The 288,358-nt window shown below is 34.6% G+C and overlaps 6 protein-coding genes and 1 long non-coding RNA gene across 7 annotated transcripts; 1 reads left to right on the top strand and 6 right to left on the bottom strand.

The window, feature by feature from the left end:
- The first annotated feature begins 4,403 nt into the window (after window positions 1-4,403).
- LOC102804599 (neuromedin-U receptor 2-like) lies at window positions 4,404-5,528 on the top strand. The gene has a single exon (XM_006820739.2). It carries the CDS (start codon window positions 4,404-4,406, stop codon window positions 5,526-5,528), a length of 1,125 nt encoding a protein of 374 aa, XP_006820802.2.
- A 43,721-nt stretch (window positions 5,529-49,249) lies between these two features.
- On the bottom strand, window positions 49,250-66,721 carry LOC100377284 (uncharacterized). Its single transcript, XM_085497469.1, has 12 exons — window positions 66,652-66,721; window positions 66,231-66,379; window positions 61,712-61,807; window positions 61,110-61,218; window positions 60,098-60,770; window positions 59,242-59,452; window positions 58,831-59,023; window positions 56,965-57,135; window positions 56,469-56,541; window positions 55,880-55,935; window positions 55,519-55,740; window positions 49,250-50,949 (listed from the first exon to the last, which is right to left on the bottom strand). The coding sequence occupies exons 1-12, from the start codon at window positions 66,719-66,721 to the stop codon at window positions 50,879-50,881; spliced, it is 2,094 nt and encodes a 697-aa protein (XP_085353595.1). The 3' UTR covers window positions 49,250-50,878.
- Window positions 66,722-68,154: 1,433 nt separating this feature from the next.
- On the bottom strand, window positions 68,155-69,230 carry LOC146747845 (uncharacterized). The gene is made up of 2 exons (XR_014928887.1): window positions 68,996-69,230; window positions 68,155-68,501 (listed from the first exon to the last, which is right to left on the bottom strand). It is a non-coding gene; the product is annotated as an uncharacterized LOC146747845 (long non-coding RNA).
- Window positions 69,231-74,907: 5,677 nt separating this feature from the next.
- Window positions 74,908-216,768, bottom strand: LOC102804829 (voltage-dependent calcium channel subunit alpha-2/delta-1). Its single transcript, XM_085497102.1, has 39 exons — window positions 216,683-216,768; window positions 215,787-215,871; window positions 168,232-168,342; window positions 138,939-138,998; window positions 138,074-138,200; window positions 137,653-137,784; window positions 134,825-134,885; window positions 111,500-111,550; window positions 107,104-107,203; window positions 103,007-103,075; window positions 102,762-102,851; window positions 100,840-100,968; window positions 100,239-100,317; window positions 99,877-99,926; window positions 99,469-99,552; window positions 98,627-98,683; window positions 95,116-95,190; window positions 92,359-92,433; window positions 90,213-90,251; window positions 87,908-87,979; window positions 87,078-87,161; window positions 86,882-86,943; window positions 86,691-86,758; window positions 86,349-86,403; window positions 85,829-85,920; window positions 85,456-85,576; window positions 85,111-85,173; window positions 83,609-83,727; window positions 82,936-83,078; window positions 82,408-82,452; window positions 81,616-81,687; window positions 81,316-81,386; window positions 81,050-81,134; window positions 80,750-80,802; window positions 80,541-80,596; window positions 79,910-80,042; window positions 79,233-79,339; window positions 78,750-78,832; window positions 74,908-78,267 (listed from the first exon to the last, which is right to left on the bottom strand). Exons 1-39 carry the CDS (start codon window positions 216,766-216,768, stop codon window positions 78,166-78,168), a joined length of 3,246 nt encoding a protein of 1,081 aa, XP_085353228.1. The 3' UTR covers window positions 74,908-78,165.
- A 7,425-nt stretch (window positions 216,769-224,193) lies between these two features.
- Window positions 224,194-230,451, bottom strand: LOC146747844 (uncharacterized). Its single transcript, XM_085496587.1, has 4 exons — window positions 230,357-230,451; window positions 228,326-228,399; window positions 225,948-226,070; window positions 224,194-225,317 (listed from the first exon to the last, which is right to left on the bottom strand). The coding sequence occupies exons 1-4, from the start codon at window positions 230,380-230,382 to the stop codon at window positions 225,019-225,021; spliced, it is 522 nt and encodes a 173-aa protein (XP_085352713.1). The 5' UTR covers window positions 230,383-230,451; the 3' UTR covers window positions 224,194-225,018.
- Window positions 230,394-254,414, bottom strand: LOC146747843 (uncharacterized). The gene is made up of 4 exons (XM_085497468.1): window positions 254,161-254,414; window positions 245,352-245,480; window positions 230,426-230,501; window positions 230,394-230,403 (listed from the first exon to the last, which is right to left on the bottom strand). The coding sequence occupies exons 1-4, from the start codon at window positions 254,300-254,302 to the stop codon at window positions 230,394-230,396; spliced, it is 357 nt and encodes a 118-aa protein (XP_085353594.1). The 5' UTR covers window positions 254,303-254,414.
- Window positions 254,415-268,137: 13,723 nt separating this feature from the next.
- On the bottom strand, window positions 268,138-272,760 carry LOC102805418 (EEF1A lysine methyltransferase 2-like). The gene is made up of 6 exons (XM_006815286.3): window positions 272,651-272,760; window positions 270,589-270,654; window positions 270,366-270,483; window positions 269,336-269,440; window positions 268,917-269,151; window positions 268,138-268,789 (listed from the first exon to the last, which is right to left on the bottom strand). Exons 1-6 carry the CDS (start codon window positions 272,749-272,751, stop codon window positions 268,695-268,697), a joined length of 720 nt encoding a protein of 239 aa, XP_006815349.2. The 5' UTR covers window positions 272,752-272,760; the 3' UTR covers window positions 268,138-268,694.
- Between the last annotated feature and the right edge of the window lie 15,598 nt (window positions 272,761-288,358).

Here is a 288,358-nt window from a genome sequence, read left to right as displayed (position 1 = left end):
CCAATACAAGTGTTACTATGATCGTAAAACGAAGAAACGAGTGCTTAAGGAAGGAGATAAGGTGTTAATTTTGCTGCCAACTGACAACAACAAGCTATTGATGCACTGGAAGGGTCCTTATGTGGTGGAGCAGGTAATAGGCGAAAACGATTATCGAGTGAGGGTAGGTGACAAAGTGAAGACGTATCATGTAAATATGTTAAAGTTGTATGTTGAGCGGGAGATGTCACCTCAACCAGATGGAAGTGAGGCAAGTTACTCACCAAATATGGCCATAGACCTGATGAATGCTGTGCGCGCAGCTACAGCGGGGTGCATTGAGTCAGATGAAGAGAATGCTGTAGACGAAGATGATCTTCTAGAGTTAGGAACTTGTAAACCCAAGGAGTCATATAAAGATATTCAAATTAGTACAGACCTGACAGAACACCAGAGAAAATAACTGGTGGGTTTAGTCAATACTTATGATAAGGTGTTTACTGACTTGCCAGGAAGGACCAAGATAATCAGTCATAAGATTGGCCTGACAAATGATACACCAATACGATCTAAGCCATACTCACTACCATATGCAATAAGGGAGAACCTTAGGCAAGATATTGAAGATATGTTAAAAATGGGAGTATCCAGGAAGTCCACATCACCCTATGCCTCACCGGTGGTGATTGTAAAGAAGCAGGATGGATTGAATCGCATATGTGTAGATTATAGGAAATTAAATAAGGTCACTGTAACCGACCCTGAGCCAATGGTAACAACAGGGGATATATTTCAGAGGCTACATAATAGTAAGTTCCTGTCAAAAATTGATTTAAGTAAGGGTTATTGGCAGATACCAGTAGCTGAAGAAGATATACCAAAGACAGCACTTGTTACTCCCGATGGAGCTTATGAATTTTTAAGGATGCCATTTGGAATGAAGAATTCGGGAGCTACTCTGGTGCGGGGAGTCAGAAAATTATTGTCAGGTATGGAGGGGGTTGGAAGCTATATAGATGACCTGATAGTTTATTCAAGCTGATGGGATGAGCATGTGCAAGTATTATCTGAAACATGGTATCATGACATCGGACATGCATTTGCATGTCGGGGGACACTTAGAAAAAAAACAATCTTCAATTGAGGAATTCATTACATTCATTTATATACACAGTCATGGTGAACTGATATGATGCTGCTCACCTTTAATTTGTGTATTTTGCCAGAAATATATTGTGAAATGTGACAATATTTTACCTACGTACATAGATTATCCAATAATGGTCAGATACGTCACACTGTTTCTAAGGATTTCAACATTTGACCATTCACCCTATTAGGTCAAATGGCAGCTAAATATAAAAAAACTAATAAGCGAATTGCATATCCTTTAAGTAATTAGGATCTACTCTGTCAAAAGCACACAAATACACTATTTCAGGTTACGCTTTGTAGTTCTAGAGAAGAAGATCGTTCTGACTATCGTATTCTCCACTTACTTATTTAATGTATAATATGGCCAAATTAATTATTCAACCAGCTGGTAATTAGGATATGCATTACGTCACATGCATAAGTATATACAATTGACAGAAAACGAGGTATAATAATAACTAATCTTAACAAAAGCAATAGGCTCGCCAGATTGCCGCAAGCATACTAAACAATAATCAGTGTATTGGAATTATTATATAATACTGTCAGCAATATAATTTACCGTAAGTGGATACGATCGCCGTACTGCTACGTTAAATACTCTTGATATTCCCGTGATAACCTTATACTATAAAATATGTATATAATAATATATTACCAAGACAAATAGATAATAGAAATTCAAAATGAGTTAATGGAGAGAAATGTTGTAGTATTGTTGATTGTGTTTTTGTGTAACATTATGATCCACACAATTGTTACCCCGCCCCCGCATATTGGTTTCCACATCACAATTACATCCAGTTGCTTTTCGGGTGCATTCACTGTGGATATATTAATAATATTAGATGCATGCAATAAATACAGTGGCTTCTTTGGCATAAATTCGAGCTGCTTCAACTGCGAAAAACATGGGTTTAACCCTAAAGTCAGTCAGACGCACCATAATAGACCCACCTTGGTAGGACGAGGATTTAAGTCTTCGTCGTGGATGAGCTGTTGATAAAGTTAACATAATGCACAACAAGACACTAAATAGTACCGCTTTATGCATTTGTTTGTGATGTATGAACTATATGGTGTTTGAATGTGGATCGGCCCATCCATCTCTGGGATATAGAGAACCGAACAGTGAAATAAACAGTGTCAACAGAGGGAAGCGGACTATATGCAGACCCTACGTATGGTGTTGCTGTTGGTATATGAGATAGCATTGTCACTAGTAGCGATCATAATTTTGACTTTATATTCAATCACAGTCTATATAAACACGATTTGGTAAACAGCCGACGGACAAAAAATAACAATAGCAATAAGAATCACGAAAGGAGCATAATACATCTTGATTTTTTGATCTTGAATTATCAATCTTAATCAGTGGTAGATGTACACAAACGACCAAAATATCCTCAGTCGGACCATAATTGGGGGTTTGGGTCTGAATCAGCGTTTGGCAACTGGAGTAGCACGCGTGAAACAATTGGTGTGAATGTAATGACTCAGAGATTGATATGGCAATTAATTTTATTTGGAAGAGTTTGCCTTTTTACTGTGGGTATGAGGTCACACAGGTGACCTGCTACTGTGGCATATTTTCACAACAAGATTATTTTAAAGGTTGCCGTCATCGATGGATGTAGATTTAAATTGATGCATAAAGTGATTTGACACGGAGTGAAACATCATCACAGAAGGGTTAACTGAGTTTTGTTGTCTAATGATAGACAATCTTACCGAGTTCGTAATGGAATGGTGACCTTGTCGAGAACTTGGTTTTGTGTAGGCTTGACATCATCAATCACGTGACCTAAGAGTGCACACCTTACTGTTAGAAAAACCATTATTGAGATAAAAGAGACACGATGAACGTCATATTTGACGTCACAGGCTTCTGGGAAATACAAAATGTCAATGTGTTGTAAAACTTATTTTCTCAGTTGTGCTGATTAATGGGCGAACAGGAAGTTATAATGATTTTCAAAATACGTGATGTGAATTCTTCGACGTATCAGATCTATGTTTTGTGATCCCTGTATCTTTCTCGCACTTAATCTACCATGTAGTGTAGTGAGTTGTATATTACTTTGCGTACTTATTTTACTACACAATGCAGTAAATTGGACTGAATGACTGACTGTGCTGGCGCAAATGACACAAAAGCTGTGGATTCAGTTTATACGTGTATGAAACACATAGTGTTTGCGTACACATTGTTTTTATTGGTTGTCTGAAAAATCAGTATTAATGAAATAAACTTTTGAATTCATTATAATGTTAATAATTAAATAAAGAACATGCACCTGACATAAAAGACGTTATTGACACACTATAAATGGTTGGAGTATATTAAAGAAAACGCATGAACTAAGTATTGGTACGTGTTTTATCGTACCTTTTATCAATTAAAATGTTTTCATTTCCTACCGAACACATAGGTCCATTTAGCTACATGTTGAGACGTTGTGAGATATTATATACAGTGCGCAGTTGTTTTTAAGCTGATAGATCTATCTTTTCTAAGCTGCAACTCGTCTTTGAAAACGCATTTTTGAAATGCATTTATCATGATGTTGGGTAGGTGTGCTCGGTGGTGCAGATACTGTAGCGGGAGTTAGTAATAATTCATGCCGGCGGATAGTACCATTCATTGTTACACTCGATTGGAACAGTAATACTCATACGTCATCGCCAACCAGGGTTGCTAGGGTGTTCCTATGCGATGTTGATGTAAATAACGTGTGGGCGAACAATGTCTGTTTACCTCAATCTTTTACTGCAGGTTAGTATTCATCCGCGATAGCTCACTCTTAACAAATAAATAGTTCGGAAAAACAAATTATTTCACAATTTACGGCTTCGGATATCATCATCATCCCAATTTATGTAAATGAGAAGATGACTATATCAGACAGGAGCATATTCATGTCCGTTCTAAAATATAGTCTTGCCATAGCTTATCAGCTGTGAGCACAGCTAATTGAATGGAGAAATAAATAATGGCGATATCTCGTCACGAAACGTCAGGGAAACGGAGCACGAGTGTTATCTCATCTAACAGTTAATTTTCCACAAGACATATCCACAATTCACACTCGGTTAATTCTACGTACGCGCATGTGCAGACGACAGCGTCGCTTTTCCCCTTTTCCATCAAGTTGGCTAACCCAATTTCGATGATTATAATTTCCGGCTGTTAAGTGTATAGTGGGATAGCTGTTGTCGATTGCACTCGTCGTTGGTCTTTATACTAGGAACGTCTACCAACAACTATGTCTACCGACTGCAGTGGAACGGACAATTTAGACACCTCATGTCATACAAGCAACGTAACCGAAGATATTGCGAATTCGTCATATGTATGTAGCGTCAACGACTGGACGTTAGACCTTGCCGCCTCAGTTATTGGAACGGTTGGAATCTTCGGTAACGTAGCCTTTATTATCGTTGTATGCCGAATCCCATACATGAGAAATGCTACTAACTACTTTCTAATTAGCTTAGCGGTATCGGATTTACTCTACCTCCTAGCTCACACGTTATGTCGACCAGATTGGTACCGTGAGCTAATGTGGATGTTCGACACGGATAATAAGAAGATTCTCGCTTGTGTTCGATGGGGAAGCACAACCCCGGCGTATTCGACATCGATTCTGTCCGTGATGTTTATCAGTATTGAGCGATATCTTGCTATATGTAAGCCATTCACCAGGCAGTCAAGAGGTTTGAAAAAGCCCTCAAGAGTAGTCTTTCTGGTTTTTGCATCGTGGTTATTTGGTGCTACAATCGGGCTCTCTGGACTACTCGAATGCTATACTGATGACCCGGGAATTGCTAAACTCATAATGAACTATACGTACACTTTAGTTGAGGCGGTATTATTTTTAATATCTATGGTTGTAGTTTTAGTACTTTACACCATTGCCGCTAGGCGTCTGAAAATGTCCACATATGACATTACCTATTCTCCAACAAACATTAGAGACCGTAGCCAAGTGATGCGGCTGTGTATTGTAACTGCTGCTGTTTATTTCACGTGTATTTTCCCCCGAATTATGTTTCAATTAGCGGCGTTTTATGACTTACTCGACAATACTATGTCTATTTTCGGTGTGCTGAGTTGTTTAAACGAAGTGACTATTGTTGTACTTATGTTCAACTCGGCCGTAAACCCCATCATTTACAACGCTACTAGTACGAAATACAGGAATGCTTTCTTCACAACAATCACTTGCTCGCCCGTTGAGAACCTCGCACGTACATCTTCAGACCGCCGCTCTATTTCGCGCACTCGCCAAACTTCGCTTGATTACAGACAGGTTCGAAACAACCACGATAGTAGGATACGACGCGCAAAGGAAACTCCATTGCGAAGCGGGAGAAAATTTCGAGATTGAAAAAGAGGGCGCAGATGTCGGATACGATGATTGCATTGACAAGGCAATTGCGACAAAAATGCGCTGGTCATAAACTATAACGCATGCATCAATTTAAATATAATACCATTGAAACACACAGTGGAAACCATGGTGATCTCATTTCATCAATGAACTTGCTCAAGTCATTTCTGATGCAAATACAATATGACCACGCATGGGACCTATTTGGTATATAGTCTCGTGCAATTTAATTACATGGGATATGAAGCTCATAGTTTTTCTTGTATCGCACTATAGTACTAGAAATTTCTGTATTTCTGTGACCGAGCGCTACGTGATATCCACCTTATCTGTCGGTGTCTTCAATACATCATCTGCATTTTTGCTTGCGGTGACAAGTACTAGCGATTCTTTCTGATTTGCCTGCCCGAAACGAGCTATATTAGTCACGTTTTTACTGCTCTGGGATTCACTCTCCGGGGGATGATATTCATATTTTGTTCACATAATCATCGACATCGCGTTGATATTGAAACAATTTTAGCGGTCATGAACAACCACGGCAAAATACGCGAGCTTGAATTGCTCAAATTGTCAATGTCAACTTTGGTTATCTTTCCCAGAACACTGCTAAATGATGTGGCCTTTGCTTTAATCCCTGGCGTGGAGTCTAATATATAAATAGTTGCCGTACGAAGCTGGTGATTTATATACAATGGTGTATCATAAATTTATTCCGAGTAACGACGAAATAGCACCGAGTATTGATTAGATCACCTGTGTTCCAATTTTACGCCAAGTGAGCATTCACTGTGGATGGTTAATGATGATGTAGATGTCTACTATAATGCTTAAGCCATAGGTAACAATATTAGCGCCCGTAAATGAGAGCACATATGATTATTGAACTAAACGTGGCGACGTGACACTACAAAGTATTGTCTGCAGAGTACTCCTGTTATATGATAGATTATCTGCTGCGTGTATAATAATTTAATAATAGTCCAGTCCAAAGTCTGAATATATAATGATGTACCCACCTTTGCGTACTTTCAAGTAAATCTGATTTTGTTGTCTGTAATGAATACCGTAATTGTGCCAAGGACAATTATATAACGCCGTGATCGTGGTCGCTCTCACGATCATCCGTGAGATGAATAAAATTATATATTAATTATATATACATATATGATTTGTGTAAATAGTTAATGTCTCCCATGTACTCTTATAATAAAATAATAAAAATAAAGTTTATTTTAACATGTAAACAAATTAACATTGGAGTAACGTGTGTTTTAGTGCGAGTATTCTGTTTTGTTGAACGGAAAAAATAAAGGAGAAACTATCTGTGTTTCTTGCAAATCTGTGCCCGGAAAATGTGCTCCATAATGTGGTCAACTCCACTTGTGTAAATGGAGGTTGGATTACATTTGTGTTGTTTTATTTACTATAAAGTGAATACAATCATTATATATATATTGCCTTTGGTTAAAATGAATCAAATGATTAATATGTCATTAGCACATACCGCACATCGAAATCATCTGTCAACTGCTGTTGATTTTACGAGCATTGTCAATTTGGTCATTCAACGACGAGATCCATTCTGAGACATTCATGTATGATGTGATGGCCACACCACAACTCGGTAGATAATGTCCGCGCACACGTGTCGTGTCAACATTCATTGTTTGAGAACACAAGGGTATTAATAAATCATCGATTTAGTACACTTTATTTATAGTGTCCGTGACTGTGACTTTTAGGTGCAATCGATAACACTGGCATTGCTTATATATCGGTCATTAGTCATGATTGACGAGTCTTCAAAACACTGCGATTCATTGGAACCAATATCAATAAAATCTGCACAAAAAGCACTCACATTTTATAATTAACATTGATGTTCATATTCGAGTTGAACGCATTTCAATTGAACAAATTGCAATAAAAATGCCATTACAGTTACCTGGTATGTGCACACCGAAGAACACAATACACTGTAATAATCCCAGCAAGTCCACGATCATTTCAATCAATTTAATGTATCTGTATATGCTTGAGGATATGCTTGAGGCTATCCAGTGATTTCATGGATAGCGTGGGTATACGAATACTGATACGCAATGATGTGTGGCTCATATTCTTTATGACATTTAAACATTTCCACAAGCTGTGTAATTATCTTTTATTACAGTTGTGCATTTGAATCGTTTTTAAGTGAGTGGTGATTATAATTTATCACGTATAACACTGTTCTACCAGCGTGGGAAAACGTAAATTAGTATAATTGCGCTCAGACTCGCCACTGTAATACAATCATGTGGTGTGAGCGTTCGCGCAGTTGCATGGACAATCAAGAATATGGCAGGTCGTGCATGGCGACTTATCAGATAGTAGGAGTATGGCAATCTCAATGACTTTGGACCAACATGACATTAGCATATAGTCCAGAAATGGACATGAAAAGGGGGAATCATTGCAATGTAAAGTAGGTATGACTCACTCATCACTATAGAACCTAATGCCATGCACTTATATCTGAAATAAGCAGACTAGCACACGTACGGACATGTTCATTACATTCAAGTGAGTTACTACATGGAAGAGACTAAGCGTAGCATGTTAACTTTATTTGAATTACAATATTGGATTTCTTGAAATAAATGCACTTGTAATGTTGTTAGATAATGTGGGCGGTTACACATATGCGTGTTGTTCCTTTGCATATATTTTGTGCTTCGATGCCATAGGCGTTTCGACTTGAAACCTTTTAAGAATAATTTGGAAAATCGAAAATATCTGTGTTGTTATGGAGTAGGCGTTGTACGGATGCCTAGCGGACTTATACGAAATTATCTATATAATAGCAAGCTATGCGAACGTTGTGGGCAATCGCAAGAACATAACGCAGTCACTTTTACAAAATGTTATTTTTAGCATGCGATTCCAAAGTCTTAGAATCCATTTATTATTTCGTAAGGTGAGCCCATATATATCATATTTTCTTATTTGTTTTCTTAGTATTATATTTCTCTCTCCGGCGCTGTACTTCCTGACTGCAATAAACCTTACTGTATTAAGTACTATGATATTTACGAGGCATGTAGAAGCCATCCCCGAAAGACCATATATTTCTATTACTTAATAATACAAACGTAGTGCTTATTTCAGATCACACTGCATTTGCTCAAAATGTTTACCCATCGGTTACATTTTTTTGACAACATTAGACACTGCCACGCATTGACATCACCAAAATAGTATACCAGGCTTCAACGTTTTATAATTTTCCCATCGCATATTAATTATATTAAGTATATTTAAGAAGAAACAAAATATCACCTGCTGTGTTGGTTAGTTTTCATAGTCAAAGTATATTTTGTATTGGCCGTTTGGGTGAGACGGGAGATATGGAGGGAGGTAGTAACCTCACAGTAAGCTACGTGGAACAACGTGTTATTGTCATATCATATGCGTCCCGGTCTATTTGGAAAACTCTTGGATGTTTATAGCGCCTCGAAATCTTGAAGAGTAAAATGTTCGGTCAATTAATGGTTCTAAGATTCACACTACATCGAGAAAATGTTCTTGAATCGTATATGTCATATGGGTCAAATTTTATATTCACTTTTTTTGATATCTACCTGACGTGTAATCAAAACTTGAAATGAAACTCTTTTTAAATGAAATATTTCAGGATATAAGATCCCTAAGAGTTGGCCAATAGGGCAAACGAGACAAAAAAAACGCTCACAAAAGAATTAGCACTTATGAATTTTAGTATGCAAATACAGGGAAAAATTCCTATTAAAGAATTCAACGCTCTAGCAGGCGTGTAATTACCATTCCATCGCTCTTTGGCAATTTCGACCGGACCACGTACGTGATTTTGACGAAGCAATTAGTGAGATTCTAACCAACAATATAGCTAATAATTGGCTTAAGGCAGCATTAAGTGAATATTGATTGCAGTCAAGGCAATATCAAAACGATCGATTCTGCTTCTGTTTACTAGATATATCAATGGTGTAAGTAAGAAATAAATATCTGTGCGTTGTGTTTATATAATACATTAATAGACTGGCATATGTCTAGGCGTTTCAAATAAACCGACGTCGTGTTACGTCTTGTTAACCTATACAGGGCCATGTGGGGTGCTTAGTTACCACATTTAATAACATGCATGATCGCGTACAAGTTAACAAATACGTTGGGATACTTCCGTTCATAATTATATTAATTAGTTCCAAAGAACTCTAGATCTCTCTAGAATTTTGTGCCTTTTCAAAATTCTTTGTTTCTTTATTTTTTGTCTTTTCTTATCTTTTTGTCATGACGCATGCGCTAATAGTTGCCTGTCCAATGACGTCACCATTACCCAGAATGTGTTCGGTTGGTGGTTACGCTGTTATTGCTGTTATTTATGCGCATGCTCATGTTGTATTCACTAAGACACGGTGTAGAACATTTAAAATGTTATGTTTTCAACACTAGTGGATCGCCCTAAGAATTAACGTATTCTGTTTACGGTCTCAAACCAAAGATTTAATGTAGTGGTTAACGTTTAGACTTACTTTGCTGTAAAATGCGGGTGTTGAAGAGCCATAGTGTTGATATATTCTCACAGCTGTATGACTCAAAACAAGATTGAAAACTAAACTTTACAAAGAGTTTTTCTACACTGCAGTATACTAAGTTGTTCTACTCCAACCATGAATATTGAATGCAGCTGTGAATAAGTTTTAGTTGAGAAATTTCTGAATTGAAAATTAAGATAGACGTCTAACCCGTAACTGTTTGCTTTAGCTGAATAATCGATACATCAAACAGTAACTCCCTGCCCCAATTAATGGTGTACTTTTAATACTAGTGCCGTCAGTCACATTTTTAACACTGCGAAATTTTAAATTACTTGTATGTTTTAAAGCGTCTATGGTTTTTTGTGTTTCAAACATAATTTTCCATAGAATTTTGAATCGTATCGATAAAATAAACCTGGCAGTAGTTCGTAAATTGTTCGGCAAACACATTCAAAACAAACAATGAAGTCTGGCAGCCCCTCGAAAAATTTAGTTCATGTAAATTATTATGTCGAACGGGTTTAGTTTTTAGAATCACTGCTGTTTCTGATACTTGTATATTTGTATTCTGCTTCGGAAATCAGATAACCAGATAATCTAATTCAATCATGATACACATTCTAACGTGCTAGCATGGTGGTAATAGGGATTTACTCTGATACTTGCTTGGGCAATACAAATAATATTAGGACAGAAATAAAAATAAAAAATGTCATGTACCACTAGCACATATGTACTGCTGTAACATAACATCTAGAGCTGTTTAAAACTGATTTACTTGTCGCTGCGCATAATAAATACCAACGATATTATTTTCAGTATTAGTTGGACTGCTTTCTCTTTTCCTCTCGCTGGAACTTGTTTTTCCGTGCAAATTCTTACTGTGTGAATTTGAATTTCCATTCCACTGATTACTCTCAGTTTATATACACAGAAATACGCACAAACTGTTAGTTTATCGTTACTTGAATGAAATGAAAGTCTATACGTGTGACATATTGAGCCGCTACAGCTTAACATGAGCGTACTTGATAGCGGAATATATTACATATTAATACGGGGGTGGATCGCATATTTTAAACTTTTTTCCCGGGTTTTAACCGGTGTACAAAAATGTTGCAAATAAACATCTACATATTCGCTCGGCAAACGCCAATTTCAACGCGTTGGAGAAACGCCAATTTCAAAAGCGCTACAAAATTTCCGATTGTTTGTTTAAATTTTTCGTTTCATTTGTTTTATTGGGACGGGAAGTTGACTGTTAAAACAGACAGACAGGTTAGTTACAATAGTGCTGCACCTTCACAAATGTCTGCTGATAAGCGGTTGTGTACTTCACATCCCGTGAACCAATTTAGAATCAGGAAAATAAAAAATCAAGCGAAAAACTTCTACTACTTCCGGAAAAACAATTCAACGTTAAATAACCGCAATACAGGCCATCATCCGGAGAAATTTAAAAGAAAACTGATTAACTTGCTTTTAATGTCCTGATCTGCAGGAAATGAACGGACACAACCAATCTATTGTCAATGAAACAACTAAACAATCGAATAACCACATATTATTTTTTTTTCAATCTAGAACATAGTGAAGAAATACATCCATTGAAACAGTATCGCGCTTCATATCCGTTTTGTAATTCTATGTTGTAGACCAATTGAAGTGTTATGTCTCCTTTGCCTAAATAAACGAAGTGCTTTTACCGACTTCTTCCCCTCTTGCGATTAGAAATATTTTCATTATTATTTCCGGAGATGCATTGACAACAGGGTAACTAATTTTGGAGTAAATTTAAACCGAGGCTTCTACACATTCTCTAAGAAATGTTCACTAGTGCAGGGGGGAAACATATGTACAATTACCCTATCTGACAATGGTGAAGAATTTATTTCATATTTTTTTTCTGTGGTGAACGGATCCACATCTCTTCCAAAATGTAATATATTGTTTTAGTTATCCATAAAACATACATTCTGTGGGAACTTATATAGATCGTTTCTAAAATCTAATCGATTGGTATCATTTCAAGGACATTCTATGAACATTTGTCTTGCATCTTAATATATTTTGTCCTTTGAAATGACAGTGAAGATATCTGTATTACTGACTGGAAAGATGCAAGTTTAATTTAAGGTGTATATCGTGTAATATCGTGTTACAGCTTAGTTAATCAACGTCATTTTCAAAATTGTCAAAAATGTCTGCTTTCAAAATTGAAAATAAAATGAATAGAAAATATTACAGATATTACCTACTGAAAGTTAGAAACATAAACAATACGTTATAGGTCACCCCGGACAACAGTTGGGATGTCGTATAGATGTACTACTACGGCAATCATATAAGCTGTACTCATTATATCTCAACACATGCTATTGCATACCCAATCTATGACATATAAATGCACGTGTGTGAAGGCCGCCGAAATAATTCCATTCAAACGCAGACTACATATATTTATATTATCACTGCGTATTAGGATATAACACCTTTAAACAAAGTACCCCTTCTCACAAACACATAGTTAAAACAAATACTTGTGAATATTATATTAAAATTAGTTTGGATGCCGAATGTTCAAAAAGCACAAATATCAATGAACCATTGAATCATTTTGTCAAATAAACACAGATACTAATTAATGTCACCACGGTGATTATAATGCACTGCCGAATTCATTTGCAGTCGTACAGTAGCGTGGTACCAATGTATTTTTGTCTTCAGGGCAATATTGAGACTTCATTAAAATGACAACCAACCCCCCATTAATTCGTTTGTATACCACAGAGAATGTCAACACTGCAAGAGGCCGGGATTATAACAGTGGAGATTACTGCGTTCTAACCAATCAGTCCAGATCCCTTATGAGTGCCCGTGGGCAAGATTTCCCCAATGCCATTTATTGTCCGGAATCCTAAACCTCTACTGAATAAAATAATATAGTAATTGAGGTAATTGAACTGTGTACACAAAGCATGTAAATGGTTCAATGATTAGAGAAAATGACATGACATTGTTGATTGTATGATATAATGACAAGGTCAAATTGTCAATGAAAACATTGTCGCCCTGGTCGTTGTTTTGGCGGTTGCAGCTGCCATATTCAATTCGTGATATTTTTTGTTGTTGTTTTGCTAAAACCCAAGGCTTATTTTTGTGAACATTTTTTGCTTTCTAAAGCAATACGATGGACGGAAATGGTAGTATAACCCGGTTTATAATTTCCAGTACTCCATAATAAAATCTACTATCGAGTCCCCCTCCATCTTTTTCGTCGCGACCAACCCCATGTGTGTGTACGTATGTCTGTATCTGGAATGAAAACGATAACATTCAAACGTACTGAAAGGCCTTTCATCTATAATAACGGTTCCGCGAGCTTCCATAGTTTATCTGTTGATATGGTAACCGCACAAAGCGGCATACACCCGGGGGAACACAGACGCGTACAACCTCTATACTGCGATAAGATGTTGTACTTACGTCTAACGTTGGTCCTCGCCACTTAGAACATTCTTACAAATCCAAGATGGCATATATAATTGCGTTCAATCACGCAGGTACTCATAAAAGGGCCAAGACGAAATTGAGAAAACACTACATCAGTGAGTACATTTGAGTTCCGCACGTATACATATTAACTTGTATACATACTCGAAACGCACAGGCTTTAGACCCATTATAATAACTTTTTCAAATTATTAAAAATAAAATGCCCTTACGGGTAAAATAATATCGGAGGTCTGTTTGTGATATGGGTGTAACTTCAATCGTTGTACATACCACTGGGAATGACTGGCATTGTTTCACACAATTTTACGCCTTTTTAAGATGCCCACGTGGTTTGTTGACATATACTATACCAGTACTTTGAATATCTCTTCAGATGCTACACGGGATGACGTAGATTTTATTCATAAACTCGGATGAGTTATCCAGAACTCGTCGTTACCGTTCTCCATTGAACATACGGGGTTTTTGAACTAAAGCCGCGTGTAAAACAATCAGCAATTCCTACGAGTTCGATTTTTCATCTGGAGGTCATTTAAAGCGTAGACAGATTGCAGATTAGGTGTGTGACTGTTTCCGTTTTTCTAATTTACCACATCTCTATAAATCTTTCTTCCATCATGAAAGCGGTTGACTCTAAACTGTGAATGTCTGTGTGTGTGTGAATCAAAGTGATGTGTTTAGTGGGCTTCTGAGAAAGCATCTCAATATTGTTATTTTCGTTGCGGACTTGACCTATGTACATCGTTTAACAAAATACCTTCATCAAAATTATTGGGTAGGTACATGTATATGAATAACATTTTAAGCCTAAGAAATAGGCTCTCTGGAGTTATGTCTGGGAGCACAACACAAATAGTAAGTTCGTTGATGTTACTTCAAGAAACAACTCTCTCCAGCACCTTCGTGTTGGCTATATTGCAAACATAAATCAGTCACACATGTCTTATGAACAAATTGTGAACTTGCTTGGCGGTGTTGCATGTTTCTTATTATTTATATCAAGTCGCAGTATAAAATATTCGAATGGAGGAAGCCAAGAAGAAGGAAATGCTTTAATTAAAACACCAAGAACACGCATACATCACAAGGGTTATGGATATAGATAGCATTGGTCAAACGATCAGAAACTGGCTTTCCTATCGTCACTGTCCCATACAACGTGTCTTCATATTTCCATCATCTACAATGTACTTCCAATTGTATTGATGAATTATCTTGTTTAATTTATATTAAAATTACAAACTTGCGCGTCGGTCGATACTCCCGATGTACTGTCTTCGTGCATACTTTGGGTATCCTCGTAATAACCTCATAGTATGCTCTGAATTATTAATGCGAAATCATCACTGCGTGCACTATATCACTGTTATTTATGTACAATGCTCTAGTTCCAAGAAATATTGAGGGAAGGTGATTGGCCATATATGTTGCGTTTCTTTCAGTTTGTCGCGTTATAAATCGGAATTGCTACTCCTTGCTGTGTGTATAATACCGTAACTGCAACGAACTCGTATTAATCATTTCTAATTCTGAACTATGCAGTTTTTCACTAAGCATAACTCGGAAATGTATTTAAAACGTACAGAATCATTATATATAAAATACTATTATGTATCAATTATGGGTGGATGGATACATACAATTACGTGGAATCGTCCTAAATTAAGTATTATAATTGATGCCACCAAGTATAAATCGGCTTGAATTGTTGTGCTTGTTGTACACTATAAAAGGAGTAAAATAACGTTATCATGCCAACACCGTACGTTACAAATATTGTTTAGTACAAAATATCGAACGTACTCAAAATAAATACAGACTTAAACGTAGAGCATTTACGAACACGGTTCTTACAAATACGAGTAATAGTCCTATTTCAAGTGTACGTTTATGTTCCGACCAACATCATATTGATTTTGACAGAAGCAAATGAACAACCTACGTCATAATAAGGCACAAATAACAAGCACTAACGAACACCGGATATATGTAATTATGTAAAATTCATATTTTGAATGTGATCCGGCAATTTGTGTCGCTTGATAGGGAGTCCTAATTGCACATCTAGTTAATTTCTTTACAGCAAGACCATGGTAAGTAGCATTTCTATACAACACAAAATGCCCTTATTGTGTGCGGTGAATATAGTTATCTACTAAAAGACAGCTGTGTTTTCGCATAATCATAGTCGCCAAATTGTAATTTTTTTATGAAATGTATTTGCTTTGCATGTTGATAGGCGAGAGAAATACACATTGACATTGACAACCTACCTACATTGGAATATATCTAATGTGGTATGACCTTTGAAAGATCATTATTGACGTGTGTTCGTATGCATCTGGCAAATGAATTCCAACCCAGGAGAATATATTAAACTTGCATCACTTTGCTGAAAGTAATTGACCTGTCATATTTCAGCTGCCTCTGGAGGCACAAAAAAAGAGTATAAGTGAAATGAACTTGTACGTTGTATTGAACTTAAGATAATAATCACCAAGGAATACGAGTAGTACTTTCTGGTAAAATGATATCAAATATGCGGAGATACTTGACATATGTATAATGAGAGGGAAGTATACATACATCACAGTGTATTTAGTTTATGTGTGGGAGGGTGCTTTTTTTATTTACAAGGGGCAAATTATTAATGTCATAACTGATGCCTATATCTTCTCTTGTCACTGGATATAGAGCAACTGATAAGGTGTTATTACTTCTGATAGAGAAGTAACTAGATTAAAACATATCTTGATTCAATGATCTTGATTCTCACTGATTACACACATTTATTATTCCTTTCCGCTCATTGACATTGCTAGTTGAAATAATCCGATATATTACTAAAAACTCGAATTAACATGTCGCGTCATTGTAACCTCTATAGATGAAGCCTTTATAGCATGTTTACTGATATACTATTGGAGTAATTTAAAAAAAAATTATGCCACCATGTATGATACACGAACTGAATATAACGTTAATAATGCATCAGTTGAGTTTAATTATTTGATAGTTACCTTCCCCCCTTCCTTAAGCTTGTACTTTGAGATGGATTAAATCTTACATATTGTGTACATATGGTAATCACGGAAGTACAACTCTCTAGTGATGCAGAATTCATAGAGCAAATCGTTGATACGTTGCAGCAGTTCTCTTCTTTGAGGGTATATTTCGATAATCCTTGACACGGAGCAGTTTACTCTCTATATTAACATAATGATAGCCAGGGGTTTACCGATTGGCATAAATCGCGATACATTTTATGAAATAATGCATCAGAGTAACTGTCATCAGGCTGGAGATAATCAATTAGTATCCTTTAGAAATTGGTTGTCAAGACCATTCCATCGTGTATGTTTAAAAGGAATAATGGGATAATGAGTAAATATAGTTTTTATTTGCATTATCGACAGTCTGATGTATCGTTCATTAATCTTCTGGAATTGTGAATTCTTCGTAATGCAGTATTTGCAATGTAATGACAGACTAAATGTATTAAATATAAAATGATAAGATCCTTATCATAAAATGGAATTGTTACTATCGATAACGCGTACAAAAATGAAAGTAAAATACAATTATAAAATAATCAATTATTTATAAATTAAGACATGTCATATTATGATTGTCCAGTAAATGTATAGATGTTCATTACTTATGTTAGACAGTGTAAGATACGCAATATAAATACGGTATGAAATATATATTGTATGTGGTTTGTGCTCAGAAAGAGATAGTTGTCTAAGATCCACATACCTCTCTGGCCACGGAACGAGTATTAATGTTGATACACTATGTCGCGTCGTAAATTTTAACCTGCATGTAGTACGTATTCATACGTAATGTCATCGTCTTTATCTTGTTTTGGCAAATAAATAAAACTACGTCATCGGTCAACCTATCCTGAGATATATCTTGTATCTTTGATAAAATCATTAATCAACAAATAATCAGAAATATATCGAATATATTATTCATAACACAGGTGTATTGTTGACATAGTGTTTATGATGATTGATGAACACATATTGTACACAAAAGGCGACTTAATTTAAAGCGATTATGACACAGATAATATTGGATGGATTACCATGATGAATGCCAATCAATTGCAGCGACAAGTATTTTCATAAACTTTAATTATCCATTACTGTAACATCTTTCAACTACATTTACAAAAATCTGGCTTCTGTAGATAAGAAAAAGCAGAAGATGAATAATTTAACTTTTATAAGTGTATTGAAGATGCATACTGTATATATTTTAATATAATCAAATCCGATTTAGTTTTCATACGGTGAGTAATTTACATTTACTGTTCATGGCAATCTTATTAAAATCAACCTTGATTAACGGCTCAATTATTTTCTTTCAACAAGTTGAATAGTTACATACGTTTACTGCTAACTTCTCAAAACAATTGATGACGTGTTTAAAAAATAATGTTTCCAATGGATGTGTATGTCTTGTGAGATCGATCTTACACAGCATATGTGTTATATAATAACCTCGGGCATTTCTACAATGTATTGATTTTATAGCATCCCGAATTGTTATTGTCACCATGGAACGATAATTTAAAGACTTGCTGTTTAAATTTCACTAACGGTCGTGATACAGTTATCGGCATTCATTTGAATTACTGATATTATTTTCTGGACCATTGAACTAGAATTACAATCGGTATTTACATCTATCTAACATACCATGATGGCAGTTGCGCCTGATAAAGCATTGTAGTATAATTTTAATTACATTAGTGATGAGTGTGCATTGCAAGCATTGTACATATATTGATGACCACCGAAGGTAAACATATTGTTGTGTAAACGCTGTTCCAAGAACGGGAATAATTGAAGCGAATTCAATCAGATGATAAGTAGTTTTTGATACAGGCTCACAGAGTCAGTTTTGGCGTTCGAAAAGCTGCGACACAGTTACACGAGATATAATAAGATATCAAACAAGGCAATGTCAGGTTTATTGAACTCGTTTAATACATTTTATATTATATGATCACTCATGAACTCATGAATTATTCATATTATCAATTGCCATCGTAACATTGCCCACTGCAATGCGGTACAATAAATTGTACAGTAAAGATAGCCCAATGATTACAAAATAATCCCCTAACTGATGCCAACATTCAGGTACATATTACTTAATAATTACTTTTTCAAACAGACTATTTGACAGTTCTAATATATATGTACATACTTTGCGTGAAGTGAGATCATATAATGTAACAAACCTGTCACTTTCAACACAGCATTCTTATATTGCTTTCGTTTATACAGAAATAATCCTTCAACTGAATCTTATATACGACTAGGATAATGCGTGCTTTCTTTCGTTTTAATAGAGTAATCCGAGGCTACACGAAGTGACACAAGTGTTTCCGGACGTGTATGTATCGTATTACTAAGTCATTAACAGTGATATAATAGGGATATATATATATGTAAGGGAAGTGAGTATTAACTAGTATTATCAATTAACTTCTCCATTATTGTTATTATTATTATTATTATTATTACTATTTATCAAAATGTTTATTTTAAGTGACGGCTATAATGTCATAGAACAAACAAGTTAAGAATTGTCTCAACCAAAAGTAACTCGAGCTGAGCAGGCAGCACAGAGAGACGATCTTTACAAAATTACCAAGGAATTCTGTAAATCCAATGCAAATGCAAATCAATCCATTACTGTAAAAGATAAAGGTGGGCAGACCATTTTATCTGAACATGGCCAAGCTGAACGTTGGGTCCAACACCTCACAGAAGTATTAAATAAACCAGAACCAGAATTACCGGCACATCCTCAACCAGCCAGAAACTATTTGGATATCAACATAGATCCTCCAACTACAGTAGAAATCGTGAAAGCAATCCAAAGTAAGGCTTCAGGTTTCGATGTCATTTACGCTGAGATGTTAAAAGCAGATATAGTCACTGCCACAAACTCCCTTACCAAACGTTTTCACTGTATTTGGACCAAAAATTAATTTCCGGATGATTGGCGTAAAGGCCTAGGATTCGTCGTGAAACTTCCAAAAAAGGGTGATTGGGCAAACTGTGACAATTGGCGGAAAATTACTCTTCTATCTTTCCGAGCAAAGTCTTCTGCAAATCCTTCTCAATAGAATGGAAACAGCTATTGATGCAAAGCTCAGACCAGAACAGGCCGGTTTCAGACGCGGAAAAGGGTGCATTGACCACATTTATGCACTACGAAACATCGTGGAACAATGTTTGGAATGGAACGCATCACCCTTTATAAATTTCATTGACTTTAAGAAGGCGTTCGATAATGTATATGTGGAGGATATTAGTAGCCTATGGAATTCACCCAAAACTCATCCAACTAATCAAGACATTTTAATATGTAGACTTTGAGTGCAGCATCATCCTAGAAAACGCTCCTTCAGACTGGTTCAAAGTTGAGCCAGGAGTACGACAAAGATGCATACTCTCACCCATGCTCTTCCTTATTACCCTTGACTGGGTAATGAGAAAGACAACTGTCAGCAAAGCAAGAGGAATACAATGGTCCATGTTTTCCTAACTTGACGATCTGGATTTTGCAGACGCTATAGCTCTGCTTTCATCAAGACTAGACCATATGCAAGAAAAGACCAACAGACTCTCTAGATTTGCAGCTCAAACAGAACTGTCAATCAATAATAAAAAGACACAGCTATTGACAATCAATACAACAAACCAAAACCCACTCAAAATTCAGGGTAAGGCCAGCAATGAAGTTGATGACATCACTTACCTATGCAGTAATGTGAGCAAAGAGGACAGCACAAGTAAAGACATTAAATCAAGAATAGCCAAAGCCAGGAATGCCTTCGTTAAACTAAATCCAATTTGGAAATCCAGCCAATACAGTCAGAAACTTAAACTCAGGCTCTACAATAGCAATGTAAAATCTATCCTTCTCTATACATTCTAATGTTGGCGTGTAACGAAATCCGACATGACCAAGTTATCATCTTTCCACAATGGCTACGTTATGAGAATTCGCAGAATATTCTGGCCAGTGATCATTTCTAATAATGACCTTTACAGGCACATTCTAAGGACATTAATAATGAAATTAAGAGCCAAAACTGAGATGGTTGGGTCATGTTCTTAGAATGCCACAAGACTCAATCCCCCCAAAAGCACTTCGCTGGACACGACGGGGTCAACGAAACAGAGGGAGGCCAAATACCACATGGAGAAGAACCATTAGCACAGAACTTGCCCAATTGAACCTGACCTGGAGTAGTGCAGAGATGGTGGGCGAGAATAGACAGGAATAGAAGAACCTGATTGCAGCCTTATGTCCCGGTGTGGGATGGAAAGTACCACATACATAATGTCATAGTTTGTTTGTGTTCAATTACTATACCTGGTACCTTTTGTTTACATTAATCGGTAAAATCGATATAGCGAAAATCAAAGATAAATTAACAAAGCTGGAAATTAAAAACAAAATATATTCTATATTCCAAACACATAATACATGTGTTTCACTGTGTGCGCTATTTGCCATGTAACCAGTAATACGTGAACAGCTTGGGAATGAAATGTACATTTTTATGGTTGCAAATATATATACGTAACATATGTATGTTTTACAAAGAGCAACATTTTTACCTCGTTGATTTTGATTGGCAACTTACACTAATTTTACTTGAACACTAATTTAGAAGTACAAATGTGGTACAGGTATGACTCACTGATACAACCAAGAAATTGTACTGGGTGGATTTGCGTGGCAGAAATTGTATACTCTATTCTAACCTTTATGACATAATAAGTTCGTCGGCGATAAAAAAAATATATTAACGTCGACATTCTAACTTTGGGTCGAGCTTTATATGCAGGGAAAGTCCTCATCTCGTGATTGTGTATTATTTTATACAAGAAAATAACTTTATACATCGCCTGAGACTCCGACATATGTTGTCAATAAAAGTCTAATGTCAGAGAATTAAAAAAAATGAAAATGTGTACAATACATCGAAAGGGGGGATTTTGGCTTTAGGCCAATCACAGCTTTTCATAATACGTAACCATAAATGTTACAGCACGTGGTAGGTTTGTCCATCTACCTACAATATACAACTCCCAATTAAGTATGATTATGAAAACCCATTAAAATGCCAATGCAATATAATGTATATCAATCTTTAAAAACGTTAATTGGTTATAGAACGCTACCCACTGATTCGAATACGTGGGCCACAGACCACCTGGGAGCTAACATATAAATATAAAAGCCTATATTAAATAACCATACATTTTTTAGCATTATGGCGTTCCTGCGTTCCGAGACTCGGTGATTTATAGCTACACACAAAATGTCATTACGCCCGGCATTCTACAATCATTTTCAGATTTATCACATAAAGACATAAACCAGCATTCCTAACGTAATGCCATATTCGTAATTTCTTACGAAATAGTGAGTATCCCTTGACAACCGCACCTAATTTCCCAGCAATGAAAGAAATGCAATTGTAGCACGCGTGAAGAGTGTACAATATTTCATTCTTCTCTTTCACACAATATAAGTAATTACATTGACAGTTTTCATATAGCTATATTAATTGCCCCGAGGCTTGTAGCTAGGCGGTGCTATTTTACTTTTTGGAACAGAAGAAACCGCAGACATGAAGACGCATCTTTATATTCTAAGTTCATTCGTAGGATTCGTAGTTATATAGCGGATTTAATATTTGCATATCCGTCATGGTCATAAAAACATAACAGATGATTAAAGGTGTGATTTATTATATGTTGTGCAAAGGCTGGCGGAGGTAGGGGCATATTAAGTATATTAAATAGGCCGAAGATTGAGTTTCACAAACGCTACCTGAAGGAATTATATTATCGTAACACTTTATTTCTGTGGTGGATATGACAGAACGAACGTTTCACGATACATAATTAATGTGTATACACGTGCTTTAAGATGAATTCCAGATCATGTCATATATTAAATATAATCAAATGTATCTAGTGATGCGCATAACCAATGTTTTACAACGCCAATGCTAGTTTAAATTGTACATAAACTAAAAATCAATTAATTGGTCATTGGTCTCTCGCCAGCTCAAAATCTTGTCAGATTCAATTCATACCAGTAAACACGTCGTGGACGCTCAGGCATGAGTTCAGTTTTTTTTTTACAATATCATAATTTGATTTCTAAGTCACTCAATGATAACGTCATTCAGAAAATAGCGATTTTCTTCAGCAAACTGAAATTCCTTTTCTTGCTTTATTTCATTATTTGTTATATTTCCGCATTCTTTCAATTGTCGACGTCGGCAGTGAAAGAAATGACGCAATTACGCAATTGCCGCACACATGTGCAGTGAACCATATATTATATTTGTCGCTTAGAAAACTCAAGTACTAATTAACTGAACTGTATTCCTCTAACAATATTGTCCAATGAATAATATCCAGACGAATTGCTTTTAATGGGCGTGTAACGAGGGGAAAAATATAAAAGATTCACTGAACTAAGAAATTGGCAAAATCGTAGCCTGTGTCATACGATTTCCAATTTCCAATTAATCGCTGCCGATACCTAAACAGCTGTTAGGTGACTTGACCAAGGGCAATAATCATAGATACGTGACAAAATGCTTGATATTTGCATTTGTCAAAGATTGTATTCATCAACGAGTTCCAAAGAAGAACAACTTTTATTATTGTTATCCATTAATTTAGAATTTCATGTTATTTTGGTGGAGTGATTGATTAACGGGTAGTTATAAATTAGGAGTGATCGATGCCACTCGTGTAGTGTCATCTTCCAAAGTAATTCGTACAATCATTTGATCTAGGCCCATTTTTCGTAATCATTATTCATTGTGTCCCATGTGTGCTTCCATGTCATACAATATTTCGTTCAGTTACAGTCAACCAAAATGTTATCAATGTAAATTTCAGAACAAATCTTTCCAGCTATTACGCTAACCATACTCAATGAATACTATTACAACATACAGTGTGCGAACAGCAGTAAGCTATATCGATATATAGTGACATTTGTAAACATACACTTTTTATTCAATTCTGTCATTTCTGCATATTAAATGTTACCAATAACATATGTTTGTAAGATAGTGATAGATAAGCAAACACCAAACAATGTGCTGGATGTACTGGTATAATAATATGCTTGTATGCTCAGTGTGAGTTAATCACAGAATATTCAGGTGTAAGTAATTCCATGAGACAGCTGTGTTGTTCTGTGGTTTTAACTATTTAGATACGGGATGCTTCGGAATCAAGTTAGTTTCAAGTAACAGACAAGGTCAACATTAATTCTCTATTATCAAATACCTTTCTAAATTGTAACTTCTGTTGACACTGACCCATCTAGGAATCATTAGCTTGACAGACGTACAAAACATATATTGCATTCATTGTCAAAATGATGCTAGAAGGACCCAAACAATGTGAAAACGTGAGATATATATGCATACTGTATGAGTGAACCGACATGGGTATTTTCACTAAACCAAGGATTGCATGTAAGCTGATTAAATGGACATGCGTATATACTGTATTGGTACCAAATGGATGGTATCTACGATATGACACATGACTGAACATTTCCACGAACTGCAATTCTTTGTGGAGGTCGCTGATTGGTGGATTAGGACAACACTCAGTGTGCATATCATTGGACATGTCTATAACACATTTGCGTGATATGACTGTTAAGACTCATCCGTTGTGCTGAACCAAGTCCAGGAACCTGCATGTACGTTTGAAAGTTACGAGATTTATTTTACATATTTTAAATTGTTCTGTACAATGTCGCTTAATTTATTCAAAATAAATTGGCAGCTTGTGTTAATATGCATATTTATTCATGTTGTTGCTTATGACTTACAAGAAAGGGTACGAAAGGTCTGACTTCATAGATATGAAAGATATAAAAGAAATGGGGACACAATTGGATTAAGAGGGTGAGCATTTGAAACGTTACGTATGGCAAAGGGTTAGGGAGCTGCAAAAAGAGGAAAGGAATACGACTGCGTACTTCAATAGGTGAGGAGCCATAGAGAGGAGATGCATTATACCTTTTTCATTATGTGTTTGCACTTGAGTGTAAATAGCCTAGGGATTCCTGAAAAATAGATTTCAGTGCCAGCCCTTGACGAGTGAGAAAAAGTGAAAAAAAGCTTGCGATGTTGAATGCATATAATCTGGAAAGGTGAAGAAATATGTTGGTCATGGAAAGCCCAACAAACATGAAACCAAGTACAATAGTAGCAATGTTTATCTGACTGCGGGGATGTAACTTATGGTTTGGAAACAGCGTGGCTACAGAGTATTGGGACTCCTGCACAGGTCAAGGTCCGAAACTAATCACCTACTGTGAATCCCTAGATTTAGAATGGATAGCATTCCAATCATAACTGAAAACTGAAAATGTTATAACGGCCCAACAAAATGAACCTGATTTACAAATATGACAATGGGAAAGGAACTAATTCAGCGTGGTCTGCTTCTTCCTGAAACAGGGGGGGGGGTCATGTGAAGAATCGTGTACATCACTCACCATCGAGCAGCGTGGAAAACCACAGCTAGTGGTCCTAACATCATTTCGTTTGCATGTCAAATTGGGACAGATACTTGGATTTCAAAAAACAGATAAAATCGTTTCCCATTTTTGTTGTCCCTTTATGCATAATGACATTCAACATTATTGTAAATCATGTAACATTTGTCAGAGAACAAAATAAAAAAAAGGTTCCAATGAAAGATGTGTCTTTGATTGGCAAGACCAACGAGCCGGCTAAAGAGCATGCTCATGCTGGTTAAGTATGCAAACAGATTTTCTGAAGCCACTTCTCTTAAGAGAATAGCAGCGTCGATGGTTGTTGGGGACCCGGCTGGAATGTATAGTCGGGTAGGTATAGAGTTCTCCGTCAACCTAAGGGCTGAGGTAAGTAGCCTGTTGTTCGTGATACAACTTACCTCAAGTCCCTACCACAGCAAGGCTAATGGTCTGATCGAAACATTTGAAGGAACTCTTAAGAATATTGCACCTTTGCTATTTCCATATCGGGAGGATCCCCAAGCAAGTTTAGATTTATCACCATTCCAACTGTTGTATAGTTGGACTGTATGGGGAACTGGTGACTATTTTACAAATTATTAATCTCAGAAATTCCAGACTCAGAAGTTAAATGTACTCATGAGTACTCATGTGATGGGTTTGAGGCAGCGTTTATAGCATACATGTGAGATGGTTTGAAACAAACTGGCTAAACATTGGGAGATATATGTGAAGCATATTAATATGAAAACGGCGACCATGTACTACTCCCTTCAGCTGATAATAGGTTGAAAATGCAAAGGCCATATACAGTTATTGAACAGGTTGGTTTATTAAAGTTTATTAACATGTTAAAAAAACATGAGTTTATGAAATGAAGTTGTAACTTAAGGTCTGATCATTTAAGTTGATGTACCAAGTTTGGTAGAGCGCAACACCTATAAAGTTACGAACTTTAGGTCATTACATCGAAATTGTGGTATATGTTAAGCAGTAAAAATTGAAACGAGGATGCCAACAAATTGAAACTGAACTCGTTCGAGTTTTCTGGGACGTATTCATTCTGAAAAAAAATATACTACGTCAGTTTACCCGAGGGTGCAGAAAAAACAAAGCTTACACCGAACATGGCCCACCCCGTGCCTGGTTGACGTCATCTTCGCCATCCACGGTTCATTTATTCGACTGTCGCCTCACCGACTATAGGTGCGAATCGGACGAAGTCTGCAGCGGGCTAACAACACTCTGACTTGTCTCTTATCACTACAGGTAATCACTAGTTTTGATTCTTTCATGAATTGGCCTCTCATGTTTCCAATCACTGGCGTAAAATGTGTCAAAATTGTTTGCATCATAATTGATATTCAAAAATACATGCATTGGAGAACACTGACAATAATAATCACAATGGTGACAGCGTCGACCAGCACAATAATACAGCAAATAACAAGACAAATAAATTGTGTAGTACCCATACAATTGTTTTAAATACAGGTCAGGTAGGTTGGAGTTTATTTGTTCTCGGCTCCTCATGAGACACTATTGCTATGTGCTACGATGCCAATTTTTAACGATGTGTAACGTAAATTCCTACCAATTTGGTCGAAATTCGGAATAATCAGTTCAATCACAATCTCGTTCAAACCTTGCATGATATTTTTCTGCTTGGCTGAAAACATTTGAGGTAGGCAATGTATTTCTATATAGTGTGGGGATACCCAAACCAAAGATCTGTTTTTATTTGGCCTGGGAGTGATCAACTATAGCTATAGCGTTTGGCAATGTATCTGCCTATTTAAGGTAGCGGGACTATTATTTGCATACTTGTTTTCATCTTCTAATTGTGACTAAATGACTACAAATAGACCCAGGAAAGTATATATTTTTGGAATCGCCAGACTTCAAGCTTTTCAAAAATGTGTTTACATGCCCGTATCTGCATTCAACGACGCGTTACTCAATCAAAAGTGAAAACATACTTTTTTTTGTGAAAAAAATAATTACGCAGTTATGCTGGTGATAAGAAGTTTTTCTTCACTTTTCCTAGTTGTTCAATAGTCTGGTAAATTGAATATTTCTGGTCAGTTTTATTCAAGCAATGCTTTTAAAAAAGTGGTACTGAATTTTAATTTCTGTTTTAGTCGCATTGCCCCCAACTCAAACCACAACACGTTGGTAAATAATCCATGAAATAGTTTGTCTGGACACATTCAAGTTCCTCTCATTGTCACCTTAAAGCTGTGAAATTTTGGTGTTAATCTGATGACAATAAGTATACGTTATGTTTTGTTAAAGACCTAGTATTTTGAAAAACATAAACTCCTAGAAAATGTCCATGGAGTCACAGCAATGATTTTCAAGCTTCTTTATCTGCACAAGTGATTTGTTTTCCCATCAAGGTCTGTTTTAACATGTGCAGGAGCATCCAAATGTGTAAGGCTATTGGAAACCAAGAAAAATAAAGGAATAGGATAGCTATAATTCGATAAAATCGGCAGATGAAAACACCAAAATCAGTGATTTTTTTTCAGTGGCTGTGTGACCTTATGTCTGACACATTCATATGCAAATGACTAATCTGTGAAACGAACAGGGGTGGAGACAAACCACTCAAATGTTTGGAAACACTCACTGTGTGTCAGATAGCTACTGATAACACATCCTAACATTGCTTTGTCTTGAGTCTGTCTATCTTTGAAACTTATAGGCACACAGATTAAACCTGTGTTGCTGATTTTGGAAAACACTACGGAGGCTGCCTTGCTTCCCTTCAGAAAATCTACATTTTAACCATCTTACATGCCATTCTATGGTGTTGAATTTATCATATGAAAGCTTATGTACATACTATTTCAAAGCGTTTTTATCTATAAACAAATCTTGTGTAATACTATATTAGCAAACAAATTATGTATGCGCTTATTAAATGACACGTTACACGACGATGTTGATAATTATACACTGTTTGCTATTAATGTAGAATATATGTATAACTAGGTTCTAGAAATGGAATACATATTTTGGAAGTCACTGCCGACAACAATTTAAAAAATAAAAAATCAGTTAATTAACCATAAGACTATATTTCTACATTTTTATTATATATATTTACCTCCACCAAGGAGGGTTATGGTATTGTGGAAAATTGTTCATTTGTGTGTTTGTCTGTCAGTAGAATAACTAACAAAATTATCAGGAGGAATTTTCATCAGATTTTTAGAAGGGATTCATACAAGAACGAACCGATTCAAGAAATTTTAAATAAAAAGCTACCAGGTAAGTAGTTTTTCATTCACATTATGACACAACAAGCGCTAATACTTCCCAAATGAGAATTAGTTCAAGGTCTAATCATAGTCAACACCTAATTGTGACCATCGGATGATTGCTTTCACCAGAATCTGCCTAACACAATAACAAAACATGTTAAAAAGTGACAATCTCATAGGAACAGAGTTAAAAGAATGTGGGTATCGAGGCACCACTTGAAGTTTAATTACAAAGCATAATAATTTGATTGACATCCAAAAACTACACCAACTAAGTTTCACAAATGATGAGGCAAATCAAGGCCATATGCCGAAACGTAAGAGTAAGGACTGGAGAAAATAGATTTGATGACAATATGGACCTGACCATGTAAGAAACTGGCGGTTGTCTTCTAACCTGCTGTGTTCATGAAGAAAATTGCCGTTTAAATTTTATGTTATTTTATTTTAGTTTGTTATGTATTGGGATTTGATTTGTGAAATTATTGTTTGTACAGTACTATTCATTACTATTTGATAACGAGTTGTCGACTGAAATGAATAATCATGGTATGTTGAATTATATTATGTGGTATGTGAAAGAAGTTTTTTTCAAAATCAGGCAATATGAAATATGTACAATATCTCCGTGCATCCATCCATTATATATGGCGTAGTTAGTTATGTATTGCAGACAATTTGAAAAAAAAACTTTCAGTGTATATATTTAATGTATGTACAGCCATATATATACAAGTGTTGTAAGGTACCTGTGTGTAGATTTACATTTGTTGCTCTCTGAAAATAACACTGTAGTTACAAAACACATATAAATGCTACATACACTTTTCTACGACGATGAGATAAATATAGTCATTATCACATGCACAACTTGTGTATCGTCAGTGTTACGTAAGACAGGGCAGATCAAAAGCCTATACCACCACAGAGTAACGTACGTCACATACTGCCATAATGTTTTCATTGTACGCGCTGCCTGAATGGATTGTGATAACAATGCTTCATTTTAGCAATCTCACGTGTGCATTTTCGTAATTCTTCATGTACTCCAAAAATCGAGTAAAAGTCTCCTTCATATTTGAACAAATATCACGAACGAGCTAAATCTCCATACAGTGTTCGCTTGAAAACATTGTGGAGTGAACAGTATTAGATAATATTTGCATTAAGTGTTATTTCAGCAATAGTCTCCTTGCCAACAATATTTCACTACTAGTATGTCGTGCTGTGGAAATAAGCATATTATAAATATATAATCCTACGATATTTTCTCTTAGGTTGACGCCAAAGGATACGAGTGATTTCCGCCAGAATAGCGCCTGCGACCCAGGTTAATACAACACTAATCACTCTTGTCTTCTGACGTCAATCTAATACATAAGTATAACATCTATTTTATGAAATTATATGTGTTTGAATAATTCGGGTATTGTAATTCGGGGTGGTCATCAGTTTTGGAATCAACATCAATATATGTAATTATTAAATGTATGTAATTACTTGTTTATCAACATATCCCACCTAAATCCGAAAAAATCTTCTAAGGCTCGTCCACTTCTGAAAACGACCACCGCTCCGTCCGCTAGCTCAGGGCTGAAAAGAATATATCTTTTACGGACGTACATTAGCGGATGGAGTCACACTTCCTGGTGAGTATTGGTCAACGCCCGGGTGTCAATAACCTTGCGTCGTTAGCGCAATCGCATGCGATAGTCTGTCGTTCAGATCGCAAGTTTCATCAGTTCTGCATCCGTCATCATGCCAGGTATAATTGGCGAGTTGATTTATTAAACCTGGGAATTTTGCAGTAGTGCACCCAATTCCAGCTTACACACTAAAACATGTACGCTTCGATTTACGATGTCATCTCAGAAGGCCGAGCTGTTAAAGTGAGACAAATGTGATTTTACGTGACAAAGACAATTTTACGGTGCCGCAAAATATTCACTGCCGTGTTTAATTTTACGACTTCCATCATAAAATGATGAATGCACTAAACAGCATATCTGAACTACATGATATGATGACTGTACCATATAATACCATACATTTCAATATTTTGTTAATATCCTTATTATTATACACCTTATCATCGCAGGTGATCATTTGCCCGACGTTAATTATTACCACATGATGCCCTTAAGGTAGCGAGACTATTGTGTTGAAAATTGCGATTTTCACATTTATTTATTAATTGATTGAAATGCACTATAAACTTTCATGTGATAAAGTCAACATAACATAGAATGTCATGTAAGTTGGTTAAAATGTAGATTTCCTGAAGGGAAGCAAGGCAGCCTCAGTAGTGTTTTCCAAAAACAACAACACAGGTTTAATCTGTGTGCCTATAAGTTTCAAAGAAACTCAAGATAAAGCAATGTTAGGATGTATTATCAGTAGCTATCTGACACACAATTAGTGTTTCCAAACATTTTAGTGGTTTGTCTCCGCCCCTATTTGTTTCACAGATTAGTCATTTGCATATGAATGTGTCAGTCACAAGGTCACACAGCCACTGAAAAAAATCATTGATTTTGGTGTTTTCATCTGGCGAATTTATCCAATTGTAGCTATCCCATTCCTTTATTTTTTTGGTTTCCAATAGCCTTACATATTTGGATGTCCCTACACATGTTAAAACAGACCTTGATGGGAAAATAAATTGATTGTGCCGATAAACAAGCTTGAAGATCTTTGCTGTTCCTTCATGGACGTTTTCTAGGAGTTTATGTTTTTCAAAATACTAGGTCTTTAACAAAAAAATAACGTATACTTATTGTCGTCGGATTAACAACAAATTTTCACAGCTTTAAGGTAACAGTGAGAGGAACTTGAATGTGTCCAGACAAACTATTTAATCGATTATTTACCAACGAGTTGTGGTTTGAGTTGGGGGCAATGCGACTAAAACAGTAATTGAAATTCAGCACACTATTTTTTAAAACGCGTTGCTTGAATAAAACTGACCAGACACATTCAATTTACCAGACTATTGAACAACTAGGAAAAGTGAAAAAAATACTTCTTATCGCCAGCATAAATGCGTAATTATTTTTTTTACAGAAAAAGTAATTTTTCACCTTTGGTTGAGTAACGCGTCGTAGAATGCAGATACGAGCATGCAAAATACACTTGTGAAAAGCTTGAAGTCTGGCGATTCTAAAAATATAGACTTTCCTGGGTCTATTTGTAGTCATTTAGTCACAATCAGAGGATGAAAACAAGTATGCAAATAATAGTCCCGCTACCTTAATATCATAAATAATACAGGGTTTATATCTTAATGTTTAAAGGTATATTCTTATTAGTGAAAGGGTGCTTTTTTCACAAGCAGTAACAAAATTTCGCATGCAATCGCGTTAATCGACATGTTTGGTACTGCGGATGGATATGTTTACGCATCCTGTTAACCGGCCCCCTTGACAACTTGTAGACGATAATAGCTGCAGCAGACGAAATGGATATTATGCAGTGGTTACGGTCGATAGGAGAGGTCCAACTTGCTGAAATTCTTGGACCAGCACCAGAAAATGAAGTACCTAGACGAAGGAGACGGTTTTATAAAAGCACACCAGAATCAAAGTACCGTTAAAGCCACCGAACGTGATGTATGTCGCTGTACCGAGTGGCTAACTCAGAATACCGGAGAATTGCGGCGTCTCGAAGACATACCACCGGTCGAGTTGAATGAGCCTCTGAGAAAAATGTTCATCAACATAAATAAGAAGAACGGAGACGAATACCTCGCGATCAAGGTATAATAAAAACTTGACCCTGTCTCACCAATGGGAACCGAAAATGACAAGTTTCAGAATATGTTCGCCGACGCCATTATGAACAATTGGAACATCACACTAAATGTAACTGTTCCGGGAACACGGAAGAATGTGTCACCCACGCACGTTATACCACGCAAATTCAGTCGTATACGGGTTATTGACACTAAATCAGAATCTAGCCAGGAAGTTGATTAGAATTTGCAGATTTGAAATTAGTATGCACTGTTGTCACAAGTTGTTGAACTTTTGCGAGTTATCGATTGTTTGAATTTCATTTTAGGTTGACAAGCTCATGTATCCAACGTAGTTGTTGTTACATGTATTGTTGTAAAATTGGATATGTGTGTGGTTGCAAACTTTCATTAAAATGTTGAATATTAACATCATCATGATTGTCCTTTTTATTTCTTATAAATTTTCTTCAAGCAAACGAAAGTAGTTTCGGGAATTTTGGACCTTTCTGTTGCTATTCACTGACGACGGTCCGTACATGGCTCACTGGACCGCTAAAATCCTCGGATATTCCTATTCTAAAGTGTGTGTTTGATTGGCGGGCGGTAGAAGGTATGTAATAAACATGCATTTGTGCAGTTACCTAAACAACTAAAATATGATTAATGCATATTATGACATAATAAATGTACCATATGACATGATGAATGTACCATATGACATAATGAATGTGTCATGTGACATAATGAATGCACCATATGACATAATGAATGCACCATCCGACATAATGAATGTGTCATATGACATAATGAATGCACCATACGACATAACAAATGTGCCATATCACATAATAAATGCATCATACGACATAATAAATGCTCCATATGACATAATGATGCATCGAATGACATAATGAATGCACCACACGACATAATGAATATACCATATGACATAATGATGTACTGTATGACATAATGAATGCACCATACGACATAATGAATGCACCAAACAACATAATGAATTCACCATACGACATAATGAATGCACCAAACGACACAATGAATGCACCATACGACATGATGAATACACCATACGAAATAATGAATGCACAAAACGACATAATGAATGCACCATACGACATAATGATGCACTGTGTGACATAATAAATGCATCATACGACTTAATGAATGCACCATGTGACATAATGATGTACCGTATGACATAATGAATGCACAAAACGACCTAATGATACACCGTATGACATAATTAATGCACCATACGACCAAAAAAATGCACCATATGACATAATAATGCACCGTATGACATAATGAATGCACTATACGACATAATGAATGCACCGAACGGCATAATGAATGCACCATACGACATAATAAATGCACCAAACGACATAATGAATGCACCATTTGACATAATGAATGCACTATATGACAAAATGAATGCACCATACGACAAAATGAATGCACCATACGGCATAGTGGTGCACCATACGACATAATGAATGCACCATACGACATAATGAATGTACAAAATGACATAATGACGCACCGTATGATGCAATGAATGCACCACACGACATAATGAATGCCCAAAACGACATAATGAATGCACCATACAACATAATAAATGCACCATATGACATAATGAATGTACCATATGACATAATGATGCACTGTATGGCATAATGAATGCACCACACGACATAATGAATGCACCACACGACATAATGAATGCACCAAACGACATAATGAACGCACCATACGACATAATGAATGCACCAAACGACATTATGAATGCACCATATGACACAATGATTGCACCATACGACATAATGAGTGCATAATACGACATAATGAATGCACCATACGACATAATGAATGCACCATACGACATAATGAATGCACCATACGACATAATGAATGCACCATACGACATAATGAATGCACTATACAACATAATGGAAGCATTATACGACATGATGAATGCACTATACGACATAATGAATGCACAATACGACATAATGAATGCACCAAACGACATAATTAATGCACCATATGACATAAAGAATGCACTATATGACATAATGAATACACCACACAACATGGTGAATGCACCATACGACAAAAAGAATGCACCATATGACACAATGAATGCACCATACGACACAATGAATGCACCATACGACACAATGAATGTACCATACGACACAATGAATGCACCATTCGACACAATGAATGCACCATACGAAATAATGATGCACCGTATGACATAATAAATGCATCATATGACATAATGAATGCACCAAACGACATAATGAATGCATCATATGTCATAATGAATGCACCATACGACATAATGAATGCACCATACGACATAATGAATGCACAATACGACATAATGAATGCACCATACGACATAATGAATGCACCAAACGACATAATTAATGCACCATATGACATAAAGAATGCACTATATGACATAATGAATACACCACATAACATGGTGAGTGCACCATACGACATAAAGAATGCACCATATGACACAATGAATGCACCATACGACACAATGAATGTACCATACGACACAATGAATTCACCATTCGACACAATGAATGCACCAGTTGAAATAATGATGCACCGTATGACACAATGAATGCACCATACGAAATAATGATGCACCGTATGACATAATAAATGCATCATACGAAATAATGATGCACCGTATGACATAATAAATGCATCATATGACACAATGAATGCACCATACGACATAATGAATGCACCATACGACATAATGAATGCACCATATGACATAATGAATGCACCATACGACATAATGAATTCATCATATGATTTAATGAATGCACCATACGACATAATGAATGCACTATACAACATAATGAAAGCATCATACGACATGATGAATGCACCATACGACATAATAAATGCACAATACGACATAATTAATGCACCATGTGACATAAAGAATGCACTATATGATGTAATGAATACACCACATAACATGGTGAGTGCACCATACGACATAAAGAATGCACCATATGACACAATGAATGCACCATGCGACACAATGAATGCACCATACGACATAATAAATGCTCCATATGACATAATGATGCATCGAATGACATAATGAATGCACCACACGACATAATGAATATACCATATGACATAATGATGTACTGTATGACATAATGAATGCACCATACGACATAATGAATGCACCAAACAACATAATGAATTCACCATACGACATAATGAATGCACCAAACGACACAATGAATGCACCATACGACATGATGAATACACCATACGAAATAATGAATGCACAAAACGACATAATGAATGCACCATACGACATAATGATGCACTGTGTGACATAATAAATGCATCATACGACTTAATGAATGCACCATGTGACATAATGATGTACCGTATGACATAGTGAATGCACAAAACGACCTAATGATACACCGTATGACATAATTAATGCACCATACGACCAAAAAAATGCACCATATGACATAATAATGCACCGTATGACATAATGAATGCACTATACGACATAATGAATGCACCGAACGGCATAATGAATGCACCATACGACATAATAAATGCACCAAACGACATAATGAATGCACCATTTGACATAATGAATGCACTATATGACAAAATGAATGCACCATACGACAAAATGAATGCACCATACGGCATAGTGGTGCACCATACGACATAATGAATGCACCATACGACATAATGAATGTACAAAATGACATAATGACGCACCGTATGATGCAATGAATGCACCACACGACATAATGAATGCCCAAAACGACATAATGAATGCACCATACAACATAATAAATGCACCATATGACATAATGAATGTACCATATGACATAATGATGCACTGTATGGCATAATGAATGCACCACACGACATAATGAATGCACCACACGACATAATGAATGCACCAAACGACATAATGAACGCACCATACGACATAATGAATGCACCAAACGACATTATGAATGCACCATATGACACAATGATTGCACCATACGACATAATGAGTGCATAATACGACATAATGAATGCACCATACGACATAATGAATGCACCATACGACATAATGAATGCACCATACGACATAATGAATGCACCATACGACATAATGAATGCACTATACAACATAATGGAAGCATTATACGACATGATGAATGCACTATACGACATAATGAATGCACAATACGACATAATGAATGCACCAAACGACATAATTAATGCACCATATGACATAAAGAATGCACTATATGACATAATGAATACACCACACAACATGGTGAATGCACCATACGACAAAAAGAATGCACCATATGACACAATGAATGCACCATACGACACAATGAATGCACCATATGACACAATGAATGTACCATACGACACAATGAATGCACCATTCGACACAATGAATGCACCATACGAAATAATGATGCACCGTATGACATAATAAATGCATCATATGACATAATGAATGCACCAAACGACATAATGAATGCACCATATGTCATAATGAATGCACCATACGACATAATGAATGCACCATACGACATAATGAATGCACAATACGACATAATGAATGCACCATACGACATAATGAATGCACCAAACGACATAATTAATGCACCATATGACATAAAGAATGCACTATATGACATAATGAATACACCACATAACATGGTGAGTGCACCATACGACATAAAGAATGCACCATATAACACAATGAATGCACCATACGACACAATGAATGTACCATACGACACAATGAATTCACCATTCGACACAATGAATGCACCAGTTGAAATAATGATGCACCGTATGACACAATGAATGCACCATACGAAATAATGATGCACCGTATGACATAATAAATGCATCATACGAAATAATGATGCATCGTATGACATAATAAATGCATCATATGACACAATGAATGCACCATACGACATAATGAATGCACCATACGACATAATGAATGCACCATATGACATAATGAATGCACCATACGACATAATGAATTCACCATATGATTTAATGAATGCACCATACGACATAATGAATGCACTATACAACATAATGAAAGCATCATACGACATGATGAATGCACAATACGACATAATGAATGCACCAAACGACATAATTAATGCACCATGTGACATAAAGAATGCACTATATGATGTAATGAATACACCACATAACATGGTGAGTGCACCATACGACATAAAGAATGCACCATATGACACAATGAATGCACCATGCGACACAATGAATGCACCATACGACACAATGCATGTACCATACGACACAATGAATTCACCATTCGACACAATGAATGCACCATACGAAATAATGATGCACCGTATGACACAATGAATGCACCATACGAAATAATGATGCACCGTATGACATAATAAATGCATCATATGACACAATGAATGCACCATACGACATAATGAATGCACCATACGACATAATGAATGCACCTTACGACATAATGAATTCACCATATGACATAATTAATGCACCATACGACATAATGAATGCACTATACAACATAATGAAAGGATCAAACGACATGATGAATGCACCATACGACATAATAAATGCGCAATACGACATAATGAATGCACCAAACGACATAATTAATGCACCATATGACATAAAGAATGCACTATATGACATAATGAATACACCACACGACATGGTGAATGCACCATACGACATAAAGAATGCACCATATGACACAATGAATGCATCATACGACACAATGAATGCACCATACAACACAATGAATGTACCATACGACACAGTGAATGCACCATTCGACACAACGAATGCACCATACGAAATAATGGTGCACCGTATGACATAATAAATGCATCATATGACATAATGAATGCACCAAACGACATAATGAATGTGTCATATGACATAATGAATGCACCATATGACATAATGAATGCACCATACGACATAATGAATTCACCATATGACATAATGAATGCACAATATGACATAATGAATGTACCACATGACATAATGAACATACCACACGACTTAATGAATGCACCATATGACATAATGATGCACCGTATGACATAATGAATGCACCAAACGACATAATGATGCACCGTATGACATAATAAATGCATCATACGACCAAATGAACGCACAGACAGAAAAGTTCAACTAAACTATTGTTTTCACTAGGCGCTGTCTGTAATTTGATCGAAATTTGCATAATCGAGCTGACCACTGACATGGATTCGGACCGTTCTTATGATGTTATACACATTAGAAAGAAAATACTGCCCGAATATGGACTTTTGTGCCTGAGCCCAGGTGATCATTTGCCTGAAGTTAATATTTTTATTACAACATGACGACACACTGAATGTACCATACGAAATAATGATTCTCTGTATGACATAATAAATGCTTCATACGACATAATGATGCACCATACGACATAATGAATGCACCATACGACATAGTGGTGCACCATACGACATAATGAATGTACCAAATGACATAATGATGCACCGTATGATACAATGAATGCAACACACGACATAATGAATGCCCAAAACGACATAATAATGCACCATACGACATAATAAATGCACCATACGACATAATGAATGTACCATATGACATAATGATGCACCGTATTACATAATAAAAGCACCACACGACATTATGAATGCACCACACGACATAATGAAAGCACCACACGACATTATGAATGCACCACACGACATAATGAATGCACCAAACGACATAATTATTGCACTATAATGAATTCACCATATGATATAATGAATGCACAATATGACATAATGATGCACCATATGACATAATGAATGCACTATACGAAGTAATGATGCACCGTATGACATAATAAATGCATCATACGACATAATGAATGCACCAGACGACACAATGAATGCACCATATTACATAATGAATGTACCATACGACATGATGAATGCACCATACGACATAATGAATGCACCATACATAACAATGAATGCTCCATACAACACAATGAATGTACCATACGACACAGTGAATGTACCATACGGCATAATGAATGCACCATATGACACAATGAATGCACCATACGACACAATAAATGCACCACACGACACAATGAATGCACAATATAATCTAAAACATACAACTTAAGTTAGCTATAGATTTCCATAGAAGTAGTGTGATGAAGCTGTTCTGACTTGGTGAAGTTCACTCCATACCTCTCCCACACACACGAACAGAGTAGGGAAGAAGGTGTGGTATTTGACAGTGATCAAATCAGTGAAAGAAGCAAAGCCAATAAAGACGTCCCATATACCCTAGTATTTTATAGTATAATTTTGCGGTATTCGATCTAAGTTGAGTATTAAGAGAAGCATTCTCTACCAGGGTCATTAGGTGCTCAGTGAAACTAGACTAAAACTTGTATTGAATAAGAACAGGTGTTTTGTGCTCTGGCTCTCACTGAAGTGTTATCAATTAAAAATAGTCCCGCGTATATAGATCGGAAAATTACCCCCAACCACCCATATAGTGCTCATGCGACTGTGATTAGAGATGAAGATGTTGCATACACCTATTCATATAAAAGATGTATCTGTGGCAAAACCTACAGTCTGTGAATTTATTTTATTTGGGTTGAGACCTGGCATTGTGTATTGTTGTTTTTTTGTTGATTTATTCAGTCATGGCGTCAGTATGAATATAGATCAACGTCTGCCATAATCACCCTCTTGCTATGTTGAATCAGCGTCCCGTCAACATCCATCTACAAAGAAGCATTGTTGACCTGACACATGTACATTTAATTGGTAATTGGCAGGTCCTTTTAATCATGCAATAGCAAACCTACAATCTGTTTGAACTGTGTAAATTCTCATGACGAGGTTAATGTAACATGGGTGATAATATAATTAACATGTCTGATCTCTGAACAGCCGTCTCTAGACTGTTGGTTTGTCTGTGGAAGTATATTCTACTTCAAGAGTACCTCATCAGAGCTTATTTTCGACTACTGAGATAAAGCATGGTGAGAGTTAACTTTACAAACAAAACAAACTATTTTTTTGTTATATGAGCATATAATGACTTGCTTTTATCACAATCCTGTTACGCTATTATTACATATTCTTTATTACAAAACGTATTCGATATGCCTGTCTAATGGTTATTGTTGTAAATAAACTGATGAAGTCCTAAAGAACAATGACGCAAAAATAAATTCAACAAAGTTGGACATATTAAATCCAGTGTTGCTTGTTCGTTAAACCGTTTCTGAACAAATATGAAATTATATTAGTAGTATTCAATACAATTCTATTGAATTCAGCCTGATTCCTACTTTATTGAATATCATGAATCTCTAAAACGAGGTATGTTATTCAATTTACTAGTTAGTGGCTTGTAGTATCCTCAGCCAAATCTTCTCATCAGCTGAAAATCTACTTGGTTTCATTTTTTTTTACATTTTTCTAGAGATCAAATGTGTTTCCTTGCTAAAGTCAAGTGCAATGTCATCTGATTACATGCTATCTAGCAGCATTGGTGTTATCAGTTACGCCATTTACATGGAGTAAAGCAATAATAGTTCTGAGAGCAATCCCAGCGGAATGCCAAAGTTTAATTTAGCTAATGCAGACAACTTGGGATTTATATTTTTTTCCTATATATAATTCTAAACCTTAGATAGGTTGCACTGAACATATACTGTGGAATGTGTGATACGGTGATTTTAGTCTCAACTGTTTTACCGATATATATATACGGTAGACGAACTTTAGCTAAATAGGTTTGAATAGATGAATCTTAGTACACTCTGTTTATCTTTTCTGAAATGTTACATCTGTCACCGTAACGCCAAAAGTTACAGCGTGCCGTACATTTGCGGTATTTTACGAGGTATTTTCATCCTACCATATTAGAAAATGTGAATTCCAAATATGGAATAATTACGCGCGTAAGCGTCCTCTAATAATAAAAATATGGCTGCCACCAGGATTTGACGGTCTCCACACAAACAAGTTCGCTGATTCTGTTTTAAACATTTTGATTTCGGCATTCCCATAATGTATTCTTGGAAGGAAAAGATGTATAATAATGAGGTTATCACCTCAAAATATGCACGAAGACAGTACACCGTCACATCGACCTCCGCTGCGATCGGTCGATACTCCCGCTGTACTGAATTCGTGCATACTTTGAGGTATCCTCGTAAAAACCTTATATACATACAATACAACATTGTGTCCGTTAGCCAATAGTTTAGTAATGCATGGTGTCTATAGACGTGCTTGCCGCTACATGTGTTGTGCTGTACAAGTGAGCGTCGATTAATTTGGTGTGGCAATATATATTATGGGTCGAGCAATATTCATATTGCAACATATACTACTGTTGTTATAACACCAAGAACACGCATATATCACAATGGTTATGAATATAGATAGCATTGGTCAAACGAACAGAAACTGGCTTTTTCATTGTCTGCCCCATGCGTCGTGTCTTAATATTTCCATCAATTATAATGTATTTCCAATTGAATTAATTAATTATCTTTTTTAATTTATATTTAAATTTCAAATTAAAAATAGTTAGCAATTCATCCGTGACAGTATCGTGATAATTACCGCGTTAATTACGGTATTTAACTCAAACCAAATATATGCAGATTACACAGATGTTACACCACTATGGTTTAACATTATCTTGGTTTTGGTAACATTTATGAAATTGAACACCGAATACTCCAGAAAATGTTCTTACGCCGATGGTATGTACAGTGAATGGGATTGCGTAATTATCATACTGACATGCTTAATGTTTTATTGTAACTCCAATGAAATCTATTTGCATTTCTTCATATTTAAACAGTCTTTGTTTCATATTCTTAACGTTTTGGAGCTCTGCCTCAAAATACTTAACCGTCTGAGTTGAAATAAGTCAGCCATAATGACACGTGATTGTTTTGCATATTTATTTCATACCCTTGTTTGTGCGAGAATGCAACACTGGAATTCTTATTCAAATTACACAATCATTATAGTCCCCAATAATTAGGGGGTCAACAATTTTCATATCTGCTCAAGCTGTGGAAGAAATGCCAAAAATCTCAACTTTATAAAATACTATTCTATTTTATCTGCTTATCGGCTGTAGGCAATAGAAATGTTATTCTACGTCAAATGAATGTGTATTCTGCAGTACGTATGTAGTAATCCACAACATATAATAAGTATGTAAGTGTTGAAGTATGTTGTATTTACCGTAATATAATAATGTTATCTGTGTTGTATTCTTAGAAATATAACATCTCTATCAGTTACGAGCAATACAAATTAGTTGAAATAACTGCTAATAAATAATAAAAACAATAAAATAGGTAATGAGATTAAGTAAATGTTACACATCACACGATGTTTTTATTTATTTTTTTGAAATCATTCATTGTACTGTTACCTACCTTGTTTAATATGATATCATCTGTTGAAGTCATAATGAAATTTACAATATTGAATGGATATCATTGACAAGTAAAAAACAAAACAAGAAAGAATCGACATTGATTTTTCTTACCTACATAAAAGTGGTATTCGTATTGTATGTTGACTCTCGCTAATAGAATAAACACAGTTTATCACAAGTCATACATAACGTGTGAAACGCCATAGTAGAAACTATATGACGTAGTCACCATATGAAATCAGGCAATGCCGCACGAACTTTCTGGAATTTGTAAAATAAAATTTGCGAGTTATTAATAAGTTATTCTCGTGATTTCCATGAAAACATGGTAATTTTAGAAATAACGCTGTTTTCACTTGTTTAATCACAAATAATCATTATAATTCCTTAATAAACATGTGCTGCATTACAACAAAAATAAGCGAGCTGATATAAAAGACTAACTTTCGCCGATGTCAATTTAGTTACGTGAGGCAAGTAACAAGCGTAACGTTGAAATTACAGAAGTCAGTTGGGAATCAAACCATTAAAGTCCCTACAAACTACAAAACGTTGTACCTCTTGACATTAAGCAATTAATTACTTTTCTTATTTTGAGATCTCAACATATTATATGTCCACATACTTTTATGTCCATCATCTGTTAGAATTATGCAGATGGTATATGTAAAACAGTTGTTGGCATTTCAGTGGAGTGGAGCAAATACATAATACACAAACCACTAGTTCGATTTAATCATACCAGTGAATGCTTGTGATTTTTAAAATAATATAAACAGCTTTCAATACAGAGGCATCCATTTAATTGTCATACATTTAGATATCCATTGTCTCACTACTAGTCCATCACTAGCCAGATTGTTGCAGCAACGAGAAATTAACTATTACACCACACTCCTAAACTAAACCTAGTTAATGTCATATCTCAAATTCACTAATCGATACCAATGGATGAATCGATAGGTTAATAAATCTTTCAATTTTACCTCCAGATATGTCTATGTTACGACCTACACTGCTACATTGTAGAAGCAATAATTGAAAATTGCTCACATATTACAGCATAATATACACATTCAGCCAAGTTTATGGTTTGGGACTCATTTTAAAAACAAAAAAAGAAAGGTTTATGTATTTTCCCAAATTCACAAAGCGATGGGCAGAATTTTCCTGTATTATGACGTCTCCTTGATGTCATACATCAAACTCAGTAATTGTAACCGATTATTTTGTTTATTACGCTTTCCATTGATATACATGTCATTATAATGAGTGCGTTTAATTATATTCTACTAATCTATCCATATATACCAACATCTACACATCTTTTGGATTCCTTGTGGTAGTACCTGCATAGATATATTTTAAAAGAAATAACCAGACACCTTTCAGTGCTCAGATTTTATGCAGCATGTTATATGTATTTGGCCAAGTAGATTTTCAAATAAAAAGACCATATTTAGGTTAAAATCTCCTAATGTACACATCTTTTGGATTTCTACACCTTTTTGTATTATGACATCATCGTAAACTCAAATCAGTAAATAAATGAATATACCTTCTTTTATAAAGTTTTTATTGATACCAAATACACATCCTGTAAGTCAACGTTTTATCACGGGGGGAATTCTTCTCCTCTTGGGTTCTCCACACGTGTCAGGGGGGAATCTCGTCTCGTCTCTATATCTCGTCCCCTTGAGGTACGGGATCAGGAAAGTCACTAAAACTTTACATTCAAATAAGAAACACACAACGAAATACGTTTCAACTCTCGTCTTAGTCGACCAGTCGAGCACTCTATAAGACACAGCGCCCTGGGGAAAAGTCCCCAAGACTAACGCAAGGCTGACCCAAGACTCTCTCTAGATTGCGTCAAGACTCGCCCCAAGACTTTCCAGGACTGGACTGCGTCTGTCGTGCTGTACTCGCCAAGACCAACTAAAACAACTTTTTATTCATTTTCAAAACTCTAACCAATTACAAAGCAGAAAAAAACTCTAGGGCGTAACTTTCAATCATAAAGCCAATCACACTAAGCACTGTACACTTCATATCTTTTGATTAATCGTTCACTACATTAATAACTACGAATACCAACTGTCAGAAATAGTAGTCCGAATAGCGACGGTTATCTCGTAATTAGTTCCAAATCACTGAGTCGAGTTCCGTCCAGGACCTCGCCTGCCTAAACGATGACAGAAAATAACACAGCCATTCGCTAATAATCGGCTAATTAAGTCGATCAACAGATACGCAAAAACAAATTCATCACAGTTTAAAGCCTTTTGGATGGTTTATGGTATCTAACCTACAAAATCCGATAATTGGTAAGCGTCCCAGTACCAAAACTGCATTTTGCTTGGTAAATGACATGTTTTCAAAAAACTTTGTCTGCACAAAATCCCTGAGACCTGTTCAGGGCCATAGTTCATTTCACCTGACCTGAATGTCCATGATATTTCGGCCTCGATTAGATAGAATGCAATAATATAACTACTTTGCGGGGCTACTTGTTATATTGTATGACTCTTTTAGATTCCCATACACATTTTGCTTCTGTTTTTTCTTACTGGGTTTCCAGGAACGATACGATCGTCGATTGTTATGTCAATTCACGCATGTCTTGAAGTCGCAATAATACGCGTTTTACAGTACTTGTGTTTTTGTTCCTGTCGGTATGAAAACGATAAACGAATTCCGATCACGTACACGTGTCTCCTGTATATGCATACATATAACAAAAATATAATTATATACTTTGTTATCAATAAAGCAAACAGACAGCGATGCAAATATATTATTACATTGCATACGACTGCAACTGTACGCTCAGAGTTTAATATTACGCGATATACAACCTTTTCTGACAATATTTCTCTCGTTATAATCGATACCAGTCTGCTGATATTAAACTCTGTTACGTGCGAGGAATGCCATATGAAAGGAATTGTGTACGTAATGTATGAGTGTTGCCTTGTCTATACAATAATCTATTACGTAACACTGTAACAGAGATGTCTAGACTTTAGACCTAATATTCCACCCCATTCCCTGTAGCGTTAAGGCAACGTTGGCCTGTGGCTTGATGATGTTAAAATCCAAGCTTACACACCGCTTATATATATATATATTGAAAAGTACGTACATTTAAATATATTACTTTTTTTTAGACATTTGCAAATTATTTTCAATAAATTCAGCATTGAAAATTCATAAATTGTACAGCCAAAGAAATACAAGATTTGGACACACGATCACGGCAATCGTCTATCCTAGTAGTTCACCGATCCCATTCAAGTTTGGGGGAAGATAAGACCACCTCCATGTTATTGTTTTGTAATACGAGTGGTAATCATTTTTTGACATTCTGTTATTAAATTAAAATTATCTTTAAAATGTTGTTGACTGTGTAATTCTTCTATAAATATTACTATACTTTCATTTTAGTACTTATTTTAAATCGGTCAAAACACGGCAGACATATGTCAACATGAGTTTTCACGTATCCTTTCATCGCTAAATAGCACAATCAACGCTAAAGAGGGATCGGGTTAAAAATAGATCAAACCAGCCTCCAAGTGGCTTTATCTAAAGTTATGTATCAATACACGGAAATATTTTATCTGAGGTAATTTCACCTTTTGTAATTTGTGCACTTACATGGCATTACGTGGTCCAATTACGTCATCGCCACAGCTCATCTAGTCGGGGTTTACGTTAATTCCCTTCTTACATTGATTGCCAAACCCCATATTTGGAGACTAATCACCAATGTCAGACATAGCCTTTTTATCCGAACAGGATCATTTATACACGGGTATTAAATCATATTATAAAAGGACGTCATTACATCGCGTGACCAGATTAATATATATCCCCGCTTAGGAATTCCCTCTTCTTTTACGTTGAATTGATCATGAGCGCATCGATCAGCTTCACGGTTCGCATCAGTGAATCAATGTGCATTATCCTTTCAGGTCTTCTATAGCTGGCACAGATATTGAAATACAGCTGCCATGCTACACCTGTTGTAACGGAGTAGTGAATAGTGACATAAAAAGACTACTTCCTGTTCACGGAACCATTTTAAGCGTGTTACTTCCGTGTGAATTATTACTATAATAATATAATCTAAACAACCGCAGTGGTGTTAGCTGAATATTGAGTGTTTTTTTTTTTTTTTTAACACGGAAGAATTGGCGTACTAGTATTTTGCATTTTTTTTACTTGCAAGAAAATCTATAATACATACCATGTACAAAACGCATGTAAAAAACGAACGAGAATTCTGAAAGCAAATATATATTTATCTTCGCCGGGTAGTTCAGTTGTATTGATTATTTGTTGAGAATAATAGATCTCTGAAGAAACTCGAGCTTATGGTCGTGACTCTCAACTAAATGTCATGCATGTGAAATTCAATCACATCGCTTGATATATCAAAGGACAATCAGGGAAACTAATCGTGTCGATGACAGAGATCGCTATTACGGCATGTCTTCCACGAATAACGAGTCAAGGAGAATTCGACCTTCGTTCAAATAAGAGTAATATTACTGACACGTGACAGGGTGAGGCAGTTGGTAAAGGAGACATCATCTGTTATTTTGAACATATTTTTTTTTGTTTAAATATAACCACATAGAGATGACCAAATCTCACCGAAATAATGTTTTGGATACAATTGCTTGGACATAAGTGACCCCATACAAGACTATATCACATACAATGTGATGTGAAAACTAACGATCGAGTAGTCACCATCGTTGAAAGCTGTCACAAGATAGAAACCATAGAAAATTATGGCACACGACGTACACTATTATAGGTGACACATAAAATCATCAGAGAGAGGCTTAGCCTCTAAATAGGGTGACGTGTTTGGCATGATTTTGCCCAGGGTCAAACCTCGAGATAGCTTAACAATAGATGGCGCTCTTTGGAGACCTGGACTCAAAACGGCCATCTTTTTTCACTTGCAAGTGATTTAATGTACAACTCCGGCATATATATATATCAGTTTCCACATTTCAGCGATGTCCGTTACAAATTAATACTAATGACGCAAGAAATGTTTTATCAAAAATAAGAATTGGAGAAAAAATCGTTACAGTTACAGTTTTAAAAAGAATGAATACAACAATAAGGATATCGCATTTGTAGGTATTAGTGTGTATTATGTGAATTTGCAACATACAAACATCTGTTCTTGATTGAATTGATTGTCTCAACGATTTTTAAATGTTTTTTTGCGTGCACACTGCTCTCGTTCTTGAAAGGTCCCTACTTCTGCTACTCTGCACCCGACGTAATGCTATACCCATGTTCTAATTATGCAGAGAGACAGCTGCGGATCTGCGTGAATACATCTGCATGCGAATTGTTGCCAGTGGGAATGCAAATGTGTGTTTTTTACGTAACGCTATACAGTGCATTGCCGGGAACTGGCGGAACTGCTATTAGCAATGTCCGTGATATAAGCGATTGTGCGTATTATTAAAGCATTTCATTTTTTACAAAAATCAAATTGAACATTTCACTGCCGAGTTGTGAGACATTACTCTATATTGCAATCATGTATTTTGATTGGGAAGATCCCCACATCTCTCTTTGTGTATATAATGTCCCCTGTGCTCGTCAGCGCTGCTACCTCAGTGTGCCCGGGGGAAAGATGATTTGATTACCAATGAAACGCTTATCAGGTCACCCGAAGGCGGAAATCAGCGATTGTAGGTCACGTTCTATGCGTATCAAGCGCGGTATGTTTGTATGTGTAATCAATGTAATGGATAGCTTTCCTCCGTATGTCTGGATGGTATCAATTACCGAAAATATAATTCCACCAAGAAACATTAGTGATTACAAATGCAATTAAATTCAACTAAGTCCGATGAATAAAAGAAATCTTAAAGGATAATCCAATATTTAAAACGTTGGGTTGAGTTCGGGCGGTGTATGTTTTGAATAAAAAGCCAATCACACGAAAAAAGCCCCTCATCAGTAGCACAACTTCTAGAAACTTCCAGCTCGTACGCTTTGAAAATAAATGAATCTCTCATTCACCATCACATTCAGATTAGTAAGATGAATGGTACTTTTATTATTTTACTGATATTTTGCACAGAGAACATGATGTCATATTTAGCGTAAACTATTTACATGTTTACATTCATGGTCAAGGATATTCACAGCATACATTGTAGATATCATGAAAACTGTATAGCTAGTTTACAATAATCGTTACATCACAATGTACAATGCATATACTGCTGGGTTAATTCAGGTGAGTGAAATGCTTCTTTATACATGGGGTATAGTTCTAAATAGTGAATTCAATGTATTGATTTTACTAGACAATATATATAGCAATGCTTCGGGCGAAGAGACCGCGTACTGTGACGACGATGAGTCGTATGTCTTGTTAAAATGTCATGTACGTATGTAGATACATTACACGTGTTATAAATAGAAGATAGACAAGTCAGCTTTATTTGGAATTAAATAAACATTACCAGGTGTGTGGAATGTGGCATCAGTGTTTTTTTAATATATACATTATATAACATTCGGTAGAAATCGTAATGTGTTTCTTGTCAGTAACCCTGTTTGTCCAACCAACCAACATCTCGAGGTAATGTTACCAATTATAATACCAATCACCTCAACTGACACTGTTGACTGTTAACAGAATTTTGGGCTGGGTGTGATATAGTACTTAATATATTAGATTTTGTTTCACAAATGTTTTACATCATAGCTGAAATATTTCGTTATTTGACCGTTGTTAATTCTGCTCAGAATATTATTAAGTTCGGTGGTTATAAATTAAAGAACGCCATCCATGGGAGAACCACGATGTTCTGCCTTTTTCGCGTTTTTTTCGATCCGCCACATAGAGGGCGTGCGATCGTTTATACGTACGCCAATTATATATTATTATTTGACAGGGTGCACCGATTCTTTACCCACAATTCATACTAGTTTGTAATATAGCAAGGATATAATAATACAGTGATTTTTACTATTAATGTATGTTACATATCAGTGATATAAATAGTCAAAATGGTTACGTTTACTAAATATACATATACATTTTAAATTATCATAGCTTTGTGTCTGTACAGGTAGAATAAATAAATATATATATATAAATATAAATGAGATGCTTCTAACTTATTGCTGATAAGTTTGCATTTCAGTGCGCATGTCTTTTACACGGAGTATCAAGTCATTCCATCGTTTGTAAAACATATTCTGAATACTTTGATCACGTGGTAAAGATGTGCATAATTGTGGGTAATACTGAATAGTACCTATATAATGCACAGTTTGTTCACTTTGACTTTGATGTGTCACTCTAAACGACTGTTAGTAAAAACAAATTCTCTTTTTCATCATGTTATGCACATTAGTTCTAACTTTCCACCAATAGCAGAACCTGTTATACGCTAATTTGTTATTTAGCTTAGGGACATTTCTGTAGGTTAAATGGTATTTTTATCGAGACAATTTCAGTATGATGTCAGAGATTATTCGAGGAGCAGCACAGTAGATAACAATAAATAGCTTGGACCAGTGTCCACAATATGATATGATGGGATATTCTATTTGTATGAAATGCTAATACCAAAATCAGACATACTTTGGCATACATATTGGATCCAAAACATATTTTAGTTATTTTCACAAACTTCTCTCCAGCATGATATAATTGCTTTTCACGCATTCATAGTAATTCATAATCTTCCTCCGTGTAACATTACGTATCACAATATATTAGATTGGAACAAATATTGAAAAAAAACTGAGTCCAAGTTTAATCAAAGCATGATATTCAAAATAGTAGACGCTATGCATTGGTGTCTACATAATTCCCTCGCTGAATTGCGTGGTCGTCCAATATAATTGTATGATGTTTCAATCGTTTGAAAGTCGTAAGCTTGCTATATACTTAGAAAACAGTAGATTTGAACAATACCAGTGTTGTATACTGGAAAGTTATACTACTCTATATATTTGGACATTTTAAGGTTATGGTCGTCTTCGACATAGCATAGCCGCACCGCACTGTGTACTACCATTTTACTTCTAACACATCGCACAGGAGTAAATTAGCCTAGACAAACTGTTGTATGTTACACTCAAATACGATCCATCCACTGTATAAAAAAAAGAGAGAAATTGATTGTAATGTATGACATAATTTGAATATTCACAAGCAAAAGGTAATTGATATCCATGATCATGCAGCGTTTGTGTTGGGCATAAACACTATATGGATGAATCATGAACGAAAACATATATTGTGTTAATATCGTTTTTGCACCTTGATTTATAATAACGAAATAACTATCCAAATTAGTCACGTATCCAAACCAGTCACGCGCAAATGTGAAATAAGCCGCTTTCTTAGACCGGTGCCGTGCAGCACAAAGTTTAAGACAATGTCAAAACCAAAGTGATATGATGTTTGCTTCATTTTCGTCGCTACTGATGCGGCAATCACTGTGACGAGAATGAGTCTGCCAATATTTGCATATGAATAGAAAGTAGTCCCGAATTAACAAATCATCGCTCGTGAAAATAACTTCCACGCTCACGAATGTCAGGGAGGTCATACGTTCGTTTTCGGCTTCACGCTCGCGTGCACATTTCTCGTTTCCTTGGTTTCCGCCATAAAGGAAAAATATTTAGCGAACTATAATATAGACGGGGTATGACACAGTGTGTTTCATTTTCGGACACACCGCGTACCAGAGATCTCGTTCAAGAACATTATTTATAGTGTTCGTAATTGACAGTCGAGTGCCAAATAACCACATCATCATTATTTTAGTGTAAACTAAAACGTAATTTTTATGTGATGGTTTTGAAAAATCTTTACGAATACAGAAATAAACCAAATTTTTCATGAATATATCGGAAAATGTTGCTTGATCGAGCCTATGTTTTGAGTTATCGCATCCTGATGTTGGCTGCATAAATATTGTTCAAAATCAGAGTCACCCGGGAAAATGGTTGTTAACAACGCATCAGTAGCTGCAGTAGGGTATATCGTTGTTTTAGTACCGGTAAGATTCTTTCGCCCGTCATCGAAATAGATTTAAGTATGCACAGAACGGCAGCAAAGCATCTAGTGACAGCGATGCATCATGAGTGACCGCACAACAACGATTATTAAAGTTTCTGCATTTCACAGCAAACGTTCGATATTGAGCCCAGATTAGTGAATTATGTTTTTTTAATGATTGAACATGGTGTGTACCTTCTTCAATAAAAAGCAGACATGCATAATAATGCGAAGAAGAGCATGGTACTCGTAAGCAATTATACGAGCATTGGATGAAAAATTGCAGGTCACGTGTTCAATATGGCGATCACGTATTGGTCAGCTTTGGATGTACCATACCCATTGACGCTGCAGGTCGGCGTCTTCTACGCGTGATGTTATTGCGCCCAAGGACGTTCTATTTCCGAACTATTTGAAACCGGAAATTACGCGGGTAACTTTTGAACTTCAAACACAAATTTGATTATCGTTATTATGTCATACATAATTCAATCGTTGAAACAACGATAATAACACATAATAACGATAAACAAATTTGTGTTTGAAGTTCGGTTTCAAGTGGTTCGAAAATAGAACGTCCTTGAACGCAATAGAACACGCGTAGGACGCCTTCCGAACCACAGGCGCTCGGAACGTTTCTTGGCTAATATATAAAAAATGACCTAAAGTGGGATCGGCATAGTTAGTCAGTCGCCGGTAAATTCCCCTACTACTCATATAATAACACAAGGTAGGAAAGCGTTGACACCATGACATCGAAACTTCCCGAAAATAACACGATTTTTCAAATGATATTTCGATCCGCTTCACACAACTCAAGTATGATATCGGTAGAAAATATCGATCGACTTATATTACCTTTATTCGAACTAAAACGGGTTAAATCCTGTGAAAATCGAAACACCAGAGCAATATGAATCAACCCGTCTACGCGGATATTTTGAAGCAGAGGCTCGTGCATGCGCAGCTCCAAACATGCGCAGTTCCAGACAGACGCATGCTCGGGCCTCTGCTTCAATCTTGGGGCCAGTTGGTCCTTACAGTATTTCTAAGTTTCATTTATATTTATTTATTAAACAGGCCCTCGAAACGATTTAATATATCCGTAAAATACGTGCCGGCTAACGATTGACATCTAAACGTTTGAATTTTCGAACAATCTCCCGGAACACCTTGCGCGATATGCGTCAGATCGGTGTTGAAAGAACGCCGACCTGCAGCGTCAATGGTGTCATACTATTACACAAGTGTGGCGATTGTTATTGTGCACACCTAAACCTAAACAGTCGCCGCATATGCGTATTGAAAAATGACATCGTTTCCGCGTCCTCAAAAAAAAATACTCTGCTATATTCTACAAGAATTATAACAAAGTTTTATGAACCGAAAATTACATGTAATAAATGCGAACGGCTGTTGATGCATGAACTCGTGCAGTGACGTCATACGTATAGTAGATCATGGCGTTGAGATTCGATAAATCACAAATCAGCATCGCTACATATCAGTTGCACAGAACTTTGAAACTAAAACACGCATTTACCGGTATTTCCCGTTATAATACAAGTTGTGAACTTTGTGAAACAGTGTGTACTTTTGAATAAATGTTACGCAAGGTTTTACCGAAGACTATGCGTACAATATTTCATGTATTGAATCGGTTACTGTTTGTCAAATTGAGTCATATGTGAGCGATTACGTAATTGCCTACTTTTGTCATTCTCGCCAGCCAGAGTATGTTTTTGCCGTGGACCAAACAAGGCAGACGTTGCTGTTAGGATCCGTCACAAGAGGGCGTGGTGTACGACGATGGCTTTGGTGAGTATCAATTCTTTCATTGTTTGATATCTGCCATAAATCGGTTGCTCTAATTTATGCGTTAAATGGAGGGGGGTTTGACTGAGCTAATCCAATACTTTTGAATTTGAATGAATCAGTTTAGATTATAAATATTTAAGGTAGAGATGCAGGTTCGTGGGCACTTGGGAGTGAATTTTTTTTTTTTTGCTTTTTATTATCCAAACAGTCTTGGCTATAGACTGTTAAAATTTTGTATAATTGTGAATAGTGGAACATACTAAAAAAAAAACGATTTTAAAATATAGATAACAGGTGCAATCATTCTCTCTTTTGAATGCTTAGCAAGATTTAGCAAGGCTGTACATAAATAATAAAAAAGAAACATGGTGAAAAAAAGAAATGACGGGATCTCAATATTATGCACTATATTTAACTTTTAATAAAACGATAATACATTTAAATTTGGAACTGTTACAGCCATTTTAATTATGAGCATTAGCAAACTTCTTACTGCGTCAATTGTTATGCAAATTAGCAATTATCTCAGTTTCTTTTTAGTGTACATCCCAGAACTTTAAAAACAAATAGCTCCCAGAAGCTTTGACCTTTTGTTTTGAAATTTTCACAAATGATTGACAATGTGTTTATCTTCAAAACGCTGTCGGGATATTGTTCTTGGTTGAATAGTGTTACAACAATCGTACATACAACTAGCCTGGGTGTTAGTTTATGCATAAACATGAAGTAGTGAAATTTGGGCTGCTGCCCTACAAAATTGGCAACTGGTAGACAGTTTCCAAGACGGCACTTTATTCATAGTAAACAGATGTACCTATACACCAATTTTGACAGGAAACAGAAGCATCGTTTAGGAGCTATTTTTTTACATCACTTTTGACCAAAAAAGCACATTTTTGTGCATATTTCAAACTAAAGTGTCCATAAAAAAAATACTAACAAAATTTTAAAATTCATACAATGAGCTTTCCGAAAATATATAGCTTTGTGGACAAGGGAGGTCATCTTGGTGTCCTAATTAACAAATTAAAATACCTGTCAGGTAAACTGCATCTCTACCTTAAGTATAAACATAATTTCTTGATTCCAGGGTATCAAACATTTGCAAGTAATTTGTTTACAAACAAATCTGGCTTTTATTTAATGGAACTAGATATGCTCGGACTGAGTGAAGAATACATGGGCTATAATATTGTTCTTACTATAAATCAAGTCGGATTAACCCAGGTTAGTTCCGCCATTCTACTCTCCTAGTTTTGAACATGTATTTACAATGAATGACAACTTGATACAGTTTAGCAACTAGTGCCTGACATGTCGTTACCGGTAAATTGTTTCAGTTATGCACAGCCACAGTGTTTTGATGACGGTCTAAGAAGATTAATAATACGAAGGACTGTAATTTCACATTTGGCACGGTGGAATTTGCCGATAGCACAAACTTATTTATAGAGAATATCAAATGAGTGTCCCATAATATCTGATTTAATAAACGAGTGCATCACATGTAATCACACAAGACGACCCAGGTGAAACAGTTTATTCTAAAATGGCTTTTCGCGTCAGGGTGTGCAAAATATTTTGGAATCAGTTACGCCATGATTTACTAAGTGAATTAATAAAATTATATATCTTGTCAAATGTTTTAGGCAAAGCCTTCGTACCTTAATATTTCTATTTTATTGAAATCAAAAGTTTCGAATTGCTAAATTGGTATATTCTCATGTAAAACTATTTTCACTCCTTCAGGGGGTTGTGCTGTTATACTTACATGGTGGAACTATGTGTGCCGTTATACTTATCACAGTCCATACATAATATTATAGTTATTGTTACGTACCTGTGTAGCCACCATCGGACATTGACGCCCCGGTGGCTGCTCTCTGGTAAGATTTAAAAAGAGAGTCACTTTTGACGTTATCATACTCTTGCGAAGGGATAGATACCCATATGGACGAGTCGTACTCGCGTACCACATAGGTTTTAGTGTTTTGGTTTATTCCGTACACAGCGTTAGTTCCTTGATGAAAACCCAGTGTGTTCACATTGCTTTTCCTCAGTCCTGCAATTATACCAGAAGCCTTGCCAGATTAAAAATGATAGAGTGTACACAAATCGTAGCGGGTATAAAACCATCTTCTATGTACTTCCAGTCCGCAGACTATTTTCACGTGAGTAGTCATAACAAGTGGGTTACTTACCGTACCAATTATCACTCATATCCCCGACTGCACAAATTTCTTGTTGATTTTGTAGTCTGGAATGAAGTCAAAATACATCACCATTATAATACTATTGAGATCATGAATGCTGCCACCAACGGTGTACCAGTGATACCGTCGCATGTAATACATAACAGTTTATGTTCATAAACTTCATTCCTATTATTCATTACTGTATTAAACCCCGTAGAACGTGCTAGTATTCATGTGACCTTTAACCCCTTTATCTGCTTAACCCGACGGCCATCATCTTAATGGAGAGTGCTGATATTTTTCAAAAAGCATCGCTAAGGGGGCATACAATATAAACTGAATGCAAACATCAATGCAGTACGTCGAGAAATAAAACACGGCTTGAATACCCTGTATAGTTTAAAGCGGAAGGGTCGTCCCCTGCGCACGCGTGGAAATTGAGTCCCAAGCGACGATAACAACACACGATAAAAACGCAAAGGCTCATGGGTAGACGCTTGTTTGTAAGCAATGATACGCTATGGCCATCTGACGCATGCGCAGGTGACGACTCCCCCGCTTTAATCAATGATATAATAATAAACAGAAAACTTACTTTGAGTCACTGGAGTCACAGGCATACAATGATGTCCCACTTCCATGTAGAAGGAAACCAACATCATAGAAATCTAATTAAAAATCAGGCGTAATATTTAACGATTATAACGATTCAACTGCGATATAAAAACAATATACCAGAAATGCATTGTCTGAAATCCAAATTGTGCCAAGCGAGTAAATATAAGAAAACACATATAACGAGTTTATATAATACAGTATCGATTAAAACGACAAAACGAAAGAAGCAGGTCTTTTACATGTGAATATTGGAGTAGCTAGCATGCTTTCACTCACGTTTCATATATTATTCAATCAATAGTACATTTATTTTCTTCTTTTATGTAATGTGTCAGTACCGTCAGTTAACTCAATATTCATTTAGTTTTAATGGCATTCGGTTCTCACCAGAATCGACGGGTAATAAAAAGTGAGACTGTTGACACCTAAAATGATTTAAATTCAATAATAACTGATTTTCATTTGCGTCTCACCTGACAGCGGGCATTTATTTACTATATCGAACGTTTCGACACATTTCTCGTGATAGTCGTTGTCGCACCTAGACGCTCCAGACACACAACATGCACATTGATTAGTTCCATCAAAGGGACAGGTACAGGTGTTACCTTGTATGAGACTAGGAACAGTTGCGCCGCTGTTACCTGATATAATTCAAATAATAATAATAATAAATATATTCATTATTCAGTTTTTTGTAATAACGAGCTCAGCACAGGGACTCTTTTACATAAAACTGTGCATATAAATCGTTACCATACTTAACATTGTGAATACATGGTGCATTGTGCACTGTCCCCACGGCAAGTTTTATACGAGTGTAATAATATATACATATATGTAACAAAGCGTTACTTGATTTAATATTCAACTTGGTATGCTAATTTGAAATATTAGATTGTATTAATAACGTTAATTAATTATAACAACAATCATACAAATCAATTGCACACGAATGAATTAAATCACGATATAATCCCCAAATTGATTACACCTATACCGTTTTGTCATTCATAGCGGATTCTACTTCACAAATGTTATAGAAAGAATAAACCTTCATAAATTACGTATGTACTTTTGCATGCGATCGCTCCAGGTGAAATTGCACACGACGTCCATTAGGAAGTAGCGGTAATTGTTGTTTTGCACTTACTGATAAAGTTATGAGACATTAAAAAGTTACGATTCGAGTTTTATTATGCTATTCGTATTGAACGACGACGACATAATTATTTGTGTCAAAAATATGTAAAAATGATGTAAAACGATTCCAAAATACGAAACAGTAAATAGAATTAAATCACTTCCACAAAAAGTATAAGAGCATACTTTTCAAACAATTGCACACAAGCGATGTATTGTCGTTGATGGTCTCATTTCAGATCACACACTATGAAATACACCCATTTCAAAGAGTTATTTCTTCATAGATACTAGAATTGAAGGACGTAGATGATTAAATACCAATAACGTTTTATTTACCAACGGACATTGTTCCAATAGTCAATAGTGTAATAAACTGACTTCACAATTTCGTTGGAAGCGAAAGCGTTTTTTGTCGACCCAAAATGATATGATGTAGTAAAAACCATCAGTTAAATGACGATGTTCGAACATGGATATATTTCTGAACTGTAGTTGTTTTTGAGAGAAAAATTAAAGGGTGGTGGTCGTCGGGCAATGTGTACATCGCTGTGGTCGCATATCGAACACGACGCGGCGTGACGACCACCGTCCTTTAAAGCAATGTCACTATGGGTCAGGATACATATTTTCCCAAACATTGAAATAATCCACTCCATTACAGTGAATAGCAGCCAGTGTGGATTTGTTACAAATTCTGCTCAAGTTATTGCATTGTTATGGCATATGATTCTTTGGAGTAAACAATTGGTTTATAAACAATTGATATGTATTTTGCTGGTTTATATACAGCATTCTTCAACGATGAATTGCTTAGTTGTATTATTGAGCTGTACGCGTTCAGTTTCAAGGTGATTCGAACCGAATTGAAGAATATATGTTATTACACGTAACATCACACGAATCAATTAGTCTTTGACAACAATTGCATTTCATGTTTACTGTATATTGGTGTTTAGGGACGTGAAGCAATTTTATACACCTTGATTGATAACATGGGCGGAAAAAGTTTGTTAGTGATATTAATTCTAAACATTTAGTTTTCATTGATATTATATATTTCAATAATGTTCAGTGGGAAGTTCTCCCATAATGCAATATACTTATGCTAAATAGTACGTAATTGAATTACTAATACATTTGAGTGCACAGGCTTGAAAGAATATTTATTCGGCTCATGACCAATTCGTTGTTACCTGTGATTGTCTTCGTATATATCAGATCTATTCCTTCGAGATTCGTTGTTTTTAGGTTACCATCCCTTGTACTGTAAAGCACTTCAATCAAACCAACAAATGTCGAACCGCTTAATCCCGCTGCCATCCCACTTGGGTCAATTGTGACATTGAATTCGATGTGAGGCTCGTAGCCGAAGCTAATGTCACCAAGCTAGAAAAAAAATAGACACTATTGTAACCTTCATTGTAAGAAATTTGTCTTTACACATCGAATATTCATAAACAATGCATTAATCAAGACAATGTGGAAGTTATGTACTGCAAGTTATGTGATGTGATAGTAATTATTGAGTGTTAATAGAAATAATTATACTCTATCAGGTGTTATAGACTAGCATATTCAGTTAGTTGTGTCATGAGTTCACCGACCTGTAATTGTACAAGTGTATCTTGGATATATACCGCAGTTGGTTCACTGTCAAGATTGTTCCACTGTACAACGCCGTCAAATGTAACATAGGGAGGTAGTATGATAACGACTTTCACATCGACAGCAAGTCCTCGTGACGGAAGCCCACCACACGTGTCTACGTCTCTTTGGCCACAGTGCCATATGTCAACGGAAATAGTCACACTATCACTGAAAATTATATGCATATTGTTAATTGTATTTTCTCGCCATACGATTATTTTGTAACGAGCATTGTTACGAATTGTATAAATTGATTCTGGATTGGTTTACGTCATTAAGTGTTGTGGTTATTTTCGATGTATCGGATTTGAATAATCATTGAATATAATAATGTAATTATAAACTCTTTTTCAGTCATGATGTCGACGAAAATACACCACAATAATGTACAGCTGAAATGTATGCACCACAATTAACACGTGACTATTTTAGTGTATCAATTTAAATCTACACTAATCACGTTTCCGTCTCGCATAACAACTCTTAATTCCCACGTCTTAAATTGGTGTATACTCCGTTCCATGAATAGTTCGATAATTTGTCCCGTAAACTATTTGTCCCGGAAGATACTCGAGCTGCATTCAAATCCACAGATTGAATAAAATAAATTAAGTAACGCCCATTACCCATGAGTCTTTATGGTCTCCTCTAATCATTATCCGATTTATTCGTCATATATCGTATAAGGCGCTATGAAAAATTACGAACTATACTTTATTCTAAATATTTTATTTAAAATACATTCATGCCTTCGTGAAACTAGATGTAATTCTTGGTATTGTTTATCATGTGTACGCATATTATGCCACTAACCCTTGATGTACCTCCTCCCCGTTTATATGGCTTCCCAATTGCGTATTCGTATTCAGATAGGGCACTCTCTCTGTTTCGTCAACCAATGCTGTTACAGCCATCTGACCAACCCATATATGTGAGCCGTTACGACCGTACATTACACCAGCCATGATCCACTCTTCCGTTTGGTTGGAAATGTTTTCGTTGTCCTCTAGACGGACATTGAAATCTATCGTCATCGCATTGGCCATATTGGTAATGTCCCCAGTTGTCACAGGCAGTGGACTGAATTCAGCGTTACCAAAGTTATACTCCAAATTCCCTTCCGTTGAGCTGCGTTCATTCAGTGTGACGCACCCACTGCATGGCAAGTTAGCGCCGAACGACGACATTGATAAATCGTCTGTTAGAGTCATCATAGCTCCACTTCCGTACGGCAACTCTACTTCAATTATCTGATCCATTATACTACGCGGTAATGCAATCACTATGGTAGCATCGATGCTGTCACCAATGTTCATAAGTACGCCCGTGGCAGCATCAAATGCAATAGACGAAAGGTCAAAATATGGGTTTTCTACATAGCTCTCATCTGATTTAAATACAGAAGAGACAGTCGTGCCGCCAGAAGCTTGATCGTCGTATGATAATGTGAGAAATGAAGATATTGTGTCTGAAGGCATGATGGAATCTGCAAGAAAACTCGCACAATTCAAATATATATATATATATATATATATATCGACACTTTATGTTTGGAAAAGTGAGACAGGGGACATTTCCATGGAAACTACTGATTACATGTACATATCATGTATGCCTATCTAACTTTCCAATTGAACACATAAATATCAAACATTAATTTCATTCCATTTCATTATTAATCAGTTTTACGATTTCTCGTCAATAGAACCTTTGAGTGTGAACTTGATTGATAGTGTTATACATTTGGCTGCCAACGCATTAAATAACATTAATTCATGCAGCGCCTTAGTGTTCCTGAATATAGCTGTAAATAGTAATTGTCTACCTGGTACATTCATGGTGAAAGTGCCTTGTACAAATCTAGAGGCGGCGGTGTCGGCAGGCACAATCAGTAACAACCAAAGGTTTTCAGAGTCAACCCCTTCGTCAAAATCCTATAAAACGGAAATGGAATGATGGAATTTGTAACTATATAAAGCAATTAAATCTGATGTGAAATTCCCATTAGTAAAGCTTTAAAAACAGTCTCTAGTTTGTTTCTTTATTGAACAGTATTGATGGTAAATTGAAGGCGTTAAAAGCATGTGATTTACGGCTAAAGAAGACAGAAAGCTCTATATAGCTCAATTCGTCATTGTTTGGAGGTGCAATTGAATATATTACATTCAAGCGAGAGCAAGCCATTGACAGCTATACGTAGCAGATACATAAGTGGCATAAATTATCTAAATATAGACTTGATAGCAGCATGGGTTACGAGTTGAATTTATCAATAAAACTCTTCTTTTGAAACGACCAATACTAAAAAGAGTAATTACACTTAACACATACTATAACTATGTTGATATTTGCATATACGTCAAAAATAAGGCATTTGGTATTCAAATACATATGTGTGTAACAAAACGTCCCTCTACGTATACTAACCGTGGGGGTAAATGTCAGTCTATCCTCTACGGTCTGAGTAGTATTTACTTTGTTGTATTGCCAAGCGAACTGGTTTTCTATCGGATCACTGGGAAACTGTGAAAAAAAAACATAAATATTGTTTAATATCTGTAGTATGAATTATCGTTCTATATGAGTTATCCCATATATTACAGCAGTTCGGAGTATGGAGAAGTGTAATAGATTGTTGTATCTCCATACTATGTAATAATAATTCCGCCCATCTGATTGGTTCGTACAAACAGATTGACCTTTTGACACCACGACTGGTGGTTTTACACACTATTCCCTAAATTATTGTATGATTGTGAATATTTTTAGTAGCTTCAGATGTCAGCTAAAACTCGTGTGCGATTATAAAGCCGCATACAAGTGAGACTTCATTTCAATTGTGTTATAATCACAACTAGATTTCTTCCACCCATATCTAGTGACCATGGTTTAAATAAAATTCATAAATATGTCACCAATGCATTTACCAAAACCGCAAATATAGTGAAAAATTCAATAAAATATTTCGTAATCGCATTTAAAACGGTTAGGGTAATAGGCGTTCATCCACGCGACCGGTTATACAAATGAGCCCAAACGGTCTATGATGTTTTGAATACGCGTTCACAAACTACGATCTCTGCGTTAGTTGTTAGTCTTTAGAAACTGTAAAATTGATACATGGAATAAACAGAATATCGTGGGGGTAATTTGTATTTGCTCTTCGATGAAGGCTCGAAACCAATTAAAAATACTACACTCGTTTACTAAATCTGATATTCAAGTTGTAGAATCTCTCTATTCTGGATGCATTAGTATTATTTACGTGTATTAACGCGTATGTGGAAGAGGAACAATGTTTTGTTTGACATAATATAATGTCAAATCAACAACAATATGACATCATAGGCCATTCAGTAAAATCTTATCGATTGGTGATAATTGTATGATGATGCAAGGCGAACAGGAAATCATTGCATGTTTCTACAGAATGTACTCGTAACGAATGTTGATAAAATACATCTTTGTCATTCGCTCCATGTAACCATGTCAACCAGCTTTAAAAACCAATGTAATGTATCGATCCACCGTGTTGCATTCATATCATGAGAGGCGGATATTATTTACCTAACATCCTTTGGTTTCTGTGAGATCGCCTTCTAATGCAAAGAAGTGTTCGCAATAAACTCAAACTGGTTTGTATCGATTGACATAGAAATGTGAGTGTAATGTTGATGAAACACTATTATAAGCTCTATTCGTGTGCAGGAGACGAGATTCGATAGTATATTAATGGCATATATATATAATATGTTCAAATAATGTATCCTTCATTTATGGAAAGTAGACTACAGAATAATTCTGTCGCGATGCACCTGTTAATATATGCTCGATACATTGTTGAGAGCATTATGTTAAATTGACATGCTCTGCATGATACTTGGCAGGTATTTTACCACATACATAACATGATATAGAATTTTTGACGATGCCACTGATTTTTCTTTCAAACAATATTCGTGCGCCAATGGCACCCGATTATATATTTTAACTTGATTAGTCTGAATCCAACCATCCGATTGGCTTTTGCAAGCACGTTATAATGAAGTAGGCCTTTGGCATGTGGTAGCGAATATAAGACCTCTTTGGGAAAATTAGCATGTTTGGGGCAAATAATAACTTCGCTCCCGCTCGGCTATTATCTCCCGTCAAATATGCTATTTTTTCCAGTAAGGTGTTATATTAGCTACCAAATATCCACAGTATACCATTTATACCTTCAGAATAAGAGTAAGAGTAAACACATACATTATAAATTAGAAAAGGAAATCCGGGGAATAAATGTGTAATATAAATGAATCTTTTTGACGGCTTGATACATTGTAACACTTAAACACTTGAGTGCAATTGAGGAATAAATTACGCTCGTGTGAGCAATCACAATATAAATATAAATAAATCAGTGTGCAACACATGGCGTGACACGAATTAATAAAGGCACATGTTGTAGACTCAAAATAACAAGCCCTTTTCAAATTAAAACTAGTTTCTATTGGTCGTGCTCGTTGGTTGGTTGGTTGAATTCAACTGCCATTGTAATTTATAACTATGCATAAAGATGAACTATGTTGTTACATATGTAATGCAGGTTGCTTTATTGCCCCCCCCCGGAAATATAATCATCACTTTCACTACCAGTATAGAAATTAGCAAAACAAATATAATCTCGTTTTTTTATTTGTGTGATAACCGTCATATCATGCAACATTTGAGAGTGATTTACGATAGAATAGTACTCGTATAGTAGCATTCTCAAAGTTTTCAATAGATTATACGATTATATTGTTGTGTATTTAAAGTTAAAGACCAGAATTATATAGAACTATGTTGTTTGTTATAAAATTGTCAGCAGTTGGCCATCTTTAGTCAGATGGCAAAATTAGTGTATATGCGTATGTATGCTATATAATCTATGTGTAAATTTTGAAATGAATTGTTCAAGGCATGTATTTCTGAAATAGAATTTGGCAAGAACAAAATTGCCACCAGTGGTCCATCTTGAGTTGAATTCACAAATTAAGAGATCGTGCATCAACTACCCGTATTGAATAATACGTCAAGTTTGAAGATAATCGGACAACAAGTGCTGGGGTTCTGGTTCCGTCAAACTTGCAGCCAATCGGTAATCAGATGTGGTACTGTGAATAAGCCAAGATACAGCTCCGGGTGAACAAAACATAACAAAATGACACACGGGTACTAAACCATAAAAAAATTTAAAACTGGCCCGGTGCTTTGTGTTCCATTGTCTTATGTGCGGAAAACTTGAATGCATGCAATCCAGCAAGTACATTATTATAATATTCATGAAAAAAGAACTGAACAAACAGAGATTGTATAACATACACTTGAGTGAATTCAGTGTTTAATGTTTTCTTTCCATAGATCACGTGTGCCATTTCACTCTCGTAATGTTTGCTCAAATAACGTAGACCCTGATCAAATCTTTTGTTTTTTAGCATTCCTACAGAACTCAGACATTAATAAATAGCTAGGTTGTAGGCATTTTGTTCCTCTTTTTTATAGTGTACGATTTCATGTGAAACAACAACAGAATAAACCGTACACAGTTAGTTAAGTCTAATTATGACAGCGAATTACGTATACGCTCAAATATCTATAGAAAAGAGGACGTATCTGGTCATTAGAGTCCTACCATAGTATTCCATAGTAAGATGATACTATGTTTTCGACTATTACTCGTCGGTGATCATCGAGCTCTGTCCTTGCATCAATAATTGAAGACTTGTTCTCGGGTGCAGGTTTTTTGTTATTATCCTTTCAGCCAAATATTGATTCATTATTGAGTGTTTTTGCTTTGTCTGTACATAATGTTTATTTCCCCTTCTTACTTCAATTCACTTTATTTTTTTGAAATGTACACATAGAATTGAATATACCTTTCAAAATCCTTCCTCTTCTGCAATTAACTAAACAATTATAAAGCTTTACTGAACTCCATTAATTTATTGGGGGAATATAACTCGTTTATTCATTCCCGCAACATGCACTGCGAAATTAGGCCAATAAAGCGATGTTTTTTATGTATATTTTGCCTGAGGCACCATGTCCACTCTCATCAATGACTATATTCTATTCATAAAAAACAAGCGTCAGCCTGGTTTGCGTGAAATGAACAACTGAAATTGTGTAATTAAAATAGTTATGGCGATGGTGTTCTTTATGTGAATGGTAATTGGTTAGAAACAAATTATGTAAATGCCACAATTAATGCGACTTTGTGTGCAGGCACGTATTATGTTGAAAGGAAATGCCTCCCACAAAAAGTGCATCGTGTCAATTTATATTTGAGAACTGCATGGTGAGAGAGAAACACAACAGAATAAAGTTAATGTTGCATACATATATTTCAATACACGACTACGACTACATCCACTGCTGTCTCGTATTGTACAGCTAAAGCTATATACATTGTTGGTTTCACAAGGAAATATTGCACATTATTATATACGTGTGAATATCAACCAGCACAGAAGCAGGATTTGTACTGGGTGGGTGTAGTTACTGGCCACGGTTGATGGCAGCATATACCCTCCCCCTCCCACCAAAAAATAGGAGAATTTAAGTTAGTATATTTTAAGGTCATCTGAAACTGACAACTAGGAGACATGTTCTATTTAACGTTATATAACACGATATTATTTGATATTTCAGTTTAATAGCAATCTTTTGACTGTGTCGCAAATCACACGATTGTCAATTACTGTCAGAGTAAATTTTCATTTGTTCATCAAAACAAAACAATTTTTACGTTAAAGTTACAAAGTTATTTAAATCACAAATTGAATACATGGATAACAAATTAGTCGTAGTATATGGTTTTAGGATCACGCGTGTATGTGTTCGTTTGTGTCAGGAAACGTAATACCCGAGGTTACTACATGTACATCTATATGTCAAAATAATGCCAAAGTGCAGTACGTACTTCCAGTCTCTCCGATCCAAATTCTAATCTCACGTTATAAGCTTGGTCCGCACTTACAGTGACTTCACATTGGAATGAGAACACCAGTTGATCCCCGGCTTGGTATGGAGGGGATGGGGTTTGAATCGCCAAGGACGCAGTCAAAGAAACTGAAACAGAATACAAAGTTTATATTCGTATTGATTTTGACTGTGTTAAAACGAGAACATTACGAGATTCTGACAATTTCACATTTTAATTTAATTAGTATTCCAGTTATAGACATGTTGTATAACGAATGAATATACGTGTGTAACAGAATCAATTTTAAAGGGTCACCTGTGCCTTCACGTAAATATATAGAATGGATATGTACTTAGAATCTTTCCTCGTGAATATAATCTGGAGCAAGCACAATACAATAAAATACAAGAAAACTCACCGCCATCAGAAACCATAAAAAGCGCTGAAGTAAACACTCCTGAAAGTAAAAGTACATCCGTGATCCCCATCGCTGATGAATTTTTTATAAACACAAACTTGTTGCTGTGATCCTCGCAATATATATTCAGCTGCTCAGTGAACCGGAACCGACTGGCTGCTCATGTGCTATAAAATACAGATGTAACAAGTAAGCTGGGAGACTACTCTATAGGATTTTCAACAACTGATGTTCGCGGCGATGTTTATCGATGTGGGCGGTGATGGAATATATTATGGAATCAATGTCACATTTCATATGCGCCGCGACGTCACACGTAAACGTATACATTTTGGTCGTCATGGCAACTTGTTCTTTTCACAATAAGTTGCTTGGCAACCCAACTATACGTGTTTGACATTCGTCGAGAACAAACAATAGAAACGGATAAAGAAATGCAATACTGTAATTTTCAGAGTTTTTTCCTGACAACACGTTTTAAATAAATGACGTACATACACAACATGAAATTGCGTGCATGTATCATGTTTGATTATATAACATGTACATGGGGATGCTCTCACCTAGAATTATCAAATTGGTCGAATAGCATGTAGTGGAACTGACGTGTTGCACATGCATATATGAATTCTATTTATCTTTTATATTTCTGATGAATATTTCATGGTACATACATTCTGCGACATGTGAACATCCACATAAATTATAGTCAAATACGATACTGTTCAAAGCAACAGAAAATGTATATTTCTTTACAATACAGTCATTCTATTCATTTTACTATGCAGCACACGTACATCGCTGTGTGTATGCGTGTCTGATGTAGTTATTGGGTAGCCACACTTCTAATGGGTGTGTTGTTCGTACGATGTGCACTTAGTATTAAATTTAGAGAGATGTTTAACTTTCTTGGTATATCTTCCAACAATAGTTCCAGACAATATATCTTTAAACTCGTGCAGAATCTGGTATTAATTACAGATTTTTTTCTGGTAAGACCGCATGACATTTGGCCATTTGGCTCAAATGTATGCGTCATATTGTGTTTTGGTTCAACCAAAATATTGTAAAAATAAAAAAGAAGAGCATGTCACTGGGCCATCTTAGAACTAGTACAAATTCTTCCGGTTCAATTTCTTTTACCAAAAAACTCCACGTACATAAAGATTTAGTAGTCACAGGGTAGCGTCCATCTAAAAACAGTGTCACGGTGTTTTTCGGAACCTGGAAATATCCGCTGGATCATGTATTGTTAGTAAGATCATTCAATAAAAAGCAACCTCATTCAGTTAAAGCCAATGCTCCTTTTTCATACACTATTTGATACTTTTTGTGTTTCGTCCATATATATATTTATACAATCTGATTAAAATCTGATGTCATGTACGGGCTTTAATTATTTTGACTATAAATTTATTTTAATTTTATTTTTTATTATATTTGTTATTAATGCCCTTTTATTTTATTATTTTACTTTGATTTTGAGATTTTTTTTTTAATTCCGCCCTACCTACATCTGATCCGACGCCTATGTAAGTCCCGTTCAAATCTCGCGCAAGTAACAGCCAATCACAGCCCCCCTTTTATACAGCCTGTCGGTGCTTACTTTTCAGTGTATACGGGCAATCTTTCTGTACATTATATTTTGCCCACTTGAATAAACCATTAATAGAAAATTGCTAGTATATTTTTATTTGCAAACGAAATTCCACAGCATTTTACAATTTTTCTCATTACATTGAATATTTTTTTCACTTCCAACAAATGTGTACATTTCCAGATACATCTTCGCCAGCCAAGGTTCGTTCATTCTGTCATCGCTTCAATTTTACATCACTGAGCATAATTATCTAGAATGGAAGCAAAAAAAAAAGTAAATTGTAATGATTAGAACACTAGTACTGTAAACAGCTATAGTAAACAATGCAAACTGATTTTAAATTGTATAACGGTCACCGGCCCACGGCATCGACCCAGAAAATTGGAGCAAACAAATATTTCCTGATCAATTGCGATGTGTTCCAAATAAAAAATATTTTATTCCAGTCCAAATCAGCTCAATTACTTTAATAAAGAGTTATTGTATAATGTACAAAATGTTGATACTATTTGATGAATATTTACAGCTTCAATACCGTAGACGATTTTGGCCCGATCGTCAACAAAACATCACCTGTCTCCAGGGCAGGCGACTGGAAAAAGACACTGGTGTTCGGTCGAACCGGTGGAAACAAAATCAACACTCCCAGAATAACTATGCGGAATAACGATCTAAAGTCGAACCATTCGAGTCACAATATTAACATAAAAATGACTTTGTTGCATTTGACAATGATAAACTTACCGAAAAGCCGTGTTATTCACGGTCGCTAACGTCGGTATAATTCGCCATTTTATTTGAGTGTGTTTGCCACCCGGTGACGTCATCATGTGCGCTATAGAAGGAGGTATGTGATTCGTTGACTAAAATCGTCGATAGTGGGTCTCGTTGAAATCTCGTTACATAGGCGTCGGATCAGATGTAGGTAGGGCGGAATTAAAAAAAATCACAAAATCAAAATCAAAGTAAAATAATGAGATAAAAGGGCATTAATAACATAAGTAATAAAAAAATAAAATTAAAATAAGTTTATAGCCAAAATAATTAAAGCCCGTACACTACATCAGATTTTAATCAGATTGATATTTATAGTTCTCTGACCATGGTCTCATTTTAAACAATTTATCACAAAACCAGGCATTGCATTTAATATGTTAATGTGAATACTAAGGGTACAACTATAAGTGGAATCGTGCGTATACTAAACTCAATACTATATTTAAAATTAATGGGGTTCATTACAAATAATTAAATATTAACTATGTTATAAACCAAATTCAATGTAGTAATGAGAAACGAGTAAGAATAATTAATTAATTAATAAGTAAGTGATAGTATTTTTGGAGAATATGTAATAGTTACAATTAAGCTTCTATAAAGGTTAAAGTGCATTCGAAATTAGTTTATGTACTAGTTTATGTGTTCACGGCAAGTATATGGAATTTGTGACGACACGTTGAGTAATTCACACTATAATGACTTGTAAATGGAGTAATTATAATTTAAAACAATAAACTAATGTAAATATTGTATAAATTCACATTTGTTTTGTTGCGATGTAAATTACTCCCAGAGCCTTGTGTAATGTAGTGTAGTGCTTACTTTTTTGCCGCGTTCTGTTCTGTTCTGCGTGTAAAATACATTGTTTATTTACATAAAATTTACATGATGTTTCATCAATCAACACAAATATTTTTTATACAAAACGTGTTTGAGAACAAAACAGAGCTTTGGATTTGTTTCCTGTTAAACATGTACGTAAATATCAAACTGTCTTTACGAAACTGGATAATAACTTTGCGTAACACCGGGTCAGATTACAATATTTTAGCTGGCCTAAACCAATCAAATGCACTTGTGTGCCTCAGCTATTGTTGTACTTAAACTTGAACAAAATATCTCAGTATTCCATTTATTGAATTCGGAAAACTTGTGACTTTCTGGGATAGACTGTTTTTTTTGTTTTGTTTTTTTTGGATTGTTGACATCAAAATAATCTAGCTGCAATAAGCGTCATATTGGTTTCAATTAAACATGTAGACAAGCATATCAAACAGAGCCTGTGGCATTTCCTTAATTTACGTAAATTTATTTAGTCGGGCAGCAATCTGTCAATGAATGTCTATATCACCTACGTATGTGTTTATATATCACCATGGTTTCATTTAAATCAATTTATCACAAAACGAGAAACTATATCCAATTTGAAATATACGTGATATCACCGCTATGATAGTCTTAATCTTTTTGTTATGTGATGTGTGGGTTAATGCATTATTGCTGTCAAATACCTCATATAATCTGTAATGTTCAGTGAATATAATATAATATAATTATCACTAAATAAATTGATGTTTTGCTCATATTAATTCTATTGATATTTTGTACACGAGTCGCCGGAGAATGTTTCGCCGATGTCACGTTTTACTATTATCTCAAATCTACATGCCGTAACATAAAACCAGAAACATCGTGGTATTCAATCATCTCTTAAAGTAGGACACACCCTAGTCAGTTTCGAATTATTCTTCAAGGACCAACACTATACAACTATACACTATATCTAGGTTTAGGGTTGGGGGAATATAGATATCAATGTTATTGTCAATGTTAGAATCAACGCTCTCACGTGGAATAGTTGTTTTATTAGTGGTTAGTTCGTTGTCGCTGGTGAGAAAAAGAAATGAGCAACAAGTAAACCAAAATGCGTTTCAAGCACCATTTCCAGCCAGAGAAGTTATTATTGCTTCTGTGAGGCGAATCTAGTAGTGCCACAAAGGCTTTTAGAACAGCTTGCTTTAACATGTATGGATGATTTTATTTTTATGCTGACATATAATCACACCCTAGTTGACACTTAACTATTATTTCCTTTTCCAGAATACACCATCACTTGCACAAACTTCTGAACTTGATTTATATAATTCTGGTCAATTAATCGTTTTTTACCAATAGCACTTAAAAGCATAACATTTTCCGGGCTCTTCATTCATTTTTCAATAACCTTTACCTTCCCAACATTCTAGTGTATCACCCAGTTAGTGCAATCATTGTTGGTAGACACAGGCGCATATTTGGCTTACATCTGCTTTCTTGTCACAATCGTTCTTTAAAAAAACAATTAGTATCGTTGGCGACTATGGCGGCATCTTTGTTGGTAATAGAATGGCAAATTAAGTGAGTTTCACAGTCTTGCTCTCAAGACATTTCAATTCTTTCATCATGTTGTTATCATAGTCATTTAGGTCTTAGTTTCAGTGAATGAACTGCAGCCATGTCATCAGCTACCCATATTGCATTCTGTGCTAGTTCTACTTGGATGCAATTTGATTCATCTAAGCATTGCAACGATGCTTTGTCGGGCTTGGCAATAGACAGTGGCACTGACGTATTCAAATGGCACAAGTCTCAATTTAAACTTCATGCCATTTAGACAAGAAGTCCGAATCATTGACGATCTTCTTTAATCACTGTAGTGGCAGCAGGAGTAATTTTGTTCTTGTCAAGTTCTGTGTTTAACTTCAGTGATCAAAAGATGTCATTAGTAACTTTGGAGTAATCTAACTCCAGTTGATATTGAATTTGTTTTAAAGAGTTTGCAAATGGGTTGATGCCATCATACCTTTGCAGAGTATTATTGGGGTTTGTGACATGCTGCTAGTGAAGTTTTTTTCCATATTGTACGTTTTCTAGATATTCCACAGGTACACACCAGAGACATGCAATGTCTTGTATGAAACATGTTTCAAGCAAATTATCATTTTGAGATCTTGAAATATTGCCATCTTGAAATCTAAGAAAAAATGGTGGTCCACATCGTTACCCATTACTCACTTGAATTGCAAACTTAGCATCAAATTCTAGAGGCACTCAGCGATAATTGTCACGGTGTTCTTTCCATTACTCTTTGTGTCTTGTGCTGCATCAATATCTTTTATTGTGCTATGTATAACTATACCTTGTCTGGAACGTACAGCTTGTGACTGTGAACCATTCTTGACCAAGCCATGTTCTCTAGTCTATTATCATTGTAGAAGTGGTTTATCTTAACCGTTGCCCTTTTTCCTGCCATTTGTTCTGTGCAATACCAACCCCAATATAAGCTTTGCTGCTTACTTCTCACGATCATGTGCCAATTTTGTTGCTCGAATTTGTGAGATTGTTATGTTGTATCCATATTAATCCTTCTTCCTATAATCCTTGAACCTGTAAAATATCGTCGTGTGTTCAATCTCATTATTTAACTGTGCATGGCCAATGTATGGTTTCATTTTACTTTGCTTCAATCTTTGACTGAATCCGGCCAAAGGTGTTTGCAAGAGTATCGTTTAAACAACAGCCATGGAGAGTAGCTATTGATTGATTGATGTCAGCTGCATAAACTAAGGTATTCGCCAGGAAAAATTCTGAACCAATATCATGTTATACACCACTTAATAGCAATTATAGAATTATTCCACCTGCACAAGTATCATACTAGTATTTAAATACAGATAAAGCACGCCACATCTGATTTGTAAGCGTTGTTTATGCAGTGCTTAGATATTTAACAGGTTCCCTGTTATTCTATAATTTCCAAATTCTGTGGGGGAAATTAGGGTTAGGCAGAGTGGTAAGTGTGGTAGAAACAGCTTAATGTGTGCGCTGTCGGTTGCTCATTTATAAATCAACCTCCTTCGGAATCCGAAATAGCTAAGTCGTTGAAGTCTACCTTTATAGCCCCGTCACACCAGAACGTTTTGGTCAGCGTTCTCTGAACGTTCCAATCGTCCAATTTCCGAGCGTTCTGGAACGAGGTAGACACATCCAGCGTTCGATTAACGAGTGCCTAACGTATGACTAGCGTGTTCCTAACGCACGAGGAGCGTGTAATGAGCGACCAAGTAAGATACCCCTGGAAATCATTTACGTGTGCTAACGTGTCACTAGCGCGCGACGAACGACTTTTAAACGTTAAGTGAGCGTGTTGAGTGTGTATCTAACGTTACGTCGTTAATTTGACAACCATTTAGCAATCATTTTGCCCTCGTTTTTAACATGCACATTAGATCATGCCGCACACTCTATCATACGTATGCTGTATACTCTGCTATACGTATACTATGTGGCTCAAACATGTACATATCGCATATTCTTGCAACTACATTATTGTGTACATTTGTCAGTGGTTATGACAATGTGAAACATTTATATAAAATGTATTCTATTCTGGGCAGCATAAGAAGTTTATAAATAGACTTGTTTCTTGTCACTTGCTTCCTCATTTGAGATTTTCTTCTACAAACAAGTGCGCAATAAAAGGTGTACAATTTGTGTTTCGTGCACACTATAAAAACCATCTTTTGTTTATAACCTTGTTTCGTACATTTATGTTTGCGATTCCCAGTGCGCAGAAATTGTTTGTGCACACTTTAGGACACGAGATTTTCACAGTCATGTAATTAACACTTGAATACACTACTGAAAAATACGTATGGGAATATTTTAACTATAGATTATATTTCACTAATTTGAGCGAGATAATGAATTGTTTGAGCAACGGACATCGAGTTACGAAAACACTGAGTTACAAAAATACTACGGCCGGATATTTGAATCCAAGCCACTTTTGCGAAACCACGCCCAAATTGTGAAAATCGTAAAAGAACATGTCCAATAAGTATAACGTCAACATCATCCACACTTACAGACTTTTCAGGGGCAACATAAACAAGCTGAAAAAATAATTTTCACAATTGGTTTCAGTATCAGTAGTGGATTCACCTTCCATTAATTCATGCACATCTATGTATTTGTCAATATACCACCCACACCATCCACTCATACGCCATTAATCACGTTCACTACGAGTTGTTATCATACTGTAAAGATCTGAAAGACCTTCCACAGCATCAGAGTATGTAAATAAGGAATATAAACATCAAGTCAAGCATAAAATATAATATAATGTTTGCAATACAAACACTTATCAACATCGTGGAATTTTGAAATACGCTTTGTATCTGTTTTTCCAGGCACCATTCACAGAAGCTACATATCATGTAAAGAAATGGTGACAATTTACTTCATAGTAAAACAGCAATAGGCGTAATGTAGATGTTCTCAACAAGGAAACTAGAAGAGTGAAAGTGTCTATATTATTAACCAGAACAGTTAAAACAGGGTCTAATCACAGGTTAAGAAATCATTGAGCAGATTCTGCTTTGTGATCTGAGTCCACCAGATTCTATAAATCAGAAAAATATGTTACAACTCCAGTACCAAAAACTTCATATAATACATAGATCCATAACAGAAATTAGTGCCACGATTTACTGTGATGTTGTTTTTACTCTATGTCAGTCTTCGCAGCACCTGTGAACTTGTAGTGAATATCTAGAATCCAATGTAGGAGTTAACCTTTACGATACACATAGTTCTCAGGAAATTGATGTGGTAGCCAAGTTAAAACAAGAATGTAAATACATACTATAAAAGATTGAGGAATTCCATAACCACATAATGTATAAAAGAATAACTAAGACCTAAATGTCATGCTGCTGTAAAACCAGGTTGATGGGTGGAACACATTCCAAAAATACACTAAGAATGGATTCAGTACATGCAAAACTCCATGCATTTACTCTGTTTAACATACTCACAAAAACATTGCCAAGTGGATAACAAAATCTGTTGTTTATTGGAAAAGGATCGTACAAATATTTATCTACAGTGCAGCGAGGTATAAATACAATGCATAAATTACTACATATTAATTGCACAAATGGTTAGACTCGGATGGCGTAGTTTGTGAATGTCATTGATCATTTATATTCTCATTGGGGATTACCCTATTGAAAATTGGAGGAGTGTTTGAAGGTAAGATGGACATGAGAAAAAGGAGGCAAAACACACAATGACTGTTCAGCACCTTGGGGACAAATAGGGAGAAGATACTAGACTACCAATTTACTGAAGTTTCTTTTAGAATGGGTAACCCCTTTACAAATGACAGTTTGATATCTAAAAAAGAAACTAAACAATTGAAATATCACAAAAACAATAGATTTAATAATAATAAATACAGCATGTATAGCAAAATATAAGGCTGAAAAGCTGTTTACTCTTAGGAAAATTGGGACATAATTTTGTTGCATATCGATCATAATGGAAACATTCCTTTTCAGAATGATTATTCTGTAAAAATTACCATTTATTGCACACATGTGTAATGTATTTATATAGTCAATGCAGCAAATATACTTGTATGAAATACTCATATTTACATTTTTCACTGAACATTGTCACAGATGGTTTCAGAATCATTTAAAGTCCTGTTCAATATGGGACTAATAGCGACGTATACGTGTGTAAAATACATTGTTTATTTACATGAAATTCGAACACGCGCTGCGCGACGACCACCGCGCTTTAAGTTATCCAAAGTACCTTCATTTGTTATCTATTGATATGTAAATTAGTTTATTGTTTTGATCTAATTACACAATATATTAAATTCAAATGATCTCTAAAACCACTCATCCAATTAGTTACAAGTACAAAACCAAGCTGATACCAAATTTCTGAATAATATAACCTGTTTTTGTCTTTATGATTTATTTTCAAAAACACAAAAGCATAATGCAAGAATACAAAATGCAATTCACTTTTTGTTCAAGTTTTATAATGGTTTCATGTGCTCTTTTCATTAATTAACATAATAAATGGTTTTGTATATATCCGAAACTATGTAGGTGGCATATTTTACTTTATTAATGTCGCTACAAGTGTTTTCAACAAAAAGACTATAGACAAGAGTGGTTATAAATGTTGGCAGACTTATTTTACCCAATTTATATATTGCAGTGTTAAGTACACTGTATGTGAATTATTATGGCTTGTCATCTTAACTTTTATTCATTTCATTAAATAAATGGGTTTCTACATAATGCAAAAAAGCAAATACATGCTAGTCCAGTATGAGTATCCACAATGACATCAAATAATGTCTATCCCATGTTACAAATACTGCAAACAAGTATACACCATTCACATTATCATGTTTATAGCTATTGAGTTTTGAAAATTGGTAAAACAGCATAAAATATATAAAAACTTATTAATACATGTGCATTAATAAAATTTTAATAAAATTATTTCATTTCTACCATAAATAGCAATAAAATATGGCTTTATTACAATAAATAGAAATAAATAGAACATATTGGTGAATCTAAGAAGACAACATAAAAGTTATGTATATACAATATATTTACATGATGACTGGAAAACCTTTGTAATTGTAGTGGTTACCAATGTCATAAATAGTGCAGTTGTCATGGCAAATAACAATATGATTACCTAACCCTAATTAATGCTAAAATTCAAATTTCACAATTATAGTAATTATTGAGCCATTATCTCTGAGATAAATTAACACTACAGTTTATTATTAATATGTTATTATATTAGTTTATCATCTAAATTTACACACCTCGACAACCAACCATCATTTGGCACGACCAAAATATAAAATGCCGGATTCATGATTCTTTGGTATGTGTATCATCAATAAAGTGATAACATAAGTAAGATTGCACAACCCAAGTTATATTTACTCAGGGAAAATATATAAAAACAAAACAAGTAGTATACTTCACTGTTAAGCAATCTTGTAAATAACATGCATCAACAATATTACATAGATAAAATGAAGAAGAAAAAATGTTGAACTGTACAAAATTTAAACTTTATACAAATTGACGTGGCAGTTTATAGTTAATGCTTCAAAAGAAACTCAATCCAGCAACTACATCCAATAAAATACTACCTATCAATACTTGATTATCTAAGTTTTAAATTCTCAGAAAACAAGTTTAATTGTTCACTACGTATCTGCTGTTAAAATGGTTCAGTCAATATAGATGTGAATAGCAGCAAAGCAATTACATGTTACAAATAAAAAGGTGTCCCAAAGAACTGACAATCGTATATAGTGTACTTATTAACACATAGCTGGCTGATATTGTTTTTTTCACAATTTCACTATTGGCTAGAGGCTTTCAGCAGGAAATGTGTTAAACATAATAGCTCAATTAGAAGTATACAGACTTAAATGTTCAAGGTGCATTTAAAAGTCAGAATGAAATCTGTAAGCATTTCATTAATGTTTTAGAAATTTTCATCTTAACATTTCCATGGCTATTTCAAAACACTGAATGGTAGCCAGGTCAGCAAACACTAATCTGGTGTCAATACAATTATGATCTATGATAATGGAGCAGAAATTGAATGCTTTCAATGAGTTTCTAAAAAACAAGTACATTTTTGTATGACCTTCATCAATAACATTAGCAATGAAAAATATTAAAAACTTGCTATGACTAGCTACATATATGTATCTAATCAGGACATATTAGGTGTTTTGATAATTGTATGCTACTAAAAATGTCATGGCTAATGAGAGGTATATGTAAATATTCAATATATGAACCATATTAGACAACTAAAAACTGCAACATAAATAAAACTACTGTACATACGATCAGAGGTAAATAGAAAACATTCCAGGGAAAAAACACTATCATTCTTATTAATAAATACAAATTTGGCATTATTGTAAAAAACTGTCACCTGTTGTTAATGCTGTAGTACAAGTTTTTTGTTTGTTCTTTTTTCTAAAGAGAAATCAATTAAATATTTTCTGGACCATCAAAGCGAGACTTTGCTAAGCAGAGATGACAGTGAACCTGTACATGTTTAATCTGGTGCTTATTCTACATCAGCAATGCCAATTCTCCCTGAGTGTTTAAAATTGGCAATACACATGATCTAACTTACCTACATATTATCATGCAAAGTATGAGGCAGCAGTCTACTGTGATAGGTGGGATGACATTTTAACATTCTAGCCTATATTATTCATATATTTTTTTTTAGAAAAGCCGGACTATCAAAAATGCACATGTTAGATGAGTAAGTACAGTGAATATTGATGCTGATATGCTAGATCCTTTGCCACAATCACTGTAATCAGCCTGCAATCAAAACAGATAGTCATAATGTAGACAAGAAATCATTGTACAAGACAAAGACATCTGATTACTACTAAATTATAGACCCTAACACTATGATGATATTTCACAAACCTTACAACTAACCCTAGAATCATGCAATCATGTAATTTTGGACAAAAGGCAATACTTTCCATTTGATAGTAATAAATATGTGTGAATTAAAGAATATATTTTGAAATGTACAAATTTTTATGCAAATCTTGTACTTGTCTTCAAATGTTTTCTGCATTTCTTGTTATTGTATTCAGTTAGTGGCAATCTGCATTATTATGCACAGTCAGTCTCCCGAGGTTCACACTTTAAGTGTTTCAAAAGCACATACAATGTATGACATACAATTGTTCCAAAACACCAAAGAATCTGATAGTGTCATCAGAGGACAAGTTCAGGACATGTATGCATCTAGTGAGCTTATTAGTGTACATTGATTACATATTACTTACTTGTGGATGATTATTATAACAAAAACCAGGCCTCATTCTATATCTTGGCTGTGTTGCAGCTACACAGGGATCTGGGCCATCTAGTGAATCAGGCGGTCAAGAAAAAACAACAAGAAAACTATTTGGGATTGCATATCACATACACTACACACTAGTGAATAACGTTCTGCAATTGGAAGCACATTTTCAGATCAACTGAAAAATATTTAACATCCAAAGGCAGTATTCTTTAACAATTCAGTTAGTGGCTTCCAAAAACTACTGAATATTTGAACCGAAACATTTTAATATATTTGATTTTCTTCAAATTATAAAATTAATCACTTTTTTTTGTTTTTGGATTTTCACTCTTGAAGTAGAAATTTAATAATAATTCATACCACATTATAAAACAGATAAAACAGATAAAACAGATAAAATGACATTAATACATCAGGTTCCCAACCACATGCAAGATTAATGAACACTTGTTTAAAAGGATATCTTTCTCTGGTTCTTGCTTAACTATAATATTAGGACAAGACCCACAATCAGGTTCAATTATTACTAGAAGCAAATTAGTACCAGGAACTCGACTCACACTCCAGTCCCTAGAAATATAAACAAAACACACTTAATATACACAGTATTAACCTCAATATTCAAAAATATATACACTTAAATTTATATACAAATCTATTTGTATGTATCAATGTATACAACTCTATTTCTATTAATATATATACCTATATACATTTATTTTTATATACCTATACACGTAAAAACTTGATACAAAGCAAATTAGCAAACCTATATAGAAAGGCCACCTGTCTATAAAGGCCAAAATCCCAAAGTCTGTATTTGTATTAGTGTAGACATTGTTCTGTATAATATTAGAGACATAGATAATGGATTCAAAAAAAAAACTTGCATGAACAAAATTGATGTTTTGACATCATCTTTTAGTGGTCTGATTTTAGTGGTTTGGGACACTATGCATATAAACAATAGCACGTCTGCAAAGGTTTGTAAGGTGAACATTATTCTGTTAATTCTACTGAATTGCACCTGATACAAATTCTTTTAGTGGTCTTAGATATTACTTTTTATCATCATCTTTAGAAATCATTATTGAGACCAAAGCAGTTGGCAGATATCCACAAATCAACAATAGTTCTCACCTGCTGCAGTTATTACTACATACAAGTTGGTCACTGTATTCTTGACTCATTGGACCATAATAATATTGTTTTTCAAGTTTAATACAACTTATATTTTCTTCTTTCTTGGCACTTTCTTCCTCTTGAGCAAGAACTGCAATAATAAATCGTTAAAACAAAACCTATTAATGAGTTTTTGGAGCAAGTAGGTAAAGTAGCAAACAACCATGTCACATTTGGAAGGTTAGTTTATAACTTTGTATCCACATGCACCAAGACATTGTTAATCATCTTGAAATGAACAGCAAGCAAACATTGTTGCTGAACGGATTGATAAAACTGGCAAACACAGGCTAATCTACACAGTTTCCTTATAGATAAATTAATGGCACACCAACAAAAGTGTTAACTAAACATACTTGACAGCTCCCAAAACCAAATTTCCAGCATGTACCTACTGCCGAAAAAGTGAGAAACTATATTCTACAGGTACAGGTGATGTGTACCTGGTAGGTGATACTATAATTATTCTTAATTCTGGGGCTGTCAACTGGCTGGCAGTAATAAGGCATACTTTGTCTGATTTAGACACACAGTAGTAGAAATTGGTGTCGCGCCATAAACAAGAACATAAAACTCCAGTAGAACTTACCGGTTGTTGACCAGGATGAGAAGAGTATATTATAAAGATTGTACTGAATATAACTCCTAAAAAAAATGAAATCAAAGAAAGCTTTGTAAGAACTCTTATGTCTTGTGAGTATGGAAGGCATATGAAGTAAAAATAGGGGTTTTAAAATTAACCATTAGTCTTGATGCATTTTGTCTTCTAAGGTATGTAAAAAAAGTGTGAGTACTCACCATGAAGCTTTGGTTGCCCACCAGTTAAGGGTGAGAGCTTCTGGTAAAGATGGCTGCAAAGAAACCAAGCATATCCATCAAAAATAATACGTAATAGACTGATCATCCATATAAATTCTGGGTTTACATAAATGCATGAATTCATCTTCAGAGAACAGAACAGAATATTACTTCATGTAAGCTACAAACATGAAATACTGTCGACCTGATGAAGGATGCCCTCAATATTTTTGTTAAAGTTCCCTCCATGTACATGAAATTTTACAGATGTTTTGCTAAGAAGTGAATTAATGAACTTACAATATGCAATGATCTAGCACCTGCTGCTGTAGCTTGTTTTTCTTCCGTTTTCAGACAAGATGCTTGAAAATCAAAAGATTCAACTCTGTAAAAAAAAAAAAAAAAAGAATTGTTAAATTGTGGACAGAAAACTATTGAACCTTCGGGAGATTGTTCAGTTAGTTATATTCAAGTTTTTTGAATATATTTACGACAATTATTAAACTACCAAATACACAGATTCAAAATAAGGGGGCTACAACACCAAACATGACTATTTAACTTACTTGTCATAGACACTAGTATTCACCATTTCATTTAATATATCACCTTCTATTAAACCAAAGAAACTGCCAATCTGAAAATAATATATTATAATTGAGTACCAAGTTAGAAAAAAATGTCAAACTTTATGTAGATTTGTAAAAAAAATGTTCTTATGTCCCTATATGAATGCACAATGTGTGTACTTAGAGGAAAAATAAAATACCGGTAAATATATTTACTAGATTAAAGAAACATCTATACAACAAAACACAGGCACACTTGTGAACATATGCAATGCCACAATCCATTATTGCACTTACATATGAAACATGTTCCTCTTGGTTGCTAGCAACAACAAAACCACCATTGTCCAATAAATAGCAATTTAAATGCTGCAGAATAAAAAAACAAAACATTTGAATTTGGAAAATATATGGATGACACAAAAATTAGCCAAATTCATTTGAACAATAAAATCAATTGTCAATTTCAAACAATATTAAACCAATCAAGTTGCAGATTTTCAAGCTAAGATTGCATCAGCAGTAATGAAAACCAAACAGATTGGCCATATACTAGACTGTTGACAGTCCTCTGGCCTAATGTACCCCGGTAATTGTGTTTTGTAGACACTCGAACGCTGAATGCGTTCGATGGGAAATGTGAACCAATTCATGCGAGGGACTTTAGTCCTGAGTGACTGTCCCCTTCTGCAGGTTTCTAGTTGATATGAATAATTTATAGTTGATACTGACGTCACAAAATGAATTATATTAACATAATGTATGCAAATTTATTCTAAATAACCCCTAAATGACCCCATGAGTACAGTTGTTCACGTTATGAACTCAATGAATACAGTCACTCTTAATTTGCATATGAAAGTACCCGATCTGGTAATCTTAACAGTGAATTGCAGCACCGAACAGTCGGTCGCGCCTAACGGCATTCCATACTTCCTGTCCCGACATTCGCAATTTATTCACGCCTGTTACGCTTATACACAATATTTATTAATAATAACAGATTAATATTAGGTACGACCGACTGTTGACAGTCTAGCCGTATACATGTATGCAAGCACAAATTGCATGTCCAAAGATTAGACTTACATGGTTTTCATTGCTACATGTACGGTAACAATCCTCACCAAAACACTGTGATAGTATCAAAAAAGAAATATACAAGTCAAGTATGAAACATGAACAGTGACAAAATTCAACACAGGGTGGATATGGAATTTTCAATGTGTCTAAATCAACAAACATAACTAGGATAATTATAATACTCATTTATTATATAAGATTGAAATATAATAAACTAAACTATTCATTATTACTTCATTTTTACAATAATCACCATAGCATTCATAAACACTGAATCAGCCATCTTGACAACAAAAACTTCAGACATAAATGCTGCATATTTCCAGAAGTTACATACAATATGTAAAAATTACAGTTTAATTGGACACAGGGTGCCTGCCTTATTACGATAGGAAATTGCCATATAAGGGATGAAGAACCTATTTGGCTTGTGCAATTCCCCAAGGCACTCTATCAGAACTTACATTCCAGTTGTTATTACAAGGATACCAACAAATATGAATTCAGACAGTATGTAGTAGCATCATGGGTTACCTTATCAGTTTGTTCTTTCCAGCCCATATTGAAAAATTCTTGTTGTAATGTAACTTTGATCACAGCTGGCATGACATCTTTTTCTAAGCGCACTGCTTTACTGGCACTGACGACTGTCGTATAATTGTCATCTCTGTTACGTCCTGTGACATAACAATAAATATGTGTAGTCGAACTAGTACAAACTTTGTTTTCTAACTTTCCAATATTGAAATGAGGAATTATGCTCATTTCCATAGCTTGAGCTATAGAATCAAACTATAGAATACTGTAAAATACTTTATTTTCGCTTGGAATTAATTTTCGCTATTTTCGCTGAAAGAATGATTCAGTGAAAATAAAATCCAGTGAATATACCTTTTTTCCTATATTTTACATTCAACTTGTTAGAAATCAGTGAAAATAAATTCCATACAAATCACCAAAAATGTCTTTTCAGCGAAAACTAATTCCAGCTAAAATAAAGAATTTTACAGTAGTTATACAGAAATAGTGATTGGCATATACAGGTATATGTTTGTCCATTGCATATTTACAGGGAAAATAATTAAAGATGGACAACTCCACTTACTTCTTCCAGAAAATATAAGAATTTGATATACCGAGAGTGAGAGTGAGAATTACCCACAACACAACACAAATGAAATATGAAAAGAGTGAATGAATCACTTACCACTATTATGGGGTACTGATATAACATAATCATTGATATACAAAGCTCTTTCATAATAATCTTGCTTCCATGGATCACGTAGGTTATCCAACTCCACATCACTCAATTCAAGGGCAACTCTGATTTACAAAATACAAACAACAAAGCGAGCAAGATTAGATACAAAGCATCGGGTAGATTTTTCCATTAAAACCACTAAAAAATTAAAATTACATTCATCATCAGTGAAATTAGGAACAGATCAATTAATAAATATCTAACTCTTTAAGGTGTAGCCATGAAAACAAGAGATGTAGTTTCATCAATAGGATTTTTGTCAATTTCAGTTGACATCAAGATTTATCGCCACTGTGTGTTATTCACATTAGACAACCCTGGTATATTGTCTATTTAACCACAGATTGTATAATTAACAAGCATTTCATGGCAGTCTCCATTATCAAATTTAAGATTATATAGTTTTGTTTATAGTAATATAGTTTGAACATAAATATGTCAGAGATATGGATTCAGAAGCTGATTTTTTTAATATTAAAATGATTGACATTCAGTCATCTTGTATCTGATATCAAACTAGTACTTGTTCATATTGGAAGGTATTGCTCTGGAACAGCATCAATTAAAACAAAATGGCTGACTGGTCGGCCATTTTGAATTGGATTGTCATACAAATATATCTGTATATCTATGACATGATGTATAATGAAAATATATAAAATGTGAACATAATCAGTCAAAGCATGTCAGACATATGGCTATGGAACCGCATTCATCAAAACAATCTGCCATTTTGAATCAGACTCAAAAAACAAAATGACATGGATTAGGGGCCTATAATGTCCAATGTATGTACAAGGTTTGAACAAAATCCATCTGTAAACAGTCAAGATCCGGTTCTGGAATGCCATAAAATGCTCGATTTCAAAGATTTGTCAGCACAAAAATGGCCACCATTTGGCCATCTTGTATCAGATCGTAAAACAAATTGATGTGAATATATATAATATTATGTATGTATGAAGTTTGAATGTAATCGGTCTAGGGATGTCTAAGCTACACGTCTGAACACACACACAGACGAACAGAGGGCAACATAAGTCGCCATTGGACTTAAAAACATGCTCTTGACCAATATCAGAACTTTTTACAACGTATTCAGACAATTGAAATGCTGATTAATAAAATAACCAGTAGTCCGAGGTTTCAGGGATGTGCAATTGGAACATAAACTGTCCCCCTTCTAGTTAGCTCATTATCGGTACTGAATCATTCATACTTCACAAACTGGTACGTCTAGGTTGTATTATTAAATTTAATATTAATATTATGAGAAAATTACAAACTCACTGTTTTCATGTAAACAAATCAGAACCCCACTTATAAAAGCCCTTTTTGCGATTCATTTCAGGGAACATTTAGCGATGATTTAAAATTATCTGCGTTTTGACAATTAAGATTTTGCTTAGAATGGTATGGGAATAGTAAAAACTCTACATACATACGTTTTAGGGTATATCCTTGTGAGGCCACCCATAGTACCAACAATTAGTGACTCAACACCAAGCCTAAAGAAGAGAAAAACAAACAGAAATCATTATGGCAAACAAATTTCAACTAAAATCAAGAAACGAACAGGTTAGAGTTAGAGTTAGAGTTAAATTGAAACTGCAATCATATGACGCAACTAACTAGGCAATGCAAATATGTTCTTAAACTGAGGAAAAATTACATGAAAAAACTATAAACAATTATATTGTTAACATCAAGATACAAAGTTGAGTCTCATCTGTCTTCTTTAAATTATTGAATTCACATAAAACTGCAACTCAATAATAAATATGACATACTCTATCAATGATGCCAGTGAATCATTTCCTTGCCCAGGGAACTTAGCAACCCAGTAATTCTGCTCCAAATCTTCAGTGGCATAAAGATCAATCAATAGTCTTGTTAACATCTCATGGTCACCTAATAGGAGAACAATTATTTTAATTTAAAATAATGATGGTATTGATTATTATCATAATAGTATAAAGCAATATCACTCAGTAAAGTATTTCATAGAAATATATGTGATGTACAGGATCAGATGTGAACTGGCTGATCAATGAAATCTTCACGAGAGAGTGTTTGACAATCATTCTGTGAAATAGCTACGACAGGGAATTAGAGTAGAAAAAATTGAAAGATTACAAACCTTGATAATATGTGTATACTTACAATCTGAGTTATTATGATTTTCTAAAAAATCAGATATGAATGAATCTACTACTTCAGCTGTTGCATTGTGTTTCTGATCTGGACAGAACATCCTGCAAATACAAGGAAAACAATCTTCTTTCAATCAGAGACACAAGAAGAGAAAATGTTTTAAAATTTGTACAATATTTGATGGCGAGGAAAAAATCATGAATTATGAAACTTTGTTTCTGTCAAAATACCGGTCCTAACAAATGCCTTCAGATTATCCATCAATTGTTGAAGGGTGGGGTTTGTCGGCGACGTTCTGTTTGATATGGGACTCGTAGTGATGTATACAATGTATGTTTTGTTTACATGAAATTCGAACATGCGCTGCACAATGACCACTGCCCTTTAAGACAATGCCTGCTTAACACAGTGTTTTTCCCATTCATTTTGGCTTTCAGCAGGTCGTAATAAGGTGTATGGAAACCCATAGCTTTAAATTAAAGAAAAAAGACATCAGTGAGGAAGTGATTGTTTTGATACACATACTTACCACGGTGCTATAAGAATATAACAGTCATCTGAGTGTAACTGATCTTTTGTCTGAACTACAAAAATAGATCACAAACAATTTTCAAAAATAATCCTAATTGTTAATATAATGCAATTTTATTATACATTGGCAGTGAAAATAGAATCATAAAACATGTACAGATGGGTTTGAAAGTGATAGATGAATCTTCTTTATTTGGAAAATGTGTACCACACTTAAAGTGCCAATCTGCATGTAGCAGACATTTTAAAATACATGTATGATGATATCCATGGTATTCACTTTATTGTCAATCCATTCACTATAAGTAAATGAACTATAATCTGTGAATTATAGACTTACACTCATTAAAACTTCTATTATTTAAATCCATACTCCATAAATTGAATGATGGAAGAGCAATGGCCATACTGAAATATAGAACCATTTCATGATAAGACTTTCAGAATAAAATTCAATGATCATGTGTAAAACAAGAGGGAATTACAGTGAATCATAGAAAAAATGTACACTTTTCAGTTATTTTTCCTTACCTGAATGATGTACTGTTTATAAAGCGATACCAGTAGGTCATATTTATTAAAAATACATATCTCTGAAGAAAAAAATGACGTACATCCAAATTACATACCACCAGTGATATTCCTTTAATATGCATGAAATGATGATGATGATATTCATCCAAGCTTAAAATATTATTTACATAACCCAAAATGAAATAAATCTCACCTCAAATAACAACTCATTTGTATTTCTATGAAGGGTTTCTGTAACAATGGTCCCATTTTTGCCATCAATCATAGCTTTTCTCAACTACAAATGGGAAAAAAACAAGGACATGATTGTATATGATGTATACCTTGGAGGCTGCATACACAGTTGTCATTTACAGACAAGTATGGACATCTTTGGGATCATAAGGGTCCCTGTAATAAATACTATAATATATACTAAGCAACTCAATAATAAACAAGCCATGCATGCATGGCACATTCCCTGTTAGTTATCAAATTTAAGATATATACCGTAGTTCGTTTATAGTAATATAGTTGGAACGTAAACATGTCAGAAGTATGAATCCAGAAGATGATTCTTGTATCTGATCATCAAACGCGTACTTATCCATATTGCTCCGGAACAGCAGTAATTAAAACAAAATGGCCACCGGTCGGCCATTTTGAGTACATCTATATATCAATAACATGATGTAAAACGAATATATAAAATTTGGACATAATCAATCAAAGCATATCAGACATATGGCACTATAGAAGCGAATTCATTTAAACAAAATGGCTGCCAGTCAGCCATTGTGAATCCGATCGAAAAATAAAATGACGTGCATCAGGAACTCATAATCTCTAGTGTGTGTACCAAATTTGAACAAAAATCCATCCATAAATGCTTGATTTTGATGATTTTTTAGCACAAAAATGGCTACCATTCGGCCAAATTGTGACAAATTGATATGCATATGTATAATATTATGTATGATGTATGTGTGAAGTTTGATTGTGATTGAGAGGACGCACAAAGGTCAAAACATAACTAATAAATACCTGCTCTTTTTCTGCTGTCGGCAATTCAACTTCTAACAGATCAACATTTGGTGGTTCTATCAGGTAACCTAACTGTATATATATACACACACAAAATACAAACAAAATGCAAAAGAGTTAGCAATCTTGGTAGAAAAAAACACATTCGTATTTGCACAGACACACACTAGCATACAATCTGTCATCTCATTATGTACATGAATTGGCCAATCAGAGGCCAAGATGAAAGTGCATGTGAGAGGAAGAAAATTTGAACTCTATGCATGCAGTGGTATATATTTCAACTCAAGTCAAAATAATAACTTTGATTAATTTCTCTGTCATTAAGAGGTTTCTTGCCAGATCCAACATCAGATTCAGTAATTTCTCAGTAGTATGTGTACATCGTTGAAACATAAAATACATCAATGAGAAAATGTCAGTGCTGATTGGTTATCAGTCACATGTTATCTTCAAATGGCATGTGATATGCAAATGAGGTATATACAGTCAAAAATAACTAACACGCATCATTTGTACATCAGGGTGTGCAACAAGGAGACTCAACTAATAACACATATAATGACATCACCAAGATTTGTATGCAAGAAATACAAGGTTACAAATGATGCAAAACTAGAATAAAATATTTTTTTCAATAATAAGACTACAGCAGTGAGTGAACTGAATACAACTATGCAAATCTGGAAAACTGAAAATAATTGATGGTAGGCATGACAACCAAGACAAAAAAGGTAAATGAAAATTGACATGGAAGAAGCTGCACATATACTCACACTGAATTTACCCTACATTAAACACAAACAAAAAAACATAATGTACGATCATTTTTTTTTTCGCTATTTTTACACAAACTTTCTGGTAAAATACAGAATCTGTCAAAAAAGTAATTTATGCCAACACAAAAGACACTCATGGCCAATTGAATTTGTTCATTCACTCTGAGGAAATTCAAAGTGAGGTTCAAAAAAAAAAAAGTATATAGCAAGCAGCTGATGGCACCGATATCTGAAAAATGTGGCAAAAAACATGAATAAAAAAGTAACGAGGTGAAAATAATGCTTCATTTCCAGTGGTTTCTGAAATGAAAAAGTTGGAAACACAATTGGGATGACAAGGAAAGCATGGAATGGTGCTATGCAGAAAACACCAACAAACTTTGGAAGCAAACAATATCATCACTATGGATACAAAATAATAATTAATGTGATGGAAGGTGCCTGATAAAGTGGAAGGACAGCGGATTAAAAAAAATACACATATACACGAATACACCAATTAATACTGACGCATACTGACAAACTATCAACATCTAGATTCCCCACCTGCCACGGCCAAAATAAACTCCACTCTGATATATTCTACACAATTTGGCTTTGGAACCGATGAATCAATGTATAGATATCTATACATTGATTAATGATTTGTAGAGATTTACCCACCATTAGGAAGTAACATTAAAAAAACATGCAAGAAAGGTTTCTTGAACTGGCTGCATACTGTCACATGCAGTATATGCCTTAATAAGTTCTTCTCAACAACAACAAAAATAGATTTGATATTATTATCATTATTATTATTAATAATAAGATACAATCATTCACTGGACAATTTACAACCCTGCTAAGTAGCAAGGCATTAACAGAGAATACTGACAATGTTCACAATACAAGTACATCACAAAGGATGTACCATTTGAAATAAACCAACACGAATATTATCATTATTGAATTAATGTTCATTATCACATTCAGTTAAATAAAAAAAAAGAGTACATTACAAAGAAATAGGCAAAAACAAGGTTATGAAATACCATCTTGTTGATGGATAATACTTTCAATAAATTTGACATGCAGACAGAGACAGACAGACAAAAAGTTCAATGGTGGGTAAATGTGGTGATTGGGAAATTTTATCAACGCAGTGAATCTATACTTTAGTCCCAATGTCAACTAAGAGGCAGTCAATATGAAAGTTACTTGATTTTATCATGAAAACATGAATTCTAGCTCTCAGCACAAATTTGTTCGGAAATTTTATGATCATTTGTAATATATCAGAATAGGTGAGAAGTGGTAAAATTACCCAATATATACCAAATATGACCAGTTTGATATTTTGCACTCAAATAACATTGGTAGAAACTACTACATGTTACAACCAATTTGATTCATGCTGAAAACTAGCTAATATGTTTCCACATTCAAACAGGTAACAAGAACTCAAGGTTTCATTATTTGCCAGTCTTGTAATATGGTCCTTGCCTCATTGAAATTCACACCTAGTATACCCGGAAGACATATACCTTGAGCCCTTCCTGATCAGTCTCTCTCGCTTTCTCTTCCTGGATATTGAAATATGGTCAAATACTAAATACGTCTAAACATGCAAACATCATGCAATATATCACATGCATTCATGTGAATTAGCCATGCACTGTTCATGCACGTATCATGTGATCGGGACTAAACAGCTGTGTGTGGATTCCAGCCACCGACTAATTTCAACAGAATTTGTATTTTTTTCTCTATATAATTAACAGCGAATGCCTGACCACATATTGTAGTCACGATCACATATTACGAACATTCCTCATGCTACCAGTTAATGGCAGCATCTGTAACAGAACACCCAGCCAGACGAGGTCCCTGTGAAAGAAAATGCCTAGAATGGAAAACACAGTTAGACATAGACACATGAGTCTACACAATTCCTAAATCAAATCAGTGAATGTAATAAAAGAATTTATTTGAAAGCATGTATATTTGTCAATAAAAACTTTTCCATTTCTTGCAATCATGAAAGTGATTATTTCCACTACTCTTGATGCAACAAACCCATTTCCTTCATCTTTATAAATATTTATAAATTGCAATGGCAGTAGAATCCAACTAGCCAATCAAAGAGCACAGTATTCAATGACGTCATTTGAAAACAGTTCTGTATCTTTTAATCAGCCAACAGAAACCACTTTGAATTGAGAAATTTATAAATAATTATAAAAATAAAGGAAATGCCTTTGTTGCATTGAGAGTATACAGCTATGTTGTGAGTATAAATCATGATCTCAATATAGACCCACCAATTCATAGTAGAATAGCTAAGAATTAAATGTCTACAGTGCCTGTGTATGCATTTGAATCAATATATGCATAAGATGATGAAAATTCATCTTAATTAGTCTACTCACTTTTTTTTGACAATTTATTGTGAAAAAATGTATTTTTGAATGTTATAGTTGAATAGTCCTGAAATTACCTTTTGAGTAAGATGGTGGTGAGATAGAAATAAATTATTGACAGTACATGCTGGTGTTTTTACAGTAGTCATGGAAATGCGAACATTTACAGTGTCAACAGTATAGTCAGACTGCTAAATCTGTTTGTGAAGAAGAGTGTTTCTAAAGTGTAAACACTACTGACTACTAAAACTAGTATGATAAATGATTTGTTAATATAAGACGCTTAATAGTGTACTAGTAGAGTACTACAAACTTATAAATAGGAAAAACAAAAAAATAAATAAATTTGAAACCAGAGCAACAGCATAATGTATACAAGCTGCCATAATACAGCAACTCATAACCTAAAAACATATTTTACTTTGCTTTTCATCTTTCAATGGCCCATTTCATTTCCTGCATTAAGTATGGAGCAAACAGGACGGAAAACAAAAGACAAAATGCACACAAGACAGTCAATAAATATTACTTCCTGTCATCACAAAGGCCTTTTTTACTATGTATGTATATTTGTATATACATGTTAAATTTTAATTAGAAGAAGTCAAGGTTGTTTTATGATTGTAGGTGGTTTATGAGTATGTTCTTTCCAGAATAATACAAATTTATCCATGGCGCCCTCTATATATTGGAGTGTTACTTGAATTGCGCCCTCTAGTGTCCAACTATTGCTTTACTTATTACGTTATTACTTTGAAATTCTGTTTTGTGTCTCAGCCAGCCAATTGGGGTGCTAGTAGTGAGGGAAGTATTGTAAGTAAGTATTGTATTGTAAGTAACGGAAATTGCTTGATGAATAAATTACCTTCAGAAAAGAAAACCAGTTTTCATACAGAGTTTAGATAAAGCTGATATGTAAACAAATAAGACTTTTTTTGTGAAAACTGTTTATATATGTAGTTTGAAAAAAAATAACCTTGAATCATAGAATGGTCTCTTCCATACTTCCAATAAATATATGTTGAAGATGATTGTTATATTGCCTGGTATCTCAAATATTCAATGTAGTACATCCCACCTCTGAGAAGTAACATGTTATATTGATGTTTTTTTAATTCCTTTGAGATTTTGTAATCTCAAACACAGTTTCTTCTTCAAAAACCTGTTTCACTAAACGATAATAATGAAAGATGTGTATTAAAAAAACATGCAAATGGTGAAAAAAGTGTAAAGTGAAGTTTATGGTGATTTTGTAAATGTCTTTCCCTACCTGTCCCTTGAGCCGAGGATGGATCAGAATATATCCATTTGTATTAATACCAAACGCATAACTAGCAGGTCCAAGCTATAAGAGAGGTATACAACGAAATTACAACGAAAATGGAAATCAAGCTAACAACTAAAGCAAGAGATATAACATATCTGGATGGAAACTTTGAACAGTTTGATTAACTGCACATACCAAACACTGGCAATGGATTCAGAGAACAGTATAGTTAACTGAAATGTCAATCCATCCAGAGATAGTAAAAGTTATATTATTCCACAGACTGAAACAGAAATATTTAGAACCAGGCATTTCATTTGCAATAACGGTATGAACGGCAAGTGGACATAACATTCCATATGTACAACATCAAAGCATCATTTTAGGGTATGTGGAATACATGCTGGCCTGTATCAAAACTAATCAAACTTAATTCTCAAGAAACTGTTTGTGTTTAAGTTGGCGTGAAATATTACTATGAACGTAAGTAAGCAAGTGAAAAAAGTGCGTTTTTTCCAAGTGCAAGTCACGCGTTATGGAAAGGAAAATATGTATAAACAAGACCAGATAGGAAAATAATCTCACAAGGCATTGGGTCTTTACAAAATATTCATGCAAACATTTATAAGAATACAAATAAAGCGAGGAAAGAATCTATGCAGGAAAAAGGTACCTGCTCTCTCTAATGAACTTACTGTCTTTGTGTCTGATTCAGAAGCGTGCTGAGGGAAGACACCAATATAGACCAGAAAACATTACAACTATTACTACTACATGTTATTATCAGAGGAAATATGGAACTAGGTTGACAATTGCGATTTAAATATAAGCAGCATAACAAAAGGAAGGGGGAGGGGATGATTACATGTAGTGAAAGCATGGGGGTTTGTTATAGATAAAAAAACTAGGTTTTGCTGGAGTGTTATTTAAAAAAAATATCATGCTATGTTTATTATTTAAAAAAAAAGGCTTGTATTTGGCACAATATGTGTGTTATTATGTGTAAATTTTGCTATCCAGTTGCATGTTGAAAAAAAATTGCAAATGAATTGGCAGTTTTCAATCATGAAGCTATTTAAAAGTAACTGAAGACAATGCAGTAAACCAGCAAGCTGAATTTGCAGTTTTGCATTTCAAACATAAAGCCACTGTTTTATTCTGGGGGTAATTGAAACCTGAATGCACAACTGAAAACTAATTGGAATAATATTTTTAATTAGTACCGGTAATGAAGCTCTATAAGTATTACCTTCCAGTAGATGCACTACACAGATTCCTTAGTTAGTAGGGATTCAGAATTAAAAACAGGGGAACTTAGAGGGGAAGTAATTGTGCATTCAGTCTCCAATCACCTGTCTGTACAAAATAAAATATTTACAGCCAAGTCTTGTGTTGAGGAACAAGACCTTATCGTAACATGTTCTTGCCAAAGATTGCAAAGATGGAATAAATCAATTGGCAGTTGATTCTTGTACACAGCACAGCAACTTGTGGGGGAATATTATAATGTGAATATATATGAAATAGAAGATAACAGAAGCACAACACCATAGATATAAAATATTAATTTGAAAAAGGGAATGATATTCACTACCAACTATGAGTAATAATAAATTATGGGTGTATGACATTTGAATATGATGCATGCATAACAACAAATATGGTACAATAATGAGAATATGATGGACGATTAACAGCATATATAGTAATTAAAAATCAAATATGATGGGATGCACAACACCAAATATGGTACAGTAATTAGAATATGATGAGATGAACAACACCAAGTATGGTATAGTAATTAGAATATGATGGGATGCACAACACCAAATATGGTACAGTAATTAGAATATGATGAGATGAACAACACCAAGTATGGTATAGTAATTAGAATATGATGGGATGCACAACACCAAATATGGTACAGTAATTAGAATATGATGAGATGAACAACACCAAATATGGTATAGTAATTAGAATATGATGGGATGCACAACACCAAATATGGTATAGTAATTAGAATATGATGGGATGCACAACACCAAATATGGTATAGTAATTAGAATATGATGAGATGCACAACACTAAATATGTATGGTAAAGAAATTAGACTATAATAATATAAATAACACCATATATGGTAAAGTTATTGAAACATGGTGGATGAAGTATGCTAAATATGGTATATTCATATATGTAATAAGAGGATATCACAAGTACACAGCAAGGTGGTTGTATCAACAGACAGACTGAGTTCATACTTTGCTGTGTTCTCATAATAACCTTACAATTATACATGTACATCTTTTTCCTGCTTGTAATTGACGAGAGATACCAGTAGCCCAAAATGGCAATGAAAATGTTTTGCGCTGTGCGAACGTTTGTGTTCAGTTACATTTTGTTAATTCTATTATTGTATTACCCAAACAATTATCATATATTTTGGCAATACAAATAAATTTTCAATATTTTAGGGGGTGATACATATGATTGGCCAATTTCTTTTTCTAAAAAAAAATAAAGTTAACTATCTTACACCACATGCAATATTACAAACTTTACTTATACAATAACTTAAAAAAATACATGTTGCTAAACAAAAAATAAACCAGAATATGTAGTAAATAAATGCATGGTATGACATTATAAAAATTATAGGACAATTCACAAAATATGATTCGGAATTTTCAAAAAAATTATGTGGTACTAATAATTTGTAAACAAGGTGACTTTATTTCCTTAATACATGTAGGATCCTACCTTGTACTCAGGAATAAGCTCCTCCATGTCAGCTATGGTGACATCAGTACCAGTCACACCAAGTAACTGTTGATTCTGTCAACAAAATATTTAGATAAGTATTATATCATTTGAATAATTGTTGAAAATCTTGTCTACAAATATTATACCATAAACAAAAGAAACTAACCTGGTCACCACTAGGTGTTGCTATAACTACTTTTATAGCATGTACACTTAAGGTCAAGAATTTAAACTTTGATTAGAAACCCATCTATTGGATAAAACTATCTGGTTAACTCAGGTAATCCCTAATTTAGAATTTGTTTCAAATATTCACCAAGAAAAAAAAAATTATATTGTACATGCATTAACACAAGACTAGTATGCTACGTAGCAGTTTGTTTTTCTTCAGCTGAATTAAATGCAAAAGTACATTAGTCACTAACAATGAGACAGGTTTTAACAGTATACCATAACCTTATTCATGTGTTGATATGAAAATATTACAAAGGCATACAAAACATACTTTTGAATAAAAGAACAAAATTTCCAGCTAATATTGAACGTTAAGAAATGTGCCAAAGACATTTAAACTTACAGCATAATATCAACATGTAATTGTAACATGTATTTAAGGCTAATTTGCTTTCAATAATGACATGAATGGCTAAGAATAGATGTACAAGTATTATTATAAAAAAACATTCGTATAATTTTGTTCTGCCAAAATATTGCAAAATATCTTGAGTGTTTATCTATAAAATGACAATTTCTTTTAATTCTATATTCTATTATATACAAGTGGAGGTTGTATAGATGCTATTAAATAATATGAAAGTGAATTAAGTATTTGTTGATTGCCTTTATATTCTACATCTATATTTTAAAGTATTGCTTATAATATGCACACATGTCATGGATAAGCCTATTACATTAGACAGTATCTTAATTTGAACAAATAATATAGCATATAAAGTAAGTGAAGTGTGTTTACTTGAACACAAAGAAAATTTCCAGTCAATTGAGGCAGGAGAAAACAAACAAAGAATATGAATAAATGGAGTAAAGTAATAAAGATATAACAAACCAGTATTCAATGTAATGCACCTTGAAGTTGTGTTCACATTGAAGAACTCGGCACATGCTAAATATAAGGATAAAATTGATGTGTGTCCAAATGTATCGTATGTGTGAATGGTAAGAGAAGTAGATTCTTTTAATGATTTATAACACATAGCATAACACTCACAAGCTGAGCTGTCGATGAATGTTAATGCAACTGTCCAATCTCTCACCAAACATGGTTGATTAATTAATAATTGCCAAGATCTTGTAGCATGAACACAACTAAAGTTTTATGTTCAATAGATTGTAACATTTTAAAACTGAATGACAGCCCCCTGTTCCTCCCATAATATACACTGTAAAACATGTTGAAATAGCTACATGCCATTTTAGCTAATTTGACTCAATGCATGAATTAACTGAATCTTAATTTAGTTAAAGTGTCAACAATCGTTCTGTGATAATATACTTTACTTTAAATTAGCGACATCTTAATGTAGCAAGACAGATTAGCTAAATTAGCTAAAATAACGTGCTAGCTAAAAAGACATGTTTTACAGTATACTTACGGTAACTTCCATGCTTAACTTAACATCCAAGCGGGTTGGTTTGCACCTATTAATAGGAACTTATGATTTTTTAAGCAAGCACCCTTGTCATCAATGAATTCAACTTATTCTTTGTAGTATATAATTACCTAGGTTACTCATACGAGAGATATTTAGGTGGATTACTCTGCACTCAGATAGATGGCAGTTTTAAGAGCAAGTAGATCTCGACAAAGTTCTAAGCCAGCAAAATGTTAATTTACACTTGGACAGTACTGTATACCATAAAGTAGTAGCTGTCGCACCGCGTCTTGTTCGATATGGGACTCATAGCAACGTGTACAAAGCCTTTAAAATACATTGTTTGTTTACATGAATTCAAACATGCACTGTGCGACAACAACCACCCTTTAACTCTCTAAGCATTATCTTGTATTATCTTGTATACAGGATATGTATCTTGGTTACCCCGGTAATTACTTTAACCTAAAAAGTACCTTGGGTCGTGAACAAAATTCAGTAAACCCCATGCAACCTTGATTGATTTTGAGATTATTGAGGGGGGGGGAATTATTTTTTACCTGGACAACATAAATTCCTTTCATGCATTGCATTTTAGCTGCTTCAGGTGTATACTAAACACAAACATAAAGAACCTAATAGTCCACTTTCATGACCCATGAAGGTCACACATCCTGGTACTTTCATGACCCATGAAGGTCACACATCCTGGTACTTTTCATGACCCATGAAGGTCACACATCCTGGTACTTTCATGACCCATGAAGGTCACACATCCTGGTACTTTCATGACCCATGAAGGTCACACATCCTGGTACTTTTATTGGTATGACAGCATCACAAACATGAACAAATGGAAAATTTTAAGAAACATTTTACTCAACATTTTGCTGAAATATCCAAAAACGTGTCAGGATGTGTGACCTTTAGAGGTCATGAAAGTGACCAACTATGAGAGGAAACACCTAGTGGATGTAGAGGAAACTAATCAAGAGTCTAGCATTGATATAACTTCATGACTGATCATCTTCAGATTGTCAATCAGATAACTCAATGCAACTCAAGGACACCCTAAGTTGCTGAAAACTCAATTACAGAGAAATACTCAGCTATTAAATTTAGCAGGAATATTCTAACCCCAATATCTAGTAAATATCATCACATTTTAGTATACGACTCCATTATTACTCCATATGTTAAGGGATTCTAATATAATACAGGTGAGAGTACACCTTAACAAGAACCATTTATATCAATCCACAGTCCCTCAACATCAGGCAAACATTGCATATGTTAATTTAATGTTAATAAGGAGATACAATGTAGCATCCAGTATTGCATCTTCCGTAAATAAACAAAAATTAAAAGAAACATGCACTGTAACAATAAGCTTATGAGTTTCCAATCCATTTCTTGAGGGACTGTGATCAAGTGCTACAAATAAATCTTAGTATAATGTACTTTGTATTAAAATCTCAGATACATCTGATAGCTTATGATTAAAATAAAGAAGAACCCCAATTAAACTTAGCTACATTATAGGATGAATACTGTGGTATGCCAAGTAGCAGCACCTACCGTCCACACATTTGTGTCATTTCCAGTGTGATTGCCATACTTGTAAAATTTATATGTACATGGAGCAAACAAAAAACAGTCAAAGCAAGAAAAGAAAAAGGAGATAGCAAAGAAAAGGTCATGACTAAACTGCAAATGAAAATGATATACTGATTGATGAAGTGAAGCAACGTACATCAGTAAATACTTTAAGGAATAGAAATAAAGCTAAAATGAGAAATACCATAAATTCTAACACGAAAGTAGAGAGATCACAGGAAAATATAATTTAAAAATATCCATATCCATATAGATTCAGGAAATAAGATGACACTTACTTCAGGTGTTGTTCTGTTGTACACTGGCAATGTGACAGTTGTCATCATTCCAAGACCCTGCAAACGAAAGCATTATTATATAGTGGATGGTACTAACAGAATGTTTTCCTTTCATTTTGGCAGGTGATGTGGCGAAAAGGTCAAATTTTCTTCACAATTGCAATACCAGGAATACAAAGTACAAGTAAAAATGAGATACTACTTAATAAACAAACAAAATCTTGACATTTTCAGTGACTTATACATATTACAATACACTCTAGTATAGTCCAGGGACTGTCTTTACCATTTCACCACCAGTTCCCTCTTTTTATCACAAAATAGTCCCATTTACAGTCTGCAATTTCTGAAGATTGGGACAAAAATAGCCAAATTTTTTGAGTAAAAACTGAAAATTAACTCAAATTTTGTCTGTTGGCTCCAAAAAATAAGATTCATTTTCAAGAAATATTGAAGAATATAAAAAAAAAAGTGCAGACACATTTGGGAGAGACAGTCTGATGGTAAAAAGGTTAACCCAATAATCTGCTTCCCAAACACTCAATATTAGAGAGCAACCTCACTTAGGTGCAAAAGAGGTCCTATTTGTATATATTGCTAGTTCCAGGACTAGCCATACAAAAATGTTATTATATTATTATTTTTCATTGAAGAAACCCATGTATTAAACTGCATACAATAAACTATAAATGAGGATGATGACCATTTTTTTTTTATTTTTGCTAATATTGTATTGTAGAAAAAATCTGTGAATGTGCAAAAAATTTGAAAATTCACAATAGTTTGATGAACCTGAAAAGCATTGCCAAAGTTAGCACAGGAAAAACATTCAGTGGACTTACCATAGCATCAAGATAGATATTAGACCATTGATAAACTCTGGCACGTTCCAAGGCCATGGGACGACTCAAAACTCTCACATAATTCTACAAAAAGATTAAAACTATGTTAACTTTTGTAATCTATACAAGGTAAGTTTCTTATTACTGTAAAATGTTTAATTCTCACTCGGGTTAAATTTTGCCAATTTAGCATTTCAGGCATACTCAGTGGGTTTTAAATTCATGGTTTTATCACTTAGATAATGTGATCTATGCTAAATTTTACACATACACTGGGTTTTAATTTGGCTCATTTTCTAGTCAGCGAAATAGGCAAAATTGAAACCCAGTGAATAATTAACCCTTTACAGTATTGTCGTTGTTGTTTTTCTTAGTCTATTAAACTTTGTTACCCCTGGTTCTACTTACCAGTGTGTTAAGTCTGATAGCACCAACAGCAGGTATCCGACTAAAATAACCTGTGGTAGAGTAGGATAGAAGTATATATTGTTAACAAGTTCAATTGATATACGCTAAACTTCCACAGACCTAGGGAGTCAAACACCACGCCATCGGTACTATGGCTGTTTATGTGTTGACAATCATATAATTATAGGTAAAAAGTGGACAATCTGATATAATATAAATATTGACATTATTTATCAAATACTACATATACGCAAGCAAAAGCACATCTTTGAAGAACAAGTAATTACATAATCCCTACGGTATTATATTTTCTGTTTTTCAGACATGAATTACATATAAAGTTTCAACAGTGTTTTATTTACCTTCATTTTCACAAGCCATATACTTGACGCCACCGGACGAAGTTACTTGTGGTCCAACAACATACGTGAATACGCGGGTCTGAAACAAAAAAACAACATTTACACAGACATCTTTACTATACTGCTGCCCTCTAGTGGCAACTATCATGAAGTCTTTTGAGGATACAACATTGGTAATGTGATTAAACCATACTTGTGTTTTACTGGGTAACATGTTTACATGCTGCTTACAGTTATTGTTTTTGTTTTTTTATTATTATTTTATTTTATACAAGCCAAGCTACCCTCAGCAAAATTTATAATTACAGCAATTACCTAACGTCAATGTATTAATTCACCAATGTTTTTATTGAGCATCTCTGAATAAAAGCTAATATTTTATTTTGAATCCTTGAATCATTAGTTTTTGTACAATTCTGACTCTTTGTTTATAATTAATAATGTTTTGTGACTTCAATCAAAATTAAAGATATAAATAATGAAGAATAGACTTATAGAGTCTGTGTTTAAAATAATATATACTTGTAGATAAATTACCTAGTATATGTAATTGTATTCACAGTAGGGATTAAGAATCTAATCAATATACCGTAGTACTTACTTCAATAGGAAGGTTATAATTCCGGAATACTTCCTCAGCTCTCTGCTCACCACCATCAGTGAGAAGCATGATGACTTGACTACAGTTGGCACCTTGATTTTCTTCTTGAAATGCTGATGTTTCTTTAAACTTTTACAAAGAAACAACAATGGCAGACAAAGTATGTAACATTGACATGCACAACTCAGTGACTTCATAGTCGTATCATTTCAAATGTGCAGAATATAACCCTTATCCTGTCAGCCCAATGTACTTTTACACTGACTCGACCAACAGGAGCTAATGCAGGAATGTATAATACAATATTGGTTTTGTTCAATGATTAGATTTTTTTTTTGTAAATGTATATGTGAATGTTAGACAAGCCATGCATGGCACAGTCCCCATTAGTTATCAAATTTAAGATATATAGTTTTGTTTATAGTAATATAGCTGGAATATAAACATGTCAGGAATATGATTATGATATTTGTTTAACATTTAAATGATTGACATTTGTATCTGATCGTCAAACAAGTATTGAGAGATATTGCTCTGGAACAGCATTAATTGAAACAAAATCAGCCATTTTGAGTACATGTATAATGAATATATAAAATTTGAACATAGTCAGTCAAAGCATGTCAGAGATAAGGTTCTAGAAGCCCATTCATTAAAACAAAATGGCCACTAGACAGTCATTCTGAATCCGATCTAAAAAATTAAATAACGTGCATCAGGAACTCGTTATGTCTAATGTATGTACCAAGTTTGAACGAAATCCATTCATAAATGCCAGAAATGCTTGATATTTGATGATTTTTTTGCACAAAAATGGCCACCATTCGGCCATTTTTAATAGGATCATCAAACCAATATATCTGTATATCTATGACATGATGTATAATGAATATTTGAAATTTGAACATAATCAGTCATAGCAAGTCAGAGATATGGCACAAGAACCACATTCATTAATACAAAATGGCCGCCAGTCGGCCATTTTGAATCTTATTTGAAAAACAAAATGATGTGCATCAAGGTCCTATAATGTCCAACGTATATACCAAGTTTGAACAAAATCCCTCTGTAAACAACCAAGAAATGCTTGATTTTGATGATTTTTTAGCACAAAATAGGGCCACCATTCGGCCATTTTTAATAGGATTGTCAAATCAATATATCTGTATATCTATGACATGATATATAATGAATATTTAAAATTTGAACATAATCAGTTATAGCAAGTCAGATTTATTGCACTAGAGCCACATTCATTAAAACAAAATGGTCGCCAGTCGGCCATTTTAAATCTTATTTGAAAAACAAAATGATGTGCATCAAGGTCCTATAATGTCCAACGTATATAACAAGTTTGAACAAAATCCATCTGTAAACAGCCGAGAAATGCTTGATTTTGATGATTTTTAGAACAAAAATGGCCGCCATTTGGCCATCTTGAATCAGATTGTGAAACAAATTGATGTGCATATGTATAATATTATGTATGATGTATGTTTCAAGTTTGATTGGATTGGTCCAGGCATTTCTAAGATACAGGTTCGGACATAGCCCGGAAACACGGAGGTAAAAACATAGGTCCCCGTTTTCGGACTGCGTCCAAACGGGAACTAAAAATGATACTTGAAATGATTTATTGACAAAAACAGACATTTATGTACTAAATACAAAAATATCTGCTACTTTATTTGAATGATACGATGACCAGTCTCAAATAGAACCTATTAATTCATGTTTGAACGTCTCTAATTTATACTGCTAAGTGAGATTTCAGGGGAAAAAATTGAACCTTCAACTTATCAAATATTATGCGAGGTATGAACATGTGAACTACTGAACCAAGCTCAGCTTGCTGTTACCTATGTATAATTCAACAGCACATGTTAATTACAAGATAGCATTATTTCTTGTTTTATACTCACTTTCTTAAACTGTTCAAATGCAAATGTGAAACCTATGTCGAAGCTGGCAATACCATTATCTACCAATAATCTTATTTTATCTTTCATGACCTTCAAAAAAAAATTATGATATCAACAACACAAATAATCTATTTTAAAAGTGCCCACAACTTGTTGTCAGTCGATGCATGATTTAGTATTATGCTGATTGCTGTGAATGTCTAGCCACAGTATTAAAACTCAATAATGAATGATTATGTACTTACATTTTTATTCCTCTCATTGGCTTGCACAAATGTTTCAAAACAGCTCACAAATCTAGCCCTTTCATTAAACTGGAAGAATAAAAGAAAATTTTTAAATATGCTCAGTTTATAATAAAAACATTGTACATAATAATTACATTTTGAAATTTGTAACAAGTATCAGTTATGATATGTTTGCATTTGTTCACCATTTTATTATATGAAACACAATGGGTTAGAAAAATGATGAAAACATTATAAAACATTTTTTTTCAATAATCAGACTAGTGAGTCAATCAGGTAACTAATTAATGATGGATATGAATAAAATTTAAACACGTTTGCTAGACATTTGATAGTCATACAGCATCCCCACATTTCAAGAAATCCAACCAATTATTCAATTAATGTGTAAATTAGTTAATTAATTTGCATATATTTGTGTGCAAAACACATATTTATAAAGGTATCAAATATTGTTTGAATTTTATGGTCAATTAATCTGAAAGAAAGCAATATGAGCATGTTCAAGTAATTCTCTTTGAACTTTTGAGTCCAAAAATCCTGGTATTCTCACACAAAGAACCTAGTGAGTCTTAAAACCATGTGGCATTGTATGTGAAGGCCAGATTTCCTTTTCTATCACCAATATGAGGCTTTAATTATGATTGGAAATTATAAAACGTTTGAATGTTATAAATATACTATGTACAATTTTGAAAAAGTTTATTGAACCTGAAGCGAAGCTGATGTCAAATAAGCCAAAGCCTATGCGACAGCTGTACTGTATACTTGTACAGATAAACAACCACACATGCAGGGTACAATTTGAAGAAACATATTGTAAGAAAAATGCAGAAAGGGCTGATTAAATAAAAAGATATCAAAGAAATCTACGTGAATTCTAGTGCAGAAGTTAGGGTTAGCCATTAACATATAACAGAATATTTTTCACATCCCTCTTCCCTCTCAGATGATTTCTCCTAGTACCGGTACATGAACAGCCGAACAGATCTATTGACTATGCAATGTTGTGTACTAATTGTATTTTTTTATTAACATATCATCGCCAATATGAATTCTATCAATTCTAATCAAAGCGAAAGTACATGTAACTCAATAACCGCCCATGACCTTTGTCACAGTATAAATTAAAATCATCTTCCCAAGTAATTTGTTAAAACCTGATTTCTTTCATGTTTTTTTTAATCATGTTTTCAAACACCACAATGAATAACTCTGCAAAAGATGTCTTCAATACAGCATATACACTTTGGCAAAACTGTACGCTATTTCTTCAGGGAGCAAAATAAATTGAATTTGCATGAAGTGGACACATGGGAAGCAGTTTTCATATAAATGGTTCCTGAATTATTGACAGTGCAAGTATAAATTTCATTTTATTGCTTTTCTCTGGCGAATTCAATCTAAAATCATATAATACTGTATCATGATAAACTGGAAGAGGTGTAACCTTCAAAAGTGAATATTTGAGTTACATCAAGTATTCAAATAAGTAACTTAAGTCCGTTCATAGGCATTCATTTTTTTTAAATTGAGGTGACAAATTTAACACAAACTTTTGCAAAAGTGTATTAAAATTTGTAAATACTGATTTGGACAAGTTATCAACTGCTGTGTACAAAATATTTTGTCTAAAATAAAACATTTTTTGTATTCCAATAGATAATCATGTTGCATGGAAAACCATGGTTTATTAAGCAGAAATTAATAAGCGTACAAGTTTATTTTCTAAATTGTTAATCATAAACAAACATTTGATTAACAAACATAAAATGAGGCAATAGGGACATTGTTATGAAGTATGATCAGGTGATACTAGATAAATTCAAAACACTGATAACATAAATAATTACACTGAACTGCCATGCTAGATGAGATAAATTGTCTTTAAACTAGTTTAAACTGTTCATAAATAATGTATATTCTTAAAGCCTAATACAGACAGGTATTCAGTGTTGGATGTTGCATGATATGTGCTAATCGTACATGACAAAAAAAAACGATAAATGTTTTAAATTATATTGAATAATTAAATCAATGTTACAAATTTTGACGAAATGGCATGAGATGCTCGTTATAACTAAATGATGATTAGTTCTATATCATTTTTTTCAAGTAAATAATTATGACTTTCATCATCCAAAATTTAAAATAATCACAAACATGCAACTTTTTTAATTAAAATGGCATCACATCTAAATATAGATAAATATCATCTAAAAATGATCTAAAATACAAACAATTTGCCATTACATTCATTTGATCTAAAACATAAACAAAATTTATAACTGTAGAATAAGAAAAATGGCAACATGATTTATTTATTATTGTTTGCATAAATTCCATGCTTGAAATAAATAAAAGGTAACCTCTCAATAAGTTCTAGAAAAGTAATTCCATTGATTCTGCATTGATTCATGCAAAAAAGATCGGGTAAATTTCAAGAGTTGACGACACTATAGAGAACTCCTGCACGTCACCAAAGCAGGAGTACATGCTCAATATATAACATGTAGCATGTAGCAATGAACAATGAGGAAGAAAGCCGTATTTTCACGGTCTAACTGGTAGCTTATTTACAATATTTTGCAGTTACATAAATAGTGAGTGTAGACAAATGGCCAAGAGATTGAACACACACTGGGATGTCATTAACAAGGTATCAATCCATCTTAAATGTCAAATATAAATGATATCACTATTTGAATTTGGCAGAATTGACATATGGAAACACAAAAGAGGAAGGATGTAATTAAAAGTAAATTTCATCAAACAAAAAAGAATTTGTAGACATTAAAGCCAGTTACATCTTGTCTTTGTACCCAATGGAATAAAAAATGTGAGACAACATCTGAGAAACAGGTATGACAGTTGAGAAAAATAGAAGCAATACAGTAAAAAGCCAATAAAAAGAAATAATTGACATGTTTTTGTATACCATCATGTCTTAGTTTTGTAGCAATTTTGAACTATTAATTTAAAATCATCAAACACGTCTGAGAAACAGCTGTAGACATGTTAAAATGTTGTTTTTGGTGTTTTAGGTACATAAATGAAGACTAGTCAAATGGCTACTAGGTAAAATGAGATTCATCAGTAACCCACTATGAGCAATATCACTAAAACATTTGAAAGAAATCACGGAAAAAGCACACCTCTGAGATGGTTAATGACATGATGAAACAGCTGTCAAATAGGCAATCAAGCAATATGTGTATAATGTCTTGTTTTTGTACCAACTTTTAACAAATTGGCCTGAGAAATGAAGTTTTGGTTTCAGACTACATCAAATTGCCCCAACATGTCTTGTCATAATTTTAAACAAGGTTGAGTAAGGCATGTCAGAGACAAATTACACTTTGGAGGACGTCATGACAACCATAAGTACAATATTCATTTTAATTCCAAATGGCAATCATGATATCTCTAACTGTGATCATACATACCACTGAAGACTAAATAATGCAGACACATGCACTCTGAATATTTATTGCCATCTTATACCACTCTCTTATTTTCAGTCATGTAAATAGTTTTTTTTTAACAAACTTTCATGTATAATTCAAATAAATCTCAACATTACCAGTAATTATGCTTGCTTTTCTGACAAATATTAGTGATGTTATGTATTTGATATATACATGTAATTTTCCCATTCATATATCAGGATAACTATTTTTGAGTGTACTGTGGAATACTTTATTTTCGCTGGAATTAATTTTCGTTGAAAAGGCATTTTGGGCGTTTTGTATGGAGTTTATTTTCACTGATTTTTGATGAGTTTATTGTGAAATATAGGAAAAAAAGTATATTCGCTGGATTTTATTTTCACGGAATCATCCCTTCAGCAAAACCAGCAAAACTAAATTCCAAGCGAAAATAAAGTATTCTTAGTACAGTACTTAAGTTATAGCTGTATTTTTCAGTAAATTAGCTGCAGACCAGATACACGAGCCATATATTGAGTCGCATGAGCTGTAGATAAGCAAGATGAGACATGTATTTACCGGTACAACCATTGTCAGTGAATTAAATAAAAAGGTGGTGAGAACAAAAATTTGTGGCACATAAATTGTGTAAATTTTAGTACTTACTGATGCAATGTTTACAAAATCATTTTCTCCCAATGTGTCGATTAAAGAAACAGCTGATGCTTTAATAAGCTCAAGAACCAATCCATGTACACTGCCACTCCTAAGAGAGAACAAATACCAAGTATGACATACAGTTACCTGACTCAACACTAAAGTCTTGCAGGTAATTACAACTGAAAGAATTGAGAAATATTACATCTCCCTTTAAATAAAAGAGATTTAAATCCCATCCAATAAAAACAAATTACCATCAAATGTAAAAAAAAAATATTTTAAATAAAAATTTACAGCAAACCTTCTTAATGTACTGAGAATATGCTAAATTAATTATAACAAGCCTTGAATGCACAGTCACCATTAATTATCAAATTTAAGATGTATAGTTTTGTTTATAGCAATATAGTTGGTACATAAACATATCAGAGATATGGATCCAGAAGCTGATGCTTGATGATGATGATTTTTTAACATTTAAATTATTTAGTCATCCTGTATCTGATCATCAAATGAGTCCATATTTCGAGATATTGCTCAGGAACAGCATTTATTAAAACAAAATGGCCATTGGTAGGCCATTTTGAATCGGATCATCAAACAGATACATCTGTATATCTATGTCATGATGTATAATGAATACATCAAATTTGAAAATAATCAGTCAGCGTGCATATGTATAATATTCTGTATGATGTATCTGTGAAATTTGAATGTAATCTATCCAGGCATGCCTAAGATATACATGTATGTTCGCACGCACACACACAGATCAACAGATCAATCATCCTAACAGCATCCTAACAGGGACTAGTAAATACTTTTGTAAAAATTACAAAATTATACAGAGCTGAGTCAGCATTGCAATATTACAACTCGGTATTGTAGTAGTTTTATTCTAAGTGGCCATAGTTGCATGTCACTGCTGCTAAGACCTGTAGTCTGCAAGTACATTGTAGCTAGTTATTGGTTCCTGCCAAGACATGTGGTCTCCAAGTGACTAGTTACTGATTTCTGCCAAGACCTGTGGTCTCCAAGTGGCTAGTTATTGGTTCCTGCCAAGACCTGTGGTCTCCAAGTGGCTAGCTACTGGTTTCTGCCTAGACCTGTGGTCTCCAAGTGGCTAGCTACTGGTTTCTTCCAAGACCTGTGGTCTCCAAGTGGCTAGTTACTGATTTCTGCCAAGACCTGTGGTCTCCAAGTGGCTAGTTACTGATTTCTGCCAAGACTTGTGGTCTCAAAGTGGATAGTTACTGATTTCTGCCAAGACCTGTGGTCTCCAAGTGGTTAGTTTCTGGTTGCTGCCAAGACATGTGATATGCAAATAGTTAGACATAGGATCTGCAAGTAGCTAGTTACATGTTGCTGCCAAGACTTGCTTCCATCAAGACCAGTGGTTTCAAAGTGGCCAGTTATTTTTAATTATTGGTGGTTTTTTTCAAACCGAATTATCTATGCTACCCATCCCCTCTAATTACACAATGCCAAGCAACCTCCACAACATTTTTGTAGTTCCTTTAAAACTGGTACATGTATGTTAAGAAATAAGTCATGCAAGACTGAGTAAGCCCATATCACTATGATTACCAAAGTATCATCTATCCCTAACTCAGCATACAAAGTGTTCCACAGTCAACCGAAAGATTCATACAAATTTAATGAAGTTTAATACATATATCCAAGAGCTATTAGAAACTCATTGTGCATGAAACACCTCACAGCTGAGCCAATGCTTAATAACTAGAAAGGAGTAGAAGCTGTGATCTGACCAAGTCTAATAGCAAGGAATCAAATGGAATAAAACTAGTCACAAGAGACATGACGTCTAACAAGCATTAAATGGCATGCAACTATGAAAATGTATTACACTAAAATCATACAATTTGTTACAACTACAAGTTTTTTTATTATTGCATTTCTATCTCTAAATCTTATCAAGTATTACTCAGATACATGTATTCTTTATAACATATGACCAAGCTACTCATTTAGTAATCAGGTAATATCACAAGTAATTGACACATTGGAAAGATAGCTGTGAAATAAAAACATACGAAGACTTGATTTACACTAGGATCAAGCCTAACATTATTTTCTCACAATCTCAGCTCATACTCCTATAGTTATACACACTACATGTACACATTAAACTCATTGTGAGTTTCTCATTTTTTAGAATGCCATTTTATTTGGATGAAAGACTGTCATGTGAAAAGGAATGATTCATGATGTCCAATCAATGTAGTGTTTTTGGAAATCAGTGAAGACAACAAGAGGTACACGTATCATCCAGACATGTAGTCTGCAAGTGGCTAGTTACTGGTTGCTGCCAAGATATGTGGTCTGCAAGTGGCTAGCTACTGGTTGTTGCTGCCAAGATATGTAGTCTCCAAGTGGCAAGCTACTGGTTGTTGCTGCCAAGATATGTAGTCTCCAAGTGGCTAGTTACTGGTTGCTGCCAAGATATGTGGTCTGCAAGTGGCTAGCTACTGGTTGTTGCTGCCAAGATATGTAGTCTCCAAGTGGCAAGCTACTGGTTGTTGCTGCCAAGATATGTAGTCTCCAAGTGGCTAGTTACTGGTTGCTGCCAAGATATGTGGTCTGCAAGTGGCTAGCTACTGGTTGTTGCTGCCAAGATATGTAGTCTCCAAGTGGCTAGTTACTGGTTGCTACCAAGACATGGTCTTCAAGTGGGTAGTTACTGGTTGCTGCCAAGATATACGGTCTGCAAGTGGTTAGGTACTGGTTGCCACCATGACCATGTGGTCTGCCAGTGGTTCAAGTTAGTGGTTGCTGCAAAGACATGTGGTCTCCAAGTGGCTAGCTTCTGGTTGCTGTCAAGACCTGTGGTCTCCAAGTGGCTAGCTACTTGTTGCTGTCAAGACCTGTGGTCTCCAAGTGGCTAGCTACTGGTTGCTTCCAAGACATGTGGTCTCCAAGTGGCTAGCTACTGGTTGCTGCCAAGACATGTGGTCTCCAAGTGGCGAGCTACCGGTTGCTGCCAAAACATGTGGTCTCCAAGTGGCTAGCTACCGGTTGCTGCCAAAACATGTGGTCTCCAAGTGGCTAGCTACTGGTTGCTGCCAAGACATGTGATCTCCAAGTGGCTAGCTACTGGTTGCTGCCAAGCCATGTGATCTCCAAGTGGCTAGCTCCTGGTTGCTGCCAAGACATGTGGTCTCCAAGTGGCTAGCTACTGGCTGCTGCCAAGACATGTGGTCACCAGTGGCTAGCTACCGGTTGCTGCCAAAACATGTGGTCTCCAAGTGGCTAGCTACTGGTTGCTGCCAAGACATGTGATCTCCAAGTGGCTAGCTACTGGTTGCTGTCAAGACATGTGATCTCCAAGTGGCTAGCTCCTGGTTGCTGCCAAGGCATGTGGTCTCCAAGTGGCTAGCTACTGGCTGCTGCCAAGACATGTGGTCACCAGTGGCTAGCTACTGGTTGTTGCCAAGACCTGTGGTCTACAAGTGGCTACTTACAGGATCTTGCTAAGACTTGTGGTCTTGAAGTGGCAAGTTACTAGTTGCTGCCAAAATACAGCGAGTATTCATGCAAGCGAAATTACATACAAGTAAACAGCTGGTTCAGTTCTCAGCACACAGTAGCTAAATTCTGTAAATACTTCACTGATTTTATAAAGAAAATGCTTTCACCTGAATAAACCATATGTTTGAATCCATTTTTTATGACATGTAAATTACTAAACAACTCTGACCTTGCTGTTGATTATAATCTATTATGCTATAAAAAACCAATGCAAACCACTCAAACTTTTATGACAAGCATGCCATATGCATTCCAATCAGATTGAAATCTGATTGCCGTAGGATATTAAAAGTACAGTGCATGCAAATTAGACAGCCTCTTCCTGTAACAATATTTCTTGTGTGCTAATTGTGCAAGGAAACTATCATTAACCTTTCAAGTCACCTTTCACAAAATAAATTTGCAAAATTTTTCCATTTTTTTTTCTTAAAACCTGCAGGCAATCAGAAAAATATGTCTATTTGTTCTAAAATGTGAAAAAGTTCCACCAAAATTTGGTGGGGAAAATGATAGCATTGAAAGGGTTGGGGCGCACATAATTATGTAGTGTGACTACTGTAAGCCCTTACGAAAAACTTCTATAGAATTCTATCGAATTTTTCATAAGAGAGCTTTCTATAATCACTAGCATTGTCAGTGTTTGATTAAGTATGAAGCAATCCATCTATCGAGTATCTAATTATTCAGGAATACTGGTCTCAACATATTGAGCTCTCGAGCAAAATGATCTATAAGACATGCCAACATTTCTTTAACAAGGTACACAACACCCACCTCCTTTCCAATAAACTCACATTAAACAAGATGTCTGACCATGAAACTAGAGTGACAGTGTCAAAGAAGCCATACTTACACATCAATTAAAATCATCATGTCTTTGGGAGATGCTGCAGCTTGAATATACCTGAAACGAACACAATTTACACACCATTAAGATGTTCCTGAATAACTATTTACTGTTAATCAATGAGTTGCATGCACAGTGCAATATTAAAATGCAGGATGAAATTATCTGTATCAAATATATGATACATAATGTCACAGTCCCTCTATGTACTATGTGCACTATGTATGATACATATTGCAGAATATATGTCTTACCTTATGTTCAATTGATACATACGTGTATATACAAATATATTAATGTATGTTACTACATTTAATGTTCTACATGTATGAGTTATGTCTGACCCTATGTTCAATGTTTTCATATACAAGTGTTGAGATACATGTACTGTAAAATGTCTGACCCTATGTTCAATATTTTCACATACAAGTGTTGAGATATGGTAAAATGTCTGACCCTATGTTCAATGTTTTCACATACAAGTGTTGAGATATGGTAAAATGTCTGACCCTATGTTCAATATTTTCACATACAAGTGTTGAGATATGGTAAAATGTCTGACCCTATGTTCAATGTTTTCACATACAAGTGTTGAGATATGGGAAAATGTCTGACCCTATGTCCAATGTTTTCACATACAAGTGTTGAGATACTGTAAAATGTCTGACCCTATGTTCAATGTTTTCACATACAAGTGTTGAGATATGATAAAATGTACGGCCCTATGTTCAATGTTTTCACATACAAGTGTTGAGATACTGTAAAATGTCTGACCCTATGTTCAATGTTTTCACATACAAGTGTTGAGATACTGTAAAATGTCTGAACCTATGTTCAATGTTTTCACATACAAGTGTTGAGATACTGTAAAATGTCTGACCCTATGTTCAATGTTTTAACATACAAGTGTTGAAAAACTGTAAAATGTCTGACCCTATTGTTCAATGTTTTCACATACAAGTGTTGAGATACTGTAAAATGTCTGACCCTATGTTCAATGTTTTAACATACAAGTGTTGAAAAACTGTAAAATGTCTGACCCTATGTTCAATGTTTTCACATACAAGTGTTGAGATACTGTAAAATGTCTGACCCTACATTTGTATGTTCAATGTTTTCACATACAAGTGTTGAGATATAGGAAAATGTCTGACCCGATGTTCAATGTTTTCACAAACAAGTGTTGAGATACGCTAAAATGTCAGAACATATTTTCTGTGCTTTCCATTATGTGTTCCATCAGAAATTATAGAACGACTATTTTATTAAATGTTACTATCATGTTGAGTGAACATGGGATTTTCTGAGGTTAACTGAATGCGCATCCTAGGTATAATTTAAACAGCACAGACAAGACTCATTGTAGTGAAAACAATAAACAACTTAGTTTATAACTTTAATAAATCAAATAATATTAAAAGAATAATGGATAAAGTTATTGTACATGGTAAACTACAATAAAAGTGCATCAGTAAAAGCTCAGTTTTATTGAATACTGGATAATTTAAAATATATCCATAGATGCACTTTTGTCATTTATGTAATTAGTGTTACTAATACAGAAAATACTGTATTGGTTATCAATGATTGTAAATTAGTATAATTATAATTAAATAATTATTCAAGAAAAGAAAAAGAAAGCAGTTTTGTTTTTCTGCTTGTGATTTAATTCTCCACAGCTCCTATATACATGTACTGGCTTAAGGGAAATAAATATTCCGAGCACTAAGACTATCAAAGTATTGTTGTAGTCTGTCATGCATACAAGTCAGAATCTTCTTGAAACAATCAGAATTGTGCAGCACAATGCATACAAATCAAGTTATGATTAATTTCTTTTTGAATTCCACAAAGCTATTATGAATAAAAGAAGAACCATAATTTGATATTTCTATTTTTACATTTTGAACATCTGTTACAAGTCTGATCTCAAATTCATCAGAAAGCAATTACATTTTATAATGAGAATTGCTTTACTACAGATATGTACACATGTATTAGAGAGGGAGAGAGACATATAAAATACAATCATTTGTAGGAATTAATGCTTCAAATCAAATCATTAATGCATATACATGTATACTGACACAAATACATTTAGTTTTAGAACTTTGATATCAGACTCACTACCAGTACTCAAAATTAATTAGACTCGCTTAAATTTTATTTTTGCTGCTTTTGTTTTCACAAAATTTCTGCTATAAAATGTCACGGTTTTCACTCGTGATGTGAGAATTAGTCTCTCACAACCTTAGGAGATAGACACATTATTACAGTTTTTCATAATACATTTTACGCACTGTTATGTTAACTTAAAAATAGAGGTAGAGGTTCCTTTATATACAAACATTGCTTTATATTAGGTAGCAATATTGAAGTGTTTTCACATTGCAACACTCAATCAATAATTTGCTCCTTATTACACAGAGAAATATGCTTTGACAATCAAGACAACAATTGACAACATAGCAGATCTGCTTAAAAATCAATGTTGATATATTTGTTTTTTCTTAAACTGATGTTGTCAATGGGATCACTTGCATGAATCTAATATTTCAATAATTTTATACTGCGATTCCAACAGCATTAGACTTAGTACATTTTGTATAAACTTATTACAGTTGCAAAGAAATGATATTATCCCGGATAAAAGCATTAAATTTAAATAATTTATCACGCCAGACACATCTACTGCGTTCCATTTGATTCATGAAGTCCTCTCACTTCTTGAATGTTCAAAAACACAATTAGTAAATTTTTCTGTGTACACTGTATTCATTTGTGACTGTTTTTAGGCTTGAACCAATACCTTTCCTGCAATTATATATTAAATAGGAATACAATTCCATGGAAATCAATCATAAATTAATTACAATTCATCTCTTGTAGATTTTATAATTTTATTTTGATATTTAATTAAAAGCAAAATTGTGCTTATGAAATTATTTCATCATGGTCATGTTGTTTTTACTGTATTATCACTTTGAGAATTGATTATTTTGTTGTATTTCCAAACATATCCAATATGTAGTATAGCATTAATAAGCAACTCCCAATAGATTATTCTGGAAATAATACAAAACATTATTTTTAACAGCAATAATGTAATTAGTACATCTCAGATTCAGTGCTGTCAAATTGAATGGGGAAAAAAAAAACAGTCCAAACTATGATTCACCTCATTTACCATAATGCCATGCTAAGTTACAACGTTTTTCAATATTTAATGAAATTGAATCAACTATATGCAATTACATTTCGCCCGCCCCTCATTGCCATCTCACCTTTACCCCTTCACTGAAATGGAATAATCTAATTAATATGAATGATGAAGGCCACTCAGTTCACAAAAGTAGAACACTAAATAGTAGTAGGAATCGATGAAATTGTCTGACATTGGCTGCGTGGCATGGTTATTTTGCCACGATCTGCATTGTCCACAACATCAACATGGAGAAGAGAGACATGTGAGGAACAGTCCTACCAGTGCAATTGATATCAACCAGGATGGTATTTTTACCTGAATCAGCTGATAATGTTTAATAATAACTCAGTACTGAGTGGCACAAATAAGCGAACACACCTGGAATTCTCACAGAATTTAGGATCCAAGCAGTGGTTTATGTTGATGGACTCTAATGGCCACACTAAACAAGACGTGGACGCATTTTAGGTCAAAGGTACGTCATTTATTTATTCATTCATTAAATGATAATTCAGCCATAATTCTAATAATAACATTTGCTTGTAAAAAAAAAAAAAACTAGTCTGTAACTCAAACATTTTAGGAGTGAATTATTTAAATTTCTTCATCATTGTAACCTTATACGAGTCTCATCAGTAAGTAAGAATAGTCTCTGAGAGTTGATTTCTCAGATGAATAGGAATAAAACAAATGATGAGTTTGTTAGTCATTCACGTCACCAATTAAATTCTCCTTATACTGTCTGTAAAATACCAAATACTTCATATCACATAAATATAATATGGCAAATATGGTGGGCCTATAATTTCCATGTGTGGTACCCAGACAAAAATGACAAGCGTGTTAGTTCACCTCAATCATGATACAGCTCAGGTTACCATATTAGACTTGATTTATCATGTCCATATCAAAACAGTAACTCCCATGAATTATAACCCCAACACTCAAAATGCTGACTGCAATGTGATCTTTAACAAAAATCATGGCTTTTATTCACACTGTGAATTAACAGCAAACTGAAAAAAGCAGTATTGAATTCAACAGAATTCCAGATAAGCCATACAAAAGCCCATTGTAGCATAGTGACAGCAGAAATTAATATTTCAGTCAAAATTACTTGAAAGTTGATTTCATGGTGAATTCCCAAGAATTTTGAGAAAGAGTTTCAATTCCAAGCTGTTGAGACAACAGTAGACAATATTGGACACGGTGTCAGGTTAATTATTTAATACTACAAACCATAAAATAATGATTCTCATGATTTAAAGTCAGAGAACATATTTTGCAAACATTGCTGCAACTCCCAAGGGATATAAAAATGAGAAGTGATTTTTTACTGACTCAAGAAATTCCCAAAAAATTAAAAGTTTTATATCGAATTGTGAACATGCAATAATTCAGTAAATTGATGGTCATTAGGGTGTAATTTTGAAAAAAAAATTAATAAGGTTAATAAAAAATAGTCTCTTAATAGCAGGCGCAGATGTCATGCAAAGAACTAAGAATTTAATGACCTGTATTTTAAATTCTCACAAGAGCGAACAAATCACCAAAGACAAACACTACATGCATTAAAGTACATAAATTATTTAGTTTTGATTATCTGAAATAATATGTAAATGTATTTAAATCATGGTGATGGGTCCCATACTAAGCATAGCAGCATAGATATGAATGAGCGTCAAATGTTTTGACCGATTTATAAACATGATTCAAAACTCAGCTGTGATGAAAAATACATGATGATAAACTGATGGTGGTAAACATCAGCGTGATTGTCTGTAGCATGAACTGCGCATCATAGCTTGACAAAAACATGTGAGAATATTAGAGCATACAGGGTTTTCAAGAATTCCAATCAGGATTTACATTTCCAAGAAAAAGGAAATAGAAATTGACAGCCATATCAAAGCTGTACATCAATCCCTATTATATAGACAGATGTGAGTATTGATATGATTGAGTGCTGGAATACAAACCCTGGGGCTAGCGGATGAAACATGCCACAGTCTTATGTATGAAACAATATCCTGTAAATGAAAACATGAGGAAACTAAATCCCATTGCATTAATACTCATGATGTATTAGCAAAGAAACGCGTCTCATGTTCACCACCAATGAGAAAATTTGCTGTGGGCGGAGTCTAAATTTATATATATTAACGAAATGCTGATGAATTATTTTGATTTGAACAATATTTACTGAATTTACTGTACCAGTTTAGAGGAAGAATCTAAATGATTCACCTAGAGAAACAAGTGTTCCAGTAGGCATTACACAATGTATTTCTGATATATAATTCAACTGGCAAGAAAGTTCTCATTATGTATTAATTAACATATAGATAATCTTTAAGCAAAGAATCAAAGTCCTCACACTAGTTTCATTTCTGAGAGCTGGGACACAACTGCATGCAGTATTCAGCATGCAGAACTGAATTACAGTTTAAATTACAGAAAATGTTTAATTTTTATCAACATGCGCATAATAAATATGATTGCATCACATGGTAATTCAATATAAAACTAGTGTCAACTGAGTTATAATCCAAACTACAAAAAACCACTACCTGTGAAATACTTTATTTTAGCTGGAATTAATTTTCGCTGAAAAGTCTTTTTGGGTATTTTGTATTGAGTTTATTTTCACTGATTTTTGACGAGTTGAATGTAAAACATAGGAAATAAGGTATATTCAGTAGATTTTATATTTATTGAATCATCCCTTCAGCAAAAATAGTGAAAATAAGTTACAAGCGAAAATTAACTATTTTACAGTATTTACAATTGTTAGGAATTATTTATGTTTGCAATGATGCAATAAATGTATCCACATTCAAATGTTAAATATTATGTATTATCCAAATCAGAATGCGGAAGAATTTATCTTTTACAGTCACAGTCTTTCCTATTCCTTGTAAATTTTTCACATTTTAATTTAAATTTTTGACTGAAGACTGACTGAAAAAAATTGACATCACTATTTTTTATGAAAACTTCAACCAACAATTCTTTTATGTTTGTTTCAAATGATGATACAAAGCATTACATCATGTGATTAATTATTCATAAAGACATCTGATTCAGACAAATAAATGAGCCAACCAAAGTTAAAAAAAAGTGACAGACATACTTATAACTGCTGAGGCATTGAAATAATTTCTCTAGGGCTTAGTTCATGCAATAAACTTCCTTGAGATTTGCAACATATCACTGCAAAGTCATAACAAAGTAGTGAAGTTGAGATTAAAAATTCATCATCAGTGCAAGTTGTCCTCATTTGATTGATTTAACGTATGATTACATCATTCCTATTTTTAGTCAAATCTTCAAATCAAGACAAATGCCACTAGCGCAAGAGAAACTACATTTTAAAAAGTGATGAAAGTTGACTACAATAGTGAAAGGGCTTAACAATTTACATGAACTCGATGGAAGGACAATTTAATGTACACATAGGGCTGATGAAAATCCAAGATGGCCGACAAAGAAGAATGATATACCACCTTTATCCCATTATCTGAATAATCCACAAGCTATATATAAATCTCATAACGCAACCGACACTCACACTCACTCACAGCTGTGTTTCAATAATATTGATATGACTGTTTGGCATGCTTTAAAATTTGATCTGTGTACATGTATAGCATACTAAACCTGCATATTACAATGTATGTACACTAGGTGTGGTACTTTCTCATGTAACAAATCAGAAATATATTACTAATGAACCTCCCTCCCTTAAACAGTTACAAAAAAGGGAGCAATTAAAATTACGTGAAAAATGTAATATGTGTTTCGTTTTATCGCAGGCCTAAATGTTAAAAAAATTACTGGAACAAAGTTAGCAGTGTGACTATTTAGAAATAAATATGTACAGATTTAATTGTAATCCATACTTTTACATATGATATTTTGTCAAGGTGATAGAAATAATACTTGCTAGAATGTGTTCTTACATCTATAATCCTTAACCCTGTTTAACAACATACATCCATATTTTAAATAACTACTACTGTTACACTCAAGTTATGTAGGGGAAATGGCGCAGTATGTCATAAATGCATTATGCGACTAAATCAATTTAGTTCACCATTGAATTATGACTTTTTTTATATAAACATTTATTAGTGCATAAATTACCAGATTTGCTCTATTAGTACTACATGCGCTAACGTAAATGGCACAGATGTCTATGGCCAGACAAAGTCACATTTCAATGATCCAAAACAATAATTTTTTGGGGTTTGAGTGTGCATATATTCGAGATGCGTTTATATAAGAGGAAATACAATATATGCATTTATAAAAAAAAAAAATTCTTATTTCATGAAATACAAATCAAATTGTTAATAATTTAAGAAATCTTCAAATTTATAAAAAAGAAGCATGTGAATCTAATGAAATGTATTTCAGTGAGAGATAAGGCAGGTAAATGTATGCCAAAACCATTGATATGGCACTATACAAAGGATTTTATATTTTCAGTAGTTATGAAATATTTTTTGGATGTCAGAGTTTACATGAGGAATAGTACGAGTCACACGGATGGGTCATGAGAACCATTATATTATTAAGTAAATGCAGTAATGCAGGACATGGGATTTGGAAGTCAAGTATATACTGAACACTTTCATTTATAAATGTGTGACAAGTACATGATGTTGTGTATTAAACACTTGCGATAATGTTTTCTAAATTACTGCTCATATCTCAATACAGCACAGGATGCAATTTACCTAATGAGATACTGTATTATATGCTTTTACGGTTAACGCTAATATCAACGAATATGACTGCCCATTTTGCATTTAGCCTTTATTTTAATCCACACAAAAAATAAGGCATGTATGTATGTATGAGCAGAAGTATTATTGTTTTTTAATATATTAATTTTGGGGACTGGGTTAAAATGTTGCTAGTAGTACATATGAATATTACAGTAAATACAATTGCCATGTAATAGAAGTGCCTTGAATAGAAGGGCAAAAATTCAATTTCTTTGGTAGACATACTTTTTGTCATTCCTTATAAATTCCTTGGACCTGAAAATTGATTCATTTTGTCTGTTTTTTTGGGGGGGGGCAAAATATGACTTCTAAGATGAACCATAATTCAAGGTGCACTCAAATAAACAGTGTTTCAGGTGGTTATTCAAGATTTGTTCATTTTATATGACAATGTCATTTATTTGGGATTTACCCATAGTGCTTTTGGGTGAACTTGAGATGATAAGCTGTATTTGAATGGTGAAATCTGATTCTGTCTTTAAAGCCAAATGTTTTCATTTGTAGCATGGCTATAAATTATATTCTTACAGGGTAGTTACCATGACAACTCACAAGATGAAAAACAGTTTCATTTTAACAACAGGACATTTAATGTCAACATTTCTGTCTATGTCAAAAAGACTAAGAGAAAGAGTGCACGTCCTTATGTTATTTTATTAATATGATGGTAATTCCGATTGAGCACCGACTGATTGCATTTGTGTTTAATGGTCTAATTTTAAAATAAAACAATCAATTGTTTATATTATTATAAACAGTATATTTTTTTAACACTGAATTATTCAAATTTTATACATGCAACTGTAAAAACATTAATAAAAATTTGATTTTGAAAGTTTAAATTATTTATGTATTTGTAACTCATTTTATGCAGTACAGCAGGGAACAATATGTGATTTAAGAACGTATCACCTGACTGCGGCATTAGACAAAATAGTGCTACAGTAATGAATATTTTAACAATTTAACTACTCATTCAAGTATGCATAAACAAAATTTAATATCTTGAATGAATCTGTCTCCAAGATAATACCTGCTTGTGACATATAAATCTGAAAAAGTATTCAATTCCAAGACATCTTTACAATAGCCACAACAACAGTGCATTAGTGTGCCCACAACTTTCATACCAAGGGTATTTTGAGGCCGGCTAGCTGTCTGAAATCAACTATCAATTCATATTTTCATTTTAATGCTTTATATGGGGCAGGCTGTTGCATGTATGATGAAGAGGTTATTCACTACCAACAAGAAGTATTATATGACACTATATGACAAGTTTTTCATGTTCGATATTTTCATGACTCTAATTATTCACTGCTCAAAATTAACTATGTATTGTTTGAACAATTACTGGTAATGAGGAGATGAATTTGAATATACCCGGTAGATGTGATAAGGCATTTGTAAGATCTCACTTGCAACCATAAATGAAAGGGGGCTGGGAACATACCATGGTTTATATACCCACACATCCACACCTGTATTTCAATGCTTGATATGTGTAAAATTGTCTCAATCAAAATTAACAGGTCTCAATTGTTGCCGTATCATGATTATGTTTAGAGGATTGACAAAACTTCTGGCTTCACGAGTGAACCACGGCAAAAAGAAATCCATTTTTCGGTGTAGTTAATTTGCATGATTCTGAAAAGTAAGTTTCTCATGCTTGAAGAATATTATTCATGAATGCTCTGTCCAATTTCAGTTGACAGCAGGATATACCGCTACTGTGCGTTATTCACATACAGAGCTTTAATACTTCTAAATACAAAATAAACGTGATATATCGTCTATTTAACCATGCCTTGCATAATTAAAAACACACTCAATGAATGACATATTCATGCAATTAAAATGCTGGTATTGTATAATTTGATAAAGTAACTCAAGAACAGTATAATTATACAGCACATATGACATTTCTGCTCTATGGGTAGAACATGTGCTTGTGGTAAATGACAGAGGTCACAATGTCTGTAGTCAAAATAAGTCATAATTGAATGAATGATTCAGTAATAAATTTTTAGTTTATGTGTGCTAGACTTCAGCTAATACTCTAAATTACTCAGAGTTATATATGACAGAACATACACTACAATATTTAAAATTTGAGTCAGTATGCCATGAATTTACCAGCACTTTTATAACTACTGTGGTGTATTCTATGGCATAATTTTGGCATTTGATTTTCATGCATTTTTGAATTGAATGTTATTTTGTCAACATACATTGCTTGAGTCGAATCACATGCTAACGCCTAGCACACTTCTGATTGGCTGAATCTCATTTCAACAAATCTGCATACAGGCAACTGCAGTAATTTGTCCAGTATTACACACTTCAATATATCAATTCAAGCCAATGCAAGTAAACTACAATACTTACAATTGTAATAATTAAAAATAAAATTTCAATGAAGATTATCACAGATTTGCTCCATAAATCAACCTTGACACACATCAAAACAATGATTATTTTGCCAGAAATACTTTCAGATTGGATAAAATGATTTTAGAATATTGCTGGTTTACAAGATGGTGACGATAAATGTGGTAGTTACACTTAAAACAGCTACCAGGTGTGATTAATGACTAACACCATGACAACACAAAAATAAATGCACTCATTGCTCCATTGCTGTCAGTGATATTGCATTTCCATAACCACAAATAGCTCTATTCAGTGCATTGTCATGCATATCACATGACCATGAATGTATTCATCAAACATCTTCTGTATAGCTATCCCAACCAAATCCCTCACGGGGGTTTATAGGTACTGACTCCCAAGACAAAAGAGCAAGACATTGTGAAATTACAGAAATTATTGCACTCTTAGTCACATGACTGATTGTTTTTGTCTTGTGTTTATTTTGTCTCTAAGAAGATTTGTAATCAGCCACACTTTCTGTTATAGAATAGAATAGAATAGAATAATGCTTTATTAATACCGTAAAGAAAGAGTTAACATTTCCTTTTAGGTTTTCAGATTAATAAAGTAAATAATAAAAGTACATGAAATATAAAAATTGATTTAAAAAGAATTCAACATTAGTGAACGACAAGAATACTACAGACAAATATTAATAATATAAGAAATATTATATGCAGATTAGTAATCACTACAGTTCGTTTCATATGCAAATTAGTAATAATCAGTTTCGGTTTGTGCACAGGTAGATTGTTAATAATTCGCATGTTTGTTGGTGTCAGGCATTTCTGAATGTTGGGCTTTGCCAGGTGTCAAGATTTGATGAGAGTTCTTTCTCAACTATTAAAAATGTTGGCCAATTAAGCTGGACTGGGCTGGGCAAACTTCAGTTTTGAGAGAGGTCTGGAATCTCGACACTCAAATCATGAAAATGTTAGTACTACAAAGCTTTTACCCATCTTCAAGAAAGTGAATCAGAAACTAGCGAGCCTAAAGTTAAACTTTAAAGCCTTCCACTCCAACTGCCATGACCGATCTGCATCAAAATCACATCACCTTGTAGGCATGCATCGCTTATCAAAGTTCAACAAAACCCAGTCAAGTGTTCAAGCTCAAAGCACCCAGGGAGACGCATGCAGCCAATTCAGCCAACTTCAACTTCAATTCAAATAAACCTTATGCTGTAGACATATGGATTTATCTGCAGCGCAAAAGTTTCATTAGGATGCTTTCTTTGGTCACCTTACGTCTGCTTATTCTATTCATACTTGGAATGAACTCTAATTTTAATAACACTAGTGAGTGAGTAAGCAAGAAAGAGGGGAATCTCTGCAAAACCTTACCATATCAGAAATTTTTATCCCAGATTTGCTGCAGTATTCGATACAATCAAGAAACTGTTAATTCTAATATTGGCAAATACAAACAATGACAAAAATGTGTATAACTATTGTTGCCATGGCAACTCCATTATCGACACATAAGACAACAGAAGCCCAGGGAGCCTCAGATACAGGATATTTTCGCAATATAATTTTTTAACTATTTCTAAGGGGCTCAATGCAAAGGCAAAGGTACATGCTTTTTGTCTTCCCTTGATCACCGGTGACAGTCAGGGGTAATAAAATTGCCACATCAATGTTATACGACTCAACCCTCCAAAATATTTCATGGGCAGCAGCACTAGGGGCCCACTAGCTGGAGGTCTTCATCATGATGTAATCTGACAAAGCTCCTAAGGGAAGTTCAGGAAACAAACTCCTGAATGCTAGAAGAAACCATATTCCAAAATTTTTTTATCGGGTCTTAACATATTTCTGGCAAAATACCCATTGTTTTCCTTGTTTCATAAAACATCTAAAACTGTAAGTACATTGTGTGTTCAGGTTGTATAAATACATAATTATATTAATTTATGGAGTTATAATTATCATAAAACTGATAACTAGTTTATACAGGCTATATTATTATTTACAATTTTATTAAATTAGTTAATCTTGGAATCTTGAGCATGAGGATGGGGAGCAGTCTGAAATACAGATGACCAGATGTTCCATATATTCAAATATTATCTGTATATTAAAAGTGCCCTGCATATTAATCTGTTATATTGCAATTTTTACTATATTTTGAAAATACAAATTAAAACAAATATATTAGCAATACAGTTTTTAATTAATATTATTAATACCAGCATTTGTATTAACAAATATTTGATGAGAACACCATTAAAGCATAAAGGTAAACAGGACTACATGTAGCTATCAGCTACTGGATAGTAGGGAACATCCTTGCTTTTCAGCAAATTCAAGCTCAATACATTAAAAAACAGCAGCACAAGCTTATAACAGTCTGTAACAGACATCATTTGCATTGAAATTGGAACAGAATACTAAATGATCAAGGGCTATTATTTACCCAGACATATAGTAGCTTATAATTCCACAATATAGCAATATATTAATACATCAAATCCATCCATTACGCCATGGGAATGACTGTCCTCATTGCTTTTGTTAGATACAAAGTCAGCAATTCATCATTGTCACTTTGCTGAATCAGTTGAATTTCCTCCAGTGCACGCAATTGCAAATGGGAATAAAGAAGCAATAATGACATATTCATTGGAACGTCACTGGCAAACATAACTCAAGATAAGCACTAGAAAAACTGACAGCAGTAAATTCCGCAGACTTTAATAGTTTTTGTTTCCTTAAATTAGTAAGTGAAGTATGAAATGATGAATTCTACGCTGACAAATGAGCTTATAATAAAACTCAAAACAGACGCTGTTAAAGCTGGCAGTATCTGCATGTTTATTACATGTGCTAGTCAGGTCACATGACCACAAGCAGTTTGAGAAAATCAGGCTGAATTACAAATTCAATGAGGTACGTTCCACGAGGATAAAGAAAATAAAATGGTAAATAGACAATATTATGGAAATAAATCATTTTAAATTTTCGGAATATGACAACAAATAATGTAACCAGTTGTATTTTTTTTTTGAAGGTATATCTTGAAATTCTTCACCGAGACAAACGCTAAAAAAGTCATATTTATTATTGATATGGAGCCAAGTATTGTTATACATTTTCAAAAAATAATTTGAATAGAGAGACTCCAATAAAATACATGTATGTTTTAATTGAATGGAATCTTTTCATAACACATTGTACATATGCTCAGTAACATGATCAGTTGTGCAAATTTTGAATTCTATTAAAAAGAGTACTTCACAATCAGCATATGTGATCTCTTTTCCACTCAATAGTGATTCAAATTTATATAAAATACACCATTTGGTTGCATGTAGTTGACATATCAAAATAACTCAGGTTAGATACTGATATAACAATATTCAATAGCCTTACACATTATCTATTGAATTTTTTAAAGTACTGTATAAAAATGACTAATTTTTTACAGGCTTTAAATTTTGCTGATTTACCATTTCAGGCATATTCAGTGGGTTTTAAATTCACGGTTTTATCATTTAGATAATGTGTTCTATGCTAAATTTTACATATTCACTGGGTTTTAATTTAGCGCATTTTCCAGTCAGCGAAATAAGCAAAATTAAAACCCAGGGAATGATTAACCCTTTTACAGTAATGTTCAAATTCGGTTTAGTTACTTTGAGAAAATCGAAAAGCAAAGGAATTAGTAACTTTTTATGAAATGCAGTCCCACATGAACATAGCAACCAAGGCAATCAAAGAAATGAAATATTAAAAATCAAATACGATTGTTTCCTGTTATACCAATACTTTATATAATTCATACAAATCTTTGAAATTTTTATTCCTTTTCAACCCGGTAAACAGACATAAAGTATATTAAACCCGATATTTAATTTTCCATAAATGTTAAATAAATGTTTGCTGTATGTTATAACAACCAGTGAAACAAACCAACATAAATTAGTGACAAGTCAGTTTTAATACAAGTAGTCAGTGTTTTATTCCAATGGCGTCTAGATACTCATATATCATAACATGCACACTCATTTAATGTTAAGTATTTCAGTCTACTTGAGTTCAAAATGTAAATCAAGAGTTCTTTGCTGTCATTTTTATATAGATATAGTGAATTAGGTTACATTGGTTCAGTGGCTATGTGAAATAATAACAGAAACTGCTCAATAATAGACATATCAGTTATATCAGTCTAAGACTGACCTAAATCTATGAATCAGTTTTGAGTCTATATTTACATATACAGCAAAAAGATTGATTGAAACGAACTGGGGTTTCTATCACATTGTTTGTAATTAATCACTCACACTAACAATAGATGTAATATGCCACATTCTTGTCTCTATGGCAACCATAGCCATCAACTTATCAATATCCCAAACAAGTCCTGGTACATTTAATCAACACAGACGGTATATTAGATTATAATGTTCACATTAAAGACACTGAGTGATGAGATATCTTGTTTGATGTAACCTGTGGTTGCACAATGCAATTAGATGTGTCAAATAAAAAATACCCAGTAGTAGCTAAGAACAGATTAATTAGCATTACAAATTAAATCACTTCCAATTGTTTTTTAGTTGCTGGGCTAAATATTTAGTGAACATAAACAACATTTTATAGTTTTTCATAAAATTATTACCCCGGGTATAACAAGCCATGCATGCACAGTCCCTGTTACCAGTAGTTATCAAATTTAAATTTTGAGTTTGAACGTAAACATTTCAGAAGCTGATGCTTGATTATGATGATTTTTTAACTATTGACATTCAGTCGACTTGTATTGTCAAATGAGTACTTGTCCATATTGAGAGCTATTGCTCTGGAACAGCATTGATTAAAACAAAATGGCCACCAGTTGGCCATTTTCAATCGAATCGTCAAACCAATACATCTGTATGTCTATGTCATGATGTATAATGAATATATAAAAATTTGAACATAATCAGTCAAAGCATGGCAGAGATATGGCCTTAGAAAACAAAATGGCCACCAGTCAGCCATTTTGAATGCAATCAGGAAAACAAAATGACATGCATCTGAATATGTGCATACTGAATAAGCGTGTAGAGGGAAATATTTGATTATTCACCTAAACTATTTTGTGTGGGCCTGCAGTAATTCATAACAGAAGAAAATCGTTGTACATCCATGCAAATTAAACAAGTCATTGAAAATGACAGTCCCCGTTAAATTTTTGAAAGTTCTCTTTGTGCTCGTCTTATTAAAGCGGAGGGGTTGTCGCAAGCGTGTCCTTGAAACTTGAGTTCCAAGTGGCGTATACAACAGATTGTTTATTTACATCAAAACACGTGTTCCATGTAGTAGTAATATGGCCAAAAATAAAAACAGTCGTTTTTCGGCCATCTTTGATCTGATTATGAAACACACTGATATGTATGATGTATGTGCCAAATATGAATGAAAATGGTACATAAATTGTGGAAATATAGTAGTAAGGCCAAAAAGTCAGATGGCTGTCAATCGGCCATCCTTGACCAGATTTTGAAACGAATTGTCATGGACATGCATCCTATCATGTATATAAAGTACATGTATGTGCCAAATTTGAATGAAAACTGACAGAGCACGTCCAAGATACTGTATAAAAAAAAAAAAAAAAAAAGATGCCTGCCAGTCGACCATCTTTGATCCAATTGTGAAATAAATCGTCATGGACATGTATCCTAACATGTATAATCTATGTACCAAGTTTGAATGACAACTGATAAAGCATGTCCAAAATACAACATTTTCAAAAAACAAGATGGCTGCCAGTCAGCCATTTTGAATTGAATCGCTAAACCACTGCATATGCATATGTCCCACATAAGGTACTAGGCACATGCAAAGAATGAACAGAATCGATCCACATAATTCTGAAATACGACTCTGGACAGACTGACGCACGGACTGACGGACGCACGGATGGACGGACACACGGATGGACGAACAGACTCAGGAACTCACCGACGGCGGGACATGTATCCTAACATGTATGATCTATGTACTAATTTGAATGAAAACTGACAAAGCATGTCTAAAATACAACATTTTCAAAAAACAAGATGGCTGCCAGTCAGCCATCTTTGATCCAGTTGTGAAATAAATCGTCATGGACATGTATCCTAACATGTATAATCTATGTACCAAGTTTGAATGAAAACTGACATAGCATGTCCAAAATACAACATTTTCAAAAAACAAGATGGCTGCCAGTCGGCCATTTTGAATCGAATCGCTAAACCACTGCATGTGCATATGTCCCAGATAAAGTACTAGGCACATGCAAAGAATGAACGGAATCGGTCCAAGGAATTCTGAGATATGACTCCGGACGGGCGCACAAATGCATGGACGCACAGAGACCGAATTATAAGTCCCCGTTTTCGGACAAAACACTGGCAAATGAAGCATGCAATATGAAACTAAAACGTGCATCAACATTGAAAATCATTAAATTTCAGTACATATCATACAGATTCAGAACATCTAGTATGTCACATAGTCCAAAGACCCCAATACAACTTCAGGAATGATCTCAAAATACAATTTTAAACTCTTAAATTGATAATCAATTATTTGAAAACATATTCCACTGAACAACCTTGAATGGTTGGAAATATCACAATAGAGCTTTGGGTCAAATCAGTAAACAATACAAACCAGTGTTAAAAAATTTCTCACAAATCTAGAGACTGCCCTATTGTACATTGAAGTACAAATACCTCACATGTCATGATAAACATGTATCACAACACTGGAGTGGGATATAGCAAAATACTGTTACCATTAAAGATTGACAGGCTGCCAGCTGTCATGTTACCGTCCATTAGGATTATGACCCCCTCAACTATACAGTACTACATGCTGTAATACCATAGTTCAATTCAGAATTTTTGTTTTTAAGTAGACGTCTATCTTAATAAATCTACCCCTTAACCCTTGCATTACTCAGATCAAAATAACTGTACAAAAGGTGATATTACACGTAATTTAACTATATATGAAATTTAATTATCATAAACAAAGGTTTGGCCTTGAGGGGAAATATATCAAGAATACAGTGACAAATTTAATATTTATCAACAACAAAAATGATTTTTCATGTATTTTCTTTCAGACAATTAATGTTAAATTAATATGGTGTCTTTTTCTCATATGGTGGCCACTAATTCTATTTATTATGACCATTATAAAATAATTATTGAATAGAAAGTACAATTGTACTGTCACTACGTGTACTTGTAATGCCCAAAGCATTCTTATCTTAAATGCACAGTAGACTTGTCCCCATCAATAATAACATCTCCATGACAACAGAAGTAGATGTTAATCACCATCACTGTGCTCAACTGTTGTAATTTAGTTTACTGATGTGGTTATAGATAAAATATAAAAATAAGGCTGAAAAAAAAAAGTTCAATACATTTTTTTTTTGTGCAACTTTTAATTTCATTTATTATGCCATTAAGCGAAATCATTAAAACATTAAAATTATAATAAAAATTTATTTTAATATTTTGAGCAAACTGTAAGTTGATCATATTGTGTATGAGAAATTAGACAAATGTAAACGTTTACAGTTATGTTTGGAGAGGTTCTAGTCATATCACAATCATCAGTTTATAGGGTTGTTGTCATGGTGATTACAATTGTAGCAAATCTGATAGAGACCAACCCAATTCATCTACACCCCAAGTATCAAGAAGGTATTTTCTAGAAGAAGTGTTGAACTGTGTTCAAAAAAAGACAGAGCTATAAACTATAAATATTTTTTATTTTATTTTGTGTCTTTTGTATCATAAGTAAGTACAAAGTGGGCATATCCCTAAGCACTTATTGTGATTTATGTCTTTGAAATGTGTTTTTAAATTAGTATTATAAAAGCTCTATAATTGTATTCTAATACCAGAGACAAATTCCTGTAAATTTCAATGATTTCAAAAAATAGACAGAAAACTAACCAAAGCTGATTTTTTGGCAGAACTGTTTTTTTAAAGCCCAATGGTTTGAGAATAAACATGTCTATAGTGTTTTGGCCAATGAAGGGCGCCCTCATTGTGTAGGTGTTTGAAAATAGAAATGTCATCTTATGATCTGTCGGACATGCAAATTAGTTTTTCACTGACATGTAGATTTAATTTTGCCATCAAAATGTATTTATAAATTATTAATATAACCTGTTAAATTAACTTCACATTCAGAATTATTAATTAATTAATTAATATGCTATTATATAAAACGTCATGTGTTTAAGGTAGCAGGAAGGGGACAAATCTTTTCTTTTATGGTTTTCTAAGAAGGTGAAATGTTTCTCCAATAACTGAAGTTAATTAAATAAGTAATTGTATTAATTCAAGTTAAAGAAATATATCAAGTTTTAACATGAACGATGAGAATAAGGTCAGAGATTTGGATCAAGAATTGCATTTCATTATAAAATAAAATGACCACCAGTCAGTCTTTTTTGAATCCAATCTGAATCAAAGAAAGCTTAGAAAGAACTCCCATGTGCTGAGAGTATTGGAGACACATTAAATATAATTCGAAATTACTTAGCTGAAAACTAATTATGCAAATCAGAAAATTAATATGACCAGATTTGAGTGTAAAACTAATGAGGTCTGCGCAATGTAACAGAAAATCTATGTCTCCAAGTTTAATTGAAATGTGATTAGAACCAAAAAATTATGAATTATTATGCTTATTAGGGAATTAATATGAACAGATTTTTACCCCAAACTAATTAGGTTTGTACATTGTCCTAGAGCATCTTTGTACTAAGTTTCATTGAAATGGAATAATTAGTACCGTGAAAACTCCAAAATTTCGACCCCTCTAAAAATTCGACCACCTATTTATTTGCTGGGTTTCGGTGTTTTATTTACCTCCAAATTTTCGACTCCACTAAAAATTGCCGACTCATTCTTATTCGAAAATTGCGACCAGTTTTAGTTTTCCCCCAAACGAAAAAAAAAACGATGTGAGCGTTCAAACGGGACCTTCCTCAAAGGCATGAATCCGGGTTTCTGATTGACTGAGAGATTTTTATTTTATTGGTAACGAAAATATATTCTAAATAAACGAAGTTCAAATAAAAACGAACACAAAAATCTCGGCATGCTGCGTTTCTGAATTGTTGATTATTACTCTACTCAGTAGTGATTATAATAATGTACACAAAATAAATTTGTTGAATGGTTATGAAATACAAATAAAAGTCAACTTAGTTTCATCGTAAGCAAATGATTCCGGTCTCGCATAAACGTTTGATGCTGTAGGATATCCGCCATGTTCTCTTAGGTCAAATAGGTCAAATCGCTAATTAACCAATCAAAAAGCTAGATGATGCCAACGTGTTCAAATTACCATAGCTTATTTAAATATGTTAATGTTATTGAACGCAATGCGGAAGAGATTGATGTTGTAGTACGATATTTTGGCTTGGATTTTGATGCGAAAACGGCATGATTTTTTTTAAATAAAAAAATTAGTTGTTTTTAAAAAATAAACTGGTCATCTGAAGAATAATTTAACATTGTTCACAGTGATAACAGCTCATTCTCGAAAGGAAGCTTACCCGCTCACGCTAGTCACGATAAAAATCATACACGTGTACTCTTGAATAGACAGACGTCAATGACTACGGTAAAACTTAGACTCTATTTTAGCCGGCAGGATTGATTGAAATGTCCGAAAAATGACGCCAAAATATACCTTAAAAGTCCCATTTTATTTTCTTAAATCCAAGGGCGAATTTACGGCAGAATTTGGTCCCTCAAATAAGAGACACGTGAGCTTTGATTCTAACCGGATACATTGCACTGGGTCGGGGAGATCGTTTGCTAAACTTCCATGTATCTTTTGTCCAATGGGTACCTGTACTTCGAACATTCGCAAGTTTTCCTAGGTAGTGCGAGACAGCTTTGTCTTTTGACCTATTAGTTTTGTGCTGACCTCTTCTCCGCGTCTTGATGTTTTGTTTTGCTTGTCATAATACTCACTGATTGATGACTTTGTTTAGATTTTGAGTTACTACTCGGCCACGACCTTTGCTTTTACCGTGAAACATGAGGAAGTTTACGTCAATTGACGGACATTGCATTTTTTAAAAACTAATGAAGCACACTGTCTATCATCCCCATTTTTTTTTGCTGATTTCTATTCTGAAAAATTCGACCGTCCGAAAATGCACCTTAATTTTGACTCTAAAAACACGTCACATTTCTAACACCAATTATTTAAAACCGGTCGAAATTTTGGAGTTTTTACGGTACTTTAGATATCAGTGTGAAAGCTTAAAATTGGTTAATTATGCAAATTAGGTAATTAATATGTACAGATTTTAACCCACAATTATTCAGGTCTGTCTATTGTCCTACAGCATCCATGTACATTCATTGATATGTGATGTATAGTACCTGAGATATCAGTGTGAAAGTTGGTTAATTATGCAAATTAGGTGATTAATATGCACAAATATTTACCGGAAACTAATTGGGTCTGCATAATTCTAGATTCATTGAAATGTGATGATTAGTACTTTAGATATCAGTAGAAAAGCTGAAAATTAATTATGCAAATTAGGTAATTAATATGCACAATTATTTACCCTAAAACTAATCAGGTCTCTGCATAGTCCTAAAGGATCTATGTACCAAGTTTCATTGAAATGCGATGATTAGTACTTGAGATACCCGTGGAAAAGCTGAAAATTAACTAATTATGCAAATTAGGTGATTAATATGCACAAATATTTATCGAAAACAATCAATCTCTGCATAGTCCTTGAGTATGTAAGTACCAAGTTTCATTGAAATGTAATGCTAACTACTTATATCAAATGCTGAAAATTAATTAATTATGCAAATTAGGTAATTAATATGTACTGATATTACCATAAAAACTATCAGGTCTGTGCAGTGTCGTATGACATCTATGTACCAAGTTTCATTGAAATGTGATGATTAGTACTTGAGATATCAGTGGAAAAACCGAAAATTGACTAATCATTATGCAAATTAGGTAATTAGTATCCACGGATTATTACCAAAAATTAATCAAATCTGCGCATATGTTCAGAGCATCTATGTACCAAGTTTCATCAAAATCCAATGAGTGGTTCTTTAGATATCAGTGGAACAGTCATAGAACAGCTAAAAATTAGCTAATTATCATGCAAATTAGGTAATTAACGAGCATGGATTTTTACCAAAACCTAATCAAATCTGCGCATTGGCCCAGAGCATCTATGCACCAAGTTTCATCAAAAACCGATGTATGGTTCTTGAGATAGCAGTGGAACAGTCGGACACACATACACACACACACACATACACACATACACACATACACACACACATACAGACACACTAACTGCAAAGACTCCCATTTTGTGCTTCGCACATGGGAGTCAAAAACAAAATGACAAGCAACAATGTTCCATTATATCGAATGTGCAAACCATGTAACAACAAAACTCATCCATATATGACCCAAATCTGGTTTTGACTGGTAGAAATGTACGATTTTGATGAATTCATTAACAAGCAGTCTCTCTGCTGAGCAATGCACATTTTAATTAAAGAATCTGAGAGGTCCACTTGTAGAACCCTACATGTATATGTATAATATCAAATCAATCAGACTTGCTTTTTTCAACAATAAGACGAATATATCATTTTTTCACAAAAATATTCACCAAAATTAGAGAATTAAAGATATCATCAAGAATTGAATAAAACTGAAAGAGGTCCACCAAAGGCAACAAGAATCAAAGCAATCAGACTTGTAGTTTTCAAGACAAAGTCAAAAAAGTAAAAACTTGATGCAGACGTTGACGACCGACAATCACTCATAAGATAAGCTCTGCTTGACAAAGTTGACAGCAGACCATTTAGCCATCTTGAATCAAACATCAAACAAACACATGTGCATGTGTGCAACATGATATACCGGTACATGTATTATGTTTATATAAGTTTGAACATGATTACTCAGAGAATGTCAGAATATGTTGAATGTGTTTCCCAATATGTAGGATTTAGTACGATAAACACAAATTTTGAATGAGATGACAGTCAATGAATTTTTTGTTCAAAAATGTCATCACGCCATTGCTTCAAATAACGATAGATATCGATACAATAAACACAATGAATTCAACAGTTCAATTTTCAGGGTTGATTCCATTTTTTATTAATTACAAGTTTGATTTGATTGTGACAGAGGTCTGACAAAAAATATTGTGTAATCTTTGTTGCCACACTTCAGTGAATATAGAATTAACAGACACATAAATCTCTACTCAGCAATGCATAGAGGATATTTTGTCTATACCAGACAACTTCATAGTCCACATAATGCATATCAGATTACAACCACTGGAGGGCAGTATACATTCTAGTCAGCTTTTTACAAAGTATATAGAGGGCGCTCTTCAAGCATGAAATGGGTCTGTTTGCACTCAGACAACTAATAAAATATCTGAGGTTTGCAACAGAAATTTAAGCAATATGACTTTAATGGCAATTTAGTCAAATACCCAATAATTTTTTTTTTCATGCATTACAAGAAACGATTTACTGTTTAGCTCTGTTATTGTTTACAATTTTCACCTATCATGCACAGAGTACTACGTTTACAGTATTTTACCGCAAGTCTGAAACAAGCAGATTTATGATAAAGTTATAACAATCAATAGTTATCTTTCCCCATTAGTTCAGCACATATATACCCAATACAATTCCAGTAAATATATCTTTTAAATTCAATGAAATGTTAAAGTTTAAAACATTAATAAGATAGAGACTAAGACTGACAAGAAGATATACATTTACATGTACTAAATCTACAACAGATAGATACCAGACCAAAACCATTCAAAGTTAAACATTTCATGATGTTAAATACTTACCAAGTACGCCTCCTTACATCGTACTCATCTATCATTAGAGGGCCTAAACTCCAATTGTGGGCTGTATCAGTCAAATAGAGGAATGCAATTGCTAGTACATGTCAAGAAGCTACTTTTATTTTAGTACATATAGTTAGCAGCAGTACATACCACACTTGTTCTATTACACGCATGTGTTCACAGAAGTAACCTTTTTATCACAACTGTGGAATACTGAAAACCTTAATTTTACAATAGCCAAATTTTCATGAATTTCAAAAAGTCTGAGAGAATTGCAAATTTTGTAGCAGGTACAGTGTACCAGTTCACTGAGATCGTTGATAGTGAATCACAGTGATTCTCATGAAATTTTTGTCTTTGCCTTCATCAAATAAACAGTTTTAGCAGTGAGCATTTTACAGTGTACAGTATTTCCACTAAAATAATTGCCTAAAAACACCTGCTTATAACTGAGCAAACACGTTAGTCGGTACTGCAACACAATACAAAGTTCACATCATTGTTATTTTATTAGGAAAGCAAAGATGGTAAATATGGATATAGCCTTTTGTGGGTGCAGAGCAGTGCAATGATGAGTTTTTGCAAGTTTGACAAAATGAATAAAGGCAGATGCTGATGGTGAAGCGTACTTGTGAGATGGGGAAAAAACAATTTACCAGGGTTCAAGTCGGGCATCATACACATCAACAGTTTTGTTAAGATCTTTGCCATGGTTCCAGTCTTTGGCTAGATGAGTAAAGAGAAAGCAAGCAATACCCAGGAGAAAATTAAATAATAAAACACCACATTAAAAAAAAAACAATAAAAAGTAGTTGATGTAGGAGGTGAGCAAATGGTGAAGATAGAAGCATTCATAGAGACAGAGAAAGAGTTGGCATCAGGGGAAAACAGGAAGTGAACAAGTGTTTGGTGGAAATTGAGAAGGTATAGAAGAAAGTGGCATGATGATGAAGTACGAAAATGCATTAAAGCGGGACATTTTTACCACTTAGTTGGAATATTCCAACAACACAAACAATAGAGAGAGAAATATAGGAATACATTAAGACATCAAACTAAACTATTATACCAGAGTAGCATGAATTACTTATTACTTGATAGATTCCGGAGTTAGACATTAATAAGGTGACTTCTGCATATACTTCTACAGAGCATTACCATTACCAAAAGTGACAACTAATATGGGGATTCTTCTCAGATGATACATTTATTGCTATGTTTTACGACAATTTAAAAGAAAATGCATAAATATGCACAATTTGAGCATATTCATACCTTCAAGTATTGAATGATTCACCCAGATTCACCTTCTATCCAAATGCTTTGCAGTAATTCAAATATTGCAAACATTTGCAAATACATATACCAGTATGTATAATAATGGCAGACGAAGATAACCAGCTAAAATAATTGAGAAATGGAAATGGTCATACTGATACCATTACTTTGTAATAACAATAAGATTGTGAAAGCAACAATGTTGCATTCTATATATTAAGCATCCAAAATAAATAAAATGTTTATAGGAAATAAAAAGAATCAGATGAAATTCAATAAAATTGCAAAAATTTAGATCCAGAAAAAATGATTTTTTTTTTTGATTTTCTGGTTTCATCAAAATAAAAGCACAATTATTAGAATAATTTCAAAATAAAAGCACAATTATTAGAATAATTTCAAAATAAAACTATAAGATGCATGGGAGCATCAATTTTGGATAATTTTTTTTGGGGGGGGGGGGCTAATAAGACAAACCTAATAACAGCAACTTTATCACATACATGTATGTATCCCATCAAATAATAGAAACAAATAAACCTATAAATGTATCATCTCAGATTTCAGCCATAAATATTCATCTACATGCTTTAAAACAGGTTAATAATTACTGTAAAATCTGTATTAAAAGCTGCGGCTTCTATTGAAATGGTACAATGCAACAGAGGGGATGCGACTTCTATTAGAGCATCTACACATATGAGAAATTGTGAATTTTTGGGTTCTGAATTGTTCAAAAAGAATGGGTGCGGCATCTATTAGAGATGCGGCTTCTAATACAGATTTTACAGTAGTAAAGACTTGCCTGTAGGTAATTATTATTGACATATGAACTAAAAGATTGTATGCTACTATGGATATTTGATAAAAACTTGAAACGTATCCCATCAACATAGTTGGAGGCACAAAAATATTCAAACATGATTATTATTATTCTGAAAACTTCAATATATATACGATAGTAGCATACAACTTTAACTATATGTTACAAGAGTGATCAGTAACATAACGCAGGAAATGCACAGGGGCTGTGCATATAAATGTGGTATATCTGGTGCAGGAATTCACATTTTTAAAGGGTTGTGCAAAAAATAAAGGCATACAAAGGTACATCGACAGGACAAAATGGCTAAGTCATAGCATAGACATATGGATTCGATATCATGAGAAATGGAAATGTTTTTTATTTAATATGTAAAATAGTGTAATTTGTATGGGTTTATAAAGAAAATATGGGTCAGGAAGAGACAAGGAGTATGAACATGATGATGATGGTGATAGTCAAAATGAATGACATCATTATGAGCAATTTCAAATTAGAACCAGATCAGTGAAAAATAAAATAAAGAAAAAATCAAAAAATGAGAAATTGACACTTGGAATCGTTCATGTGCATAGACAGCCATTCTCTGTTGATTTACCAGTATAAGCTGATATAAGCCTACAATTTATGTGATACACAGACTCCTAACTTCACATTGTTACATTGTTATGATTAAAGTTATGTATGAGCACAAAAAGAGACTATAAAAAAATGCATAGAATTATACCTGGATAAGTTCTCATGTATCCCTCGGCACTGCCAAAATACTGCCATATCAAGCTGGGATCTTCTTTGTAATTACTAATATACACTTCGTCCAATTTACTAGTCCATTTTATTCCATTCAAAATCCTGGGATCTGTAAATGTTAGCAAAGGATCATTGGTGAATAATACAAAAATTTAGAACTTGTATCTAATAATTTCCATTCACTAGCATACATTTGCATACCGACATCTATTGATTTAATAAATATACTGTAAAATATTTCTCTTTTTTTTTTATGATTTAAGAAAAACATTTTGTGAAAGTCATAGTAACTTAAATATCCCAGTGAAATGTTCACTGCTGCAAAAGCCATGTGTTTGTTTGTTCAAAATTCATTTTACCAGTATTCCCAAAACTCCAGTAAAGTTTTAAGCACATACCTCCTGTAAATATGTCTGTTGGTATATGAACTACACTAGCTGTTGTGTTCACTGGCTGACCAAATTTGGTGCTATTAGCCAACGTTAAATCAACATTTTTAGCTGGATGGTACTCCACATCATCCGGCTGAAAAAAAAAACATAAGGAGGGTTTACAAAAATATCCAAGCAGGTATGGATATGCAGCGGGAGAAGGGGGGGTCACACTGATTTCATTGTAAATGGAACATACTTTCATACAATGAAATAATTTAGTTATGCATTTTGAGTTTGTTTATTAAAGTAGAGGGAATTAAGTTAGTCAACTTACAGATTCCATTTTTGTTTACATTTCTGGTCATGTTTGAATTACATGTAAACAATGTAGCAGACATACATGTATGTTGTATACATGGGATCTACCCCCCGTATCTAACGCAACATGGCATGGCACGTTGTCCAACCTTTAACTGTACTACATGTATGACAAGCCAGAAGATTTAACATTGACACTGTCTGGGTGTTCTTTATGGCAGCACATACACCTACTTTAATAATTGAATAACTGGAAAGTTATTTGAAAATTTATCGTTTATTTAGGTATTTCTTAAATTCTGAATTAAGAGAGAAAAACATGCATATTCTAAAATGCTAACAGGAATGTAATGGCAAATGGTCTTCGTTGATGTTTTAAAGCTGGATTTGATCACATTTTAATTGAAAAGGGTATGTTTTTTTAAATATTTCAAATTTGGCACTGTAATTGATTTTTTGATTGGCAACAGTCACGATACAAGTACCGGTACAACAAAAACCATAAAAACATGTAATTCATTTTCAGAAGTAATGTATTTATCTACCGATACCTCGAAAAAAGATTACTTACTGTGATATCTGGGTCATATTTGTATACTAAACATTCTTCTTCAAGGTGTCTAACTAGATGCTGAAAAAATAGGAAAAAAGATGATGTTATTTACTATTACTGTATGAGCGCCCTCTTGAGCTGTCAACTGCAAATACTTTAGTTAGAAAGCCCTCTAGTGGTAACATTAATAGAATTAATATTGCACTTCCAATTGACAGCGCCCTCTAGTTACACTATAGGGAATTTTCCTGGATAAACATGCAGGAGAGCATATCATTATTTCTAACATAGCTATCTCATTTTTAAATCAGCTCCCTAACCCTAACAATTCCATCTACAAAATATCTTGAAATGTAAAACTATATAGTAAAGCAAAAACATTTCCCCAACATTATTTATACCATACATAATGTTGTCTTGGATTGCATGAGTAGACTTATGATAACTTCATAAAAAAGAAGATTCAGTGGTAATTTTCGTTACTCTGTTGACAAACAGGTCACACAGACATAATTCATAAACCAAACAAGTAATGAGGACACATAAATTGATTAAATTCATCAATCCAGGGCATCAAGAGCGACCTGGTGAACATTTCATTGCTAATATGAAATTCAAATGAGATGTAAATGATATCAAAGCACGAAGGTCAAGTTAGATGAACATGAATTGACTCATTTATGGAAGTACATGTAATAAAGAATATTTTGTATTACATTGCATTAAATGCTACTCAAAACATACATTTCATGGGACAAATTTTCGCTAATAAGTGAAAATCACAAGATTTTTGGAGCAATGAGGTTCATACGACAATCAATGTCAGTGACTTATTGTTTTCACAGCATGTCAAATCATGAATATTCTTAGCAAGTACAATTAACATATCACTAATTATGATACTTATTTGTAAATAACTTTGTTTGTACTTTGAATATTTAAAAATACTATTTATCACCAAGAACTAAAAATTTGAAAATCTGTCGTAAGGACATGAAAATCCTCTTATTAATAATGTTATTTATATGTCCATACTCACATTGGCAAGTTGAGTTCAACTCAAAATAGAGGAAATTCAGAATACCCTAAGGGTTAACATGATTTTTCTCTTTCACACACATATACATATTAGCTTCATTAAAACATATACTAGCTACTATGTAAAGTGTCTTAGAAATGCCTGGGAGACATGCTTAATAACAGAATATTCCCATCAATAGCAGAAAACTTCAACACAATAACAGGATACCAGTAGAAAACACAGTATAAAAATACATGTGTGCATGTATAGACTGTCTGTTAAATGAATAGTTTTTGTTTTACTACAAATAAATAAAATAGGAATTTTTGAAATATGTGACATAAACATGCTTAAACCAATTACAAAATTAGTTATTTAATATGCAAAAATGAGAAGCTGTTACCAGACATTGAACTACACAAACAGCAGCCGTGTACAAAGTTCAAATAAATATTATAAATATATACAAAGAGCATGATTAAACCAATTAATTATGCAAATAAAATGTACAGGTCATAAACTAGTACATGTGTACCCAGTTTTATTTTATTTGACAAACTGTTGGAATGTAAACAATGCTAAACTTAATAAATTAGTATGCAAATTAGCTAATTAATATGTACAGATTAATTCTAATTATGATTAGACATACTACTAAGCATATAGTATTGCAGCACATTCACTAGCTCTACTAGTAGAGTGACTGTGATTGCAGGTACATGTACATGTACCACGTTTCAGGCCTACTGAGCAAACTATATGTCATGGATTAAACAAGCTGAAAACAGTTAATTAGTATGTTAATTCTGATGCATTTATCGATGCAAACAGTATGTACGTACTTAGTTTCAACAAAAAATAAAGAAAACATTTAATCAGTATGTGAATTAGCTAATTAAACTGGACAGTTTTGAAAGTTTCAAACCATTGGAGTAAACAAATGTTACGATATGGAATAAACAGCCAATTACAGTTAATTAGTATGCAAATAAGCTAATTAACGTGTACATATTGTTTAGAATCTGATCTACACAAAATGCAATCACATACCAAGCGTCAATGCATTTGTTCAAATCAATGTAAAAATACATATTTTCAATGAACATGCTAAAACTAATTATTATCCAGATTTGCTAATTAACATGCAATATCAGTTGTACCAGACACGCATTCCATAGACAGATGGACGAATGGCTGGCCAGACAACCATAAACACGTACATTGGCATGACATTATTTCCTGTTTGTGCTTTGCAAACATGGGAATCGAAAAGGCAGTTGTAACTAATTTATAGAAGAAAAAAAAATTATTCCTGACTGAAAACCAGTCTGTTAGTATAAAAACAAGTATAGAGACTGTCAGTATTAAAGATAGAAGTCAGAATAAATTACATGTATATTGTTCATGTACAAGAGAGAGAATTACTTGTTAAAATAAAGTGATACTGGTGCAAGACAACTAATACATGTAGTGAGAAGACACCAAATCAATAACTAAGTAATCTAATATTGTATGTGTGAAACTAGTCTCAGTATGTAGACTGGACAACATGACATGTGTAGAAGAATAAGTTTAGGGTAATAAATGTACAAATTAGTCACTCACTTTGAACATATGAGACAATCTCACTCTAATTACATTGTACAATGTATGGAGGCTATATATCATGCAGCTGATCTCAGCAATTCAAACAGACGTATTGTGTGTTATCTACATGTATACATACTCTATGTTATACTATACACTGTTGCACTGTTACATTATACGTTTATATTATTGCCAACTAAAATGGGAATGTCTGGTAACAAATGATGCTCACAGATCAGCACTAGCTCGATTTACTGTGACAATGTTGCCCACAAGTTGTTTTATTATTAGGCAGTTTATGTTCAGGTGTGAATGACCGGTTCTTGCCAGACAGTCACAGCACATGTGCATGAGAACAAACTGAAAACAAGTGCGACAACTCATATACATAAAAGATATCTAGGAATGAATATAAATTTACTGCATCTTTTTAGAAAACGTTCCTAATTTGATTTAATAGGAAATTTATTGCAATCATAGAGAAAGTGTGACATTTCTATTGGTTTGACTTGTACAAATGTAAATTATTTTAAATTCAAAATTGAAAACAGTTTGAAACCGTACGCAACTGTATTCATTACTACATGTTATTAGGATTATTTCCAATGTTTAAAAGTTGTCTATAGAAACATGGATGACATTTATCTGTTTTGTCCCATATACATGTATATGTTAATATGGGCACCTGTGTTGTAATTCTACAGTTTTGTTTATGTACTGATCATATTTGTTGTGTATATTTGTGACTGTATTCTGTATTGTTTGTAGAGCTAGTTAATAGAGTGACATCATGGACTAGTATTATGCATGATACAAAGTAAAAAAAAAAAAAAAACTATTACATAGTGCAAATTTCATAAGTAATGGTTGAGAATAACTTTGGTATCATTTAGATGAATATTTACCTGGATATTAAGACAAAATTAAGTATGCAATTGGGATTATTGATTAAAATTGAAACTCAAAAATTTATAGTGCATACCTCTTAAGAAAAAATTAAATATTTCTCGTAAGTTAATTTCTCTTTATCGCTCGTCAAATAGCTATGTAATTTAGTGTGACCTTGTGTTTTTTTCTTTTTTTTTTTTGAGTTTTGTAATTTTTTATATAGTAGAAATAAACAAAATTGTTAAAAAAAAGTAAATGGATCACATGACCAACTCTAGACAGAGAAATCATACAGAGCTTCGCTTGCAGTGAATGCACATTTGCAATTACAGCCATAAACTGATATCAATAAATGGCAGAAATATCACCCTTTAATACGTTTCAAAATAAACTTTTAGTCGATATTATTACAAGCTAGTGACATTGCATTTAGTGCAATTGTTGTCATTCTGGAATTCTTGTATCACTGCAATAAACCCAGTACTGCTGTTCGTTTTTCTCCACATACTGTTTGAACACACATAAAACGAAGACGTTTAACAGCTGCTAGTGATATTTAATCAAATTTCTCACTATACATATCACATGCATTATTAGCTGGCATTATCAGACACTGCACGATTACCTTTTTTAACTACAACACTACTGTTACAGTAACAATATTCTAAAATCCTCTGTAGAGGTAAACTATCAAATAATTCAGCAGCGAAAATTCTTCAATATTTGTTTTGATATAGTGGTACACATTCATAAATAGTGTGCTATTTTTAGAATCATAACTACTTGCCAGTTTTGTGCACATAACTGCACTCGTTTGACTTATCACCCATGCTCGACAAAGCACCGATTCTCGCTTTTTGGATTCAATCATTACATGTATAAAATGTTATTTCTGTGACCTGCATGAAAGTATACATGTCATTTTTATTGTGAGCGAATCCACCATGTTTGTTGACCTCTCATTGTTAACTTTGACCTGATTAGACATGAACAGTCATGTGATACTGCTAGTACAAATGTGGTTCCTGACATTATCCAAATATTGACGAACACAAAGAACGCAATGCGGAAACAATTTCATAATCATGGGTGCAGTACATTAAATTGGCATTGATTTTCAATACAAAACTGCGTAATGTTGTTTTAAAGAAGCAATAAGCCATTTTTAAAAGATAATAATGATTGATTTTTAGAAGATTTTGCAATGGCAACAGACCAGACATATTTTACCCACTCACGCAATAATATTTTCTTAGCATAAATTCATTCGTGATTTTCTAGCACCATATATCACCCAATTTTTGCAATCATTCATTTTTACTCAACTCGATAAGACTTCACTCACCATAAATTTGTATTTTAAAAACAACTTTAATATTTAAAACCAATTATTAAAATCTGGTAAATATTTTAGAGTTATATGGTTGTTAGTCATGCCACATGATGTATGTATATATATAGAGAAAGTACTTTTATATTGGAACTCATCTTTTACCTGAGAATAGGTCATGTCCTAACAACTCTAGAGAGTCACAATACACTGGGGTAGGAAATTACAGCACATTATTTTCAGTGATCTCCACAGCTAAGACATGGTAAATTGACAAGGAGTCAATGATACATACGTGACTGATAATTCCCATTGTGCTTTACATTAGATAGTCCTGCCGAGAAGATTTACTCAAATTACGCAACAAATTGACATAACTGTACATGTAGTAATTTCACAGTTGCTTCTCAGTGAAAATTGTTGTAGTGCTGTTCAACTGATTGTTAATTTGACAAGCGCTAAGTGTTGTTTACGTTGATTACCCAGATTTCCTAATTACATACAACACCAAACACTTCTAAATCAGCTAATTGCCTTGAGTTTACTGTCAATCCACAGTAATATTGACAACAGAAATAACAGAAATTAGTGAAATTTAAACAAGAGATCTTAATGGCAAGTAACACTGGAATATAAAACAATTACATGTACATCTTGAAATTTGCCTGATTTAATTCTCGCTTTTATTAGAGCGTATACAAATTGACTATAGTTTATACTGGTTGTACTTGACCATGACATGTTAAGTTAATCTCATTTCATGCTGAATAGCTTGCACCTGCTACTCATCCCGCAGTGTCAGTGGTTATTCACTGGCAGCTACAGGAGACGATAAGGTAGTGTTCATATGCAAAATGCAATTGATACAGATGTAGGGAAGGTGAAATAAACCTATCACCTATATCACTCTGAGCAACTCTATGGATCATGTCAAAAGAATTAAATGAAGATAGCCAATCTTGAAATACCAGCTGAAGATTACAGTAGATTTAGCAAACCAATTCATCAGAATTAATGCAATATCCAAGCAGAATCTACAGAATGATACTGAGGAGCATTTGATACTGATTTGTATACAAGTATTTTCAAAGTTTTTCAATATCTGAATTTGAATGGGTCTATAGATTCATACTTGGTGATAAGTTACATGTAATCATATGGAATTATACCACTGAATTGGCAGACATGTACCTGTGTATCAAATAGAACCAGGTAAAAACAGTGTTACCAATACCATAATAAATAATGAACATAAATTTGTTTGTAGCAAATCAAAATTCCAAGAACAAGAACAAGAACAATTTATTTAAAGGGCGACAGTCGTCATGCCGCGTCCTGTTCGATATGGGACTCATAGCGACGTATACAACGCGTGTAAAATACATAGTTTATTTACATGAAATTCAAATTCAAAGTTGTAATCAGGAAATAGCCTTTATAAAAGGACATCACACTATGACATTACAAGTTTACATTTTTGCCAACCAGCATGTTAAAGTATTACTGTAACAACAAATTTCATCAACACAGGCTTGCGATATTTAATAACAATTGACAGCAGTGAACAACGCCTTATTTTATCTTTGAGTGCGATCGACCGGTCCTTGCCAACCAGCTACGGCACATGCAGAGAACGTAAACAAGTGTGACTGCCTATAGGAAGTCATATGATTAACACTGGCTCTCTCAAATCATAAACATGAAGGGAGATGAACAGATTAATTATTAGTCATCATGCACACTTTTCTTAAATTGGTTATGATACATGTATGTAACCGTAGTAATTTTTTTTTTAATATTAAGTATTATAAAACCATATTCCATGTAAAAGACAAGATACTGTACATCAAACCCAATAACACACATCTGACAGAATTACCGGTATGTCAATTTGAACACACAAATTGCCAAAATTACAGACAACTACAGCCATCCCAGTATATCAATTTAACATACTGTGAAATACTTTATTTTAGCTGGAATTAATTTTCGCTAAAAAGACTTAAAAAGAATTTCACTGATTTTTGACGAGTTGAATGTAAAACATATTAAAAAAGGTATATTTGCTGGATTTTATTTTCACTGAATCATCCCTTCAGCAAAAATAGTGAAAATAAATTTTCTCCCCACACAATAATCAAAATCGTTTTATGAAAAAAGGAAAGTCTAGTTTTCCTTAACAAATAAAGTTATAGCACGTACAATGACCATTCAGTTTTCATGAGCTCATTCCATATGTCCCCAATGATTCAAATCTTAATCGCATTTTGTAATTGATTACTGAGATTCTGGAATAATCTACCTTCCTTTTTTATGCTTACATTATTAGCTCCACTTACTGAAGTGTGCATTGACTATTTACCATATTGTATTTCACATTCTAATCCAGCTCATTAGTGTGAGGTGGTGTTTTGTGTTCTTAATCATAATTACATGATTGACAGTGTTAACATGGAAATGAAACTGCACTCTTTTGTCAGCCGTGTGGCTCATAGATATCAATCTGTTGAAGAACGTCTTGTGACTGTTAGTATAAGGCAGTCGTCAACTGAAAATTGTTCAGATTAAGGAAAATGATGTGAGTGTTTGGCTTAAAAGTCATGAAAGCCTAAGGAGCCAATAAATACACCATGAATAACTGACTTCAATTTATGACTAACCAATAAATTATTCACTCAATACTTGCATGCTCTGCTTGACCTGAAATGACTGCTTCCTCAGGTGGCCAGGAAGCAATTATAAAAATTTGATACAATGTTAACGTAATGAAAATTGCAGTTGTGTTTAAATAGGCATCCTATATCACACAAGGCTCTAATGCTTATCATTAGTACTTCATTAGCAAAAAGGAAGTGTTTACGCTCTTGTTGCCATGAAAACTGCATCTTTCTTATCATTAGATCTAATATTGTTCAAAATTGAACTGAATTTAACATTGCAGACAGAGATTAGGTAAATTGGTATGTATTGGCATACAAATAAATGTGAAAGGGACATCGAACAAAGTAACAGAAATTCTGATACTATTAGATAACTTTATGTACACGATTGAAGCATACACGCACTATAAGTACGCCTCACCCTGTTCAACCTTAACCCCGATTTCTATTCCAGAGCTGTACCCAAAAGAATTCCTATTAGATGTCCGATATTGAATGTAGTAAAAGACTTATATTACAGAGTAATAACAAAATTAAAGATTTCAACACATTGCCTTCTGAAGTTCAATTTATTGAAATTATGAAGAAGTGCTCTATCGATGTTGCACAATTTATCCAGTCAGGTATGAAAATCAGAGATGAATTATACATGTAACAGCTCCACCAAACTAAGTAGTATTAGTGCCTTATAGTAGCTTTTATTCGTCCTTTAAGTAATACATTTTGGTTTATACGTTTCTAGTTTAATCTTGTTCTTGTTTTGTATTTTGCTTTTATTTGTTAATTATACAACCATAAAAACAACTTCTGTAGTATGTTTTTCGTGTTGAATAAAATTATTATTATTATTATATTTGATTCTATTAAAATGAATGTCAAATATTTACCATACAGCTAGAACTTGTGACAATCATCGGATAGACTTTTTCAGTCTCATAAGCACAACAGCTCATACTTAATTGAGGTTAATTGAGTGTGAAAATATTCAGAAATTAATACCCCACAGGACATTCAGACTTTACTTTTTTATATTGCCATAATCCGACTTTAATATTTTTACGACCTAGGATTAGTTGCCATGGATACAGGTTGTTATTCACTTTTCAAGAGACTATTACTATAATACTTTATAATTTGGTACACCTCAAGAAAACAAGACATGTACATTGTAATATTTTCAACATCCTTGGACTGTAGTTGACAAGATTTATCATATACTAGAGATAGCAATTAGTAAACGCCTAGGGATACAATTAACATTAATTATATTTGCAGAGAAAAAATACATCAAAATGCACTTTCTAAGGATATCATCATAATTGATGAATTTGGTTACCATGGTGACATATGACATCTTTTAGCAAGGTCAATTACAGGACACCACCATGGCAAACTTCACAATTATGGAAGAATTGAAAGAAATGAGACATGTTGTGATGAAGAGAGTGATGTACTACTAAACTCTGGAGAGGATACTAACAAAAATACTTGACAAATTGATTCAGTTTATCAGCTTAATTTGTACCAATCAGATGAAATCAGATTCCAATTACTACTCTGATGGTTTCTACAGCTGCAAGATAGGTGCTGATATGAACATTAGTAACAGTATACATGAGTGGAGTACCACTTCCTGTCTCTAGCGAGACTGAAATTATTTTCCTTATAAAAACCTTTACCATATACAGCAATTTAAAACAGCTGCTTTATTCACACGTCCAGATATAATGATAAGAATAGTTATTAAATAATATGACTGAGAAGAAAAAAACACCCACAAATTGCAAGAAGTCAAAATTCACTAAACACCTGCATTTGGTGCCTGACAATTATCTAATCTTTTTACTATATATGCCTGGCACTCTACTACTGGATGGCAGCGACACTATAATCCACACAATAGGTGATTTTCCATTCACTGTGAGATATAGCATGAAAGACGTGGACTGAAAAATTGAGCGATTTTGAATTTGAATTTCTTTTTATAGGGCAATGTCGAAATATAGATCTTTTAAGACGGGAATATTGCTTTGAGATATTTTTACTCCATCAAAACTGACCATCATCAATGTTATAGCATACATATATTATCAAGTGTAGAAATACCCCAAATATTGCGCTTGTTGAATCTCACGCAATGTTTTGATGTCCTTACTATGATATAACATTTGTCTGTCTTGTTATTACGTTCGATTTCATGCATAACGAGGAATATCGCAGTGAAACAAGTCAATCATTCAATCTAATATATGGGATATCAATACCTAAGCTACTATTTAAAACAGGTTTGATTTTCAGTGGGCGACTCTTAAGTTATAGATCCATTCTACTTCCTCACCAGTGACAAAGCCTCAACTAAATCTCAACAAGAAAGGTAAAAAATTCCTACACAACATCTGCAGTGGGCATGAATAATCTCAATTTGATTTCTTCCAATCCTTTATTAAAATTGAAAGAAAAATTGATAATGCTTTGCTTATCCAGAAGAATTGTTCAGTCTGATTCAGGCGTAGGACGTACATTCCAATAACATTATCTTTAACCAACGTCGCAAGCAGTAAAACCATTTATAGGTTACATCCACCTATCCATCCATCCATCCATCCATCCATCCATTTGGAAAATAGTGACAGGAGGATTATAGCTAATGTATCAACCACTCTACTTTGTCATGAACAAATAATTTAATTTTTTTATGAGTTTGCCCTTTTGACAACTTGTCATTTGTGGTGGCAAGAACATCATAGGATAATGACATTGATACGAGTTATGACTCAGGCCTCTGTTCAACCTTAGAGAGAAGTCAAGTAGTATGGCCTATTAACTTCCTGCAAGAAACAGAGCTATACATGAATGTTTTATGTACATAGCATGTCTCATTACAAAAAATATTTCTATTTTGGATCAAATATTAGTATAATTATTTAAAGGTGGTCGTCGCGCAGCGTGTGTTCAAATTTCATGTAAATAAACAATGCATTTTACACACGTTGTATACGTCGCTATGAGTCCCATATCAAACTGGACGCGGCGCGACGACTGCCGTCCTTTAAAGAACATTACTTGCCAGCAAGCATTTATTTTTTCAAATATCCTTTCATCACATTTGGTAGCGTTATTCTGGGTCTACCAGCAGGAAATTTACCAGATCGTGTATTATACACTTTTGTGTACAAAGTATAATTTATGAATGCTCTGTAATTAGATTACCAGTATCTACCAGCATAACTGTATTGACCAGCAGAATTACAATACGATAAGCAAATAAAAGATTTTATGAATTACATTGTCAACATTTTCCACACTATTTATCATCATTATATATTATGTACAAGTGTACAAAGTTACATGTTCTGAATTTGTGGCTAACTGCATTATGAACTGATCAGAACTAGACAAAACATAGCATAACTAATAGAACCTTGCCCAGAGAATCTAGATCAGGTAAATTGTACATGTACACACAAAAATAGCTTACTTTTTGTGGTTTTAGCAACATTGCTTATTATTCATGATTATAGATTTTTGTGGAACAAAAATTATTTTATTTTATTTGTGAGTTAATGTTTCAGCACACTTCGAAAAGAAAAAATACAAGTCATCTTTTCGGTAGGATAAGTACAGTCAAATTGTTTGAGCGAGAAATATGATTTACACTACTTAGAGAAAATAACAACACGGCAATATATGATTACAACAGAGAGAACAACAATAATAACAAGGACAGACATTTTTCCCTCATATAACTTTCCATTCATATACTGATAAGTAATTTAATAAAACAGGCATGATTATTTTGTACAGTGTTATTAGAGACATTAAGATGCGCATACGAGAACGGAACGAGAAGGGATATGTCATCGCTTTGTGCATGACCTCTGCGCGAACCAATGACGGCAGTCGTTTTGAACGTGATCAAGGAGACTGACTTGTAGTTGATTTCTGAGAGCTTTTCTCGCTGTTAATTTTGATTAATTTTCACTTACATTGATAAAATGTTTTATATTAGAGTGATTTTGTATATTTATGATAAAAAAGAAATATTGGATGCAGTTTAGCTGATATTTATACCCACTGAAAATGCATGACATTGATCTGACCTCCGCAGAGAGTGGATGGAAATAGCGAGAGCTCTGTCAAATGTCTGTGAACTAACTACTAATTCTGATTCCGGACGTGAAATGACATAACAAATTTTATTGGATAGATGGTTGCCAAATGATAGACGGATTGACATGGTTCTGGTTTCAGTTCTCGTTGTGGACGCTTGTACTTAAACGTTTTCTGACACCCGGGAACGTAACGCAAATGAAATTAGAACGTCAGTTACATTCTCGTTACATACACAAATCTTAAACTCTCTAATAAATTAGTATTTTTGTTATTGTGATGAATAAAACTGCATTAAAAAAAATTGATTTTTGTCAAAAACATAAAATTTACATGGTCATTGCATGTTGCTGAAAATAAATATGTAGTCAGATCAAACCTAGTATATTTAATACTCATAACATATGCATATCCTAATAGTGGAAGTGAGCTGGTACTTAGAGAATAAATGGGAATGATGTAATGTCTATTATTATGTTTTAACAAATTACTAAATGGACATCTACTGGTACCAGTAAATATATTCAACAATAGGGTATGAAAAACGGTTCAATTAATATGTGAATGCAAAAAATACAGAAACGCAAATAGAAACAGGTGGTACATAAAGAATGAAGGAATAAAAAAAATGAAAGATCAATCATCACAGGTCATAGTTACATGCACATGTATTCCTAGGGGAGAAATGAATCATATGAAGATATGGTCATATGTCCCAGGGATAGAATAAATTGAGCTTAAACTCTTCCATCCGTTTTTGTCACCTTTACGTGAACAAAAATCCATAGATGGTTTTTTTTTGTTTTTTTTTGGAGCACCACATTATTTCATATTTTTTAATCCATCATTGAGAGATACGAAAAATTACATGTAATAGCTTTCTCACAATAGGCAAGGCATGAGTGGGAAAGTACGACCGACTGGGATCAACTTAGAAAGTAATATCATACAAATTAGGCATATTGATTAAAAAGGTAATAAATATAAACTATGAATATTCATGAAGTAAACACTCCCTTGACAGTACTGCAGATACATGTAGGGTGACTATTAATGATTATTGCCTGGTTGTTACACATGTTATAACTGCTTCCCTGCTACTTTCTATACATTTGAATTGTGTGCTGGGTTTGTGCATGGTCCTCTATTCTGTCCACTGTCCCAGTTGTTTATATTTTAGTTTCAGTCGCAAATAACTGTTGGCTGAGCATACTCAACACAGTCAGCAGATAAAATTCAAGTATAACATGGCAATTATCAGGTCTATATTAGTCTGGAGACAAGTATTTGTTACAGTCCCCTGGTGACAGATGTACTAGTATATGACCCATGATATCTGACCACACAAACAGCATACATAATTACATCAAATGTTGCTAAACAGTCAGGGCACTGAAAATTGCATCATAGATTGTCAATATCATACCTTCAGGTTTGTCACTGCAGTCAGAACTTGTATCAAGGCATAGGTGACATTTAAGCGAGAGTAAAACAACGTTTTGCAAGTTATTGCATGCTTCAATTTTAAACTGCCTTAAATGAATACAATATAATATTTGAATTGTGAATAGAACTTAGTATAGCAGGAATTTTCAAGTTTATTTTATCATGAGTCTGAAATACAGTACTTGCAAGTGATAAAGGTAGCTACTCCCTGTTTGATATAGTTGTTGCTTCCTCTTAAAATAATACTTGACTGAAAAAAAAAACTTGACCATCCAACCCACAGAAATTGTAAATTAAGGCTGCAGCTACATGTAAGTACCAGTGTGCCTTTAAGCCATTTCAATGAGTTATTGACACACACACAAATCCTGATTCTTTCTCTAAAAAAAGTTTCAATAACAACAAACCTTATAATAATTGTGTAAATAAGGCATGAATTTATTTATATACTATGCCACCAAGAGTACTCTGAAATCGCTAACTGAAAAAGAGGGGACACCTAACTCATACTTTCTCATTGCTTTTAACAAATCAAACACTGATTTTTGTTTCGCAATGTGAATACTGCTACACATCCAAACCGACTCACTCAAATTTTTATTTTGACTCAAAAAATTACAAACCACTGTATGCTAGAGAGTAAACTGGCAGACACATACAGACAAGAGTATTCAATCTGCCTTTAGTAAATCAGCAGGCTCTCATTTTGATACCAATTACCAGAAATGATTTTGGTTTAATACTGATGCACCAAAAGAATTAGCTAGAGTCAAAAAAGTTAAATAAGGCATTTGTAAAAGGTGAAGTGATCAGTTGAGCAATTTCATCACACAAGTTTTATGAGCACTTACATGGTGACACCAAGTATCAGTTCATTTGACTTGTACTTTTATCATGACAAAACTTGTTAATTTAGTTACTATGCACTCCTTGTACAGAGTTGTGGGTGATTGGTTCCATGCAGAAAGCAATATTAGAATGATGCCCCCACATGCAACATGCCCATTCAATTAGACTGTTTATTTGAACAGTATCCGTACATGACTGGACTGTACAATTACAAATTCTAAAAACCTTCTACTACTACTGTTCTTCATCCCTTGTGAGACATAATGTGTGATGGTACACTTCCACCTGGACCTGTCTTATGCAGCACTAAAGTCTTGTGCCTTGCCTCAAGTCAGTCTCATCTCTGCAGGACAGATATTACAGTCCAGTGCTATGTGGTTTTTGGGGCATCTTGGTTTTCTTTTGCCAGGTCACGTTCATCTCAGAGTGACTTTTGGGACGTGGTCTTGTTCCATTCTAAGTATGTTGTCCAGCTATCTCATGCATCAGAGTTGGTTAATACTACAACACAGTTGTAGCCAGTTTTTCTGTAAAGAGCCTTGCTTGAGGTTGTATTTGGTCAAAACATTACATGGAAATTATCTGTTGTGGAAGACTCCAATTCACTTCATGTTACTTCTGATCACTTGCTTGTACTTTTGCGAATTACAGATGGGCTGTAGTCGAGCAAGAGTTCTCCTAGCCTTTCCTGGCCTTGCCTTAATGTCTATATGCGCTCTGTTATCAGTATTGAAGAGAATAAAGTAGACCAGTGCTTGTGACTGGTATGTCAAGTGTTGAGTTGACACACAGGAGTTGAGTTAACTATGGCTTTCGAGATTACCAAAACTTTTAAAAACTGCCAGCAAATAAATAATAAATTGAAATAAAAAATAAAATGAAGTACCAGTGTAATTAAAAAAATGAGAAAAAAATAAAGCCCAAACTGGGATCTTATTTAAATCAGATTGGGTGTTCTAGATGGGCAAGAAGTGTCCTTTGAATACTCCTGTTTTTGTCAGAGGTTGTCCAATCGATCCAATTGCTCAATCGATGGTTATTAGGAAGAGAATAAGGGAGATGATGCAGTCTCCAAAGAATTTTCTTATCAGTGTTACAAACTTAGGTGGAACAGCATATGAATTATCCAGAGGGTATACCAATCCATATTGTCAAAGGCCTTTCAGAAGTCAATGAAATTGATAAAAAGCAGGTTGGTCCACTCCATACACACTGCTTCTAAACGCAAATGTCTGGTCAATACACCATCTGCCTTTCCTGGACCCTGTTTCTTCATGCCTCAGGTTATTGTCGATGGCTGAATCAATTCTGCACACGAAAAACACTGCAGAATACTTTGCTGGAAAGTGTAATTCCTCTCCTATTGTCACAAACTTTAAGGTTTCCTTTTTTTCAACAGGTAACTTCAAAATTTCTCTTTTTGGTCTAGTCATCTAGAATGGTGTTGTTATCGCTAAATAAAAACAGGTAACAGGTAACCAATAAAAACAGGTAAACGGTAACCAGCTGTAAGCATCTTGGTATAAAGTAGAGTCAATTCCAGCAGCTTTGCCAATTTTCATTTCTCCTGATCTCAACATGTTAAGCAGGGCTGATGTAAACGTCAAGGATGTCATGCATAGTTTAGGGCACATTGCAGAAGTATTTTTCCCATCTAGCTGCTTTCTCACTTCAGTTTCAGTCTTCATTTTAAGACAGTTGATGTTGTTACCACATAGATGCTTGATCTGCAGCATGCTTAGTCTATAATATTTGCAAACTTCTCAACAAGATCCTTTACCACTTATAGCTTTTCTCTTGACCTCTGTATATCCTTGTTCTAATAGACTTCTTAGACCGCTTCTTGGAGCCATGGTGACTTCCGGCTTCAACTGTTCCCTTTCTTCTATTTTCAGTCATGATCCAGCTGTTAACCATACCTTATTTTTTCTGTTTCCTGTAGCCTAAGGCCTTAATTGCTATCTAAAATCATTCCAAACCCATTAATTGCAATTAAAAAGAATAATACATTTTTGCAATCAGCATGAATTCAATTTAACATGAATTCACAGGATACACTGTACAATCATATACCGTAAAATCTGTATTAGAAGCTGCATCCCTAATAGAAGTCGCACTCATTCTTTCAGAATAATTGAGAACCAAAAATTTATCATTTCTCATATGTGTAGATGCTCTAATTGAAACCGCATCCCCTTTAATGCATTGTACCATTTTAATAGAAGCCGCGGTTTCTAATACAGATTTTACAGTACTCAGTCATTACTACCCTGGTCACTCTAGAACAACAATCAGAAAACAGGTGGTTGATTTGTCACATGATATTTGCTTTTTTTACAACAAAGTTAGAACGATATAAACTGATAACCTTTTATTTATGTTGTTTAGAGAAATAATTTAAATGGGTTGAATACAACAATATCAGATAAAACAATAAGCAGCACTTGTGCCGAATTATCATGTTTATTGTATTCACACCAGATGATAGTAAGTGGTTTTAGTAGACAGTTGATATACAGTCCATATATTCAGTATCAATTACTCTCAAAAAATATTCACTCTATGTGCAGGTCCCTGTTCAGTTTGCAAAATGTTGCTTCTTAATGAAATCAGACTAAAAACATACATGACAGTTGGGAGCAAAGTTGATGTGAGTTTGAAGCAATGTACAAGTAGTATAATATGACAGCATATCTGTAAAATAGAATAGGTGAAGAGTGCATTGAATGTACCAGTCAAATACCATTGCAGATCTCAAAATCAATATTTTACATTACAACTTTGTGCACTCTTACTGCCCTTAAAATAGGAATATGTCTAATGAAAAGTGACTTAAAATACTTTGGGGATTTCTTTCCGGAATACAACTAGTTTGAACTAAAGACAGAATATTACATGCCTGACAGTAAGCCTGCCAACATAGTTTGTCATCAGAAGCAGCTGGGAATGTAGCAATACAATGCCTGAAAGGGTATATCTCATTAAATATTTAAACGTATACATGACACATCAACATTCACATACTACCGCATATTAAAATAAGATAACTACAAATCTACTATCATATATTAAAATATTACAAAGATTTATTTTCTCTTTCAATCATATTGACAAACAGATCAATGAACAAAGTTTGCAACAATGATAACATACATGTACCAATTAATAATAATAGTTTTGTTTGAGCAATTAGAAACCAAATGCAAGAAAATCAAATGTAATACAACAAAGCAGCCAGTCGACTGAGATAGCTCCGCTGTTAGCAATGCACATTTCAATTAAAGAACAGAAGATATCATTAGAAAATGATACAATATGTATAATATCAAAGCAATCGGACTTGCTGTTTTCAACAAGAATTTGAAAATATCACTGTTTACCAAAAATGACAAAAATATTCATTAAAATTAGAGAATTGTAGATATCATCATGAAATGAACAAATTTAAGAGAGGTCTACCCAAGGTACATATACACCAAGTATCAAAGTATTCAGGCTTGCAGTTTTCAAGAAGAAGTCAAACAAGCAGCCTGTCGGCTGAGATAGCTCCGCTGTTAGCTATGCACATTGCAATTAAAGAACAGAAGATATCATTAGAAAATGAACAATATGTTTAGTATCAAAGCAACATGACTTACTGTTTTCAACAAGAATTCAAAAATATCACTTTTCACCAAAAATAATCATCAAAATTAGATAATTGAAGATATCACCACGAAATTAACAAATCTGAATAAGGTCTACATGTAGTACCTATATATGTAATATAAAAGCAATCAGACTTGCGGTTTTTAACAAGAAGTCGAAAATATCACTTTTTACCAAAAATGACAAAAATATTCACCAAAATTAGAAAATTGAAGATATCATTACAAAATGAACAAATCTGAGAGAGGTCCACATGTAGTACCTACATGTATATATGTAATATCAAAGCAATTGGACTTGCAGTTTTTAACAAGAAGTCGAAAAAATCAGTTTTTACTAAAAATGACAAAAATATTCACCAAAATTAGAGAATTGAAGATATCATTACAAAATGAACAAATCTGAGAGAGGTCCAAATGTAGTACCTACATGTATATATGTAATATCAAAGCAATTGGACTTGCAGTTTTTAACAAGAAGTCGAAAAAATCAGTTTTTACCAAAAATGATGAAAATATTCACCAAAATTAGAGAATTGAAGATACATGTATCATCATGAAATGAACAAATCTGGGAGAGGTCTCCCCAAGATACATATACATCAAGTATCAAAGCATTCAGGCTTGTAGTTTTCAAAAAGAAGTCGAAAAAGTAAAACATTGACATAGACGACGACGATGGACAATCACTCATATGATAAGCTCCGCTCGACAAAGTCAACAGCGGAGCTAAAAAGTAAAAAGTTGACATGGACAATGGACGACAACGGACAATCACTTGTATGATAAGCTCCGCTCAACAAAGTTTGCAATACATACATGTACAAGCCTCAAGTTGTGTCTAACTAATTCAGGTGAAAATCATGCATGCACACTACCTAATCAATGTGCACTATTTGTACAATGAACCAATCAGGACTGGCATTTGTTGACAGTCACGGTATTGATTGTAAAAATGTAAAATTCTTTCCAGATATTCAGTTCAGGTTAACAAAAACTGAGAATGACATGCAGTGATCACATGATCAAATGGTGTATGGACTTCAATCAGTTGTTGGCTGTTAATTAAAGTTTGGGTAAAGCATGTTAGACAACAAAACACTCCTGAACCATCTATCATACATTGACATAGGGGTTAATTACAATATGTGACAGACTTGAAGCATAGTACTGCCTCATCTACTGCACAGAATATGGATTCAAAACTAATTGCTACCTCCATTGTAATAACACCAAGTCACTGTCACTGTCACTGATATTCACTAATATGAAACTGAAGAATATAGTTCAATGTCATAAAAGTACAGAAAACAGAAAATAGAATATCCTATCAGGGAGTCAGTCACTGGAGAATTTCCTGTATTACTGATACACTATATATATGGCTGAGCAAAAACCTCAAGTTGGATCAAACTTCAAATTTTATTGTTGTGGAGTTTTTGTATTCTCCATTCTGAGGATGTGTTTGATATGTCCATGCTTTTTTCAATGTTTTGCAAGAAGTGTTCAGTCAGTGTTTTCAATGTTTTGCAGGAAGTGTTCAGTCAGTGTTTTCAATGTTTTAAAGTGTTCAGTCAGTGTTTTCAATGTTTTGCAGGAAGTATTCAGTCAGTGTTTTCAATGTTTTGCAGGAAGTGTTCAGTCAGTGTTTTCAATGTTTTGCAGGAAGTGTTCAATCAGTGTTTTCAATGTTTTGCAGGAAGTGTTCAATCAGTGTTTTCAATATTTTGCAGGACATGTTCAATCAGTGTTTTCAATATTTTGCAGAACATGTTCAATCAGTATTTTCATTGTTTTGCGGGATGTGCTCAGTCAGAATTTTCAGTGAATTAAAAAATGTGTTCAGTCGGTGTTTTCAATGAATTCCAGGATGTGTTCAGTCAGTGTTTTCAATGAATTGCAGAATGTATTCTGTCAGTTTTTCAATGATTTATTCTGAATGACAAACGAAATGACATTAATGTTTACATATAAATGTCCTACATGTAAATTTATCTTACATATTGAATGAATACATCCTGTCCAACTCTGACAGTTCGCAGTTAGTTTTTTGAATTGGAATGGACATGAATAAAACAGAATGACCACAAGTTGGCCATTTTTTCAACCCAATAAACAAATCGGTGGACACATTAATGTACCCACACAGAACCAAAATTAACTGACCTAAGAATGACGGGTTATATCCCCCACCTAACGCCACCCATTCCACGCACTTTTTAACAAGAGCATGCTCACCCAGGGTTCGCCAAACTAGTTTATCGTATCTATGACTAATTAAAATCATTCATTAATGACCCACAGTAATACCAACGATTTCTTGATTAAAGTGGCAAGAACTAGTTTTTACTTGAGTTCACCAGAGGTCGAAAAAGCTGACATTTTCTCTATATATAAATTTCCTTAATTTGTGAATTTGTACACCTAAGAATATTTGTAAATTGTTATAATAAGATAGTGGAACAATCGACTATGCTAGAAGAATCATGTACATGTAGGTAACATCTGTAATGTATTTTTAGGAACTGTAAAACCAAAATTGTCTCAAATTAGTTAAAGTGCGCATTTACAAGAATTCATTTTCATTCTACGTGTGCTGAGTATACTTTCAAGAATTTCTATGGTGTATATTAGCAAGTATTCAGAGAGAAATGCAGCTGCAGTATATTACTTCAATTTAGAGAAATAATCATTTTGGGTCATGCCTCAGCAGATTCAATTATTTATAATGGGGTATCATTGTCTTAACAAGAATCACTTAAGGTCAATAAGTCAAAAGCTTTCAATTATCTGCTTCAAACATTTTTTTTACCAATATAAAACGGCATACAAACAAATAGGTGAATTTCCGTTCAACTGCGAGATCTCGCGAGATGCATGAAAGACACGCGTCGAACGTCTGTCGCTAAAATCAAACGATTTGATTTTGGACTCGAATTTCTTTATTTCGTAGCTCACATCGACCGGCCGACAGAGGAATATTGCTTTTGAATACTCTGACTTAATCGAAATTGTTTATCATCAAATGTGGACAGCACATTATTAAGCATGGAAATGTCTCCCAAAATACTTTCGCGTTTGTCGAATCCCACACAATGTTTGATGCCACTACGACGCTATGACCGTTGTTTGTCTTGTTTTTACACTTGATTTCACGCATAACGCATGATTCTCGCAGTGAACGGAAAATAGTCTATTCTGGCAGCACAACCAATAGTTGCAGTATAGCCAACCTAAGATAAACTACGTAGCTCTACGCTGTAGGCATACATTGCCTGTGCACAAGATTATTATGATTCTGAGATTTCTATAAATGCATATTTTTAGAGTATTTTTAGAAGTATAAAAAAGCAGAAAATGTTAGGTTTGTGTGTATGTGAGCAAACACAGCAGGTATTAATATTTGATTATCTCTGGCTGCACCAGTAAACAAAGTAAGAGCTGGAAATATTTTTAATGAAATGTGTTAATGTGTTAACTAATCTTAATTTGTGGGTAAATTACATATTACATTTTAAAGTTTGTACTACATGTAGTAATATGCAGTTCAACAAGATACAAGATAAATGACTACCAGAACAACGATTTACATGTACAAGACATTTTTTAGTAGAATTAGTTCATGTATGTCTGAGAAACATGTATTCATTTTAGATAACATGGCTACCAATCCATGTATGATTGGTGATAGCTTTGTGCCAGTTTCAGGACATGCATATTTGAGAAATGGTCAATCAGTCAGCCCTATACACAAAGACACAGTAATAACAAAGACTCCAATTAAGAGATTAACCTACAGGACCTACATTAACATAAATTCTTTATCAGGATTTAATTTATTTTAACCTCACTTTGAGCTAATAGCAGTACTGAGGTTGCAAGATCATCTAGGACTGAAATACTGCATTTATAATTAGTTTTCTTTAAAATTCAGAACTTCCGATTTGTGACAATATCTATCTTTACAATTCTTTTCCATATTTCAGACAATTATAAAGAATATTTAATGAGTGACCAATTGATCATATTTATTCATTAAATCTGATATTATGGGTCACAAATTTTGATATTTTATATTTATCACATATATGGATTTCCAGTCGTTTTTTTCCGGCAGAATTAAACTACCGGTAACATCAGAATCGTTATTTTTATCTGTGCATCTTTAGCTTCTTAGCACATCCAATTATTTGCACACAGAATCACCAGACCATAGTAAACGTATGGTGCAGCTAGTTTATCAGCTGTGATTAAACAAATCATTTATTTATGGAACCATCAATGTATTTTAAGGTTAGACATGTAGAGGCACACTGGCAACATTTTTCCTGAATTATGGGATAGTGAGTGGGTCTTGAACCATCTCAACATTATATCAGCGAGTAGTGGTTCAGTGGAGAAATGAATCCTTGCATTGCCACGGTTATGATCTGGGAATTAAAAACAACACAAATTCTCAATTTGCGACTTTAAAAGGAAAAACACATGTTGGCGAATGGATGAAACTATTGGCATATAACGAAAAACAGGTTGCCAATATTTCAGGCAGGTATCCCAAAAATAATTTGTCTTGTCACTAAACAAGCTATGTTTTGCATATTAAGAGGGGACAAGTTGGTGACATCACAATCTCAAAATTCAACGACCAATCAGATGAGGTATATTGCTTGTACAATTCAGTCACAATGCCAAGTTAACTTGAATGTGAGGGAGTCTGGACTGGGTATCTTGCCAGTTATACTGAATGTATAATACCAAGTTAAACATGGATGCGAAAGGTCCGGACAGGGTGTCCTGCCAGTTACATTAATTGTACAATTCAGTCACAATGCCAAGTTTAACATGAATGTGAGGGGTCTGGACAGGGTGTCGACCCAGTTATATTAATTGTACAATTCAGTCACAATGCCATGTTACCATGGATGTGAAGGGGTCTGGACAGGGTGACCTGCCAGTTATATTAATTGTACAATTCAGTCACAATGCCATGTTACCATGGATGTGAAGGGGTCTGGACCCGGTGTCCTGCCAGTTATATTAATTGTACAATTCAGTCACAATGCCATGTTACCATGGATGTAAAGGGTCTGGACAGGGTGACCTGCCAGTTATATTAATTGTACAATTCAGTCACAATGCCATGTTACTATGGATGTGAAGGGGTCTGGACAGGGTGACAACCCAGTTATATTAATTGTACAATTCAGTCACAATGCCATGTTACCATGGATGTGAAGGGGTCTGGACAGAGTGTCCTGCCAGTTATATTAATTGTACAATTCAGTCACAATGCCATGTTACCATGGATATGAAGGGGTCTGGACCGGGTGTCCTGCCAGTTATATTAATTGTACAATTCAGTCACAATGCCATGTTACCATGGATGTGAAGGGTCTGGACAGGGTGACCTGCCAGTTATATTAATTGTACAATTCAGTCACAATGCCATGTTACCATGGATGTGAAGGGTCTGGACAGGGTGTCCTGCCAGTTATATTAATTGTACAATTCAGTCACAATGCCATGTTACCATGGATGTGAAGGGTATGGACAGGGTGACCTGCCAGTTATATTAATTGTACAATTCAGTCACAATGCCATGTTACCATGGATGTGAAGGGTCTGGACAGGGTGTCGACCCAGTTATATTAATTGTACAATTCAGTCACAATGCCATGTTACCATGGATGTGAAGGGTATGGACAGGGTGACCTGCCAGTTATATTAATTGTACAATTCAGTCACAATGCCATGTTACCATGGATGTGAAGGGTCTGGACAGGGTGTCGACCCAGTTATATTAATTGTACAATTCAGTCACAATGCCATGTTACCATGGATGTGAAGGGGTCTGGACAGGGTGTCCTGCCAGTTACATTAATTGTACAATTCAGTCACAATACCAAGTTTAACATGAATGTGAGGGGTCTGGACAGGGTGTCGACCCAGTTATATTAATTGTACAATTCAGTCACAATGCCATGTTACCACGGATGTGAAGGGCTCTGGACAGGGTGACCTGCCAGTTATATTAATTGTACAATTCAGTCACAATGCCATGTTACCATGGATGTGAAGAGGTCTGGACCGGGTGTCCTGCCAGTTATATTAATTGTACAATTCAGTCACAATGCCATGTTACCATGGATGTGAAGGGTCTGGACAGGATGACCTGCCAGTTATATTAATTGTACAATTCAGTCACAATGCCATGTTACCATGGATGTAAAGGGTCTGGACAGGGTGACCTGCCAGTTATATTAATTGTACAATTCAGTCACAATGCCATGTTACCATGGATGTGAAGGGGTCTGGACAGGGTGACAACCCAGTTATATTAATTGTACAATTCAGTCACAATGCCATGTTACCATGGATGTGAAGGGGTCTGGACAGAGTGTCCTGCCAGTTATATTAATTGTACAATTCAGTCACAATGCCATGTTACCATGGATATGAAGGGGTCTGGACCGGGTGTCCTGCCAGTTATATTAATTGTACAATTCAGTCACAATGCCATGTTACCATGGATGTGAAGGGTCTGGACAGGGTGTCCTGCCAGTTATATTAATTGTACAATTCAGTCACAATGCCATGTTACCATGGATGTGAAGGGTCTGGACAGGGTGTCCTGCCAGTTATATTAATTGTACAATTCAGTCACAATGCCATGTTACCATGGATGTGAAGGGGTCTGGACAGAGTGTCCTGCCAGTTATATTAATTGTACAATTTAGTCACAATGCCATGTTACCATGAATGTGAAGGGGTCTGGACGGGGTGTCGACCCAGTTATATTAATTGTACAATTCAGTCACAATGCCATGTTACCATAGATGTGAAGGGTCTTGACAGAGTGTCCTGCCAGTTATATTAATTGTACAATTCAGTCACAATGCCATGTTACCGTGGATGTGAGGGGTCTGGACAGGGTGACCTGCCAGTTATATTAATTGTACAATTCAGTCACAATGCCATGTTACCATGGATGTGAAGGGGTCCGGACAGAGTGACGTGCCAGTTATATTAATTGTACAATTCAGTCACAATGCCATGTTACCATGGATGTGAAGGGGTCTGGACAGGGTGTCCTGCCAGTTATATTAATTGTACAATTCAGTCACAATGCCATGTTACCATGGATGTGAAGGGGTCTGGACTGGGTGTCCTGCCAGTTATATTAATTGTACAATTCAGTCACAATGCCATGTTACCATGGATGTGAAGGGGTCTGGACAGGGTGTCCTGCCAGTTATATTAATTGTACAATTCAGTCACAATGCCATGTTACCATGGATGTGAAGGGGTCTGGACCGGGTGTCGACCCAGTTATATTAATTGTACAATTCAGTCACAATGCCATGTTACCATGGATGTGAAGGGGTCTGGACAGGGTGTCCTGCCAGTTATATTAATTGTACAATTCAGTCACAATGCCATGTTACCATGGATGTGAAGGGGTCTGGACAGGGTGACCTGCCAGTTATATTAATTGTACAATTCAGTCACAATGCCATGTTACCATGGATGTGAAGGGTCTGGACAGGGTGTCCTGCCAGTTATATTAATTGTACAATTCAGTCACAATGCCATGTTACAATGTACCATGGATGTGAAGGGTCTGGACAGGGTGTCCTGCCAGTTATATTAATTGTACAATTCAGTCACAATGCCATGTTACCATGGATGTGAGGGGTCTGGACAGGGTGACCTGCCAGTTATATTAATTGTACAATTCAGTCACAATGCCATGTTACCATGGATGTGAAGGGTCTGGACAGGGTGACCTGCCAGTTATATTAATTGTACAATTCAGTCACAATGCCATGTTACCATGGATGTGAAGGGTCTGGACAGGGTGACCTGCCAGTTATATTAATTGTACAATTCAGTCACAATGCCGTGTTACCATGGATGTGAAGGGGTCTGGACAGGGTGTCGACCCAGTTATATTAATTGTACAATTCAGTCACAATGCCATGTTACCATGGATGTGAAGGGGTCTGGACAGGGTGTCCTGCCAGTTATATTAATTGTACAATTCAGTCCACAATGTCTTAATATAGAGTGACATGAAATCGTGAGTGATGTGGGATATTAAGAGTGCAGGTGACAGGTGAAGATAAAGCCAATATCAAACTCAATAAAAAACTGATTTATTGCAAAGATTAAGTGCACATGGCAAAGTCAATACCTTCTATGTAAGTTAATCTACACAGCATGAGGTTTGTAACTAATGATCAAATTAAAGTATACCATTACATTGTATGGACAGTGTTTAAACATTCATTGCATGTAATTCCTACTAATTTCTACATTTTGTGTGACCTGAATGTATGTACCTCACCTTTTTTGACAGGTACACAATCAGACAGTTTCAGAACTGATGGTGGTCCATATGTATGAACACCTAAATTCTAATAAAATCACTATAATAGTGTTTTAAAACACAGGAATCAATATGACATGTGGAGCAATCAATGTTTTATATGAAATGAAATACACTTGTCAATAAATCAGCAAATCCTAACTTTTTTTTAAAATTGTTTACATCTAGATAAATGTACTTTGGGGTGTGCATGTGGGAGATTGAACTCACTTCAGCCTTGGTCTATATCCTATTTCAGCAAATACAAAATACCTATTTCAATGTGCATGACAATTAAGGATTATACACACTTGCATGTGTGTCTATTAAATCTCCATTATGTTTTTTTTTCTTTTACTACAAAATTAAGATTTGGCAAATCAGCTGTGTTTTTTCTTATGCATCAAACCTACATGTATTTTGAAATGGGTAAATTTGTAATGTCCATTACATAAATGAAGATTATATAAATGTGAATTTGCATTTATATAAATTTCATGTACGTACTTGTAATACAGACAGATACAAAACTGCTTGCACTTCTCTTGAAGGTATGATTCTAATGTAGGAATTATCATAATGGTGCTAACAATTTTCTTGAACACTGCCTCTACATGCAGTATAATTCTAATATAGGAAATATAGTACTAACAGTTTTCTTCAACACTGCCTCTACATGCAACCTTTCACTTTATTTTACTTCTCCAACATAGGTTTGAAAAGAAACCACTGTATTTAATGAATATGGATGCTAAATAAAAATGGCATGTCAAATTCAAAGCCAAGTTTACAATTACCTGAATTCCTGCTGTTTCCATTAGACCCACCCCTGCATTCATGATCAATATCCTCCATTAAGCCTGGGTCAGGATGTCAGGGGAATTCTTTTAATGACGACAAGTTCATGATTTCATGAGTTGATCATTAAATGCATTGAAAACCAAATTTACAATGTGGGGTGCCTCATCGCAATTAATGTACACACGTTTGGGAAAAATTCTACATACTACAATCATGATATTAACCAGATAACATATGACAGTTCATAATGTACATTCTGGAATATTACATCAAATATTGAAACTAGGAATCTCTATAGATTCAATACTTCTGCCGATAGACAAATAAACTAATATACTCAAAAAAAACAAGATCAATGAACCTGCTGGCAGCAAAAAAAAAACAAAATTTCCATGAGCCAACAAAACTATATAGAACTAGAGGGAATTTACAATTTCTATTTTATGTCACAATTCTTGAAATACTGAGTAAAGCAAAGAACGCCACAGATTGGATTGATTACATTGATGTACGAGGTAGTTAAAAAAATGAATGAATTGATGCTACTCTGAAAGGAAGAAGATGCAGCAATCAATTTTTTTTTCATATTCTTGCAAAGCACATACAGCTGCCATTCACTGTATACATGAATACACGTCGAACGTAGATAGGAAAAACCCACAGGCCAATAAGACACTTATATAAAAATGTCATAAAGCCCTTTGTATATACATACAAGGAAATGTAATCTGAATATATACATGTACATGTATGTATTTTGATTCCTACATACATGTATACAGCCAATTACAGTAATGCCTTACAGACCTATGAATTATAACAGTAACCTTCAGCATATAAATAAGTAGTGAAAATGAATATAAAATTAATATTTGATAGAAACTCTTTGAAAAAGTTTTACTGATGCTTTATAAGTTTTTGTTAGTCAGATAGACAGATATTTCATTTCAAACTACTATGAACATGAAATATAAATTAGCCATGATTTGTGGATATACAAAAATGTATTGCATGCATTATCCTGTGTAAGTTTCACACTGGTTTGTAAAAACAGAGACCAATTTTTACTCCCTCCAAATCGAACTAAAAATTTGAAACATGTTTTATATTTTTCTCAAATCTCATCGATCACCAATTGATATTAATAATGGACACAGTACACCATGCTTAATCATACTTGATTCAGATCAAAAATGGCCATTGAATTGAAATGTTAAATGTATATATGTGCAAATATGCAACATCATGTATAAAGTATACACATGAACTATCATGGCACTTTGAAACAAAATGGCCACCAGTTAGCCACTTTGAATCCAATTTGATGTGCATTAAGGTCACATTATCATTAATATTTGTACCAGATTTTGAAAAAAAATTCATTTGTACAAGTTCCAGTCCTGAAATGCTTGATTTTGATAAATTTTAACACAAATGATATGGCACAAGCACATGTCTGATGTATATGTGAAGTTTTTATGTGAACAGTCTAGGCATGTCTCAGATACAGCTTGGTTGATCTATGAAGTACAAATTTACCGACTGTGTCCAAATGGGGACTAACAATTGCAAAACAGAAAACAATCTCATTTTATTTTATTTTAGAAATAATGTTTTGAAAAATATCTACTGTACACTATCGCTTACAGTTTCAACTAATGTTGGGGAAAACAAGCAGATTTGCAGTGAGTTAATGAACTGGTCAATGCAAGATGACTAAATGGGTCCCTTGTTAGAAATAGAAATAAATCCAGACAATTCCATCTTAATTAAAGATGGAGAAAATAATTAGGAATGATAAACCTGCCAATTGCTCATATTATTCACACTTAAGTTGGTTCACATCAATGAGATCATCATTGCAAAAAGCATCTGGGTAGGTTACACTGCCAGTAAATCCCAAATCTATCACAAATGTAATCGATGCATGAGAGAGCCAGACAGACAACATGATTGTATTGATAAAGCCGACAAATGTATTCGTTAATGATGGGTCCATGGTTCTGTGCAATTGTGCATTCATACAAACATGAATGAACGAATACGTCAAAAGCTTGTAAAGAATGCAGATGCACACGCACTTCAATCACAATCCAATCCAAGATGACAAACTTGAAGCCATGCTTGTTGAGAAAATCAAGTACAATTTTAAGAAATCAAATCTTAGTATTTTTATTTTTATTCAAATTTCAGAATCATTAAACACTCAGGACATCACATGCACAACAGATTCAATTTCTTTTGTTTAAAAAAATAAACCCAATAAAATATTTTATTAAAAATTTTTAATTTTGTTGGAAATTACAGGCTAAAACACTATAAATTGTCTTGGCAATAAATATATAGTTTGTTTATTCTTTCATTGATTTTCTATAATTTGTTAACATATTAGGTATCATACACAAATGTTAGAGAGTAGAATATTGAACATCAAAATATGTCACCGACAGACTGACAGATATTCATCTATATTATATTCAAATAAATGACAGCTAATTTTTTTCCTGCCCTTCTTAAAAAAAGTTGTTCACAACTGAAAGGCAGAGCAATATTCTCCCTGAGGTGCAATTTCATACCCTTTCTGGTGGTCTTTTCAATTCTTACCTCAAGTGCTGTCATTTTCTTCCCCAGCAAATTCTCCCAATTATCGGCAATCTCAGTCACAATTTGCTCGCCATGTACAGGCACTAGTGGTATATTCTCACTCTTGTACCTCTGTAGGAGAATATAAAAAAAAAAAAAAAGATAAGTCATTTTTTGAATTGACTCATTTATAACGATGTAGTTCAATTCACATGAGCAAACGCGTATAGGTTAATTATAAAGAAGCAAAATTATACCAATTTCACCTCTGTAACAGATGTAAAGAGCAAAGATTGCGATAAATGGACCTAGCAAATGATTAAGCTTGGTAAATTAAAACATCATGCTTGAAGACACCAGTAGAGTAGAGTATAGTAATATTGAGTACTTTGTGTTCCATTCAGACCAAATACATCACATGCATTCACATTTCTCGGTCATACGACATGCATGATTGAAACCTCAACTCGCTACTGAACTTTGATATTTGAGAGAAAGAAATCAGAAATTCACAATTGCTAAATAATTTATTGAAAAATGCTGGGAAGCTACAAGCCTTTAACACTTAGTAGACAGCATAGATAAGACATTCTATGCAATAAAGACTATAAATGAATGTTACCGGTATATTCATTTTGGTCCCTGTAATACCGATCACAAAACAATCAAATCTCATGTTTCTAGTTTAAACTCTGCCAGCATACAGTGAAAATTATTCACACTTAGAGACCCAAAGACAACAAAAAAGAACCACTGACTGTCACTCAGGTAATCAAATCTTATATTAAACTTGATCAATAGCCTGCTGTAAGAACACAATCTCAGAAAAAAATCTAGGAGTAAATAAATCATCCCATCGTGCGTTGTTGTGAACTGTGAAATGCCAACAAATGCTGACAGCATGCACTAAATCTTGTAAAACAGCAATAAGTTTTATTTTGATCAGAGATAGAAGAAAACAAACCAAACCATATTTTATTCACAAATTATTAAATTAACTAGACAAGCAGCCTGTCGGCTGAGATATCACTTTTTACCAAAAATTACAAAAATTGAAGATATCATCATGAAATGAACAAATCTAAGAGAGGTCTACCAAAGGTATATATACACCAAGTATCAAAGCATCCGGACTTGTAGTTTCCAAGAAGAAGTCGAAAAAGTAAAACATTGACACAGACGATGACTGACACCGACAGACAATCACTCATATGATAAGCTCCACTCGACAAAGTCAACAGCGGGGCTAATAAAGATACTTATTTCCATGTTTTTTTTTTAATTGTCATTCTAAGATATCCTTTTTTTCCATTAAACATGGTAACTTTTTCTAGAGCATGTAACTGAGATGGAGTAACTGAGACCACTTATACGTCAAAAAATAAAGCACTTCTGATCCAACACTTGAATATGCACATAATTATATAACTAAATTAACTACTAGTATTAAAATATATGGTTTCTTCCATATTGTTGTGCATAATATACTGAGGCTATTTGTAAAATAGAAATACTATTATAGACTGCCAGCACAATCGTAACATTGTGCACCTAAATTAAATAAGAGTTGTGTTAACACCTTCTATAAGCATTCAAGTCAATCAGGACTCCAGTAAAAAAAAAACAAGAATCATCAATTCGTTCAATGGCGGGTAATATTTAAATGATATATATATGTGCGTGTAAGAAATACTATAGAACAGATGAACAGACGGTTGACTGTAAATGTAATTTACAGCCTTATGACTGTTGTCAACACTTTACATCATTTGATGAGGTAACCAAAGATCCATCACCGCAACTCATCATTCTGATCAAGCAATTTTAACTTTCAACCTAAACCAATTACGATAACACAACTATAAATGACACCAATGACCTCTAATTTCCAACTTCTAATCAGTTTGTTGATAACTTTTTCAATTGAGGTAATTGGCAAGCTGAAAATGTAAAAGTTTCGGAGTCATCCTGTTTGGCACTTGTGAGGTAAATTTACAGCTTGTGGTGTGACTAGAATAGTAATGATCGCGTATTGTACCTGGAGGCTACTTCAAATCGGCTGCCTATTCACCAAAAACGTTTTGCTGCATTCAGAGAAAACAAATATTATCTATGCTTCCTTCCTAAAATTTCAATTTAAACAAAGTGGCTTAAATGGAAGCACTGATTTTGAGTTAAACAAAAACACAGTATCGACTGAAAAAGAATTGTGACTATAGACTAGTTCTGAACTACATACATTAGTTTAAGATCAATTCATGAGAATAAGAGTTGGATTGTTCTGGTTAAGTGCGATATATAAAGAACACTTGTAAGAGCGTAGTAAACACAAATAGTCACAATTCTTTTCTTTTTTTTCAATTTTAAAAAAAAACGCCTACAGTGAAAGGAAAAAAAAATTTTTTTACCACCAATTAAAATATTGCAAAAAGAATTTTATACAAAAAGCTATAATGGAATGAGTGCTACACTGAAACCACTATAGTCTCCAAATATATTGTTAAAATCACGCACAATTACATAATATATATACATACATGGTTTCAATTTCATAACGTCTACACACCATCAAATACACTAAAGGCTTACCCTAAGAAAAAGCACTTAGCAGAAGTGAAATTTATTATGTGTGATTTGTTGATCACTTAGCATTTTTTGCGTAATACTTCAATTTAAGGTTGTTTTTTTATGAAAAAGCATTCACTATTCATATACCATTCACGAACAGTACAGTAAATGGTATTTTTATCCATTGTTCACTCACATCTCTTGAGATACATTAGTGTTCCCAGTCTGGTATTAATAAAATGATCAATCATTGGATGTTGGGCCAGTCAATTTAAACACGATTTTCTACTAGAATTGAGGTTTCGCTGATCTCTGACATTTAGTCATTACAGAAATGCAAGGTACAATAAAAGAATAACTATCTCATATTTTTGCAGGAGACAGCTAGCAAATAATACTTGTACCAAGACTTGTCTTGAACCGGCTGGTGAGTACGTGTTATAGACATTCTGTGGTTATACAGTATGCTGTAAAAACTGGTTTGGCATGGTTTACACTCCGATTGTGACAAACAAGTCATTGACACAGTCCCCGTTAAATTTGTGAAAGTTCTCTTTGTGCTTGTCATATTAAAGTGGAGGGATTGTTGCGAGCGAGTCCTTGAAACTTGAGTCCAAAGATTGTTTATTTACATCTAATTCGAACATGTGTTGCGTGACGACCCCTCCAGTTTAAGACATAGCAAAGAAAAACATAGATCATGCTGTCCAAGTTATCACATTTTAAACAAACAAGATGGCAGCCAGTCGGCCATATTTGATCAAATTGCAAATTCAACTGACATGTACATGTATCCATTTATGACATGCTAAATATCAATGAAAATGATACAAGGGTGACAGAGATATAGTAATACACCCTGTATGGCCAAAAATAAAAACAGCCGTTATTCGGCCATCTTTGATTTGAATATGAAACAAAGTGACATGTATGATGTATATGCCAAATACAAATGAAAAGGGTACATAAAGCTTGGAAATATAGGCCAAAAAGTCAGATGGCTGTCAATCGGCCATCCTTGATCCGATTTTGAAACAAATTGTCATGGACATGTATCTTAACATGTATAAAGTATGTGCCAAATTTGAATGAAAACTGACAAAGCATGTCCAAAATACAACATTTTCAAAAAACAAGATGGCTGCCAGTCGGCTATTTTGAATCGAATCGCTAAACCACTGCATGTGCATATGCAAGTGTGAAGCGCTTGTGGCTTGTACATTTATATGTGTATCAAGTTACTATGATTTAACCAATTGGCATTGTGGCTGTATCAAATTGGGGAGGTTTTGGCCAATCAAATTTCTGTTGTGAACATACATTGCTTAATTAGTCCTCGTTCGGACAAAGTCCAAAAACAGGGACTTATAATTTGGTCTCCGTCAACACGTTCGATCAACTCACAATATACCGGGTAATATATTCTAGTCTTACCTACAAACTTTTAAACAGGTGATATATTAGTCAGGAATCGGTAAACATAAATACAATCAAAATGGCCATTTTTGTTTGAATCCCAAACATACGACATGCACCTGTAACCCAATAAGTATAATCCTCATACAAAGTTTTAATGAAATTGCCCTGGTCAAATCGGGACAGATTTAAGTATCAGAATTTGAGTACAAAAAAGGCCGCCAGTCAACCATACTTGATCAAACAGTAACACAAATTGATGTTCATATGTGTAAGTCAGCATACATTGTCTTGGTGATAAGCTTGAATGTAATCAGTCTAAGAATCCCCAAGAAATGACTCTTGAGGCACGGACAGACGAACAGAACCCAAATTAACCAATTTCAGACTTCATTTGAAATGGGGACCAAAAAAATCAATCAAGGTGACTTTACTTTAAAAAACAATCAAAAAGATCTCAAATAATACATTCACATTGAGTCTAATTCACAGAAAACCAAGTTTTTATATCAATTCCAAAATCTAGCCAGAAAGCAGTTAACACATTAAAACCTAAGCATGTACACTGTGTGCATAACATGTGGAGTATGCATGTAGAGGTGTTCTGGTTTCATCAACCATTGCATAGATTAACAATTAACAAGCTACAGAAATCACACATTACATTTGTGGGAGAATAAACCTGTATTGATAACTTTACATCTAATGCCTAAATTACATATATTGTTCTATGCTGATTTAAATCAAGAGGTTTCAGAATTTATCAGCTTTGTATATACACATTTTAAAATGGAAATAATTGAGTTCAGAAGTTTGATTGCACTGAATAAATTACATAAAAAATGTCACACAACCTTGTTTGATTTGCCTGATCAGTTTGTAAAAAAATTACAGTGGTGCTGTGTCAGGTTAAACCACCATAGGATTGGATATACTGCAGCAAACACAGTGCACACTAGAGACAAGACCTATTAACCCATCCTATATCAATATAATACAAGTCTTATTCTAGTGTTGCTGGCATAACCCATCATCATGTTTTTAGCCTTTAGATGCAATTGGTGTATTCTTAGTTGTTAAAATAAGCCAGTGTAAGTTTTATTTAATTTTAGTGAATGCACATTTCCTACTAAAAAATAAGGATGAACTCAACTTACATGTACTTTAATACTGAACACTGCTATAAGATGTACAAACGGAATTAGAGGAAATATTGTTTTCTTAATACTCCTTAGAGACACACTGTCAGAGTGAGTTGTAAGCATCTTTTTCTCTTCAGACTAGGGTTTAAGGTATTACATGTCAGGTGGTCCCAACAGTGAGCCCTCTAAAGCCAATTTGACACTCTACTGACGCAAACATGCTCCCTGTGACGCAGTACGAATTGTTCTACTTCAAAACGGCTGATTCGCAACTGAATTGCACAATCTGACTATGCTGTCCAGACTTATACCAGACTTCTGGTATGATTATACAATCAACAATATACCGTATTCAAGGTGGCGAAACATTCAAATTATTTTAATAGAGTGTGTTTTTGTCAGCAGCACCGTGATATTACTTAGAATTAATGATGTCACTGAATGTAATCTCAAACAAACTGCTTGAGGGAAAAAACTAAATTATTGCTTCTACAGTTATTCAACTAATACCTGGAAGACAAGTTATGGTAATCTGCCTACATTCCTTGCAAGGTTTATCAAAGCAAAATGTATACATACATGTACAAAACGGAATACTGTTAGTAATTGTGGCATATAAACTTGTGTAAATTCTACACAATATTTGATCAATATTTTCGTAGTAGTGCATTTTATATGTACAGATAAGATTTCAAATACACTTTAATAAAGAATATTATTATACATCTGTCATCGTAATGCCAAGTTACAGTGATCCGCAATTTGGCGGTATTGCACAGGGTATTTTTTCATCCTACCATATTAGGAAATGCGAATTCCAAATATGGAATAATTACTCAGACAGTACGCCGTCGCATAAACCTCCGCTACGTGTCAGTCGATAGTGCCGCTGTACTGTCTTTGTGCATACTTTGAGGTATCCTTGTAATAACCTCATATTATACAACAATAGACCTGCTTGCATAGCAGAAATGAGATGAATAAATATGATGCATCATTAGTTAATTCTCCTACATCAGTCATGTGTGAATTGATATCAGGCGATGATGCTCATCTATCCATCTATCCATCCAACCATCCATATGAAGACCAACCAATTGATGTCAAAAGGGGTCATATACATACATAAACATAGCGTAACTACTACAACCAAGCCTGTGAAAACAACAATTCATTTAAAATAAAAGAAACAATACAATATATATATTTAAACAACATTTTGTGCAGAAAATACTTGCTTAAATTTAGGGGGGAAAAATTCTGACCAAAGATGAATAATGAAGTCATCATAATTACATTAATTATTCATTTTCCTCATTAGTTGCATTTAAAATATTTCAACCTCTACAAAAATTTTAACATGTAATTATTTGAAAAAATATCTGAATAAATTGGGACTAATAATTCTAAAATTCTGACCGATCACAGAATTATGCTTTTGAATTATGCTAAAATTGAGAACACCATTGAGGGTGGTGCTATGGAAAGTAGAAGAAACAAAAGATCAATCTGGGATGCTTATTATAATACAGTCATGATTATGGTAATGTGAAATATATGCAAAATTCAAATTGAGTGAATGCTTTAACACACTTGATCAAAATACTCAGATCTGTCATGTTTTCTGAGACATGCCTTGACCTGAAGAATTCCATGAACCAATCAGAATACTGTGTGGTAGTGCCAGTAGTTCAGTCATCTTCAAAGGTACATTTTACGTGCATTTTGGAAATATTGTTATCGAATTTGGAGTAAGATCCTTTGGAGTTGATTTTGGTGGAAAATTGGATGATGTTTTTTTGTCTATGATGAAATTTTTTATAAACATTGAAAGAATTTGAATAGCTTGAGGAAACCGCAAACTAAGTGTAACCTGTTTATATGACCATGACTGAAATTGTGCTCTTTTAGCAACAACAAACCTGGTGTCACCCAATGTTTTTCACTCTGAAATTTCAGCGACCCAAGATTCCAATATAATTCTGTATTTTAATTCAAATCATCGAACTTAGGCAAAAAGCAAAAAATACAAGCCAACTTTTTGGCGGGATAAGTTGGGAAGTTGATTTACACTGCATAATAAATACAACATACTGTGAAATTGCACTATCTAGCCTTAGATCTGGGAGATTAATTATACTACCGTACTAATATTAGCATAAATGTATTCATTCCCTGCACTTATTTCAATGTTTAAAACAAATGCTTATTTGTTGCCGTTATAAACTGAATAAAATAAAAAGATTGTGTCCTTAATAATAAACTCAAGTGTGAACCTGAGAAAACATATAAAATACACATGCAGGGCAAAAATCAGTGTACCGGTTATATTAATGATAGTATCATTTATGACCAAAAATGGTCAAAAACAAAGAGGTGATTAGCAAAATAATTAATATTCACGCTTCTCAGGTAATTCTACGAGGTTATTGCGAGGATACTGCAAAGTATACATGAAGTCAGTACAGCGGGAGTATTGACCGATGCAGCAGAGGTCAATGCCACTGTGTACTGAGTGCATACTTTGCCGTATCCTCATAATAACCTCATTATTATACATCTTTTCCACCAAGAAATACATCATGGGAATGATGCCGAACTTTTTTGTGTGGGGTCTGTCCGGTCAAACCATGGTGGCAGCCATGTATGTTTTCAATTAGAGGATGCTTACACTCGTAATCGTTCCATATTTGGAATTCGCGTTTCCTAATATGGTAGGATGAAAATACCCAGTGCAATACTGCAAAATTACGTCACGCTGTATCTTATGGCGCTACGGTGACAGATGTATAATAACACACTGTACTGTATATTAATCTCAAGGTACTTTATATAATAATATGCTAATAATAGAAACTGCATTAAAGTTCCAAAATAGTACAGCTATATATCTAAACAAAACTTAGAGGGAAAAAATACTGGATAGCATTTTGGTCACAAAACTAGGTCATTTTTATCGATGGGAATCATGATTTATATGCTACATAATGAAATTAACATATAGAGTTACTCCACTATCTAATAACTTTCTTCATTCAGTCCACAACAATTTTATTTTAACCAAGTTTTAACCCATATCTTGAAAATTTAACATGCTATTCACACCAAATTTTAACTCAGTGGACATTTTATTGTGAGTGAGTGATGACCAGATAACCATGAGTAAGAGGCAATTTTAAGTGAAAATTTGATATAAAAAATATCCAATGAAAACTGTTATAATTGTAACCACAAGAAAAAGGACATTTTTCCCATTATATATCATTTTCTTCATCTAGAGCTGTGCCATCCAGCTAGTTTCCACCAGCCTGATAATGTGTAAATCAATGCAACTTCACTATTTTTTAGATTCAGATATAGTACTTAACTGCCATAGATTATTTCATTTTATCTTCACGTTTGGGAAAAATCAATTTCTGGTTCTCAAAGTGCAAACAATTTATATTTGTAAAAATCAATACAGGCTTTCACTGTCAGACATGTTCATGACTATCCCTCAAGTCTTGTTTGTTCAGAAAGACTGATTTGGATGTCATTTTCAAGCTTCAAATTGTTCACTTGATATGCTACTTTGTACATTGTCAATATATGAACATCGTGACATTTTCTCCTGGAATTGTATCTTTCCAAATACTATTAAAAGTTTGAGGTTTACACATCGGTGAAATTTCTCTTTACTTTTAACACCTGCCAACTACTTTATGTACATTAGGATTTCTCTGTTGAGCATTTTTCACATTAGCAATGATCAGTGAATAAAGTGTCAGCCTAGTATGCTCAATAGGGGGGTTATTCTGCAATTAAAACAATTGCATCATTTTGGGGACTTCGCTTATGGGATTAGCTCATATCCCCCCAAGATCATTCATATTTTTCTTAGGTATATTTTGCGTGGGTTTTATTATTATTGTTAATTTTATTATTGTAATTACTAATACCTCATTAACGACTTCACAGGCAGCCCTCGCTGCGTCAATGTCTAAACTCAGTAGTTGCAGCCTCCGCTGCCTCTAGCCATAACCTCTTAACTTTATGCAGCCCCCGCTGCATAACCATGGTGTAGCTGCAGCACTCGCTGCCTATACTTTCCAGTTGCAGTCATGCTGCAATCTGCCATTCCGTACTACATCATGCAGCTATGCTGCACCAACCAACATGTTTTCAGTCTTAGTCTAGTTTGTATTTTAGTTTAGAAACTGTAAGCCAGCTAGTTTACACCTGCTTTGTTCTACATTTTGGGGGCGGCACCAGGGACCATCTTATCAGTCTGTTATGCATTGTTTCACTTATGTGTACGATGGTCTTGTGGTGTTCCCCCCTAAATTGTTGGTTCATGTACATGCTCTTGTGTTTGTGTCATAAAGTGTCAGCCTAGTATGCTCAATATTATAGGGTAAATTCCATCTGCAATGGTCGCTGTGCCCAACTACTGTAAAATACTTTATTTTCGATTGGAACTAATTTTCACTATTTCGCTGAAGGAATGATTTAGTGAAAATAAAATCCAGCAAATATATTTTTTCTCCTATATTTTACATTCAACTCGTCAAAAATCAGTGAAAATAAATTCCATCAGAGGATTCCATACGTAACACCCAAAAAGTCTTTTCAGCAAAAATAAAGTATTTCATAGTATTACACAAAGTAGAGATGTGGAGAGTTACAGCTACTTGATCATATGGAGACATCTCATCAATAGAAATTAAGAGAATCACATAAAATATGATTCACATTCAAGCCATCAACTCGATAGAAATCAACATCAATCAAACAAACAAACCAGAAAACATTTTTAGACCAATAAGAATCATTTCAAACCAAAGGTTAATTAAGCAATCTTTTCTGATGAGAAGTATGAAACCAATTGAATTTTTTAAAATACTGTCAATCATTCTGTAGATTAGATATTGACTGCAAAGCAAATTTAATACAAACTAGCCTAGCAGTGATTTCCTTTTCATCTATACATTGTACAAAATGCACACTTACAAGTGCATGCAGTTTTTTCAGAATTATTTCCATAATGCTTCAACCAGACAGTTTATGGTTTCCATAAAACATTAAATTATGAACCAATACAAAAATAGTGCAAATATGCTAGATTTTAGCATTTATTATATAATAATTTAGAAAAGGAGACTTATTTTCAGTTTGTCATAGTCTATGATAAAGCTATATAATGAGGAGGAACTCATATCCGGCTGTGCCAAAATAATATAGCCGAGAGCTGATTTCAATACAGATACAAAAAAATGAGGTAATCTGAGTACTGTATTACAGATAAAATTGATAAACTTCTCTGAGCACCTATGACCCCCTACGATGGGAAAAGGAAGGTTGACGCACTAAAAAAAAACTTGGAGAGCCAGCCACACAGAAGTTATTCAAAACAAAGCTTGTCAAGTTGTTCGTTCACTTCAGTATACAGTAGTTAGAATTTACTGTATACTCTTTTGATGAATACACTGTGTAGCTGCAGTGCATACCCAGAAGTGCATACAATTTCTTGTGTTTCACTGCTGTCTATCATGGAGTGATTGTGAAACTAGGGATGAGTAATTGAATACAGTAAAGGCCACGTTTGAGATTGAGATCACCACTTAACATTTTAACATATTATCTCATAACAAATTAATTTTGTTCAGTTGGTCTTCGTCAGGAAAAATACTGTATATTCTCATGCCACAGGAGTGATTTTGTATTGACAGTTCTTACTATGTCTGGTCTACAGAACTGACAGTTGACTTTAAATCAATAATATTGTCTCCTATTTGATCAATAATTCATTACAGGGTACTTTCAGCCTTTTTAGAGTTTTGATAGATTTTAGTATGTCCATAAATAGCTGTCGAATTTACTACTAGTATATAGTCCGTATTCTACAAACATATTCTATGATCACTGAGACATCTGGCCCGGTTCAAAATAAATTGAAAATCTTTCTTGTTCAATTACAATCTACCGGTATGTATTTTTTTTTTTAGAGTTTTGAAAAAAATCCACTTGAAGAAGACCCACTTTCTTTGCGATATGACACAGGAAACACATGGTGAAAGTCAATGAAAGGGGGAAAAAAAGGAGGGAGTGGCTCAAATTAATCAGTTGGCCCTCCAAGTTTTGTGTGTCAGCATCTTTCTGTTTGGCGTGCCAATGTTATAATTTGAAAAGTTGATCAGCAGGAAACGCATTCCTTTGAAATTCGTCTTTTTCACGATGCTCAGAACATCAATTTTAGCAGTATGAGAATGTTTGAAAACACATACACACATTGACAAATTCCAATTCACAAAAGACCAATGTGAATGTCAACTTTTTTTTCATTTCATATAGTGCAAGTATATCAGTAAAAACTACTAATACAAGTCATATAGTCTACATACTAGTAACATTTATCCCATTCATCATGTTGTTTCAGCATAAATAACTTTTATAATGGAGCTATCTGTGATCTTCATGCAAGATGTAGTGATTATGATGAAAGCAAAGTGTTCCGTGACCTTTCCCTAGTTAATGCAAAAACATAATAATAAATAGATTGACTTCAGTATTAAGACGATCTTATCGCGTCATATTCCTTTTACATTAATAGTTATTCATAATCGGATGATGTCGTCCTTGTATTGTTGTTAGCAAATGACTGATACGTTGATTTCTTGAGTTGAAATCAATATAGAAGTGTTTTTGTATGTATTAAGCTCACAAACTAACATCTACATTGTATGTATGGTAAATATTAATTCATTGAACACCATTATTTTTGTCACCAAAGGTTTGATACAATATTTGGCAAATTTATACATATCTTTCTTTAATCTTTTAATTTGGAACTAAAATGGCCATTATTTCCATGGACACAGATTTTGATCAACATTTTCTAAACACCTGAAGGTTTCAACCAAAAATATGAAAATTTATGCAGATTTATTGGTACAAAAGTTGACCATGGCACTCAAAGGATTAAGACATTGCCTGCATTTTTCCATTTCATTTTTAGCTATTCTTGGATGTTTTCAGCAGACATTAAAATTCATTAATTTGAAACACAGATGAACTATCTAAGAACTGTCCTCACAAAGAACTATGAGAGAATCTTCAGATGCAGATACAACAGAAAAGTAAACAATGTACAAACAGACAAAAGTACAAAAAAGACAAGCCTTGTATATAGAATTACGTATTTGTCACATACTGAAAGAATTAATTATGTGCATAAATAATGAGGTGCACAAGAAGTGTTCACCTGAGGGGTCCATTTGTTACACAAGCATCAAACCTACAGGTAAAATCCTTCAATGAGGAATCATCTATGTGCATAAATAATTAGGGCACAAGAAGTGTTCACCTAAGGGGTCCATTTGTTACACAAGCATCAAACCTACAGGTAAAATCCTTCATTGAGGAATCATCTATGTGCATAAATAATAATTAGCCTTGAAATAAGCACAGCTATTGCCCATATACACTCTTCAACCTATTAATTAGTATATTGTAAAAAAAAACACCTACACATGTGGTCAGTCTTAACAAGATTAATTGATTCAGAGCAAGTACTTTCTTTTCATTGCAATCACTCTCTGCTCCAGGTGTGACAAATGCTAGAAAGAAGCCAAAAAGCATTTGGTTTTGTTTTTCTCATTTGCACTCTACTAAAAAAGATTTTGATTTTCACAGCAGGATAGCAGGATATCATAGTCTGAGCATTGATCCTGATTACATTTAATACTTGCTCAGAATTACAAGTACACTTTAGAGTGTGATGTTGTTTGACTTCTAGGGATTACCACATACTGGCAAACCTACTGAATTTCCCTATAGAAACCCTGAGAAAATGAAAATTCAATCTCAAAACTAGAATTATAAGTTCAATTTCCTTTTTGGTGATACGCTATGGAACATAAATGAAAATGTGGGAAATACCTCATCAGCTTAAATTAGGAAATATGTAACTGATTTATGGTAATATAGAAAAGAAATGATGAATGTAATTTAAAGATATGTATTACCAGTACTGTTTTCATGCTGCCGATACAAAGGTTGAATAAACATTATTATTATTATTATTATTATTATTATTATATTATTATTATTTATTATTATAGAATCAAATTAAACAAAAATTGTATTCAGAGTATCATCTTTTTTTTAGTATTCAACCACACTTTTAGTATATTGCCGACCTTTTAGTTCATGTATTTAGCCAGTCTTTTAGTATTTAGCCTATTTTTTGTGCGGAAGGGGGTAAAAAGGTGTCAAATATAATATTATAAATCAGCATGCTAATGGTATTTTGGATGCTACATCATAAAGAATACATCATTTCTTAATGGCTTACACTCACAGTTTTCACCTAATCTACTTCGGGTGATACCAAATCAATGACGACATCTAGTTCCTTCCAAGTACGTACACACAACTTTTGTTGGCATTTGTATTAGAGGATTGCTGTTTATGTCTATGATTATTTTTCAATTCATTCCTTCCTCGGGTAAAATAAGGAAATTGATGCAGTGGATTAAAAAAATCTGATTAAATTTGAATATGCTTTTATTTATAACTTAATAATAAATATTTATTTTTATATATCTGTAGATGACAAAATGGTAAATGGGTATGTTATAATATTGTACTATGTGTGCAGACGAAGATGCACTGTGAGACATAACAGCAATACAGATGCAACACAACACATGGAGCAGTGCGAGACATAACAGCAATACAGATGCAACACAACACATGGAGCAGTGTGAGACATAACAGCAATACAGATGCAACACAACACATGGAGCAGTGCGAGACATAACAGCAATACAGATGCAACACAACACATGGAGCAGTGTGAGACATAACAGCAATACAGATGCAACACAACACATGGAGCAGTGCGAGACATAACAGCAATACAGATGCAACACAACACATGGAGCAGTGCGAGACATAACAGCAATACAGATGCAACACAACACATGGAGCAGTGCGAGACATAACAGCAATACAGATGCAACACAACACATGGAGCAGTGTGAGACATAACAGCAATACAGATGCAACACAACACATGGAGCAGTGTGAGACATAACAGCAATACAGATGCAACACAACACATGGAGCAGTGCGAGACATAACAGCAATACAGATGCAACACAACACATGGAGCAGTGCGAGACATAACAGCAATACAGATGCAACACAACACATGGAGCAGTGCGAGACATAACAGCAATACAGATGCAACACAACACATGGAGCAGTGCGAGACATAACAGCAATACAGATGCAACACAACACATGGAGCAGTGCGAGACATAACAGCAATACAGATGCAACACAACACATGGAGCAGTGCGAGACATAACAGCAATACAGATGCAACACAACACATGGAGCAGTGTGAGACATAACGGCAATACAGATGCAACACAACACATGGAGCAGTGCGAGACATAACAGCAATACAGATGCAACACAACACATGGAGCAGTGTGAGACATAACAGCAATACAGATGCAACACAACACATGGAGCAGTGCGAGACATAACAACAATACAGATGCAACACAACACATGGAGCAGTGCGAGACATAACAGCAATACAGATGCAACACAACACATGGAGCAGTGTGAGCTGGGAATGGTAAGAAAATAACATACTAGGTGCACACAAATTAATCCACATACTAAAACTAATAACCATGTGTTTTTGTGAATTATGGGTTAGAATACAATAATAAAGTTTAATGTGATGTAAACACATGTGATGATAGTGGAAATACTGAAAATTCTCATGTTGTCCGAGTTGTTTGCTATAAATAGACTGCGCCTCTTTAGTGTTCAGCCAGTAGAGAGCACTACGTACATTGCATGAATGCCAGTAATTCTACAGTTAATAACTTTAACCTGGACGGGGTACATGTACCTGCACTTAACTTGAGTAGCAATTAAAACAGCAATAACATTATCACAGTATAAGAAGACTTGGCCATAGGGCACAAGCTGACAATACCAATAAAGTCTGATAACCAGTTCATACTTTAAGGAAGCACATGCATGCAACTTGCAGGAAATCACAAGGAACATCATTGCAAAGATCCTCATCTCTTGGCTGGAAGCGAATTGCCAATCAGAGATATAAATGAAAGATAACCAACTTACACATGAGGTACAAACAAACTACTTCTTATCGGGGATATTAATACAGTGAAGGACTGAAAACTGCTCTTATTTGCAGGAGAGACAAATTTCAAGTCAGGACAAATCACAATGACTTTCATGAAAATTAGTCAAGTGAGTGCAATCAATATAAATGCTGTAAATTTCGGATAGTAGAATTAAATGTTTAAGTGCCATAAACAACATTGTTAGAACACACCAGGAAAGTCTGAGTTTATTATCAAGCCTGCCTGCTGGCTGAGCAGGCTAGCACAATCTGTCTTATTATCCTCAAGTTTCAAGTGAACACAGAGTAGTGTCATCTGATCATGTGACTCAGCCTACCATGTACATTACCAACTAGACCCAAAAGCACAATCTTTATTGCATCCATGTACAACAGCCCAAACAAACTGAAGAATTAAAACCAACCCAGTCTTGTCATCTCCATTTATCCTCATATTTACCATATTTGCTCATTTAGTAGCACTTGCTCTTATATAAATTGTTCCAAGTCAAAATAAATTATATATTTTTTGATTTATTATACATGTACACGCTTCTATTGAAGATGCACTTCTAATAAAGAAAATACGGTAACCACAATTTTGTTACTAAGAATAAATGTTTGGTATGATAGATGTACATACATAAAAACAATTTTTCTTGAAATGCTTGATGAGTATTTTTACTAAAATGTTCGCTAGTCAGTCATCATGAATTGGACCAGAGACAATGGGACCTCATACACATTTGACATGATGTATTGGACATGTGTTGAGTTTGAATTTGATCTTGGATGCATGTCTACAAATACATCAGTCAAATTCAGGCCGTTTAGCATTTGAATCGTAAAACTTCATGGTCACGTGTGTACATTGTATCAATGTGTAAAACCTGAATGAGATTGGTCTAGAGTTTAAAAATACAAGTTTGATTGAAATCACCCTGTTCAGCTCCGAGAAACAGTTCCGAAAACGTTTAAATATCTGAATTTAGCAAATTTGAGGGCAAAATGGCTGCCAGTCAGCCATATTTAATCGAATCATAACGAAATAGCATGCATATGTAGGTCATCATACATTGTCTGTATGCTAAGTTTGAACGAGATCGGTCAAAGAAATGGCTCCAGACGGACACATTGACGCATGCACGGACGGACGCACGGAACCCAAATTAATAGTCTTTGTTTTCAGACGAAGAATGGGGACTAAAAAATACATTCACATTTTTGCAATTTAACAAATAATCAACTGCACACAATAATGAATTTAGATTGTAACTTGAACTTTCAGGCAATATTGGAATATTTGGTGATGAATTAAATAGTCACATATTAGTTGTTAGCATAGTAAAATTTAATATGCACAGCTGCACAGTTGAGTGAGAAACACAAATACCTCTTCAGGTGACCTATTCACCTGCAGCAAATGAATCGGCACAACTTCTAATGATCTGATCATTACTTGAGCATTCTGAAATAAACTTGATTGTGCTTACAAACCCTCATTAATTCCACACATAGATTGGAGCAATACCCAATCATTACACTACTGACATGTACTTGACCATGTGAAAAGAACACTTTGCTACATGTGGTGTTCATTTTTTTCAATAAGCTGATGGGAAAACGCATTCTGCTTCCTACATTAAGTAAATATCAATATAATAACTAGAGAGAAAAGCCACTATTTAAACATTTTCTCTCGCATACATACCTGGCTATAATAAATATCACATTGACAGAAATTTATATGACATAGTTAGCCACTGCATGTTATTCATTACTGTTCACTAATTACAATTCATCCTACCTTTTGATCATATAGTTTGATCCTTAGAAAGTAATTTTCTTGTCTCATCTTATATCTAATCATTTTTGCCTAACACGAACCAATCAAATGACCCAACATACATCATTACGTTTTATATAACCTGTCATAACCAATCATATCTTCTAATCTAACTACTACTATATTTACTTGAGTAGAAGAGTACCTCTAATAGAAGTCCACACAAACCAAAATGCTTTTACAGTATTCTGGATCATTCAAATATGACCTATTTTGAATTGCTCTACTAATAGAGTGAATACTACCAGTATATAGAATATGACAGAACGCCATGGACTCATGAGTGAGATCCATACCTAAAAAACATCAGGGCGAAGCCATGGCGTTGACGGTTCTGTTGTTATTACATATAATTTCCAGGAAAGTCATACGCACACCCATACAAGACTTTGGTGCAAGTGCATTGCAAGGCCAGCGACCTATTTGAAAATGAATGGTAAATCCAACGTTTCATTTTATTCATATGTAAATATTGGCAGATGCTCTTGTCGCTGTTTTCTGTAGTGTGAGCAATGAAATGCCTACCAAAAAATGAAACAAAAAATTCTGCATTTTTTCGAAATCAAAACTAATACAATACAACATTTGAACATTTCTTGAGACACAAGGTGTCTTCAAGAATATTTTAACATTGATTCAAAGAATAAATGACACCTTCATTCCGACCTAGACTCAGAGAGGATGTGTCATTGCTCGAGTTATTTACAAACATTTTTATTTGTTTTCAATTCAGGACACAATTTGTGTCTAATTTTATATTTATTTGTTTCAGAAGAAAACAAACACAGATTACAGCTTTAGCGAAGGAACATCACTTTGGTTTTGACATTGTTTTTAGTTTGATCTGGTACTGCACATTTGCATAATTTATCGTAAAATACTTAAATTATTCTTACATGGACACTAATTTGCATAGTTATTTCATGGCTTTCGATAATCTTTTCCATGCAAAAAAATGATTTTTTTAAACAATATAAATAAAATTTTGAAATGCTGTGAGAAATTCAAGTTGTACATTAACTGCCCAGAAACTTTAGAAGAAATTATTTTATCCCATTTGCATATATTTGCAGTCAGTACCAATAATTTACTTCTATGAACACTGCAGTACATGTAATATATAGTATACTGCACTAAAACACCCCTAGTTTCAGTAAATTATAATCAAACCCTAAAATGTACACATGTATACTAAAATTAAGGAAATTCACACACATGCACACACTGGGGTACACAATACATGTTATAGTTGTACAATTATAGTTCGTATACATGTACAGGTTGGTACTATTGAAAGCATTATCCCGATTTAGACTTTTTTATATATCTCATCAATACTTTATTTTGGGGGATTTATTTCCTTGTTATATGCATCTTGATAATAAAACAATGTGTCAGACACTATATTTTAAAAAAATTAAAAAAGGGGTCATAGACCTATTGGAAAATATCTGGCAGTTATCCCTATGCTAATACATGGGCAGTAGAACAAGTACTTGTGGGAAAAATCCTGTGGGACCACTACAAATCCACATTTGAGAAATTGTATTGAAAGAAAGAATCTGAATGAAAGAATCTTAAAGTTGTAAAATTCTTTTATGTATAGCAATACACCACCAGGTAGTCTTAAATTAATGATACACTCTTATACATGTAACAGTCAGAACATACAGTAAAATACACAAACTTTTCAGTTAAGCAATTAAGTCAATGTGGAGTAATTCAATATCCTCACTTTGTAAGGTAAATTGAAAAAAGCCATCTATTTAAACAAAACAACTGAACGCAATTCAACGAACGTAATTTGTTTTCCCAGCAAACCGCGAATGTAAAGGCTTTGTGTATAGTTGATGGGTAATCTTTGCAACTAGTTTCACTATGAGAAATGACACATGTATTACATGTCATTTCCTCAGAGCGAAAGTATTATATTTTACCTGGGCATTTCATTTCAAATGATACAAATGTATAAGACTTATCCAATGTATATATATACTCCATTTAAAAAATATTAATTTTTTTCTAAACCAACAATATTACAGTGACAGTCAAAACTAACTGAATATCATACGTATAAAATGTTGCTTAATTCAGGAGGTGGATATATGTCATGTTATAATACATCTGAGACTAAAAACAATGTGTTCGAAAGTGTTATGAAATTGTTTGAATGTCTTCCTTATTTGGAAATTGTACGTAGAAATTATACAGAAGCGCTATTTGCATGTGATGAAAATAAAATCCCTCCACCAAACGCAAACATTCCTACAACACCAAATGTTCTTCTTTGATACTACAAGAAGGGAAAAGTCGTGTAATAACTAGGTTATCAGGAGTATACTGTAAAGTATGCACTCAGGCAGTACAGTGACGCATGAACCTTGATTACATGTCAACCGATATGAACACCATACAGCTTTGGTGCATACTTTGTGGTGTTGTCAATCTCATAATATAACTGTAGTTTAACATATCACTCGGTTACAGCTCACTCGATCAGCTGTGTGCTCGATCACACCGACTTGCAATGGACACTCCATATTCTATTCCTCTGAGAGCTCACGATAGTTTTGATAACAACTCATACTTCATAGTGTACCAAGTGTTCTTGTCATTAAACGGTTTACACCTGTTACCATGAAATATCATGCAGTCCTCCACATCAGTCAATGTTCATCATTGTCATTATAATAAATAACAGAATAAATAATTGAATCTATAATTTAAAACAGTTTTATAAGATTATTATTAATTGAATCATAGTGTGTGACGTATGGTTATAATTGTGTTAGTACTGTGAGATAATTTTATTATTTTGGTTAAAAATAGCAGAATCACTGAGAATTGTCCCAGTAGAGGAAGCACACATACAACATTGATAAGGACTGAACCATTCCCTGGAAATCACAATTCAAATCCCCAAGATACAAAAAAACATGAAAGATATTTTAGTTTATACATGTATATGTCAGTGAATGTAAGTGGACATGTTTTTGGTGGAGTTGTTGAACTCAACTTTGATTGTGTAAAATATTGCTAGATAGCAACAATGCAAATTTTGATATTGCAGGTGGGAAAGATAAAAAAAAAATATTCAATACTTAATAGGGTAATTCAAATTAGCTAACAAATCACAGAATTTTTGTTTCAATTCTTATCATAATTAAAACCACTAAGTACAATATTAAATGAAAAGAGATCCTAATGGATGGAGTATGTGTCATGTACGTTTTGTGATTGGCCTACAGTTTTTAGAATCATATACAAGGTTTCAGCTTTGATATATTCAGTGTCCAATCAAGATGAGGCGACATTAAAATTACCATACTTACAACAAGAACACTTGCATGATTATTCTGGTGATATTACAAATAAGAATATAAATTGAATTCAAAAAAACTTGGCTACACCAAACCATGTATCAAATGGAATTATGTCAAAACTCAATCATGTCTTCAATGGAAGTAAACCCGAAGCATGTGTCAAATGGAATCCTGCATAAACCAAACCGTGCATCAAATGGAATCCTGTATAAACCAAACGGTGTGTCAAATGGAATCCTGTATAAACCAAACCGTGTGCCAAATGGAATCCTGTATAAACCGAAAGTACATCAAATAGAAACCTGTATAAACCAAACAGTGTGCCAAACGGAATCCTGTATAAACCGAAAGTGCATCAAATGGAATCATGTATAAACCAAACCGTGCATCAAATGGAATCCTGTATAAACCAAACCAGGTGTCAAATGGAATACTGTATAAACCAAACTGTGTATAAATAGAATCCTGTATAAACCATGTGTCAAATGGAATACTGTATAAACCAAACCATGTGTCAAATGGAATCCTATATAAACCAAACTGTGTATAAATAGAATCCTGTATAAACCATGTGTCAAATGGAATGCTGTATAAACCTAACCATGTGTCACATGGAATCCTATATAAACCAAACTGTGTATAAATAGAATCCTGTATAAACCATGTGTCAAATGGAATGCTGTATAAACCAAACCATGTGTCAAATGGAATCCTATATAAACTAAACTGTGTATAAATAGAATCCTGTATAAACCATGTGTCAAATTGAATGCTGTATAAACCAAACCAGGTGTCAAATGGAATACTGTATAAACCAAACTGTGTATAAATAGAATCCTGTATAAACCATGTGTCAAATGGAATGCTGTATAAACCAAACCATGTGTCACATGGAATCCTATATAAACTAAACTGTGTATAAATAGAATCCTGTATAAACCATGTGTCAAATGGAATACTGTATAAACCAAACCATGTGTCAAATGGAATCCTATATAAACCAAACTGTGTATAAATAGAATCCTGTATAAACCATGTGTCAAATGGAATGCTGTATAAACCTAACCATGTGTCACATGGAATCCTATATAAACCAAACTGTGTATAAATAGAATCCTGTATAAACCATGTGTCAAATGGAATGCTGTATAAACCAAACCATGTGTCAAATGGAATGCTGTATAAACCAAACCATGTGTCAAATGGAATCCTGTATAAACCAAACTGTGTATAAATAGAATCCTGCATAAACCATGTGTCAAATGGAATGCTGTATAAACCAAACCATGTGTCAAATGGAATGCTGTATAAACCAAACCGTGTGTCAAATGGAATCCTGTATAAACCAAACTGTGTATAAATAGAATCCTGTATAAACCATGTGTCAAATGGAATGCTGTATAAACCAAACCATGTGTCAAATGGAATGCTGTATAAACCAAACCATGTGTCAAATGGAATCCTGTATAAACCAAACCGTGTGTCACATGGAATCCTATATAAACCAAACCATGTGTCAAATGGAATACTGTATAAACCAAACCATGTGTCAAATGGAATCCTATATAAACCAAACTGTGTATAAATAGAATCCTGTATAAACCATGTGTCAAATGGAATCCTGTATAAACCTAACCATGTGTCAAATGGAATCCTATATAAACCTAACCATGTGTCAAATGGAACCCTATATAAACAAAACTGTGTATCAATAGAATCCTGTATAAAGCTTATTGTGCATCAAATGAAATCCTGTATAAAGCTAACCGTGCAGCAAATGGAATCCTGTATAAACCAAAGTGTGTCAAATGGAATCCTGTATAAACCAAACCATGTGTCAAATGGAACCCTATATAAACAAAACTGTGTATCAATAGAATCCTGTATAAAGCTAACCGTGCATCAAATGAAATCCTGTATAAAGCTAACCGTGCAGCAAATGGAATCCTGTATATACCAAAGTGCGTCAAATGGAATCCTGTATAAACCTAACCATGCATCAAATGGAATCCTGTATAAACCAAACCGTGTATCAAATATAATCCTGTATAAACCTAACCGTGCATTAAATGAAATCCTGTATAAACCTAACCAAGCATCAAATGGAATCCTGTATAAAACAAACCGTGTGTCAAATGGAATCCTATATAAACCAAACCATGTGTCAAATGGAATCCTGTATAAATCAAACCGTGTGTCAAATGGAATCCTGTATAAACCAAACCGCGTGTCAAATGCAATCCTGTATAAACCAAACCGTGTGTCAAATGCAATCCTGTATAAACCAAACTATGTGTCAATTGAGTTTGTCAAAATTGTTAACCCTGCGACTTTAACCAATTATTGCATTGGTGTCCACAAGCCAAGAATTTGAAGTCAGGGGTGGCTTTTTTTCATCGCCACATTCAAAATATAGTTATAAATATTTATAAGTTGATCATGAAATGTAAGGGTGTCTACCTGTGATATGAAAATGTCACGTGAAAATGGAAACAAAGCTTGAAACCAGTTGAACATGATTGGTCAGTACAAATCCCTGGTAAGTTGACAGATTGTAAGAAGGATAATACTTGTGTACTCATGGTGGTGTAATCCTTCACTCAGGCATGCTGCCATCATGTCATTCAGTATCCGAACGATTGAACTGCCACTCATACAAAAAAGATGCAGTATCAAAGTTTTATTGTCTCCTATAGTTTATTATAAACCATTGAAGTAATATGTGTCATATAAAATATATACAACAGTTTTTGGTGCTCACAATTAAGATATCTGCATCACCAATTTATTACAAAAATTTACATAGATTTGTTTGCAATTGACAATAAATTATGGGACATTTAATGTAACAAAATTCAAATTCCAAGCACATGCTATAAAAATGGAGCACACCTGTAGTGATACATGTAGTTCTGACTACATGGCTTGAATTGATAGGATGGCTCTAGTATTTATGTTGTCATACTGCATCCGAACCCACTTAAAATGGCAAAGTAATACACACAGCAAGTTTCGGGTTGTCCCAAAGAAATATGGCTGATGGTAAAAACTCATAGACCATACTGCACTACACTAACTGAATTTGGTTCATGACTTTCAACAAAATAAATAAATGAGACAATTTTCTTTGTGACATGAATCTCGCTGCCTTAGAGAAAGAATGAGGAGTAAATCCATTGATAATCTTCTCTAACTGGGAGAGTAAATATTTTGAGGTTGCTGCAAGGCTTTTAATTTATTTTACATTAATTTCCTTTTGCCAACTACAGCATATAGCTGATGAAATTATCAAAACGCAATGATGTGTTTGAAATTGAAACTCACAGCAACATACAAATTAAAGGATATTTTTATGTAGCTGAAGTGATTAACAGACCAAATACTCACTGTAATCTGAGTAAGTGCTTGGAAATTTCCTAAAATCCCTTACTTAATTTGGAAATGGATTTTGGTTTATTTTTCATTTATAGATGTTTGATAAAAAAGAAACAGACTGTGTGACTGTAATTTTGTCACCTGTATTCCTATGTAGAACCAATCTACAAACGACAATTTAAAATGAGGTTCTGTTCAGCACATCCAGTTATTTCAATTAACTGCTTTTAGCATGCATAGTATTATGAACATAAAAATTTTAAAGTATAAATCTAATTAATGACTTTAAAATTTTAAAACTTTATAGTTTTAATTAAATGGAATTCATCTCTTCTCCTGATAGTGACCAATTATATTATTGTTTTCACAAACCATTTTTTTCTACCTTTTTTATGTACCAGTATACATTTCTTTTGTACTTGACTACTTAAATAAAACCATAGAGTAGATTTATAATAATTTTGTTTGCATTCAGTTGAAGAACAGGTTGCAGTAACATGATCATCTCTTATTTGACATTCAAGATCTTACATTGCTATCACCTTGATTAGCTACATAATTCTGGGCATATTAAATAACAAGTAGACCATCTCATTCCATCGTTTCTCAAAAGGGAATTACCTCGTTAAATTTTAACATATATCCAATGAGCAGGAACTAATTATTGATAAAAAGAGAATACCTAACTGTATTCCATTGTCATTACACCTATCCCTGTCATGTATATATCATAATATAAGAAATTAAATTCTGACAGGCTTGGCAACTATACCCTAGGGGTCGACTTCATGTACATGTGAATGTTCATGTTCATTTCTTCCTCATTAAATCATAATGATTGTACTACAACAATAATGTTCTTGCTGAAAGTAGCAGTGTCTTGTGATATAGTTTACAAATTTGAAATCTCTTATACAGCTTCAAAGAATACTGTTAAAATACAGGAATTGTAATAAAAATCAAACTACTGTATTCCAAAATGGTCATCAAAAACAGTTTATGGATCTACAATATATACGATTGCAGGCTACAGTGGACAAATGGATGTCAGGGGAAACGGTAATACTAAGAATAACTCATCAAAGTCATTTCAGGCAGTGTAGCCGACTGTCTGTATGTATATTTGTTAAGGTGAGATGAGGGTGAAGTAAAGATCAACAGATGTCATGTTGGCAAGCAAGACATGCAGGGCTTACATAATTTTACATTTCTCTTTATGACTTTGCATACAATATGATTTAAACTCACAACTACAGGTAAAGCTATAGCCTCAATGCCCATTGAAATATTCAGAGGGAACGCTCCTGGGATTTGGACCTCCTTGAAATTGGGTGCCCTCTAGTTCATGTAGTGGTATCAAAGATCATTTGTAATTCATGTATGGCCTTGGTGCTGAATTTGAATGAAATCAGCCCTTTCAGGCATCTTTGTAAAACAGCTACAGCTATGTTTAGATATAAAGAATTTCAAGTTGCACGAACCTGTGTGATGTTTACAATCTCTGTATGAACCAGTGTGAACCAGTGTGATGTTTACAATTCTGTGTGAACCAGTGTGATGTTTACAATCTCTGTATGAACCAGTGTGATGTTTACAAACTCTGTGTGAACCAGTGTGATGTTTACAATCTCTGCACGAACCTGTGTGATGTTTACAATCTCTGTATGAACCAGTGTGATGTTTACAATCTCTGTATGAACCAGTGTGATGTTTACAATCTCTGTAAGAACCAGTATGATGTTTACAATTCTGTGTGAACCAGTGTGGTGTTTACAATCTCTGTATGAACCAGTGTGGTGTTTACAATCTCTTTATGAACCAGTGTGATGTTTACAATCTCTGTATGAACCAGTGTGATGTTTACAATCTCTGTATGAACCAGTGTGATGTTTACAATCTCTGTATGAACCAGTGTGATGTTTAAAATCTCTGTATGAACCAGTGTGATGTTTACAATCTCTGTATGAACCAGTGTGGTGTTTACAATCTCTGTATGAACCAGTGTGATGTTTACAATCTCTGTATGAACCAGTGTGATGTTTACAATCTCTGTATGAACCAGTGTGATGTTTACAATCTCTGTATGAACCAGTGTGATGTTTACAATTCTGTGTGAACCAGTGTGGTGTTTACAATCTCTGTATGAACCAGTGTGATGTTTACAATCTCTTTATGAACCAGTGTAATGTTTACAAATTCTGTATGAACTAGTGTTGTATTTAAACTCTCTGTATGAACCAGCGTGATGTTTACAATTTTTGTATGAACCAGTATGGTGTTTACAATTTTTGTATGAACCAGTATGGTGTTTACAATCTTTTTCTAAACCAGTGTGGTGTTTACAACCTTTTTATAAACCAGTGTGGTGTTTACAATCTTTTTATAAACCAGTGTGGTGTTTACAATTTCTGTGGGAGCCAGTGTGATGTTTAGATGTACACTGTCTGTGTGAACCAGTGTGGTGTTTACAATTTCCATATTACAATTTTTGTCAACAATTTCCAAATAGTATGATCAGTAGTGTGAAGAGACATTTTAACTTGATTTCCCAAGGTGAAGTTTCATTTCAAAACTATCGGACTCATATTGCATAACATAACAATTAGAAACAGTGATGACACCAGAGTGAACAATTCCCAATGCTGTTGAGAACTGACAGAGATGTGATGACATTTGTGTGTGTGCATACATGCATGCATTTAATTAAAAGATAATTATTTCTATGAAATGACTGTAATAAAATAAGCTATTCCTGAAGACACACTAAGACCTGTGTAACATGCATAATCATCCTAATATTAAAATAAATCTATATTTACATTTACATAATATCAGCAAGAGAATACAAAAGAGCTATGTAATTACCTAAGAGTATAGATTAAGGCATCCGCAAACAAAATGTGAAATGGTTTACACATCAGTTGCTGACTCTATTTTTCTCATTAATTTTGCGACATTTTAATAATAGACATGATGAATTATTGTTGAAATTGCAAATGAGACATTTTCATATAAGTCACCAATTGAAAGACTCAGCCAAAGTTTGCAGTGTAACAGCCCATACCAATTCAACAAGTTTATTTCGTAAATATTTTCATACCTCTGAAATAACCTATATCAGCAACCCACGATGTGAGGACTTCATTCTGTGTATGATTGAAATCTGCTTTGAGGCACAGTAATAGTTAAAGACATCACTGTTGGTAGTTTATACAATTTCATCATTTTGAATATATGGCCACCTTGGAAGTCATTCATTCTCATTACCTTCTTGATGTGCTTTTTTCATTATGTATTTTCTCCGCTATTTCTTCTCTCAATTATGTTATTACACTAAAATACCTAATTTTTAGCCTCCTGACAAAGTGCAGCAACCAGTTGCATTCACCATTCCTTTCTATGTATGGAATATGCTCAGTGGAATTTCACAAGAAGAATGGCCAACAGTCAGCCAAACTCAGTCAATTCCAAAACCAGAAAAAAAGTTCCAAAAAATCAACAGTTGGTCATGTGCATTAATAATCCAAAATATAATGGGCATATGGTCACTCGAGATGCGGTGTATTCTGCTGTACTTTCACTTGCTTTGCTCGTGAAAGTACGGCCGCAGGATACACCGCATCACTCGTGAAATAACTTCCATACGCAACGAAAGCCACGGGGAGGGTGTGGGGTTCTGTCATATTATCATATCACTAGTTCCAAGCCAAAATGTTTTGGTTTGAGATGATCTACCCCAGTAATAATGAATGAGGAATCAGACTAGATTAGCCAACAGCTATTTCTGGTTCTTATTTTATCTATTTATAATTGATTCTTGTTTTGTAAACTACAAGTGTACATTATTAGGTAAAATAAAATAATTGATTGATTTGATTTGATTTGATGATCGTTAGTCGTTATGAATCTCACAAATCTTACTTTACTTTCATTAAAACTTACTATTGAGCTTTTAATAGTAGGAAGTAAATATATCATCACAAGTCTGAGAAATAGAAGAGCGGAACACAACTTTGTTTTGCGATGAATCTGTCAGACAGAACCATGTGCTGATGAATGAAAACACACACACAGATGTAACAGTATTCTAGCAGCTGCAGTAGCAGTAAAATAATGATATATCCGAAACTTATTAGAGCATGAGAGAGGCAATATCAAAATACTGAATAATCAAAAGAATGTACATGTAAGCATGGAATACCATAAAGTACAGGTGTTCACTCATAAATTACATGACCTATTCTACACTCTCGTGGGACTGTTGAAAACAAATTGCTTTTTTCACAAATTTGTATTAATTTTTACATCCAGTCAAGTGTAACACACTATACAAATTTTGACCTAGTAGATTGGGTATGGAGTGACTGAATTAAAACAAACATGTACTGACAGATAGGTATTACAACACATCTATCAGTACATGTATGCAACAGTATACTGTGGTTTATATATAGCACTCATTTGTGTTTGATCTCTAAGAGATAGATCCAGGAACATGGACAGCTGGGCTTTTTAGATATCTCCATAGACAATGTAAGAATAGACTTTTGCATTGATTACAACATTAATACATAGCAACCATAGTAATTATGAAGAAAAAATATAATATGTTTAAAGTTAGGTTTTGTAAATTTACAGATAAATGAAACAATTTGAGAAAGTTGCTTTTTTACATCGTATGACAAAACTCTATTTAAGCATACACGACTATATTATATTCCTAGATCCACAGCTGAGTACTATGTTGTTATCACAATAATAGCACAAAGTAAGCACTCCAGCTCATACATGTATCAACAGTCATTTGGAGGAGGATGATGTACTGACTGAGTGCATAACCTTATTATTGTTGTTTGCAGGATAATTTAATGAGAGATAACAAGCCAAAAATGCTAATGAAAAAAAAACTATGGCTGGCCAATATTTGCGTTCAATGACGGGATATCATCTCCATCACATGTGCTTCTCCATTAAATGTAAACAGTGAAAATTATTCAGCTAAATGTGATGTCAATAGTCTAGAACACTAGAACACATTCATTGCTGGGACATACATTAGTTTTAGTTTGTAACACAGATATTGCTTCTTACTGAACAGTAAAATCTGTTGTTATTATTAGTAATTATTATTAATATTTCAAATACTGTATTTGCTCATATACAAAATGCAAGTTCAACAGAGGTGTATTAACTCAAATCAAATGAAAGAAAACCCAGTTACAGATGTGGACAAGCTCTTACAAGGGAGGACATGAAAGAAAGAAAGAAAAATTATCCCATGGAAAATTCGCTACTCTTTGTGATGATGATACATGGGTTCTTTAATGTGCACTGGGAACAGTAAAAGTTCACAGGACTTTTTATTGTCCCCATTCGATATGATGCAAATCTCCCAAACTTAATATCACATGGCGTATTGGCAGAATTTACTTCCGGATAAGCAGCTAGCAGGGGGCCAAACAGACAACTTCTCTGACACCAGGTGAACATGCTAACCACTGCACAATGCCTAGAGATCTAGGATCAAACAGACAACTTCTCTGACACCAGGTGAACATGCTAACCACTGCACCATGCCCAGGGATCTAGGATCAAACAGACAACTTCTCTGATACCAGGTGAACATGCTAACCACCGCACCATTCCCAGGGATCTAGGATCAAACAGACAACTTCTCTGATACCAGGTGAACATGCTAACCACTGCACAATGCCCAGAGATCTAGGATAGAACAGACAACTTCTCTGACTCCAGGTGAACATGCTAACCACTGCACCATTCCCAGGGATCTAGGATCAAACAGACAACTTCTCTGACTCCAGGTGAACATGCTAACCACTGCACCATGCCAAGGGATCTAGGATCAAACAGACAACTTCTCTGATACCAGGTGAACATGCTAACCACTGCACCATGCCCAGGGATCTAGGATCAAACAGACAACTTCTCTGATACCAGGTGAACATGCTAACCACTGCACCATGCCCAGGGATCTAGGAACAAACAGACAACTTCTCTGACACCAGGTGAACATGCTAACCACTGTATCATGCCCAGGGATCTTGGATCAAACAGACAACTTCTCTGACACCAGATATCTAGGATCCAACAGACAATATTTAGAATTACATGACAGGGGTGTATGACAATTTGTATTTGTATTAGAATCCATAGTACCGGGGGGTATTACTTTGTCCAGTATGTCATAAGTACATTTTTATGCCTGTTTTACTAAACCAGTTATCAAATTCAAAGTTCATTATTATCAAAATCAAACTTAAAATTACCGGTAATTGAGTATTCTTCTCATTTCCTCCCTCTACAATCTTGTTTAAGATTTTATGGCCTCATATGAGATATCATTATATAATTATATCAAGAAAAGTTTGAATAAAATTGCTCATTTCCTTTTTAGACACATATGCTTCAAATGAAGAGAAAGACAGTATACAATGTATTAGTCAACTTTTCATTTGTCCAACTTGCATGTAAAATTTATCATTTAGAATTCATCAGATTGTACATAAAGATAAAATCTAATTCACTGGTATTTATGCTTCATAGGGATTAGTTCTGAGATTTACTCACCAAATGTAATATCACTATATGTTAGGAAAACTTTAACTAAAGACAAATTTACCTTGGTTTGTAGCTAGCGCTACAGGTTGTCACATGACTGCAGTTATAATTAGTATTGTCAAAACTGAAGGTATTAAAAATAGAACCAACACTGTTGGTTATAAAAAGCCCTAGAAATGTTTTTCTTCATCTTGAGGAAAGAAATACTTATTCACAGAACTACTTGTTAATTTACAACATGCCCACTCAACAAGCACTTCGCAAACTCTCATTATCTCATTACTGTGACATAAATAAGTTTATCACTGTATTTATTTATTTGATACAAAGCCTAAAAAGTGAAGAAGAAGAAGAAGAAAATCTTTAGCTGTACTTTTCCTGAACTGTGACTTTTTACCCCCAATTCCATTAAAGTATAAATCAGAACATTTGTGTGCAGTATATGTATATACCTTGAACACAATACATGTAGTAATTGGAGTAGGAATAGTAATCCACTATGTAGCTGAATCAGATATATAGTAAGAATATAAAATAATCTGGATAAGGATTAACTTCTAGAACCTTTTTATTTTATTTCACTGCTTATGAATTATATTTTCAAGCAGATAATCTTTTATGCCATGCCCATTACTCATTTGCATAATTAATTAATATTGAGGTTCAATACCCAGCATCCTGTAACATTTTGCAAGTGTTTTTGCGAAAAATTCAGAGTTTTTTATGCAAGCCGAATTGGCCAACTGATATTTGATCCATATATGGTTTCAAGTGCATAGAAACTAATATACGGTATTAAATGACAGGAACAAGATTCATAGCAACATTATTCTTAATCATCTATTATAAATGAATATGCATGTTATTTGTTGTCTCCAATAATACTAGAAACCATAACAGTCAGTCTCCAAACTCTCGATATCCATTTAGACGATGAGCTTTGTGGCCTCTATGAATTGAGATCTCTTATGTATACAATGTCTTGTTGTCAGATATCCTAGCACTAATAGTTATTAATAGGATCAGAGTAAATAAACACCACACTACCATATTTGTCATAACTTATCCATTGAATCAAAGACACTAGAGAATACAGGACAAGTACTGCGGCCTTTTCTTTGATGTAAACTCTCTTGGGATTCAAATGTGATTCTGAACATTTAGTGAGCAAGTTTGTGTTTGAATATTCCACAACAAGTTGCATCAAACATGTACAAAATATAAAAATTGTTGATAAAGAATTTTTAAAAAATAATAACATGCTTATGGAATACATATTTAACTGTAGGACATAGTCTAGTAGAACTGAAAAAAAATTATACATCGTATTTTTAAAAATGGTTATTAAACAGCTTAGAGTTCACAGTTGACAAAGTTGTGAGACTCGTAAGTAATTGATAATACAATATATTTTTATTCCTTATAAAAGGAATATATAGGACATAAACAGTGGTATTATTAAAATTAGTCCTTGTAAACATATCTGATAGAGCAGTGATTTTTAAATCAGGATACATAAACTACTGGAGAAAGTGTGATAAGCTGGTTTGAATTACTAGCGTACCCAGATGTTTACATCATAAAACACAATACACCAGGAGTCATCACACGAAATAGCATTTCATTTCTTTTGATGTTTGCCGCAGTTGTCCGAGTCAGTCATCCGAGAAAAATTGTTCATAAAACCCATGCAATAGTTCAACAAATCCAAACATTGTTTTTCTCTCCCCAACAAAATTACCTGTGAGCAGTACATTAACTAAGATGATTTACAGTCAGAATGAGAAACAATTGGAGTAAAATGGTAGTTTTACTGACTTTTATTGCAAAGCATGATGCTGCAGGTGGAGAATCTTTTTATAACAGGCAAATAAGAACGTAAGCCAGGATATCAAATCCTTGCCTCACTATTAATCTGTAATAAGTGTACTGTAAAACGGTTAATTATTCACTGGGTTTTAATTTAGCTTATTTCGCTGACTGGAAAATGCGTTATTAAAATTAAAACCCAGTGAATATATAAAATTTAGCATAGAACACATTATCTAAATGATAAAACTGAATTTAAAATCCACTGAATATGCTTGAAATGCTAAATCAGCAAAATTTGAACCCCGTGAAAATTTGTCATTTTACAGTATACAGTTAATAAAATAGAAAAGAAAACTCACATCCTTATTTTAATGTGAAGTTCATAAAAATCTTACAATTTTTCCTGTTTTATACATTCAAGCTATTATTGTTACCATAACAACCACATCTAAGACAACAAGAATGTCTAAGATAGCAAGCTTTATTTTATATTATTGGATGGTTAATATATTGTTAATGTATGCTGGGATAGGATAGGGTACAGTATGCTGGGATAGGGTACAGTATGCTGGGATAGGATAGGATAGGATAGGGTACAGCATGCAGGGATAGGATATGATAGGGTACAGTATGCTGGGTTGGGATAGGGTACAGTATGCTGGGATGGGATAGGGTACAGTATGCTGGGATGGGATAGGGTACAGTATGCTGAGATGGGATAGGGTACAGTCTGCTGGGATGGGATATGGTACAGTACGCTGGGATGGGATAGGGTACAGTACGCTGGGATGGGATAGGGTACAGTACGCTGGAATGGGAAAGGGTACAGTATGTTGGGATAGGATAGGATAGGGTACAGTATGCTGGGATGGAATAGGGTACAGTATGCTGGGATGGAATAGGGTACAGTATGCTGGGGTGGGATAGGGTACATTATGCTGGGATGGGATACAATGCAGTATGCTGGGATAGGATAGGGTACAGTACGCTGGGATAGAATAGGGTACAGTTTGCTGGGCTGATATAGGGTACGGTGTGCTTAGATGGGATAGGGTACAGTATGCTGGGATGGGATAGGGTACAGTATGCTGGGATGGGATAGGGTACAGTATGCTGGGATGGGATAGGGTACAGTATGCTGGGATGGGATAGGGTACAGTATGCTGGGATGGGATAGAATACAGTATGCTGGGATGGGATAGGGTACAGTATGCTGGGATGGGATAGGGTACAGTGTGCTGGGATAGGATAGGATAGGATAGGGTACAGTATGCTGGGATGGGATAGGGTACAGTATGCTGGGATGGGATAGGGTACAGTATGCTGGGATGGGATAGGGTACAGTATGCTGGGATGGGATAGGGTACAGTATGCTGAGATAGGATAGGGTACAGTATACTGGGATGGAATAGGGTACAGTATACTGGGATGGAATAGGGTACAGTATGCTGAGATGGGATAGGGTACAGTATGCTGAGATGGGATAGGGTACAGTGTACTGAGATGGGATAGGGTACAGTGTGCTGAGATGGGATAGGGTACAGTATGCTGGGATGGGATGGGATGGGATGGGATAGGATACAGTATGCTGGGATAGGATAGGGTAATATAGGGTGCAGTATATTGGGATAGGATAGGGTACAGCATGATGAGATGGGATAGGGTACAGTATGCTGGGATGGGATAGGGTACAGGATGCTGGGATGGGATAGGGTACAGGATGCTGGGATGGGATAGGGTACAGTATGCTGGGATGGGATAGGGTACAGTATGCTGGGATGGAATAGAGTGCAGTATATTTGGATGGGATAGGGTACAGTGTACAGTATGATGGGAGGGGACAGGGTATAGTACACTAAAATAGGATTGGATCTGTGCCCTGAGATGGATTAGGGTGCACTGGTAGGGTATGGGTGTGGGATGGAACGTTGAAATTTCAACATTGTTTGAATGATACAACTGTAAAAAACATTTAAACAGCTATTGTAATCAGACCTGGTATAAAATACTTTGGCTAAGACTGTGCAGCATAGTCTGGCCCCACAAAACATCAACCACAGCAAATAGAGCTATGGGAGATTCTAATGGAGGTTTTTGTCAAATAGACTTATAAGAAAAGAGTTTTCAATTTCATGTAATATGCATCAAATTATTAATGAGCAAGTAACAGAGCATACAATAGACCTATTGTATTTATGTAAATGAACCTCAGTTGAGCGCCTGTGTACAGGGCAAATAGTAGCTGATTGCCAAAATCTTTCAATTTTACTGTTTTTCAAGCTACAATCAAACCACATCTGTAATTCTGGGATTACCCATTCCCTAGCTGCCTCTAAGTCCATTTGTGATCATATAGCCACACACATTTCTGCAAGTTCCACTTCTATAAAGCTTGAGGAGACAAAGACCTGTCCCTGTGTGCAATGTAAGACATATGACATGTCAACCATTTGGGGCAGGGTCACTCACAATACATGTACACTATGATTAAAATTATCCAAATGTAACATTTCTGTTTGTTCACTGGGAGAACTAAATCTCTGACAGCTACTGGGGTTTATTATGACAGGTAAAGACATGTACATATGTGTAGTGTACATGTTATTAAAACGAAACGGGGACAACATTAAAACAACTAGCATAAAATAAATACATTATGATTCACTAAACGAGGACTCAATAAGGAACAAAAAAAAACACAAAACCACAAGCTATTGTGACAGAACATTATAATTGTACAAAGTCACTGATGTGTTAGTACCTGTATATATAATTAGGCTCCATTCAAATTTCAATAGATTTTATGTTGTGCTTGTCAGTTTTTATGGGATTTTTACTGACACAGTCAATTATATTTTATTATGTTTGTTTTGGCGCTATAGAAATTGTCATATTTGTCATGATATCACTGAGTCTTAGTTGAACTGCAATGCATTTATTGAAACATAGTTTCCTTATTTGTAACATGTGTCAAGTGAACAAAAAAATGAATTAATAAGTGACAAAATTAAATTCAGAAATAATATAGACAAGCCAGTATAGTATATACACAGTACGGTGTTCAGCTTAGCTCTAGCATGTCAGTGTAAGATATAATTTAGCATTCCTACATGTACATGCAGTATCAGGATACAAGTTTAGTCCAAGTACTAAGCTGCAAACTCAAAACTACTAAATTCACTGTTTATGATTTCATAACTACTAAATTCACTGTTTATAATTTCATAACTACTAAATTCACTGTTTATAATTTCATAACTACTAAATTCACTGTTTATGATTTCATAACTACTAAATTCACTGTTTATAATTTCATAACTACTAAATTCACTGTTTATAATTTCATAACTACTAAATTCACTGTTTATGATTTCATAACTACTAAATTCACTGTTTATAATTTCATAACTACTAAATTCACTGTTTATAATTTCATAACTACTAAATTCACCGTTTATGATTTCATAACTACTAAATTCACTGTTTATGATTTCATAACAATTAAATTCAATGTTTATGATTTCATAACTACTAAATTCACTGTTTATGATTTCATAACTACTAAATTCACTGTTTATAATTTCATAACTACTAAATTCACTGTTTATAATTTCATAACTACTAAATTCACTGTTTATGATTTCATAACTACTAAATTCACTGTTTATAATTTCATAACTACTAAATTCACTGTTTATAATTTCATAACTACTAAATTCACCGTTTATGATTTCATAACTACGAAATTCACCGTTTATGATTTCATAACTACTAAATTCACCGTTTATGATTTCATAACTACTAAATTCACTGTGTTTATAATTTCATAACTACTAAATTCACTGTTTATGATTCCATAACTACTAAATTCACCGTTTATGATTTCATAACTACGAAATTCACCGTTTATGATTTCATAACTACTAAATTCACTGTTTATAATTTCATAACTACTAAATTCACTGTCGATGATTTCATAACTACTAAATTCACCGTTTATGATTTCATAACTACGAAATTCACCGTTTATGATTTCATAACTACGAAATTCACCGTTTATGATTTCATAACTACTAAATTCACTGTTTATGATTTCATAACTACTAAATTCACTGTGTTTATAATTTCATAACTACGAAATTCACTGTTTATGATTTCATAACTACTAAATTCACTGTTTATGATTTCATAACTACTAAATTCAGTGTTAATGATTTCATAACTACTAAATTCACTGTTTATAATTTCATAACTACTAAATTCACTGTTTATAATTTCATAACTACTAAATTCACTGTTTATAATTTCATAACTACTAAATTCACTGTTTATGATTTCATAACTACTAAATTCACTGTTTATGATTTTATAACTACTAAATTCACTGTTTATGATTTCATAACTACTAAATTCAATGTTTATAATTTCATAACTACTAAATTCAATGTTTATGATTTCATAACTACTAAATTCAATGTTTATGATTTTATAACTACTAAATTCACTTTTTATGATTTCATAACTACTAAATTCAGTGTTTATGATTTCATAACTACTAAATTCACTTTTTATGATTTCGGAACTACTAAATTCACTGTGTTTATGATTTCATAACTACTAAATTCACTGTTTATGATTTCATAACTATTAAATTCACTGTTTTTGATTTCATAACTACTAAATTCACTGTGTTTATAATTTCATAACTACTAAATTCACTGTTTATAATTTCATAACTACTAAATTCACTGTTTATAATTTCATAACTACTAAATTCACTGTTTATGATTTCATAACTACTAAATTCACTGTTTACGATTTCATAACTACTAAATTCAGTGTTTATGATTTTATAACTACTAAATTCACTTTTTATGATTTCATAACTATTAAATTCACTGTGTTTATAATTTCATAACTACCAAATTCACTGTTTATAATTTCATAACTACTAAATTCACTGTTTATGATTTCATAACTACTAAATTCACTGTTTATAATTTCATAACTACTAAATTCACTTTTTATGATTTCATAACTACTAAATTCAATGTTTATGATTTCATAACAATTAAATTTACTGTTTATGATTTCATAACTACTAAATTCATTGTGTTTATGATTTCATAACTACTAAATTCACTGTTTATGATTTCATAACTACTAAATTCACTGTTTATGATTTCATAACTACTAACTTCAGTGTTTATGATTTCATAACTACTAAATTCACTGTTTATGATTTCATAACTACTAAATTCACTGTTTATAATTTCATAACTACCAAATTTACGGTTTTCTGTGAAAGCATGTTCTCAAAGGATATACTGAAAATAGACCGAGTAATAAGATGTGACCTCATCTCATTAATATTTCAGTGACATTCTATTTTTATAAATTAATTTCATTTTGTGGACTTATATGATAATTAATCCATTAAAACAGGAGTAGCATTACAATACATTAAATGAGACATAAACTGTACATATGACACACAGATAATGCATTCACAATTTCTTATTTCATAGCAATTAAAAGACAAATTGTGAGATTCCATGTAATTCAGGGCACATGTCATTAAAAACAAAGCAAATGTCTATTCTTCTTTTTAAATAGTATCAATTATGAAGATTGTCATGTTAAATATAGATTGGAAGAATTTTTTCAAAATTCCATGAGTCAAAAATTAATCATAAATATTTCAATATTGAACGTCATGCACATGTCAAACAAGATACTTTCTAAGGCGAGGATCACTCCACTTGCCGAGGTCAAGCCTAAAGAGCTAATTATCACCATCCTAATCCATACTATTTGTAAGAGATTTAAAAAGAATAGCTTTCCTGATCATTCAAGTTATGCGTTACTTGTGCCAATTTTAGCTCTAAAACTAGCAATGTCAGTACAGTACAGATCTAGCTCCAAATATATATTTAAACAATTTGAAAAATACCACCTGTTGAGTTTGTGACCATTTATATAAAGGTCATGCCAAGACAGAATCTTGTCTTTGTCAATGAACAAAAAATTCATCTGTAATGTCGGTTGTATGGTACGGAGAAAAGGCAAGCAATAAAAAATAATGCGTTTAATCTAAATATTTTGAGTAGAGAGAGGTTAAATTCTAAAAAGTTGTAGGAAGAAACTGATCCATCTTGATACAATTCTGATTTTTAAAATATGTGTTAGCTAAAAACACATAGCAAAGCATATAGATGTGGTCAAGAGACGGTTTACTACCACCACACATAGTGTTTTTTTTGTAATTTTTTTCACAAATATTTGTACTGTTCATTATAAATGATTTTCAAAATGCTTGCTTCAGTGGGGTACACCTCAAAATATTGGTACATGTATCTCTGCTGATGGGAAGAAATTATGTCACGTCAACTTACTAGCAAATTTGCTTGCTCACACAGTGAATTGGTGTGAAGAAGTCCAAATTAAATATTCATCTGCCCAATTAGTAAAAAAGAAGTTCATAACATTTGGCTCCACATGAGCTCAGTATGGGGCAATTCACACAGTTATGTAATCAATAATTTGTCGAGATGACCATTTACAAGTATGGCAATTACTTTTACCTATTTTCACAGAAACAGATCACTAAAATCTCTTAGACCATTTATTTGAAATAAATTTCATATGGACATGTAAACAGAATTTGAAACTAAAGTTGTTGGGAATTTTGAAAATGTGAGGAAAATAATCTTCTATTAAATCTGAATTGCCAGCCCTGTATGATGTAATGGGTGATGAATTAGCCACATACATATGGTAACAGTGGGAGAGTAGTTTACTATGCTGTGAATTGTCAGCCCTGTATGATGTAATGGATGATGAATTAGCCACATACATATGGTAACAATGGGAGAGTAGTTTACTATGCTGTGAATTGTCAGCCCTGTATGATGTAATGGGTGATGAATTAGCCACATACATATGGTAACAATGGGAGAGTAGTTTACTATGCTGTGAATTGTCAGCCCTGTATGATGTAATGGATGATGAATTAGCCACATACATATGGTAACAGTGGGAGAGTAGTTTACTATGCTGTGAATTGTCAGCTCTGTATGATGTAATGGGTGATGAATTAGCCACATACATATGGTAACAATGGGAGAGTAGTTTACTATGCTGTGAATTGTCAGCCCTGTATGATGTAATGGGTGATGAATTAGCCACATACATATGGTAACAATGGGAGAGTAGTTTACTATGCTGTGAATTGTCAGCCCTGTATGATGTAATGGGTGATGAATTAGCCACATACATATGGCAACAGTGGGAGAGTAGTTTACTATGCTGTGAATTGTCAGCCCTGTATGATGTAATGGGTGATGAATTAGCCACATACATATGGTAACAGTGGGAGAGTAGTTTACTATGCTGTGAATTGTCAGCTCTGTATGATGTAATGGGTGATGAATTAGCCACATACATATGGTAACAGTGGGAGAGTAGTTTACTATGCTGTGAATTGTCAGCCCTGTATGATGTAATGGGTGATGAATTAGCTACCTACATATGGCAACAGTGGGAGAGTAGTTTACTATGCTGTGAATTGTCAGCCCTGTATGATGTAATGGGTGATGAATTAGCCACATACATATGGTAACAGTGGGAGAGTAGTTTACTATGCTGTGAATTGTCAGCCCTGTATGATGTAATGGGTGATGAATTAGCCACATACATATGGTAACAATGGGAGAGTAGTTTACTATGCTGTGAATTGTCAACTCTGTATGATGTAATGGGTGATGAATTAGCCACATACATATGGTAACAGTGGGAGAGTAGTTTACTATGCTGTGAATTGTCAGCTCTGTATGATGTAATGGGTGATGAATTAGCCACATACATATGGTAACAATGGGAGAGTAGTTTACTATGCTGTGAATTGTCAACTCTGTATGATGTAATGGGTGATGAATTAGCCACATACATATGGTAACAATGGGAGAGTAGTTTACTGTGCTGTGAATTGTCAGCTCTGTATGATGTAATGGGTGATGAATTAGCCACATACATATGGTAACAGTGGGAGAGTAGTTTACTATGCTGTGAATTGTCAGCCCTGTATGATGTAATGGGTGATGAAGTAGTCACATACATATGGTAACAATGGGAGAGTAGTTTACTATGCTGTGAATTGTCAGCTCTGTATGATGTAATGGGTGATGAATTAGCCACATACATATGGTAACAGTGGGAGAGTAGTTTACTGTGCTGTGAATTGTCAGCTCTGTATGATGTAATGGATGATGAATTAGCCACATACATATGGTAACAGTGGGAGAGTAGTTTACTATGCTGTGAATTGTCAGCTCTGTATGATGTAATGGGTGATGAATTAGCCACATACATATGGTAACAGTGGGAGAGTAGTTTACTATGCTGTGAATTGTCAGCTCTGTATGATGTAATGGGTGATGAATTAGCCACATACATATGGTAACAGTGGGAGAGTAGTTTACTATGCTGTGAATTGTCAGCTCTGTATGATGTAATGGGTGATGAATTAGCCACATACATATGGTAACAGTGGGAGAGTAGTTTACTGTGCTGTGAATTGTCAGCTCTGTATGATGTAATGGGTGATGAATTAGCCACATACATATGGTAACAGTGGGAGAGTAGTTTACTATGCTGTGAATTGTCAGCCCTGTATAATGTAATGGGTGATGAAGTAGTCACATACATATGGTAACAATGGGAGAGTAGTTTACTGTGCTGTGAATTGTCAGCTCTGTATGATGTAATGGGTGATGAATTAGCCACATACATATGGTAACAGTGGGAGAGTAGTTTACTATGCTGTGAATTGTCAGCCCTGTATGATGTAATGGGTGATGAAGTAGTCACATACATATGGTAACAATGGGAGAGTAGTTTACTATGCTGTGAATTGTCAGCTCTGTATGATGTAATGGGTGATGAATTAGCCACATACATATGGTAACAGTGGGAGACTAGTTTACTATGCTGTGAATTGTCAGCTCTGTATGATGTAATGGGTGATGAATTAGCCACATACATATGGTAACAGTGGGAGACTAGTTTACTATGCTGTGAATTGTCAGCTCTGTATGATGTAATGGGTGATGAATTAGCCACATACATATGGTAACAGTGGGAGACTAGTTTACTATGCTGTGAATTGTCAGCCCTGTATGATGTAATGGGTGATGAATTAGCCACATACATATGGTAACAATGGGAGAGTAGTTTACTATGCTGTGAATTGTCAGCCCTGTATGATGTAATGGGTGATGAATTAGCTACATACATATGGTAACAATGGGAGAGTAGTTTACTATGCTGTGAATTGTCAGCCCTGTATGATGTAATGGGTGATGAATTAGCCACATACATATGGTAACAATGGGAGAGTAGTTTACTATGCTGTGAATTGTCAGCCCTGTATGATGTAATGGGTGATGAATTAGCTACATACATATGGTAACAATGGGAGAGTAGTTTACTGTGCTGTGAATTGTCAGCCCTGTATGATGTAATGGGTGATGAATTAGCTACATACATATGGTAACAATGGGAGAGTAGTTTACTGTGCTGTGAATTGTCAGCCCTGTATGATGTAATGGGTGATGAAGTAGTCACATACATATGGTAACAGTGGGAGAGTAGTTTACTATGCTGTGAATTGTCAGCCCTGTATGATGTAATGGGTGATGAATTAGCCACATACATATGGTAACAATGGGAGAGTAGTTTACTGTGCTGTGAATTGTCAGCTCTGTATGATGTAATGGGTGATGAAGTAGTCACATACATATGGTAACAATGGGAGAGTAGTTTACTGTGCTGTGAATTGTCAGCCCTGTATGATGTAATGGGTGATGAATTAGCCACATACATATAATAACTGTGGGAGAGTAGATATGTATTATGCTGTGTTTGTGGTGTAAAACAATTGGCAGCAGGTTGTAATACATGTATATCTAAGCGGATTTGTGGTAACCATGCGTACAGTAATTTGTCTAATGTCATACGCATCATTAGATACATGTATAAGCCAACAAAACACCGCGCATTTGACGATGAACATCCCTATAGGTTGAAAAGATTCCTGTGTACTTATAATGTTACTAATCAATATTGATCAACATGGTGACAGCCATGGATGCTATATACTGCCAATAACTTGTGAAAATGTGTACAGCTCTCAATGTAATAAAAGCCAAAAAAAACAAAATGTTCATATACTGGTTTTGTGCAAATGCCCTTTGTTTAAATGCATACTGTTGGTCATCTCTGTGATGAGACCTGTTGTTTTTTATTTTATTATTATACATACGAACATTTATTACAGCATTAATAATTATACAATAGAATTTACAATAGACAGTAAAACAACGTACAACGTGCTGCGGTACAACTGACCAAAGATTGCCTAACTGCATAAAAAATTCGAAATATCAAAACATCAAAATCCATGTAGGGGCTCGAAAAAAACATAGAAATTCTCCCATGTACTATTCAATTTTTCTTCTTGACTTCTTTCACAAAAATATGTTTTTCAACTAAAAGTGAATTCTTCAAATAAGAAATAAAAAGACAATTTTGTTACTGAAGCATCTTCCTCTAGATTTATCTCAATAACAATGTAGGTCTTTACTAGACTAGAAAAGCCATTGTAAAATAGCTGATAATTCAATAACTTATAAATGTAAGTAAGCTTCATTGAACAACAAAGAATTTACATCATATCATGACAGAGACCCAGTAGGTAAAAATTTAAATCAAAACTTGTATCAGTGGCAGATTTAGAGGGGCACCCCCCCCCCCTCCTTGATATTACTTGTATGCACACATATATCCAACAATGTAACAACATAATGCATCCACCTCTGTGCATGTTAATATGTGAAACATGATGTATAATGTAGCAGTAATGTTTGATTGCAATCAGTCAAGACATTGCCCTACAACAGCATACTGTGGAATACTTTATTTTCGCTGGAATTAATTTTCACTGAAAAGGCTTTTTGGGCGTTTTGTGTGGAATTTATTTTCACTGATTTTTGATGAGTTTAATGTGAAGTATAGGAAAAAAAGTATATTCGCTGGATTTTATTTTCACGGAAACATCCCTTCAGCGAAAATAGCGAAAATAAATTCCAAGCGAAAATAAAGTATTCAACAGTATGTTAATTTCTGTCATTCTGATCTAAAAATATTATTGTTCCCATTATATTCAATATAACAATGTAACAAAGTTTGAACAGTCCATGTGTGAGCGAGCTCTGGATTGGCAGAAATGCTTGATTTTGATGCCTTTTTAACATTAAAATGGCCGCTATTCAGCCATCTTGAAATGGATCAACAAGTGGATGTGAGTGCATATGTATGACATAATGTGTGAACTGTATATAAAGTTTAAACAAGACTGGTCAAGACATGTCAGTGATATGACTTTGGAACAGCACTCATTAAAACAAAATGGCCACTAGTCGGCTATTTTAAATCTGATCTGAAAAACAAAATGACATGTATCAAGGTCTCTTAATGTCTAATTCATGTACCAACAAAATCCATCCATACAAGATCCGGTCTGTCCCTGCTTTTAGACTTCATAGCAACAAGGACTAAAAAGGGATGCAATAAATAATGGAATCAAATTAATTTGAGCAAATCATAATTAGTGGTATGTGATATATTTTACTTGTACCAAATGGCAGAGAACAAAACAGCCCAAAAAAACAAATCCTCATCCTGACTAGAGATAGACAAAAAAAATCTAAAAATCTTCATTTAGTAGTCAACACAAAAAAGCTACAAGGAATGTATACTAAATCATTAAGATATGACTTGCAATGTATTTTGGGCATAGAAACACCTCTGTAATTCACTTTAGTGCATGCACTACTAATAGAGCTAATACAGTATTCCATTAGCAATATTTTAAATTGATACATGTCATAATCATCTTTTCGTCTTACCCTGTAGGTTATCAACCACTCCAAATTTAAACAAGTTTATCTCATGCAATTTTAAGAAACTAATCTGGAAGATTTTATAATAATTTGCAAATTTGGTGATCAATCTGTTTTTATAGAAATCTATATGGTTATTTATAATATCATAGATAGCCACATCATCAATGCCTGCCCTGACACTTGACAGTTCAATTTCTGAAATTCCTTTTATAAGCAAACAAGCAGTCTATCGGCTGAGATAGCTCCACTGTTAGCGATGCACATTTCAATTAAAGAACTGAAGATATCATTAGAAAATGAACAATATGCATAGATGTGAAGATATGATCATGAAATGAACAAATATGAGAGAGGTCTACCCAAGGTACATATACACCAAGTATCAAAGCATTCAGGCTTGTAGTTTTCAAGAAGAAGTCGAAAAAGTAAAACATTGACACGGACGACGACAGACAATCACTCATATGATAAGCTCCGCTCGACAAAGTTGACAGCGGAGCTAAAAAAAGTTTGAAGTCCAAAAGAACAATTATGAAGCATGAACTAAGTATAAGTATGATGTAGCTTTAGATGCAACTATGATGGCAGAAAGCAGGAGGTCAGTATACTTAACCTCTGTGAGTAGGTAAGCAGTATACCATTAGTTATAACATAAGAGATGGAAGCTTACTATAATGAAGACTGACAATTACTAGCTGCTTCTTATTCTGCAGTCCGGATTGACAATATAGCATTAGATGACATTTATAGATTGATAGAACAGTATAGTTATTAAACTCAGCTTTGTCCCCTTGAATGCAGGGTGTACCATAGAACAACAACTAACACATTTTGTATGATGTACACGATATCGTTTAAAGTTTGTACACTTTCCATGAATTGTTCACAGTGTTTACCGTCGGGTTTTGAAATAGAAAGTGTCAGAAATGGAAGTACACTTTGTTCATTTGCTTCATTCATAGATTATTAAAAGCATTTTAATTATTCAACAAACCACTCAATGGCAACACAAATGCTATATTCATTAAAATCTTGGAAGCTAGAAAGCTTTGTCATCTTCTTTTAAGTTCTTGATGTAAGGTGGTGAGAGTTTTCCCCTGACTCCTCACTAATTTACATGCAGATTACTTTTCGTTTAAAATCCAGCCATCTTGTATCATCTTGGGAAAAGCTTTATTGATTTTTCTACTACATCACCGTGTTAAGCCCACAATTGAAGCACTCTGTCTTGGTCATCTTATTCAATGCAACGCAGTCAATATCGCATTGGTTATCCACTAATTTAATGACAGCTGGTTGGCCAATTAGGGAATATTCAAATTTGACACCATATGAAATGTAAGAATAGAAGACATCAATATTCAAAGCAAACAGCCGTAGCCTCACTTGTCAGTTACGAATAGTATTCTACCATATTTACGCTATTAAAAAGTGCATCTGTTTAGAAGTATAAAAGGCGATATAGCAGCCTTGTATTGTGTATTCAAGGGAATGCAGAGCTAATACAACATCTGTCAGGATTTTATCAACATATTTCAAACCTTTCAAATCTGAGAATATAATTTTGAACATTGTAAAGTGCCATTATAATAGTTTTACAAACTTCTTAATTGAATTTTTAGTCACAAAATAAATATTTAGTTCATCATATTATATTTTAACAATGTGACATTGCATTAAAAATTGAAAACATTGACACCGGAGGGGAGGGAGGAAGGCTAAAAACAAATGTAGGTACATACATTTTGCATTTAAAACTATCATCAGTTTTGAACATCATACGTTTCATGTGCATCCATTTTAACATTTTATTATATTCTTAAAAATAAATACATCAGCATAGGGAAATTCTTAGTGGAGAAATTACAAGAATTGTTTTTTTTTAACTAATTGAGAACCACCTTTCATCACCTCTCACAAAATAAAAACAATCAAAATTTTGACCAAGACCTGTCTATTCGGAACAAAATTATCAAACAAATTATAGTAATATAAATAAGATGATAGTGTTGTAAAACAAATTGTTTTTCTCTAATAAATGAGTTTTATTCTTTCCCTTTCCCTGTAGCATTCTAATGATCCAAACCCAATAAGCCAATTTATGAAAGTCTGTTTAAAAGAACAGTTTTACAGGAAAATTACTCAACATCACTCAAATACCCATCCCAATAATATTCTGACAATAACAATATAAAAATTCCCATTAATTCAATGATTTAATGAGAACTAGCACTAATATATACATGTACAATAATAAACTGGAGAGAGGAATTAATGTGTAAACAATAAATACCGTATAAGAGCAGACATCACAAATAGCAATAATTATAATGTCAGAAATAGAAAAAATTGTTTCAATTACATTATTTCTGTTTATCGCTTGGTATGTATGCTCACAGAGTTCACAAAACTCATGCATGTACCACAGTACAGGCATTTTTTATAAAATACGAATGATAATGTTGGTATTATAACACCACCGTTCTCAGGGGAATTGTAGTTAATATTACCCTAATTTCGTTATAAAAGTGCTGATAGAATGAAAGTGTTCATTGTTCAGACTTCATAGAATATGAATGAAAACCTTATCCTCCTTGTAAATATGTATCATTACTACGAAAGAATTTTACATTTTAAAAATTTTCACATGATATAACAAGCCAAGTGTACTCAAGCAGTGAAAGGCTATTTGTACGTCATTCTCGTTTCTATTTAGTTATGCAAAACAGCAGTAGAGCACACGCTCCCGTGACTTTTTTTCGATCTTATATTTGCGTGAAATCACGACTATCTTTAAATCACCAATATGCATTTATTAGGAGTGCAAGCATAGCAGTAACAAGAGTTAAATGCCAAGTGAAATCATGTTACTCAGCATGCTGGACAGATCCAACAATTATATATGTAACCTCAAGTGGGTGTGCACACTGCAATTATATTTGTTTACATTGTAATTGTGTCAAAATTTTAATTCACCTTTATAAACACCACAATGGCTTTTAACTCCAATAACAAAAATTATGAATTCAAACTCGTTTATGGTTCATTGTGCTAGTATTTACAATCACGCACTTATTCCATGCGGTTAATAGAATCAACAACTGATTCTCCATCCACAGTATATATATATGCATTGAATTCAGACACAAAAAAAACATAGCAATTAAATGGATCAGATTTCAAAATGGAAATTATATTCTTTACAGATTCAAAATTATGAATAATTTTTGCCTTGACATAAAGATAAAATGAATTAAATGATAAAACTATAATTTTTAAATATTAAAAACTGGTATATGTATAATGATTTGCCAACAATCTCCTAGACCATATGTGCACAATGTATACAAATATTGTTTACAGTCATTGGGAAATTATTCATCGTGCAGTAAAACTTACCTCAGTTAAATATTCAATTCCGCTGGCATTGTTCAGTATGTGTTCAGTTAGCCATAAACCTATTCTTGCAGACCACTCGTTGACACTGTATAAAACAGAATTATTATCAATAATCTTCAAGTGGTACATCAATAATATTGAAGTATGTGTCCTGTTTTTTTTTTATGATTTTTTTTTTCTATAACAGTGTTTGAATAAAAATAGTTTTTCTGTTGTGATATGATATGATATGATATAAATTAAATTAAATTTGTTGAATAAGTTAACATCTACGGTGGTGCGACTATAGATGACATTTACTTCCAGTGATACCAACATCAAAGTTCTACTCAACATTAAAGTTTTTTTTGTTTTTGGACTCGTACGGCAATGTGTGGCACACAAATTCAGTAGAATAGTAATAATTAAACATTTGCGCTTGCAAAATCGCAAATTACAAACAACAACAAATCAATGGAACTGCCGATTTGAAAAAAAAAAAACGAAATATCAACAGTTTTCATGTATAGTAAATCTCTCTAAAAGTCTCACAACTTCCGCTGTACGGCGACTATACGTTTCGTCCACAACAATTAGTAACACTAGTATATACAGAAATCTACGCGAAATAAAGCCGCGTGTTTACTTCAGTGCAGTACATGCTAAGCGAATATCGCAGATTCTTCGTCGCATTCTTTATGCTATTGGCGAACCGCCGTAATCAGTCCCATCTTCTCACTGAGTCAAGTTTTAAAGTCCCAGTGATGATGCGAGTTACTGTCCCGATCCGTTCGGTCCTAGCAAATAGCATCTAGGAGCAGTGACAGGCGTTCGCCGTTTTTACAAGAAGACTCAACCGTCAGCATGTTTTACTAACTAAGTATCTTTCTCTCTTCGCTCATAGACTGGCTACTTACACAGCTGGTCGAGGATGAACGAAAGCCTCAGTTTTGGAAAACAACAGCACCAGTAGAAGAACACGGTATGTTGACAGCATCGCCATCTTGAATTCCAGCTGCTCTAGTGGAGGAATCAACTTCCAGCCTCGTTTTCAACAAGAACGTTGCCTCACTTTCAATTTCCTGCTACCGAGTTACGCATCGCGTACGTTTTTAAACTTCTAGATATCAAAGTCGCCGACCGACTTTGTGGGGAAAGGGCAACCGACACTCCGTTTGACTAGAAAATGTAGTTCCAGATCTCCGTTACAGTTCATTAAAGTACCACTGGAATGACATCAGTACAACTGCAACTAAATTGCGTGGCATTTACGGAAATTTACGGAAGTTTTTATACAAAATAAAGGAAATTAAAAAAATACCAGTATGATGCTTTCGGGTATATTTCCGTAAGTCACATGTACTGTATAAAATATTTGTATTGTTTTTGTTTTCATTACGTTCTTTTCGTCGCGTCTCTGTGAGACTTTGACTGGCCACTTTACAACTACAACGGTAACAAACGTTTCCCGGACTACGTGTACTTCTCGAAAAAGACAGCGTACATGCACACAGCATATCCTAATCACACTCGTTTTGCCATGAACTCACTGCGATACCAATAACTCCTAGTATGTCATTGGCCATTTTGTTTATAGATGGATAGTATAAAACCATGAAAGTTCATGATCAAACGCACTGCCTTTCAAATTAGTATCCGGACGTAACTCATCTCAATTAGAAGCCAGAACATCAGAGTTCTAAAATTCAAATCTATCCGGCTTTAGAGAATGGATTGAATTAATCCTAATAAAGTAATAGAAATGCTGTTGGACAGCATTTTCCTCGGCTGATATGGTCATTCTATTAATGGAGGCGTTAATTTGGCAATAAGTAATTGACTGTGACGGTATTCCGGCGTCTCGTGGGATAAACCCAGTTCATGTGAAAGTAAAAACGGCAAGGAGAACGGACCACGCAGTCTCTGGGGTATGTTTTCAATTGGCTATAGGTCTCAGGAGTTCATAGTGGTATGTAATTAGCACTCATTAGCCCGTAGGCGTTTATTAACACAATACAGATTGACTCTTCTCCTTGGAGAATTCTCCTTTTAGATACCTTGCTAGAGTGATTATTATTCTATGTGGCTGGGTACATTGCCGGACTTGGAATCGGCATGTAATATGTGACTAAAAAATAGAATAGAATAGAATAGAATAGAATAGAATAGAATAGAATAGAATAGAATAGAATAGAACCGTAAAGAAATTTGACATTTCTTTATTGGCGTATACATGATAATAATGATTTGGTTGGAAAAAAACTTAAAAGTCGGCTGGAAATATCAAATAAATGAATGATGAAATAATACAGTTACCATTACATCGTGTTATTCACCTAACCACTGGGACAAATCAGTACTACTATACTATATATAAAGCACCACAGCCCGTCCATACATGATCATGAACTTTAGAATGCGCGGCAGATCAAAGTTGATTATTTACACTCTATTTGCTAACATTATATAAATTTGAAGATCCATGAAGGTGAAAATAGATTTTTACGTTCATGGGAGAACTATGGGGTAAAAACAGCACCATTTATTATTTTAAATTATTTTAATTAGCTCCATGGTCACGGAAGATCTATAATTTAGCTAAAATATCAGCACTCTCAATGGTTTTTGTAAAAATCTATTTTCTGGCCGAATTACCTAAATCTAGCTTATGGGGTAGCTAAATAAGTTAAAATAACATTTTAACAGAATGGCAATGTGGTGAACTCGCGCCTCTGTGTCTACAGTCTTGACTTTCAATCATTCCTCTTATCAAGTTCGTTCCATCACATTACACACATAAACGAATTATTCGTTCATTTCACCAATTTGTGACATCAGCTCACTCGTGACGCGTAAATTCGCCTGCATACATTATCACGTTTTTTTCGGATTATATCGACAGCTCAACGTTACGTCATATTTATTAATTGACGCTGGACATTGATTACATGGCTATCATGTAAAACAGACTGCGCTCAGCCTGTCACTCGCATTGTCCTGTCATTGCCATTTCTTAGTGATGTATCATGAGTATGAACCCACTAACAGTAGTTGCATCCATCTATGATTTATTTATATAGATTATACGTACATGATTGTAATTTTAAATTCTGTGAATATCATTAGTAAAAACGAAGAAAAAAAACAAGTACACACTAAATTCGGACATTACCTCGATATCTAAAATATCAAAACGCCGCGAACTTGATTCCCGGATTTGAAGTGACAACATTGGGGGTATATACACCACCAGGGCTTTCGGAACAAACATACATTTCAAATGATATTAAAATATGATGTCCATCGTATGCGTGAATTCTGTTCTCATGTGCCGCATTCAGGGAAAAACGGGTAAAATATGTGTGAAATATATGGCGGGATTTGAGATCTCTGAAAACTCCCAAAGTCAATAAAATTCGTGAAATGAAAAGATTATCGAATGTCAACTTATTTCCCTACCCAGTGAATTTAATATAAACCCAATTTACGTAAACAAGTTCAAATTCCGCAGAATGATTTCAATGTCGTTAACATTATAATCAGTTGCCGAAATAAACTGTTTGCTCATACATGGTACTTCTTAGTACATCCATGGCTCATATAAACAGCTGTTATGACGTCATTGCCACCAAATCAATGAATATCCGTGACACAATGTCGCCCCTGTCCCACAAACCCCATAGTTTGCTTAAACGTAGTCTGGTGATTATATACAATTGTACGACGCACATGGTTTTAAACACCCGACGCTAAAGGTATAAGGAAATCCTTGTCAGTGTTTACTGCGAACTATTTTACATGTATACAGAAATGCTACAAGTCCTATATTTAAGCTTGTAATGCATTAAGGCATTTTTGTTGGCAGTGTATCATTTGACAAACATTATTATTCTATTCAATTTCAAATTTCAGGCATTTATATTACATTACGTTCAAGTGTCCGTTGATAAATTCACTGAGTGCCTCCATGAGTTGAATCTGAGAGAGTCACATCAGATGAGTAAAATACATATGGCGTTGTCAGAATCAGAGACTGATTCGGATCGGGTAAGTATATTACCTGATCCATTAGTGGTATTAAATGAATAGCACAACTCTAGATGACATGAACAGACAAATTAAACGTGCGAGATCACAGCGACACGTTGGCAGTATCAGATCAGTATGCAAATGTGAATCTTGAAGATTAGGTGTCCATGACAAGGCTGCGCAAATTTACCACCTAGCGTAAACATGTCTTACTACCACATGGTGGCGCTCTTCATTTGCTTCTGTTGTCAGTACTTCTTATAATACCCCACCGCAACTTCAGAACTACAACACAAACGTAAATATCTTGTATGATATTATATTGTACACTATCACTTATATTTCACAAACATAATAATATTATACCATAGCTGAGGATACATTTAATCACTCATAATTTAATTATTGCGCTATGTCTTAAAACTTAATTGTTTTAAATGCCTTAAATAATTAACTGTTTATATTTCTATTATTATCATAGTTTAATACTGCAGTCGTTTGGTGGTTTATTGTTCATGTCACTATAGTAATCTCTTACAAGCACATAAACGATCCCATTCATCACATGGTGAAATAGTTGATAACATTAACAATATTAGATTTCGTCTCGTCAATTGTTTTCATGTTTCTTCAAACATATTTCATACATATAACTGATTTAAAAAAATAGTAGTTTGTCTAAAATCATTAGAGAAGTTGAAAATTCAGCAATGATTCTGCCGTATTACTGGTAATTATTGAAATGTAGACTTGTGTATGTGTATTGCGGCATGTTTTCGTTAAAACTCGAGAACACACACATCTCGCGAGACACCGAGTTAACTATAGCCAATACATTACCTTATGCACCGGTCTAGTTTATTTGGTTCCGAAACACTCAGCAGTTCAATTGTTACCATTGAGGGAGTGATCAAAGTCAAAATTAAATGGATGTAAACAATTTTTGGTCCCCCTATATCGATAAAAGAATGTAGCTCGTAATCTAGTTAGCTCAAAAATGTCCGAATACCAGGTTAAATACCAGTGTAGAAATAGCCAAAGCAGGGGGGTAAATCTACTAATATATTGGACTCCAAACCAACTGCTAGTAATACTAAAAGTAATACCAAACACATTGCCACTAATAAAGATATAATTAGGGAGAAAATAAAACATTATTGGAATACGTCAGGGAAAATGAACAAGACCTTAGAAGCAGAAAGTGATTTTCACAATAATATTTTGCAGGAATGAATTTAACTAGACCCGAGCCTCAGAAACAATAGTATATTAATAAACCCACGGTCACGGTCAGTATAACACCTGAAGATATACAGGTAACGCTACAGGTCCAGATGATATTCCGAATGACTTTCTCAAACACGGTGGTCACACAACACAACATACGTGAAGAAATTCATGGTGGGTTTCGACAAGATAGAAATGTGAACACAATATTTTATGTTAAAGGGAACTGCCGTTCCACTAAAATCAAACAATAAGAAGAAGAAGACAACACAAAAAGGTTACACACTGGTCATTGTGTAAATTAAAATTGAAAGATACTAACTCATACATTTACTTAGGTGTGACTATTACAACATCCTTATACGACCATGAACACTTTAGTAAATCATACACAGACTGAAGGAAATTGATGGCTCATTCCAAATCCCTAATTAACTAACAGTTTCAACTGCTTTGAACATGGAGATGTACTATGGAAAAATATCACAGTGTCATCAATTAGCTATGAGAGCAATGTTTGCTTTTACAAAGCAAAGCAGACAACAACAAAATAAAAAGCATACAATACCAGTTTAGTAGTAAACTTGTATTCAGGATTAACAGAAATGTGTCATACCATGCAGTTCTGGGCAATTCAAGTTGATATAAACTCGTGTGAAATCCTTGATAGATTACACAAAATAGATGAAGTAGGGTGGGCAAAAAAGGTCTTCACGGAATTCTCTATAAAACCTACAATATAAATAAAGCTAACTTACCGTGGAACTGGACAAAATATACACATATCATTCTGATAAATAATGGATCACGTTTATACCTCACATCCGCCAACTAATCCCGAAGCTAATGAATTTAGACTTTTTCAGGACACAATAGGAAAAATGAGCTCACAAAATAACTATGTTTGGGTTAATTATTAATGTTACTCATAACTCTGGATAGTCAATAAGTATTCGTATAGAGAAATAATTGTAAACTCACAGTTGCTGCTGACAAAGAAAGCAAGTAAATAACACCGAATAAACGGCAAGGCAAATACTATGTAAAATACTATATGACTGTCCCTCAGATCTGCTGTACCATTACTTTTAAATATGCCCGTTATGTACAGTCAGATCTGAGAGCCATTGAATGTCTGGCTACGCTGTGTCGCGCACGCACCACATGTTTACATAGATTTCACATAGTATTTACCATGCCCGTTATTCGGTCACGGTGTTATTTACTTATCGAGATAGTCGACTTTCCCTTTCTATGACAGACACACAAACTAATTTCGTGCGATGAGAGTTTACAGAAAATTACCATTAGGTTTGCGTGATTAGAAGATATTTATTGTTTCGAAGTGTCCTGTTATTATTTATGGTGTAATCAAGACCAGAAATATAAATATTTGACCATCGAAAACAATGTGCCAATTATTTGATTGCTGATTAATTAGCGTACTAATATGCAAACAAATTATGACGTTTTACCCAGATCTCCAATAAATTCTCGTTGTCACGTGCATGCCGAAATATACGGCTTTCATGTTGATATTTGTTAGTTTCTAAGATTCACTCTCGTATAGTTTGGATAGTTTGTGAAGTAAACGAGGATATATTAAATATTTATGCAAATTTGGTCAGTGGCCACCAGACCATTAACCGGACATCATTTATTTGTGAGAATTGGCATCCTTGATTTGTTTGGGGGAATCCCGAAGTTCTCTGGTTGGTTAGCTACCATGATCGCAAATGGGTTCGAATCGACGTGGATTCACTTCTGGTCAGAAATACGCAGTTTTAGGTAGTTATTTCACAATACCAGCTTCAGTTTTGTACTGCACGTATTGATTTTGTATAGTAGAAATTCAGCGTTACCTTGAAGGCTCACAAAACTTGTTTTACATGCACACACTCAAAATGTATAAGGGAAAAATCTTGTTTATCCTTTTACGAAACACGATAAAATATTGCTTGGGACAACATACACACATGTATATAACTTACGAAAAACTGTTGCAAACAGTCTCACGGACGGACGGTTGAATAATCGACCCTCTTTCTGTCGCGATTTAATTATGTATTGCCAATGTCTTGGCTACTGTCCTGTCATCCGACTTATAAATTATAGTGTATAAATTTAGATTCAAGATATTTTTGTGTGATGACTCTTCTATTCATGGTACGACTACGGGGTTTTAATATGTAGTAATATCAGAAGGATTACAACTAATTCACCTCGTCCCGTGTCAGAGCAACACTAATGTGGCTAATTAGGTATAGTCACGACATTCTGATTCATCGAAACAGAGTATCGTGTTCTTGACAGAAGATTATGTTGTCGTAAATTAGACATCACTTATTCAATGTACTTTTTACATCCCGATGATTTATGTACTTGTTGTGGAGACACTCACACGAAGAATTTCGTTGGTTAAATGAAAATGTATTTCATGAAAACAAAACCATCAAAAAACTAATCACTGTGCATTTGTCAGCGCTATTTCACAATGTACTGGCTAAAATTCACTGCTGCGTTTCCGCGTATCCTCGGGGGCGGAGCTACGTCACGGACGTTCTACGTTGTTAAGACGCGCACCACTGTACCACGTATTTCTATGGGCTTTGTGCGCGCTGCTGTGGAACGCCGGTGGAGCCGGTGAAAACTCGAGAAAACAACACAAACTCAACTTTGAAGTAATCCTGAACAACCAAATTCATATATGTTACACACGTAGGGCTAATCTTGTTACACTGTTCAGGGGACTCTCAACAACCATCGCAAAGTACCGTTTTCTGCGAGTTTTTGGTCTTTGTTATAAGAGTTTACGTTTCATATCGTATCAGATGTGGACATGCCCTTTCCGTCGACACTCCATTCTGCGCGCATTATACTAGTCTAGAATTATTCCCTTCGCTTTGCCTAACAGTTCAAAAGCAAACCAAATGTCCAAGTTCCGTCTGCTACGCTACTATATGGATAAAATGACATTCAATTTGAAAACCCGGCCATATTATACTAGATACAAACATACGGAAGATTGAAAGAAGATTGTTGCAACGGACGCAGTACGATAACACACAAAACTACTCGTATAATGCAACGAACATACATTTGTGAATTAACACATCACATCAATATCACCATGGCAACACGTTGTTATCAGACCTGAATCTCACGAACTATCGACTATTTACATACATTTTTATTACATTAGCTTTATTAAATGTATACAAAAATCATTATTATTCACGACATTCAAAAAGTTTCACATAAGCTCAATAGAAAATACGTAAATGTGTAAATAAATGGAGTACCCGGACCATATAAATATAAACTATCTTAGCGCCCTCTGTCGATATATGAGTAAACACTTTCTTTCAGAGAAAAAAAAATCTTAGATTACCAGACTATGAAATATTTCGTGATCAGTTATGGTGTCAGGTTAATAATAAAATACGTATATTACACATTGTCATTATAAGCAAAATATATGAGTAAAAATGCGTTATCGTGAATGAAAGAAACAAACAAACAAATAAATACAGGCTTTGATAGTATACACCGACACGCTTATCAAACATTATACAAAATATATATATATAAAAACCGATTGGTTAAAATAATGACACGTGAAACCAACATTGCTTCCCTAATATAGCCATCATAACACTAATATATCTACTGTGGAGTGTTCCAGCGGTCAGGCCGGGATTTTTTACTTGAAGTCAGTCCTATTTTCACTATTTCTATTTAAAACAAATCGAAATAAACACAGTTCTAGATCTGTGATTGTAAATAATTGTGATAGATCTCTTCCAATTCACGTGTATTAAGTACATTAAATCAACATATAATACAAATGGCTAAAATTAATCTACATATAAAAGATTCCTGTCACATGACGTAAGTACATTCTCTGCAGACGTTCTTGTTAAACGCGGCCAGTAAAGCCAGGACCCCTTGAAAAGAAGGCACTTGTACATTCTCTCACACTGCGATAATTAAAATATCAGATTTGACTCTCTCGCTGACTGACTGGAATCCTGTCGGACCTGTCGAAGTCGGGCTTTGGTCGGTTCTTCTGTTGGCCGTTACGTAGGCTGTTCCTCACCCAACCAACAAAGAAGATACCGAGCGCCGACGAAACTGAGTGAGGGCGCCCTCCGTTGCCATAGGTGGTGGCTGATTGTTGTCCAGTGCGCAAGCAGAGCCAACAACATATGCATATGACGATGACGCCAACTGCTAACCCCAAATACCTCAAAACCTTGAGCATTATCGGCTCCTCGTCATCGCTGAAGTCGTTGCCTACACAATAAAACAAATGTATCATCATTAGGCAGGGGCCCGAGTGATCCTCGATCAACACCAGGGTGATTACTGATCAGAGGGCATCCACATGTGAAGTACAAGTGGAGCCTCAAACATGGGGAGTCACAATGTTTCATAATTTATATTAATATTTAATCGAATTTAAGTCAAGTTTGCGAAGCTTGGGTTTAGTAAAGGGGGAAGGTCAATTTATATGAACATTAATATAATTGTACCATACCCGTTACTAAACCTAAGCTTTGCAAACATTTCTATGTTCAGTCACGGGATATTCAACTTTTATTTAATTAAACTTAATTAAAACGCAATTCTACGTTGTATTGCGTTGTAATTGAGTTTCATTAAACTCCAATTAAAACGCAACCCTATATAGGAACGCGTTTAAGTCGAGTTCATATCGCAACTATATTAAAAGTTAATTCAACTATGTTAAAAGTTAATCCAATGTGTGGCGTCACAAGTACGGTTTACACCAGTGTGTGTGTGTATACATGTGTGCCGAACACAGCGACAATTCACGATATCCATAAATATACGACCTAAATGGGTCCCAGGGAACCTACACAAAATTCACGGGACGAAATATATATAGGTATCATTGCTTACATGAGTTATAAGCACAAAACACGGACATCCGATTACCACATCTCCAATCATCATCTATACATATAAACTCATGGTCTTCTTTGTTGGATCTACATAACACACCATTGCAAAGAACAGCGCCACCTGTAGATAACGACGCAGTTAGGTTAACTACTATTTTTATTTTCTACATCACAAATACTATAAGGCATACATGCAAATTCTGGGGGCCAAAACACCGATATACTAGTAATATATATGTATACATATATATAATGTATATCCCATTTTACTTTCAAGACATCTTTACGATTTTACTAAACTTCCGGTTGTCGGCGGTGCTTCCTTAAATTTTGCTATGACAAGAAAGGTGTCAGACACAGTCGTATTGTCCGATGCTTTTAAATAGCAATAAACCAAATGTCGAATAATTCTGACATTTTAAATAAATTATGATAGTAGCCAAGGTTACACGGATTGATAGTGGTCTTCGATACGGAACACACTGATGCTGAGCTGAGAAAAATAAGAACTGTGTGAAATTTTCCAAATAAGGGCATTGAAGCTGTGGCCTTTTATGTAACGTCCAAAACTACAGACCAAACGTAATGTACTAATGCTGTGTCAAAAGGTATGTATGGACCACTGGGAACCCGGGAACTACCGTGACAATGGAGAATATTAGTTAGCTCTTTCAAATTTTGCCAACGCGTTATCTTTATTTTACCGATATTAGTAGATATTAGTCGGGTCAGGAATCTGGAATATTCATCGTAGTATAGATGACTCGATCTCCGACTCAAAGAGCATTCAACTAATTCATACACAGTTTTAAAGTGGCAATGTTTATCTAGGAGTTGTGAGTGTGTACGCAACGAAGACAAGACAGAAATTGCAAATGCTCATAGTATCAGGGGGGTAATTCTTCTCCTCGGAGGTTCTCCACACGTGCCAGGGGGAATCTTGTCTCGTCTCTCTATCGCGTCCCCTTGAGGAACGGGATCGGGAAAGTCACTTAAGATTTTCAGTCAAATAAGACACACACAACGAAATACGTTTCAACTCTCGTCTTAGTCGGTCAGTCTAGCACTCTATAAGACACAGCGCCCTGGGGGAAAATCCCCAAGACTATCGCAAGGCTGACCCAAGACTCGCCCAAGACTCTCCAGGACTCTCCAGGACTGCGTCTGTTCTTGTGTGCTCGCCAAGACCAACTAAAAACTCTCTTTATTCATTTTCAAAACTTTAACCAATTACAAAACAGTAAAAAGACTCTAGGGTGTAACCTTCAATCATAAAGCCAATCACACTAAGTACTGAATACGTCATATCTTTTGATTAATCGCTCACTACATTAATAACTACGAATACGAACTGTCAGAAATAGTAGTCCGAATAGCGACGGTTATCTCGTAATTAGTTCCAAATCACTGAGCCACGTTCCGTCCAAAACTTCACATGGCCTAAACGGTACCAGACATAACACATCCATTCACTAGTAATCAGATTAACAGATACGCAAAAACAATTTCATCATAATAGTATGATAACACTAAAAGAATGTGGCTTAAAGATACACCCCACTCTCAATTAAATCTCAAAAGTTTAATTTTACAACAATAGACGTCATTTTAATTTTTTTATTCTAATAAACGGACGAGAAATTCAAGGTAGCACATTGATATGATTGAGTAGGAAGAGCACTCAGTGTAACATCACCTAAAGTACTCTATTTAAATAATGAGTATGACTACAAAATGTACAAAGTATAGTTAGCCGTCGATGACGTTAGCGAGAGACACCCGGGACACGGTTTTAATTGACATGAATTGCCACCAATTACAATCAGACTATTCTGTCATGATGTGAATAAAATATATTTTGTTGAAAAGTAGGTCGAATATGCTATGTATGAAACGAACACGTTTCAGAAATTAACACGCAGCGAGAGTAAATGTCGGCGTGCAATGAACATGAACAGAAAAAGTATAATGTCACGATGTCGGATAGAGTAACGATTGCGTCTTTAAAAGATAATATTCACACACCCCCCTATTCAATGACAATGTAGGGAAAGAATGGGTATCCTTACAAATGTAATTTGTACATTTTTTACTGAGATACCATCACTGACATATCTGACCTTTCTCTAGATAGTAGATAATAATCAGTGCGTTGTTAGACAACGATGACAATCTCTAAATTCCGATATTCACAAATTTGATCACCATTTATGAAGGGAGTATAACACGGGATAGTTTCTAAATACAACATCAACATACAACAAAACCCAAAATACTAAAAAGTATCCCGCTTAGATGATATACCTACATTTCTTGATGATTGATAAGTTGCAATGTAAATACTAAGTGAGTGGGTGCATGATACTGTCTACTTACTTGAGCTCCATGATGTCCAGAATATTTGAACAGCTGCTGTAAAGTTTGTTCCGTTCCTGTCATGACCGTGTAGACTGAAATCAAGATTTATATAAATGAACGTAATCTAAGAAAGTGGCGTGTACGTGACATAAATAATTAATACTCATGTGAGCTCTAGTTATTCGCTATAATATTGACATGTTTGAAAGTTCTATACAGTGTGTCTCGTGAATGAAGGTAAACAGTGCAAACAGTCCTATTCTATTCTATTCTATTCTATTCTATTCTATTCTATTCTATTCTATTCTATTCTATTCTATTCTATTCTATTCTATTCAAAATGGTTTTAAATACATACATATTAGACTATCCACGATAACAATCAATCTTTGAAATAGATTTTTCAAAATGTCAACTACCAGATGGTTACGTGCCACATAACTCTCCTCTAAGCGGAGTGATTGACTGATAGGTACATTGGTAATGTCAGACTATTAACGTTATTAGTAAGACGTATTAGTTCGCGATAAAGTAATGGCACGTCTACGTTCTACAATGTGTAATGTAATCATTAGTGTGCGTACATGACATAGGGGTAGTTTGTTAACGTTGCCATGGTCTGGACAAAGAGATGGTTCGCGTAAAGGTGAAACGGTGAACACGGCGTGGTGAAAATGTTCTATCTACGTCATATATTAATCTGGTGAAATTATTATATCGATTTCAGAAAACCTACGAATTTCATTATTTTATAGAATTCCCACAAAGCCGAAGTTATTTCGTTGATCTAAATTATCATCGCAATTATTAATGAAAACTGTATACTAGTAACTTCGCGAAACCGAATTGTATATCGATATGGCTGAAACATGTTTCGTAGAAATACATCTTTGTTCAATCGTATTCAAGCTCAAAATGTCTATGCTACATATTGAGAAACAATGTCCTGCTGTTCAACTCAAAGAGCAGTGTTAAATGTGAAACTAGTACACACAGACATTCGAGAGAATAACGCTGCGTTCAGCGTAACATGTATTGCCACAGTTTTATTTTTTGATTCGTCGTAATCAATGATGGAAGATGAATCAATCTTACAACACTTGGCCTGACATATATATGTCGATAAAATTATATGTATTTTATATTTCTGTAACGCGGTTGCTTCTTTCTGGACAAAGTTTACACATAACATCGACGGAATGGTTTAACGGGTAAAGCTGTATTGCGTCATTCGTATTGATAAATTGACGACCTCTCATCATTTCCATAATACCGGTATTCTAGGGATTGTTATGGAATGATTGAATTAGAAATTTATGGTATCGATATGGTTTTTGAAACAATTGGGTGAAAGCAAAGCGTTCTCAGGTTTATTTCACAATGATGTCGTCTTCAAAAAAGGTCGGCAGCAACAGGTCAATCGGAAAAATTGCGTTGGTATGATAATTTCTAATCTTTGTTAAAGCCAGAATTGTATTTATCATGTATCAAGATATAAACTAGTCGTGGAAGCAGGGCGATATAGGAATCCAATAATTCCTCTTCTCTGGAGACATTGTTTTTATTGAAGAAGAAGATTAGTAGTAGTTGAGGATGAATGAAATTTTATGTTAGTTTGTTCGTTGCAGTGTGGAGTTGATTGGATTCCTCGCCGTTTCAGAGTCTAGTCTATCTATCCAAAGAAAAATATGTTGCTCTATTTAAAACACAAAACACAATACAACGCAATATAAACTTTCAGTGTGTGTGTGTGTGCACATATCTTTATAAAATTTAGTTTCAACTGACACTGATGTATGCACTCAATTTATATTATATTGATGTATATGGTGAGCGGAGGCTTTGGCATTTGTATAAAGTATATTATAAATAATACGGATATATCAGTGTAAAACAAATATGTTAACCAAATTGATTGATGGTATGGCTGTGATGAGATTACGTTGGGTTCATGTAACGTACATAATAAACATAACATTTATATTTGCGATTCGAGAGATCTGAACACAGTGGGGGAGGGGCCATTATGATCGAGATGAAAACCCCTACCTGAAGTTTAACCGAAACCCGACCATGTTTCCAAATTTCACAAGAAACTCCACACCCGGATCACAGAACGGCAATTCGATTTCGTTTCCATAGCCACCATTAAGACAAGGCTGCATCGTTATTTTGGAAACCTGCTCACAGAAAGCTACAGAAGAAATGAAATTGATGTTCGTAGTGTGAAGCTGTAACTCGACACTACTGATGATATATCGGAACAATGACCATTGAAAAGATGTGCAATAAGTTTATTATAACCACCAATGTCCATTGAAAAAGTGTGTCAAAAAGTCAAATACAGGCGAATAAACGCCAACAATGTATGATATAGTGATGCATATCCATTATATTTATGAAAATCATGATTATATATTTTGTAACAATAACATTACTCATAACGCATAGTAAAAATAAAACCAATATTTACTCCAAAATGTACTTGCAAATGTACCTTTTAGCTGGGGTATATAGTCGCCATACTAACATTGTGTTTAAGATGGCAACTGAATACGAATAACTTCGCATAATGATTTATTTATTAGCGTTTGTTGATAAATATGTAAATAAACCAATTCGTGCCAAAAATTAACCAGACTGGCACATTTCACTGACATTTGATCAATGAATCTCCCAGAATATAAATAATGAACTGCCTTATAAAATGAATCGAGTGTAATATAACATGTACCTTTCCTTTTCGTGCATCAAGATCAAGAATTCTACTCAGATAAAATCATGTGTGTTTGCACGCAACCTCTTGATTTTTCAAATCCTAATCGGCCATTAACCAAACGCGGATGTAATTTTAGTTTACAGATAAGAGGTTACTAAGGGTACAACAAGGACATGATGTGGATTGATTTACGCTGATGGAGAAGATGGTGACGTCTGTAAGACTACACGCACCGGGAATACTGTGAACACCTCGGGCTGTTTTCTGGTACAACCGACTGTCCCTAATTCTTTACCAGGAAGAAGTCAAATGATAAAAGGTCGGCGCCTAGTTCTTTTATATGGATGACTAGATTGTTACTCTCTTAGGTTTATTCGTGATGTTGACAGCGTAGAAAGTATCAACTTACTGCTGGGTTAAACCTGTTTACGTGTGCGTTACGGTCTCTTGACCGAGAAGCTCAAGAAAATATGTAATTCATATCACAAATAAGAAATTCGTAATAAGCGATTGATTTGTATTTTGAGACGTATAATCGTATGTACCCGTGACAAAGGTTTTACTATAGACACTATATTGAATATATTATAATTGTAACATTAATGAATCGTTTGTGAACTTATATACTGTATATCTGACTGTTGAACGTGTTTCTTATTGAAAACTACAAGTTTTTTAATGTTTAACTCACAAACGTTATTTAGTGTCACTAGCTATTGTTTTTTATATTTGTCAACCATTTAGTAATAAAAAATAACTCGCTAGACTCTAATGTGTTTTGTTCTTTTATTTTATGTTCCACACCTTTGCATATAAGGCACAAATCGCCTTCTACACGAGGCAGGGCATGTTTGTTCGAACAATCTATTTGATCCGAATGATACGGAAAGATTGTGGCACATCAATCTTCTGAGATAATGACTCTTACTCTAGTTCTAACTATAGCGGTTATATGTCCTGATATATTGCACAATCTCCGGCGGCATTATTCTTATATATCCACACAATTCACCCATTGTTGCGTTTTTTTTATAAATGTTGCCACGATTGTGTCTTATTGATGACGTGACACACTTAATATGAATACTGTCATTGATGATGTTCTTTGTACATTCAACACAATTATTATAACTCCAGTTATACTACTCTAGCTACAGTAACGGTCCCATCACAATTACTCTGTATAATAGAGTATTGTGGTCCCAGACTGGCCTATGAATACGTCGCACATGCATGCAACTCTTCTATATACTAATAGTAAATCATTCTGCTATCAATCCATTCGGCGTGCGAGATTGATCGTATTTTTTTAATTTGGTTTCGCGCTTTGATGAACAATGTCAATTTTATGAATGATTTACTTTCAATTTAAAACGTAGCACTGAAAAATTAATTTATTCATAATAAAGCTACTTGTTGAAGAACATGTCCACACATCTACAGTACTGTTCTTGAGTACCCCTCATCGATTATTTTCACTATTGAAATGATATTTGATTTACTGCAATGAAAACAAGAGAGACGTCAATGCATGATACGCCTGTCTGCATACTTTCACATTACCGCTGATATGAGATTTAACTGTGGATTACAATTAAAATATTCATCTACATCTCTGAAATGACATAGAAATCCCTGGATGTGTGTACTTGTTTTCTTCTAAAAAAAAACTTACACTATAAATTACAGGTGCATTTACGAAAATATCGAAATAAGGACAATTAAAAAACAGCTGTGATAGGTACGCACAATTATGACGGTTTTATGCTATGTTGTGCTGCCACATATAAGATGTTCGCATAGTGATACAATAAATAATACGTCACGTGGTTCAGAAAAGATGGATGACGAGTTTATTCAAAATGGCCGTAAAAATATATAAAAGGTATGATTTAAAGTTATTCGCTACAACCACGTACCGGCATGGCATTCTAAAGAAGAGATATATTATAATATTACGACGAAACTTCCAGATTATGCCGTGTTTGCTTCTTATTCGGGCTGTGTATAACAAAACATTGAGCCACGTGGAGTATTAAAACAATATACACAATACTTTGCATTCATTTGTCTTTAAACGTTATTTGTTTTTTAATATCATATCGTGATTTCAAGGAGTAACTTTATGATCAAGCTATAAATTATTGAAATGTTATATCGTGTCACATTTATACACAATACGTCACGTGATTTATAGACAGCACGCGATTTGGATATCCGATATCTTTAATTGATGTTTATATTTGACTCATATTACTGTTCCACGTAAGAGAACATATTAGGAACCCCAATGTTCCTAAAGTCTATGTATTCACTATATTCCGATCAATGATTTTAGTTGCTATATAAACACTCTTAGTCGGAGATGTATATCCTTCAATTCCTAGTCTTCCTAGTATATTAAGTGAATATATTGCAAATTCTAGCGTGCTCTGGGTTAGCAGACATGATGATTATCTACTATTCACCGTTAAAGTAAGGGTGAATAAAACGACATTTAATAATCAACTAATGGGATACCTTGTACACCGCTAACCATGCATCTGCAAATCGTGACCCACACACTAAATAGACACGTGATATAGGTTTATGCCTAGCATCAAACCTTTCAACGCCGTATCGATTTGATCTGGACATAGACGAGGCTGACAGCTTTCATGGGTGAGTGGTGGAATTGAACAACATGTAGACAGATGTTTACTAACGTGCTTGTAATACAAATGTGACTACACTGGATGGAACCAGATTACGAATTACAAATAAAACTAGTCGTGGTGAAAATAAAGAAGCGCCACATTATGAGAAAAAAATGAAGGCTATGCTTATTTGTATATATTTTCTGTATGGCTGCATTAACACACAGGGTAAATTATATGATTGCTGGATACAGCAAGACATTTGCGTTTTTTTCCGATCCTATATAAACGTTTATTTTCTGAAATACAAAATGCATTTCTATACTTCAAGTTATCTTGATTAGTTCAGATACAGTAATGCGGTGAAATCAAGGTGACCAAAACTTAGAGAAAAATAACGATTCTAATTAACAAAAGTGAAGAATTTCTTTATAATCGAAGTTAGCTAATTTGAAATAAGTGCTCTGAAGAAATATCATTGAAATGTATCATACAATACTTTCAACACCACGTGACTACCCGAACCGTGACGGTATAACGAACAATGCATATACTTCGGAATGTGATCAATCGACTAAATGTTCTGAAGACAGCTTTGAACACATTATCAATTTACCTGTCATATTCCATTTGTTTTAATACACTAAATCACTACACATGTGTTCGTAGTATGTTTTGTGACATTAAGCCTATGTAGTTGTTTTTCAGTAAATAAAATAAAATAGAAAGAATTAACAATTCCATTCAAAACAACCATTACTTCCAAAATCCATGAGATGGAATGTCGTACGTCTCAAAGGTGATAGAAGTTATACTGAACAATGAAACACATACCTTACAAAAGAGTGTTTATGACTGAACCGAAGATTCCTCAAACTTCGCACTTTAATAAGTTATACAGGAAAATAGAAGTTACATTATGTTCTAAAGCTAATATTATAATAAATCAAACGTCTTCAAATAAACACATGGCTGGTAACCACATTGCAATTCATCGTCACATTTGTAAACATTTGTAAAAATTATATGTATACCTCAAAGCACGCAGCCAAGAAATGATAACAGCAAAAACGTTGGCACTATAAATGAGTTCACAGATAAACGCGACCGTGAATTTCCCATATATGATACATTCAAAAAAACCTACTAAATTGTCGATACCGATGATTGTTTTGTCATGAATTTGTTTTCGCGTATCTGTTGACCGACTTAATTAGTTGATTATTAGCGAATTGCTGTGTTATGTCTGTCATCGTGTAGGCCTATTTGAAGTTTTGGACGGAACTTGGCGCAGTGATTTGGAACTAATTACAAGATACCGTCGCTATTCTGACATCCGTAGTTATTAATGTAGTGAACGATTAATCAAAAGATATGACGTATTCAGTACTTAGTGTGATTGGCTTTATGATTGAAGGTTACGCCCTAGAGTCTTTTTACTGTTTTGTAATTGGTTAGAGTTTTGAAAATGAATAAAGAGAGTTTGAGTTGGTCTTGGCGAGTACAGCACGATAGACGCAGTAGAGAGAGGCAGTCCGAGAGAGTCCAGGGGCGAGCCTTGAGGCAGTCCAGTCTTGGGCTAGTCTTGGGTCAGCCTTGCGAGAGTCTTGGGGATTTTTTCCCCAGGGCGCTGTGTCTTATAGAGTGCTCGATTGACCGACTAAGACGAGAGCTGAAACGTATTTCGTTGTGTGTGCCTTATTTGACTGTAAAGCTTAACTGGCTTTCCCGATCCCTACCTCAAGGGGACGAGATAGAGAGACGAGACGCTATTCCCCCCTGACAAGTGTGGAGAACCCCGAGAGAAGAGATTTTCCCCCTGATAGTTTACACAAATAATTGCCGCACAAACACAAAAATAATAACAATAAAATAAACAATGGCATAATAATAATACTTCTTATTACGTTTTAAAAAAAAGAGTCCCAATTATTGCTTGTATATCTATCACCTGGTTAAAGTAACAATCACAAATTGTGCAGAAAAATACGCCTGCTAATCTGTAAAGTACAGTTTTATGCCAGGTATAACACTACTCGCGTTCATTGAACAAAACTTGTCAACAATCCATGATTAGTAAGTCATCCATGATAACTCTGTCGATAAAAAGAATAAACTTACAGAGTAAGTAAAGCGAAGTAAAGTTACAGACTTTCATTGTTATACTGTCTGACGTATTATTACTTGTAGCAAATACGAACAAAGCCATGTTTACGTACATAATTCCAGTTGTATATTATACTATATATGACAGTAGAACGTGTTTCTACTTAGAACAATGGGAATCGTCTCTCAACTACTAGTATATATGTGGAATTATGTACCTCATATCTAAATCGTTACATTAATAGAGAAAACATATAATAATGATTGACCGGTGTTATATTACGTAGACGTCTATATTGGATGATATTAGAATGAATGTAAGGGAGGGCTGTATAATAACATTAACATCTGTTACTTTAAAGTCAATATATTTGAGCGTAGCGGCAAAACATGCTCATTGTTGAAAATCTGATTTAAATGAGGTAAACAGACAAAATCTAACACATCCACGCAAAGAATATTATGTCCTAGTGTTCAAGTAAAGCGTGCTGTATGCCCTGTGACGAGCTATAAAGTATGGGGCATTATGTGCAGAGGCGGCGGCACCACATTTTACATAGTGGCGAGATCTGCTCACCATCCCTTTCGCCCTGTAGACGCAAGCAGTCGCGCATATTTTTCAGGGGCGACCGCTTCCCCTCCGGTTCCGCCGCCACTAATGTGACAACATATTGCGTAAAACATAAATTGGGAGGCGTGGCGATTAAGTGTATTCTGTTGTTAATGTACATATTGAAATCCAAATATACTTCAGCATTGAAGCCTTGCAAAACATGCCATGTGTAATTTAGTACTGTGTCAACAGAGTCATAATTAGGAGACTTTTTATTTTATATTTTATTTTATATCTGATAGAAACAGTCTATTTACTGTAAACATGAGAGACGATTTACTCGCCAGCTACGTTTACTAAATGAAGTTATCAGGCGCATACAGTACGTAATACATTGGAAATAATTGACGAGTGAACGAAATGGGGCAGAACAATTGAGTGCATATCATTCAACAAATAGATTAAATAAATGGGTTTCAAGAACCGTGTGACAAGTGCAAGCATTTCTCATTATGTACTAAGACACTGGGTGATATAGCTATCGACAAATGTGGCGCCTGATAATCCGGGTGTGCGCTTCAAGGTAAACGTATTTTGACATAACGCCATGGCTTGGTTCTCAGGCTGTTGATGGTATACACCGCATCGCTCGTGGAAATATCTTCCATACCCATAAACACTTCAGGGTGAGGTCATGGCGTTCTGTTAGTATTACATATGTTCCCAGACTTTACGAAAATCACTGCAAGCGTCAGATGGCCATAGCGTGTCACTGTTTACAAACAAGTGTCTACCCATAAGCCTTTGCGTTGTTGCGTGTGTTGTTATCATCGCTTGGGACTCAATTGTCGCGCGTGCGCAGGTGACGACCCTCCCGCTTTAACATTATCATTGGTATCAACGAATGAATGTACGAGAACCGGAATCCAGAGTAAGATTTGATTTGTTGCTTGATTTCTCAATAAAACAAACATAGATTAGCCTTTAACAGAGGCACATCAATTTGGTTTTGACATTTATTACATTGCGCAGTACGACATCGGAGTATTCATTTGCATGACTTGCCATGAAAACACTGAAATTATTACTTGGAATCGTGATTAATTTGCATAGTTATTTTATGGTTCTTGATAATCTTGTTTGTACAAGAAAACGGTTCTGGAGTTTTTATTATTCAAATATGCGTAACTATGACATTAAACAAAATAAATGTAGTATCAAAATGCATCGTGGCAACTGAAGCTATAGAAGAATTTTGTTATCTCATTTGCATAATTTTGTAACTATGAATATTGCATTAATAATGTAATAATCTCTATAACGTGTTGAATATGTAAATAAATATATATTTTCAGAAAAATAGAGACATCAAAATTGTAATCCTAAAAAAAGAAATACTCTTTCAATATCTTTCTAAAACAATGTGAATATTAAATAAATGTTGGGCTAACAAATTTTTTTTTCGGAATTATACAATTTTCAGTTGAAAATTTATATGCATTCGTGTTTTAAGACCATTCCACCAGTACCGGTAGTTGTTATCGTGGTTCTAAGCCCATTCCACCAGTACCGGTAGTTGTTATCGTGGTTCTAAGACCATCCCACTAGTACCGGTAGTTGTTATCGTGGTTTTAAGACCATTCCACCAGTACCGGTAGTTGTTATCGTGGTTCTAAGACCATTCCACCAGTACCGGTAGTTGTTATCGTGGTTTCAAGACCATTCCACCAGTACCGGTAGTTGTTATCGTGGTTTTAAGACCATTCCACCAGTACCGGTAGTTGTTATCGTGGTTCTAAGACCATTCCACCAGTACCGGTAGTTGTTATCGTGGTTTTAAGACCATTCCACCAGTACCAGTAGTTGTTATTGTGGTTCTAAGACCATCCCACCGGTACCGGTAGTTGTTATCGTGGTTCTAAGACCATTCCACCAGTACCGGTAGTTGTTATCATGGTTCTAAGACCATTCCACCAGTACCGGTAGTTGTTATCGTGGTTCTAAGACCATTCCACCAGTACCGGTAGTTGTTATCGTGGTTCTAAGACCATTCCACCAGTACCGGTAGTTGTTATCGTGGTTTTAAGACCATTCCACCAGTACCGGTAGTTGTTATCGTGGTTTTAAGACCATTCCACCAGTACCGGTAGTTGTTATCGTGGTTTTAAGACCATTCCACCAGTACCGGTAGTTGTTATCGTGGTTCTAAGACCATTCCACCAGTACCGGTAGTTGTTATCGTGGTTCTAAGACCATTCCACCAGTACCGGTAGTTGTTATCGTGGTTCTAAGACCATTCCACCAGTACCGGTAGTTGTTATTGTGGTTCTAAGACCATTCCACCAGTACCGGTAGTTGTTATCGTGGTGTTAAGACCATTCCACCAGTACCGGTAGTTGTTATCGTGGTTTTAAGACCATTCCACCAGTACCGGTAGTTGTTATCGTGGTTTTAAGACCATTCCACCAGTACCGGTAGTTGTTATTGTGGTTCTAAGACCATTCCACCAGTACCGGTAGTTGTTATCGTGGTTCTAAGACCATTCCACCAGTACCGGTAGTTGTTATCGTGGTTTTAAGACCATTCCACCAGTACCGGTAGTTGTTATCGTGGTTTTAAGACCATTCCACCAGTACCGGTAGTTGTTATCGTGGTTCTAAGACCATTCCACCAGTACCGGTAGTTGTTATCGTAGTTTTAAGACCATTCCACCAGTACCGGTAGTTGTTATCGTGGTTTTAAGACCATTCCACCAGTACCGGTAGTTGTTATCGTGGTTTTAAGACCATTCCACCAGTACCGGTAGTTGTTATCGTGGTTTTAAGACCATTCCACCAGTACCGGTAGTTGTTATCGTGGTTTTAAGACCATTCCACCAGTACCGGTAGTTGTTATCGTGGTTTTAAGACCATTCCACCAGTACCGGTAGTTGTTATCGTGGTTCTAAGACCATTCCACCAGTACCGGTAGTTGTTATCGTGGTTCTAAGACCATCCCACCAGTACCGGTAGTTGTTATTGTGGTTTTAAGACCATTCCACCAGTACCGGTAGTTGTTATCGTGGTTCTAAGACCATCCCACCAGTACCGGTAGTTGTTATCGTGGTTTTAAGACCATTCCACCAGTACCGGTAGTTGTTATCGTGGTTTTAAGACCATTCCATCAGTACCGGTAGTTGTTATCGTGGTTTTAAGACCATTCCACCAATACCGGTAGTTGTTATCGTGGTTTTCAGTGACATCAATCGATGTTCTCATTCGTTTATTCTACGTGTCATTGTATATGTCAAAGTTATTGTGATGTTACACCGATACATTTCATTATTCCCCGCGTATCAAACACGAGCATTGACGATGACGGGTTACGTCATAGATAAATGCATATGTACATTCTTTTGTTAACTGGTATTTTATAATTAAGCCCATTTATTTACTAATGCACGCTACAACCAATACTCGGTACCTCGAAATACTATTAGAATAATTGAATCTAATTTTTCCAGGATTCTTATAGTGGTCACACAGCGGGCTGAAGTTTGTAGACATTTAGAATTCCCTTTTTATTATGTCCACTTGCACATTACATCATTCTGATAACAGAGAATTAACTAAAAACGTATGACGTATTCATTGTAATAAACACTACACAGTCGTACAATCAAAGCTTGTGTAAACTTGAACGTCATAGAAATGTGATCAACATGATAATATCAGTCTCCAGGATAACTTTCATAATGATGAATATTTATATATAAATGTAATAAAAATGTTCATGTCAAGTTAATAAACGGAAAGTGAGCGATCTAAAATATTAGTAATATTTTCAATTTCTGCAATGCGTAATAACTGTAGACATGTAAAATGTGTGAAATCTCTTACATTTATAGCGTATACAATTCACCCTAGGAATGTCTTATCCTATCTCATCTCATCTTTATTTTTTTTATCTTTGTGTACACACTAATCCTTTTCATTTTTCCGGATTGTAAGGATAATCATGGGATAAATGTTCAATTTTTGTTTGACGTCAGCCAGAACGACTGATCACCACCGAAGTAGCCTCGCCCACAGTTCTGATTTGTGCACAGTCATTCGTATCAGTTGACGTCAAACTAAATCACTGTTGAATCACATGTTTATGGGTTCTTTTTTTAAGTAGAAGAAGTATTGTGGTATTGACTTGTGGGGTTTCCTTTTTTGTCATATCGAATTAAGAAATGACCTTTAAATAAATATTAAAATGACAAGAACGCATGATATGGATGTAATCAAAATAAAAGTGATGTGTTTGCTGCCAGGAAAATTATTCAACAGAAACGTTTTAAGTGGGCTAGCATTCAAAGTGTATTGTTGTTCATATACATATTAAACAAACACGAACGGAAGATTTCAGAAATATGTACAGACTAGGTAGTTATTTGCCACTAAAACTCCATAAAAGTGCACATGCCAATTAATGCGTTTTACATCATCCACGAGTCATTTAATGAGATATTAAAACAGTATTGTTATTAAAACAATTGGATTCCAAATCATACACTCAATGTCTACTATAAATTATATAAATATAAATACGTATGATAAACTTATTTGCTTCCAGAGAACGATTTTCCACTACTACGCAGTAACGGTTCTCAAATTCTTATCAGTGCGTTATGGCGTAGCGTGGAGCGAGTCTGCTTATAGTGGCGATACGCATTTTCCGAGTTCTAATTAGAATATCTTGTTTCACGTTTATAATTTCGTAAATGAGCCTGTAATTTCTATATCATATAACACTGGTAATGAATAAATGTAGACGGGTGGTAGTTAACGCATGGATTATATTGTCTGTATTTGATGGTAACAAGGAATACCAAGACGAAATTATGCACATCGATATAGTGTGCATTTACGTTAATAGTGATAAAGATTAAAAGAAAACCTTTACGTACGTAGACACTGACAACCAATCTAGTTATCAGGCGCCGTATCAACGTAGTTGTACAGAAAACACGTCTCTTATAAGCCTACGAACAGAATTAGACAACCCATCAATTGTAATCCACACTTTTTCGCTCCAGGTCTGCTTGCATGGCCTTTACGGGGGAGATTAGGATTTGTTTCCACATTATTTGAGTGGCGTCTAGCTAATATGTCTTCGTGCGTCACCAATTCTTTCCGTAAATTACAAGACACAAGCAAACACACGTAGGCGTGTACCGCTTTACTCGCGTAAAATAACACCATGTTATGAAATCCAAATGCAACAAGTAATAGTTCAGCAAAATTGCAAAGACTACGCTTACGTAATGTGTTTGTTCTGACAATTTTCACACCGTAAGATAGTTTGAAGCTTGAAAATAAATTTTCGTTTGAGTATTGTCAAGTGTTATGTTATGTTAATGCATCTACTAAAATACTAGTTAATACTTTGATTTATATGCAAAATATAAATGAAATATTAGCGGTGTGAAAAAGTTATACGGGGTTTAAATTTCACATATTCATAATTGAGCAATATTTAGAATATTTTGAAAACAATTTGAATAATTCCCACATTTTAAATGTAACTGGTTACAGCAAAGACGTCAGGGTCAAGTGATCTCCCAACCCTACCGCGCGAGTTCAAGTTCGATCTTTACCCTAAATTGGACTGTCATTATCTAAGTCTGAAAATAGTCATATTTATTTAATAGTGTATTTAGTATAGTACATAATTACTCCTTTAAATAAAACCTGGTAAATGTCGACAAGTTACACTGTCCATCTAAAGTAGATGGAATAGTTTGGTAACTTGCAGCTTTTCCATGCTTACCCGGCATAGCAAAAAATGGAAGATGACTAAAATGTTGTTTGTTTGGTAACCAGCATCGTCGCTGCTTCCTCTTACAGATACTTTATCAAATTCATTAATATAATGATTAGATCCATCCTATGAAGATTGTGAAAACAGATGAGAACACGTTACTAAACAGTCAAGTGGATCTGGCTGGTCTTTAGCCAAATAGTACAAATATTTGGCCACAACTGGAATAGTACAATAGAGAGAATGGTGCCCCTGAAATAACCAATATCCCGATATATGTAGTTTCCTGAATGATTCAGATAGAATCCAGCTGAGCTATAGAGTCTTATTGCTGCACACTTTGTGACTGGGCTGTAAAAACCTTCTGACAGCTGAGTTGCTGGAACACTTCCACACATGCAATTGGAATGATTGTGGTTTTGTTGGCAAATGGCCCTACATTTAAATACCAATGATGTTAAATCTGACAGCAGCTCTTTGGAGTGACTCCCAGGCGCGGGAAATACCATGCTTTGTTTGGCCAATTCGGTTCTATCACTGTTAACATGTAGTTTTAGCAGTGACGGGTAGAAACATAGTTTCCATGGTTTCCCACGCGAGAGCTCCACCGCATGCTGTTCTCGAATAACTTTTGACAAATAGGTCTATTGATTGACCATACTAGATTGAATAAATGTTGGTTGCTATTCCATGTCATCAAAATGCTTCTGACGAGGAAGCACATCTATTAATATAGTCAGTTGGACCTTCAACAAGAGTTTTACAAATAAACTGATTTGATTGGCTTGATAATTTTCGATATTATTATCACTGATCTGGTACCCATTTCATTGTTTTGTGGTTTTGGACAGCACACCAAAACATTAACTAAGATCTTTGAGCTGCAGTCATTTCCTGCCGATATTAGAGTCTGGGATCTTTGGTCCAATATCTACCATATCCTGTCTGCAACACAATCCGCGACGACTGTGACATTTGTTCTGGATATAATTGCAAACCAAGGGTGCCCACTTTTACTGGGCTAGTATCGGGCTAGTGTGTTCAATTATAATGTTCAATATCCATTTGACATTTTTGAGACAAAACCTACACTTTCCCATTCTCACTTTTGAATTATCTGAGCTGTTGTGCCGGAATATTTGAGAAAATAATCTGCATCAGAGCATTGAAGGATTACAAATAACCCATTGGTGGGCCCATGAGACTGGCATAATACTCCCTTCAAGTGTGATTAGTCGGGAAAGTTTTTCAGTGGATGGATTGATGTTCAAATGACTCAGGCATCATAAGAATAAATGCCTGGTGGTGTACACCTTTTCTTTTATGTGTGCTAAACGGAATACAGGCCCTGTTCCATGAAACAGTAGAATCAACAAAACACTTTCACCTCTGGTACATTCTTGCTCATTAATTAGCCTAGAATAGCCCATCCACCGGCAACAACACGATTAATAACATGGGCTGCGCTAGTCACAGACACTTCCATGCCACCATCGACGTAAAATACGTTGTCTGTGTTGTCCGAGATTAGAGCTTGTGCATTTTCATCATAATTCATCTAGTCATTGTGGAAAACGGGAAGCGGCACCCATGGGCCTTAATGAGTTGACCTTCTTTGGGTCAGTGAGTATGGTTCAATGATTGATGTATTCCCCTGTATTGGATATTCTTCACTGCGTTTGCATGTTCAAATCCTGTGTAACATGTAATAAGTGAATGTTCGTGTGTTCAATGGGTACAATTGCGATCATGCGGTCTCGTGGATCCGGTTAGGTGGTCCACACACCCCTGAGCTTCTACGTAATTTGTTATGGACGGTTATATAGAAATATTGCTCAGTTGGTAGTATGTGAAATGGGCGATCCACATTATTCATAACTCTATAAACCTTGACAAAATCGGAATAAATCAATCGAACCACATTATGTATGTTTTGAGAAGATGGCTATATTAAAAACATCTAGTAAATGTAAAAAAAACGTATGTGGGGTCCGCATGTCAATATTTCTAAAAATGTGATATTATTTTGATCATGTAATTAAGCAGCACATTGATAAACTATGCAACGTATGGATATGTGTATATTTCGCTCTGGCATATTATTATTCAATGTGTCTTTGGGAGGGGTGCAGTAATTACTGTAAAAAAACTGTGAAGTCACACGAAGATAGGACTATTTTATTAATGAGTAATACGGCAACACTCATTGATTCGACAGAAAAAAATAATACATACGCACACTCGTGCCTAGTGTACATAACCTCGAATGTCTTGTCTGTTTCACAATCAAATTGTAATAGACAACCACAATGTAAATCTACTAGTATCTATATTATTGATATTTACGACAGTGTAATAATGAAATGTATTTCATACTATTACACGAATCAACAAACTGTCGTTTTTTCTAATTTTATTATGTATAGATTCTACTAAATTTAATTAAAAAAAATACAGTCAGTCAGATTTACGTTGATAAATTAATAAATCTCTTTGATAACGATACTATTCTGAAGGATTTTCCTAAATTGTTTGTGGCTACGAATTAAATCTCCACAGATTAATCTATGAGATACTCAACAATAACTTATGTAATGGATAGTATGTAAAACGTAGATAATAATCCATATGCATAATGTCAGTATCTTGTCAGTATTACTAATATGATGTACGATAGTCAGTATAACAAATGACGATATTGAGGTTACAAAAGACATTTTGGAAATACCAAAGTTAACTGATAATGATCTATAGAATCAGTTCAGCATCATATATATATATATATACTAGTATTCCTTCTCTTTCAGCCAAATGTAACATTCTTTTTCGAGATAGCGTCGACTACTTACTTTTGGGTACAACGCCCATATTTGGTCGAAAACATATATTATTTAAAAAAAATTAGATATGCCCGTGTCTGCGTCGCAGAGAAAGTAGTCATTGAGTAGAAACTTAATCTTTCGTTTAAGCTTATATATTTTTTAGAATAAAATGACAAAATGTCGAACTCTGTTTTTAATTATTAAACAGAGAAAATATGATTTTTTATAATATATACTAGTATTACATTCTAACAATATATATATATTATTGAATACATAATTAATTTGGTTGCAAGAAATCCGAAGACATAATTGAAGACAAAAACAAATATTGTGTACAAAGTAAAACAGTGCAACCTAGCCCCAATTATTATCAATTAAACGAAACAGGTGTTAAAATTGTTGATACAATTATACTTACTATTTACGTCGGCAACAAAATGGATCCCCTCGTACCCTGGATGCATATCACGTGCGTGCCACGTGTAATCCTGCGTTTCTTTGACAACAGGGACCAGATTCAGTACACCGTAATTAGAGGAAGCATTTCCTGTGCACAGAAAAATCAAATGTTATAGAAGCAAGTAAATGGCAGCACGGTATCAAACACCTAAATGTCAAAGCATCACACATATACGTGTGTATAGGCGATAAACGTCTGTACTGAGATATGGAACATACCCCCATTTACGCAGAGGCTATTACTAGTATCTGCCGTTAAGGTTAACTATTGAAATATAAGCAATAGACACAATCAATGTTGAAAAACATAATCAGTGTTCACAATCAGTGCCCAATACGTATAGCATAAAACGGCATCCATTTTAACTTGTTTGCAATTACGTGTGGTTTTGAAGGTATCACCATTCGTGTGATTGATATTTGATATTCGTGTTATTCAACTATACTTGCTCGCCTAGGCAAGCTGGGTGTTTCAAAGAGATTCCGGCTTCATGGAAATGTCATCTATAGTTCACAAAGCGTTATAAATTACAGATACAACAATGGATAAGACGTACAGTATATTATTATTATTATAATACCTCATATCCCTATCAGCCAATCAGGTTCAATCTATATTTATGTATTAACTTAACAACACGTGTACAATGATCTAACAATGTTTCCAAACGCGTTGAGGTTTCTCAGCGTTTTATTAATGAATCATCTCTAATTTGTGAACAGCCCGAAGAACTGTAATATTTTCTGCTCAACAATGTAACGTACATTACTTGAGTCGAGCTGTAGTTTACATAGATACTTATAACAGGGAGATAATAGATAATCAGCGATAATAATTAATATAATATAATATATATTAATAATAATAACAAAAGCATTAAGTGAGTGATAGTTATGCATATTATTAATATATAACGTCAATAGGTAACTATGTTTGCAAAGGAGACCCATGAGTAGTCATCTACATTGATATTGATAGCAGCTCTGTTTCAATCATTACTTGCAGGGCCTTTTGTAATCTGGTAAAAATATCTTGCGCGTAGTAATGAACATGATCGCTACCGTAGTGAACAAAGACAGATTATTGTATTAATCTATATCAATTCTGGTTTTACCAATTAAATCTCGTTTTTGCTGTATTCCATTAAAATACATGAATAAAATGGAGGTTGTCGTCTGTGTGACGGTGCTGAACTAATTAACTCACCTCCATGTGATATTCGCTCAGTGTTCAGAGTGATTGGCTTTCTTGAAGGCCAATATATATTGTCAAGTTTGAAAATCACAACCATTGTGAAATCAGACTCTTGACGCCGGTCTCCACTTACCAATTATACAGCCAGGTAGGCCGCCTATGAATACGGCAAACTTTCGCGTTTTAATAAAGCGTATATACCCATATTATCTCGTTTATTTCCTGTATTTATATATACATATACATTTCGCATGCTAATAATCACAACAACATCACCACCACCAAAACACAGTTTTGCACATATCCATATTATACATAGCAATTTATGGGATAGGAACAGAATATGTGCTAGTACAAACACTGAAAGATATCTATGTATCGTGATATCGAACAAAGTTACGTGTTCCTTCCTATAATACTATTATCGCCAACATATAAACAGGCTAAGGTTGACGTGTTTTATGATTTCGCGTTTATACATGGCTGTGTGTATACGTTTGACTTGATTCTTTTAACCCAAATGTCATTATTGTCTGCAGTAATTTTGTTGGTAACTTTTGAAAGGTGATGATTTGTTTTCACATAGAATTATATTCCTTTGAGCATACTTTGCAAATTAGTTTAGGTTAAGGACACAACAAGGATACAAACAATTTTACACTATAACACAAATGATCATGAGTTGTTTCCTAGAAATAATGTACATGTTGATGGCTTATAATAACATATAAGTGAGATTAAGTTCACTTCGCATTATTTATTTTCATACATATTCTTGATATCAAATAGCATATCACCATCACTGATCATTGGTCAATTATCCTAACACATTTCATCTACCAAGCAAGGGGATTGGTCATTCATCACAATATATATTACATACGTCATTTGTGAAGATGCAGATTTTAAACTTGAATAATAGTAACAATTTACAGATTTTCTGACAAATCATTTTACAAGTACTTTGTGAGGTACAAACTTGCAAGAAGATTGTGTCTCTGAATTCAATGACGAGCTAGCCGTTTTCTTCTCACATAAAGATGCGTGGGTTGAATCAATTCGATTCAGTCGTACGTAGACAATCGAGGTGAGATGGGGAAAATGGAGGTGTCCTGCGATTTCCTCGTACAATTGCCGTGATTGACAGCTTCTCTTTTAATGTAAATAAATAGTGATACACCTATGTAATTGGCAATTGATCATAATTTTTTATTTTAAATAAAAAAGTGATTTACTCACTTTCACTCTTAACCTTTATTCCGCCAATTCAAAATATCGATGAGCTGAAGTGTCTGCCTGAGCAAACTCTTATGTGCATTTATTCACAAACACAAATTTATTTTAATTTGAATGATGAGAGCGAGATCCGTTATCTGCAAAATACTTCATTATTTGGGAAAGTAAGTTTTTACAGAGATGTTTCAACATTCGACGAATGCAAGTTATTCAAACAATACTACATACATGTATATGTATATGTATATGTATAGGTGAAATTAATGCGCACTAGAATGAACCAAAAGTATATGCGTTCATTACCTTTCCACTTGTAAATTTCACAGTACATTACTTGTGGTGAGAATACTTTATATTTAACTTCATATGTTGTTTAAATTCAGTAGAGGTTGTCAGTACACAGTGTACTTTTTATGTATTTAGTTGCAACAACTATCATATGATATTGATAGTAGATATATTTAATACAGTAAAAGGTTATCATGACTATCAAATACTTGTCAATGAATAGATTACTGTACTTCCAAATAACTTATAAACCAGTTAGATGAACTACATTAAGTGCAAGCTTGGTTCAAATATGCTAATTTATAATTCAGTAACAAATGTGTAAAATTCATAATGTTATCACAATTGGTTAAATGCACACAATACAATGTGAATAACTTCATTCCATAACAAGAATGTAACTAGCCACTCCTGAAATACATTTATTTATTTATTTATTTATTTATACGTTTATTGTGAATATCAGAAGCTTAAAGTTCCCTGGAAATAGGAAGCAACAATGTTATAATGCTGTTAATTTGTATGCATGTCGGAGAAAGTAATGCTTAGCACGTGAATTAAATGTGATTTTCAACATATAATCTTTTCAGGGGTCGCCTAAATTGTATGCGTGATATGAGTAGCGGGTAGCGAGAGAACATCACAATCGGCAATTTCCTGAATTTGATTTAAATTACGGAAATTAAGAGACCACAAAGTCGCAAGATAATATACATTTTTTGAAATATTAACGCAAAGTAGTGAAAGAAATTGTCAGTGTTCCTTCCAGGCTGTTTTTTCTCGTATCATTGCATGTGTAGGTCACGTGTATGCCCCTGCTCTTGAATAGGACAATAATCTCGATCATATCTGTTTACGAAATTGAACCTTGCCGAGCGAACTCTGTGATGACATTGATCAGATATCGGTTCAATTAACGCGCACGTAGAACCCAGACAAGTGATGAGATCTTCGCCGTAGAGTCCTGTGCATGAATATCTACACTGTATCAGGTTGAATTAATATAATAAATAACTTGGTTTTAAATTTAAGTATAAATATTTATTTTATTATTGCGGGTCTCGGTTTGTTCGTAAACAAATAATGTCATTGATTGCACGATAAAGCTGATTATGAAAGTTAATCCAACTCTGTGTTGCAGTTAATATAACGTGTATGCTATGAAAACAATTCTGGTCTAGCCTCACTCTTGTACTTTGTTGTAAACCACTCAGCAAAATGCCTGTCATCAAAGATTAACTATCATCAATCTTTCCAACAGCTTGCAGCAATATTTTGTCATTGTGGTATTTTTTTCCTGTTTCTCAAATTACATCCAATGGATATGTATTATTGAAATAAGGCATGTGCAACACAGGTGATTGTTGTTTCTTTCTGAAGAGTCTGTAAATTTCAGGGTATAAGCTTAATATGTGTCAATAGTAAAAATTATCCGTTGAATATAAAATAACAAAAAAAAAACATTGTGTTGCTCCAAAAACGCACAAATCTGCACTTATAACTTTATTCGGAATGCCAAGAGCTGCGTCACGGTAACAAGTGCTGAAATATTAAAAATTAATACATATGTACTGCAGTTTATTTTAATTCGTCTCTGAAATCAAGATCCGTATTTCCACAACCCATATGCAATTAATGATGTCCGAAATCAAAAAGAGTAGTCCCTTCAAGAGTACCGTTTTTCGAAACATAGCAGAAATAAACAATATTTAGAAGTACGATATTTTTTCCTTGGAGTACATGAGTATACTTGTCGAGATAAACAGTAATGGTACTTTTAGGCAGTCACTTATTTTGACTAAAACTAAATTGAATATCACGCATGCAATCATATTTTCGGTATTTTCACGGTCGATATGCAAATGAACATGGTATTTCCATTGGCTACCGAATAACAGAACCCCATACCCTCCCCGTGGCTTTCGTTGCGTATGGAAGTTATTTTCACTCGAGATGCGGAGTATTCTGCTGAAAGAACGGCCGCAGAATACACCGCATCACTCGTGAAAATAACTTCCATACGCAACGAAAGCCACGGGGAGGGTGTGGGGTACTATCATATAATCACGAGTTTCGGCTTAGAACAAAAAACACATACCTTGGCCTTTCGCTTTAGAAGAAAACAAACATGGGTACTTCGATTTGAAAAAAAAAGGTTTTTTTGTCCTCCCGCTTCAGAAAAAACTATATGAAAGGAAGTTACATGTACCGTTCGCTTCAAAACATATAGTAGACATCAGAATATGATTCACTTCGCTGGACTGGACTTGCATGAAGCTAGAGAACGCTATTTTCAGTAAGCGCTAGTTATGAAAGCGAACGCTATTTTACAATCGGCATAACCCTAAAAATGTAGGTTCAATGCTATTGTCGTGGAACAGTTGTGATAAATATATAATTTATTGGCAAAAATGAAGAATGTAATCAATAGAAATTTATTACAGGTACATTTACAAACATATGAACATGAAATTGGAACTTTCAACTCGGCCAATGGGTTAGTAGACGTCACTGTAAGACGCGATTGCCTTTACGCCATAACGCATGACTTGTACTTTGGAGAGGCTCGGTCTTATTCTGCTTATCAGGTCAAATTTCCAACTCTCGCATGATGTGTTTTATTTTTTATTTCCGATTGAAGCGTTGAATCCGTAGAATTTATATACCATAAAGTATTCCCGCGATGATCTCATTGTGCCGTGTCTTGAAATAATTACGGCCAGGGTTGTCATAAATGAGCAAATGGAGCAGTCAGTTGGGAGTAATTACACTTCATTTAAAGGCTGTCCCTATGGCGTGCTTATCAACGGGTTGATACTGAGTTAAAAATGATTCGACAACGTGATTTTTATTTATATCTGTCAACTATGTATGTTACGTAGGCATTTAAATGGAGACATACCAACAAAACACTTCATATACCACAGTGCGACGGGGCCGAACCGATACGTTATGAGTCTATTTTTTATATTTTTTAAGTGGAACCAAGTCGATGTGTAGGTGAATATTATAAGTAGTTGTATATGAACGCAGGCTTTTCGTGTAACAATTACCAGTTCAGATAGACCTTTTAATTTGAATTTTGTAAGTGAATAGTTTTGATATCTCCATACATTAGCACTGTGCATTTGGTATCTCAATAAGCTGTTCCGCATTAGATAGAGTTTTGACCTTTATTGTGTTTTGTCATGAATTTCTTAAACAATCCATAAATCTCAGTTATGCTTACGTATTTAAATCATACATTTAACGAGCTCTGGTTCCTGACCCCGGATCTCTTAACACAACTCTCCCGATTGTAAATTTAAAACATCGATACATGGCCATTCTGCGTTGAATTTTGAACGTAGAATAAATAAATAAATAAATAAATAAATAAATAAATAAATAAATAAATAAATAAATAAATATATATATATATAAATAAATAAATAAATAAATAAATGAATGAATGAATGAATGAATGAATGCACATGTATATTCAAAATATATAATAATACCTGATCCATGAGTCATAACTACAATATACGCAGAATATTTATGTTGATGGAGATTTTAATACGTCAGGCCTCGGGCAGCCAGGCAAGAAACATGCTGTACACATATCAAGTCAGATATTTGATAAAATGATTCTTAACCTTATGACATTCTCGAGATAAGTGTCGATGTAAAAAGCGCCCTCATGGCACTGCTTTCAACGCAATTATTGCATAATAATAAATTCGGCTGCTTCACACATCAAGTGTTATGGCGTACCAATCCACAAGGACCGGTGACTGGTAATGGTTCTGGCATTCCGATTGGTTCATCAAGTTTTCATTTTTCATTCTTTGTTCTATTTTCCATGGCGATCTGACGTCAGATCTTACGCTCGTAGTCATTTCAATTTATAAAGCAAGGGTTTTTCTTCAGTTTTACTCTGTTTTTTAAAAGTTGCTCGAATTTAAAACTGTTTCGTTTGTAACCACTTTGCACACAAATAGCGAGCGATGTCAAAACCATCTCAAATTTGAAGCCTTATTAGACTCACTAAATGGGCATGGGGTTATTGTATTGATAAAGACTTTTTCTGGGAGAACTAAAATTGTATGTTCAAATTAAGTCACTTAGTCATGTGACTTTGGGCCGGAATCCAGGCCCAGTTAGAACAATATGGTGATTACTATTTACCTGTGTCCTACTTGCCATCAGCAAAGAACGCCGGGAACCAGCGAAAATGATAAACCAGGTGACAAGTCATGAAAACTGTAATAATTATAAGTATAACTCGACATGAATTATTTTTCTGGTGTTTTTGTTTCTGTTGTTGTTGTGAATATATTCGTATTATACGATACAACGTTTTCAAATACCAGTATGATCTTATTTCATTCAAATTTGTATTTCAGCGATTACTAAGACAAATCAATAAGACTAATAAGAATCACTATATGTGTGCGTCTCCAAATTTGCTTCTATACACACGCACGCACACACACACATCCCACGTTGCAGTACGTAACCATACAGTACACTATCGCAGTACAGAGAGTGTACATATTAGTATTCATAAAGCATAATGTGCATTAACATAACAAACTGACAGGCACAAGTAAACACTTTAATTGTTTTTTAGCAAGCATTGTATACACCGTTAGTTCGATTATATGGATGGGCCAACTAAAAACTTGGTTTAAAACTAGAATACATTATGTTCTAAAGATGCGTGTTGTTATTACAACGTAGATACACAAATACACTCATATATATGGTTTAGTTTTACTTTGATCCCAATCTTATAGTAAATCAACGGCTGTAATTGTATGTGATATAATGTTACCGATTAAAAGGTTGAGTTCACAACAGTACCTTTTTTGTGGGGCAGATAGAATCCCCTAATTTGTCCTACAGTCGTTTGAATAATTAAAGAAATAACAAATGATCTTTACCTTTGGATGTATTTTATTAAAAATGAAAGCGTCAACTTTTGTCCCAGTAGATTAAAGTTATTATAAACTGTTGATGTTCGGTGCTGAGACAAAAGGCAGTTATTCTGATGATAATACGGTAATGCGTATTAGAATGTTGCAGTAAAATATCATTCGCTCACTCAATCAATACTCAAAATAAAGGTAAATCATAAAGCTTGCACTCTATTGTGGGGACTATGGTAAGGTTCTGAATAGAACATAATTGGGTGAAAAAATGTAACTCCGTGAAATGCGCATGGTTTTACACGTGTCAATTATATGCAATAATGACACTGACAAAGCGACCGTGTTGTGAATATGCACGTATAGTTATTGGTTTAAAGGTTGCAATAGTCAGTGAAACAATCAAATGCGTCAAATTGAAGGCATTGCAACTATATGGATAGTATAACAAAGTACAACAGATGGTATCGTCGAATTTGCGTTTACAAGATTTCCTTAGCGGGCGTGATATGATACTCGCGCTTGTCTAACAGGATTCTTTGGGGATGATTGCAGGTAATTACATCCATTTGCCCGGGGCTTATGCCTGTATTCGAAACACGGGAAACCAGGGTCGAGGCGAAGGCGAAGAGGTTAACCTGCGATGTGCCACAGACTACAGTTAATTATGCACACCGTAGGGTGGATTGCTATATATTGAGACATGTATAATGTTAATATTATTGTTATTGTGTTAAATCTTTATCGACCACATTGTATATGACGCGAAATAAAAGGTCAGGTTAACGCAGAAGCTAACTTCAATTATATACTGTACAATGCCTTTCATGTATTCCATGAATCCAAACACGGGTTGCATTATTAATCTGTTGAGTGTACAATACAAGCAATGAAAACCGATTGCACACAATGTAAAAGCTTTCAATATAAACTGAATTTATAATACAGTTTTTTAGATTTTGCCAACTATAGGTTTGTCAAAAGATAATAACGATCCTTCAGTTATAATCGATGTCCAATAAAAGATTTTCATATTCGCAAATCAGTTATTTTTTTTTTTATTTAAGGCGGCATTATATATATAAACTAAGATAACAGATTTGTTACACGTATTGCTAGTTAGTGGCATATCCTACCTGTGACCGAAGCACCAAGCACGTTAGAAACCGAGTGTTGTAAGTTCATCACGATCGTCACGAAAATAGACAATGTGCACACAGTAGTAATATCAGTAAACATCATCTTTGTACATCTATGTATGAACAACGTTAAATGCATGTGTCGCCACTTGTGGTATATACTATTATGGACACCGTCAGCATCATACTAATACACGAGTGCGACCACCTTGCGAACAGAAAGATGAACGAACGCCTTATAGTCGGCCTCTGCTTTACTGCCGTCGTTATGCACCAGCACAGCTGTAATATACTGAATATTATAAAGCAGGTCATGTGTTTCTGCCGTACGGCCTCGTTTTCATGCTACTGCCTGTATACGCTCGGTTGCTACGGACAAAGAGAATGCTTAAGTAGATCCTCCTCCAGGTGAGATATGCTATTTTCTGTTTGCATACTAATTCCTCGCTTTTTATTTAGGTTATCCATAATTTATTTTCGGGAATAATAAAGTACGTCGCCACCCATTGCTTCTATTGTCAGATATCACAAAGAACAACGGCAATAATCATTGTCTTTTGTAAAAGCAACTGCAACTATCAGCTGAGATAAAGTGTCAGCGACAACTCCCCGGAGTTCTCGTTCTCGTCGCTAAAACATTAAAACGAGATAACTAAAATCGGCACCGCAATTGTCAGCGTCATCTCGAAGTATGTCACACAGGGACGTTGGGGTGAACTTATTCTTATTACACTTAATAATCAATACACCTGTTCAACATAGTGAGATAGGGAAGGGGGCATTTGTTTCGTCGTGTTTTGTAAAACAGTTTGATATGTATATATGTATTTCAATGATGGTTCTGCCATAATACGTATCGTTATATTTTCCACTACCAAATGAAAAAAAAAACGTTTTTATTAATCGACATATCTAAATAATTTGTTTTCATACTGTATAGGAACAAAATGCATTTTTCGCTGTTTGTTACGATATGTCACGAACTACTCGACACCAAAAATAGCTGCGACATACATACACTCTGTGTGACATAACAGAACCCAACGGTATCCTACCTTTTATGTCGAATTATCTAGCATATTATTTAATAATATTTTTCATGATGCCAAGACCAAAAGCATGGCATGTTAAATGACCAACGTTTACCTGTATATATAATATTCGTTTTGGTCAAAAAAAGATGACTTGAGTCAGCGAACGCGTCATTCAAACGAGACCGTTCACAACTGTTGCCTCTGGCTTCTGTCAAAATATTGTAAAAATAAAAATAAAAATTGCACCGTTTTAAACATCCTAGCAGAAGAAAGGAAATGTTGTTTAGCCATAATATATTTCAATGCTAATTAAGAAAGGTGAGTTCAGCGTGAGCTATTGGGCAGTTAATTATCTGATATATAGGTAGTGATGACAACAATACACCCCAAACACCCTCCACCTTATTGACAGGATACTGACTAAGAAAGACGGAAAGACGTCACAATTACGCACGACAGCATGCAAGGGTACATCATACAACAATAATATGGATTATCGATATAATGTTCACTACCAAATGAACAGTTATTGCATAGTATGCTATTTACGATATGTCTACTCTGCCAATATTCTAGTAAATGAATCATTACGTTATGTTTCTTGTCATGTGATCACAGTGTCAATCTATACTATCCAACTTGTGTTGTTGCCATGTCAACACAAAGTGGAGCTCATTTCGTAATTAGATCATTATAAGAGCATATATCGCACATATGGAGGTTCAAACACTATAATGATGAATCCTGTGATAGGTGTTGGCAGTCAGGCAAGTACGGATGGTGTCAATATTACAGAGTGTGATTCCTCCTCTCGTCATGTGTCGCTTAGCAACGCATAAAATTTGATGAGATGATCATGAAATGTTTCGGCATAGGCTCTATTACAATACCTTTATGCATCAATGGACACACAATGTTCTTATCAGTTTATAACAACAATGGCGACAGTAAAAAGGAACGATACACGTGCAAGGCATTTACACTGGAAAGGATGGGATACGTCACATATTAAGCAGGGGGATTTATTCATTCTTATAACATAGGCAACAATGACATTGTAATCAAAAACACTGGCACATATAGTAAATATCTTAAAGACAGGAGACGTTCTGAAACGCTTCAAAGGCTAGCAATGAACAGCAAAAAAAGATGTGGTTAAACAAGATATCTTGTGAACATAACTGGTATTATAGGTGAGTCATAATGCAATGCAGTGCGCGCCAATGTTTGTTTTTTATTTATTCGTAATCCTTCTTTTGATCTTTCTTCTAGTATGTTACTGTTTAACTTATCAACTTATCATGACTATGCGCCCTTATTTTGCCCGTGAATTACATAATCTACATGTGTTCAGCCATATTAATTTATTTATTTATTTCGTCCATGTATTACAATTTACATGGCATGTACATTTCATATTTGCTTATTCGTCTTCGTTTCTTACATGTATTAGCCCACATATGTCCATCCATGGTAATCTCACCCTTATTCAGCCATGTTAATTTCAACTTTGTATTACTATTACTTGTTGAGCTATCTTTATTTTACTCTTATAATACTATATATTCATTCCATGCGTATTACTAAGCAATATTCATTTCATTCTAGGTCGCTGAGGGCGTGAGCCGGTGGCAGTTCTGTTCACATCGCTCTGCAAGAAAACTTGATATAATTTTCATTATTAAGGAAGCTGAACTGGTTAATGTGAACATACATTGTCAGAATACTACAGAGACTTTTATAGTTGATATGAGTATGAGTATGAAAATACAAAATTGTCAATGGTGGATTATTCAAAAAGGAGGGTAGTGGAAAGTTTACCTACATTTCACCAGTGTTATTGATTACGTGCTACCTACTACAGAAAACATGATTCCAAGATTCGAAGGTTTTACTCTGGGTCGGGGTAGATCGGCTCGGATCACATTCAAAAACTTACCCCGCATTTTTTTTAGCCTAAGTGGGATATCACTAAGAATGATAGCTATTATACCAAGTTTAACACGTGACATTTTCAATTAAAATAATGTGTGATAACGTTCGTAATAGTATTTCAAGTGAGAGGATCGTGGATGCCAGGATTAACGTGACAGATAAATGCAAGTTTTACATGGCAGCATTTTATCTTAGCCATCTATTAACAGGTGATTATTTTTTGTGCGTTTAAACGAGTCGAACGGAGCAGCCCCTCAGTCACTTGAAAATCTATAAAATGTTAATATTTTAAAACCTGCTTGATATTGGTATCACCCGATGACCATCCCAAGTCTTGGATTTCTGTCATGATAGGACATACATTCCTGGAGAAACAGGTACGCTTGGAGAAGACAAGTAAGAATGCCAAAAAAAAATATTTTTACCAATCGCCGCCGACGAACAAACACTTGAAATGTCTTGTAAACGCGGTAATCATCTATGCATGTAGCTCATATAATATTCATAAGCCATGTTTTTAAGTCGATTAATAATATTAACCACTGGCTTGTAGTTCCATGGTCTAGCAAAGCAATGTGTCAAACGAACTTAATCATTATTTTAACACTAGAAGTCAGCGTAGTCTACATTATTATATTAAATCTAAGGTAGCCTATAAAAATGATTCGTGGTGAATAGAAAATGACACTTGATGATCTTTTGAATCTCAAGGTGATTTGAAGCTGTGTGGCAAGGCTTATAGTAAATAAAAAAATATGTAGTAAAAAATCACTCACCTCCAGAAGAGGAAGATAATTTTACAGATTTTTAGTCTCAGTGCAAACTAGTATGAACGACCTTATATATTAAATCTTATTCTGAGGTGGGTGTATACAATTTGATGCCTGGTTACATTTATATGCCCAAAATTAGGCAAAACGTTGCAAAGTTAAAGGATAATAAAGCCCCGAGGTCTGAAGACATCCCCTCTGAATCTTGGAAACACACGACTAATGTAGTTTACGAGATGTTACTGAAGAGATTTTTCCTGAAAATTGGTGTACGGGTTTTTAAGAAAGAGATTTTGACAATCCAGCCAATTATTGCGGGATTGTGCTGCTTAATATAATCAGCAACATTTATACTAATATTTAATCTGACCGCATTAGTAGTTGGTTTCATCAATACAGAAGTACTGTTGACAACGTCTACATTTTCAGTACTCTCATTCAAAAATATGTTTATGTCTATTTTGTAAATTATATAACTGCGGGACGGGGAAACCTTTAAACTCCCATTATTCTACGTATCAACATTTAAACACAGCCGTGAAGATAGCAACCAAACTAATTTCTTCAAGGTTAATTGTGATTTACAGCGGGGTTCTGCAATCTCTCCACTTCCGTTTTGCTTTTATATTAAAGACGTTAAAAATTGAATTTCAACAAGCCCAGGCACCACTAGTATATGTTGGTATATTAAGGCTATTTCATTTATTATATGCAAATAGTTTGACTTTCAAGTGAACCTGAATAAAACCATAGACCCTCTAAGAGATTAGAGGATCTAACATAAAACTAAAATTATTGTTTTTCTTAAAGCTGGGCGCCTGATAAATGAAATGATAAAGAAATAGAAACTGTGTCTAAATTTAATTATCTAGGTGTTGAATTGTTATCACCTGGTAAATGGTTTCAGGCACATGCAGAAACATGTTACATACCAGGCCCGGAATGCAGCATCATGCTTGCAGCAACCTCCAAATTTTACTTTAGGGCAGTGCGGTATGTGGGTATTACTGTTAAAAACATTACTTATGAGGGGGAGTTTATAATAAGTTCTATAAATTTGTTTAACGCTGATATTAACACTGGAATTGTACGCAATTGGAAATTAATGTTAGATGAAAACCCGGCTATTTTTGCACAGATGTTACAATGTAACAATGCGAGTTGTCGGAAAAGGGCAATGATTGTTAGGGGCTATTTGTAAATAATTTAGTAATAAGATGTCGTTTTGGCCCATGTCTGGGTTGCACAAACTGTCAATAACGGTAAAGCTATTCCAAAAATATCGAAAGATATTATATAATACATAATACATGTAGTCACAAACATGAAACTTATGTTAATTTTAAACAGGATTTAATTTACAAAAGAAAAATAGTTTACGAAATCTAATTTGTAATTTCTTTACGTCAATGTATCGCTTTGCTTTATTTAGACTGGAAATCTCTGCCCATCAGCTCATGATTAGAAAATGAATGCTATTTCACGAGCGAGTATACCCGTTTGAATGTAATGTAATTGAGAACGAGTAACATTTTGTTTTGAACTGCCCAATTTCTCGGGTTTTGAGATCAACATTGTATACTACGATACCCCGCCTACCAGGTAGAAGTTTGTTAATTTATTACATAGTAAATTATAAATACTTTGACACAATTGGGGAAATTATTTATCTCGGCTTTAAAGAACGTAAACAATCTCTGGATGCAATCACTTAACATCTTGTTTGTCTAATATTATGCTCAAGATTGTTTTTAGTGACTATTTTTTCTTGCATGTATTTAAACATTATTTTGTACGTGTGGGCATTTAGTCACGTATTAAAGTAAAACATTACATTACTATGTGATTATTCATCTTCATTCACCCATATATTGCTATAAGATTAGCGATGTTCATTTCGTCCAATTATTATATTCATCCATGTTCATTTCATCATTAGACTTACTGCTTATATAGCTATGTTCATTTCGTTCATTGTTGGGTGCTGTACAGTAACACATTATCCAGACAGTGGCAACATTTCGAAACTTATTTAATTGTCTAAATGCAGATTAGTGTCAGCTGCTTGTTGTTGTTTGTATGCACATGTATGTAGTACGACGCAACACGCATTCAAGCAATCTGAGCTCAATCGATGATATTTCTTTCCAAATAATAAATTACTTTATATAATCGTTTTATTGTAGCTTATAGACAAAGACAAGAGTGGAAAACCTACAAGAAAAATGATGAAACAAATGAATAATAAAAAAACACTTAAACTGATGCAATTTCATTCTAAAAATTCATCAAAACTAAGAAAAGGGAAAAAATATTTTGCAGGGTTTCATAACCATATTCTTGAACAAATTGTCGAATTAATTCCCACGTTACATAGAAGAGAAACAAAACAAGAATGCACGGTGACCTACACTAGAATATATTATTAACCAAATGCGATTTTTAAATGCATGTTTTACGTTAATGTAGTAATGTTTAGTTTCCATGGCCCTCCATGACTGGCTTGAACACATTCGAAGAGAATATCTTTTCTATCGGTAATTTCAGAGTAATGGATGTGTAAAATTTAGGCTTACATTGAATGCAATTTTCACCAAAAAGATCTAGGATTAAACCAATTACTGTAAACAATGTAGTCAAAGATAACATTACAAACGCACGCTCTGAATCAAATATTACATCAACTAATTATTTTGACATTGCTCAGTGGGCAATGCTTTGGCATAAACACAGTATAGTATCCACTTGGTACGTTTAACTACGACAAGATTTCTTCTATCACGAAATATTCTAAGCAGTTGGGTTCTTTTATGTCAGCGATGTAATTGTGTTCACGTCATGTTTCCTGACTGACTGGTCAAATGGAAGTACGTGGGGTCAACAATGGTGAAATCACGTCATAGTAACATTCGAACTTTATCGCGCCGTTTCATTGACATTACCTTAACAGGGGTGATTGTTTATACGCACCACCAATCCGTATTTATATTAATAAAACATTACTCAGGTCAAAATAAACATGTACCTAGTGACATTGTGACCTGTATCTGAACACCTGTCAAATGAACCTGAATTGTCACCTCGTAATGTCGCCATTTCACCGAAACAAGATCGTCATTAAAACAATTATGTCAACAATGTTAGCGCTTGGACTTAAATTCACCGAGATATTTGGAGTACATGTAGTATATACATCAGCCAAATGCAACGAAATGAAATCTGAATAAAATGTGATGTATCATACGGCCACAGTTGGACAACCAATCATTTTATTATCTGTCACGATGAACCACATATCATCTGCACGTCATTTGTAAACACCATGTCACACGCAACGTAATATTACCGTAATTGGTATAGTACAGGTGTGATGGTTCAAATACCAAAATGGCAACAGTAACAAAAAGACTTCCCTGGCGGCGATGATAAAATACGAACATGGAGCCAACAGATGAGGTTTCAACTGGTACTGGTATTATTATACTCTGCAAACATCAAGTACAATAACGCGGTAAAACTCCACTACTCCAACAACTAGATACTTAAACTCCAATACAATTCAACGATATCTTCGATCTGATCTCAGTGCTGAACAACTCCTCTATATATACCCACACTGTCTATAAATAGACCATTACATCAGCATACATAATGAGTCTGGAACTTACTACAAATTTCTAGAATGTTCCATTACCTTGTATTGCTTCCTACAGTGTCCTATTACCTGTTCAACCAACTTCTAAAAATTCCACCCAGACACAGTACGGTTCTAGAACATTCTCAGTCACACGGAAGTGGTAAACAAGTCGTATGCGACACACCACTTATACGATGTGCCGCCATCCAATGAGCGGGATGAGCGGCTTTCTTTGTGCGCAATCAGCGTCAACTTCATGAGAGAAACAAGACGCACTTACTAAGCCCGTCTGGTGGCGCCCTACTATTTCATCAATAACCAAATATACTATTATCCTGTTCCCGAATTGGACATTTGTTTATTCAGAGTATTTTCCAATTCTACGCCAGGTCCTTAGTAATTTATGATTCCACGTATTTATTTGGCCGTTATTTGACAGACGTTAAATGCCATAATGCTAATTCGCGGAAATTTAAACACACTGATACTGATAATGAATTAAAAATTTGCCGAAAAAAACTAAATTTGTTATCCCATGGAAATAATTGAAATCAAAATATTTGACAATATATTAGGTTTTGCGTCGCAAGCACACGATTGAAATATCATATAAAATGGGCCTAATATACTAATGTTGTATTTATTTAATTGTAAGAACGAGTTTACACCCTGGAATGGCCACGATGTATCACGGATCTATAATATATATCATACATTTTTTATTTACTTAATTTTATTATTATGACGAACCCATAATGCACTGCCAATACTAAAATACTAGCCTACTATGGGTGGATCCAGACGTTGTTTGCATTGCTTGTTAATTTGCTCACCATCTATGACGACAAGGACCCCCTATCAATAATATAATAATAATATTTCGGTAATGGTGATGGAAGAATGTATTGCGCAGCGTCTATAAATACATGTAGTATAGCGATTTAGCCATTGCTTCAGCGTCTATAAATACATGTAGTATAGCGATTTAGCCATTGCTTCATTTGCAACAGAACAAATTTTAATAACGTCCGTTCATCTCCGTCACACATCGGTAAACGTGGAATTAATATCTGACGCGAATTAGCAGAATATGACCTCTTTTGTGATGCGTTATGACATCGTCTTAACCTGCTCTTGCTCAGAGCGTCACGGTGGCGGATCCAGCAAAATGTATTGGAGGGGGCCAAGCTACGCTTAAAATTACGGAGCGTAAACCGCAGAGAAGCTATGCGTAATCCAGATGATATGAATCGTCATCTATTTGGAGGGGGCCATCGCCCCCCTGCCCCCCCCCCCCCTCTGGATCCGCCACTGGCGCGTCAGCATAAGGCAGAACTGGGCGGTGTCATAAAGCCAGTAGCTCGGAGGAATCGGATCTATGGATCTATGAGGTCTGGTGACTTGCGAGCAAAAACGAGCGTGCGAGTGGGTGGATGATTGCAAGTGTGTGTGCGAACCACTAAACCGATTACACTGTGTTCACTCACTGTGTCAACAATTCTATAATAGATATGCATATCCAGGGGACTGTTATATTACCGGAAACTATATGTACAGTAGAATCTGATGTTATATTCTCTAGACTAGACTAGACTAGACTAGACTAGGCGATGCGTGCATACTATATCCATTGTGGGATTTCAATCGCGTTCATGAAAACATGGGGAAGATAGAATATCATTCAATTATGTGTGCCAGCCTTTAATTCATTTCCTTAGCTGTATGAGATAAAGCTAATGGATATAATAAGTACTTCACAAGATAATCTAAGATGTACTAACCTGAACAATTATTAGATGGTAGTGTGGACAATTTGGACGGATATTACATCTGTGTAAACTACACAATTCATCAGAATGTGGTTTATTTCAGAATAACACTATAATTAGTCTCATTTTCAATCAAAGATTATTACATTTAAATAGCATGTATGTCACCACTCTGACACGTTTGCATTGTAATTATGCATTGATTATAAAATTCAGTCTATTGTCAGTCACCAAAAGTCGAACCCTGTATGGGCAGATAGAGTATCAACTGTACCATATTCATAATATTAAAACAACTGATTAAATTGAAAGTCAACTGTATAATTTGTTCATTGTACAAACAAAACAGGTGGGTGTGTGCGAATATGAAATAAGTATAGACAACACCACAGGGTGGTTGGGTGTTGTAAAGGTGTGGCAAATATCGTTGACATAAAATTTGACTCCGATAATCAGAACAGCCATATCAAACAAGGACTGATAGTGCAAGACTGTAAATGCTGAGAGTTGGCTATTCCATAGATGTCTTTAAAGTACCCTGATAGACCCTTTAAACGCAGGTTCTCGCAGTAGAAGTTGCAACATAAAAAAAGATTCTTATTTTAAGAGGTTCAGAAAGTAAGACTTTAGGAGAGGAAAACTGACATCGCAGTGACTCGGCTTAGCACTTCAATAAAAAAAGTAAATTAAGTTAACTTGTTTCAGACTTGATTCAAGACGTCCAGATAGGATTTGGATATCACTGAAGCCTTGAAGATAAGTCTTCACCAAAATACCATACAGAGATTATGCCGTGCCACAACAAGCCATGGATTTATATGAGAGTTCTTTAAAGAAGGCCAGCACATCCATCAAAAAGACCAGGACTGTTGTTGTCTGGGAGCCTTGATTAAGTTAGATTGGACTTCAACATCCCATTGAATAACCAGTTTGTGACTTTAGATGTTGTTCATCTATGTTCTCCAAAATCAGGGCATCCAACACGTGAGCTTGGTTATACAGGAACATCAAAGCAAGTACTTGTCTTTTTGTTGGCAGTTGGCAAATAAATAGTTTCATGGTCATAGATTGAACAGGTGGTTTGCCAGTGGTGGACTTATCTGCCACTCCATGACTGGATCAGTGCATCCGACATTGAATCTTTGTAAAAGTTATAAATGAAGAGCTGCACAAGACGCTAGTATTATGAACCAACATGGAGGTGTGTGTTAAGGTTAGTTTTTTAGGCAAAACATAGGGTTCAACTTCTTGCTCAGAATGACTACGATGTAGTTTGTTCCAGATTTAATTATTACAAGTGCTCCTAAAACACAGATTTAGTACTGTGCCACGACTTCCCCCGTGGTGCTACAGCAAAGCTTATCTAATATAACACTTGCACATTATCTGGTCGAGACGAGGAGCTTCTGTTCTATCAGAGGTTGTGCTTTACTAGAAGTATTGCATAAATATTTCGCAAAAGAGACCCTCAGATTGATTACATTAATACTAAAATATTTACCAAATTTTTGTGAATGACAATGCCCGTCTCTGGTTGAAGGATACAAAAAAGAGCAAGAATGAAAAAGCAAATCTTTTCATCAAAACAAAAGCAAATCGTCATTCATATGAAACAAAACTGGTCAAGTATGTCAGAGAAATGAGTGCTGACAAACATTCTGTGACCCCGGTCCCCCCACTCCCTATATTTAGGGGGGGGCCTATGCTTGTTCCCTCATTTTTTTTGACCCCCCTATCTAGGGAAAAGAAGAAAATTTAACCCCCCCCCTTTCACGGGCTTTTCCGATGAATTTCACCCCCTATCTAGGGAACTTTTCAGTCTAGAACTCCTTTCACGATCACGATCAACTCCCAACCTCCCATCATGCTCAGATGCGAATCGGGGTGTCCTGCACGTTTAACAAGGAGTTCGGGCTGTCCGCGACTTTTAAGAATCTTGACCCCGACCCCGCCCCGAACCAGATTCAAGAGCTTTGGGAATAAACCCCCCTTTTTTGTATATCTCGGGAAGTGTTTTGAAATACACCCCCTATTTTGAGAATCTCGGGAAAACAAGCAAAAAATACCCCCTTTTCTACGATTTTCTCGGGAAAATGTTCCCGAGACAGATCGTCAAAAAGTACCCCCTTTCCCGAGAAAATGGGAACGCGCATGCGGCCCCCTATGGATCCTGAGTGGGGGGGGGGGGCCGGGTCTGTGACAAACAATTCAGTCATTTACAAAAAAATTACCAGGGTGTTAATTTGATATTGATTTAAATTTTGCATAACTCGATCATGTTCCTAATTCGAAAATACACCACCTCTATATTGCTATTAATTCAATTGAAACTTATTGGCTGGCAGGCGATCAGGACGTGAAAGTAAAGACATTTGGTGTCCTACAGACAGAATCCTGCATTAGGAAGATGACTGATAGATGTACCTGACTGAAAAAACAGTGAGTTAACAAATGCCCTGAACTGGTGAATATGGAGATTGGGACAATTGTTACTGCATGTCACTTGCACTAGTATGTTAAACCATTGGCTAATTCGTCAAAAACGACACTACATGTGGGTGTGCCCCGTAGGTAATGCCAGTATATGCCAGAACTATAACCCATAGGCAAGCCCTTTATATTTTATTAGTGGTGAACGCAAGTTATTTTATGTGAAACAAGAAGTCCCTGACATTTGCTACAGGAGGACAGTCAATCGCCATCACACCAATCGCCCCCAGCATACCATATATAACTTAAGGATAGATTTCGTTTGGAATCTGATGATGACGATGTTTGACACTTGGCTAGAAGTCTCCCTATGTTGTAAATTGCTTCATAGCCTCTAGGCGTGTAACTGGATCAGTGTTGGACTTATGAGGAGCTCCCAAAGATATTGTGTCAGTATTGCCAGGTAGATGTATTGCTTTGCTTCCAGAAGTGAAAACCTCACTGGCCAATTTGAATATTAACCACTAGAATAGAGTTTGTCTGTCTGTGGCAGGGTGATAAGCTGTTCGCCAGGCACAAGGCTCATTGTTTGAGTATAGGCACTTGAAATGTTACTAAAGCTGCACTGCACAAGCTTATAACTCCTTTCTCACTGCACCAGGCCAAGCTCCTACACCAGCTGGCTTAGTGCTTGCTTAGTTCTCAGGGATCACCCCAACCCCAAACCCAATTGTTTGCAATTCAATCTACTACCACTCAGTTGTTTAACTTTCCTGTTCTGAATATCACACGGTAAGAGAACTAGAACACTCCTAATTGAGGGTTCACATCTCCAGTATGTTTATGTGATGTCTCACCTCCAATCTATGTTTGAGGCATCCATAACCAGGGTTGCAAATGGAGTTGGTGCTTAAGGGTTACTAGGCTTTACAGGATCCATGCTGTATGCGACCAAAGTATTGATCATGACCATCTATGTTGTGTTTGTAGTACCAGCGCCGGACTGGATGACTATTCCCTACACTGAAAAAGTCATTCCTAAAAAGTTCTCAACATCATTGTTCTGGAGCGTACCTAGCAAACCAGATCTCTGACCTTGATACACCTTGCTAGGTACTAGGATTGCTGTATGTTGCAATCTACAACCATGAACACTATATTATGTCTACAGACTGGGAATGACTTTTGCCATTTACTATGAAACCCAAGAATATTGCAAGATTGTTTTGTGGACATAATAATACCATTCCTCGCTGATTTTCTAATAGCCAGTTGTCTAGATGTAGGTTTATGTTCAACGACTGGATATGTTGGCATGCTACTGGTACTCCCAATATTTAGAGGCAATGTTCAACCTAAAGAAGCAACCACTGAGCTAGTATTCTCAATCATTGAAGTCCTAGGAACAGTAAATTTTTGGGCTGAGTTGTGTAGATATAAATCTTGTTGATCCATCAACACTAGCAAACAGCCCAAGTCAGTTGAAGTTTCCATTCTGAAATGATCTGTGGGATGTACTAAGTCAGTTGAATTAGGTCTATTATAGGCGGAATACCCCCCTCCACTTCTGTTTCGGTTGACCATAATAATATGTGAATGTAGAGCAAACAGGTTGTCTTTCACTATGGTGATAGTCTCCCTAGCCAGCAAGTCTCTAACCCCCTGTACAAATATTTTGCTTCTAGGAGGTATACGTTGATGATGGTTCAATCATCAATGATAATTGGCTTGAAAACTGTATCTGTAGCTGTTTGACTACTGACAGAGACATTTTGTCCATAGTAATGGATGTCCAGTTGTTGTAAAAAGCCATAAACACCCAGTGGAGCTGAGGTACTTCATAATGGGTCGTTCATGCCCCCAGAAAGATTGCCTAACCGATCTTCAAAAGTGCTTGGATGTTGCGTCATCAATCAGCACAACACTAGAACCTCACCTGTGACCTCACATATACAATCATTTCAAATTTCATAACAAAACAAATACCTGTGTATATATAAATAATACAGCATTTGTTAAAACGAACCACCAGTGCAAGGACCCATTATGTTAGGTGTATGTACCAAGATTGAACAAAATCAATAATCAATCAATACATGTCCGAAATCCAGTTTCTAAAATACAGAAATGTTTGATTTTGCTTATTTTTTAGCACAAAAATGGCTGACATTCAGCTATCTTGAATCAGTTCATGATATGAATGTACATATATATGTATCCCATGATGTATGATGTACATGTTAAGTTTGAATGTGATGTGCCCAGGCATGTTCTAGATGCAGGTAGAGAAACACAAGCACACACATAGACGAACACACAATGCCCTGTTAAAAATACAAAACACTAACAGTACATCAGCAATACATAACATTAGTAAACAAAAATATACACAAAATTAATTACTTCACTTATTTAAAATATATTTGCTTACAGAACAACTCCTATAAAAAGTCACAGTGCCATGTGTGAATACAGAACAAATGTAATCATGGATATTTTGAGCGTATTTTTCATAAAATTCACATACATGTGGTAGGTAGATAAAGATCAACTAATGAATATTCATGATCCAACTTAGAAAAAATGTGTCTTCACCCTGAGTTACAACTGAAACATATTTAGTACATAGTAGACAATATATGGTAATCATTGTCTAAAATCTTTGTTTAAAATAAATATTCACCAATAGCATATGATTATCTGAGAACCATAATGATTACAAAATATCATAGTGTATCAACAAAGCCATGTAATGGAGCATTTCGATTTGCTGAGAAACAGCTGGTAGCAATTGTTGTTTGCTGAATTCATCATCATTGCATGAAGCAAAAACTGATGCAATAACTGGAGGATGTGTTCCACAATCCATCTCCATCTTCTCAGAGATAAAACAACGTTGTATGTGATGTTGTTAAACAAATTAGTGTTCTTCTTTTCACTCTACAGATGGATGAGGTCATCTGCTTCTGAATATAACAGTAACATTTGCACTTCCAGCTCCACCTCCAAAAGAGAATGTTGGGACAGACAATTCTTCAACGACATCAAAATCTGAGAAGACATATTAATTAAGAAATGTAAAGAGCAAAAATGTTGTGATATTCTGAAAATCTAAAAACAGAAAATTTGATTTCATTACATTTTCAAACTCATCATATCTATTACAAATCGCGCTTACCTTTTTGTAAATGTTCTATGAGTTGTTTAGATGTCCAGTTACAGCTGGTTAAAAGAAATAGTCCTCCAGCCACCAAGACTTCATTTATATGCTTTAAATAAATATTTCTTTTCTCTTCTGGGCAATCAGGATGCAAACTAACAGCATCGTAAGTGCCTTTGTCATGGCAAATTTTAAAACTCTTTGGTTGGAGACATTCACGGTAGTCATTACTGCTCAAATCTGTAGTTGCAAACTGTAATAGCAAGAATGAATTCTTAGTTGTATAAGCCCCTAAATATCCTCTTCACCACCAAACAATAACACATTCATCATGGTTATCACTGATCAAATCTGTAGTAGTAAACAGTAATAAGACTGGACACAATTTATGTAGTAATCCCAAGGCACTATAATAATTACAATTGATGGACTTTTACCATAATGTTTGTTGACAGTTTCTCAGAGTCAGCAATATCTTCGGCCAGCCTTATTGCAGATGCAGAGTAATCCACTCCTACCAGAGACGTATACCCAAGTTTAGCCTGCAGCAAAAACAACAGTATTATATATTTTTTGAATGTTCATGAAGTGCAAAACACAATCTGTTATATATGTCTGATAATCCATCCATTTTTTTCTCTGTAAATATGTCAATTGTTTTTGATGCATATTTTAGAATCAATTGAAGGTCTTTAATCCTAGTCTAACACATAAATTTAAATACTGTCAGTATTATTCAAAATATCTTGCAACCCCTGTCCTGACCATTTTATTTAGCACTCGCCCAAAAAGGGCAGACTATGAAAAGAATACAGAAATAATGACTTTTAATTTGAATATTATGTTTACTACACACGAGAATTGTATATTTATTCAGAACCTTAGAGGTTCAAATGAAATGCTACAAGTAATAATTAAAATTTCATGGTATTATAAAAAACCCTCTGGCTCAGATAGGAGAGAAACTCATCAGAAACTTGTCCTCAAGGAACATTTATTTCCAAATTCATAAATTTATAATAACAAGTCTTGATTCAATGTCTAATCCATTAATATGTGTGACCTTAATTCATGACTATTGAATGATGCTTACAGTATAATGCTTACATTTGTACTTTCAATGACTTTAACCAATATATTCATGTTTCAATAAATTCTAGATCACTAACTTATCCTGTCTATCAGTTTGGAGCTGCACCTATTTCAGATTCCATGTAAGTGGCAATGTCATCATTTCAAACACACTCAATTTTCCTGAAGTATGAAGTAATTTCTGGTATTTCAAAGCAAAGACTTGATTAACAGACTTCTGCCTTTTAATCAAATCAAGTTATCAGTGATGTTTAATTAAACAGCCAGAGTTATCTTTTCTGACTGGTACATTCACACTCACATTTCACTACACAGTGGTGAAAACAGTACATAAGTGAAATGATGAATATTGCTGTTACTGTCGTTTAAACTTACCAGCTCAATTAGAAACACCCCATTACCACATCCAACATCAAGAATGCTATCTTCCTTCTCAACCAATGGACTATCCTTCATCCATTTAATCACCCTGTTCATTGCACTATGACCAAACCTGGAGTAACAAGAAACATGTTTTACATCTTCTATCAGGGTAATAACTGTAATGCACTGATGGTTAATTGAACAAGAGAAAATACACACTGATTGATGTACATACCATACTTCACCCTTATCACCACTCTCTTTGAAGTTAGACAACTCTTGTTCATAGACATTGTCCCAGCTGTAAAACACCAGAGATTATTGGATAACTAGAAATTTATTGGTCCAATGTAACGTCCAATTCAAATCACTGAACTTTCACAATTTAGCTCAAGTTCCAGGACACTCCACCCTCAAATCAAAGATGACAGCGGACAAAACACAAAGATAACTGACGGCCATGTAGGATCAAATTCACCACTGACTTTCCAACTATTAACATTTGATACGAGACACAGATTCATTTCAAGAAAGTTATCAGGTTTTCAAAAAAAAATTGTCTGTAAAGAATAGATACTGGAATAACATGGTTACAGAAATTATTACTATTACACTATCTGCCAGTAAAATTACGTATAGAAACATTACATGCAACACCAGGTTTCATGAAGGCATGAATTAGTTAAATTTATATAAAGTTTATAAATGTTTGTAAATTTCAAATAGTGATTAAAATGAACTTAACCAATCACAAATGAATACCACCAGTCTAGAACTTAATTGTAGTCAGTTAACCTTTAACCTCTTCTTTGACACTGACTCACTATTGCAATTTAACTTTCTGTGGCAAATGATAATGAAATTATTTGTACTTGCATTCTTTTAAAATTATTTAAGCAAACGAAACATTCATTTCAAGCATTTAGACAAATTTGATGTAATTTATATTTTGCGTTCATGACTGTAAATTGACTTAATGATTGAAAGACTCTGCAAAGACTCATGGATAATGGGTATTATTAAATGGTATGGCTTCTACAGCCAATGAAACATGGTGTATGATGCGACAGCAATGATTTTTTATTTCCCCAATGTTGTTTACTTCTTGTTTATTTATACAGTGACGTGAACGATGAAATAAATACATTTCAAATAATAATCCTATACTTAGAATTAGAACTATTCAGGAAAGACTGAGGAAAAACATAAAATCAGATTTCAGGTATGGAATCAAAGACACACTGAGGGAATGATACACGTGTGATCACAGAGATTACACAATCTGCAATTAACTATGAGTAAGAAAGTGATATTGACAACATCACTGAGGATGAATACACACCTCTATAAAGTACATCCCAGTCCAGGGGTGTGCAGAACGTGACTCAATCAATTGACATATACGTTCCGACCAGAAACCAATTGGTTTTGCGGCATACTGCACAAAATTTTGCCAATCCAGTTGTCTCAATTGAATTTGAATGAAGCATTCGATAAATGTGTTTTTATAAAATTATAGAATCTGATTGGCTTTGCTGTGGAACACTGCACGAATTATTATAGCCAATCCAGTTGTCTTAATTAGATTTCAGTGAAATGTTCAGTAAATATCTTTAAATTACTGGTAGTTATAAAATATGTAAATGGATTTTCTGAAAGCACTGCAGGTAGAAACTTCTCATTTCAGTTTGAATTGTAAAATTTATGAATATTTTGAAAAATCTAGGGAATTGGTTACCATGGGTTTCATAATACATGAATTTGTTTTTATTTTAAATATACATGTGTATTTATAAAAGACTTTGATAGAAAGATCTACAATGCTTTCATTGGCTATAAAAAGAAAACTTCAATTTATTTATTTATTTAATCACTTAACATGATGAAAGATAATGGATACAAACAAAAATGAAAAGTGACATGCGATATGATAAAGCCAAAAAAGTAATAAAATAAAAACACATCCAATTAGTAGTTGGAATTGCCAAGCCAGTTATGAAAGGTCTAATTGTGAACAAATGTTATTTTGTGGAATGTATCACGACAGCGTGTCTTGTATATATATATATATATATAATTATTACGGTCATGAACGCAAAAGTAAGAGTTAAGACGTTTCATTATACCGCCACCCTTTACCCTAATTCAAATTCTAGCCCCCAATTCAATTGTATGTATATGTTCTAGATAACTACAAGTGGGCAATGGAGGTTCGGAGTGGGTTTAGGATTGGAAGTGGGATGCAATAAAAAGTATTTCCTATGTGATAAATTATCGCTCCATTGTTGAACACTTACTAGTCTTTTTTTCCAAGATCTGAAGGTTCAAACTCAGCGTCGGAACTCAAAGAATCATTTTCGTCTTCCATTATATCAGCAGACACCAAGGGCGCCGCCATCTTGAAAACGTTGTTGACTATACTTGTCACACGAGGGCGCTCGAATATAAACTGATTGGTGCTGTTGCAGGTTTTCATGATGAGACCTCTATTCTTTTTAGTGGTCTGAAGTTTGTTCTAATAGCTGTCACATTTGGCATACTCTTCGTCATTTCGAGGTCATTATTTTGAATTTGACTCATATCGTATAATTTATAACATACTATCCGACTAAAGAACAATACGATTCCAATTATACGACTGGATTATTAATTTCCCACACCTTTGCACGAAGGTCACGCGGGAGCGTTCCTTCCTTGGCGGTTATGCGTGCATTTCAGTAATGAACATGTTCAGTTAACATATAGTGTAATGTAAACTAACCATGTACGTTTCTGAAATAAACATATAATCAATAAAAATAACAAGGACAACTTCACGCACACACGACCCTTGTATACACAGTTACTGTTCTTTTCACTTCTCTATAAAAAGAAAATACATAGTTACCATGTATTCTTATTTCACTTCTCTATAGATTATGACAATTTTGTCCCCAGGTTACTCTTCTTGAACCTGGTCTGAAGCTCGGTACTTGTATGGCGAGAGACGGGGTTAAACAATTCACACGACAAAATAGAAAATAATAAAAGTGAGACAACATGCTTGGTCTGAATCTAGTCATCTTGTTGAAGCAATATCTTATACTTGGCACTGAAATACTATAATTGGTGTCCGGAAACTAGAAAAACTTGTTTTAAAACATAATCGTTTATTATCTTCCGTCACATACATGTATGTTAATTTACCCCCAGAGAGATCTTATCTCCACTACCAAATATCATCACATGCTGTTTGTAATCTATAAATTAAATATAATTGTGTTGTAGGTCAGATTGGGGTGCTTATTACACGTAATTGTATCATACATATAATTTTGTTATCAGTAGATTATTATTGTCCATTGAATTTATGTATTACGTCATTCCAATTTCATCAATTTACGTAATGTGTACATAGACAGAAGTAAATGTACTCAAAACGCTCTTTATTCTTACATGCAAAACAACTTATAATATATACATGTACATTATATTTCATAAAAAACAATTCACATCAAACAAACACATCAAACAATTCATATGATATAAATAAACTTTTTTCATTTTTGCCAATCATACAAAACGAAACAAATATTCTTCCATTTTTTTTAAATGTGTTTTAGAAGTATACAAAATACATAAACTTTCTATATAGTAACCGATTACATGGCATTTTGTTATGAATGGAATGTACAGGCAATCAAAGACAATGAGTAACGTGAATATTAGCCAAACATTTCTACCCACCATGCCACAGAATTTACACAGACTAGTTAGTTTAAACATTCAGGTGTCAAATATTAAATCTGATTTGTGCAAATAAATACCTCGCAGCTCTATTTACGTGAAAACATGTTTGTTTTTTCTGAACAAGAGCGTCATTTTCCTTGCTGTTTATTTTGTCTATGCAGTCTATGCATATCGCGTCATAATATGTCCCAGTCTGTACCTATCGCGCATTATATGGGCAATACACGTATCCCATTCTATGCATATCGCGCCATATATGGACAATGCAAATATCCCAGTCACTCTGAACATATCGCGCCATATATGGCAAATAGACATATCCCAGTCTGTTCTTATCGTACCATATACGGAAAATACACGTATCCCAGTCTATGCGTGATGCGCCATATATGGCAAATGCACATATTCAAGTCTGTACTTCATAAAATATTTTTAGTGCACATTTACAAACATCTAAACATTTAGGTTATATTCTTAAAATCCTCACACGAATTGTTATGTTGTGAATATCGCCCCTCTAATTGGCAGCACAACACTCTGTTATTCGAACTAGTTCATTATAAAGTTTAGTAAAAGTGAGGGAGTAAATCGAGTTGCTGAACTCAGAACAAACATTACTCAAACTGCCATCAGTGTTTTAACAGTTACCGAAACCTTGATCTTAACCCAACACCGAGATATTGATATCTGGATGCATTATTGTTTTTTGCTCAGATGGTACATGTATTTGTCGGTTATTTTATTTGTAACCATCTCAATGATTTGCAGCCGTAAAACAAATTCTTTAAAAATCACACGAAACACGCAAATAGTAATACTCTGTATTGTATAAAGGTCGTGTCAGTTTAACATCCACAGTTATTTGATGAACGATACTGGCGTTGATCAAGTGTCACGCTTTGTGGTGTGAACGCATCCTTTTCCTGCATCAATGTCATGTAAGGTGAAGTAAGATTTAAATAACTTACCGCATGAGACATGTCATGTAAGGTGAAGTAAGATTTAAATAACTTACCGCATGTCACATGTCATGTAAGGTGAAGTAAGATTTAAGTAACTTACCCCATGAGACATGTCATGTAAGGTGAAGTAAGATTTAAATAACTTACCCCATGTGACATGTCAAGTAAGGTGAAGTAAGATTTAAATAACTTACCCCATGTGACATGTCATGTAAGGTGAAGTAAGATTTAAATAACTTACCCCATGTGACATGTCATGTAAGGTGAAGTAAGATTTAAGTAACTTACCCCATGTGACATGTCATGTAAGGTGAAGTAAGATTTAAATAACTTACCCCATGTGACGTGTCATGTAAGGTGAAGTAAGATTTAAATAACTTACCCCATGTGACATGTCATGTAAGGTGAAGTAAGATTTAAGTAACTTACCCCATGTGACATGTCATGTAAGGTGAAGTAAGATTTAAGTAACTTACCCCATGTGACATGTCATGTAAGGTGAAGTAAGATTTAAATAACTTACCTCATGTGATATGTAAGGTGAAGTGTGATTTAAATAACTTACCGCATGTGACATGTCATGTAAGGTGAAGTGTGATTTAAATAACTTACCTCATGTGACATGTCATGTAAGGTGAAGTGTGATTTAAATAACTTACCTCATGTGACATGTCATGTAAGGTGAAGTGTGATTTAAATAACTTACCCCATGTGACATGTCATGTAAGGTGAAGTAAGATTTAAATAACTTACCCCATGTGACATGTCATGTAAGGTGAAGTAAGATTTAAGTAACTTACCCCATGTGACATGTCATGTAAGGTGAAGTAAGATTTAAGTAACTTACCCCATGTGACATGTCATGTAAGGTGAAGTAAGATTTAAATAACTTACCTCATGTGATATGTAAGGTGAAGTGTGATTTAAATAACTTACCGCATGTGACATGTCATGTAAGGTGAAGTGTGATTTAAATAACTTACCTCATGTGACATGTCATGTAAGGTGAAGTAAGATTTAAATAACTTACCCCATGTGACGTGTCATGTAAGGTGAAGTAAGATTTAAATAACTTACCCCATGTGACATGTCATGTAAGGTGAAGTAAGATTTAAGTAACTTACCCCATGTGACATGTCATGTAAGGTGAAGTAAGATTTAAGTAACTTACCCCATGTGACATGTCATGTAAGGTGAAGTAAGATTTAAATAACTTACCTCATGTGATATGTAAGGTGAAGTGTGATTTAAATAACTTACCGCATGTGACATGTCATGTAAGGTGAAGTGTGATTTAAATAACTTACCTCATGTGACATGTCATGTAAGGTGAAGTAAGATTTAAATAACTTACCCCATGTGACGTGTGTTAAGCCACTATTTTGGTATTTGCCACTATTTTGATACCGTGTCAATAATGAGCGGCCTAGGAGGTGGCAGTAAAGCCTATTGAATACTACTAACCAGCAAGCGGACAATAACTATATCGACAATAAAGACCGCCACTAGTAACCAAATGTTTGCAGCTTGTTTGGACATTGGTGGATTGTAAAAGTATCAAGGTTTAGCCTGAAAATAAAATAAACTGAAGGTGTGTTCCAAATTAAATGTTTCTTAGAAAATGGATTTAATGACAAAAATTCTTTAACAGTAAAATTGCACACAAATTATACTTCACTATAGGAATAGTACCAAAATAGTAGCACATATGATTTAATTGGCGGGAACTGCTACACTTCACAGTAGGGATGGTACCAAAATAGTAGCACATATAATTTAGTTGTCGGGAACTGCTATACTTTACTATAGGGATGGTACCAACATAGTGGCACATATAATTTAGTTGGCGGGAACTGTTATACTTCACTATAGGGATGGTACCAAAATAGTAGCACATATAATAAAGTTGGCGGGAACTGCTATACTTTACAATAGGGATGGTACCAAAATAGTAGCAATATATAATTTAGTTGTCAGGAACTGCTATACTTCACTATAGGGATGGTACCAAAATAGTGGCACGTATAATTTAGTTGTCGGGAACTGCTATACTTCACTATAGGGATGGTACCAAAATAGTGGCACGTATAATTTAGTTGTCGGGAACTGCTATACTTCACTATAGGAATGGTACCAAAATAGTATCACATATAATATAGTTGGCGGGAACTGCTATACTTCACTATAGGAATGGTACCAAAATAGTAGCAATATATAATTTAGTTGTCAGGAACTGCTATACTTCACTATAGGGATGGTACCAAAATAGTGGCACGTATAATTTAGTTGTCGGGAATTGCTATACTTTACTATAGGGATGGTACCAAAATAGTAGCACATATAATTTAGTTGTCGGGAACTGTTATACTTCCCTACAGAAATGGTACCAAAATAGTAGCACATATAATTTAGTTGACGGGAACTGCTACACTTCACTATAGGGATGGTACCAAAATAGTAGCACATATAATTTAGTTGTCGGGAACTGCTATACTTTACTATAGGGATGGTACCAAAATAGTAGCACATTTAATTTAGTTGTCTGGAACTGCTATACTTTACTATAGGGATGGTACCAAAATAGTAGCACATATAATTTAGTTGTCGGGAACTGCTATACTTCACTATAGGGATGGTACCAAAATAGTGGCACATATAATTTAGTTGGCGGGAACTGCTGTACTTTACTATAGGGATGGTACCAAAATAGTAGCAATATATAATTTAGTTGTCAGGAACTGCTATACTTCACTATAGGGATGGTACCAAAATAGTGGCACGTATAATTTAGTTGTCGGGAACTGCTATACTTCACTATAGGAATGGTACCAAAATAGTATCACATATAATATAGTTGGCGGGAACTGCTATACTTCACTATAGGGATGGTACCAAAATAGTAGCAATATATAATTTAGTTGTCAGGAACTGCTATACTTCACTATAGGGATGGTACCAAAATAATGGCACGTATAATTTAGTTGGCGGGAACTGCTATACTTTACTATAGGGATGGTACCAAAATAGTAGCAATATATAATTTAGTTGTCAGGAACTGCTATACTTCACTATAGGGATGGTACCAAAATAGTGGCACGTATAATTTAGTTGTCGGGAACTGCTATACTTCACTATAGGGATGGTACCAAAATAGTGGCACATATAATTTAGTTGTCGGGAACTGCTATACTTCACTATAGGAATGGTACCAAAATAGTAGCACATATAATATAGTTGGCGGGAACTGCTATACTTCACTATAGGGATGGTACCAAAATAGTGGCACGTATAATTTAGTTGTCGGGAACTGCTATACTTCACTATAGGGATGGTACCAAAATAGTGGCACGTATAATTTAGTTGTCGGGAACTGCTATACTTCACTATAGGAATGGTACCGAAATAGTATCACATATAATATAGTTGGCGGGAACTGCTATACTTCACTATAGGGATGGTACCAAAATAGTAGCACATATAATTTAGTTGTCGGGAAATGCTATACTTCACTATAGGGATGGTACCAAAATAGTAGCATGTGTAATTTAGTTGTCGGGAACTGCTATACTTCCCTATAGGGATGGTACCAAAATAGTGGCACATATAATATAGTTGGCGGGAACTGCTATACTTCACTATAGGGATGGTACCAAAATAGTGGCACGTATAATTTAGTTGTCGGGAACTGCTATACTTCACTATATGGATGGTACCAAAATAGTAGCACATATAATTTAGTTGTCGGGAACTGCTATACTTCCCTATAGGGATGGTACCAAAATAGTGGCACATATAATTTAGTTGTCGGGAACTGCTACACTTCACTATAGGAATGGAACCAAAATAGTACCACATATAATATAGTTGGCGGGAACTGCTATACTTCACTATAGGGATGGTACCAAAATAGTGGCACGTATAATTTAGTTGTCGGGAACTGCTATACTTCACTATAGGGATGGTACCAAAATAGTGGCACGTATAATTTAGTTGACGGGAACTGCTATACTTCACTATAGGAATGGTACCAAAATAGTATCACATATAATATAGTTGGCGGGAACTGCTATACTTCACTATAGGGATGGTACCAAAATAGTAGCACATATAATTTAGTTGTCGGAAACTGCTATACTTTACTATAGGGATGGTACCAAAATAGTAGCACATATAATTTAGTTGTCGGGAACTGCTATACTTCCCTATAGGGATGGTACCAAAATAGTGGCACATATAATTTAGTTGTCGGGAACTGCTATACTTCACTATAGGAATGGTACCAAAATAGTAGCACATATAATATAGTTGGCGGGCACTGCTATACCTCACTGTAGGGATGGTACGAAAATAGTGGCACGTATAATTTAGTTGTCGGGAACTGCTATACTTTACTATAGGGATGGTACCAAAATAGTAGCACATATAATATAGTTGGCGGGAACTGCTATACTTCACTATAGGGATGGTACCAAAATAGTAGCACGTATAATTTAGTTGGCGGGAAATGCTATACTTTACTATAGGGATGGTACCAAAATAGTAGCACATATAATTTAGTTGTCGGGAACTGCTATACTTCACTATAGGGATGGCACCAAAATAGTGGCACATATAATTTAGTTGTCGGGAACTGCTATACTTCACTATAGGAATGGTACCAAAATAGTAGCCACATAATTTAGTTGTCGGGAACTGCTATACTTTACTATAGGGATGGTACCAAAATAGTAGCAATATATTACTTAGTTGTCAGGAACTGCTATACTTCACTATAGGGATGGTACCAAAATAGTGGCACGTATAATTTAGTTGTCGGGAACTGCTATACTTCACTATATGGATGGTACCAAAATAGTAGCACATATAATTTAGTTGTCGGGAACTGCTATACTTCCCTATAGGGATGGTACCAAAATAGTGGCACATATAATTTAGTTGTCGGGAACTGCTACACTTCACTATAGGAATGGTACCAAAATAGTAGCACATATAATATAGTTGGCGGGAACTGCTATACTTCACTATAGGGATGGTACCAAAATAGTGGCACGTATAATTTAGTTGTCGGGAACTGCTATACTTCACTATAGGGATGGTACCAAAATAGTGGCACGTATAATTTAGTTGTCGGGAACTGCTATACTTTACTATAGGGATGGTACCAAAATAGTAGCACATATAATATAGTTGGCGGGAACTGCTATACTTCACTATAGGGATGGTACCAAAATAGTAGCACGTATAATTTAGTTGGCGGGAAATGCTATACTTTACTATAGGGATGGTACCAAAATAGTAGCACATATAATTTAGTTGTCGGGAACTGCTATACTTCACTATAGGGATGGCACCAAAATAGTGGCACATATAATTTAGTTGTCGGGAACTGCTATACTTCCCTATAGGGATGGTACCAAAATAGTGGCACATATAATTTAGTTGTCGGGAACTGCTACACTTCACTATAGGAATGGTACCAAAATAGTAGCACATATAATATAGTTGGCGGGAACTGCTATACTTCACTATAGGGATGGTACCAAAATAGTGGCACGTATAATTTAGTTGTCGGGAACTGCTATACTTCACTATAGGGATGGTACCAAAATAGTGGCACGTATAATTTAGTTGTCGGGAACTGCTATACTTCACTATAGGAATGGTACCAAAATAGTATCACATATAATATAGTTGGCGGGAACTGCTATACTTCACTATAGGGATGGTACCAAAATAGTAGCACATATAATTTAGTTGTCGGAAACTGCTATACTTCACTATAGGGATGGTACCAAAATAGTAGCACATATAATTTAGTTGTCGGGAACTGCTATACTTCCCTATAGGGATGGTACCAAAATAGTGGCACATATAATTTAGTTGTCGGGAACTGCTATACTTCACTATAGGAATGGTACCAAAATAGTGGCACGTATAATTTAGTTGTCGGGAACTGCTATACTTCACTATAGGGATGGTACCAAAATAGTGGCACGTATAATTTAGTTGTCGGGAACTGCTATACTTCACTATAGGAATGGTACCAAAATAGTATCACATATAATATAGTTGGCGGGAACTGCTATACTTCACTATAGGGATGGTACCAAAATAGTAGCACATATAATTTAGTTGTCGGAAACTGCTATACTTCACTATAGGGATGGTACCAAAATAGTAGCACATATAATTTAGTTGTCGGAAACTGCTATACTTCACTATAGGGATGGTACCAAAATAGTAGCACATATAATATAGTTGGCGGGAACTGCTATACTTTACTATAGGGATGGTACCAAAATAGTAGCAATATATAATTTAGTTGTCAGGAACTGCTATACTTCACTATAGGGATGGTACCAAAATAGTGGCACATATAATTTAGTTGTCGGGAACTGCTATACTTCACTATAGGAATGGTACCAAAATAGTATCACATATAATATAGTTGGCGGGAACTGCTATACTTCACTATAGGAATGGTACCAAAATAGTAGCAATATATAATTTAGTTGTCAGGAACTGCTATACTTCACTATAGGGATGGTACCAAAATAGTGGCACGTATAATTTAGTTGTCGGGAACTGCTATACTTTACTATAGGGATGGTACCAAAATAGTAGCACATATAATTTAGTTGTCGGGAACTGTTATACTTCCCTACAGAAATGGTACCAAAATAGTAGCACATATAATTTAGTTGGCGGGAACTGCTACACTTCACTATAGGGATGGTACCAAAATAGTAGCACATATAATTTAGTTGTCGGGAACTGCTATACTTTACTATAGGGATGGTACCAAAATAGTAGCACATTTAATTTAGTTGTCTGGAACTGCTATACTTTACTATAGGGATGGTACCAAAATAGTAGCACATATAATTTAGTTGTCGGGAACTGCTATACTTCACTATAGGGATGGTACCAAAATAGTGGCACATATAATTTAGTTGGCGGGAACTGCTGTACTTTACTATAGGGATGGTACCAAAATAGTAGCAATATATAATTTAGTTGTCAGGAACTGCTATACTTCACTATAGGGATGGTACCAAAATAGTGGCACGTATAATTTAGTTGTCGGGAACTGCTATACTTCACTATAGGAATGGTACCAAAATAGTATCACATATAATATAGTTGGCGGGAACTGCTATACTTCACTATAGGGATGGTACCAAAATAGTAGCAATATATAATTTAGTTGTCAGGAACTGCTATACTTCACTATAGGGATGGTACCAAAATAATGGCACGTATAATTTAGTTGGCGGGAACTGCTATACTTTACTATAGGGATGGTACCAAAATAGTAGCAATATATAATTTAGTTGTCAGGAACTGCTATACTTCACTATAGGGATGGTACCAAAATAGTGGCACGTATAATTTAGTTGTCGGGAACTGCTATACTTCACTATAGGGATGGTACCAAAATAGTGGCACATATAATTTAGTTGTCGGGAACTGCTATACTTCACTATAGGAATGGTACCAAAATAGTAGCACATATAATATAGTTGGCGGGAACTGCTATACTTCACTATAGGGATGGTACCAAAATAGTGGCACGTATAATTTAGTTGTCGGGAACTGCTATACTTCACTATAGGGATGGTACCAAAATAGTGGCACGTATAATTTAGTTGTCGGGAACTGCTATACTTCACTATAGGAATGGTACCGAAATAGTATCACATATAATATAGTTGGCGGGAACTGCTATACTTCACTATAGGGATGGTACCAAAATAGTAGCACATATAATTTAGTTGTCGGGAAATGCTATACTTCACTATAGGGATGGTACCAAAATAGTAGCATGTGTAATTTAGTTGTCGGGAACTGCTATACTTCCCTATAGGGATGGTACCAAAATAGTGGCACATATAATATAGTTGGCGGGAACTGCTATACTTCACTATAGGGATGGTACCAAAATAGTGGCACGTATAATTTAGTTGTCGGGAACTGCTATACTTCACTATATGGATGGTACCAAAATAGTAGCACATATAATTTAGTTGTCGGGAACTGCTATACTTCCCTATAGGGATGGTACCAAAATAGTGGCACATATAATTTAGTTGTCGGGAACTGCTACACTTCACTATAGGAATGGAACCAAAATAGTACCACATATAATATAGTTGGCGGGAACTGCTATACTTCACTATAGGGATGGTACCAAAATAGTGGCACGTATAATTTAGTTGTCGGGAACTGCTATACTTCACTATAGGGATGGTACCAAAATAGTGGCACGTATAATTTAGTTGTCGGGAACTGCTATACTTCACTATAGGAATGGTACCAAAATAGTATCACATATAATATAGTTGGCGGGAACTGCTATACTTCACTATAGGGATGGTACCAAAATAGTAGCACATATAATTTAGTTGTCGGAAACTGCTATACTTCACTATAGGGATGGTACCAAAATAGTAGCACATATAATTTAGTTGTCGGGAACTGCTATACTTCCCTATAGGGATGGTACCAAAATAGTGGCACATATAATTTAGTTGTCGGGAACTGCTATACTTCACTATAGGAATGGTACCAAAATAGTAGCACATATAATATAGTTGGCGGGCACTGCTATACCTCACTGTAGGGATGGTACCAAAATAGTGGCACGTATAATTTAGTTGTCGGGAACTGCTATACTTTACTATAGGGATGGTACCAAAATAGTAGCACATATAATATAGTTGGCGGGAACTGCTATACTTCACTATAGGGATGGTACCAAAATAGTAGCACGTATAATTTAGTTGGCGGGAAATGCTATACTTTACTATAGGGATGGTACCAAAATAGTAGCACATATAATTTAGTTGTCGGGAACTGCTATACTTCACTATAGGGATGGCACCAAAATAGTGGCACATATAATTTAGTTGTCGGGAACTGCTATACTTCACTATAGGAATGGTACCAAAATAGTAGCCACATAATTTAGTTGTCGGGAACTGCTATACTTTACTATAGGGATGGTACCAAAATAGTAGCAATATATTACTTAGTTGTCAGGAACTGCTATACTTCACTATAGGGATGGTACCAAAATAGTGGCACGTATAATTTAGTTGTCGGGAACTGCTATACTTCACTATATGGATGGTACCAAAATAGTAGCACATATAATTTAGTTGTCGGGAACTGCTATACTTCCCTATAGGGATGGTACCAAAATAGTGGCACATATAATTTAGTTGTCGGGAACTGCTACACTTCACTATAGGAATGGTACCAAAATAGTAGCACATATAATATAGTTGGCGGGAACTGCTATACTTCACTATAGGGATGGTACCAAAATAGTGGCACGTATAATTTAGTTGTCGGGAACTGCTATACTTCACTATAGGGATGGTACCAAAATAGTGGCACGTATAATTTAGTTGTCGGGAACTGCTATACTTTACTATAGGGATGGTACCAAAATAGTAGCACATATAATATAGTTGGCGGGAACTGCTATACTTCACTATAGGGATGGTACCAAAATAGTAGCACGTATAATTTAGTTGGCGGGAAATGCTATACTTTACTATAGGGATGGTACCAAAATAGTAGCACATATAATTTAGTTGTCGGGAACTGCTATACTTCACTATAGGGATGGCACCAAAATAGTGGCACATATAATTTAGTTGTCGGGAACTGCTATACTTCCCTATAGGGATGGTACCAAAATAGTGGCACATATAATTTAGTTGTCGGGAACTGCTACACTTCACTATAGGAATGGTACCAAAATAGTAGCACATATAATATAGTTGGCGGGAACTGCTATACTTCACTATAGGGATGGTACCAAAATAGTGGCACGTATAATTTAGTTGTCGGGAACTGCTATACTTCACTATAGGGATGGTACCAAAATAGTGGCACGTATAATTTAGTTGTCGGGAACTGCTATACTTCACTATAGGAATGGTACCAAAATAGTATCACATATAATATAGTTGGCGGGAACTGCTATACTTCACTATAGGGATGGTACCAAAATAGTAGCACATATAATTTAGTTGTCGGAAACTGCTATACTTCACTATAGGGATGGTACCAAAATAGTAGCACATATAATTTAGTTGTCGGGAACTGCTATACTTCCCTATAGGGATGGTACCAAAATAGTGGCACATATAATTTAGTTGTCGGGAACTGCTATACTTCACTATAGGAATGGTACCAAAATAGTGGCACGTATAATTTAGTTGTCGGGAACTGCTATACTTCACTATAGGGATGGTACCAAAATAGTGGCACGTATAATTTAGTTGTCGGGAACTGCTATACTTCACTATAGGAATGGTACCAAAATAGTATCACATATAATATAGTTGGCGGGAACTGCTATACTTCACTATAGGGATGGTACCAAAATAGTAGCACATATAATTTAGTTGTCGGAAACTGCTATACTTCACTATAGGGATGGTACCAAAATAGTAGCACATATAATTTAGTTGTCGGAAACTGCTATACTTCAATATAGGGATGGTACCAAAATAGTAGCACATATAATATAGTTGGCGGGAACTGCTATACTTTACTATAGGGATGGTACCAAAATAGTAGCAATATATAATTTAGTTGTCAGGAACTGCTATACTTCACTATAGGGATGGTACCAAAATAGTGGCACGCATAATTTAGTTGTCGGGAACTGCTATACTTCACTATAGGGATGGTACCAAAATAGTGGCACATATAATTTAGTTGTCGGGAACTGCTATACTTCACTATAGGAATGGTACCGAAATAGTATCACATATAATATAGTTGGCGGGAACTGCTATACTTCACTATAGGGATGGTACCAAAATAGTAGCACATATAATTTAGTTGTCGGGAAATGCTATACTTCACTATAGGGATGGTACCAAAATAGTAGCATGTGTAATTTAGTTGTCGGGAACTGCTATACTTCCCTATAGGGATGGTACCAAAATAGTGGCACATATAATTTAGTTGTCGGGAACTGCTATACTTCACTATAGGAATGGTACCAAAATAGTGGCACGTATAATTTAGTTGTCGGGAACTGCTATACTTCACTATAGGGATGGTACCAAAATAGTGGCACGTATAATTTAGTTGTCGGGAACTGCTATACTTCACTATAGGAATGGTACCAAAATAGTATCACATATAATATAGTTGGCGGGAACTGCTATACTTCACTATAGGGATGGTACCAAAATAGTAGCACATATAATTTAGTTGTCGGAAACTGCTATACTTCACTATAGGGATGGTACCAAAATAGTAGCACATATAATTTAGTTGTCGGGAACTGCTATACTTCCCTATAGGGATGGTACCAAAATAGTGGCACATATAATTTAGTTGTCGGGAACTGCTATACTTCACTATAGGAATGGTACCAAAATAGTAGCACATATAATATAGTTGGCGGGAACTGCTATACTTCACTATAGGGATGGTACCAAAATAGTAGCACATATAATTTAGTTGTCGGAAACTGCTATACTTCACTATAGGGATGGTACCAAAATAGTAGCACATATAATTTAGTTGTCGGGAACTGCTATACTTCCCTATAGGGATGGTACCAAAATAGTGGCACATATAATTTAGTTGTCGGGAACTGCTATACTTCACTATAGGAATGGTACCAAAATAGTAGCACATATAATATAGTTGGCGGGAACTGCTATACTTTACTATAGGGATGGTACCAAAATAGTAGCAATATATAATTTAGTTGTCAGGAACTGCTATACTTCACTATAGGGATGGTACCAAAATAGTGGCACGTATAATTTAGTTGTCGGGAACTGCTATACTTCACTATAGGGATGGTACCAAAATAGTGGCACATATAATTTAGTTGTCGGGAACTGCTATACTTCACTATAGGAATGGTACCAAAATAGTATCACATATAATATAGTTGGCGGGAACTGCTACACTTCACTATAGAGATGGTACCAAAATAGTAGCACATATAATTTAGTTGTCGGGAACTGCTATACTTTACTATAGGGATGGTACCAAAATAGTAGCACATATAATTTAGTTGTCGGGAACTGCTATGCTTCACTATAGGGATGGTACCAAAATAGTGGCACATATAATTTAGTTGGCAGAAACTGCTATACTTTACTATAGGGATGGTACCAAAATAGTGGCACATATTATTTAGTTGGCGGGAACTGCTATACTTCACTATAGGGATGGTACCAAAATAGTAGCACATATAATTTAGTTGTCGGGAACTGCTACACTTCACTATAAGGATGGTACCAAAATAGTGGCATGTATTATTCTGTTGTTGGGATCTGTTATTATTCGATATAGGAATGGTACAAAAATAGTGGCATGTATTATTCTGTTGTCGGGATCTGTTATTATTCGATATAGGAATGGTACAAAAATAGTGGCATGTATTATTCTGTTGTCGTGAATTGTTATTATTCGATATAGGAATGGTACAAAAATAGTGGCATGTATTATTCTGTTGTCGGGATCTGTTATTATTCGATATAGGAATGGTACAAAAATAGTGGCATGTATTATTCTGTTGTCGGGATCTGTTATTATTCGATATAGGATTGGTACAAAAATAGTGGCATGTAATATTCTGTTGTCGGGATCTGTTATTATTCGATATAGGAATGGTACAAAAATAGTGGCATGTATTATTCTGTTGTCGGGATCTGTTATTATTCGATATAGGAATGGTACAAAAATAGTGGCATGTAATATTCTGTTGTCGGGATCTGTTATTATTCCATATAGGAATGGTACAAAAATAGTGGCATGTATTATTCTGTTGTCGGGCTCTGTTATTATTCGATATAGGAATGGTACAAAAATAGTGGCATGTATTATTCTGTTGTCGTGAACTGTTATTATTCGATATAGGAATGGTACAAAAATAGTGGCATGTAATATTCTGTTGTCGGGATCTGTTATTATTCGATATAGGATTGGTACAAAAATAGTGGCATGTAATATTCTGTTGTCGGGATCTGTTATTATTCGATATAGGAATGGTACAAAAATAGTGGCATGTATTATTCTGTTGTCGGGATCTGTTATTATTCGATATAGGAATGGTACAAAAATAGTGGCATGTATTATTCTGTTGTCGGGATCTGTTATTATTCGATATAGGAATGGTACAAAAATAGTGGCATGTATTATTCTGTTGTCGTGAACTGTTATTATTCGATATAGGAATGGTACAAAAATAGTGGCATGTATTATTCTGTTGTCGGGATCTGTTATTATTCCATATAGGAATGGTACAAAAATAGTGGCATGTAA

The sequence above is a fragment of the Saccoglossus kowalevskii genome, chromosome 3, assembly GCF_978046115.1.
Source record: "Saccoglossus kowalevskii chromosome 3, keSacKowa6.1, whole genome shotgun sequence".
NCBI lineage: Eukaryota > Metazoa > Hemichordata > Enteropneusta > Harrimaniidae > Saccoglossus > Saccoglossus kowalevskii.
The sequence above is the reverse complement of the archived record's forward strand: the minus strand, read 5'-3'. Positions and strand labels throughout refer to the sequence as shown.

Bases quoted from the DNA above. Each gene is read 5' to 3' on its own strand.
- LOC102804599 (XM_006820739.2), top strand. From the start codon at position 4,404: ATGTCTACCGACTGCAGTGGAACGGACAATTTAGACACCTCATGTCAT.
- LOC100377284 (XM_085497469.1), bottom strand. From the start codon at position 66,721: ATGGGGATCACGGATGTACTTTTACTTTCAGGAGTGTTTACTTCAGCG. The intron at 55,936-56,468 runs GTAAGTTTTCTG...ACTTCATTCCAG, and splicing joins TGTGACTCCAGTGACTCAAA to ACTACAAAATCAACAAGAAA. The intron at 50,950-55,518 runs GTACGTAACAAT...TTTTTTATACAG, and splicing joins GTCCGATGGTGGCTACACAG to TGGATGGATCGTATTTGAGT.
- LOC102805418 (XM_006815286.3), bottom strand. From the start codon at position 272,751: ATGGCGGCGCCCTTGGTGTCTGCTGATATAATGGAAGACGAAAATGAT. The intron at 269,441-270,365 runs GTAAGTTTAAAC...TTTTTGCTGCAG, and splicing joins GGGTGTTTCTAATTGAGCTG to GCTAAACTTGGGTATACGTC. The intron at 269,152-269,335 runs GTAAAAGTCCAT...TTGCTATTACAG, and splicing joins AACTGTCAACAAACATTATG to TTTGCAACTACAGATTTGAG.
- LOC146747843 (XM_085497468.1), bottom strand. From the start codon at position 254,302: ATGCATTTAACGTTGTTCATACATAGATGTACAAAGATGATGTTTACT. The intron at 245,481-254,160 runs GTAGGATATGCC...TTCTGTGCACAG, and splicing joins GCTTGGTGCTTCGGTCACAG to GAAATGCTTCCTCTAATTAC. The intron at 230,502-245,351 runs GTAAGTATAATT...TTTCTTCTGTAG, and splicing joins TTTTGTTGCCGACGTAAATA to CTTTCTGTGAGCAGGTTTCC.
- LOC102804829 (XM_085497102.1), bottom strand. From the start codon at position 216,768: ATGGCGATGCTGTCAACATACCGTGTTCTTCTACTGGTGCTGTTGTTT. The intron at 107,204-111,499 runs GTAAGTATGGCT...GTTCTCTCTTAG, and splicing joins ATGATGATTTTAATTGATGT to GAGTGGCAGTGTACATGGAT. The intron at 83,728-85,110 runs GTATGTATGTAG...TTTGTAAATCAG, and splicing joins ACAAGGATATACCCTAAAAC to AGTTGCCCTTGAATTGAGTG.
- LOC146747844 (XM_085496587.1), bottom strand. From the start codon at position 230,382: ATGGTCGGGTTTCGGTTAAACTTCAG. The intron at 226,071-228,325 runs GTAAGTAGACAG...CGTTATCTACAG, and splicing joins CTGGACATCATGGAGCTCAA to GTGGCGCTGTTCTTTGCAAT. The intron at 225,318-225,947 runs GTAAGCAATGAT...TTTATTGTGTAG, and splicing joins GTTTTGTGCTTATAACTCAT to GCAACGACTTCAGCGATGAC.